The sequence below is a fragment of the Narcine bancroftii genome, chromosome 4 (genome assembly GCF_036971445.1).
Source record: "Narcine bancroftii isolate sNarBan1 chromosome 4, sNarBan1.hap1, whole genome shotgun sequence".
NCBI classification, from domain to species: domain Eukaryota; kingdom Metazoa; phylum Chordata; class Chondrichthyes; order Torpediniformes; family Narcinidae; genus Narcine; species Narcine bancroftii.
In genome coordinates this window covers 207,170,622-207,458,979 of record NC_091472.1, presented here as the reverse complement: position 1 = coordinate 207,458,979, position 288,358 = coordinate 207,170,622, and the positions used below count along the sequence as shown (strand labels likewise).

General features: G+C 44.1%; 1 protein-coding gene, 1 long non-coding RNA gene and 1 pseudogene across 6 annotated transcripts; 2 read left to right on the top strand and 1 right to left on the bottom strand.

Moving 5' to 3' along the window:
* Positions 1-69,583: 69,583 nt before the first annotated feature.
* Positions 69,584-274,446, bottom strand: med15 (mediator complex subunit 15). 5 transcript variants are annotated; one of them, XM_069933768.1, is made up of 18 exons: positions 274,301-274,444; positions 268,691-268,778; positions 212,699-212,750; positions 206,661-206,681; positions 188,187-188,387; positions 161,543-161,745; positions 157,379-157,594; positions 145,742-145,957; positions 135,351-135,458; positions 129,382-129,491; positions 116,989-117,116; positions 101,443-101,577; positions 99,388-99,451; positions 94,701-94,767; positions 92,657-92,817; positions 76,774-76,940; positions 76,506-76,604; positions 69,584-70,032 (listed from the first exon to the last, which is right to left on the bottom strand). In XM_069933768.1, exons 1-18 carry the CDS (start codon positions 274,366-274,368, stop codon positions 69,896-69,898), a joined length of 2,241 nt encoding a protein of 746 aa, XP_069789869.1. In that variant the 5' UTR covers positions 274,369-274,444; the 3' UTR covers positions 69,584-69,895. The 5 variants fall into 5 exon arrangements, with proteins under 5 accessions (XP_069789869.1, XP_069789870.1, XP_069789872.1 ...); XM_069933769.1 differs by lacking the exon at positions 135,351-135,458 and having other exon boundaries at positions 274,301-274,445; XM_069933771.1 differs by lacking the exon at positions 157,379-157,594.
* Positions 83,809-85,765, top strand: LOC138760241 (eukaryotic translation initiation factor 1b pseudogene; annotated as a pseudogene).
* LOC138761515 (uncharacterized) lies at positions 148,403-160,686 on the top strand. Its single transcript, XR_011356354.1, has 3 exons — positions 148,403-148,491; positions 158,666-158,713; positions 159,598-160,686. It is a non-coding gene; the product is annotated as an uncharacterized lncRNA (long non-coding RNA).
* Positions 274,447-288,358: the final 13,912 nt, after the last annotated feature.

Below are 288,358 nucleotides of genomic sequence, written 5' to 3'. Positions count from 1 at the left end.
AGTGGGGCACAGGAAAGACCCGTGGTAAAGAGAAACTGACGACGGTCAGGTATTTTACTTGTTTCTAAGCATGGGAATAACGGGCAGTAAAGAGGAGAGTCCTGACACAGGACGTGACCACCAGATAGCTACGTACAGCCCGCTTGGGTTGATGTTATCTGAGTGGGGCACAGGAAAGACCCGTGGTAAAGACAAACTGACGACGGTCAGGTATTGTTGTAATGAATGGGTGGGATACCCGGTTAAAGGGAGCTCCGTGTACTGGCCAAAATTCGGATCCGAGGATGAATGGATGTGTGAAGCTTTGAACTTATGGCTCTATCAAAACCAGCCAGACAATGTTGAGAGCAGGGAATATGCAGCCTGCTGGCTCAAGGGATCCATTGAACAGCTGGTTTTGAATGAGAAAGAATTCAGGAATAAGAGAGAGGAGGAACCTCTTGTCCCTGAACCACAGGGTTGGGATGTGTTACATTCCCTCCCTCCACCTTATGTTCCTCCTATGCCGGCTCCTATCTTTCCTTCCCCTCCTATTGCCTACCCTTCTGCACCTCCCCCTCCTCCTCCCATACCACTAGAGAAGAGAGAGGAGAACCGGAGTGGTATGGTGACTCGCTCACAAAGCGCTCGATTACCACCCCCGTTAACAGTAGAGGTAGAGCATTGTTACTCCGAACAGCGTGAGACCCCTCAGGAAGAAGTGGCAGAACCTTGCGATGTATTCCTCAGGGAACAGGAAAACAAATCAAAGAAACCAGAAATTAGCTGGATGCGACCCCTACGGGAGGTTCCCGTAGGAGAAGGTCTTGGGTTCGTAAATGTGCCCCTGACCAGCACTGAAGTACGAAATTTTAAGAAAGAATTAATCTCCCTGATAGAAGATCCCCAGGGATGTGCCGAACAGTTAGACCAATTTTTGGGACCAAATTTGTATACTTGGGAGGAATTAACAGCCATATTTAAAACCTTGTTTATCTTAGATGAGCGGGGAATGATCCGACAGGCAGGCATTAAAGCATGGGATAAGGAACACCAAGGGGGACACGAGGCGATCCCTGGAGAAGCCAAATTCCCTCTCACAAAACCTAATTGGGACAAAAATACCAGTGCTGGCCGCACACTGATGGATGAGTATAGGATAAATTTGATCAGAGGAATCAAGGATTCTGTCCCCAAAGGACAAAACTTTAAAAAAAAAGCCTTTGAGGTTCCCCAAGGTCCTGAGGAGACCCCCTCTGCATTTCTCAATCGACTGCGCACGGCAATTCAACAATACGGGGGTCTCGACATAGAATCCCCAGCAGGGGAACAATTGGTTCTAACGGGTTTCGTTACCAACTCAGCCCCAGACATTAAGAGAAAATTACAAAAGACAGAAAATTGGCATGAGCAGGGAATAACCCAGCTTCTACAGATCACAAAAAAAGCATTTGTCCAGACATCTGAGGATAAGCAGAAAGCAAAGGCTAACATTTTGATGCAAGCAGTTAAAGGAATAGTAGATGAGTAACATGAAAAAAAAAGGCAGGGACTGTGTGCCAGCTCCTGAATGTTGGGAGAAGTGCAGGGAGTGGGAGAGTAGAGACCAGAGATAATTTCATAAATCACGACTTCCCACTTCAGTCACTGACCAATATTGATTAAAATTCATGCTAAAAATTAAATGTCATAAATGATCGTTTTTCAATACTGTAGAATTAGCGAATTTAACTACCAGTTAATTCCAATTTATGAAATAAATTGTATTTAAATGTGATTTTGCACAGGGAGTACCTGAGAGTTGAGTGATGTTATAACATTTGCAGGGAGAAATGTTTGCGCAAATAGGGTGAGTTCTATACATCTTAACTTTAAGTGTATGTGAGATAAAGAAAGGATCTGATGTGTAAAGTGGCTGGATCAGCCAGTTGAAGGGGGAGTGTGCATGTCCCTTTAAGTGCACTGTGGCACTTGAAATTGAGGCTTCAGGCTCTTGTCTTGCAGTTAGAGGTATGGAGCCCTATCAACACATTTAATACATTTCTTCTACACATTCAGCAGTCAAGGTCCGTGAGTTTAAAAATCACCCACCTCTGGAGAATAAAGATACCTCTGGGGATTCCTATGGGGATTCCTATAAGTTTAATCATTCATTTCTCTGGTGCATTTTCCTCTGGAGTGAAATTAATGCCTCAGCACAATTTCTCTGTATTGCCGCTGTTATTTAATTCATGATAACTTTCCCCATTCATCAGGTTTATATTTAAATCCGGTAGTGCAGAAGTTACATTGTAAATAATCACGGAGGTAAACCCTGCGCAACTGGATTCAACTTAATGGAGAAATAAACCTGCGAACTGGTCTATGGTGGTGTGTGAGTATTGCAATAGGTGGAATATGATTTAAATTGGTGGCATAGTTCAGAACAATTGGGTGCATAAGAATAATAATATCATTGAGAACTCACAGATCTTGTACCAGATGCTATTCAGTACATCTTGACTTAAGGACTGGAGAAATTGGCATGTTAGAATGAGATTGGCATGGTACCAATATTTCTTGATTCAATAATGACTCCACAAGCTCCAGGATTCATGCAGCAGAACTTTTAAGTGGAATATAATAGAAACTAGCCTGTACTTAAATTATTGTGTGTGCAATCTTCATAAGAACATCTTTTAACTTTTTTTGGTGCCTGTTTTACAGACTGTTTTAAATAAGGCCAGCTCCTGTGAGCTGTGGCACAAGGCATTTTACTTAAGGCAGAACTAAAGGTTGAATATGTTTCAAGTTCTCTTGCAGGGGCTCTTGTGCTGCAATGTCTGTTATGTACTCACTCTAACAAATTGGAGGGTTGTGCCCCATACAGACAAGCAGCTCCAACTGCATTTTAATAAGGTCTAACATATTCAAAACCCATGCAAATATGGTTTGTGTTTCATTTTACAATTTTTACACTAACACAAAGGAAAGTCAGATTGTTACAAAGTGCCGTAATTTAACATTTTTTTTCGTTTCTTTAATGGTTTATTCAGTTATTGTTGTATTTTACTTGTCTTTTGATTATTCAGTTATTGTTGTATTTTATTGCAGTTTTCAATGAGCTTGACATTTATTGTGGTTTTATTCAGTTCTTATTGTATTTTATTGCAGTTTTCAATGAGCTTTACATTTATTGTGTTTTATTCAGTTCTTATTGTATTTTATTGCAGTTTTCAATGAGCTTTACATTTATTGTGCTTTATTCAGTTCTTATTGTATTTTAGTGCTGTTTTTAATGAGCTTTACATGTATTGTTCATTGTTGTTTACTAATTTCTTTGGAATATTGTTCGTTAATGTTTTAAGCCCCCCTGGAATAGGGGCAGCAGAGGTTACAATTCAGCTCCTTTAGAATGTAGACAGGGCATAGATTTAATGTATAGTCATAGTGGGATATAAGGGATCCCAATACGGACCAGGGGAATTAAACAGCTTTAGTGGAGTACATCTAATTTGTATCATAGCCTACACAGGTATTAAAGACAGGAGTTTTGAAGCGATAGCACAAAGGACATGGTGGGACAAAGACAGACAGAATGGTAGTCAGCATTGTACATGTAACAGAGAGAGAGAGAGTTAATACATATGCTAATGTACACAGACAGGCTGCAACTCACAAGTTCAATGATATATATGCTAATGTTAGCAGACAAGCTGCAACACACAGTTAAATCACAAGAAACAATCCCCCCCCTGCTTGGTCACTTTTCATCACCCCATGAAAGGGAGCACCAGTTTCCAACAACGTGAGCTGCTTGACACTTTAATATCAGGCTCCAAACAGCCTTCGGAGATCGGTGGCCCTAGGGTTCGGGGCTGAAGAGGACATCAGATACGAGCCACAATCAAACGGAACCGCCTGACTACTGCTACTTGTTCGCTGCTGAAGGCAGCGCCTCTCACAGACTTCGTCGGGACAACACTTACAAAGGTCGTGTGCTTCAAAGACACTGCTTCAATATTTCAACGTATGGGATGGACTAGACTCTTTACTGAGAACTGGAGCCTGATACTCCAAACCCTAATAAGCAGCTGGACTCACTCCCCTGACCTTCATGGTGCTCCCCTACCTAAAGACTTTACACAGACATTACAATTCGGTTATTGACCAGCTGGGTAAAACTACACCTTACACTTGAAAGATCAGTGTTACTGATCTAAAAGAAAAGTGAGGAGAGGGGGGGGGGGGGGATCAGTCACACTGACACTAGTAACCAAAGATCAGTAACGCTGATCATGGTGAAAGATCAGTATTACTGATCTAAAAGAAAAGTGAGGATTGTGAGAGATGGGAAAATTGATCTAAAATTATGAACATGGAAGAAACTAAAGTTCATCAGTAAAATGGCTGAAACCAGTTCAAACAGGATAAGTTTGGGGCTTAGGATGCAGGAAAGCAGAGTCAGCACGATTAACATAAGAATCTTCTATCCTTTGTGACAAGACCATAGGACTAAGATAAGGAATGGTAAGGTACAATAGAATGTAGGAAGTTGAGGTAGTCTGGATCAGATAAGGGTCTCCTAGCCCTGGACAGAAGTACCAAGTCATACATTTCTAATTAGCTAACCATACACAGATTTATACATATGAAATTAGCCAACCCTAGATAGAATGAGTCAACTCTGCATATTAAGAGACTGTAGCCCAGAGAATCAGGAAGGTGTGAATAAGGACAATGACATGATGGGGCACCCACAGGATACCCCCTGGTCCTCCAAGTGTACTGAAACTGCACGTAGGCAGGAAGAATTACCTATGCCAAACCTATCCAGGGGGCAGAAGAATGTAAGGGGGAGGGCATTCTGATACTGAAATTGACTGTATAAAAGTTGGGTGAGCCCCAGTATGTGTGTGTATTCCCAGGGTAAGGGGAAGCACCCAACTTTGCATTGTTGTAGTAATAAATGTTCTTTGTTCTCAATTTTTGTCTCGAGCAATTTCTTTAAAGGTACTTTAATTCCTAACAGATGTCATCTAGCATTTGTTCCAGGAAGGCCTGATCAAACATGAGGCACAGTTTGTGGCCTTCTGCCAGGGCGAGCAGCTCGTCCATGAGGGTGGGCAGTGCCCTGTCTCCTGGCTGTCCAGGTGCATGAGCCTGGCGGCATGCTGGCATCTGGGCAGGCCAAACATGCTGAGGAGGAGCTGTTTGAGTGCTCCTCTGGGGATCGTGGATTAAATCGTCCACTCTGGCGGCTGTCTCCTGGTCGAGGGCACTGATGATGTGGTAGATCATCGTCGAGTCGGAGTTGAAACTGTGCTTCCGCTTGCCCAAACCATGTGCGCTGATGAAGCGTCCAGAAGGGCGGTAGTTTCATGGCGACTGCGTTTACTGCTGTAGCGTCCATGATGTAGAGGCCAGAATCGTCTGGGCTCGTCGGGGTCACCAAATGTAGCAGTAGCTACAAGGAGCGAAATTGAAAGAAACCACAAGCTGAGGTGAGTTTCAGTTTCAACTGTTTATTTGAAAGCCCGCGCACTGCTCTTTAAGAGGCGAGCATGAAACTCGTCACCGCTTTGGTTGTGACGTCATGACGCAGCCAAAAAGTGCGCACGAAGGCCGAGGCCAAGAGGAATCCCCAAACCTGACGGCGCCATCTTAACATGGCTGCTCTGCTACTATGGCCGCCACACGTAGAGCCAGTTCACGTGTGTCGCGATGTGCGCCACAGTTTACTCTTTGTATTCCTCACTCCCGTGAGCCTAATAAAGAAGTGATAGTACGCTCTTTGGTTCTGCTGTTTTTTGTTTTATTACAGCGCGGGCCGACTTTAACACGAGGATAGCTTCTTCCCCTCTGCCATCAGATTTCTCAGTGAACAGTGAAACCACAGACAATGCCTCACTTATTCCTTATTTTCGAAATGTACTATATTGCAATGTTTGCACTGTAATGCTGTCGCAAAACAAATTTTGTGACGTGAATAGCAATAAGTTCTGATTCAGAAAAGCAGCCTGATGTACGAGTTCAGCTGATCCAGGGCAGAGTGGAGATTTCATCTGCTGTGGAGCGATTGTAGGGGTAGGACAATTGCAGTACTATAAACTGGTGTAAATCTGTAATACATACGTTCCCACTGGTACTGTACCCAAATGTTGCACAGTGACAGACCCATCCCCACCAGTACTGCACCCCAGTGTTATACAGTAATAGACCCAATCCCACCAGTACTGAACTCGTGTTATACCATTATAGACCCATCCCCACCAGTATTGCAACCCAGAGTTATAGAGTGACAGACCGTTCCCACCAGTTCTGTACCCATGTATTATAGTGATAGACCAATCCCCACCTGTACTGTTTCCCAGTATTATAGTGACAGACCCATCTACACCAGTACTATACCCCAGTTTTATACAGCGACAGACCCGTCCCCACCAGTATGTACCCCAGGGTGACACAGTTACAGACCCGTCCCTACAAGTACTTTACCCTAGAGTTATAAGTGACAGTTCTGTCCTGACCAGTACTGTACCCCAGTATTATACAGTTACAGACCTGTCTCCACTACTACTGTACCCCAGAGTTATACAGCGACAGACTCATCCCCACCTGTACTGTAGTCCAGTTTTATACAGTGACAGACCTGTCCCCAATACTGTACCCCAGTGTAATACAGCGAGAGACACGTCCCCACAAGTACTGTACCCCAGTGCTATACAGTGACAGACACGTCCCTACCAGTACTGTACCGTGGGGTTACATAGTGGCAGACGGTGCCCACCTGTACTGTACCTCAGTGTTTTATAGTGACAGACCTGTACCACCAGCATTATAAATGTGTTATACAGAGACAGACCCATCCCCACCTGCACTCTACCCCAGTGTTTTACAGTGATCGACCCTTCCCCACCTGTACTGTAAACATGTTATAAAATGACAGACCCATTCCCACCTGTATTGTACCCCAGTGTTATAGAGTGACAGACCCTTCCCTATCAATACTGTACCCGGGGTTAGACAGTGACAGACCAGAAACAATTTCTGCGACTTCCCTTTGGTGTCACCAATGGAGTGTCCCTATTTCATGCGGTGTTCCCCTACTTAGACAACGTGGCAATCTGTGGCCACACTCTGGAGGATCATGACACGAATTTAAAATGCTTCCAGGCAGCCGAAGAAAGAAACCTAACATACAACAGGGACAAATGCGTCTTTAGCGACAGGAAGTTGCCAATCCTGGGCTACATAGTGCACAACGGGGAAATCAGCCCAGACCCAACCCGTATGCGCCCTCTCCTAGACCTCCCAGTGCCACACATGCTGAAAGCACTAAAAAGGTGTTTGGGGCTGTTCATTTACTACGCCCAATGGGTCCCCAACTATGACGACAGGGCCCGCCCACTTATAAAAGCCTCAGTTTTCCCACTGTGCCTAGCAGCCACCAGAGCATTCAGGGACATTAGGGACCATATCGCTAAAGCTCCCATGCGGTCCATAGATGAGTCGATCCCACTTTAAGTAGAAAGGGATGCATCCGATGTGGCTCTGGCAGCCACCCTAAACCAAGACGGATGACCGGTGGCCTTTTTCTCGTGAACCCTACAGGGGTCAGAAGTAAGACACTCAGCAGTAGAGAAGGAGGCCCTAGCCATTGTGGAAGCAGTAAGGCACTGGTGACATTATCTGGCGTGCAAACGGTCTGTGACTTTTGTGTTCGATAACCAGAACAGTGGGAGAATTAAGAACGACAAAATCCTGCGCTGGCGGATAGAATTGTCTACATTTAACTACAACATTCTATACCGTCCCGGGAGACTCAACGAGCCCCTGAATGCGCTATCCAGAGGCACGTGCCATCCTTAACCTCACGTCCCAGTTGTAGAGCTTGCACAATGAGGTGGGCCACCCAGGGTTCGCTAAACTGTTTCACTTCATTAAAACCCAAAACCTCCTATTTTCGGTAGAGGAAATGAGGTCAGTGAACAAGAGCTGCCCCATCTGTGCGGAATGCAAACCGCAATTTTATCAGCCAGTAAAAGCCACCCTGATAAAAGCTACCAAATCTTTTGAGCGCCTCAGCTTTAAAGGCCCGCTCCCGACCAATAATAGAAATGTCTATTTCCTAAACGTAATAGATGAATATTCCCGTTTCTCCTTCGCAATCCCGTGTTCTGATGTATCAGCAGCCACTGTTATAAAATGCCTCCAACCCATCTTCAGCATATTTGGGTACCCAAACTACATACACAGACAGGGGTGCTGCATTCATGAGCGCAGAAGTACAGCAGTACCTGCAAGAGAGAGGGATTGCTACCAGCCGCACTACAAGTTACAATCCCAGGGGGAATGGACAAGTCGAAAGGAAAAATGCCACTATCTGGAAAACGGTCCTCTTGACTTGAAAAGCAAAAGACCTGCCTGTTACTAGATGGCAAGAAGTGTTGCCAGAAGCCCTACACTCTATATTTTCTTTGTTGTGTACTGCCACTAACATGACCCCACATGAACATATCTTTTCTTTCACAAGAAAAGCCTCGACGGGCACAGTGCTGCCTAAATGGATGATGACACCAGGTCCTGTTCTCTTCCGGAAGCACTGCAGACCCCACAAAGCGGACCTGCTGGTGGATCAAGTGGAGTTTAGGCATGCAAACCCTCAGTACGCCTTCGTCACATTCCCAGATGGAAGAGAAGACTCGGTGGCCACCAGGGATCTCACGCCAGCCGGATGTGCGAACAATGCAGAGGAAACACAGATGTCTACAGATCAACAAGGAGTGCAGCACCAGTCACCAGAACAGTCATCCATCGAGTCACCCCAGAGGACAATACCACCCACCCCGGAAATCAGGACCCTGGGTACACCCGCCCCAAAAAATATCACCACCCTAGACTTGATCCCATACAAGAGGATCCCCAGCCCACTCCCACACCACCAAGAAAGGCCGAAAGGCAGGCTGCACTCCCCACCCCTATACCACTACCGAGGAGGTCCAGAAGGCAACAGAAGCCACAAAAAATTTTGGACTTATGAACTTACAAACAAGGGAAGGTTGGGGGGGGAGGGGGAATATCAATAATGTATGATAGTGTTATAGTGACGGACCCATCCCCACCTATATTGTACCCCAGTGTATACAGTGACAGATCCATCCTCACCAGTTCTGTACCCCAGTATTATAGAGTGACTGACCCGTCCTCACTAGTACTGCACCCCAGTGCTAAACAGTGACAGACCCATTCCAACCAGTATTGTACCCCAGTGTTATTGAGTGACAGACCCATCCCCACCAGTTCTCTACACCTGGGTTACACATTGACAGACCTGTCCCCACCAGTACAATACCCCAATGTTAAAGAGTGACAGACCCATCCCCACCTGTACTGTACTCCAGTGTTATAGTGACAGACCTGTTTCCACCTGAACTGTACCCCAGTGTTATAGTGGCAGACCCATCCCCACCCATTGTGACAAACCTGTACACACCCAGTTCTGTACCCTGGTGTATTACAGTGACAGACCCATCCCCCGCCAGTACTGTACCCCAGTGTTACACATTGACAGGCCTAGCCCCACATGTACTGTATCCCAGTGTTATTCAGCAACAGACCCTTCCCCACCAGTACTGTACCCCAGTGTTATAGTGACAGATCCATCCCAACCTGGAAGATCGTGTTTGACCAATCGTTGAATTTTTTGAAGAGGTGATGAGGGTACAGCAGTGGATGTTGTCTATATGGACTTCAGTAAGGCCTTCGATAAGGTTCCGCATGGAAGGCTAGTTAGGAAGGCTGTCCTTGGGTTTAATTTGGAGATAGTCAAATGGATTCAACAGTGGCTGGAAGGAAGGTGCCAGAGAGTAGTAGTAGATAACTGTCAGGATGGAGAGCGGTGACAAGCGGTGTACCTCAGGGTTCGGTATTGGGACCATTAATGATCTGGAGGATGGAGGGGGGGGGGGGGCGTAAATTGGATTACTAAATATGCAGATGATACTAAAATAGGGGGAATTGTGGACGATGAAGAGGGTTTTCAAAGATTGCAGAGGGATTTAAACTGCTTAGAGGAGTGGGCAGAAAGATGGCAGATGGAGTTTAATGCTGATAAGTGTGAGATGCTTCATTTTGGAAAGAATAATCAAAGCAAAATATATGTGGTAATTGGAGAGCATTGAACAATGCAGTGGAGCATAAAGATCTAGGAATAACGGTGCATTGTTTCCTGAAGGTAGGAGCACATGTGGATAGGGTGGTGAAGAAGGCCTTTATTAGTATGCTTGCCTATATAAATCAGTGCATAAAATATAGGAAGTAATGATGAAACTGTACAAGGCATTGGTGAGGCCAAATTTAGAGTACTGTGTGCAATTCTGGTCACCGATTTATAGGAAGGATATTAACAAGATAGAGAGAGTGCAGAGAAGATTTACAAAAATGTTGCCTGGGTTTCAGCATCTGGAATACAAGGAGAGATTGAGCAAATTAGGTCCTTATTCCTTGGAACGTAGAAGGCTGAGAGGGGATTTGATAGAGGTGTTTAAGATAATGAGAGGGATAGATAGATTGACGTGGAAAGGCTTTTCCCATTGAGAGTAGGAGAGATGGATACAAGAGGTCATGGTTGAGAGTTGATGGGCAAAGGTTTAGGAGTAACATGAGGGGGAACTTTACTCAGAGAGTGGTTACTGTGTGGAATGGGCTTCTGAGAAAGGTGGTGGATGCAGGGTCAATTTTGTCATTTAAAAAAGAGTTGGATAAGTATATGGCTGGGAGGGGGATGGAGGGAAATGGGCAGAGTAGGATTAAAGGAGGGTACTTGGATCTCTGCGGACTAGAAGGGCCAAATTGGCCTGTTTCCGTGCTGTAATAGTCATATGGTCCGCAAGCATCGAATCCATGCTGCTGAAGACCCAACTGTGCTGGGTGGGTAACGTCTCCAGAATGGAGGACCATCGCCTTCCCAAGATCATGTTATATGGCGAGCTCTCCACTGGCCACCGAGACAGAGGTGCACCAAAGAAGAGGTACAAGGACTGCCTAAAGAAATCTCTTGGTGCTTGCCACATTGACCACCGCCAGTGGGCTGATCTCGCCTCCAACCGTGCATCTGTACTGTACCCGTGTTACACAGTGACAAACCTGTCTGCACCAGTTCTGTACCCTGGTATATTACAGTGACAGACCCATCCCCTCCAGTACTGCACCTTGTTTAAATATTTGTTCACTTTCCTTATCTAGCAGTTAAAAAGAATTCCACCAGAGGACATCTGTTTATTGAGTAGAGGAAGGTTTAGGGGAGACATCAAAGGTAAGGTTTTTAAGTGTTTTTTTACAGAATGGCGGGTGTCTGAAATGCATTGAAATGGATGGTGGTGGAGGCTGTGGCAATAGGGACTTTTAAAAGACTAACATGCACATGGAAAATAGGTTTTGGGTGTGAAGAGAAGGATTAGATTGATTGTGGAGTAGGTTTGTATAGATCAGCACAACATTGTTGGACAAATGACGTATTGTTTTAATTTCTCTGCTTGGCTCTGTTTAGCAGTTTATCTCAAGAGAAAGCAGAAATTGGCAACTTTTGAGTGAAGGAGCGAAAACATATTAAGGTCTAGATCCAACAGGAAACCTGATACCTCTCCAGGTCCCCGCTCAGTATTTGAGAGTGCTGAGTGAATGAAATCTGGTGTTGTAGCTGGTACCTGTGGCCAGCAAAAGGAAAGGTTTTGGGCAGAGGCAGCAGTTGTTAAAAATAGCAATTCAATTCTTGTTCTCTTAAACCACAAGCTCAATGTACTTCTGCCCCGACCTGAAAACTCCACATTACAGTGGATAGCACTTACACACCTCGATTCACCTGCTTGAGCTGCTCAATCTCCTTGTGCAGCTTCCCAAGGGTTTCTGCATGCTGCTCTTGCAGGAACTTGAGATTCTTCTCCAGGGTGATCACCCTCAGGTTGGGATCCACCACCTGGTTCCCATACAGGGGGCTGGGCAGTGGACAGGTCTTCTCAGCAGGAGACATGGGGAGGGGGTTCATGTTGTCTTGGGGGAAGGAGCAAGGGTAACGGACTCTGTCAAGAGTTCTGACTCGGGACCAATGGGGCAAGTTCCGCAGTGGGGGCAGTTCAGCGCTAGACACATCTCCGGCGGGAAGTGCTTCCATCAGTTCTCGCTATCTGGCAGTGCTGCAATGTCACCTGATTCCAATATAGAGGTTATTTTTCTCCAAATCATTAAATGATAAAGAAGCTGCATACAAATCTGCTGTCTAAACTGCTCTGTGTGATTAGAATTCTGCTCTTGTTGATGGTAACACAGCAAACTATTGATGCTTGTCTGTAATAAAGTCAAATACACAGCCTCAATAAATAAAACAGTCACAGGATGCTGAAGAACACAGCATGAAAAGTTTGGTGAGTCCCTGATGTCGATCAGACTTCACTGGACAAGATAGTTCTCGTTGTGGCTCAGCTGTAAATTCCCAAGTGGTATCCTGATTCCTTGATCTTGGCAGACGGTCCTCCACCATTAATAGTCTTGCTCCATTCACCGCTGCCTTGCCACATTGCCAGTTCAATTGGGCAATACATCCACTCAGGTCACTGCAGGGGAGGGACAAGTAAATGAATGGTTTGTCATTTTACTGAGGTTCACTTACATATCAACTTCATTGGACCTTGCAAATAACTAACTTTCTAAACTTCAGAACATCACAGGCCGGTTAGTGCAGTGACTATCACACTGCCGATAACCGGGATTTGAATGCACTGCTGTGTTCAAGGAGTTGGCATGTTTTCCCCATGTTTGAGTGTGTATCCTCTCGGTGCTCCAGTTTCCTCTCAGTCTTCAAAATTTACAGGATCAGTAGGTTATTTGGTTACATGGGTGTACATGGACGGTGTGGGCTCATGGGATGGAAGAACCTGTAACCATGCTGCACCTCTGAATTATTTAATTGTGTTAGCGAGAATCCAAGACAGATATTACATATTAGTATGGAGAGGGAGTGAAAATTGGAGAGGGAGTGAGCACTGGAGAGTGAGCACTGGATAGAGAGTGAGCACTGGATAGAGAGTGAGCACTGGATAGAGAGTGAGCACTGGCAAGGGAGTGGGCACTGGAAAAGGAATGGGCACTGTATTGGGAATGGGCACTGGAGAGCAGGTGCTGCCTGAATAGGGAGTAGGCACTGTATTGGAGAGGGAGTGGGCACTAGATTAGGAATGGTCCATGGAGAGTGAGCAGATACTGCCTGTACAGAGAATGGGCACTGGATTGAGTGGGCACTGAAGAGAAAGTGGGCAATGGATTGGGAATGGGCATTGGAGAGGGAGCAGGTACTGCCTGGAGATGGAGTGGGCACCAGAGAGGGAGTGGGCAGTGGAGAGGGAGTGGGCAGTGGAGAGGGAGTGGGCAGTGGAGAGGGAGTGGGCAGTGGAGAGGGAGTGGGCAGTGAAAAGCTCCAGTATGTTTTGCAAGTGGGAGTGGACACGAGATCCAAGAAGTTGTTGGATCTTGGTCCAGGAAATGTACTTGAAAGATTTTAGAGAGATTGTGAGGGTAAAACATGAAAAAATTGTTGTATAAATTCAGGATTTACATCAAGGAATATTTGCCCAGTGTTTGAGATGTGTAGAAAGTCCTTGCCTCAAAGGCATAGGGAAGTTGGATGCGATTGTTTTCATTATTCACAATTAATCCAGATCATTCAGGAGGCAAAGGGGGCAATAGACATTAGGAGCCAGTTGCACCCAAGAGGCAAGCAAGATGGGGTGACTGTTAGGAGCTAGTCAGGTCTCTGGCACAGCATGGAAGGGGGTAGAAGAGATCTTGGGGAACAGGTAGGAAAAAGTTCTGTGCACAGAGTGAGACCTAGATGATATGTTACCCCCCCCCCCCCTCCAGGTGCCAGGGTCAGGGATGTCTCGAATCGAGTCCACAGCATTCTCAAGCAGGAGGCTAAGCAGCCAGATGTGGTGGTCCATGATGCTACCAATGATATACGTAGATAGGAAGAGGGATGAGGTCCTGGCGAGAATATAGGAGTTAGGAAGGAAGCAAAAAAACATGACCTCAAGAGTGGTAATCTCGGGAATGCTGCCTGTGCCACGTGCCAGTGAATGCAGGAATAGAAAGTTATGGAAGATAAATGCGTGGCTGGGAGTTGGAGCAGAGGTTCAGATTCATGGATCATTGTGACCTCTTTTGGAGAAGGTATGACCTGTACAAAAAGAAAGGATTGCACCTGAACCAGAGGATGAGGACCTGTATGCTGACGGACAGGTTTGCTCAAACTATTAAGAGGCAGGGGGATAGGGACCAGAATGAGAAGGCATGAATAGAGCAGTCTGTGGAAACATTGATGTAATGTGAAGCAAGATTGTGAGGAAGGACAGGCAGTGAAGGGAGCATAAATATAGTTAGTTGGAAGGCTTGAAATGTGCTTATTTCAATTCAAGAAGCATTAGAAATAATGGATCTGTACATGGAATTACTATGTTGTGGGCTGAAGCAAAGACTGATGCAGGTACTGGGGTTGGATGTTTTAAAAGGGATAGGAAGGGGAGAGGGTGAGGAATAGCATTATTATTCAGGGGTAGTACCAAAGTTGCAGAAAGGGAGGACATTTTGTGGAGGGATTGTCTACTGAGTCAGTTTGGGTGGGTCAGAAACAGGAAGGAAGCCATCTACTGTACTGGAAGTAATCTATAGGCCAAATAGCCCTCGGGACACTGAGCAGCAAACAGTGGGCAGATTGTGGAGGATGTTATTGTTATGGGAGACTTCAACATCCCATATATTGACTGGCACTTCCTGAGTGCAAGAGGGATGGATGGGGCAGAATTTAACAGGTGTGTCCAAGAAGGATTCCTGACTAGTGTCATACTGGATCTGGTACTGGGGTAATAAAGCATTTCAGGGGGAATGACCACAATTCCCTGACCTTTAACATAGCTATGGATGATAGGAGTAGGAAAAATAGGGGAATCTTTAATTAAATTAAATTTTAAATTTAGACATCCAGCACAGTAACAGGTCACTTTACCCCAAAAGTCCATGCCACCCAATTGACCTACAATCTCCAGTACGTTTTGAACAGTAGGAAGAAACCGGAGCCCCCAGAGAAAATCCACACAGACAAGGGGAGAACAAACAAACTCCTAACAGACAACGCAGAATTCAAACCCTGGTCCCAACCACTGGCACTGTAAAGGCCTTGCACTAATTGGGGAAGGGTTAGTTACAATGGGATTAGGCCGGAACTTGGGAGAGTAAATTGGGAACAGATTTTCTGAGTAATATGGAGGATGTTTAGGAAACCACATACTGGATACATTTGTCCCACTGAGGGAAAAGATGGGAGGTTAAGGGAACCGTGGATGACAAAAGAGGTGAGACAGCTACTTACGAAGAAGGAAGCTTACAAAAGGTTTTGGAAGCAAAAGACAGGAAGGGCTCATTGGAATTATATGGTAGCCAGGAAGGAACTTTAGGAAGGATTTAGGAGAGCTAGAAGGGGGCACGGGAAGGCCTTGGCAAGTAGGATTAAGAAAAACCCTAAGTGGTTCTATGCATCTGTGAAGAACAGAAGGATAACCAGAGTGAAAGTAGGGCCACTTAGGGATAAAGGAGGGATCATGTGCCTGGAAGCAGAGGAGGTAGGCGAGGTCTTCAGTATTTTACTTCAGTTTTCACCAGAGGGTCAATGTGAGGTCAAGTCAGAACAAGCTTATGTGCTGGAGGATGTTGAGGTTAAGAAAGAGGAAGTGCTGGATCTTCTTGAAAATATTAGTATTTATGTCCCTAGGACTGGATGAAATATACTCCAGGTTACTAAAAGAAGTGAAGGAAGAAAATGATGAGTGTTGGCAATGATCTTTGCATCCTCCCTGGGCACAGGGGAAGTACTGAAGGATAGGAGAATGGTAAATGTGGTCCCCTTTTTAAAAAAGTTAATAGGGAGAATCCTGAGAATTATAGACCGGTGGGAATAATATTGGAGACAATTCTTAAGGACAGGATTTATGAATTTTTAGAGAAGTATAATGTTCTCAGGGATAGTCAGCATGGCTTTGTGAGTAATGGCCGAGCCTCATAAGGCTAATTGAATTTGAGGTAGGGCAGTAGATGTGGTCCATAAGGATTTTAGTAACGGATTTGAAAAGGTCCCCTATGGTAGAGTAATTCGGAAAGTCATCAGGCATGGGGTCAATGGAACCTTCGCTTTGTGAATTCAGAATTGGCTTGCCTGCAGAAAGCAGAGGGTGGTAACAGATGGAACAGACTCTGCCTGGAGCAGTGACTGGTGGAATTCTGCAGGGATCTGTTCTCGGTCTCTTGCTTTTTTGTGATATTTAGAAATAACCTGAAAAAAGGTGGTGAGGGATGGAACTGTAAGTTTGCAGATGACACAGAGGTTGGTGTTGTAGAAAGTGTGGTTATCATAGATTATAACAGGATATACACAGGATGCAAACTTGGGCAGAAAAGTGGCAGATGGAGTTCAACCCAGATAAATGTGATGCATTTTGGAGGGTCAAACTTGAAGGTAGAGTACATGGTTAATAGCTGGATTCTTAACAGTGTGGAAGAACAGGGATCCAAATCCATAGATCTCTCAAGGATGCCATGCAGGTTGATAGGGTAGTTAAGAAGACATGAGATATTAGCCTTCAATAGTAGGGGGATTAAGTTCAAGAATCAAGAGGTAATGTAGCAGATCTAAAAAATTCTGATTAGACCACCCATGGAATATTGTTTTTGGTTCTGGTCGCCTCATTATGGAAAAGACATGGAAGCTATGGAGACGTTGCAGAGTAAATTTACCACAATCCTGCCTGGATTGGAAAGTATGTCTAATGAGGCAAGGTTAACAAAACTAGGGGTTTTCTCTTTGGAGCAACAAGAAGTGACTTAATGGAGAAGTAAGATCATGAGAGGCACAGATAGGGGGGACAGACAGCAACATTTTCCCCCAGGGCAGGAGTAGCAAACATCAGAGGACATATGCACAATGTGAAGCGAAGCATCAGGGGTAAGTTTTATTTTTTTTCAGAGACGAGTGGGTGCCTGGAATGCCTTGTCAGGGGTAGTGATGGATACTGGTACAATAGGGACATTTAAATGACTCTTGGACAGGCATATGGATGCAAGAAAAAGAGGGTTATGTGTAGGGAAGGTTTCATTTATTGAGTAGATTGAAGAGTCTGCTCTCTGCTTTTACGTTCTATGTTAATCAACAAGATCCATGTCCTTCCACTGCTTTGTCAGCATCTTGTCCCTCCATATCTACCTCTCACCATCTTCCCCCACCCCCCCAAACAAAGTTCCTCTTAATCCTCTCCATTCTGAGAACCACCACCATGCAGGCAAAGGAGCAAAGGGCTATTTGGTCAGAACTACAAACTAGGCTAAAGGGCCTGTTTCAGTACTGCACGATCCTGACTGTCTCTCCACTCTAACAATGTACCTAAACCCTGGAAATGAATCATGTCATGGAAAACTTCAGGCATGAGGCCATTTCCCTCCCCCAGTGCCAACTGAGTGGAGTGTTCTCCACCACTGACATCTGCTTCCCATTCACCTCCCAATGCTCTTCAAGTTGCCTTTGAAGACACTTGGCAGTAAGGATATAGATTTTTAGTGAAGGGTCACTGACCAAAAGCATTAAACCTGTTTCTCTCTCCACAGATGCTACCCAACTCATTGAGTGACTTTAGCACTTTATGTTTTTGTTTCAGATTTCCAGTATCTGTGTTTTCTTTCAATTGCATTTTGAAGTTCTGAAGAAACAGAATCATTTACACCACAGATAGAGTTCAATCGTATACCAAGCAAAAAGGCTTTTCCTTTTTTTGTACCAAATATGTTAATGAGTCCTTGTCCTTCTCTCTTCCCCCACCAATTAAATTCCTGGAGCACAAAACAGTACAGGCCCTTCAGCCCACGATGTGGTGCCTACCCATATAAATTTACTCAAAAATCTAAACCTTCCCTGCCTCATACCTATTCATACCCATAGCCTTTTATGTCTCCTGCATCCATGTACCTGTCCAAGAGTCTTTTAAATCTTTTATTGTACCAGCCTCCACCTCTTCCCCTGGCAATGCATTCCAGACTTCACCCTGTCTATGCCTTTCAGAATCTTGTAGACCTCTATTTCTTTCACTCCAAAGAGAAATACTCTAGCTCTGCTAACCTTGCTTCAGACACGTTCTCCAATACAGGCAACATCTTATTATATCTCCTCTGCACCCTATCCATGGCTTCCACATCCTTCCTGTAATGAGGAGACTGGAACTGAACAATATTCCAAGTGTGGTCTAACCGAGTTATATAGAGCTGCAACATTACCCCTTGGCTGTTGAACTCAATGCCATGACTATTGAAGGCCAGCATACCATAAGCTTTCTTAACTACCCTATCAACCTGCACAACAACCTTGAGAGATCTATGGATTTGGATCCCAAGGTCCCTCTGTTCTTCCACACTATTAAGAATCCTACTATTAACCATATACGCCATCTTCAAGTTCAACCTTCTAAAGTGCATCACTTCACACTATCCGGATTGAACTCCATCTACCACTTCTCCAACAAATTTTGCATTCTGTATTTATCCATTTGTAACCTACAGCAACCTTCTACACTCTCCACAACACCTCCAACCTCCCTGTCATCTGCAAATGTACTGACCCACCCCTCTAAGTCCTGGTCATTTATAAATTTATTAAAATCACAAAGTTCAGGGTTCCCTGCAGAAGTCCACTAGTTGGTGACCTACAGGTCGAAAACATTCCATCTGCTTCTTGCAGGCAAGCCAATTCTGAATCAGCACAGACAAGGTTCCATGCCTCATGACTTTCTGAATTAGTCTACCGTGGAGACCTTGTCAAATGCCCTAACAAAATCCATATATACTTTTCTAGACCCTCTCTGGGACCTTTGCATCATTCCTAAAGTGACTAGGTCTGGGTGCCCTGCTCCACCAATGCAACTTCCCTGCCCAACTTACAAATGCTGGGATCACCACGCTCAGGGATTTCAGCACAGATGCCAATCTCTGTTCTACAACCGGATCTTTGTCAAATGCCCTTATCAGGAGAGCAAATGTTTCTTTCTTCAGGGATAAGCCAGGGAACTACCGGCCAGTGAATCTTGCAGAAGCAGTACGGACACTATTGGAAAGAATTTCAAGGGACAGAATTCATCTCTACTTGGGATTGATTAGTGACAGTCAATATGACTTTGTTAGAGGGGAAATACTGTCTCACAAATTTGACTGAATGTTTTTAGGAAATAAGTAAGCATATTGATAAGTGAGGGGATTGTGGCAGATGGACTTTAGTATAGCCTTCTGTGATACACTGGTCAAGAGAATGAATACATGGCATCCAGACTGACAAATTGGATCCAAATTTGATGAAAGGAAGCAGGTTGTGGTGGTAAGGGATTAATTCTCTGCTTGGAATCTGTGAGCAGTGGTGTTACGCGAGTATCTTTGACGTTTGTGATTTTCATTCACAACTTGGACAGAAATGTAGGAGGTAGGATGAGTAAGTTTGCAGATGATACGAAAATTGGTGGTGTTGTGGAGATTGCCTCAGGTTACAGCAGGATATGGATCAGCTGGAAAGTTGGGTGGAACAAAAGCAGCTGACAAGTGTTAGGTGTTGCATTTTGGGAAGGCAAATGAAGCTTGAATATACACAGGGAAAGGTAGGCCCAGGAAGCACAGATGAAAAGAGAGACCTGGTGTACGTCCACAGATCCCTGAGAACGGCAGCACAGGTGGATAAGGTGTTGAAGAAGGCACCTTGGGATGGTTGCTTTCATCAGCTGTGAGAATCTAGCAGCAGGGACATAATGCCTCAACTTTGGAACCCACTGGTTTGGCCGCACTTGGGAGTTCTGGATCTGCATAGGGTGGTCTTGTTTTCGCTGGAGTGAGAAGGCTGAAGGGGTGACATGGCAGAAGTGTGTACAAGCACGAGATGGAAAGAGGCAGAGGTGTGTACAAGCACGAGATGGAAAGAGACAGAGTTGTGGACCTACTGTATGCAGATGGGCATCATAGGAACAGTGAGCTGAAGGGTCCAACCCTCCACATTCCCTCCATTAACAAAGGTTGTAATTTCATTCAAAATGGATGACTGCTGATGTGACACAGGAAAGGAAAAATTACACAGATATTGGAATGAGCATGGAAAGAGGCCCTTCAGCCAAACTTGTCTTCTTGGGCTTGTCCCAATCGCCTGCATCTCTCCAAACCTTTCCTATCCATGAGGGGCCCAAAGATTGTAACTGTCCCTGCCTCTACCACTTCCTCTGGGGGGGGGGGGGCGCGAAGCTGGTGTTGGGGGAGGGGGATGGGGGCAAATCCAAGGAGGAGAAATCCCCAGTGGGAGAGTTTGGAGGAATCCTGGGGGTGCAGGAGGAATGGAGTATGAGTCGGAGACTAAAGCCCAGGAGAAAGGGGGCGGAGGTTAGCACGAAGCCAGGAGAGGGGTGAGTCGGGGTAGAACGGGATGGAGGGGTGGGAAGCCGGGGCCTGGGATGGGGAACGGGGGGGGGTCAGAACCCAAGGAAGGGCCAGAACCCAAGGAAGGGCCAGAACCCAAGGAAGGGCCATGGTCGGGGGTCCGGGATGAGGGACCCAGAGCCGGGGTGGGTGGGTGGGGGATGGAGGGGCCCGGAGCCGGGGTGGGTGGGTGGGGGATGGAGGGGCCCGGAGCCGGGGTGGGTGGGTGGGGGATGGAGGGGCCCGGAGCCGGGGTGGGTGGGTGGGGGATGGAGGGGCCCGGAGCCGGGGTGGGTGGGTGGGGGATGGAGGGGCCCGGAGCCGGGGTGGGTGGGTGGGGGATGGAGGGGCCCGGAGCCGGGGTGGGTGGGTGGGGGATGGAGGGGCCCGGAGCCGGGGTGGGTGGGTGGGGGATGGAGGGGCCCGGAGCCGGGGTGGGTGGGTGGGGGATGGAGGGGCCCGGAGCCGGGGTGGGTGGGTCGGGGATGGAGGGGCCTGGAGCCGGGGTGGGTGGGACGGGGATGAGGGACCCGGAGCTGGGCGGGGGAATCGGGGATAAGAGACCCGGAGCCAGGCGGGTTGCGGGGTGGTGGGGTTGGGTGGGGTCGAGGCCTGGAGCCGGGCGCCCACTTACCGCCGGCCGGGCTGCTCGAGCCACTGCTGTGGGCTGCGCCTGCCCGTTGCCACGGCAACCACTGGTCACCACCCGCGCGCGAGCTCCCCCTACTGCCTGTCCGTGAGAGGCCTGGTGGAAGCGTGGCCAAGACTGCGGCGCCCAGGCTGGTTCACTCTTTCCCGGTTCTGGGCCCTGGAAGTTGTGCGTGCGCACAAGGCGTGGCTGGGCGCCCTACAGGCCAGGTCCCGCAAATCTGTGAGCAAACTGTTCCTGTTAACTCGTTAGTGTGTTTGTCACATCCCACCTTGACACTACATTGTTTTCTGACCCCTTCCGGCCTCCCTGGCAGCGGCGGGTCTGGGAAGCTAAGCAGGCCCAGGCCTGGTCAGTGAGGACACAGGAGGCCAGAGCTGCTCAAGAACCAAACACTTTATTAAATAAGAGTAAACGGTGAGTCCCGGGGAGGGGACGCAGCCGCTTCTCCCGCACTCGTCTGACCCACCCCTCGCGCACACTCACGACGTCCATCTTGTACGGCATCCCGCACGTGGTGCGAGCCGGTCTGCACGCAGCCGCCTCCATCTGTCATGGTAATGAATATGCATGATATGTATTAACCTGACCGGAAGTCAGATGGTATGCACTGGAGGTGGAAGGTGCAGGAGGATGAAATAAGGGAAGCAGGAAAATGAAGACACTGAGATGTTCAACTGGTAAAGCATGTGGAGATGGTGTTATTAATTTCACATTTCGGGCCACAAATGTGACATTGGCGACGAGGATAAACATTTTGGATTTTAAATGTGATAACCATTTTGGATTTTGAATCGGTGTCTTTGAGCTGGAAGGTTTTCTTCATGGCAGTGACAGGTGCTGAATTTCTAGCACTTCGAGGTGTTCCTCATTTTGACCCGATGGGTGATGCAAGCACTGTGAGTGTGAAGTGGAAGGCATGGCTGGAAGAATTTGAAGCCTACGCCAACAGTCGTGGCCTATTTCTCGATAGCAGTACGGCGGAACAGAAAGCGCAGCGGAGGGCGTTACTTCTCTTCACCGCAGGACTCGCAGTTCGGGAAACTTTTAAGACGCTTTCGAATACTGGAATACTGAAAGGAAGGAGGAATACCAGAAAGCCGTAGATGCATTGAATGCACACTATGTGGTGACACCGAATGCTACATTTCAACGCCATTTGTTTCACAAGACAAAACAAGAAGATGGAGAAACGGTTGCCCAGTACGTGACGAGATTGCGACAACTGGCTGTGCGATCCAATTACGTGGTAGCTGATTTGGACAACCAGTTATTGGATCAAGTTGTGCAGCACTGCAGATCAGACAAACACAGAAGGTGACTGCTGGAAAAGGGGTGAGTTGAAACTTACCAATGCTTTAACAATGGCTGCTGCATTAGAGGCTGTTGAGGGGCAATTTCATACCATGAAACTGAAAGACAACTCAAGCCAGCCCAGTAAAGACAAAGTTGGTCAACAAGTAAATAGGCTCTCGCATAGCCATAGCCAGCCAAGAAATATGCCGACACATGACTTGGAGTGTTACAGATGTGGAAACAGAGGTCATTTTGGAAAAGACCCATGCTGCCCAGCAAAAGGCAAAGTTTGTAGAAAGTGTGGAGGTAAGGACCACTTTGCAAAGAAGTGCAAAAGCAAGTCAAATGCAAACCAGAATGGGAAGAGTACAGCTTCTAAGGGCAAAGCTTGGGGGAAAGCAAAGTAACCTGGAAAGAAAGGCACTATTCGACTGGGAGTCACGTGATGGAGTAGTGGCCGGTCGGGGAACTCCAGCCCTCTCCGGAAAAGTTTAAAAAAAACACAGAAAACACAAAGGCACAAACACGAAAATTAAAATAAAGTGAAAGTGAAGGTGGGAAGAAAATGGCAGCGAAGAAAGAAAAGTCGAAAGTAACGGGAAGAAGAGAAGAAGAAAAGACATCGGAAGAAGAAGGTGAAGGCCTTACCTGTCCGAGGAGGCCCGCCGTGGAGAGAGAAGCCTGCTCCCCAAGGTCAGTGGAAGTCCCGAGCTCGGGACTACAAAAATGGCTCGCGGAGCCAAGCAAAAGTGCGCAACCGCGCATGCGCGACTCGCGCATACGCGATGCGCAAGACAAAAAAAACACTGACGGGAGTGGGACAAGCTGAGGAGTCGATCTCCACAGCTGAGAATGACAGCTACAGCACAACAAGAAGAAGAGAACATAGAAAACAACGAGAACAAGAAAGAAGAGAGTAAAAAGAAATCAAGGAAACAACAGATGACCAACCCAGAGGAAGAAGAAGAACATAGAGAAATGGAAGAAGAAGGGAAGGGCAAGACAATGGATATATATATTTTTAAAGAATATATGGAATCAGTAAAAGAATGGCAATCACAAGAATTTAGTGAAATAAAAAGAATTAAAAGTACAGAAGAAAAAATGAATAGATTAGAGTTGGTCATGTCAGATATAGGAAAAAGAGTGGACAAGGTGGAAGAACGAGAAACAGCAGTAGAAATGGAAGTAGAAGACTTAAAAATGAAATTAGAAGAATCTAATAAAAAAGTTAAAGAGACACAAGAGCTGTTAGCTCAGAAGATAGATATAATGGAAAATTATAATAGAAGAAATAATATAAAGATAGTGGGCCTTAAGGAAGATGAAGAAGGCAAGAATATGAGAGAATTTATAAAAGATTGGATCCCCTGGGTCCTAGGAAGACCAAAATTACAGGAAGAAATGGAAATAGAAAGGGCACATAGAACATTAGCCCCTAAACCACAGCCACAACAAAAACCAAGATCCATTTTAGTAAAATTCCTAAGCTATACAACAAGAGAAAATATATTGGAGAAAGCAATAAAGAAAATAAGAGAAGACAAAAAGCCACTGGAATACAAAGGTCAAAAAATTTTTTCTATCCAGACATAAGTTTTGAACTCCTGAAGAAGAGAAAGGAGTTTAATACAGCAAAAGCGATCCTATGGAAAAAAGGATATAAATTTATGCTAAGGTACCCAGCGGTACTTAAAATAGTTATTCCAGGGCAGCAAAACAGACTATTCTCGGATCCAGAGGAAGCACGAAAATTTGCAGAACAACTACAAAACAGACAGAGAGATGAAGACATGTAATGAGAACAAAAATGACCACGAACTATGTATATGGGTATATATATATATATATATATATATATATATGTGTGTGTGTGTGTGTGTATATGTGTGTACATGAGTGTATCCGTATTTAAAAGAAAATATATAGAGTATAGATAAGAATTAATAAGGGAAAGAAAGGGAAGAGAGGAAGTAAGGAGGGAATTAAGAGAGTGACCTTTGTTACATATGAAAATTAAAATCTTTTCTGGGGGGTGGCTGGGTGGGGAGGAGTTACGGTCACTGCGAAATCAGTTGACGCTTGCGAGTGAATTCACAAATCCAAATGGAGAGGGGAGATGTGGTTGCCCGCCCAGGAAGGGGAGGGGATAGTGGGGTTAAAGAAATTTTAGATAGGAGAATAAGGGAAATGTTTGATGTTTTAGAAATGTTGTCTTATAAAGTGTTCAAAACAAGAAAGCAGAAATGGATAAGAAGGAAAGGTGATGATGAGGAAGCGGAAAGGAAAGATAAACAAAGTATGAAATGGCTACGTTGAACTATATAAATATTAACGGAATACATAACCAAATCAAAAGGAAGAAACTGCTAAATTTACTGAAAAAAGAAAAAATTGATATAGCATTTGTGCAAGAAACACACTTAACTGAAATGGAGCACAAGAAATTAAAGAGAGATTGGATAGGACATTTAACACCAGCGTCATATAATTCAAAAGCTAGAGGAGTAGCTATATTAATCAGTAAAAATGTACCAATTAAAATAGAAGAGGAAATAATAGATCCAGCACGGAGATATGTAATGATAAAATGTCAGATATATTCGGAGTTTTGGAATTTACTCAATGTATATTCACCTAACGAAGAAGATCAAAAATTTATGCAAGATATTTTTTTGAAGATAGCAGACACACAAGGGAACATACTAATAGGAGGGGATTTCAACCTTAATTTGGATTCAAACATGGATAAAACTGGGAAAAAAATTAACAGAAAGAACAAAGTAACCAAATTTATAATTAAATCGATGCAAGAAATGCAACTTTTGGATATATGGAGGAAACAACACCCAAAGGAAAAGGAATATTCATATTATTCGGGTAGACATAAAACATACTCAAGAATAGACCTATTCCTGTTTATCAGCTCGTATGCAAGACAGAGTAAGAAAAACAGAATATAAAGCTAGAATATTATCGGACCACTCACCCCTGATATTGACAATAGAGTCAATGTCTATTGTCCTCTAAGAATGTATAGATGGAGATTAAACTCCATGCTACTTAAAAGGCAGGATTTTAGAGAATTAATTGAATTCTCCAGCTGGAGTCCTGTACAAAATAAACGTGTCTGGTGTCAAAAGGTACCAATCCAGAGCGACACCGAGTGAAGTGGTTGGAAATCCAATACGAGATGCTCAACCTGAGGGACCAGATGATGTTCCAGAGGTAGTTACCAGCATTTCCGATGAAGTGGCCAGAGAGTACCAGAAACACCAGAGGCCGCAGCAAGCAGTGTTTCCGGTACATTGGGTTATAACATGTTTATGTTACATTTTGTGAAGAGGGAATTTGAAGTTGTTTTTGTTTTGAATTTGAAGTTATTTTTGTTTTGAATTTGAAGTTGTTTTGTTGGTTCAGAAGGCAGAAAAATGTTATTGATAGTGTTAAAGTGTTTACATTTAAACATAAAGATATAAAGTTTATTTCTGGTGAAAGGAGGGATGTCATGATAATGAATATGCATGATATGTATTAACCTGACCGGAAGTCAGATGGTATGCACTGGAGGTGGAAGGTGCAGGATGATGAAATAAGGGAAGCAGGAAAATAAAGACACTGAGATGTTCAACTGGTAAAGCATGTGGTGATGGTGTTATTAATTTCACATTTTGGGCCACAAATGTGACACCATCCTCCTTAGCTTGTCCCTGTGGAGACACAAGGAAGGATGATGGCAGGCATCATGTGCATGCAGACATACCAACAATGATAGGTCCATGTTGGGATGACTCATGTTGTTGCCCCAGGGAGGACACGGCCCTTGAAAAGGGTGCTCACCATCCTTTGCCCTGTCGGTTTAGGAGTGGGTATCTGCTAGTCTAGATATTTTGGATTAGGCTGACAGACTCCTTGCAGCTCTCATCCCATATAAACCCCCAGATGATGTGGAGGGTTTCACCTCCTCCTCAACCCCTGTCGTTCTCACTGGCTACTCAGGGACGTCACTCTCAGGCCAACTGGCCTCTGCTGCGAATTGTGCTGCTTCCTATTAGGTCCTTGTTATTTATATCTGACAGTGTGGATTGTTCGTCTTGTGGTTGCCCCATTATGTTCTCCTCTTGGGCCTCCGGGGGTGCTGAGTTTGTTCCATTAGGAGGGACTGGCTCTCATACCGAGAGAATGTGGCACCGATTTCTCTGGCATTCTTTCCCCTCTGACCGGGGAATGACCAGGTATGACTGGGGCTCATTTCAAGCTTTCTTTACCACCGCCAAACGGTTCTATTTTGGGGTTTGTAACCGGACAGTTTCACCCTCACGGAGTGGGGGAAGGTGTTTCCTCGTCATAGTACTTCTTTTGTAGGGCGCGTTTATGCGATAACTGGGAATGGATTAGGTCAGAGTTGGTAGGAGCAGGCTTCAACATTTCCTTAGGGACCAGCAGAATTGTTCTGGTTGGCCGAGACATGAGCCACTGCGCCGGCGAGCCCAGGATATGGTCTCGGGCCTCGTTTCTCAGATTCAATAGGTCCAGGAATATGTCTGACCTGTCGCCGAGCAATCTTTCCATAATGTCTTTGCGCTGCTGACTGCTCTCTCCACTAGCCTGTTTGAATGGGGAAATTCCGGGCTGCTCGTGATGTGCTGGAAGACCCAAGCACTCGTGAAGCCTTTGAATTTCTGACTGGTAAACTGTGCGCCATTGTCAGAGAGCACTATCTGTGGCGATCCATGAACGGAGAAGTGGTGATTCAGCGCCGATGCCGAAGTCTCCTTGAGCAGGCCTATCTCAAACCAGCCTGAGTAGGAGTCAACTAGCACCAAGTACTGTTGTTTGTTCCACTCAACGACATCCGTTGCCACAGTGGACCACTGCAGGTATTGCACTGGGTGTGGCTGGAGGGGTTCTTTGACCTGGTGAGTTTTGGTACTGTTGCAGTCTGCACAACCCTGAACATGTTCTGTGATGTCCACATCCATACCAGTCCAGTTCACCAGTTCCCAGGCATGTCGCTTCGTTGTCTTGATGCCGGGATGTCCCCGTGGAGGATTGCTGTGTACGTGGCATGGAGCAACGCTGGGATGATTGGTCTTAGGCCTTTCATTATGATGCCTTTGCCGTTGATGAGGTTGTCTCTGAATGTGAAATAAGGTTGTACTTCATATGGCAGGTTCCTTTGCTTTGCAGGCCATCTGGCCCATATGAAAATGAGTAGTGTTGTCAACACTCAGTCATCTGCAGTATGTTTTATTAGCTCTTCTTGCCTGGAGGCTGAAATTGGGCATATTTTCATGACATCATAAGTGAAGAGCTCACCCGGAAGACGTGCTGTACTGCTGATGGGTGCCCTGGACAATGCAGCGGCTAGATCAATGCATTGGCCAGAAGCATTTCCTTCCTTGCTTTGTGGATCAACGTAAAGTTGTATTTTTGCAGTCGCAGCATCATTCTCTGGAGCCTCAACAGGGCAGAGTGAATGGATTTGTTGATAATGGATACTAGCGACAGGTGGTCTGTCTTGATAGTTATTGGTCTCCCATAAATGTAGTCGTTGAATTTCGTGCATGTGCAATCTGTGCGCAACACATTTCTGACTCCGTTAGTGACCTTGATGCATAGGTCACACAGATGACTGAGTGTTGACAACACTACTCATTTTCATATGGTTTGCCGTCTTGTAGGCAGGCCACTCCTAGACCATATTGGGATGCATCACATGTCAATAGTACCGGTCATTTGGTGACGTAATATGCTAAGACTGATGGACTCACCATATGCTTCTTGAGCCCTTCAAATGTTTTTTGGTGGGCACTGTCCCAGTACCATTCTGTGTCTTTATGGGTGAGCTGTCATAGTGATGTGGTCAGCTCACTGGCACTCAGAATGAATTTGCCCAAGTAGTTGGCCATGCCTGGAAATCTTTGGAGTGATGTGATATTGTTGGGTATCCGCACTTCATTAATAGCTCTGGTCTTGGACAGGTCCACATTTAGGCTGTCTTTTGTGAACATGTTGGCCACATATGCCACTTGGACCACCCTGAACCTGCACTTATTAGTGTTGAGATGTAGATGTACCTTTTTTGCTCTGTCTAGTACCCTTTTTAGGTTGGCATCGTGTTCCTCCTTGGTCTTGCCTCCTACTAGGATATCGTGGGCAATGATTGCGTATGGATACCTGGCGAATATCTGTTCCATGAATCTTTGGAAAACCTCACTGGTTGAATTGATGCTGAATGGCATCCTCAGAAATGAGTGCTGTCCAAAAGTGGTGCTGAAAGTTGTTAGCAGCGAGGATTGGTGGCCTAGTGTTTTCTAGAACTCTTTGCGTCTAGAACGGAAAAGACCGTGGCTCCTGCCATCTGGGTGGCCACGTCCTCCACTGTCCATGTTGGATGGTGTGGCCTTTTGAGTGTTGTGTTTAAGTCTTGAGCGTTTATACAAATTCTTATTTCCTTGGCGTTTTTCTTTTTTGCTACCACCATGGATGAGGCTCATTCGGTGGGTTCAGACACAGGGACAATGATCCCTAATTATTGCTTTCTGTCTAGTTCTTGACTTGACTTGTTCTTTCTTGACATCCGGGATCCTGTGAGCAGATCTCTCAACTGGATGTATTTCAGGGTCTATGCACAGACTATAGGTAACTGGCAGTTTGCCTAACTCGCTGCCAAATAGCTCTTTGTATTTTGAGAGGATTGCCTCTGTGAAGTTGTCAGGTGAAGTAGCCACCTGGTGTACATCCACTCCGAAGGTACCAAACCCAGGTCAATACGTGTTCTTATCCCCAGTAGTGGAAGTAGGGCCTCTTTGACTACATAGAAGGTGTGTACGTCCCTGTGTGGTGCACAGCAGTTGCCCCGTCCCTAGTGGGTGTATTCTGCTGCCACTGTATGCCACCAGGCTTGAACCTCTGCCCTTGGATTGTATAATTTCTTTATATTTGATCCTGTTGAACTCCTTCAACGGTAAAACATTGCATCTGGCACTGGTGTCCATTTTCATTTCCGCCATTGTGCCGTTCAGTGTCATGGTGATGAAGTCTTCACCATTTCTCTTGAGTGTGAACTCCCTCAGGTTTTTGGGGACACCTGGTGTGACATCGTCAATAATTGAACTCCTCTTCGGAAGACTTGTCCTCTTTAGACACTTGGTCCACCAGTCCCCGATCTCTTTTCTCGTATCTGTGTTCTTCGAGTGCTCCTGCACACTCACGCTAAGTGGTTCCACAGCAGGCTGTTCCTGCGCTGCCTTCCCCGGGCTGGGCACTCCTCCTTAATGTGGTTGTGTTTGAAACCACAGTTCCCACAGGTGACCGCCTCTGTGGGGCATCCTTGCTGGCAGGTCTGCACCGTGCTGCTACTGGGAGGGGCCATCCAACGGCTGCTGCTTTGGCTGGGTTTCCGTCACCGGGAGAAACTTGGCGCATGTCTCTGTAGTGGCCGCCGCTGGCTGTGGCTTAGACCATGTCTACATTTGCTGCATTCTCTGAGGGTGCCACTAGACACCTGCTGCTGGCCTCAGCTGCTTCATAAGTTAAGCACTTGTCTATGACTTTACATTGTGATAATTCGCTGTCTTGTAGCAGTGTTTTTCTCATTCCATTGTTGAGCACGTCACACACTATGTGGTCCTTTATCAGGTCATCGGTCAGTGCACCAAATCCGCAGGTCTTGACTTTCAGCCTTAATGCACACATGAAGGACTGTATCAGTTCTCCTACCTCCTGGTCCCTTCTATAAAACTTCAGCCATTCCATGGTGATGTTAAGCTGTAGGCTGCACGTTTCCTGGAACTTTGGTTTCAGACACTCAAGATCTACCCTGGACTCCGCCGCCTAAACTATTTGATTCCTTTCTCTAACCGCTCGCTCCCTCTCGATGGCCTCTGGGCTGGCCAAGTTGAGCAGAATATAGGCTTCTCCGAGTGTGCGGCCGTGATAAAGATGCTGTATTCCTATTCAAAAATCCTCCAATTCTCGGGCACAGTGCCCTCGAATGACAACGGGTTGGGGCGTCTACATCCGCCAGGCGTTGCGGCCGGGAAAAGATGGCTGTGTACTCACTGCATCACAAAAGAAACCAGGTCTCTGCCTTCGAGCTCTGCTCATCACACTTCTGACACCATGTTGGTGTTTGGTGCTCAGTGAGGACACAGGAGGCCAGAGCTACCGAATAACCAAACAGTTTATTAATAAAAGGAAACGCAGTAAACAGTGAGTCCCGGGGAGGGGAAACAGCCACTCCTCCCACGCTCCACTCTTGACTGGGGTTTTATCAGTTGCCACCTCGCGCATGCTCACAGCGTCTGTCTTGCACGGTGTCCTGCACACGCTGTGCATACAGTCCGAGGCAGTCTGCACATGCTGTTCATGCAGTCCGAGGCAGTCTGTACATGCTGTGCATGCAGTGTGAGGCAGTCTGCACACAGCTGCCTACAGTCAGTACCTGGTCGGGAGGCTGCCCAGGAACACCAGGTGCTGTGGGTTTTTGTGAGGGGCGCTGGTCAAAGTGGCGGCTCTCTGTCTGTCTTACATCGACAAAAGTCAAAGAATTTCATGCATGTTCCATTCTAAATGCAGTATTACGTGACCATAATGGAACTTTTCCTGCCCCCGTTTACTTTATATGGATGCAGCTCAGCTGCAGCAATGTTTGGCGGACATTGTTCTTCTCATAAAGTTTACGATGATCTGTTTTAAATTCTGTAGATAGCTCACTGATTTTTTATTGAAAAAAGATCAATTCGCGATGTCAAATTCAAAAGCGTGAAGCGCAATAGAACTGCAAGTTTGTTTAAAGTTGAATGGCTTAACAAAATAGTCAAAACTGATTTCTTCATTGTAGAGTCATGATTCACTTCATTTTGCACGAAGCAAAATGAACGAGATAAGGAAGCAGTGTCAGGGAGACAATGTTTGGTGGAGCAACAACGTTGAAGTTTTCCTCAGCCAACAACGTGAAGAAGACGGCACAGTAGATACAGTTCGCTGTTGACTTTTATAAATCGTCTTTGTGTTCATTTAGAAGAAAGGTTTTCTGAAGATGAGGTACAAGAATGGTCAGCTCTTGATTTCTCCGCAATTGTAGATTGTGACTTCATACTTGGCGATAAACCAGTTAATGTTAAAAATATCATGATTTTCTAGATGGTTAGACAGTTTAATGATTTCAAATTTTCCATGCAAGAAAAAACTAAATCTAAACTGATTTCAAAATTTGCTCAAATGGTGGTATTCGTACTTCAAAATGAACGGTTTTACGACCTTGCAAAGTTTTGTTTTAAATTTTTATTTTTCACACTATAGATCACATTATTCAAGATATACACATTTCTCCTTTCAAATATATACAGTGTCGTTTTCTCCCCCCCTCCCTCCTCCCCTCCCCCCCACCTCCCCCTCCATCCATTCAAAACTCTGAGTCCAAGATACATCAAACCCATCAAACAATGTTGTCACTCAACATTAACGAACAAAAACTTCCACTGAGTCAATTCTTTCCATTCTCTTTTCCTTTTGTCATTTTAGGTGATAGATGTCCCGGTAGGTTTTCTCTATTATATTCCATGTACGGCTCCCATATTTGTTCAAATAATGTTATATTATTTCTTAAACTATATGTTATTTTTTCTAATGGAATACATTTATTCATTTCTATATACCATTGCTGTATTTTCAAATTATCTTCTAATTTCCAGTTTGACATAATACATTTTTTTGCTACAGCTAGGGCTATCTTAACAAATCTTTTTTGTACACCCTCCAAATCAAGTCCAAATTCTTTATTTTTTATGTTACTTAGGAGGAAGATCTCTGGGTTTTTTGGTATATTGCTTTCCGTAATTTTATTTAATATCTGGTTTAGATCTTCCCAAAATTTTTTCACTTTTTCACGTCCAGATTGCATGAATTGTTGTTCCTATTTTTTACAACGAAAACATCTGTCAGATACTGTTGGATCCCATTTATTTAACTTTTGAGGAGTGATATATAACCTATGTATCCAATTATATTGTATCATACGTAATCTCGTATTTATTGTATTTCTCATAGTTCCTAAACATAACCTCTCCCATGTTTCCTTTTTTATCTTTATGTTTAGATCTTGTTCCCACTTTTGTTTAGTTTTATCATTTATTTCCTCATTCACCTTTTCTTGTAATTTGATATACATGTTTGTTATAAATTTTTTAATTATCATTGTGTCTGTAATCAGATATTCAAAATTGCTTCCTTCTGGTAACTTCAGACTACTTCCCAATTTATCCTTTAAATAGGATTTCAATTGGTAATATGCCAGCACTGTATCTTGAGTTATATTATATTTATCCTTCATTTGTTCAAAGGATAATAATTTATTCCCCGAAAAACAATTTTCTATTCTTTTAATCCCTTTTTTCTCCCATTCTCTAAAAGACAGGTTATCTACCGTAAAAGGGATTAGCAGATTTTGCGTCAGTATTAGTTTTGATAATTGGTAGTTTGTTTTATTTCTTTCTACATGAATCTTCTTCCAAATATTAAGCAAATGGTGCAATACTGGAGAATTCCTATGTTTTACCAATTTTTCATCCCATTGATATAATATATGTTCAGGTATCTTGTCCCCTATTTTGTCTAGCTCTAATCTAGTCCAATCTGGCTTTTCTTTTGTTTGGTAAAAATCTGATAGATATCTTAATTGTGTGGCTCGAAAATAATTTTTTAAATTTGGCAGTTGTAAGCCTCCTTGTCTATACCATTCTGTTAATTTATCTAGTGCTATCCTCGGTTTCCCCCCTTTCCATAAAAATTTCCTTATTATTTTCTTTAACTCCTTAAAGAATTTTTCTGTCAAGTGTATTGGCAGTGCCTGAAATAGTTATTGTATCCTTGGAAAAATGTTCATTTTAATACAGTTTATCCTTCCTATTAGTGTTAATGGTAAGTCTTTCCAATGCTCTAAATCTTCCTGTATTTTTTTCATTAGTGGATTATAATTAAGTTACATAGATGGCTGAGGTTTTTATTTATTTGTATACCTAGGTATCGTATTGTTTGCATTTGCCATCTAAACGGTGATTCTTTCTTGAATTTTGAGAAATCCGCATTATTCATTGGCATTGCTTCACTTTTATTTGCATTAATCTTGTATCCCGACACTTCTCCATACTCCTTCAATTTCTTATGTAATTCTTTTATTGATGTTTCTGGTTCCGTTAGGTATACTATAACATCATCTGCAAATAAACTGATTTTGTATTCCTTGCCTTTTATTTTTATCCCTTTTATTTTATTTTCTGTTCTTATCAGTTCTGCTAGTGGTTCTATGGCTAACGCGAACAATAAGGGCGATAGTTGGCATCCCTGTCTTGTTGATCTGCTTAAGTTAAAATGTTTTGATACATATCCATTTACTGTCATTCTTGCCAATGGCCCCTTATATAATGCTTTAATCCAATTAATATATTTCTCTGGTAAACTAAATTTTTGTAGTACCTTGAATAAATAATTCCATTCTACTCTGTCGAAGGCCTTCTCTGCGTCTAAAGCAACCGCTACTGTTGGAGTTTTATTTCCTTCTACTGCATGAATTAAGTTAATAAACTTACAAATATTATCTGTTGTTCGTCTTTTTTTTATGAATCCAGTTTGGTCTAGACTTACTATTTTTGGTACATAATCAGCTAATCTGTTTGCTAATAATTTAGCTATTATCTTGTAATCTGTGTTAAGTAGAGATATTAGTCGATATGATGCTGGTGGAAGTGGATCTTTCCCTGCCTTTGGTATTACTGTAATTATTGCTGTTTTGCACGAGTCTGGTAAGCTTTGTGTTTTATCAATCTGGTTGATTACTTCCAGGAGGGGAGGAATTAATAAATCTTTAAATGTTTTATAGAATTCTATTGGGAGACCATCCTCTCCTGGTGTTTTATTATTCGGCAGATTTTTTATTGTCTCTTGTATTTCTACTATTTCAAATGGTTCTATTAATTTATTTTGTTCCTCTGTTTGTAATTTCGGTAGTTCAATTTTAGTTAAGAATTCATCTATTTTGCCTTCTTTCCCTTCGTTTTCAGTTTGGTATAATTGTTCATAGAATTCTCTGAAATTTTCATTAATTTCCGTTGGATTATATGTGATCTGTTAGTCTTTTTTCCTTGATGCCAATACCATTCTTTTAGTTTGCTCTGTCTTAAGCTGCCACGCTAGAATTTTGTGCGTTTTTTCTCCTAGTTCGTAATATTTCTGCTTTGTCTTCATTATATTTTTCTCCACCTTATATGTTTGAAATGTTTCATATTTTATTTTTTTATCTACCAATTCCCTTCTTTTAGTAGTGTCTTCCTTCCTTGCTAATTCTTTCTCTATATCTGCTATTTCCTTTTCCAACTGTTCTGTTTCCTGATTGTAATCCTTCTTCATCTTAGTTACGTAACTTATTATTTGCCCTCTGATGAACGCTTTCATTGCGTCCCATAATATAAACTTATCCTTCACTGATTCCATATTTATTTCAAAATACATTTTAATTTGTCTTTCTATGAATTCTCTAAAATCCTGTCTTTTAAGTAGCATGGGGTTTAATCTCCATCTATACATTTTTGGAGGGATATCCTCTAACTCTATTGTCAATATCAAGGGTGAATGGTCCAATAATATTCTAGCTTTATATTCAGTTTTCCTAACTCTATCTTGTATACAAGCTGATAACAGGAATAAATCTATTCTTGAATATGTTTTATGTCTATCCGAATAATATGAATATTCCTTTTCCTTTGGGTGCTGTTTCCTCCATATATCCAAAAGTTGCATTTCTTGCATCGATTTAATTATAAATTTGGTTACTTTATTCTTTCTGTTAATTTTTTTCCCGGTTTTATCTATGTTTGAATCCAAATTGAGATTGAAATCCACTCCTATTAACATATTCCCTTGCGTATCTGCTATCTTCAGAAAAATATCCTGCATAAATTTTTGATCTTCTTCATTAGGCGAATATATATTAAGTAAATTCCAAAACTCCGAATATATCTGACATTTTATCATTACATATTTTCCTGCTGGATCTATTATTTCCTCTTCTATTTTAATTGGTACATTTTTACTGATTAATATAGCCACTCCTCTAGCTTTTGAGTTATATGACGCTGCCGTTACATGTCCTATCCAATCTCTCTTTAATTTCTTGTGCTCCACTTCAGTTAAGTGTGTTTCTTGCACAAATGCAATATCAATTTTTTCTTTTTTCAGTAAATTTACCAGTTTCTTCCTTTTGATTTGGTTATGTATTCCATTAATATTTAGTCATATAGTTTAATGTAGCCATTTTATACTTTGTTTATCTTTCCCTTCCATTTCCTCATCATCACCTTTCCTTCTCATCCATTTCTGCTTTCTTTCTTTGAACAGTTTATAAGACAACATTTTTAACGCATCAAACATTCCCCTTATTCTCCTACCTAATATTTCTTTAACCCCCATTGTCCCCTCCCCTTCCTGAGTTGCCCATTATCCCTTGTCGGGCAACCACATCTCCCCTCTCCATTTGGATTTGCGAATTCACTCGCAAGCGTCAACTGATTTTGCAGTGACCGTAATTTATCCTTACCCAGCCACCCCCAGAAAAGATTTCAATTTTTATATACAACAAAGGTCACTCTCTAAATTCCCTCTTTACTCCTCTCTTCCCCTTTTTTTTCCCTCATTAATTCTTCTCTATACACTATATATTTTCTTTTAAATGCACATACACTTATGTAATATATGTATTATATATGTATATAGTCCTATACACACGTCTTTTTAGTTCGCAGTCTTTTGTACTCTTGTTACACGTCTTCATCTCTCAGTCTATTTTGTAATTGTTCTGCAAATTTTCGTGCTTTCTCTGGATCCGAGAATAGTCTGTTTTGCTGTCCTGGAATAAATATTTTCAATACCGCTGGATGCTTTAGTATAAATTTATACCCTTTCTTCCATAAAATCGCCTTTGCTATATTGAATTCCTTTCTCTTCTTCAGGAGTTCAAAACTTATATCTGGATAAATAAAAATTTTTTGCCTTTTGTACTCCAGTGGCTTACTTTCTCCATTGTTTTCTCCAGTACCTTTTCTCTTGTAGTATATCTTAGGAATTTTACTAAAATGGATCTTGGCTTTTGTTGTGGTTGTGGTTTAAAGGCTAATGCTCTATGTGCCCTTTCTATTTCCATTTCTTGCTGTAGTTCTGGACATCCTAAGATCCTGGGGATCCAATCTTTTATAAACTCTCTCATATTCTTGCCTTCTTCATCTTCCTTAAGGCCTACTATCTTTATATTATTTCTTCTGTTATAATTTTCCATTATATCTATTTTCTGAGCTAACAGCTCTTGTGTCTCTTTAACTTTTTTATTAGATTCTTCTAATTTCTTTTTTAAGTCCTCTTCCTCCATTTCTACTGCTGCTTCTCGTTCTTCCACCTTGTCCATTCTTTTTCCTATTTCTGATATGGTCATATCTATTTTATTCACTTTTTCTTCTGTACTGTTTATTCTTCTTCTTAAATCACTAAATTCTTGTGCTTGCCATTCTTTAAATGAATCCATGTATTCTTTAATAATAGAAAATATATCCATTGTCTTGCCTTTCCCTTCTTCTTCCATTTCACTGTACTCTTCCTCTTCCTCTGGGTTGGCCATCTGTTGTTTCATTGTTTTCTTTTTCTTCTCTTCTTTCTTGTTTTCGTTATCTTCTATGTTCTCCTCTTGCTGCTGCTGTTCTGTAGCTGTCATTGCCAGCTGTGGAGATCGACTCCCCAGCTGGTCGCCCCTCCCGTCGGTGTGTTTTTTTGCATGCGCGGTTGCGCACTTTTACTCGGCTCAGCGAGCCATTTTTGTAGTCCACTTTCTACCGACCTGAGGGAGCGGGCTTCTCTCTCCACCGTGGGCCTCTTCGAACAGGTAAGGCCTTCTCCTTCTTCCGTTGTCTTCTCTTCCTCTCTTCTTACCGTTGGTTTCGACTTTTCTTTTTCTGTCGCCATCTTCTTTCCACCTTTATATTCACTTTACTTTAATTTTTATTTTTGTGCCTTTGTGCTTTCCTTTATTTTTTTCAACTTTTCTGGAGAGGGCTGGAGTTCACCGTCCGGCCACTACTCCATCACGTGACTTCCCCCCCGACCTTGCAAAGTTGATGGACATTGGGGGAACCTTTCGGCGTCTGGTGTGGACTGTGAGTGAGGTTTTCATCCAATGAATTAACTCAAAAATAAGCTGAGAAACCATTTAGGTGAATGTCATTTGGATATGATGATGAGAATCAAAAGCAATCAATTGGATGGAAATTCTATTCATCGAGATAGAGTTTATAAAGAATGGGTAAGTACCGAAGGCAGGTGAGAGAAAAAAATAACTGAGTGACTTAAATATGTATGTTATTCTGTTGTAATTCTGTGTTATTTTATGTCAAATATTTGGTAAACCTACATAAACTGTGCTATGTGTGAAGATTTTCAGATGAAAAATCTGGATAGTTTGTCAACTTGCATTATAATTGAATGACTTTTGATTTAATCATTTCCAGCAACTTGAATAATCATCATCTGTGAATTGACGGGTGTTATTGTTATTAATTTATTAAGACTTTGCATCACATAACAATGAGAAATACTCATTGATGTTTTATTTAATGGAACAACAAACTGAACAAAGTAGTTCAAAGTATAGACTAAAATCTTAACTAAATCCGCGCTTCGTAGAATCCAATCATCCTTCTATTAGATTAAAACATGCTAATAACAGTTTTATTAGCCATGAGAGATAGAAGGTGCCAAAATTATCCTGAAACAATTTCAAGTTTATATTTGCACAAGCATTTAATATGCACATTATTTTGTTACGGAATAAAAATCGCACAACATAACATTTTTGCGCAGACTGACTACTAAAAATTAGAGGGAACATTGTTCATGGCATTATCCATATTCACGATTCAATTTATTGTCGTGTAATAAAACAGCGTCGTATTTCATGAAATTGCTTTTGCCTGCTTTAAGGCAGATGGATTCGCCATCGGCAGAAATTGCCTCCCAAAGTGTTCCCCAACACAAACCTCTGTCACCTGACCTATCTTGTTCTCTAATAGGAGATCCAATTCTGCCCGATCTCGAGTCAGTTCTTCTATGTATTGATTAAGAAAACTTTCCTGAACACACTTAACAAACTCTACCCAATCCAGCCCTCTCACTGTATGGGTGTCCCCAGTTAATGTTCAGAAACTACCACTTTATGTTTATTACAGATATATGCAACCTCCTTACAAATGTGCTCCTCTAATTCCCTCAGCCCATTTGGTGGACTACAAGAGTAGCAATTGGAGTGTTATTGTTAATAGTTTTGCAAATATGTGTAGACAGGGAGATGGGGATGGGTCGAGCCTGGAGACAAAATGTATGCTCTCTGAGATCTTTATGGCAGACAATTGGAGTCACACAAGGACATAATAAATAGGAGCTGGAGTCGGCCATCCATTCATTGTGATCATGGCTGATCTGATGATAGGCTCATCTCCACTGACCTGTCTTTTCTCCATATCCCTTAATCTCAGCAAAGGCAGGTGCTGCTGGACAAATGTACTGGAGTTCTTTGAGGATATAATGAGTGTGGTTGACAGAGAGGAACAGGTGGATGTTATTTAATTGGATTTTCAGAAGAAGTTCAAAAAGAACTTGCATAAGACATCCATAAGGATGCATGGAATTAGGGTGATGAATGAGGATGGATAGAGGATTGGGGAACCAATAAAAAGCAGAGAGTTGGGATGCAGGGGTGTTTTTCTGGTTGGCAATTGGTGGTAAGGGAGGTGTCTCAGAGTGAACGTTTTGTACAGAGGTGAGGAGGAACATTTTTTCCCAGACGGTGGTGAATCTGTGGAATTTGCTGCCCATTAAGGCAGTGGAGGTGACCCCAGTAATACATTCAAGACAGAGGAAAGGAATTAAGGGTTGAGAGGGATGCAGACTGATTGCAAGAAGCTCAGCAAGCAGAAGAGAGGGGCCGAAGGGCCTGTTTCTGTGTTATCTGGACCAGACTTTTGAGGTTGAGCTTTAAAAAATGAAACCTTCTTTTATTTACAGACAACAGAACAGAATGAAATGGGACAAGATGTCTGTCCAGCAGTGAGTGACGAAGGGACTTCTTGAAACGCAGGCACTGACACCACTGAAAGGTTCTGGTGGAATGGGGCCTGGCTTCATCTGGAAGGAGGAGAGGTTAGACAGGGGAAATGCAGGGGAAGGGCTGGGGAGGGTTTGTAGTATGGGCCCCTTCCTCCATTCTCCTCCTCCTGCTCCTCCCCACTTCCCCTCCCCTACCCCTAACCCTAATCCCTAACACAAAGACTAACCCCTAACCCAAACCCTAACCCTACCCCAACTCCATCCCGCAACCCTACCCCAACCCCGTCCCCTAACCCTACCCCTTACCCCAACCCCGTCCCCTAACCCTACCCCTTACCCCAACCCCGTCCCCTAACACGAACCCTATCTCCTACCCAGACCCTTGACCACTACACTCTTCCCCTAACCATACCCTCTACCCCTAACCTACTTCCCTTAACCCTAACCCTACCAACTCCTACCCTCTTCCCCTAACCCTAACCCTATCCCTTACCCTAACCCTGCCCCTTACCCAACCCCTGTCCCCTAACCCTAACACCTACCCATACCCCCCACCACTACCCCTTTCCCCGAACCCTATCCCCTACCCCTAACCCCTTTCCCCTAACACTAACCTTAATCCTTCCCCTAATGCTAACTCTACCCACCTTCCCCTAACTCTAACCATAACCCTAACCTGATTCCTAACCTGAGGCAAAATTCAAAAAGGGCCACTTTTCAGTGTAATGGTAAAAGGGATAAGAGTGTTGCAAAAACCAGCCTGAAGGCTTTGTATCTCAATGCAAAGAGCCTTCGTAACAAGGTGGATGAATTGAATGTGCAGATAGTTATGAATGAATATGGTCTAGTCAGAATCACAGAGACATGGGTTCAGGGGAGCTCATCTGACTGGGAGCTCAATATCCAGGGATATTTGATATTCAGGAGGGATTCTTTTTTTCTTTGGCTTGGCTAAGGAAAAGGAGATGGGATAGCATTGTTGGTTAGAGAGGAGGTAAACGCAATAGCAAAGAAGGACATTAGCTTGGAGGATGTGGAATCGACATGGGTAGAGCTGCGAAACACGAAGGGCAGAAGGCACTAGTGGGAATTGTGTACAAATCACCTAACAGTAGTAGTGAGGTTAGGGATGGCATTAAACAAGAAATTGGAAATGTGTGCAACAAAGGGACAGCAGTTAAAATGGGTGACTTTAATTTACATGTAGATTGGGTGAACCAAATTGATCAGGGCGATGAGGAAGATGATTTCTTTGAATGTATGGGGGGTTGTTTTCTAAACCAGCATGTTGAGGAACCAACAAGGGAACAGGCCATTCTAGACTGGGGATTGAGTAATGAGGAAGGGTTAGTTAGCAATCTTGTTGTGCGAAGCCCCTTGGGCAAGAGGGACAATATGGTGGAATTCTTCATTAAGATGGAGAGTTACAGAGTTAATTCAAATACAAAGGTTCTGAATTTAAATAAGGGTAACTTTGATGATATGAGACGTGAATTGGCTAAGATATATTGGCAAATGATACTTAAAGGACTAGCGGTGGAAATGCAACGGCAATCATTTAAAGATAGCTTGGATGAAATGCAACAATTGTACATCCCAGTTTGGAAAAATAATAAATCAAGGAAGGTTGTGCATCCATGGCTAACAAGGCAGAGCAGGGAGAGGATCAAATCCAAAGAAGCAGCATATAAACTAGCCAGAAAAAAAACAGTATTCCTGAGGACTGGTAGAAATTCAGAGGAAGACAAAAGGATTAATTAGGAAAAGGAAAAGGGATTATGAGAGAAAGCTGGCAGGGAACATAAAAAATGACTGTAAAAGCTTCTATGGATAGATAAAGAGAAAGATTAGTTAAGACAAATGTGGGTCCATTACAGTCAGAAACAGGTGCATTGATCATGGGGATCAAGGACATGGAAAACTAATTGAATAACTACTTCAGTTCTGTCTTCATTAAGTAAAACATAACTAATTTTCAGGAAATAGTAGGGGACCGAGGATCTAATGTGAGGGAAGGACTGAAGGAAATAAATGCAAGTCTAGAGGTTTCATTGGGTAAATTGAAGGGATTAAAGTCAGATAAATCCCCAGGCCCAGATAATCTTATTAAGGAAGTGCTTAAGGAAGTAGCCCAAGAAATAATGGATGCATTAGTGATAATTTTTCAAAACTCTTTAGATTCTGGATTAATTCCTGAGGATTGGAAGATGGCTGGTTATAGACCAGTTAGCCTGACATTGGTAGTGGGAAAATGGTGGAGTCAGTTATTAAAGATGCAATTGCAGCACATTTGGAAAGTACTGATATCATTGGACAAGGTCAGCATGGTTTTATGAAGGGAAAATCATGTCTGGTGAATCTTAGAGATTTTTTTGATATAACTAGTAGAGAGGGTAAGGGAGAACCAGTGGATGTGGGATATCTGGACTTTTAGGAGGCTTTTGATAAGGTCCTGCACAGGAGATTAGTGTACAAACTTAAAGCACATGGTATTGAGGTGGATAGAGAATTGGTTGATGGGACAGGAAGCAAAGAGTAGGAATAAATGGGTTCTTTTCCGAATGGCAGGCAGTGACTAGTGGGGACTGCAAGGCTCAGTGCTAGGACCCCAGTTATTTACAATGTATATCAATGACTTAGATGAGGGAATAGAAAACAGCATCTCCAAGTTGCAGACGACATGGAGCTGGGTGGCAGGGTTAGCTGTGTAGAGGGTGCAGGGTGACTTGGACAAGTTGGGTGAGTGGGCCAATGCAGATGCAATAAAATGTGGAGAAATGTGTGGTTATCCAATTTAAAGGCAAGCACAGGATAAGATTATTACTAAAATGGTGTCCGATTAGAAAAAGGAGAGGTCCAAAGAGACCTGGGTGTCACTGTGCACCAGTCATTGAAAGTGGGCATTCAGGTAGAGCAGGCAGTGTGGAAAGGGAATGGTACATTGGCATTCATAGCAAGAGGATTCGAGTACAGGAGTAGAGAGGTTCTACTGCAGCTGTACAGGGCCTTGTTGAGACCCAATCTGGAGTATTGTGTATAGTTTTGGTCTCCTTATCTGAGGAAAGACATCCTTGCCATTGAGGGAGTGCAAAGAAGGTTCACTAGATTGATACCAAGTTTTTAATTTTGGCCCTCCGTGAATTTGAGTTTGACACCCCTGCTCTACAGAGAAAAGCCCCAACTCTGCTAACCTTGCCTCATAAGGCGTTTTCTAATCCAGGCAACATCCTGGCAAATCTCCTCTGGACCTTCCACGTCCTTCATATAATGAGGTGACCAGGAATGCACACAATATTCCAATTGTGGTCTGACTAGAATTTTATAGATGTGCAAGATTCCCTCTCAGTTCTTGAACTCAATCCCCTGACTTGTGAAGGCCGGCACACAATACGCCATCTTAACCACCCTATCAATGTGCACAGCAACCTTGAGAGATTGATGAAGCTGGATCTGAACATTTCTCGGTCCTGCCGCACTGTTAATAATCCTGCCATTAACCCTCACCTTCAACCTTCAAAAGTGCGTCACTTTACACTTCTCTGGATTAAACTCCATCTGCCACTTCTCAGCAAAACTGGATCACCTTTGATAACCTCTATCTTTGTGTCATCCACTGACGTACGCACCCTTTCACTCCCACCATCATTCGTAAAAATCACAAAGAGCAGGGGTCCCAGAGCAGATCCCTGTGGAGTGTCACTAATCATTGACCTCCAGGCAGCGGATGTTCCATCTACTACTACACTTTGCTTTCTGCAGGCAAGCCAATTCTGAATCCACACAGCCAAGGCTCCACGGATCCCATGCCTCATGACGTTCTGACTGAGGCCACCATGGGGACCTTGTCAAACTCCTCACTTAAATCCACGTGCAGCGCATTCATCCCTTTACCTTCATCAATTTCCTTTGTCACCTCCTTGAAAAACTCAATTTGACTCGTGAGGCATGACCTGCCCCTCACAAAACTATCCGTGAGAAGGCGATGCAGCTCTGAATGCTTGTAAGTCCTGTCCCCAAAGTATCCTCTCTGAACGTTTGCCCACTGCTGATGCACGACTGTCTGGATTATCATTTTAGATTTAGACATACAGCATGGTAACAGGCCCTTCAGTCCACGAGCCTGGATCACTCAATTACACCAGTGACTTACAACCCCTGGTAGGTTTTGAAGGGTGGGAGGACCCAGAGCACCTGGAGGAAACCCATGCAGACACTGGGAGAACGAAGAAACTCCCTACGGACAGCGCCAAATTCAAACTCAAGTCGCTGACTCCTTAACAGGGTTGTGCTAACTGCGTCACGAACCGTTCCACTCTCAATTTCTCCCAGGATTCTTCATCCTACTTTCAATGAGCTGTGATTGCTTCCAATTCCAGTGCCCGTTTCCCCAAGGGCTCTGACCCCTGCCTAGTGACTCTGTCCCCAATGCCGCTCCTTGGTCAAATGATCACCGCTTCCTTTCCCAGCTCTCGCCTCAGCTTTCCTAACCCAACTCTACCACCCACAACCACATCCTCATCCTGTCCTGCCCACTCACCCGCAGGGCCAAGGTTGATGAGGAGGGAAGCTCCTGGCTGTTGGGCAGCTTGCTGCTCGGGTCATGCAGTTCGTCAAAGAACGAGTGGAAGCAGGAGTCCTGGGCAGATGTGTACTGCAGCAGCCGGCTGCACAGGCCACAGCCTCTGGTCGGCGGGGGGGGTCCCGCCTTTTGCAGTGGGAAGAGAGAGGACTGGCTCAGATGGGACAGAGAGATCATGGGCAGATTTCCCAGCACCAAGGGGCAGGGGATTCCTCACCGAGAAGGAGACTGGACCACTGTCCTCCCCACACCTCCAGGAGCAGCTCAGGTTCCAAGGCCTATCGGTGGGGGAAAGGGGAGGTTGGGGAACAGAGGGTGGGGCAGTCCTGATGTGTGACCGATTGGAGAAGGACCCAGTGAGGTGAGGGAACTAGTCCAGTGGGAGGCTTGGGAAGGGAGCTTTGGGGATGGGCCTGGCAGGGGGCAGGGGCTTGGGGTGGGCCCGGTATGTGATGGGATTTGTGGGCAATCCTAGTGTGGGATGGGGTTTGTGGATGATCCTGCTGTGAGATGGGGTTTGTGGAGGGCCTGGTGTGGGAATGGACACGGTAGGGGATGGTTTTAGAGATGGATCCAGTGGGGGGATGGGATTGGAAATGGAGCCATTGGGGAATGGGATTGGGGACTGACCCAGTGGGAGATGAGATTAGAGATGGACCCAGTGGGGGATGGGATTGAGGACTGATTCAGTGGGCAATGGGACTGGAGATGGACTCAGTGGGGGAAGGGATTAGAGATGGACCCAGTGGAGGATGCGACTGGGGACTGACTCAGTGGAGGATGAGATTAGAGATGGACCCAGTAGGGGTTGGGATTGAGGACTGACCCAGTGGATGGAGAACACCTCCAGAACTCTGGGTCATTCACCTTGGCAGTGAATCCCACCTTGGACTAAGCTTTCCCACTTTTACATGACAATTCTCTGTCTGCCCCTCTCTCCCTATCTGGGACATCACCCTCTCTCTCTGTGCTGGACAGATCTGCCTTGCTAACTCTGGGGACGGGGCTGTCTTTCAGGTGTCTGGTGATCACTCACCAATACTTGAGGTGTAGTCTGTAGCTCCAAAGATGAGCTCTGGTCCTCAAGAATACCGGGAACAGATGAATGCTGCATTAGGTTCACCTTTGACCAGCTGCTTTGCACTGTTATCAACATACACTCACATTAAAATATCTTCACCTGCCTCAAGCATCTTGGTCATTTGAACCCCTCTTCCCTCATTGTGCTTCACATTTGAACTGGCCTTGTTGTTTGGGCCCAAGGTAAAAGGAGGGATCAGGCTTCCTTGCACTAGGTTGGTTTTTGGGGTCCAGATCAGACCCCAGAACATCTACCAAAACTGGAGCTACTTGCTTTAGGGCTCAGAACACGACAACACGGGTACAGGTCCTTCTTTGCACATGTTTAAACAGGAGAGGACTTTGTTGTCTGGAGCGTAGGAGAAGGAGAGGAGGTTTAATGGAGGTGTACAAAGTGATGAGGGGGTTTGGAAACATGCTTTTTCCACTGAGGTTAGGTGAGGCAAGGGTTAAGGATGAAATGTTTAGGGGGAACATGAGGGAGAATTTTTTCATGCAGAGAGTGGTGAGAGCGTGGACCGAGCGGCCAGCTGAAGTGGTGAATGTGGAATCAATTTTGACACTTCAAACAAGTGCAAGTCAGTGGGACTAGGCAGAATAATAGTTCAGCACGGACTAGAAGGGCTGAATGGTCTGTTTCTGTGCTGAAGTGTTCTGTGTCTGCACCAAACACAAAGCTCAGTTTGTCTGAAAATTCAGCCAGCTCCCTCTACTCCCTGCATATTCACGTGTCCACAGCAGCCATTCTCAACCTTTAGTTTGTCTTCCCACCCTCCCCCCACACCCCCCCCCCCCCACCCCCCAGCCCCACGCCCAGGTCTCGGCACAAAAATTATGGGCCTCCTTCCCTGTGAAGCAGTCAAGTTTTGATTTCTTCTGTACTTCTTTCTACTGTCTACCAAATTTTATATTACGTGAGGTACAATGTGCTGTGCCCCCCACTGAGACCGGCTGGTCAAGCAGCCTCTTAAAGCCTGCTATGATATCTGCTTCCACCACTGCTCCCTGCCACCGACTTGTGGTGAGACTCCACGAAGTGCACAGCTCCAACCGCCCTCCCTCGTGAGGCAAGGGTTAACATGGGGAGAAATTGATTCGTAAGGTTCTGGAGAACAGGGTTATGGGGAAAAATCCATTTGTGATATGAATGGGGGAAACAGACTCGAGAGGCCGAGTGGCCTAATTTGGCTCCCTTGTCTTGTGGTCTTGGCTGCTGCTGTCTGGAGTTGAAATGGTGAGAGGTCATGGAGTGTGGAGCTGTACAGTGGAGTCAGCAGGGCATGTAGCATCCAGGGGTGCTGGTCAGAGGAACGAGAGAGGATGCAGCGAGACGGATAGATTCAGGGAATGGGGAAAGGTGCAGCAAATGAAATGCAGCGGAGTGAGGGGGGGTGGGGGGCACGCACGACTTAACTTGTCACCGGAGGAGTAGAGGAGAGTGACGACGTTGGTGTGATCCAACTTCCTCAAGATCTGCAGCTTGCGGTTCTGTGGTGAGAAAGAAACGTCAGCAAGGGAGTGAGATGGGTCGGGGCCCAGAGGGGCAACTTGTCCAGGTTTGGGGGGGGGGGTGCGGGGGGGAGACTCATCGTGAGGCCGGAGAGGGAGGGAAGGACTCGGTGGGAGGCTGTGGGGGTGGGTGGGGACTTGACGGGAGGCCGGTCAGGGAGGCGGGGACTCGACGGGAGGCCGGTCAGGGAGGCGGGGACTCGACGGGAGGCCAGAGTAGGGGACTCGTTGGGGGGTTCAATGAAGAATCACTTCAGTTTTTACGGTTGTTTACCTAGCTTCCACTGAACAATGAATTTGCAGACAAACAATCTCCAATATTTGCCAGCTCTGTGTAATTGTGTGTGTGTGTGGTGTGTGTGTGTGTGTGTGTGTGTGTGTGTGTGTGTGTGTGTGTGTGTGTGTGTGTCTTTCTGTTTCTAAAGCCTGTGTCTGCCTGGGTTTCTGTCAGGTTCTCCCACCCTTCAAAAACATATCAGGGGTGTTTGTCCATTGGGTGGCCTGGGCTCATGTGTCACAAGTGCCTGTGACCTTGCAGTATGTCGAAATTTAAAGTTCAGGCTGTCCCATTTCCAAACAACTGCTCCTCCCCCCTCCCCTGGAATCTCTTGTCCTGCAAGATCTTCTTGATGGCAGTCAGCTCTCGGGAGTCCACCAGCCTGGCATGGTACACCACACCGAAAGACCCACTGCCGATGATTTTAACATCTGTGTGGGACACCTCTTTGGGGACATCAGGTCCATGACCTGGTTTGGCCACCACTATTGTGGCCGCATTGCCATCTCCTGTGGTGCAGAAGCAGCAGCATTTACACACCCGGAGGGTATGGAACAGGCCATTTGTCCCAAACTAGCCTTGCTGTTCAAGTTGGTCTCTATCCCTTCCTCTAACTCCCTTCCAAAGGTCACCTAAATGTCAGAATTCATCCTCTGGTGGTTCGTTCCAGCTTCTGAGTATAAACATTGCCACCCCAGGTCCCCAATTGATCTCTCCGCTCAGACTGAGGCCAATTTTGGAACCATCTACCTGGGGGAACAGCGTCTGCAGCCTTTCACTTTGTCCACAGCTCTCCCTCTGTGAGAGGGTCGGGTCACCCCTTGGCCTCTAGCACGTCCCAGGGGAGATGGAGCACTCTGAACCCCATCATGGGGTCAGCAGAAACTCTCCCCACTCCCGGAAGCTCAGCGGCATCGTGACTTTCCACAACGCGAGTGGGACCTCGTCGCCCGAGGGAGCTCAAGGTGTGGAGGGAGCCCCTCGCTTCACCACTCAACCCTGCTGTGGCGGCAACCTTGACCTGGGTCCAATGGGGCGAAAGGATCCTATCCCAGGTTGGGAGGGAATATGCGCAAGGGTGGAAGGGGTCTTGGAAGGGGTAGAGGGGAGGTCCTGTCTCTCAGTGGGAGAGATCCCGTTCCAGGGGGAGGGGTCAGCTCTGTCCCATTCAGAAGGACTACCTTCCCTCCCCTCCTGACCTCTCCTCTCACCCAGACACCTCACCCTCTACCCTTCTCTCATCCCCCATCCAACACCACACCCCTGGTACCCCAGTGCCTCCATCCCCTCCCACCCCATCCCCCCAGCTCAACCCTACGTCCCCTAGCTCTGATCCAATCTCCCTCTGCCTGTGGTGCAACCCCCGGCCCTTCGTTCCCCCCTCCACTTTACCACCACTCCCACAGACCCCATCCCTGTATCCCCTCCCATGCCACTGCTCTCCCCTCCCCAGTCCACTGCAGATGCCTCAGAAAGTGCCCTGCATTCAGGATGGGGAGAGGGGGTTAAATGTGGCCTCCATTCTCTCTGCCCACGCTGGGTGAAGGATGGTGCCAGAGGAGGCTCTATCCCAGTAGGGGAGCCTGTGACAGGCTCTTTATCTCACCTATGGGTGCTGGGCACTTCCAAACACAACCCCATTAATCAGAGGATCCCTGGGATGAGACCCCCTCCTACTCCCACACGCAGCCAGAATCCCCTTCCAAGAAAGGCGTCCTCTTCTCGTGCTGCTGTGCCAGGGCACAGCTCAGCTATGGCAACACAGCACCAGATGCCCTAAGCTCTGACATCATCACCCCCCTCTGTGACATCATCCCCCCTCAGTGACATCATCACCCCGTGACATAATCACCCCCTCTGTGACACCATTAGTGTAATGAGCAGGCACATCCATCCATTTACATCATTCTCAATTTTCCCAAGGTGGGGGTGGGGGGAGTAATTCAGCTTGTATGAATTACTCCAGTTGTTATGTATTCTAACTCCTAGATATTTGATCCCATTTTGCAGCCACTTTAGTTGACTATTTTCTTGACATTGACTATAATCCCCCGTCCTAAATGGCATGAATTTGCATTTATCCCAATTGATCTTATATCCAGAGATCTCCCCACAGTCCTCCAGACTGGAGTGAAGTTCGGGCAACGAGGGTGTCGGGTCTGTCAGATCAGAATAGAAGATCGTCAGCAAATAAATTGATTTTATGTTCTTCCTGGCCTGTTCTGAAACCTTTAATGTCTGGATCCTGGCAAATGTCCTTGGTTAATGGCTTCATGGCTAGTACAAACTCACTCACTCAGCTTGTCTATATCCTCCTGAAGCCCCTTCCCATCCTCATCATATTTTCATTAACGCAACACCTTTACAGCACATACGATCGGGACCGGGGTTCGAATTCTGTGTCTGTAAGGAGTTTGTACGTTCTCCCCATTTCTGCATGGCTTTTCCCCAGGGGCCCTGGTTTTCTCCCACCATTTGAAATGTACCGAGGGTTGTAGATTAATTCGGTGTAATTGAGTGGCACGGATTTGTGGACCAAAATGGTCTGTTACCATGCTGTATGTCCTCTCAGTCAACAGAGATTATGAATAGATGGGGCTCAAGTATATTTCAGTGAATGACTGTTTTATAATGATGTAAAATGCAAGAGGGTAGCTAAAGTGAAGGTTGGGCTGTGGGAAGATGAGAATTGATATTGGATAATGAGGAAATGGCTTTGAATGACTATGTTCCTGATGGAGGGCACGTCGAACATGCCAAGGACAGATGTTATGGATGTGATGGGAGATGAGGACCTGGATGTAATAGCGATCACTAAAGGGTTGTACTCAGAAAACTTGAGGGTCTAAAGATAGATAAATGCCCTGGTGCTGATGGAATCCATCCCAGGGTATTGAAAGAAATTGCAGAAGTCAGAGTTGAGGCTCTGGGCAGATCCCAGTGGATTGGAAGATGGAGAATGTCATGCTACTATTCATGAAAGGATGCAGGTAAAAGCCAGGGAACTACAGGCTGGTTAGTTTCACATCTGTAGAGGGAAAATACTTGAAGTTATCATTAAAGAAGAAATAGTGAGGCACCTGGAGCAAAATGGATTTATCAGGCAGATGCAGCATGGATTCAGCCTCGATTACAGAGATACAACCATTTACAGCACAGAAACAGGCCAGTTTAGCTCAACTAGTCCATGCAGAACATCGTCTCCACCCAGTCCCACTGACCCACATAACCCTCCACACCTCTCCCGTCCATATACCTATCCAATCTATCCTTGAATATTAACATCGATCTTGCTTCTACTACCACTACTGGGTACATACCATACCCCAACCACCCTCTGTGTGAAGAAATTCCCCCTCATGTTTCCCCTAAATTTTTCCCCTTTTACTCTCAATCCGTGCCCTCTTGTTTGAATCTCCCCCACTCTCAGTGGAAAAGCCTGTTCACGTTGACTTTATCTGTCCCCACTATAATTTTGAATATCAAATCTGCCCTCAATCGTCTACACTCCAGAGAATAAAGTCCAAGCCTGCACAACCTTTCCCTGTAACTCAAACTCTGAAACCTCAGAAACATTGTCGTAAACCTCCTCTATACTGTTTATGTCCTTCCTGTAATTTGGCGACCAAAACTGCACACAATATTCCAAATGTGGGCTCACCAATGCCTTATACAATTTCAACATAACTCCTGTATTCTATACTCTGATGTATGAAAGCCAACAACTAAATGTCTTCTTCATCACCCTACCCACATGTGATTCAACTTTGAGAGTATTATGTACCATGACTCCTAAATCCCTTTGTTCCATTGCTCTCCTCAATGGTCCACCATTTAACGTGCATGTCCTAATTTGAATAGTCCTACCAAAATGTAGCACCTCACATTTATCAGGATTACACTCCATCTGTCATCTTTACTATCCTATATAACATGGGGCTTCGAGGCTTTGGCTCGAGAGGCTGAGGACGAGTGTTTCGGGATTAAGGTAAGACGGTCACATATATATCTTTTTTTTTCCTCTTTGTAAGGTGAGGGGAAGAGAGAAGGGATGTGTGTGAGAGCAGTTTGCTGTTCTCAGTGTCAGATGTGGGAGGTCCTGAGATCTTCTAGCCTCGCGGACATCCACGTCTGCACTAGGTGTGCTGTGCTGCAGCGTCTCAGGGACCATGTTAGGGAACTGGAGCTGCAGCTCGATGACCTCACTCTGGTCAGGGAAGGTGAGGCCATCATAGATAGGAGCTATAGCCAGGTGGTCTCACCAGGGCCACAGGAGGAGGATCAGTGGGTACAGTTAGGAGAGGGAAAAGGGAAGAGACAGGTACAAGAAGGGGCCCCTGTGACTGAAGCCCTCAACAATTAGTACTCCTTGAGTACTGTTGGGGGGGACAATTAGGCTGGGGAAGGCATCAGTGGCTGTACCTCTGGCACAATGTCAGCCTCTGTGGCCCAGAAGGGTAGGGAAAGGAAGAGGAGGGCAGTAGTTTTTGGGGATTCGATGGTCAGGAGGACTGATAGAGGATTCTGCGGATACGATAAAGGAAACCAGATGGTGGTCTGCCAGGGTCCGGGATGTAACTTCTCGTGTCCATGACATCCTAAGGGGGGAGGGTAATTAACCAGAGGTCGTGATACATGTTGGTACCAATGACATTGGGAGGAAGAGTGAAGTGGTCCTAAGGAATGAATATAGGAGGAGTCACATGATGGAGTAGTGGCTGATTGAGTAGAACCAGCCCTCTCCAGAGAAAAGAAAAAAAATCTGAATAAACAGTGCTTATTAAACATAAAATACAGGAAGAGAAAGATAAAGTTACAGAGAAGAGACAGAAGATGGCACCCAAAAGAGAAAAAGTAAGAATAACAGAGAAAAGGGAAGGAGGAGATGAAAGAAGAAGGCCTTACCTACATGTCGAAGCAGGGAGCCACCGTGGAGAGGAGCGACCAATCTCTGACGTTGGTGAGTTCCCGGAGGAGCAGTGTCCTCCTGACCGGCAGACTTCAAAAATGGCTCTCAGTGCTAAGAAAAGGTGCGCAACTGTACATGCACGAGGAGTCGCGCATTCACAGTGCGCAAGTAAAAGAAAAGGTTAACGCTGGTGGGAGGGGGACTCAGCTGAGGAGCAGCCAGCTGAGAGACGCCCAGCATCAGGGGATTCGGCTGGGGGAAGCAAGCAAGAAAGAAGAAAAGAAGAGTGGTGAGAAAGAGAATGAAGGGCTGGAAGAGGGTGAGCGGCAACCAGGCGATTGGCAAGGGGATAACCTGTGGCAGGAGGCCCAGCAACGGGTCGACCAGCAATGGGTCGACCTGCAGCAGCTGAAGACCCAGGAAGGATGCAGAAGCAGCTCATCAAAGAAGGATGAAGATACACAGGTACAGAGAAGAGAAGAAGAAGACAGAGACATAGATATAGACACAGAAGAAGAGGAGGAAGACCATCAAAAATTTCAAAGGAAAGAAGGTAAAATAGAAGGACAAAATTTAGATAAAGTTTTTTTTTGAAGAACAAATGAGGTCATTAAAAGAATGGCTATCATTAGAATTTAGTTCAATCAAAAGAAAAATGAAGTGCTGACTGAAATAGGGAAAAGAGTAGAAAATGTAGAGGAATGAGAAGCTGCTGTAGAAATGGAGATAAATGATTTAAGAGGGAAGTTGGAAGAGAGCGAAAAAAAATTAAGGAGACACAAGATTTATTGTCACAAAAAATTGACGTATTGGAAAACTACAGTAGGAGAAACAACATAAAAATAGTGGGCCTGAAAGAAGGGTCAGATATGAAGGAATTTATAAAAGGATGGATCCAGAAGGTGTTGGGAACGACATATTCACATGAAGAAATAGAAATCGAAAGGGCGCATTAGAGCACTAATACCGAAACTGCCACCACACCAAAAACCAAGATCCATATTGGTAAAACTTCTAAGATATACGACAAGAGAGAACATAATGGAGTAGGCAAGAAAGAAGGTTAGAGAAGACAATAAGCCATTGGAATATAAGGAACAAAAAATATTTTTTTACCTAGACATAAGCTTCGAGCTTTTAAAGAAGAGGAAGGAATTCAACACAGCAAACAAAATCTTATGGAAGAAAGGTTATAACTTTATATTAAGACATCCAGCAGTACTCAAGTATTTATTCCTGGGGAATGGAATAAACTGTTCTAGGACCCAAAGAAAGCCCAAGAATTTGCTGAATGTTTGGAGGACAGGAGAAGAGAGAAGGAGGAGTGACAAGAAGGAAGACCGGCAAGAAAATATACAAAAATATGTAATAATATAAAGTAAAGATAATGTATATATAAAGATTTAAAGATGGATAAGAGAAGGGGAAGAAAGGGGAAAAAAAGAGAGAGAGAGTGAGCTTTGTTATATGTAAAGGAAAATAGTGTTCTCTGGGGGGGCTGGGGGTGGGAGAATAATGGTCACTGCGAAAATTGGTTGATCCTTGCGAGTAAGTTCACAAACCGAATGGAAAGGGGAGTTGTGGTTGCCATCAAGGGACAAGGGGCAACCCAAGGAGGGGGGGGGGTTCATTTGGGGTTAAAGGGTTATTGCTTTGGGGATTGTTGGTGTAGTTCATGTCTTAAGTGTGTTGTCATAAAAGGAAATTAAAAAGGAAAACTTAAAGAACAGTAATGGAAAAAAGGGATGGAGGTGGTGAAGAGGCGGAAAAGAAGTGAAAATAAAGATAAAAGATGGCCACATTGGACTATATGACTATAAACATTAATGGAATACATAACCAAATTTAAGTGTATTCCATTGGAAAAAATCACATATAATTTAAAAGACAGTTACAATATTTGAAAAAACCTGGGAACCATATATGGAACATAACAGAAAGAGCCGGCCTCGGACCTCCACCTCCTAAAATGATAAGAAGATAAACACGGTCAGATTAAATGTGTATAAGTAGATGACACACCTTTTTTGTTTGTTTTCCTTTTGTATAAAGATATTGTTTTATTGCATTTTATATGTTCAATATTTACTGTTTTTGGAGGGGGGTGGGAAGGGAGGGATGGGAGTAAAAAGAAAATGTCACTGTATATTTAAAGAGATGCATCTGTAAATATTTTGGTTGATATGGTTCATAGTGCAAAATAAATAATGAATATAGGGAGTTGAGAAGAAGGACCGTAAAGGGGGTCATCTCTGGATTACTTCCTGTACCACATGATAGAATCAGATGGAGGTTGAATGTATGGCTAAAGGGTTGGAGTATGGGGCAGGGATTCGAGTTCTTGGATCACTGGGATCTATTTTGGGGAAGGTGGGACCTGTACCGTAAGAACAGGTTACGTCTGAATCCCAGAGGGACCAGTCTCCTGGAGGGAGCGTTTGCTAGGGCTACCTAGTATGGTTGGGGGAATGGGACAATGTAAGGGAGGACAGCAGAGAGAGGTTTTGTACACAAAGGGAAAAGGCTTATACACAAAATTTGGGGGTGGAACAGCAGTTGATTGAGGAGGAAAGGGATAGATGCTATGATGGGGAAGGGAGGATGATAACAAATAATAGTGTGGACGGAGGAGAGGGGGATAGGCAGAAGGGAAGATGTGGGAAATCTCTGAGATGCATTTACTTCAATGCAAGGAATGTTGTAAGGAAGGTGGATGAGCTAAAGGTGTGGATAGACACTTGGCAGTATGACGTGGTGGCAGGAGGGGTATGACTGGCAGTTATATATTCTGGGATTTTGCTGCTTTAGGATGTAGAAGCTTTAGGTGTGATAGAATTGGAGGGGTAAAGGGAGGGGGGGTGTGGCATTAATTGTTAGGGAAAACATCACATCACATCTCGCTGATGCGAGATAGATTGGAGGGCTCGTCAAGGGAGGTTGTATGGGTGGAATTAAAAAATGGAAAAGGGGAGGTTACAATTATTGGGGTGTATTACAGACCACTGAATGGGGAGAGGTAACTAGAGGAGTAAATATGTAAGGAAATATCTGAGATGTGCAATAAGCACAGGGTTGTGTTAGTGGGGGATTTTAATTTTCCTAACTTAGATCGGTATATGCAATCAGTGAGTGGGCTGGATGGATTAGACTTGGTTAAATGTGTTCAGGATAGTTTTTTTTACAGCAGTATGTTGAGATACCCATTACAGAAGGGGCAGTGTTAGATTTACTGTTGGGGAATGAAATGGGGCAGGTGACAGAGATATGTGTTTGGGAGGACTTCGGGTCCAGTGATCATAGTACCATTAGTTTCAACATAATTATGGAAAGGGTCTTGTCCGATGATGACTGGGGGAAAGCCAGATTTGAAGAAATGAGAAGGGATTTGCAGGGATTGGTTTGGGCTGATTTGTTTTTTGGGAAGGATGTAGAGGAGAATTGGAATTCATTTAAAGGTGAGATTTTGAGGGTGCTGAATTTTTATGTTCCAGTTAGGATAAAAAGTTCTCGAGAGCTGTGGTTTTCAAGAGAGATTAAAAAGTTGGTTCGAGATAAAAGGGAGGCCTACATTAAATACAGGAAGCAAGGGATGGACAAGATGCTTGGATAATACATGGATTGTAGAGAGAAGCTTAAGAAGGAAATTAAGAAACCGAAAAGAAGGTACAAGGTGGCTACAGCAAATCCGAAGGGTTTTTACAAATATGTAAATAGCAAAAGGAGAGTAAAGGATAAAATTGGCCACTCAGAGAATCAGAGGGGACGACTTGTGTGCGGAGCCGAATGGGATGGGGGGAGATATTGAATGAATTCTCATCAGTATTCACTACGGAAAAGGATATGGAATTGTGTAGGATAGGTGAGGCAAAAGGGATAATTATGGTGTTAAGAGCCCGGAGGACCTTAAAACCCAAGATGGTTGCCAACCAAAATTCTTTGATTCTCCAAAGGAAGCTATAGCATTTGCTCAAGAGCTGCCAATTACTCAGTTTCAACAGAGACGTAGTCCGCCGCGATCTCTAAGGAGACAAGAGATTAAAGAAAAGAGCCGTGCTCCAAGAAGGAATGGTTGTAATGGTGACTCGGCAGTTGGAGCTGATTAAAAGAAGAGTTGTTCTTTTTTTTTCTAATGTTTTTTTTAAAAAAAGGAATATTAAATAATGATGATGTTAGTTTAAGATGAAGTGGGAGTTGGGGGAGAGAACTGGATAGGCACTATTTCCTGAAAGTCATCTGCTACGTGTGAGTTATCTCACGCCCATTTTTTTTGGGAGTTACCGCATTGCGCGATTTAGACGGGAGGGGCTATTTTTAACCTCCTACCCGTTTTTTTTTTCCTTCTTTTTGTGTTATTAGATTAAAGAGTGAAGGTTTTTTTTTTGTGTTTATATAAAAAAAAGCATAAGAAAGTATTTGATTGTTTAAAAAACTAAAAATTGATGTGTTTTTTTTTGTAAAGTTTATTCAGTAGATAAGGAATATTTGAAATTTAAATGTGAATGGGATGGATAAGTTTTTTTAAATATTTTTTCTTTAACTTTAAGGTGAAAGGAGTGGTAATTCTGGTGTATATTATTTTGCTATTTTATAGAACGAAGGGAATAATGGTGAAAGTTATAAATTGAATTGTACAATTCTTTTTTTTAATTTTTTTTATTTTTCACACCATAAACCACATTGACCATGATACATACATTTTCCTTTTCAAATATATACAGTGTCATTTTCTCCCCCCTTCCTACTCCCAACCCACCCTCCCTACCTCCCCCCCCCATCCATTTAAAGTACAAAATCTAAGATACATTAAACCAGTCAAACAATGTTGTCATTCAATAAAAATAAACAAGAAATTGCACTGAGTCAATTCTTTTCATTTCCTTCTCCTTTCGTTGATTTAGGTAGTGAATGTCCCCGGTAGGTTTTCTCTATTGTGTTTCATGTAAGGCTCCCATATTTGTTCAAATATTTCCATATTATTTCTTAAACTATATGTTATTTTTTCTAATGGAATACATTTATTGATTTCTACATATCATTGTTGTATTTTCAAATTATCTTCCAATTTCCAGGTTGACATAATACATTTTTTTGCTACGGCTAGAGCTATCTTAACAAATCTTTTTTGTGCACCATCCAAATCAATTCCAAATTCTTTGTTTTTTATGTTACTTAGGAGGAAGATCTCTGGATTTTTTGGTATATTGTTTTCTGTAATTTTATTTAATATTTGGTTTAGATCTTCCCAAAATTTTTCTACTTTCTCACATGTCCAGATTGCATGAATTGTTGTTCCCATTTCTTTTTTACATCGAAAACATCTATCAGATACTGTTGGGTCCCATTTATTTAACTTTTGAGGTGTAATGTATAGTCTGTGTATCCAGTTATATTGTATCATACGTAACCTCGTATTTATTGTATTTCTCATCGTTCCAGAACATAATTTCTCCCATGTCTCCTTTTTTATCTTTATATTTAAATATTATTCCCATTTTTGTTTAGTTTTACCATTTGTTTCCTCATTCTCCTTTTCTTGCAGTTTAATATACATATTTGTTATAAATCTTTTGATTAACATTGTATCTGTAATCACATATTCAAAGTTACTTCCCTCTGGTAACCTTAGACTGCTTCCTAATTTGTCCTTCAAGTAGGATCTCAATTGGTAATATGCCAGCACTGTATCTTGAGTTATATTGTATTTATCTTTCATTTGTTCAAAAGATAATAATCTATTTCCTGAAAAACAATTTTCTATTCTTTTGATCCCTTTTTTCTCCCATTCTCTAAAGGAAAGGTTATCTATTGTAAAAGGGAGTAACTTATTTTGCATCAATAATAGTTTTGGTAATTGGTAATTTATTTTATTCCTTTCTACATGAATCTTCTTCCAAATATTGAGTAGATGATGTAATACTGGAGAACTCCTATGTTGTACCAATTTTTTGTCCCATTTATATAATATGTGTTCAGGTATCTTTTCCCCTATTTTATCTAATTCTAATCTAGTCCAATCTGGCTTTTCCCTTGTTTGATAAAAATCTGATAGGTATCTTAATTGTGCGGCTCTTTTATAATTTTTAAAGTTTGTCAGTTGTCAGCCTCCTTGTTTATACCATTCTGTTAATTTATCTAGTGCTATCCTCGGTTTCCCCCCTTTCCATAAAAATTTCCTTATTATTTTCTTTAACTCCTTGAAGAATTTCTCTGTCAGGTGTATTGGCAATGCCTGAAATAGGTATAATATCCTTGGAAAAATGTTCATTTTAATACAGTTTAATCTTCCTATTAGTGTTAGTGGTAAATCTTTCCAATGCTCTAAATCCTGTAATTTTTTCATTAGTGGATAATAATTGAGTTTATATAGATGGCCGAGATTTTTATTTATTTGTATACCTAGGTATCTTATTGCTTGTATTTGCCATCTGAATGGTGATTCCTTCTTAAATTTTGAGAAATCCGCATTATTCATTGGCATTGCTTCACTTTTATTTATGTTAATCTTGTAACCCGACACTTCTCCATATTCCTTCAATTTCTTATATAATTCTTTTATTGATAGTTCTGGTTCTGTTAAGTATACTATAACATCATCCGCAAATAAACTGATTTTATATTCCTTGTCTTTTATTTTTATCCCTTTTATATTATTTTCTGTTCTTATCAATTCTGCTAGTGGTTCTATAGCTAACACGAACAATAAGGGTGATAGTGGGCATCCCTGCCGTGTTGACCTGCTTAAGTTAAATTGCTTTGATATATATCCATTTACTGTCACTTTCGCCAATGGTCCCTTATATAATGCTTTAATCCAATTAATATACTTCTCTGGTAAACTGAATTTTTGCAATACTTTGAATAAATAATTCCATTCCACTCTGTCAAAGGCCTTCTCTGCGTCTAAAGCAACTGTTACTGTTGGCGCTTTACTCCCTTCTACTGCATGAATTAAGTTAATAAATTTACAAATATTGTCTGTTGTGCGTCTTTTTTTAATAAATCCAGTTTGGTCTAGATTTACCATTTTCGGTACATACTCTGCTAATCTGTTTGCTAATAGTTTAGCTATTATCTTATAATCTGTGTTAAGTAAAGATATTGGACTATATGACGCTGGTGCGAGTGGATCTTTCCCTTGCTTTAGTATTACTGTAATTATTGCTGTTTTACATGAATCTGGTAAGCTTTGTGTTTTATCAGTCTGGTTGATTACTTCCAGGAGGGGAGGAATTAATAAATCTTTAAATGTTTTATAGAATTCTATTGGGAATCCATCCTCTCCTGGTGTTTTATTATTTGGTAATTTTTTTCATTATCTCTTGTATTTCTACTATTCCAAATGGTTCTGTTAATTTATTTTGTTCCTCTATTTGTAGTTTTGGTAGTTAAATTTTAGTTAGAAATTCTTCTATTTTCCCTTCTTTCCCTTCGTTTTCAGTTTGGTATAATTGTTCATAGAATTCTCTAAAGTTTTCCTTGATCTCCTTTGGATTATATGTGATTTGTTTGTCTTTTTTCCTTGATGCCAATACCATTTTCTTAGCTTGTTCTGCCTTAAGCTGCCATGCTAGAATTTTGTGCATTTTTTCCCCTAGTTCATAATATTTCTGTTTTGTCTTCATTATATTCTTCTCCACCTTATATGTTTGTAGTGTTTCATATTTTATTTTTTTTATCTGTCAATTCTCTTGTTTTAGTTGTATCTTCCTTCATTGCTAATTCTTTTTCTATATTTACTATTTCCCTTTCCAACTGCTCTGTTTCCTGATTATAGTCCTTCTACATCTTGGTTAAATAACTTATTATTTGCCCTCTAATGAATGCTTTCATTGCATCCCATAGTATAAACTTATCTTTCACTGATTCCGTGTTTATTTCAAAATACATTTTAATTTGTCTTTCAATGAATTCTCTAAAATCCTGCCTTTTGAGTAACATGGAGTTTAATCTCCATCTATACATTCTTGGAGGGATGTCCTCTATTGTCAATATTAAGGGTGAATGGTCCGATAATATTCTAGCTTTATATTCTGTTTTTCTTACTCTATCTTGCATACGAGCTGATAACAAAAATAGGTCTATTCTTGAGTATGTTTTATGTCTAGCCGAGTAATATGAATATTCCTTTTCGTTTGGGTGTTGTTTCCTCCATATATCCAGAAGTTGCATTTCCTCCATCGATTTAATTATAAATTTGGTTACTTTGTTCTTTCTGTTAATTTTTTTCCCAATTTTGTCCATATTTGAATCCAAATTCAGGTTGAAATCCCCTCCTATTAATATGTTCCCTTGCGTATCTGCTATCTTCAAAAAAATATCTTGCATAAACTTTTGATCTTCTTCATTAGGTGAATATACATTGAGTAGATTCCAAAACTCCAAATATATCTGACATTTTATCATTACATATCTCCCTGCTGGATCTATTATTTCCACTTCTATTTTAATTGGCACATTTTTACTAATTAACTCCTCTTGCTTTTGAATTGTATGACGCTGCTGATACGTGTCCTACCCAATCTCTCTTTAATTTCTTGTGCTCCAATTCAGTTAAATGTGTTTCTTGCACAAATGCTATATCAATTTTTTCTTTTTTCAGTAAATTTAGCAGTTTCTTCCTTTTAATTTGGTTATGTATTCCGTTAATATTTAAAGTCATATAGTTCAGCGTAGCCATTTCATACTTTGTTTATCTTCCTTTTCCGTTTCTCCATCATTACCTTTCCTTCTTATCCATTTCTGCTTTCTTGTTTTGAACACTTCATAAGACAACATTTCTAAAACATCAAACATTTTCCCTATTCTCCTATTTAAAACTTCTTTAACCCCAATCTCCCCTTCCCCTCCTGAGTTGTCCTTTATCCCTTGTCGGACAACCACATCTCCCCTCTCCATTTGGATTTGCGAATTCACTCGCAAATGTCAGCTGATTTTGCAGTGACTGTAACTCCTCCCCACCCAGCCCCCCCAGAAAAGATTTCAATTTTCATATGTAACAAAGGTCACTCTTTTAATTCCCTCCTTATTCCCTCTATTCCATTTCCCTCCCTTATTAATTCTTGTCTATACTCTATATATTTTCCTCTAAATATGGATACATTCATGTATGCACACCATACATATATATATATATATATATATATATATACACACATATACCCCTTTACACACATACATATAGATCGTGGTCATTTTTACTCTTATTACATGTCTTCATCTCTCTGCTTGTTTTGTAGTTGTTCTGCAAATTTCCTCGCTTCCTCTGGATCCGAGAATAGTCTGTTTTGTTGCCATGAATAATTATTTTAAGTACTGCTGGGTACCTTAACATAAATTTATATCCTTTTTTCCATAAGATCGTTTTCGCTGTATTGAACTCTTTCCTCTTCTTCAGGAGTTCAAAACTTATGTCTGGATAGAAAAAAAATTTTTGACCTTTATATTCCAGTGGCTTTTGTCCTCTCTTACTTTCTTCATTGCTTTCTCCAATATATTTTCTCTTGTTGTATATCTTAAGAATTTTACTAAAATGGATCTTGGTTTTTGCTGCGGTTGTGGTTTCGGGGCTAAAGTTCTATGTGCCCTCTCTATTTCCATTTCTTCCTGTAATTCTGGTCTTCCCAGGACCCTGGGGATCCAATCTTTTATAAATTCTCTCATATTCTTGCCTTCTTCATCTTCCTTAAGGCCCACTATCTTTATATTATTTCTTCTATTATAGTTTTCTATTATATCTATTTTCTGAGCTAACAGCTCTTGTGCTTCTTTAGCTTTTTTATTAGATTCTTCTAATTTCTCTTTTAAGTCTTTTACTTCCATATCTACAAATGTTTCTCGTTTTTCCATATTTTCCACTCTTTTTGCCAATTCTGATATGGCCACTTCCATTTTATTCATTCTTTCTTCTGCATTCTTAATTCTTCTTTTTATCTCATCAAATTCTTGTAATTGCCATTCTTTCACTGATTCCATATATTCTTTAAAAAAAGATACATCCATTGTCTTGCTTTTCTCTTCTTCTTCCACTTCTTTCTGTTCTTCTTCTTCTTCTTCCTCTGGGTTGACCATCTATTGTTTCCTTGTTTTCTTTTTACCCTCTTCCTTCTTGTTGTCGTTATTTTCTGTGTTCTGCACCTGCTGCTGTGCATTTTTGTAGTCCCGAGCCCGTGACCTCCACTGACCTGTGGGAGCGGGCCTCTCTCTCCGCGGCGGGCCTCTTCGGACAGGTAAGGCATTCACCTTCTTCTTCCGACGTCTTTCCTTCTTTTCTTCCCGTTGTTTTTGGTTTTTCTTTCTTCACTGCCATTTTCTTCACACTTTTACTTTCACTTTGTTTTGTTTTTTAAGTTTGTGCCTTTGCTTTTTCTCTATCTTTTTTTAAACTTTTCTGGAGAGGGCTGGAGTTCCCCTACCGGCCACTACTCCATCCCGTGACTCCTCAAGAATTGATTATTGTTTAAGAATTTTTGATAGACAATGTTACTAACTTTACTAATTTTTTATATTAAGTTTGAGTTAAATATATGTTTCATCTTAACTCCGTTTGTTAAATATATGCATTTAAGTTTGATTTAAATATGTTTTTTAAGTCTGATATCTTAGTATTAATTACTTTTCTTTTTGTTAGTATTTTAATCGGTTATGTTTTTGGTTTTTTTTGTAAGTGGGTTTTTTTTCTCACGTATATTATTAACTTTATTAATTTTTCACTCTTTATTTTGAGGGGGGAAAGGGGGGGGGTTGGACTAATTTGAGTTGGGTTATTAATGTGTAATAATTATTGGGGAGGGTATAGTTTATTTAGATTACTGATACTGTATTGTAATTTTATTATTTTATTCTTAATTTTTTTTAATGTAATCCTATATGTTATTCATGTTATAAAATCTTAAAGTTTTTAAAAAAAGTTCACTGGTTGCAGGCAATTTTTATACTGTGCACAGAATTTAATATTTATGAAGTTCACCAGCCTTTGGTGCTTGAAAGATAAATGGTTACCGCTCAGGTAGGTTCTTGTCAGTTTTCAGAGAGATTTGTAGTTCCAGGACACCCAGCCACTTCAGTGTCTTGCCGAATAAATTTGTCCTATCAGGGTTCTCTCGATGGTAACCTCTTTCTTTTAGGTCACCAGAGAGTTCCTTTTTGTTTCTCTTATTTCAAGTGAAACATTAGACAGCCAGTCCTCTAATCTTGCATGAATCACAAGGGCTTTGACCAGGCTGAACTAAACACTCACAACCTGTCTTTGAAATAGGGTTTTCCACAAGATTGCCAGCTTGTCCTGTTCCAGTCCCAGTTGCTGCTGCTGACTGTAAAACTGCAGAACTGATCTCTCTCTCTCAGAGAGAAAGCCTGTTTGACTCTCTCTGCTTGCAAAACCACATGACCCTCTTAGAACAACGTTCCACTCCAGACACAAGCGACCACAACAAGCTCTTTCATCTGTGACTTTTTGTAAACAACAATTCATTAGTGAAGTCTCTTGAGCTTTTGCAAAGGCTCTTGGTGCTGGCCTGTCTAGTATGAGCAGAGCTCCAGTATTTTAAATAAGATCTGTTTTAAAGTGTTTGTATGCGACCTACACTAAAGAACCTGCCCCAATGAATCCCCCCAAAACATATCTATATTCCGTCACATCTGGAATCTATGGTCAGAAGTGGTAAGAGGATGGTTTTCCAGAGAGAGGTGGGGGCCTGGAATCAGTGACCGTGAGTGGTAAGGGAGACTGGTTTTACAGAGAGAGGTGGGAGCCTGGAATCAGGGGTGAGGTTGGCTGGTTTTACAGAGAGAGAGGTGGGGGCCTGGAATCAAGGGTGAGGTTGGCTGGTTTTACAGAGAGAGGTGGAGGCCTGGAATCTGTGACCGGGAGGGGTGAGATAGGCTGGTTTTACATAGAGAGGTGGGGGCCTGGAATCTGTGACCGGGAGGGGTGAGAATGGCTGGTTATACAGAGTTGGGGGCCTGGAATCCGTGACTGGAGGGGTGAGGGAGGCTGGTCCAAAAAGACATTTAAAAAACTCATAGAAAGGCTGTAAGAATGGATGATGAGAAGAGGTTGTATGTGTGAGACTGAAGGGTTAGATTGTTGTGGAATTTATTGAGTACTACTACAAAGTACAGGCCCTATTTATATCACAAAACCCCATCCCTACCTCATTACACTCTTTCTTCCATCCATGTCCAAGATTCCAATGTTCCAGCCTCCACCACCAACCCTGGCCAGGCATTCCAAGCCCCCACAACTCTCTGTGTGAAAAAATTCCCACCCCCCAATGTCTCTCCTAAACCTCCCTTCCTTCACTTTGTCCAGATGTCCTCCCGTATTTGCAGCATGTGCCCTGGGGAAGGAGGTGGTGACTGTCTCCCTTATCTACGACTCTCATTATGTTGTTGACCTCTATCAAGTCTCCTCTCATCCTTCGTTGTTCCAAAGAGAAAAGTCCCAGCTCTGCTAATCTTGCCACTTAAGACTGATTTCCCAATCCAGGCAACATCCTGGTAAATCTCCTCTGCCCCCCTCTCCAGAGCTTCCACATCCTTCCTGTAATGAGGTGACCAGGATTAGACTTTGTTAAATATGTGCAGGATAGTTTTTTTTTGCAGCAGCAGAATGTTGAGGTACCCACTAGAGAAGGGGCTGTATTAGATCTACTGTTGGGGAATGAAATAGGGCAGATGATGGAGGTGTGCATTGGGGAGCACTTCAGATCCAGTAACTTTAAGACTTTAAATGTGGTCTCACCAGAGATTTGTAGAGCTGCATCATTACCTCATGACGCTTGAACTTATTCACCTGTCTAACAAAAGTCCACATCCGATAAGCCTTTTTAACTATCCTATCAACCTTTGTGGCGACCCTGAGAGATGTATGGGTTTGGACCCCAACATCCTTCTGTCCTTCCACATTGACTAACCCTGTCTTCTGTCTTCTGGTTTGACCTTCTAAAATTCATTCCTTCACACTTATCCAGATTGAACTCCATCTCAGATTCAGATTTCAGGTTTATTGTCAGAGAACATACATGACATCATGTACAGCCCTGAGATTCCTTTACTGCGGGCCAGGCAGAATTACCACTAATTGGTAGTGCAAAAAAATCTGTACACAGCGTAAACATGTAAACAAATAACTGTAAACAAATAACAAATGTAAACAAACTGCAACAGAGAGAATTTTTAAAAATCAATTAAGTCCCCAAGTCAGAGTCCTTAAATGAGTCCCTGATTGAGTTTATTGTTGAGGTGGAGGGGTAGCAGCTGTTCCTGCACCTGGTGGTGCAAGTCTTATGGCACTGATACTTCTTTCCTGATGGCAGCGGCAGCGAGGACAGGGCATGTGCTGGGTGGTGTAGATCCTTGGTAATTGCTGCTCTCCGATGGCAGCATTCCCAGTAGATGTTCTGGGCTGTGTCCACTATCTTTTGCAGGGCTTTACGCTCAGGGGTATTGGTGTCCCCATACCAGACCGTGATGCAGCTGGTCAGCACACTTTCCACCACACCTTTGTAGAAATTTGCCACTTCATCTGCCACCTTTTTGCCCAACACTGCATCCTAGCTATCTACAACTACCTTCAACACTATCCCCAACTCATCGAACCTTCTTGTTATCCGCAAACTTACTGACCCATCCCCCTACATCCTCGTCCAGGTCATTTATAAAGAGCAGGGGCCCCAGAACAGATCATTGCAAATCTCCATTAGTCTTTGACTTCCAGGCAGATACTTTCTGTCCACCACTACTCTCTGCTTTCTGCAGGCAAGGCAATTCTGAATCCAAGCAGCCAAGGTTCCACGGAACTCGTGCCTCATAACTTTCTGAACAAGCCTCTCATGGGGGAACCTTGTCAAAGCCTCACTAAAATCCACATCTACCACCCTAACCTCTTCCATGTCTTTTGTTACCTCCTCACAGAACTTAATTAGACTCATGAGACACGACCTTCCCTTCATAAAGCCAGGGTGACTATCCTTGAGTAGACTGGACTTCTCCAAATGCTCATAGATCCTATCCTTAAGAACCTTCTCCATTAGTCTGCCCTCCACTGACATCAGACTCACCCGTCTTTAATTCCCAGGATTCTCTGTTACCTCTTTTTAGACACTGAGACCACATTTGCCTATCTCCAAACCTCTGGCACCTCCCCTGTGGCCAAGGATGCAAAGATCATTGCCAGGGCCCAAGTTATCTCTTCCCTCCTTTCCCACAGCTAGCTGGGGTATATCTTGTCCGGTCCCAATGGGTTTACATCACGGGCTGAAATGTTCTTTGAACCTGAAACTCTCCCCCTACACCACATTTTCATCCTAATTATTCCACTATTCCCACTCTGACTCACCTGTTGGACGGGGCGAAAACCTTTTAAGCTCTCCAAATGGAGCCTGTAGGACCCCATACCAGTTTTTACCTGTAATGTTGATGCCTCTGCACACTCTGACAACTGGCTTTTCACCTCCACTCCCCCCCCCCCCACTCAGCCTCTCCGAGACACCCCTGACCCTTGCACCTGGGAGGCAACGTACCAACTGGGAGCCTTGTTTGTGGCCACAGAGACTCCTGTCTATTCTCCTTACTACAGAACCCCCCCCCCCCACTCTTGCTCCTGCCCTCCTGTGCAGACCCACCCACAATGACCATTGTCACTGCGGCCTTTTCCCGATGAACCGCCTCCCCCAGCAACGTCCGCAGCGATACATCTGTGTTGGAGGGAGTTGCCCGCAGGGGATCCCTGTACCACCTTCATGCCACCGCTCTGCCTGTCGGTCACTCCCTATCAGTCCTCGGAGCCCCCAAACTGTGGCGCGAACACCTCGTGCAATGTGTAATCCACGTTGCAGATACTCCAAAGTGAACTCGCATGCAGCTCCAGTGCTGCCCGGCTGTCTGCCAGGATCTACAGCTGGGTGCACATCTGGCACACGTCACCACCAGGAACACTGGCCCATTGCACAAGGGAGCTCAGCATGGGCCACACCTCACCTGCCCTGACGAAGGACTTGTTGGATAAAGCGCGACTGGATTAATCAGAACCATCATGTTGCTCGCACACCTCTTGGGTTCCTCTTGGCCAGACAAGACAACCTGGTTGCCCCACAGGACCACCTCCCTCCTGAAGGGACAGAACGTAACATATCTAAAGTTGTTGATGATGCTAAATTGAGTGGAAACGCAAATTGTGAGAGGCTGCAGATAAAAGTAGACTGCTTATGTGAGTGGGCAAGATGGAGCACCATATTAGTCAATGTGAGGTGGTCCAGTTTGGAAGGAAGAATAGAAGATCAGATTATTATTGACATGGCAAGTGATTGCAGCATGCTGATGTGCAGGACTTGGGAGGGCTTCCGCATGAATCACAAAAGGTTGGTTTGCAGGTGCAGCCGGCGATCAGGAAGGCAAATGGAACGTTGGCTTTCACTGCTGGAAGGGTTGGAATTACGGAGCAGGGAGGTCCTGCTGCAACTGAACAAGGTCCTGGTGAGACCACATCTGGAGAAACTAGATGCAGTTCTGGTCTCCTAACTTGAAGATCTTTGGAGATGGTGCAGTTCTGGTCTCCTAACTTGAAGAAGGATATTTGGAGATGGTGCAGAGGAGGTTCACCAGGTTGATTCCAGGGATGAGAGCTCAAATTATGGCGTTGTCTGGGGCTGTACTCACTGGAATTTAGAATGAGACAGCATCTTATAGAAATGTATAAAATTATGAAAGGCGCAGATAAAGGTAGGTAAGTTGTGGGGGAGACCAGAATGAGGGAAGATTGCCTCATGATTCAGGGTAGTAGATTTAGGACAGAGATGAGGAGGAGCTGCTTTCCCTAGAGGGAGGTGAATCTGTGGAATTTACTGCCCATTGAAACAGTGGAGATGACCTCAGTGAAGATATTTAACACAAGGCTGGACAGATTTTTACATAGTAGGGGAATTAAAGGATATGGGGAAAAGGCAGGTGGGTGGAGATCAGATCATCAGATCAGCCATGATCTCATTGAATGGTGGGGCAGGCTCGACAGGCCGAATGGTCGACTCCTGCTCCTGGTTCTTAGGTTACGCTCCTCTTAAATTCACCCAAAACTCACCAGCACTCACCTCAATTGTAGCCTGGATCTCCTCTCAGCTTCATCTCCTCCCCCCATCTGATGTGCCTCCTGTGAGTCACTGAGTCCCGTCGGTCCTTGTGACTTTGGGATCACATGCATTTCAGAACCGGATAACACAGCGTGTGAGTTGACCCCAGGCCAAATTGTTGTCTATGAAGGAGAACACCACCGAGGAGGAAGTGTCTGGACTTGGAGACTGCATGAACCTCGGAACTGCCCAGGAAGGGAAGACAGCGTAGCCATCAGGAGGAGCAAAAGACGGCAATGTCGAGTTGGCCCAGAGTGAAGACAAAATGATGGACATAACAGTCCATGTGGTCATGAGTCAGTCCATCATCTCTGAGGGACCTCTCTGTACCATACTGCACAAGCATGACCGTGACCTACAATAATGAGTTTGCAATCAGCATTCTCAACCTGAGTGGGGCACATTGAGCTTTGAGGGCAATGTTTAAACTAAAAAAACATTTTTAAAATGTGGTTTGTCTCCCCAACAAGTATCTTCTCCGCCCCTTCCCCTTCACTGCTGCTTCTTGGGTGGCAGTCCCAAGCTGTTATTTTACACGTGACCTGAGCTGGAGACTTCCTCCTCCAACAGAGACCATCAGTCAGACCTTCGCCCCCAGTCCAGAGTGGAGATGCTGACCATCCTTCCCGTCGCATGGGCAGGATGCTCAAGCCAAAGGTGTCGAGCCTTGGAGATGGCAGGGAGGGGGCACAAGCCAAAGGTGTCCGAGCCCTGGAGATGGCAGGGAGGGGGACCAAGCCAAAGGTGTCCGAACCCTACAGATGGCAGGGAGGGGGAGGGGGCTCAAGCCCAAAGTATTCGAGCCTGGGAGATGGCGGAGAGGGGGAAGGGATGTGAGGGGCCCTCTATGTTCCGTGATGTCCTACACCACATGCAGGGCGCCTGGTGATAAGCAGCACTTTGCCATCAGTTCCCACAAGGGCCACGTTATCTGTTTCTCGTGATGTTGGCTGCAGGATGGCTGAAGAATTCTTTCAAATTAAATGGTAACTTCATGCATTTGAGCAGATCAATGTAAACATTTAAAACTGGAAATGTTGAAAATCTCAAATGAAAATCAGCTGCTGGAACCCCTCAGTGGGTCAGATGGGCGAGGGAAACTGCTTTAGTTCAATGACTTCTTCAGGACGAGAGGCAATGATTAGAAATGCCTGACCCCCCTCTTCCTCCTTGTGCTGCCCCACCCACTGACATTCCAGCATTAACTCCTTTTATAGGCAGTTTATTATAAAATAACACATTTAGCAGGGTAACAGGCCCTTCTGGCCCATGTCACCCAATTACACCGAATTAACTTACAACCCCCGTACATTTTGGAAGGGTGGGAGGAAACTGGGGCAGACACGGTGAGAACATGCAAACTCCTTTTGGACAGCGCCTGGCTCTAACTGTGCTCCCCTGTGAATTTGACGGTAATCCCCAGAACAATGCTGGGCGTTACTCTCAGTGGGGCCTGGAATCACGGAAAGCTGACTCTGTTTGGTTCTGCTGCAGATGTGAATCCTCGTGCAAACAAAATGAGTCACAGTTCTGTGGAAAACCATTTACTCCACTGATACATTATTAAAACCGCGCTTATCCAAGTAACGTAAGGGGTACAAAAATCTGTTGGGGAATGAGCAATAAACATCTGAAAGAGAAACAAGGATTGAAAGGAAGGTGTTACATTCTTGTCGAGCATGTTTACGTTCAGAAGAGGCAATGGGAAGGTCGTGTATATTCCAAGGTGATCAGGAAGTGAGCTCGATGGTGAGAGTCCTTCTCAAGAGGTCTGGTTTCCTGGCAATTCCATGAGGAGGCTGCTTGCTTGTTGGAGAAGGGATGCAGGTGGGGAAGGCGCTCACGCTGCAGACAGGCAGGCCTGCTTCACACTCTGTGCCCAGGTGTTGAGGAGGGCAGTGACTGAGTGTTTGTCTGGAAGCTGCAGAAGTTTGGATGTCATTGCACGGTGAACCAGCTGCAGGAATGGGTTGGCTTCTGCAAGGGAACAGAAAGGCGGTAAGTGGTGTAACGGTGCAGGCTGGGAGAGGTCTGCAGTGCTGCAAGTCTCCCACAGTGACATTAACCCTTTGCTGGATCCACCAGGGGCCAGTGCTGCAGGTCTCCTACCGCAACATTAACCGTTTGCTGGATCCACCAGGGGCCAGTGCTGCAGGTCTCCTACCGCAACATTAACCATTTGCTGGATCCACCAGGGGCCAGTGCTGCAGTTCACATCCCCACTCACAGCAACATTAACCCTTTGCCGCATACATCAGGGGCCAGAGCTGCAGGTCTCCCATTGTGACATTAACCCTTCGCTGGATCCACCAGGGGCCAGTGCTGCAGGTCACACTCCCACACATTATGACATTAACCCTTCACTGGATCCACCAGGGGTCAGTGCTGCAGGTCACACTCCCACACATTATGACATTAACCCTTCACTGGATCCACCAGGGGTCAGTGCAAGGGAACAGCAGAAGTGCCGGGCAGGGTGAGGGAACAGTGACTGATGTGACTGTTCTCAGCTGTGAAAGAAGGGTTTTGAGTCCAGTAACTGGTCTGCACAGTGACCCATGCCAGCAGCAGTGACATCGCCACCTGGTACATCACTCAAATAAGTTTCAAAGTACATCAGATATAATTAAGTGGATGTATTACCCAATGTCAACTATGACACAACAACACACACTATAGGCCCTTCACCCCATGATGTGCTGCTCTATGTAAACCTGCTCCACAACAATCTAAAACCTTCCTACCTCCCACTCAGACCCTCTATTTTTCTTGTGTCCATGTGCCTGTCAAAAAGAGTCCTTTGAATGTCCCTATTGTACCAGCCTCCACCATCACCCCCCACCCCCCCCCGGCAAGGTATTCCAGGCACCCACTACTCTCAGTGTAAAAAACTGACCCCTGATTTCTCCCCCAAAATTTCCTCCCCCACTTCAACAGTTGTCCTCTGGTATTTGCTATTGTCTCCTGAGGAAAAAGGTGCCGGCTGTGCACCTTATCAAATCTTTCACAATCTTATACACCGGCCATTCACACCCTACATCCCATTCAGACTCTGCTCAAAGTTTACGGGTCCCCTTCCCTGTGAAGCAGTCGAGTTTACTTGGTTTCTTCCCTACTTCTCTCCTACTGACTACATAAAAAACATTTTATGACCTCCACCTGTGGCCCACATTATATGTGCCGTGGCTCCTGGGAAGGGAGTGGGAGAATTCATCCCCTATTGAGAACGGCTGTCTCCCCCTCTCATCCTTTGTCCCAAAGAGAAAAGCCCTAGCTCTGTCAATTGTGCTTCATCAGACATCGCATGCACAAAACAGGCCAGTTAATGTTTGTTGTGATGGTGAATAAGGGATAAGTACTGGAGAGGGCAAGAGAGTCCCTCACTCTTCTCTGAATCTCGAGTTCAGAGCAAATCAAGCCCGTGGCCCAAAACCCGGATAGTGCAGCGTGCTGCAAAAAGTCACATTCCTTGTGGCTACCAGTGTATGGAGGGGCCAATGCACAGGACAGGAAAAGGCCACAGAGGGTTGTGGACGTGGCCAGCCTCGTCATAGCACCAGTCTTCACTCCATCAAGGACGTTTACAAGAAGCGGCGTCTCATAAGCAGCCTCTATCCTGAAGGACCCCCCACCACCCAGGCCATGCACGCTTCACTCTGAAGGTTGTACAGGAGTCTGAAGACACACACTCAACGTTACAAAAACCCTCAGGTTTTCGAATGGACAATGAACCACAGACAACACCTCCTTTTATTTCTATTCTTTTGTACTAATTTATTTATTTCTCTAAGTAGTGTATTTACAGAAGAGTAATTTATAGCAACTTTTGCACCTGTTACACACAATAATGCTGATGTTGTGACAATAAAGTCTGATTCTGATCCCTGTGGAGTGTAGGACTCAAGCTCTGACGTTTCTTTCCTTAGCCCTCAATGAACAAGCATTTTGTAATCGATTCTAATGTTATTGCATGTGGTTTGGTGATAAAGTGTTTGCTGAACTCCCATGAGGTACTTTTGGAAGATTTCCTATATTTAAGGCACAACCTTCACAAATGAATACAGGTGACGTTGGGCTGTGTTGAGGAATGCAGGGTAACTCTGGCGAGCTACCTTCCAGTAAAAGGGAAATGGCCTGGATTAGGTCTGTGCTTTCATGCACATGAAATCCATTAATCCCTTTAGTCCTGAGCTCAGTGCTGGACGGCACATGGAGATTGCACATGCAATCTTAAATCTCATCGTATGGTGACTCAATGTGATGCATGTGTTGCATTACATACAACCCTGAGATTCTTTTTCCGGCGGGCAAGGCAGAATTATTGGTAGTGCAAAAAAAACTTCACAGCGTATGCATGTAAAGAAATAAACAACTGTGGGAAACACGATAGGCAGAAGTGTTTCAGATAACGAATGTAAACAAACTGACTGTGCCCTGCAGAGAGAACAAAAAAAATCAATAAAGTGCAGAAGTCAGAGTCCTTAAATAAGCCCCTGATTGAGTTTGTTGTTGAGGAGTCTGATGGGGGAGGGGTAGTAGCTGTTCCTGAACCTGGGGGTGTGAGTTTTGTGGCACCGATACCTCTTTCCTGACGGCAGCAGTGAGAACAGAGCATGTTCTGGGTGGTGCGGGTCCTTGATGATTGCTGCTGCTCTCCGATGGCAGCGCTCCCTGTCGATGTCCTCGATAGTGGGAAAGGTTTTGCCTGTGATGTCCTGGGCTACGTCCACAATCTTTTGGAGGGCATTACGTTCAGGCGTACTGGTGTCTCTATACAAGACCATGATGCAGCTGGTCAGCACAGCACAGTCGAAATTTTCTAGTGTTTCTGGTATCATATTGAACCTCCACAAACTCCTGAGGAAGTAGAGGCGCTGATGGGCTTTCTTCACGATGCCATTGGCGTGTTGGGTCCAGGGAAGAACCTCCAAGATTGTGTCTCCCAAGAACTTTAATGCACTCTTTATAATCTTACCTTCAATTGCAAATGATTTCCTTTGGGCATTTGGCTTTGATTTGCTTTGCCGTTGTTTTAAATAGTCCGTTTAATTGAAAGAAAGACCATCTTGTAGTCAAACAGAAGCATGCTGCATGTTCATCCGTTGCTTTGTTTCCACAGCTGACTTGCCTGAAGCGCCCCCTGGTGGTGATCCATGGATTATTTGACAAATCAATTATGGATATTTCCTGGTAAGGGACATGTTGGATTATCTAGAATTTCATACTGTACTCAATTAAATCAGCGTGAAAATGATAATATTATTACAATAGAATTTTATTTAAATGAAATAAGAATTGGGGTAAACATTATTTTGCAGGATTTCAGTTTTATTTCGGAATCAATTCCGCTATTGTCTTCCCCTTCCTCTCCACCCCCATCTCCCTCCATTCACAGAGCCATCCCTCCTCCTCGTCCTGTTTGCTGGTGTGCCCTCCCTCCCGTATCCACATTTTACCTCCTTCCTGCGGGTCTGTGCTCCTCACCCCCCCCCCCCCCCAACTGTTCTGTTTGGGCAGTGGCCTGCATTTTGTCTATGCCTTGATGATGGTCTCATGCCTGAAATGTTAGTTCTGTCCCTTTATCTTTCGTATATACAGTTCACTGTTTGACCTGCTAAGTTTCTCTAGCATTTATAGTCTATTTACTTCCGCATGCATGTTTCATTGCTGCTGGGTAAGAATAAAATGTTAACTGATCTATTCTTGAGTCAGTTTGACATATGCTAGAAATCAGGATTGGTGTCATGGGGGGCATTCATGCCTCCCCCTCCCAAATGAGTTATTGTGCCCCCCCCCCGCCACTTGGTCCGACGCTGCCGCTCCTCCTCCTCCCCCTGGTCTGATGAAGAATCAGTGCCTCCCGCGGTTACCCTAATGCCTCCTGATTAGATTTACTCTGCTAGAAATTGGCTGTCCTTGTGCATTTGCCAACTAGTTGACTGAACACATCATACTTGGCTGTCACTTAATCCACTTTGAATTTAAGTAAAACTCGAAAGTCTACAGACACTGTAGTTGAAGTAAAAGCACATCCCTGGAGAAACTCAGCAGGTCAAACAGTGTCCTTTATGTAGCAAAGATAAAGATACACAACCGACGTTTTGGGCTTGCCCCCCTCAGCAAAGTATACGAACAAAATGGTAAAGTGGGATGGCAGCAGTGCTGGGTGGTGTGGATCCTTGGTAATTACTGCTGCTCTCTGACAGCAGCATTCCCCATAAATGTTTTCAATAGTGGGGAGGGTTTTTCCTGTGATGTTCTGGGCTGCATTCATTACCTTTTGGAGGGCTCAGGTTTATTTGTGTCCCCATACAAGTACGTGATGTAGCCTGTCACCACTTTTTCCACCGCACCTCTGTAGAAATGTCCCAGGGTTTCTGGTGTCATTCCAAACCTCTGCAAACTCCTGAGGAAGTAGAGATGCTGACGGGCTTTCTTCACGATGTCATTGGTGTGTTGGGTCCAGAACAGATCCTCTGAGATATTGACTCTAGGCGGAGATTGATAGATTCTTGATTAGTCAGGGTATCAAAGGAGAAGGCCGGGCAGTGGGGCTGAGTGGGGAAATGGATCAGCTCATGATTCTTTTCTTTCTTTCTTTGGCTTGGTTTCGTGGACGAAGATTTATGGAGGGCTATGTCCACGTCTGCTGCAGGCTCGTTGGTGACTGACAAGTCCGATGCGGGACAGGCAGGCACAGTTGCAGTGGTTGCAAGGGAAAATTGGTTGGTTGGGGTTGGGTGTTGGGTTTTTCCTCCTTTGTCTTTTGTCAGTGAGGTGGGCTCTGCGGTCTTCTTCAAAGGAGGTTGCTGCCCGCCAAACTGTGAGACGCCAAGATGCACGGTTGGAGGCGATTATCAGCCCACTGGCGGTGGTCAATGTGGCAGGCACCAAGAGATTATATGACAGGGTAAACTTGATGGGCTGAATGGTCGATTTCTGCTCCTATGTCTATACCAAATAAATGTCATGAATTTGAACAGTTCCTTCTAACCATCCAAGAATAACTGCGACCTCTCCAGTGTTGACAGATAATTGAAATCTCTCACTTCTAGTTTCCTTCCCACGAAGCCATGGTTTGAAATGTTCCATGTTGTGAGGGCCAGAAATAAGGCTAACACTTCAGCCGAGCTCCAAGCACTGCTTTATTAAATACAGTAAAACCCCTGTTATCCAGAATTCATGCAACCTGCAGCCTCAAGTAACCGGCAAAATAATCTTGGAAAATAAAGAGGTAAAAAATACGAAAGTTTAAAATTGGCACACCTCACCATCAGTTTGCCAATCCTGCAACACACAGTTTCAAGTAAGTGTAAAATTCACTTATCCGGCATTTACCAATCCCCATCAGTGCTGGATACCAGGGGTTTAACTATACGCACCACAACATCCTTGGGTTTGGTCAAAAAAGCACATGAACCCCTCTATTTCATTAGAAGGCCATGAAAGTTCACCGTGTTCTTTAACAAATGAATCCTAGCTGGACGTACCAGTGTGTTTAGGGCCTCTCTACCTAAGATGAGCAGAAAGGGGCAAATGCAGCTCAGATCATCAGACAAAGCTCCCTCCCTTCAGCCCTATTTACACTTCGTGCTGGCCCAGAGAGCCAGCCAACAACAGCCACTTTCAGGTGGAATAGCTGGGAGAATGCTGTTCCAGAGCTGGCTGCGGGTGTGTGTGAAGCAACATTCAGGTGGCAGCGCTGTTCTGGCACCTGAAAAGTCCGCAGCGGGGAGAGGCGCTGCGGAGCAAACACTGGCTCCTGTCGTTTGTGGCCGTAGTCCCGCCAGCTTTCAGTGAGCTCTTGGAAGCGGAGAATACACCTACCTGAGGAGGAGATGGGTAAGTACTCCTCAGGTCAGGGTTTTCCGCTTTCAGGTAGCCTCCCATTAGCTGCATTCAGGTATTTTAGTTGGGGTATTCTGGCCACCTGAAAGAGGCTATTCAAAGGACCTATCACCTCATGGACACACTCTTTTCTCCTTTCTCCCATCAAGCAGAAAGTTCAAAGTGCAAAATCATACACCAACAGTTCAGTTTCTTCCTGCAGCCATCAGGTTCCTGAATGAACCCTACAGTAACAATCTCACTCTTGCCCTTGCTCTGTGCTCAGTTAAAGTATCTCATGTTATATTTTTAATGTATTAGTACATATTTACTGTATTAATAAAGAAACCTTGAATTCAGATTTTCACTGTGATATATATTTGGTCTTCTCTGTACGTTGTATGCATGTTGGAGTTGACTTCCTGGACAACTCATTAAGCAAACCATGCAAAGTGACAATAAACTTGAGATTTTACTCCATGCCTCACTGAAATCGGGCAAGGATTCTGAATGTCTAACATTTGCTCCTTCAAGTATTCATGCAAATACACCCCTCTCTCCCTGTCCAGTCAAATTTTGTTAAGAGATACACAAACACACACTCCCTCTTGCTGTGAACTCACCGTACTGCTGGGAGTCATCTGTCCACTGAGGGCTCTGGTCTGGGTAGTCAGCTGGAACTCGGAGCTGCAGTGGGGGGACACTGGGGAGACTCTTATCATCTGATGGAAAAGGTCACATCAACGTTAGTTCAAGAATTCATCGCCTATCACAACTCTACCCAACCAGCCCAGAAGGCCCTTGGCCTCCTTGTCAGGTCTCACCCCTCTCTGCACCAGGTGACCAACCAGCCTCCCAGCATTAACACCAAGCTTTGCGAAAACAACTCACCCAACTTGCAGATCAGATGGACAGTTCCATTGTTACTGCAATGGGAGGGGTCCAAATTCACCAGGAATTTTGGGTTTAGCCGCGCAACCTCCCCCTGTAAGACATTGGGAATGGTTTGCCTCTCATCTTCTTCATGCCTGCGCTTCCGTGGTGAGATCAGGGGGGCCCTGTGTGGAAGACATCACACTCATCAGTCCAAGCCGTTTCTGAAATGCACTGTTCTTAACAAGAGAAATCCAGGAAGAATCTCAACCACTTCTCCTTGTTCACTGACATGATTACTATATGACACATATTTGTGTAACACGTCACAGAACACTGTAAAGGACCTTGATCGGGGTAAGACCAGAATAGAACAGGCCAATGTGGAGATTAAGGAAGAGAAAGTGTTGGATCTTCTTCAAATCATCAGGATTGATGTCCCCGCTGCTGTGGGAAGTGAGGGAAGAGATAGCTGGGGCAGGAGCGATGAGCTTTGAATCCTTTTTGGCCACAGGAGAGGTGCTGGAGGATTGAAGAACGGCAAATGTAGTCCCCTTGTTTAAAAAAGGTAATAGGGAGAATTCTGGGAATTATAGATGGTGAGTTTTACGTCAGTGGTGTGTAAACTAATGGAGAGGGTTCTTAAGGATAGAATCTATGAGCATTTGGAGAAGTACCGCCTACTCAAGGATAGTCAATGTGGCTTTATGAAGGGAAGGTTGTGCCTCACGAGTCTAATTGAGTTTCTGAGGAGGTAACAAAAGAAATCGATGAAGGGAGGGTGGTAGACGTAGTCTACATGGATTTTAACAAAGCTTTTGACAAGGTCCCCCTCAAGAGACTCATCCAGAAAGTCATGAGGCACAGGATCAGTGGAACCTTGGCCATGTGGATAAAAAATTGGCTTTCAGGAAGAAAACAGAGTAGAAGTGGAAGGAAAGTATCTGCCTGGAGGTTGGTGACTAGTGGAGGGGCTGCAGGGATCTGTTCTGGGACCCCTCATCTTTGTGATTTTTATAAATGACCTGGATGAAGAGGAGGAAAGATGGGTCAGTAACTTTGTGGATGACATGAAGGTTGGAGGAGTTGTGGATGAAGTTTAAGGTTGTCGAAGGTTACAGGAGGATATAGATAGGATGCAGAGTTGGGCAGAAACATGGCAGATGGAGTACAATCTGCTAAGTGTGAGGTGATGCATTTTGGAAGGACAAACCAGAAGGCAGAGTAGAAGTGGAAGGAAAGTATCTGCCTGGAGGTTGGTGACTAGTGGAGGGGCTGCAGGGATCTGTTCTGGGACCCCTCATCTTTGTGATTTTTATAAATGACCTGGATGAAGAGGTGGAAGGATGGGTCAGTAACTTTGTGGATGACATAAAGGTTGGAGGAGTTGTGGATGAAGTTGAAGGTTGTCGAAGATTACAGGAGGATATAGATAGGATGCAGAGTTGGGCAGAAACATGGCAGATGGCGTACAATCCGCTAAGTGTGAGGTGATGCACTTTGGAAGGACAAACCAGAAGGCTGAGTACAGGGTTAACAGTGAGGAAGAACAGAGGAACCTTGGGATCCAAATCCATACACCTCTGAAGATTACCGTGCAGGTTGATAGGATAGCAAAGAAGGCTTCATTAGTCGGGGGATTGAGTTCGGAGCCATGAGATCATGTTGCAACTCTACAAATCTCTGGTGAGCACTGTGTTGAGTTCAGATCATCTCATTATAAGAAGCTATGGAGAGGGTGTTGCGGAGATTTACCAGGATGCTGTCTGGACTGGAGCGAAGAAGGATGACAATAGAGGCATAGATAGGGTGAACAGGCAGCACCTGTTTCCCAGGGCAAGAATAGCACACACCAGGGACATCTGTACAAAATGAAGGGAGGGAAGTTTAGGGGAGACATCGGGGTTTATTTTTACACAGAGAGTTGTGGGTGCCTGGAATGCCTGGCCAGGGGTGGTGGTGGGGGCTGAAACATAGAAGCATTTAAAAGACTCTTATACTGGCACCTGGATGAAGGAAAAATAGAGGGTTATGAGGTAGGGAGGGTTTAGTTTTTTTTTTGGGAAGGAATATATAGGTCGGCACAACATCAAAGGCCGAAGGGCCTGTATTGCACTGAAATGTTCTATGATCGCACACAACAGTGTAAATGTCCCTGAACATAACCACTCATTGACCTGTGTGTTTGTGGCAGGGAGGCACAGATGGTGTAGCAGTTAGTTACTGCACCAGCGATTGGGACTGGGGTTCGTATCCCACGCTGTCTGTAAGGAGTTTGTACGTTCCCCCCGTCTTTCCTACGCCATAGGTTAATTGGGTGGCATGGGCTCCTGGGCTGAAATGGCCTGATACCGTGCTGTACGTCTACAATTACATTAAAAAAACATTAACTTCTCTCACCTCCGTCCCAGACTAGAACCAAGTGCAGCAGGATGTGTTTAAAAGCCAATCAGCTGCCTGTGGCTTCTCAACCAGAATGACATATGAAAGCTACCCCTCCCCATTCAAGAGGCATTTAATTCTCCCCTCATCTGATCCACCACTCCCCCTATCTTCGTATCGTCTGCATATTTGCTTACCCAGTTAAGCTTACCCAGTTAACCATCCCCTCCTCCAAATCATTAATATAAATGATAAACAACAGGGGACCCAGCACCGATCCCTGAGACACATCACTTTTTACAGGCAGACAGTTGTCCACTATGACTCTCTGCTGTCTATCTTCCAGCCACCTCTGAACCCATCTCACTACCTCCCTATTAATCCCTAATAAACCTTCCTTACTAACCTTACATGCGGAACCTTATCGAAAGCCTTATAAAATCCAAATAGATCACGTTGTAGCAGTGGCTACACTGCTAACTGAAGGATCGCACAACCAGACGGGTTGAGTTCAGTGAGCAAAAACTGATTTATTGCAGGCTGCCTGGCTGGTCTTATACTCCCTGGCTGAGAACCGCACTGGGGGACCCCGACATCACCGGGGCGTCATGTGGGTCGCCAAGCACGGGCTTCTGAGCATGATGCCGAGGTTGGTAGGAAACCCCTGATGGCGCCATTTTGGCCGGCTTCCCCGCCGTATGCGTGACAAGCGGGGCTGGTTTGCCTGGCTAATGGCATACTGCCACACAGCCCCCACCCCCCACCCCCAGAACTGGTGCCAGTCCTTTTTTGCCGGGTGGCCTCGCTTCTTGGGTTGGACCACAACTACTGGTTCAGTGGGGTTGAGGTGGGCTGGCTTTAACCTGTCCACCATAAACTGTTCCCTCTTACCACCGATGTCCAGTGTGAAAGTGGATCCTGAACGCTGGACGACTTCGTACGGCCCTTCGTATGGTCTTTGTAGAGGTGCTGTGGACAGGCCCCACCTGATAAAAATGTACTCTGTGGAGTACAGCTCACTGGGGGCGTAAGAGGCCTGTGTGCCGTGTCTGGGCGGTGGTGGGGGTGAAAAGGAGTCCAACTGGGCCTGGAGGCGGGGAAGTAGAGTGATTGCTGGGGGTTGGTGAGCTGCGTTGATGAACTCACCGGGTAGGGCTAGCGGTGCACTGTAGACCAGCGCAGCTGATGACGCCTGTAGCTCTTCTTTGGGTGTCGAGCAGATACCCAGGATCACCCAAGGCAGCATGTGCACCCAGTCGGCGCCGGTGAGGCGGGCCATAAGTGCCGACTTAAGGTGGCGGTGCAATCGGTCGACTAGCCCATTGGCCTGTGGGTGATAGGCAGTGATGTGATGTAGCTTGATCTCCAGCCTGTTGGCGAGCTGTGCCCAGAGCGCAGAGGTGAACTGGGTACCCCGATCACTGGTGAGGTGGTTTGGGACGCCGAACCGGACAACCCAACCGTTCAAAAGCACTCGGGAGCGTCCGTGGAGGCATCTGGCATCGGGATCGCCTCAGGCCAACGAGTGGTCTGGTCTACCACTGTGAAAAGGTAACGGTTACCTCTGGAAATGGGTAAGGGTCCGACGATGTCCACATGTATGTGGCTGAACCATTCCTGGACATGTTTGAAATCTTGTACGGGCGCTCTGGTGTGCCTGTGTACCTTGGAAAGTTGGCAATGGGTGCAGGTTCTGGCCCAGTCCGCAATCTGCTTCCGAAGTCCGTGCCAGACGAAACGTTCTGCCATCATACAGACCGTGGACCTGATGGAAGGGTGGGAAAGGTCATGGATATGGTGGAAGACTTACCTGTGCCACAGGACAGCGAGGAGTCGGGAGGTCCTGGAACTGAAGGCCCGCGTCTCCTTGTTGGACTTCTCGTCCCGGGCGAGCTGGTCGAAGTCAAGGCCGGATGTCAGCACGCGAATGGCCGGTCGTGAGAGTGCGTTGGTGACCACGTTGTCTTTCCCCGCCTTGTGCCGAATGTCAGTGGTGAACTCCGACATGAAGTAGAGGTGACACTGTTGGCGGGCCGATCAAAGATCTCTTGCCATAGCAAGCGCCTGAGAGAGGGGTTTGTGGTCGGTAAAAATGGTGAAAGGCCTCCCCTCCAAGAAATAGCGGAAATGACGCACCGCCAGGTACATGCCCAGCAACTCATGATCAAAAGCGCTATACTTACGCTCTGGTGGGCGAAGAAGTCGGCAAAAGAATACCAATGGTTTCCATTGTCCGTTCACCTGATGCTCCAGGACAGCGCTGACGGCTGTGGCAGAGCCATCAACAGAGAGCGCCATATGCAGGTTGGTGCATGGGTGGACAAGGAGGCTAGCCTTCGTGAGGGCATCTTTCATGGCTTCGAATGCCCTGATGGCCTCTGGAGTCCAGGCAAGTGTCTTGTCTTTGGCCGCAATGAGGGCGAAGAGCGGCTGCATGATCCGCGCAGTGCCTGGAATGAAGCGGTTATAGAAATTGACCATACCCGCGAACTCCTGCAGCCCTTTGAGGTTGTCTGGGCGTGGGAACTCCCTGATTGCAACGACCTTCGTAGCGGCAGGTGTGGCTCCTTTGGCTGTGATGGTATGGCCTAGGAACTGCATGGACCCTTTCCCGAACTGGCACTTGGCTGGATTGATCATTAGGCCAAAGTTGGCCAGTCGGGAGAAGACATGTGTTGTGCCCGTTCTCTGCTGGCGACGAGGATGTTGTCCAGGTAAATGAATACGAAATTCAAATCCCTGCCCACTGTGTCCATAAGGCGCTGGAAGGTCTGGGCGGCGTTCTTGAGCCCGAACGGCATGCGTAGAACTCGAACAAGCCGAATGGGGTGATGATGGCCATTTTGGGTATGTCCTCAGGGTGCACCGGGATTTGGTGATACCCGCGCACCAGGTCGACACTGGAGAATACCCTTACGCCATGCAGGTTGGCCATAAAGTCCTGGATGTGTGGGATTGGGTAACGGTCAGGTACTGTTGCATCGTCGATAATCTTCGCAGGGGCATCAGCCGCTGGAGGCTTTCGGGACCAGGTGGAGTGGTGAGGCCCAAGGACTGTCGGAGCGTCGAATGATCCCCAGCTCCTGCAGATGCGAGAACTCTTCCTTCGCTATCTGGAGCTTATCCGGTGGGAGCTGGCATGCTTTGGCGTGGACTGGTGGGCCTTGGGTGGGGATGTAACGAAACACCCCATGGCGTGGTGAGGCGGCGGAGAACTGCGGCTTGAGAGAGCATGGGAAATCATCCAGGATACGCTGTAACTCGTCCTTGGGCGTGCTGACCGTGGCCATCTGCGGCTGCTCTGTGCGGGAGGTGTTGAGGCAAATGGATTGCAAGGTACCAGTCGCCTACTTCGAATGTTGACCAGGAGTCAGTGGGCGAGGAGGAAGTCGACACCCAGGATGGCGATTGGAAAGGACGAAACGGTGAACCTCCACGAGAACTTCTGCTGGCCGATCTGGAAGTGGATGGTCTTGTCTCCATACGTTCGGATCTCCATCAAATTGGCTGCACAGAGGGGAGGTCCTCGAGGCTGGTTCTGGGACTCGATGGCTGTGTCCGGGATGACGCTGATCAGGGATCAACGAGGAAGCGTCGCCCACTGACTGAATCCCGCAGGTAGAGAAGGCTGCTTTATTGGCCAGCTGCCGCAGCCATTAACAGCGGCCGGCCTCCTCATTTCCCTGAAACGATCAGGGCTGACGACATTTCCAAGCCTTGGCTCCCCAGCGCTGGTGGAAGAAGCAGAGGCCTGAAGTGGATGACTTGCTTCTGGCTATGCTCTTTAAGGCCCCTCCAGGGGCCGGGTGTTCCACCACAACGCTAGAGGAAGGCTTGGTGTGGTCATGCCCATGACTCGTAACCTGCTGGACTGCTGAACCCTCCGGGAATCGTTCCAGCCATAGCTCCTGGGCCTTTTGAGCGACCTTCCTAGGACCGATGAAGCTCTCCTGAGACAGTAACGGCCGGATGTCTTCAGGCAGATGGTTGAGTAAGATGCGCTTGAAGAGTAGGCAGTTGGTGTGATCACCCATGAGCTCAAGCATCTCGTCCATCAACTTGATTGGAGTTCTGTCCCCCAAGGCGTCAAGGCGCGGCATCCGTGCGACACACTGGCGACTGAAGAGGCTGAGGGAGCCGGTGAACACCCACTTGATGGTCCCATACTTACCTTCCATGGGTGGGTGCTGAACAAGGTGCAGCACTCGTTTGGCGGTGGCAGGGTCCAGGGCGGCGACCACATGGTAAAACTTGGTTAAATCCGATAAAATCTGGCAGAGGTGAAACTAAGCCTCTGCGTGGCTGAACAAGGTCTCCGGCTCCTGAACCCAGAAGTCAGGAAGCTTGATGACTATAGCGTTGATCGAAAGGTTGTTCATGTTGGGTTCACCAATTGCAGCGGCGGCTACACTGCTAACTGAAGGATCGCACAACCAGACGGGTTGAGTTCAGTGAGCAAAGAATGATTTATTGCCAGCCTTATACTCCCAGCCCAGACCTGGCTGAGAACCATGCTGGGGGGGGGGGTGCCCAACGTCACCGGGGCATCACGTGGGTCCCAAGCGCAGGCTTCTGAGCTCGGTGCCGAGGTTGGGAGGAAACCCCCGATGGCATCATTTTGGACAGCTACCCCGCTGCGTGCGTGACAAGCAGGGTGGGTTCGCCTGCCTAATGGCGTACTGCCACAACGTCAACAGCCCTACCTTCATCCACTTTTTGTCAAACATGATTTGCCCCTGATCTATCCCTGCCTATCCAGATATTTGTATATACTATCTCTAAGAATACCTTTCATAACTCCCCCACCCCCCCACCAACCGAAGTTGAACTTACTGGCCAATAATTACTTGGCCTGCACCTTGTTCCTTTTTAAAACAACGGAACTACATTTGCAACCCTCCATTTCCGCGGCACCACACCCTCCTCCAGTGATTGTTGAAAAATCACTGTCAGAGCCTCCGCTATTTGCTCCCTGACCTCCCTTAACGTCCTGGGAAAAATCCCATCAGAACCAGGAGACATCCACCTTTATTGACCCTAGAAGCTCTAAAGCCCTCTCTTTACTATTCCCTATCCTTTTCATAACTAAGCCATTTGCCTCACCAATGTCCCTTTCCCTCGTGAATACAGACAAAAAAAAACGTTCAATATCTCCCCCATCTCATACGGTTCCTCACATAGTCCACTGTTTCCATTTTCCAGTGGACCTACTCTATCCTTTTACTGTTCACGGATCTGTAAAAACCCTTAGGATTCACTTTCACCTTATTAGCTATGGACATCTCATACCTTCTTTTTGCCTTTCTAATTTCCCTCTTAAGGTTCTTTCTGCAATCTAAGTAACGATCATACATCTTATTAATCTTTTGTTTCTTATATTTAGCATAGGGCTCCCTCTTATCCTGAACCAACTTCCTAATTATTCTAGAAAACCACGGTTCCCTTGAACTTTTAGTCTTGCCTTTCAGCCGGACTGGAACATAATCAAAATTTCACCTTAAAAAACCCTCCTATTTTCCTCTACATCCTATCTGGAAAAAAGATCAGCCCACACAACTCTCTGCAAATCCCTTCTCATTTTTCCAAATCTGACCTTCCCCCACTCGAAGACCTTTAACCTCAGACCCGATCTATCCCTTTCCATAATTTTTTAGAAATATTTTTTTATTTTTCACACTGTGAATCATATCAATCAAAATATATACAAACGTTTCTCATACCCTCCCTCCCCTCTCCAAAACCAATAAATATTCAACATATACAATACAACAAAACCATTAAAAAATGTCATTACACAATGAAAAATAAACAAGAAAAATGTGTCATCTACTTTTACACACTGGATCAAGTCATTTTGTCTTCTTATCATTTTAGGGGATGGAGGTCAGAGGCAAGCCCTCTCTGTTCTGTTCCATGTATGGTTCCCAAATTTGTTCAAATAATGTGACTTTATTTTTTAAATTATATGTTATTTTTTCCAATGGGATACATTTATTCATTTCCATGTACCATTGCTGTATTCTCAGGCTCTCTTCCATTTTCCAAGTTGACATTATACATTTTTTTGCTACTGCTAAGGCTATCATAATAAATCTTTTTTGCGGTAGGAGTTCACTTGACGCTCCCGCATGTAAACCCACCGCGACAGTGCATGTCCACCTGCTGAGCTTCGATCCCTTTGCTGATGCACTTAAGGGCGAAGATCTCCTCCCTTCTGGGACTAGGGACTACATACACATAAGGATCCAACAGAAGAATTGTTGGAAAAGCCTCACCACTGTCCAAGGCATTGCAGATGAGTATGACAAAAAGAAGCTTGTCAAACACTTCAAAGAACAATTTGCCTGCAATGGTACTGTGATTGAGCATCCCGAATACGGTGAGGTGATTCAACTTCAAGGAGACCAGCGCAAGAACATCTGCAATTTCCTGTTGCAGGTTGGCATTGTTAAGGATGAGCAACTCAAGGTCCATGGGTTCTAATTGAGACAATGGTCCACACCCTGCTAGAAAATGATAGGCTCTAACTTGTGGACTGTACCTGAGCCTGACCTTGCTTTTGTCCCAGCTAACTTTTGACATGGTTTCTAATGCTCGTACTTGCTTTTAAAATCACATGTTAAACTTTTGTTGTTCTTCCTTTTTTTTAATAATGTATAATAAAGCCACTTGAGCAACTTCTGATAAAAAAAATATTTTTTGCACTTTATCCAATTTGAGGCCTAATTCCTTACTTCTTATATTACTTAGAAGAAAGGTCTCTGGATTTTTTTGTGATTTTATTTAATATCTGATTTAGATCTTCCCAAAACGTATCACTTTCTCACATGCCCAAATTGCATGTACTGTTGTTCCCATTTCCTTCTTACAGCGAAAACATCTATCTGATAATGTTAGATCCCATTCTTTTAACTTTTGAGGCGTGTAACCAATTATACTGTATCATGCATAACCTTGTGTTTATTACATTCTTCATAGTTCCAGAACATAACTTTTCCATGCTTCATTTTTTATCTTTAATCCTTTTCCCACTTTTGTTTAGGTTTATAGCTTATTTCATCATTTTCCTTATCTTGCATCTTAATGTACATGTTCATTATAAATCTTTTAATTATCATTGTATCTGTAATCACATATTCAAAGTTGCTTCCTTCAGGTAATCTCAATCTGTTTTCCAATTTATCCTTTAAAAATGCTTTCAGTTGATGGTATGCAAACATTGTACCATGAGTTATTCCATATTTGTACTTCAACTGTTCAAATATTAATAAATTATTTCCCAAAAAACAATCTTCTATTCTTTAGATTCCTTTTCTCTCCCATTCTCTAAAGGAAAGGTTATCTATTGTAAAAGGGATAAGTGGGTTTTGCGTCAATAGTACTTTTGGTATTTGGTAATTCATTTTTTTTCCTTTCTAAGTGGATCTTCTTCCATATATTAAGTAAATGATGCAATACTGATGAGCTTTTATATTGCACCAGCTTTTCATCCCACTTATAAAGTATATGTTCCGGTACCTTCTCCCCTATTTTATCTAGTTCTATCTTAAGTCCAGTCTGGTTTTTCCCTTGTCTGGTAAAAATCTGATAAATACCTTAATTGTGCTGCTCTATAATAATTTTTAAAGTTTGGAAACTGCAAACCACCTTGGTTATACCTCTCTGTTAATTTATCTAATGGTACCCTCGGTTTCCCCCCTTTGCACAAGAATTTCCTTATTATTCTTTTGAGTTCATTAAAGAATTTCTCTGTTAAGGGAATTGGCAACGATTGAAATAAGTATTGTATCCTTGGGAAGACATTCATTTTAATGCAATTTACCCTCTCTAATTCTTTCCAATGTTCTAAGTCTTCCTGCAATTTCTTTATTAGTGGCTGATAATTTAGTTTGTACAGGTGGCTTAAGTTATTATCTAACCTGATAGCTAGGTATCGGATTGCTTGTGTTTGCCATTTCAATGGTGATTCTTTTTTAAATTCTGTATAATCCGCGTTACTCATTGGCATCACTTCACTTTTATTTGCATTGATCTTGTACCCCGATATTTCTCCATATTCCTTCAATTTCTTATGTAATTCTTTTATTGATATTTCTGGTTCTGTTAAGTATATTATGATGTCATCTGCAAATAAACTGATTTTATACTCCTTCTCCTTTATTTTTATCCCTTTTATTTTATTTTCTGTTCTTATCTGTTCTGCCAATGGTTCTATTGCTAAAGCGAATGAGGGGAATAATGGACATCCCTGCCTAGTTGACCTACTTAATTTAAATTGGTTCGATACATATCCATTTACTGTTACTTTTGCCAACGATCCATTATATAATGCTTTAATCCAATTAATATATTTTTCTGGTAGATTGAACCTCTGTAATACTTTAATTAAATAGTTCCATTCTATTCCGTCAAAGGCTTTTTCTACGTCTAAAGCAACAGCCACTGTTGGCTTCTTATTTCCTTGAACTGCATGAATTAGATTAATAAGTTTACAGACATTATCTGCTGTTCGTCTTTTCTTAATAAATCCAGTTTGATCTTGTTTTACTATTTTTGATACACAATTGGCCAATCTGTATGCTAATAATTTCGCTATTATCTTATAATCTGAGTTAAGTAGAGATATTGGTCTATATGATGCTGGTGTTAATGGATCCTTTCTTGTCTTTGGTATGACTGTAATTATTCCTGTCTTACATGAATCTGGCAAGTTTTGTGTTTCATTACTTCCAGGAGAGGAGGAATTAATAACTCTTTAAATGTTTTATAGAATTCTATTGGGAATCCATCTTCTCCTGGTGTTTTATTGTTTGGCAGCTTTTTTAATATATCCTGTACTTCCTCTATTTCAAATGGTTTTATCAGTTTGTTTTGTTCCTCCTTGCAATTTCGGCATTTCAATTTTAGCTAAAAACTCTTCTATTTTATCATCTTTTCCCTCATTCTCAGTTTGGTATAATTGTTCATAAAATTCCTTAAAGTTCTCATTAATCTCTTTTGGGTTATATGTAATTTGTTTGTCCTTTTTCCTTGATGCCAATACAATTCTTTTAGCTTGTTTTGTTTTAAGCTGATAGGCTAATATTTTGTGTGTTTTTTCTCCTAGCTCATAATACTTTTGTTTTATTTTCATTATGTTCTTCTCCACCTTGTATGTTTGTAATGTTTCGTATTTTATTTTTTTGTCCGCCAATTCTCTCCTTTTCGTTATATCATCCCTTTTTACTAGTTCCTTTTCTCTACTTACTATCTCAACTGCTCTATTTCCCGATTGTAGTTCTTTCTCATCTTAGTTACATAACTTATTATCTGCCCTCTAATGAAGGCTTTCATTGCATCCCTTTCCATAATTAAGCTAAAGCTAATGGAGTTCTCCCCAACGCTCACCTCCATCACCTGCGCTATTTCATTCCTTAACGTCAGATCTAACACTGCTCCCCCTCTAGTGGGCATCTCAACATATTGCTGCAAAAAGCAATCCTGAACACATTGCATAAATACTAAGCCATCCTGCCCTCTCACTGACTGCGTTTCCCAATCTATGTTTGGAAAATTGAAATCCCCAACCAACACCACCCTATTTCTTCTGCACATCTCACCTATTTCCTTGCACATTTGCTCTTTCCCCATTTGGAGGCCCATAATATACCCCTATAATAGTAACCTCACCCTTCTTATATTTTAGTTCTACCCACACTGCCTCCCTCGATGAGCCCTCCAGTCTATCTTGCCTCACCACCGCTATATCTTCCCTAACAAGTAATGCCACACCTCCCCCTCTGACTCCACCAAGTCTCTCACATCTAAAGCAGCGAAATCCTGGAATATTTAACTGCCAGTCACAACCCTCCTTCAACCATGTCTTGCTAATGGCCACAACATCATAATGCCACGTGTCAATCCACACCTTTAGCTCATCCAACTTCCTTACAACACTTCTCACATTGAAATAAATACATCTCAGGGATCTCCTGCATCCTACCTTCTGCCTATCACTCTCTCTACCATTCTCATAATTGTCATTATAGCATCTATTCATTACTTCCTACCATTCCACCCCCAAATTATGTGAATATTCCTTTGCCTACATATTCTCTCTCTGCTGTCCTCCCTTATTTGAACCCCTGTCCCCAACCATACTAGTTTAAAGCTCCCTTGGCAGCCCCAGCAAATGCCCCCGCCATGAGACTGGCCCCTCTGGGATTCAGATGTACCCATCATTATGGTATAGGTCCCATCTCCCCCAAAAAAGGTCCCAGTGGTCCAAGAACTTGAATCCGTCTCTTATTCCATCTCTTTAGCCACGTATTTAACCTCCACCTGATTCTATTCCTGCCCTCACTGTCACGTGGCACAGGAAGCAATTCAGAGATCACACCCTTAGCAGTCCTTCTTCTAAGCTCCCTACCCAACTCCTTATACTCATTTTGCAGGACCACTTCCTCCTTCCTTCCAACATCATTGGTACTAACATGTACCACGACCTCAGGCTCTTTACCCTCCCCTTTTAGGATGTTCTGAACGTGTGTAGTCACATCCCAGATCCTGGCATCAGGGAGGCAAACCACTATCTGGTTTTTTTAATCGCGTCCACAAAAACCTCTGTCAGTCCTCCTGACCATCGAATCCCCTATAACTATCGCCCTTTTCCTCTTAACCCTACCTTTCTGGGCTACAGAGGCTGACTCGACACCTCTGGCCACCTTAGTCTGACTACCCCCTCCTCAGTACTCAAGGTGGAGGACCGATTTCTGAGGATTACAGACTCAGGTGCTTTCTTTTGAACCTGACCCTTGCCTTTCCTCCTAAAGGTAACCACTACTCCTCCTACCGTGGCCCTGGTGCGACCACTTGACTATAACTCTTGTCCATGATGGCCTCACTCTCCCTAACCAGAGCGAGGTCATCGAGCTGCAGCTCAAGTTCCTTGACTTGGTCCCTTAGACGCTGCAGCTCAGTACACTTTGTGCACATGTGGATGTCCGGGAGACGAGAAGACTCCACGAGAAGACTTCCCACATGTGACACTGAGAGCAGAAAGCTGGCCACACTCCTTCCCTCCCCTGTACTGACCCACTGCCCTACACCCCTTCCCTCCCCTGTACTGCCCCATACCCCTTCCCTCCCCTGTACTGCCCCACACCCCTTCTTTCCCCTGTACTGCCCCATACCCCCTTCCCTCCCCTGTACTGCCCCACACCCCTTCACTCCCCTATACTGCCCCACACCTTCCCTCCCCTGTAGTGACCCACTGCCCTACAGCCCTTCCTTTCCCTGTACTGCCCCACACCCTTCCTTCCCCTGTACTGCCCCACACCCCTTCCCTCTCCTGTACTGACCCACTGCCCCACACCCCTTCCTTCCCCTGTACTGCCCCACACCCCTTCACTTCCCTGTACTGATCCACACCCCTTTCCTCCCCTGTACTCACTGCCTCACACCCACACTCCCTTTCTTCATACCCCACCCTAAACACCCTTCCTTCTCCAGGACTTTGAATGTGTTCTTGCTTTATAAATCTCTGCTGTTCTTTCACTCAATTCCACATTTAAATCCCTCTGATCAGCCTTTGAAGCAGATGACCCCCCACTGATTCACAACTGAAGTGTGGTTTCACTGGGAAGGACCGTTTAGGGCCCCAAACAGTGGCGAGGGAGGAGGTGTGGGCACGTGTAGGCCACGGCATCCGGTGCTCGCAGTGTGGTCTCCTCTACATTGGTGAGGCTGGATGCAGACTGGGAGATGGATTCGTTGAGCACGTTTGCTCTGAGTGCAGCAATGGTGGGGATTTCCCAGCAGCCACCATTTCAATTCTGCGCCCAGCCTCCACGCTGCCATCTGTCCATAGCCTCGTGCATGTCCAAACCAGGGGCACCCGTAAATTAGACGTTCCCCCGGGGCTCTCTCCAACTGGATGGCATCACTCCTCCAGTCCCTGCTAGACCACTCCCCATTCTTCATCCATCTCACACCCCTGTGTCAACAGGGGCCCCAGCTCTCCACCCCGCTTCCCTCTCTATTCACAGAGCTATTTCTCCCCCCCTAGTGCGACCACCTGACTATAACCTCAGCTTTCTTCTCTTCTGCCCCTCCACTGTCCTGCCTGCGGGTCTGTGCCTCACCACTGCCCCTCCCCCCACCATTTCTGCTTTTGATTAAGGGCTCAGGGCCACAGAAAGAACGCTGCGTGACCCAGAATTTTTGTGGGAACTACAACCACAGCGCCTGCAGACTTGTTTAACATTTCAGCTTTGGTCGGCCTTTGGCGGCCTCAGTCCTCATAACTGCAAGTCCCTTCTTAAACTCCTCTCTCTTCTTTTAGGGACTCCTTAAAACTTATTTGCTGGAAGAGAACTGAAATTTCTAGCAAGGCTCGATCATAAAGGGAAGTATTAAAGTGATGCAATAATTCATTCAGACAGTGCAGTGGAGGCCCAGGGAACCATTCCAAAATTACAATGACAGGGGTGAGGAAGGCTCACCAGCAGCTACACTTCATTAGGAGTTTGAAGAGATTCAGGATGTAACCAAAGACAAGGGCAAATTTCTACAGGTGGACCGTGGAGAGCATTCTGACAGGTTGCATCACTGTCTGGTACAGAAGTACCAATGCACAGGACAGAAAAAGGCTACAGAGGGTTGTGAACTCAGCCAGTGCCATCATGCCCCACACCCCTTCCCTCCCCTGTACCATCGAGGACATCTCCAAGATGCGGTGCTTTAAGAAAGTAGCCTCTATCTGCAAGGACCTTCAGCACCCAGACCATTCCCTCTTCAAGTCAAGTCACCTTTATTTATCGTTCAAACCATGCTATGCACCCACGGTAAAGACGAGATAGCATTTCTCCAGGGCCACAGAGCAGATTTACATCAGTATAAGTTAGAATAGTCCTTAAACAGATTGAAATATTAAAATTTGAAGACATATACAGTCCATGGTATACTATCCACATCTTTTCTGGGAATTCAGGAGCCTGATGGCTTGGGGGAAAAAAAACTGTTGCCCAATCTGGATGCAAGGGCCCAAGGGCCCATCCTACCATTCTCTGCAGAATGTAGTGAGGATGGTGCTGGGGGCGGGGGGGGGGGGGGGGGGAGGTGGGAGATGGACTTTTCTCAGCCTTGGCAGGAAGTAGAGGAGCTGTTGGGCTTTCTTGGCTATGAAGCTGGTGTTAAGAGACCAGGTGAGATTCTCTGCCAGGCGCACTCCAAGGAACCCGATACTCTTGACTACCTCAACGGACTTCACATTGTAACCATCAGGAACAAGGTGTACAGGAGCCTGAAGATGAACACCCAATGGTACAAAACCAACTTCTTCCCCTCTGCCATCAGATCCATCAATGTACAATGAACCCCATACACCACCTCACTTTCCCTTCTTTTGCACAAACCCTTTTCTTTTTTTAAAAAGTAATTTAAATGCATTTGCACCTGCAACATTACCGCAAAACAATAGATTTTGTGACATGTTCATGACAATAGATTCTGGTTCTGATTCTGCTAATTAGATACATACGTGATCGGTGGTCCGTGGATGGCAGTCATTGCAGGCCCGAAGGTTCGCTGTAAGGAATGGTTGAAGACCGGGGAGCGAATATTGGCTAGGACAGCATCCAGGAGAGGCTGGCACAGGTACTGCTGCTTTGTGATCGACATTGGTGGAGGTGGAGGGGTGGGCTGGGGAGGGAAAGGACATTTTATGAACCATCCCACACACACGAGCACCAATATAACTGAGGAAACAAACAAGCTGCCTGATGAGGAGTCCAGCTCAGAGAGGGGGGAACCTTTCATTTTAACAGAAACACCACTTCTTGATCTCAGACGGGTGAGTGAACTGCCACTGCACCAGGTATCTATCAAAAACGCACTGCTGTTCTCCAGCCCCGACCTTTAGCTACTTCAGAGGCTCATGCATCCAGTGGTTACCTGAAGAGTTTATTTGAAATGAAAGAAATGGAAATGATACCCTCTTTGGGGTGGCATGGAGGGCGTTGCGGTTAGCATAATGTAGCGCCAGCGATTGGGACCGGGGTTCGAATCTCGCACTGTATGTAAGGAGTTTGTACGTTCTCCCCATGTCTGCATGGGGTTTCCTCCTGCCGTTCGAAATGTACTGGGGGTGTAAACTGGGCAGCATGGAGGATGGACCAAATTGGCCTGTTTCTGTGCTGTGTGTCTGAATTAAAAAATTTTGCGGGGACCATTGCGTTCAGTTCTGGTCATGTCATGGCAGGAAGGACGGAAATGATTCGGAGAGGGTGCAGAGAGATTAACCGGGAGCTGTTGCCAGGATTGGAGATGTCGCCAGATTGGGTGACAGATCGAGGACTTTTATCTTTGGAATGAAGAGGAATTAAAGATAATTACATTCAGTGGACAGGAAGCACCTATTAACATAACAATTACAGCACAGAAACAGGCCATTAGGCCCTTCTAGTCCGCACCGAACCAAACACCCCTCTCTAGTCCCACCTCCCTGCACAATGCCCATAACCCTCCATCTTCTTCTCATCCATATACCTGTCCAACCTTTTCTTAAATAATACAATTGACTCCGCCGCCACTATTTCTCCCGGAAGCTCATTCCACATGGCTACCACTCTCTGAGTAAAGAAGTTCCCCCTCATGTTACCTCTAAACCTCTGCCCCTTAATTGCCTGGGGCAACAAACCATCTGTTTAAGGAAGGTTTATGCAAGACATCAGAGGTAAGCTTTGTTTTTACATAGAGTGTAATGGGGGCCTGGAAGGCATTTCCGGGGGTGGTGGTGGAGACAGGTAGTGCGTGGAAGGCATTGCCGGGGGTGGTGGTGGAGACAGGTAGTTCCTGGTGGTGCCTGGAAGGCATTGCCGGGGGATGGCAGTGGAGACAGGTAGAATAGGGACATTGAAAAGGCACTTAGACAAGCACATGGGTATAAGAAAAATAGAGGGTAATGGGTGTGAGGTGGGGTTAGGGCTATGCTGTTGTGGAATTGGTTTATAGAGACTGACCGGCACAACATCATGGGTCAAAGAACCTGGCTGTGACGTTCCATGCATGTTAAAGCCAACAGATAATAAATATTGCAGAATTCTCTAAAAAGTAGTAGAATTGACCGAAATGTAGATTTTTAGAAACAGGTGAGAAAGGGTAAATTTGGAGCAGGAAAGCAGATCTTTTCATCTTGGCATCAATATGCAGCAATTTATGTAATTTTGAGCCATTTGATATTTGAGGTATTTAGCAGCTTTTGCAGAGCTTCACACAAATTAGCGCGCTATCCAGTTGCCATGGGCTTTGCAAGTCGTGTATCAGATGCAAAAAAGAGGGGGTAACACAGCTTTAGAAAGTGAATTAGTATGTGGGGGAGGTCAGAAAATTGGCGGAAGCATACTTGTATGCTTTCATTTTTACAGGTACCAGTGCACGGGGATGTCACTGCCTGCGGGTTTCTTCCAAGTCACTCATTATTCCTAACTCAGAAATATATTGCGATATCCTCATCGATGCTGGGTAGTCACCCTTGAACTCCCTCTACCATCTCCAAGATAAGGTGAAAATGAATTAAAACTCACCACTGCCATGTCGTTCTTCAGTTTTTCCAAAGCAATTTCACATTTTTGAAGAGTTGCCAAAGAGCACCTGTTAAAATAAAGAGGATTCTGAAAGTGGGAAGAATTTGACCTTGTCGAGCCAGGGCCATCAGCTTGCATTCAGGCCCTTTGTCCCAGAGAGTTTAGTGTGAAGGCTCTGGTTCATCAGAACCTGGATTTGAGAGGGTGCTGAAGGCAAGGAGGGGCTCCCAAAGGGCCCTAGGCACTGAAGGCTTCCTCGTCATGATTGAAGTTTGGATCTGTGGCTTGGGCTGCCGATGGTTTGAATCCACGATACTCGATGACTAAGTGGCAATACTAGTGGCAAATCTTTATCTGCCTCACAGCAGATTAAAGGGAATTTCATGTAATATTACATTTCTGCTTTATTACGTGACAATAATAGTATCAGATCTTTACTTTCCAACATAATCTATTTTTTACATCAAACCCGCTGACAGATGGTTTCCTTCCCTTTCTCCTTTACTCACCCTGTGCTGCCTGCAAACTCTTCCCCACATTCCTGTGTCCTACTGAGTTGTTTTTACACCATAAGTTTAATTGGCCCAACTTAATTCACTAAAACCCCCTCCAAACCCACTCAGTTTTCACACCCATTTCTCAATCCAAGCATTGTTCAGTGTCCATTCACTAGTTATTTCCCCTCATTTACTGTATCTTCTATTGCTGGAAGCCTCTTTCTCAGCAGTTTTTCCTCAGGGGCCTGTGCTGAACTATTATTCTGCCCAGTCCCCTTCACTGGCACCCAGTCCATAGCCCTCTATACCCCTCCCATCCATGGTACCTAACCAAACTTTTCCTAAAATGTCAAAATCATGCCCACAATCACCATTTCAGCTCGTTCCATATTCCCACCACTCTCTATGTGAAGAAGTTCTCCTTAATGTTCCATTTAAACATTTCACCCTCTTTTGAGAGCATCCTGGCCAGCTGCATTGGATCAGAGGACCATAAGGGTGGCAGAGAGGATCAATGGGCTCTCTCCACCACCCCTTCCTTATCAACGTGAAGAGGGCTCATAAAATAATTGAGGGCCCCTTCCACCCCACACACAGCATCTTTCAGCTGCTCCTGTCGGGAAAGAGATACGGGAATATCAGAGCCAGCATCACCAACCAGGGGAACAGTTTCTTCCCACAGGCAGTGAGAATGCTGAATGACTGATGAACTGCTCACATTGACCACCCGAGACTCTATGTTTTAGTTAAATACAGTATTTATTTATTCTAATATTGTATATGAATATTGTGCAGAGGTATCGCTTGTGTTCGCAATGTGTCACACAGAGGACCAGAGAACGCTGTTTTGTTGGATTGTGCTTGTACAATCAGATGATAAATAAACAAACCACCCCATGTCCTCTAGTTCTTGTCTCACTCTACCTCAGTCAAAAAGTCCTGTTTGGATTTACCCCATACCTAGCCCTAAAGGCCTTCCCTTGGTGATGAAGACACACATCCAGGTTGGCTTGGCCAGAGCCGTGTTGCTTTACCATAATTCCCTCTGAACTCTGTGCATCTATGTGGCTGACAGTATTTTGATTGCTGTGGATTAGGTCTTTATATAGACATTTATTAAAGTGACTGACACTGCTGCGGCCTCGCACACCCAGCAACCCGGACTCAATCCTGACCCCCAGTGCAGTGAGTGTGGAGTTTGCAGGTCTCCCTCGTGTTCTGGTTTCCTCCATGAAGACATGCTCAGCTGTTGGCTCGGGGCAGGGGAGTGGCAGGTTGGAGAGGAAATGTTGCAGGGCTACAGGAAAGAGGCACTGGGACTGGATTACTCTGCTGGGAGCCAGCATTGACCTGATGGGCTGAATTGCCTCTGATGCGGACAATCTTTTTCAACTACTTCAGCCCCAGCTATGTGCTGCTTTCTCCCCTGATCTGCAGTACTGTGCAAGTATCGGCACTCCTTTTCCTCGAAGGTTCAGTCCGTTACCAATGCTGTCCATAATTCCATAATTTCTGAGTTCCCTCGTTTGATCTGACTGCCCCTTTGGGTTGGACATCACCTGCACTGAGTTCCGTGATGGAAGTTCTGATATCACCCTCCCATAACTACACCCTTCTCCTGGGATAACCCTTTGCTTCCTCCCCATCAGCTGCTAAATGCAGGCTTGATCAGGGTGGCAGATGGGCAAAGATCCTCTGCTGCACTGCTAAGTGGTGGAAGCAACATTCAGCCCTGAGGTGGTGCCAATCTGCTGACCTTTCCTGCTGAGTACATCGTTCCTTGTATTATACGTGAGGAGCTTTGTAATTGACCAAAAATGGCCTAACTCGTATTGGATACAGTTTTATCATAACCATTTCCGCTGCAGTGCCTTGGACCTGAGACATTAACTTGGCTTCTTTTTCCACAGATATTGCCTGACCTGCGGAATGATTCCAGGAGTTTTGTTTCAGACTTTCAGCATTTGCAGTATTTTGATTTTCTTCCACTATACTTGTCTGCTGAAGGATCTGTGGACATCTTGCCAGTTATCGTCTAATCACTTGCCTTGTTGTACGAACTCACATCCCTCGGGGTTAAATTCCACTTGCCACTTTTGTACCCAACTACTGAGACTGTTGAGACCTCTGGTCTAAAGGTTTATTTCTCATTGTAAACTTCTTTATCTTATCCAGGCTATTAATTCTGGATCATTTACACGATCTACAAAAGCACCTCCCTTCAGATGATGCAATTATGTTAACAGGTGGGGATAGGATCAGAATCAATTCTGGGAGACAGTATCTGCTTCTCTGAGAAAGGTACAGCTTGGGCACGTTAAGGAAAAGTGACAGAGGAGGTGAGCCTACAGGATGGTGATCACAATGGGGCTTGATGACTGAGCGACCCATACAGGCTGTGGGTAACTTGTGGTTGGGGGATCTGCAAGGGGTGCAGGAAACTGGCTCATAGGATCCAGGTATCGGAGCCGGGATTCGAGAGGGTGCTGAGGGCAAGAAGGTCTCCTGAATGGCCTCGGGCACTGAAGGCTTCTTGACCGTGTCGGAGGTTTGCATCTGGAGCTCGGGTGACCAGTGGATCGAACAGGGGTCTGTGTGGATGCAGAGGCTGCGGGAGTGCTGGAGGTGAATTCACGGGCAGTCAGACTCTGAAGGGACTCTCTTTTGCTTCTCTTCCTCCAAATTGTTAGTGGCGCTGGGTAACACTAATGGTGACTCTTTGTCTGCATTTCAGCAGGAAGAGGGCAATTTCATGTAATACTGTAGTGTTTCATGACAACAAAGGAATATTGATATTTCATCCTCTTCTCTCTTAATTACAACATCAGCATTTACCCTCCTCTTGTAACAGCTGCAAAGTAAGCAGCAAGACCCTAGGATAAATACTTGAGGAACTGAGGGTCACGGCAATCCGGCAGAGATGATGAAATGAGACCAGCAGAACAGCCATGGCCATATTGAATGGTGAGGAAGGCTTGAAGGGCCCGTGTTCTCGTAATGGGGCCCGTGTTCTCGTAATAGAGCCAGTGTTCTCGTAATAGGGCCAGTGTTCTTGTAATAGGGCCAGTGTTCTCGTAATGGGGCCTCTGTTCTCGTAATGGGGCCTGTGTTCTCGTAATAGTCTCTACAATTTCAGTCCTGACATTTTCCACAAATCTCTCCTTGCTCTTGAAACTAAAATTTATTTCCTTTGATTTGACTTGTCAGTATCTTCTCAAACCATCTCCTTGTTGTCCTGAGATCCCAGTAATTTTGTTTCCAGCACTTGAGAAACCTGCTTGTAAATTCCACTAACAGGCAGAACAAACCCAGGGGAGTAACACTAACAGGCAGAGCAATCCTGGGGTATAACACCAACAGGCAGAGCAATCTTGGGATATAACAAGAACAGGCAGAACAATCCGCGGGGAGTAACACAACAGGCAGAGCAATCACGGGGAGTAACACCAATAGGCAGAGCAGTCCCAGGGGAGTAACACCAACAGGGAGACCAATACTGGGGTATAATACCAACAGGCAGTGCTATCCTGGGGTATAACACCAACAGGCAGAGCAATCACAGGGTATAACACCAACAGGCAGAGCAATCCCAGGGTTTTAACACCATCAGGCAGAGCAATCCCGGGGAGTAACACCAACAGGCAGAGCAGTCCCAGGGAGTAACACCAACAGGCAGAGCAGTCCCAGGGTTTTAACACCATCAGGCAGAGCAATCCCGGGGAGTAACACCAACAGGCAGAGCAGTCCCAGGGAGTAACACCAACAGCAGAGCTATCCCAGTGGTTACACCAACAAAACTACTGTTTTATGTGGTTAAAGATGCAGAGTAGCCTGCAGAGTCAGGCACATCCAAGAGGAAGAGCTGCATCAGGCATGCATGCAGTGATCCCTCTGGTATCCCACTCTGCATCAAGGGTGCAAACAACATAGATGGCCCAGGGGCATTTCTGGTTGGCAATAGTACAACTGTTAAAGGAAGGCTTACTCCAAGGAAACTGGATGCTGGGTCCACTGGAATTTTCAATGACTGAGATAGATTTTTGAGGAATGGAGGGAGACGCAGGCAGCAAAGTAGGTTAATGGATTTCAGGTGCACATGTAATGAGTGGTGACCTCCATGGCCTATCCTTGTCTATTAAGAGACAAGAATAGGGAACATTATCTCCACGTTAACACAGTGGGGCTCCTACCTTTTGTTGGGATCCGTGAGGATGTCCAAAAGGCTCTTCATTTTACTGAGATCTTTTTTTCTCTCTGTAAGATGTGCAAGAGTTAATCTGTTAGAACTTTTGCAATCACAGCAGGAGCAACAATAACGTAATATTAATTTAGAGATACAGCCTGTTATAGGTCCTTTTGGCCAACTAGCTTGTGCCGCCTAATGGACCAGCTAATCCCTTTACCTTTGGAATGTGGAAGGAAACCGGAGCTCCCGGAGGAAACTCACGTGGTCACGGGGAGAATGTGTGAACTCCTTACAGACAGTGCTGGATATGAACCCAGGTCGCTTGCCTGGTGATAGCGCCGGACTAAAAGCTACACTAACCGTGCTGTGTCCCATCCAATCACTGAGTGACGAAGGCACACTTGCCTGATTACTGGCCTATAAAGAAAGAGTAAGCCTGGCCAATACTCACCAGAGTTTAGAGGGAAAAGAGGTCACCTCAGGGAGTCACCGAAGAATGATAGGGAAAGGCCCCTCCATTCACTGCAAAGGCTAAAAGTAGAGGGCTCTGGTGAAATCCTCACCCCACAGGTGTTACTTAACCTGCTCAGATTTTCCAGTTTGTAATTTTCACTCTACCATTAGGAGACAAAGTCTCACCATAAGAGGACATGTGTGACTCAGATGAAGAAAAATTATTCTACACACAGTGTTTTAAAATTCCCTGCCACATAGATTGTGGATGTTGGTGTCTGAGGCCTCGTTTACTCCAATTTTGGCCATGAAGGGAAAGCACACGAGGGACACAAGGTCATCCATGACCTGGCTGAATGGTGGGGGAGGCTCCTGGAGCCTTGCAGCTGACTCCTGCTGTGTGGGAAGGCTCCACCTCCCTGACTGCTGGAGCAGCAGCAGTGGATTGACTGCGCTTCCACCCCATCCCCTCTCAGCATCTCCAGAAGCCCTTCCGTTACAATGGTCAATTCACGTTTTTTTTCCCAAATTCCCCAAAACCTGGAGCTCCAATCAAAGCACTGAGAGGTATTGGAAATCTGAAGCAGAATGAACTGCTGGCGAGGCAGCAGGTGGTACTGCTGCTGTTTCACGAGTTGGCTCCATCCTGCCCTCTGGTGCTCTCTGTGAGGAGTCTCCTCATAATTGTCTGGGTTTCTGTGGAGACCTCCTGTTTTATCCCATGTCCCAGCTGGTGAGTTAATTGGCCACAGCAAATTACTCTGTTGCAACAAAACCAAAGGGGGAGTAGATGGGTATGGGAGAGAGGAACCTCCTGGGACCTCACCCAATTTACACCCCATTAATCTACACGCCCAGGGAAAGTCCACGCAGGCACAGGGAGAACGTAAAAACACCTTACAGACAGCACTAACTAACCGCCTCGCCAATTGTAGCTGAGATCTGCTTTGGTTTTCGTTCGCTAACTGCGCTCAGAGTTGGCACGGGTCTTGCAGTCATAGTCTTGCAGTCATAGTCTCATAGTCTACACTATGACCAACTCAAACCTATCAATCAAATCAAAAGCTTCAGCACATGATGGCAAACTGCAGGGAAGAGCTGATTGCAAATCAAGGGCAAGGATCCAATTTGATTTTTTTTTAACCAGTAATTTATAATAAAGGTCTCCCTCCCCCGCTAACCAACCCCTACATCAACATGATCTACTGGGATCGTTGTTTAAAGAGAGCCCCTCCCACCCCGCACACAGCACCTTCACTACTCCCGTTGGGGAAGAGATACAGGAGGATCAGAGCCAAAACCAGGCTGAGGAACAGCTTCTTCCCACGGGCAGTGAGAATGTTGATCGACTGCTGATGCAATCCCCCCGAGAATCTATTAATTAACAATATTTACTTTACATGTACTGCATGGAACTCATGTAATTATGTGAGCTACGTCTATATGTATTTGCATGTTTGTGCACTGAGATCCGAAGAACCATGTTTTGTCCAGTGTGCTTTAAAATTGTAATAAACTTGAACTTAATTTATGAAGCCATTGTAGGACCGATCCACAACCTGACCATGGCGATGCGATCCCCGGAGCTGAGGATCTTCACACTCACCTTCATTTTTGTCTATTTTATTGATCATCCGCCTCAAAGGGTCGATGTACTTGGACAGCTGCTTCAGTTTGTCCAGGTACTGCTGTTCCTCAGTCTGAGTCCGTCCAGCTGGGCTTGGAACGGAGCCCGGATTCACTGAAACACCAAAGCAGGTCACTCAGATTACTTGTAAACCAGTAAAGAACAGGTGTCACAACAACACAGCATCCTCACCACAGATTAACATTTCTGAGACACGTTAAATATACAATGGGCTCTGAACTCTTAAGACCATATGACATAGGAGCAGAAATCCCCACTGAATCCGCTCCACCATTTAATCATGAGCTGATCCATTTCCCCACTCAACCCCACTGCCCGGCCTTCTCCTCATAACCCCTGATGCCCTGGCTCATCAAGAACCTATCAATCTCTGCCTTTTTTGGGGATATTTTATTCTCGATTTTATCAACAAACAATACCAAATGATCATCACAGAGAAGTAATTAAATGGGAATCATTAACACATGCTCCAAACATGACCCCTATCCCCCTCCCCCAAACATGACCCCTATCCCCCTCCCCCAAACAAAAGAAAAAGAGCGATCTCGATCTGAAATCAAATTCAACAACAGAGACCCAGTTATTGTTATCTAAATTTCAATAAAAGGAAGAAAAATAGAGGGGAGAACAACAAATTGAATAAGTATCTTATTTCTTCTTTTTCTTCTTCTTTGGTTTGGCTTCGCGGACGAAGATTTATGGAGGGGGTAAAAGTCCACGTCAGCTGCAGACTCGTTTGTGGCTGACAAGTCCGATGCGGGACTTGGTTGGTTGGGGTTGGGTGTTGGGTTTTTCCTCCTTTGCCTTTTGTCAGTGAGGTGGGCTCTGCGGTCTTCTTCAAAGGAGGTTGCTGCCCGCCAAACTGTGAGGCGCCAAGATGCACGGTTTGAGGCGGTGGTCAATGTGGCAGGCACCAAGAGATTTCTTTAGGCAGTCCTTGTACCTTTTCTTTGGTGCACCTCTGTCACGGTGGCCAGTGGAGAGCTCGCCATATAACACGATCTTGGGAAGGCGATGGTCCTCCATTCTGGAGACGTGACCCACCCAGTGCAGCTGGATCTTCAGCAGCGTGGACTCGATGCTGTCGACCTCTGCCATCTCGAGCACTTCGACGTTAGGGATGAAAGCGCTCCAATGGATGTTGAGGATGGAGCGGAGACAATGCTGGTGGAAGCGTTCTAGGAGCCGTAGGTGATGCCGGTAGAGGACCCATGATTCGGAGCCGAACAGGAGTGTGGGTATGACACTTATACGCTTATCTTTGTGAGGTTTTTCCAGACTCTTTTGTGTAGTCTTCCAAAGGCGCTATTCGCCTTGGCGAGTCTGTTGTCTATCTCATTGTCGATCCTTGCATCTGATGAAATGGTGCAGCCGAGATAGGTAAACTGGTTGACCGTTTTGAGTTTTGTGTGCCCGATGGAGATGTTGGGGGGCTGGTAGTCATGGTGGGGACCTGGCTGATGGAGGACCTCAGTTTTCTTCAGGCTGACTTCCAGGCCAAACATTTTGGCAGTTTCCGCAAAGCAGGACGTCAAGCGCTGAAGAGCTGGCTCTGAATGGGCAACTAAAGCAGCATCGTCTGCAAAGAGTAGTTCACGGACAAGTTTCTCTTGTGTCTTGGTGTGAGCTTGCAGGCGCCTCAGATTGAAGAGACTGCCATCCATGCGGTACCAGATGTAAACAGCGTCTTCATTGTTGGGGTCTTTTGTTGGCTTGGTTCAGCATCATGCTGAAGAAGATTGAAAAGAGGGTTGGTGCGAGAACACAGCCTTGCTTCACGCCATTGTTAATGGAGAAGGGTTCAGAGAGCTCATTGCTGTATCTGACCCGACCTTGTTGGTTTTCGTGCATTTGGATAATCATGTTGAGGAACTTTGGGGGACATCCGATGCGCTCTAGTATTTGCCAAAGCCCATTCCTGCTCACGGTGTCGAAGGCTTTGGTGAGGTCAACAAAGGTGATGTAGAGTCCTTTGTTTTGTTCTCTGCACTTTTCTTGGAGCTGTCTGAGGGCAAAGACCATGTCAGTAGTTCCTCTGTTTGCGCGAAAGCCGCACTGTGATTCTGGGAGAATATTCTCGGCGACACTAGGTATTATTCTATTTAGTAGAATCCTAGCGAAGATTTTGCCTGCAATGGAGAGCAGCGTGATTCCCCTGTAGTTTGAGCAGTCTGATTTCTCGCCTTTGTTTTTGTATTTATTAATTTATCTTATTTATTAACTATTCAACCCTACGTTTTGTAAGTGCCAATGCAACTTTACGGAACTCTCATTGATATTTGGACAGCCTCATTTAAGGTCTTACGTCCATAATATTTTCTAAAAGAAACAATTCTGGATTTAGAGGCAATTTTTTTCCCAATAATTTGATTTAATAAAGTTCTTAGGTTTCCACAAAAGGGTTTCAGTTTGGAACATGACCAGGCGGAATGTAGAAAAGTACCTGTTTCTTCCCCGCATCTAAAACATATATCAGAAAAATTAGGATTTGTTTTTTTTTTTGCGGGGTAAGATGTAGCTGATGCTAAAGAATTATATTGCACCAGCCTATACCTTACATTGTGTTGGTCATATAGTCGAAGCACAAGTTCGACCAGGTCTGATCATCAATACTAGTCTGATTCCCATCTTTGTTTTGATCTAGGTTTAGGAGTACCCAATTGGATTAAAGAAAACATAATTGATATGAACTTTTTTGTGGTCCCTTTTCAAAGTAGAATCTCCATTTCACCGCCTCTGGTAATGTCATAGTTGGACCTAATTCTTCTCTAAGAAAAGCTCTTAATTGAGAGTAACAAAAGATTGTATAATTATTGTATTTATTTTTTAATTGTTCAAATGAAATTAATTGCCCTTGTACTTAACAATCTTCTATATATCTGACCCCTTTATGGAACCATGTATGTGGAATTAAATTATCCATAGTTAGAGGAATTAGTCTATTCTGAAACAAGGAGTAATTTTTTTTCTTGTACCAATTAAATTATTCATTTTATACCAGATACTCAAAATGTGTTTTATTATTGTGGTTCTTTTCTAGCTATAATAAAATTAACAGTCCATTTATATCTAAAATCTTCTGCCACTCCTTCCCCAACTTTGTGCAGTTCAATTTCTACCTATGAATGCTCATCTCTTCTATCAAACAGGGAAGTGACAAATTTCATCTGGGTTGCCCAAAAAAAATATAAAGTTGGGAGGATGTAATTCTGCCTTATTGTATTTCCAAGTTAATTTTTCCATAGAGATTCTAGCTAACTTACCTTTCCATAAACATTTCCTAATTAGTTTATTCAAATTTTGGGGGAGTTCCGTGGTAATGGTGTCGGGAGGGTCTGGGAGAGGTACTATAGACATGGGAATATATTTATTTTAATGCAATTCATGCTACCAACCAATGTTATCGGGAGAGTGACCCAGTTATTTAAATCCTCTTCAATTTTCCTAAGCAAGGGGAGATATTTTAAAAATCATTATCTACTCTAATCCCCAAATAGTTGATCCCATTTCCCATCCATCTAAATTGTGTATTTCTTTTGCAATCTATGCATTCATTAAAGCTATTATTTCACTTTTAATCCAATTTATATTGTATCCCAAAATTTTCCTATAATCTTCCATCTTGGTCCATTCTGAATCCTTTAATATTTGGGTCCTGTCGAATAGCTTCAGCCAAGGCCTCTATGGCCAGTACAAATAGGGCTGGTGACAGTGGACCTACTACCTTAGCCTTCGGCTCATTGTAAAGAGCTTGAATCCAATTTATGAATTTTTGACCTAGTCCAACCTTCTCCAGTACTTTAAATAAAAAGTTCCATTCTAATCTATCAAAGGCAACTGCCACACTATGTTCATCTCTTTTCTGGGCCAAATGGATTGTTATGTTATCTGCTGATTGTCTATTCTTCATGAATCCTGTTTAGTCCTTGTTTACCAATTTAGGCAGACATTTATTCAATCTAATATTTTATAATTAGCATTTAACAAAGATATCAATCAGTATGATGATGGTTTCAATGGCTCCCTATCTTTCTTAGCAATCACTGTTATTATTGCAGTGGACAATCATTCTGGCGAAGTATGTAATTCCCTCGCTTGGTTCAGTACCTCCATAAAAGGAGGCATTAGCAAATCTTTAAATTCGTTGTAAAATTCTGGTGGAAAACCATCTTCACCATGAGATCAATTAACATGTAATAAGTTCAATGTTTCCTCTATTTCCAATTGTGTTAAGGGTGCATTTAATTCATTCTGCTCAGTTAAATCTAAATTTAGTAAAACCAATCTTGACAAATAATCGTCCAATTTATATAATTTGTATAAAATTATTTAAGAGCCTCATTAATGTATTTTTTTAGAAAATTTTATTTAAAAGTTTTACAAAATAGATACATACAAACTAATCCCTACTACCCCGCCCCCCTCCTCCCATCTAACTTACCCCCTACAACCCAACCCCCTTCAGAGCTTAAAAAATACAATTATACCAGGTTGCTGCTTGGTGTGCCAATCCTTTACATCACTAATAAAAAAATACTTAACATCCAAACCCATACATTCCAAATATAAACTCCACACTTTAACAAAAAAAAGGATAATTATTTAGCAAATTATAAGTTATCTTCTCCAAGTAAAGACACGATTGTAATTCATTATGCCATCTTTGCATGTTTAATTCAACATCATTTTTCCACATAACAGCGATACATTTTCTAGGTACTGCTAACTCTAAATGCATAAATGCAATTTGAGATTTATCCAGTCACAAACCTATCGTTAGTGTATTCATATAACCCATTAAATACACCAACGGGTCAAATTGCAAATCTATCTTAAATAAATCTCATAAAAAACAATAATTTTTTTTCCCCAAAAAGGTCCGACTTTTGTACATTTCCATACTGAATGTAAGAAAGTTCTTGTCTGTTCTCCACATTGAAAACACAAATCTGATGAACTAAATCCATATTTTTTCAACATTTTAGGAGTTTAATACAATTGGTGTAAGAAATTGTAATTAACCAAACTATAATCGCACATTAATTACTCGTAACACTCTCAACCCACATGTCAGACCATTGGTCCAAAGAAAAGGTAATAGATAAATCCTGCTCCCATTTATCTTTCATTTTAAATACATCAACCTTAGTCATTTTTTCCTGTAGCAGCATATACATTTTGGAAATAAATCCCTTCTTTCCTCTATCAGCAATTAATTTATCAAATTTCTTTTGACCAGGTAACACTAATTCTCGTCCAAAACTTTCTGACAGTAAATCTCAAACTTGATAATAAGCAAATAAAGTTTTCAGTAATATACCAAACTTCTCTCCGAATCTATTAAAAGAAAGAAATATACCTGCTTCAAAACAATCCTCCACTTATATCACACCTTTCCTTTCCCAATCTCTCAAATAAGGATTATTTAAAGAGAAAGGAATTATTTGATTCTGATATAATGGTGTCTTAGCTGAAATTTTACCTTTAGTTCCTATAATTTGATACCATACACCCATTAAATGTCTCATCTCTGGCAGTTTATACTGTTGCAAAAAAAAAAACGATTCCATTTATATATAAAGTGATGTATTTTTTTCTCAGAGATTTGATCCAACTCCACCTTTGTCCACACTGGAGGTTGATCAATATCAAACAACCTTTTAATAAACTTTAATTGCGCTGCCTCATAATAATTCTGAAAGTGTGGTAATCGAAGACCACCTAAATCATACCTCCATGTCAACTTCTGCATAGAGACTCTTGACAACTTACCTTTCCATTAAAAAAATGAACTACTTTATTTAATTACTTAAAAAATCTCTTCGGTACAACACTTGGAATAAACTGAAATAAATATTGAATATGGAGATATATATTCATTTTAATACAATTTACTCATCCAATCAAGGTTAATGGTAAATCTTTCCATCTATTTAAATCAAATTTCATCTTATTTAATAGATGTATATAATTTAAATTATATACATTTTGGTATTCTTTATCCACTATTACTCCTAAATACTTGATTTTATTAGATTGCATAATGTCATGTTTTTTTTTAATCCTTAATTTTTAGGAGTACTTGGGAAACTATAAAAATGCCCAAGGGGTACAGAGCAACAAAAAGGTTGGGAACCCCTAGTCTATATGAAGCCACTTTTAATGGGTCTCTGTCCTTCTTTGGAATGACTGTTATTAACGCCCTTGAAAATGACTCTGGAAATGAACCTGTTTCTGTCACTTATTTAAGTACTTCTGTTTATACCAGAAGTAACAAATCATAAAATTATTTATAAAATTCCATTGTAAATCCATCTTCTCCAGGAGATTTCCAACTAGGCATAGATTTCAATGCCTCCTTAAGCTCCAAATCAGTAAATGGACCATCTAATTACCTAATATCTGCATCATTTAACAAAGGTAAATTTAAAATAGCCAAAAAAGATTCAATCTGATCCATACCTTGAGTCCATTCAGATATACACAAATCCTGGTAAAATGTATGAAATTCATCATTAATTTCTTGTGGTTTATATGTTATCTCTGAATTTCTCCTAACTGCATTAATTGTTCAGTCTTCAACTGCCAGGGGGCGTGGCAAGATGGCATAGGAAGATGTGTGAAACCACCTCTTCCCAGCTGAATAATTAATGCCCAAAAAGTAAAGCCATTTCATATTTTTAAAAAAATTCTGAAAAGTGTTGTTTACAGTAACAATGAAGAAAACAAGCGGCCAACTGGTCAAGAAATGACATTTTAAAAGAGCAGAAAGTGCAGAGGAATTGAGGCCTTAACTTCCAGAAGAATCTACTGGAGTCGATTGGTGAAACCCGAAGTCGCAGAGGACTCTTCAGACGAAGTTAACAATTACACTGGCGCCCTCATCGTGTTCGGGGATGCAAGATGGCACTGGTGCGGTGAGTCCGATCGGAGTGGGGGGGGGGGGGGGTGCGAGCGCAGCACCAGACATGCGCCCGAGGAGGTCAGGGAGCGCCCCAATCGTGAGCGTGAATGCGAGTGCGTGCCTGGCAGCAGCGCTACCGCTAGCGCAGGGTTGGAGGACTTACGCCTCCAAGCCTTGGCTGAACTGGGCAAGCGCAAGGAGTCACGCACGTGCACTATACCCGTTCGGGCCCAGGCTGCGGGGATGCAGGCCGACAATGTCAGCTCAGTTTCGGCGGGGGGGGGGGGTGGGGGAGATTCAGACCCGCAGCAAGATGGTCGCTGTGGAACAAGAAGAGATGCTGATAATAATGGAAGAAGAAGAAGCAATTCTACAAGCAGCCAGAATCATAGAAGGTCGGCCTCAAAAGTTTAAATCTATCCCACTCCAAACTTTTAAAACATCAGTGAAGCCACGGTATCTTTATCAGAAGATTTTATGTGAAGAATGGACAATATGGCTGGACAAGTGACTCAGGGCTTTTTGGACATAAGACTCAATTTGCTGAATTAAGAGGGAAAATGGCTAATATATATGAAGAAGTGTTTGCCATTAAAATGGACGTTAATAAATGTTTGAGAGCGGAGGATGAATTTAAAGAAATTAAATGGGCATTTCACGATTGTAATGACAAAGTGGAAAGATATACTGAAAGGATGGACTATGTTGAACACTGCATTACTGGTTGGGATGTACAAAAATGAGAGTTTTTGAAGCAGATTGACTCATTGGAAAATCAGAGTCGGCATAATAATGTCAAGTTAGTAGGATTACCGGAAGACATAGAAGGAACAGATCTGGTGAAATTTTTTCAGAAATGGATTTCAGGAATGTTGGGGAAGACGCGTTTCCTGATGGATTGGAATCAGACCGAGCACATAAGGCGAAAACCTTTTCCAGACCAACCCACTAGGGCTGTTCTTATTCACTGCTGTATCAGGCTCATGAGATGATTTTACGTCTTGGAGTACAAAAAGCCCGCCAAAATCAGGGACCTTTGGTGGTTCAAGGAAATAGAGTCTTTTTCTATGCTGATTTGAGTCAAGATGTTATAAGGAGACGTAAGGAATTTAAACCTGCGAAGGTGGTGTTATGGAAAAAGGGGTGCAGATATGCTTTCAGATATCTGGCCGTATTGAAAGTGTTTTATGGAAATTTTCAGGCTCAGTTTTTTGAGAATGAGAGTGATGCTTTAACTTTTGCTAATGTTTTGCCAAATAACCCAACAAGTTCTGAGTTGGAGAAATAGTTGAAATCGCAGGTATCTTCGAAGAAGAATGGAAATGGGAAGAAGGTTCTGGAAGTGCAGCAATTGATTGAGATTGAAGGAGAAGATCAAGCTGTTGGTGGTATGGAGTCTGTAGGCTGAATGTCTGAATTTTGAAAAAGATCTTTATCAGCTGCGGGTGGGGGGTGGGTGACTCTGAAACTTCCAAAGTCGTCTGCCACTAGTGGTTTACACCACACCCACTTTATTGTGGGAGGTACCACTAAGGTGGTTTCTTTTGTTAAAATTATTTTTTGGAAAGGGTTTTTTTTAGTTAATTTGTTCACTTGACATTTAAAAAATAAAAAAATATATTTTTGTAGTTTTGGAGGTTTTTTTTTAGGATTTTTCATTTTGTGTAAGGGTTACCTGCGTTGGGTGCCATTCTAATGGGAGCAATAAGTAACTTGAATTTTGCGATATTTAATGTTAAAGGGCTTAATCATGCAATAAAATGGAAAGGAGTATTGGATTATTTTAAGAAGATGAGGGTGGACATCGCATTTTTATAAGACTCATTTGACTGAGAAAGAACATTTGAAGCTGAAACAAGATTGGGTTGATCATTTGATAGCATCTTCCTTTAATTTTAAAGCTAGAGGGGTAGCAATTTTGATACATAAAAATGTACCTTTTATTTTGGAGTCTTTTTCTGCCAATGCAGGTAGAGTGTTGAAGGTTAAATGTAAAATATTTTCAGAAGCTTGGACCCTGATGAATGTGTATGAACCAAATGAAGATGATGTAGAATTTGTTACAAATACATTTTTGAATTTTAATAATCGAATGATAATATTTTGGTAGGAGGGGATTTTAATTATTGTCTGAATCCATTGTTGGATAAATCTCTAAAAACTGTGAAGAAGACTAAAATGGCTAAAAGAATAGCTAAGTTGATGAAAGACTTAAATTTAGTGGAAATATAGAGGCGGATGAATCCGACTGAAAATGATTTTTCTTTTTAGTCTGTTCGACATAATTTATTTTCAAGAATTGACCTTTTTCTGGTATTGGCCCAATTGCAAGGTAGAATTATTCATGCTGAATATAAGAGCAGGATTTTGTCTGATCATTCATTATTGATAATTTCATGTAGTAGAGCTGAGGTGGCAGAAACTACTTACCGTTGGAGATTTAATGAAATGTTGTTAAAGAAACCTGAATTTATTCAATATGTTAGAGATCAGATTGATTTCTTTTTTACAAACAAATGAAGGCTCAGTACAGACTAATTTATTTTATGGGATGCTTTAAAGGTGTTCTTGAGGGGTCAGATTATTAGCTATACAGCAAGAGTGAAGAAACAGTACTTGGGAGAAAGACAAAATTTGGAAAAAGAAATAGCAGTGTTAGAGAAGAAATTTCAGAAGAATTCAACTGAGGACAATAAGGTACAATCATCCAAATTGAAAATACGTTATAATACTTTGCAAACTTATAATTATGAGAAAACGATTCAACGATCGAAGCAACGTTATTATGAGTTGGGTGAGAGGACCTCATTAATTCCTAATGGTTTCAATTACATTAATTGTACGAGAAACCTGTTCTGTTTTCAATTGCCAAGATAGGGCTTTAAGAGTTCTTCCCCCAACTCAAAATACCTTTGTTTAGTTCTCATTATTACTTTTTCTATCTTATACGTTTACAAGGTATTATATTAGAGGTTTTTTTACTAATGAGTGCCCCTCATTTTTGTTCTAAGCTCCTTAACTGTAAGTCCTTCTCCAGATAGTCTATCTCATTTACTAATTTATCTTCCTCTTTTGTATTTTAATTTTTGAAGTATAACTAATTATTTGACCCTTAAATAAGCTTTTAAGGAGTCCCATATAATAAATTGATTGGCAACAAAATAACAGTTGGTTTCACAGAAAATTCCAATATGTCTCCAAACAAAATCACAGAATTCTGATCTTCAAAATAACATTGGATTAAAACGGCATCTATAGACCGTGTCTTGTTTAACAGGCATAGCAATTGATAACAACAGAGGTGAATGATCTGTCCGGATCCTTGCCTTATACTCAACTTTCACGATTCTATCTTGTAAATGAGCAAATAGCAAAGTTAAATCTATCCTGGAATATGAATCAAGTCTGTCAGAATAAAAGGAATAGTCTCTTTGTCTCGGATGAAGTTTCCTCCAAGCATCCATTAAATTCAGATCCCTCATTGAAACTCAATGAGGACTTTTGGACTTGTCCAAAACCAGGTCCAAACATGAAGTAAAAAGGTTTCTTTATTAAATCTTTCATCATCTTCATTTGTGGCATATAAATTTAAGAAAGTCCAAGTACCTTAACATATCTGCCTGCTGGATCAGCTATAATGTTTTGAATTGTAACTGCAAGATTCTTCTTTATCAATATTACCACTCCCCTTGCTTTAGAATTAAAAGAAGATGTTATGACTTGGTCCAACCAGTCTATTTTTAATTTCTGATGTTCATTCTCCATTAAGAGTGTTTCCTGAAGGAAGGCCAGGTCAATTCCCATTTTTTAAAAGAGCCTACAATAATAGTCCCAGATCTGTCGATACCTCCAATAGAAAAGGGTGAGATAAGATTGAAAAGTATAAAGACAAAGAAAAAGAAAATAGATACCATTGTTTAATACAAGATTAAACAGAAATATAAATCCCCCCCAATAGGTGTTGAGAAAAAGAAGAAAAACACCACCCAAAATATTATAACGGGCTGTGCCTAATGCACAGAAGCACATCTAATGTGATGAAGACAAACATTGATCTCCCCCAACCCCAGAATTAACTATAAGTGCCCAAATTTATATTCCACATTTTTTATATCTGTGAAAGATCTGTTTTCAGCATTAGGAACCATAATTTTCAAAATAGAAGGGGGTTAAATTTCTGTCCTCTCCTTAGAAGTGAGGCACTGATATCTGGGTAGAAGAAAACCTTTTCCCCTTCACATAAACATGGTGCTCCTCTTTTCTTCGCAGCTTTGGCTGCCGCCTTAAGAATTTTTTCACGATCTCAATATTGTAAATATTTAATATTGAGCGGGGCTTTTGGCCTTGAGAAGATGGGGGCATAGATGTTCTATGTGCTCTTTCAATTTCAATATTATTCCCCACTTTGTCTTGTCCCAGTGTCCTTGGAATCCACTCTTGAAAGAAGGTTATTGCATCAGGAACTTCTATTCCTTCTTTGAGTCCTACAATTTTGACCTTATTTCTTCTATTGTGGTTCTCTAGAGCATCAATGTTTCTCCAAAGTTTGGCTTTATCCTGATTCCAAGCTTTAAGGCTTTTAATGAAATTTGTAACTTTATCAATAACTTTGTCACATTTCTCATCTACAAGATTGTCTTTCACTCAGAGATTCTATTACACCTTCCATTTTTGCTATTACTTTATAATGTTATCCAGCTTTTTTCCTTCTTATTCAAAGTTTTCAATACATCATCTATATAATGTTTAGAATTAGTTTTCCTTGCCTCCTCACTGGCAGCCGCTGTTCCTTCCTCCACTGAAGTCGAATCCGTTGAGCTGGAGTCTGTGTCTCCTTCCTCTGATGACTCATCTTCCTCACTGAGTCCAAACCTTACCAATCGAGACACTGATTCCTGATCGACCAGAGGAGGCAGCGACGATGCCCAGGAGCAGGCGATTCCAGCTGGAAGGTAGGTTGAACTTCTTCTCCAGGTTTCTTAAAGTGTAATAGACCTTGTCCCCCGTTTACTTTCTTTCTTCTGCTGTAGTCCAGAGGCTGCCAGTCGAGTTCTATTTCTTTTAGAACCCATCTGCAGCTCAGTTTAAATTTCCAGTAATTGATTATTCTTATAGAAATCCTCTTTTTTAAAATAATTCTGGGAGGGCTGAGGTTCCACATTTTCTATCTCTCACCATGCCACGGGACACCTCTTCCTTGAATACACTCAATTACCTTTCCTCCTCAACTGCCTGTGGCCACAAATTCCAAATTCACCTCCCTCTGAAGAAATTACTCCACATCCCTGTTCTAAGTGAATACCCTAAGGAAGACTAATCCTGAAGTTGCCCCCTCTTGTCCTAGACTCTCCCACCATGGGAAACAACCTTTCTACATCTACTCTGTCTATACATTTCAACATTCAAAATGTTTCAACGAGATCCCCCCTCATTCTCCAAAATCCCCAAAAATATAGTCCAAGAGTTCCTCATGTGATAGCTTTTTCATTCCTAGAATTATCCTGGTGAACCTCCTCTGACATCAGCAGATCCTTTCTTAAACAAATAGCCCAAACACTCTCTCAATACAAGTGAGGTCTCACCAGTGCCTTGTAACAAGAGAGAGCAGGTGCCCAGGTGTTAGGTCTACCTTGGCACTGGCTATTTATTTGTTTACATGCAGAAGCTATGTACAGCTTTTTTTCCCCTACCAAAAAGTGGTGATTCTGTCTCGCCAGCAGAAAAAAGAATCTCAGTGTTATGGATTATATTATATATAAATATGTCTTTAGATAGATTGTGGGGGTTCAGTGTAGGTTACTTCACAAACAGATACTTAAACTTCACAAAACACATCTCATTTAAAATGCAAGAGCTTTGGCTGAAGCCAGACATGCAGGCACCAATGGCTTTGCAAAAGACAACGAAGCTGCTTTGGAAGGAATTTCAAAAGAGCGGGCTCAAGTGCTGATAAAGATCTTTCAAGGATTGGGTTTGGAGCCTTGGGAGGGGTTCTGGTTTTTACAAGCAGAGAGAGGAAAGAAAACAGGATTCTTCTCTTAGAGAGAAGAAAAGCAGTAGCTTTTGGAGGCTGCAACACGGCAAGCTGGGAGCTTGTTGAAATCCCATTTTGAAGACAGGTTGTGAGTTCTGAGTTCAGCCTGTTCAAAACCCTTGTGGTCCTCACAAGAGGAAATGGCTGGCTAGAGTGTTTTTCCTGAAATAAAGGAAAGAAGAGGAGCTCTGTGGTGACCTGAAAGAAGAGGTTATCATTTGGAAAACCCATGATGGGGCAAGATATTTCAGTAAGACACTTAAGTGACTGATTGGAGGAAATCAGTTTGTGTGTGTCCAACGAGCAACAAATCTCTCTCTGAAACCAACAAGAACCTTCCTGAGAGGTAACCATTTACCTTTAAGCACCAGAGCCTGGTGAAGATTCATAAATGTTAAATTTTGTGCACAGTTTAAGAATTGCCTGATACTGGTGAACTTGGAGGAATGAGAAGTGAGATTGGACTGTGAATCAAAGAATTTTTCTGAACTTACACACATATTACATACACGGGCGCTTAGAATTAGAAGAGGGTTAAGTTAGGTTAAGTTAATAGTAATAAGTTAAAGTTTGACCCTGTTTTTATGTTTAAAGAAAATTAAAAGGAACTTTCATTGAAGTAACCATTTGTCTTGAATTTCTATTGCTGCTGGGTTTTGGGGTCCTCTGGGCTCGTAACAACAGGGTTGCATGTGATGTCACGTATGTACTCTGACAACAAATCTGAAATCTGGTGCCCACTTCAGTTGGGCTGAAATCAGCATGGTACTGATGTCCATACCCTCTTCCAATTTTGCCGTCCTCTCCATTACAGAAGAACATCAGTTCCAGTGCTGTTCAGAAGTTGTCTCTCATGTACAGTGCCTTTAGTCAACAGCAGTTGTTGAAATGCAGATAATACTGAATACTACTGGCTGTCATGAAACTTGCAATACATCAACAGCACACAGCTATAGCAAACAGCTAGCAGGCATGTGTGACATTTTAGTCACTGAACTACAGGAAAGATATCAATAAGATGGAAAGAGTGAAGAGAAGATTTACTAGGATGTTGCTGGGACTCCAGGAACTGAGTTACAGGGAAAGGTTAAACAGGCTAGGACTTTATTCCCTGGAGTGTTGAAGAATGAGAGGAGATTTGATAGTATGCAAAAGAATGAGGGGTATAATATACAGTAAATGCAAATTGGCTTTTTCCACTGAGGGGAGGCGAGATACAAACCAAAAGACATGGGTGAAAGGTTTGGGGGGGGGGGGGAACTTCTTCACACAGAGAGTGGTGGGAGTGTGGAACGAGCTGCCAGCTGAAGTGATGAATGCAGACTCACTTTTAAGATTTAAGTAGAATTTGGACAGGTACATGGATGGGAGGGGTATGGAGGGCTATGGATTGGGTGCAGGTCAGTGGGACTAGGCAGATTAATAGTTCTACACAGACTAGAAGGGCCAAAGGGCCTGTTTTCCATGCTGGAATGTTCTATGCTTCTATAAGTCAGCCCCATTGGAGAACATGAAAATGTTGAAACAGCCACTCTCTGCTCCACATCACTGGACAAAATTTGAACGCTATAAAATCTGGGCCACTGCTCTTCCCCAATGTGAAGGCCACTCCTCCTGGTACTGAACTCTATTTCCAGTCTCATGTTTCTTCCTGTTAATCAGCCCCTGTTTTTCTTTGACTGCCTTTGCCATGGTCACCCAGAGCTCCATTTTAAATGGCATCCATGACATGGCCAACACCTTTAGAATTTTGAATGACAAAAACTCAAATGAAAACAACATAATAGAGCTGAGAGAAATCTTGTCATTCTACTTCAAATCTATTCTGACCACCTCCGTACTCCAGGCACCAATCTCCCTGGAGTTAACAGAATGGAGGATTAGGGCATTTAAGATAAGTAGATGCACAGTAAAACCCCTGACATCTGGAATTCAAGCAACCGGCAGCCTCAAAATTGAGGAAAATAAATTTTAAAAATTAAAATAAATAAGTTGGGAACTAGGCTGAACTTGGTTGAGCTTTGCTTGTAGCAGCTGTTTTAATAAAGTTGAGTGATACAGTAATGGCGTCGCCCAGGATGGAGAGCGGGTTGATGCCACTCGCCATTGGGGTGACTCCCTTAGTGTCTCCTTATCCCTGCTTAGTTAAGAGTCTCCCCAGTCAGAAGCATTGGCTTTACATGTAAACTTTGGGGGGGGGGGAGTTAATTATCTATAACGTTATTGTCCATCGTTCGGGCGGCTCCGTGGAGAGGGAGGAACCTGTAGATGCAGCGACGGTTAAATGTTTTCAAAGAATGTGACTGAAAATAAAGTAAATGCTTTAAGGTTTATGTATTCATGCAAGTGAAGTTTGTTCATGTAAGTACACTCTAGTATTTTTGTCTTTAAAACTATTTATTCTTAATGCAGGAGTATTAGCTATGCAATGTAAGAGTGAGTCTCAAGCTACCGGAAAACCCACTTATCTGGCATCTACCAATCCCCATAGATACCAGATACCAGGGGTTTCACTGTAATATTCTTTATTCCTCTGCTGTTGACTGGGTTCAAGCAAACACCATACCTGGAGTGTTGAGAGGACCTGGAGAAGGCACACTGAAGTTCTGGGGTGTCCGCGCTGCAGCTGGGCTCTGCGTGGTCTGTGCAGATGGACTTGGCAGGAAAGCACTTGGGGATGGAGCAGGACCAGAACTGCATTGGATGACATGATTTTAGACAGTCAGTGAAGGATTCAGTAAACTGCACCCCAGCACATCCTACTTCAAGATTCTGAGCCACCTGGGAAGTAAAATCATTGCTTAATAATGAATCTGGTGCTTTACAAATATTAAACTTCTTGACAAACAATTACATTCAGCCCTCTCATTCAGAGAGCTATCTCACTATCTCCTTGAAGCTTCTGGCCCCATTCAATGAGAATTGGATAGTAGGGGCTGCCATTTTCCAAGGTACAGGAGCAGAATCGCCATATCGCCTGCGATACGTTACCTCTGTGAGGGACAGAGTAGGAGATGGGAAAGAGGGAGAAGAGCCAGTTCTGGCCACTGCTCTCACTCACCGCACACCCTCTCATGAGGACAGCTTCCTGCTTCTAAAAATCATTTTTTTTAAAAACATCTCAAAAGCAAGTCACATCTCTTGCTGGCCCTTCCCCATGTTACATGATCCTACCAACAACGTGTCACGAGGACTGATGACAGGAAGGTTTATGTGGATACAGTACAAGCTTGATCAGCATGAGCACGAATGGGGGGAGGACGTATTTCCCTGCTGTAGATCTCTGACTAAAACCTACAATCATCTTTGGATGATAAATGGGCAATTTTACCTCCTGGTTTAGATTCAAACTATTTCCAACACAACCCTTTAAACTTTCATCTTTGACAAATTCTCAAATTGCAACAGGATTGTCTCTGGAACAGAGACATAACCAGTGATGTTACAGCCCCTCTCACCTTCTCTCTTCCCGTCTCTCGGCCACCATATTAAAAGACTCATCCCTTCCAGCCACACTCACTTCACCCCCATCTCCAGTCAGGAAGAAGATCCATGAGTGTAAGATTGACCCCCACCAAATCCAAGGTCAGTTTCTTTTCTGCCTTTATCAGACTCCTGCATGAGCCCTAAAATTGTAAAATTATGTTCTCTTTGCTAAGTCCCAACATATCTCTCTCTATAATCCACTCAGCTCTAGATCACCTGGACAACACCAACACGTACATCAGGCTACTCTTCATCGACAACGGCCCAGCTTTCAACACTATCGTACCTTCAGTACAACAAGCTCCAAAACCTGGGCCTCTGTACCGCCCCTCTGCAAATGGGTCCTTGACTTCCTCATTGGAAGACCAATCAGTACAAATTGGAAACGTCTCCTGCTCACTGACAATCAACACAGGCGCACCCTAAGGATGTATGCTTTGCCCACTGCTCTACTTACTCTACACCCATGACTGTGTGGCCAGGCACAATTCAAATGCTATCTATAAATTTACTTATGACACCATGGTCATTGGCAGAATCGCAGATGGCAATGAGGAAGTGTACAGGAGGGAGGTAGATCAGCTCATTAAATGGTGTCACAACAACCACCTTGCATTCAACGTTAGCAAAACTAAGGAGCTGATTGTAGAATTCAGGAGGGTGAATTCAGGAGAACATACACCAGTCCTCATCCAGGGGGTCAGCAGTGGAAAGGGTTAAGAGCTTCAAGTTCCTGGGTGCCAGCACCTCTGAAGATCTATCCTGGGGCCTCCACTTTGATGGAATCATGAAGAAGGCTCGCCAGTGGCTTTTCTTCATGAGGAATTTTGAGGAGATTCGTTATGCTACCAAAGACACTTGCAAATTTTGACAGGTGAACCGTGGAGAGCATTCTGACTGGTTGCATCACCGTCTAGTATAGTTGTGAAGTTTTCCAGCGCCATCATGGACACCAGTCTTCACACCATCAAGGACATCTACAAGAAAGCAACCTCTATCCTCAAGGACACCCACCCCCCCAGGCCAAGCCCTCTTCTCATTGCTACCATCGGGAAGGAGGTACAGGAGCCTGAAGACAAACACCCAGCGGCACAAAGACAGCTTCTTCCCCCCCTCCCCCCACCATCAAATTTCCACATGGACAATGAACCACAGACATTACCTCACTTTCTCTTCTTTTGCACTAATTTATTTATTGTTTTAAAATGTAATTTATAGCAATATTTGGGCTTGTGAAGCTGCCACAAAACAATGAATTTTGTGACTTGTTCATGACAATAAATTCTGATTCTGTCCTTTTATATTTCTTTTACTATGTACTATGCCTGCTGGTCTGCTCACAAACAACCTGTCACTGCATTTTTGACATGTGACAATAAACTTGAGCTATGAACTTCCTAATTTCCCAATCACTTTCAAACATTTACATATTGTTTATCTGGTATTATGCACCTAGAATTCTTATACAACTGGCAAAAGATTCTAAGAATATTAAACATTTTTTCCAAAATGGAAAATAAGTGTAAAAAGGCATTTTTAGTTTAATTTCAATTTATATTAAAGGCTGTTGCATAGGCTGAGAAGCAACGCCTTCACAGATTTAGAACCATGTTACAGATAGAGTAGTACAGAGGGGGTCAGGTACTGAGTACAGGAGTTGGGATGTCATGTGGCAATGCTAGATTAGTGAGGCTACATTTGGATTGGACAGTGTGCAGTTCTGGTCAGCCAGCTGCAGGAAGGATGCCAATAAGCTGCAAAGGGTGCAGGAAAGATGCATGAGGGTGTTATTGTTGGGCTTGAGAAAGGATAGGTTAGCTCTTGGAGCACACGAGGCTGAGGGGTGACAAATGCAGGCAAATGGGACCAGCTCAGATGGGCAACATGCTCAGCAGAGGCAAGATGGGCCGAAGGGCTTGTTTCTGTGCTGACATTCATTTGTTTTATTTTTGCTGTACTTTACATTAATATTTATCCTTAAATGGGACAGTTAACATAACGGTTTGAATCCGGCGCTATCTGTAAGGGTTTGTACGCTCTCCCTGTGTTTTCGTGGGTTTTCTCCTGGCGGTCCAGATACTCTCACCCTACAAAACATTCTGGGGCTGTGGGTTAATGGATACAGCCTTGTGAGCTGGAAGGGCCTGTGATCATTCTATTATGCCCACATTTTAAAATATATATAATTTAATTTAAAAAAAAGTTATTTGAAAGGGTAAGGATCTGACTGATAGTTCAGCAACTTGTTTAAAGGTTTTGGTACAGAACATAAGTGAGTAATTATCTTCAGCAACCTGCATATTCATGCAACAAGCACTCCCCATTGCCCATGGACGCCAGGTGGCTGAGAATTCACTGTGCAGGACACAAATCAGGAGTGCAACACTGACCATTGGAGAATCCAACACTCCTCCAGGAGCAGCAGCCAGCATGAATGATTCACAGCCTTGGCCTTCACTCCCTCCACCACTGACACACACTGGCTGCAATTTGTACCATCAACAAAATGCTCAGCAGTTACTTGCCCAGGATACTCCAACTGTATATTCTCCCCTCTTCCTCTCTCTGCACCTCCCCCCTCTCTGTTCACCTCATCTTTCCCCTCCTTCTACTTCCCCTTCTCTCTCCATCCTCTTCTTTCTCTACCTCCCCATCTCTCTCTGTCTCTCTGCCCTCCTCTCTCTACACCCCCCCTTCTCTTTCCACCCTCCTTTCTCTATCTCCCCATCTCTCTCTGCCCTCCTACCTCCTCTTCTCTCTTCACCCCTTCTCCCTCTCTCTCCCTTTATGTCCTCTCTCTCACCACCCCCCTCTCTATTTGCCACCCCTTCTCTTTCTCACTACCCCTTTCTGACCTCTGCCTCCTGTTCTATCTCTCCCTCCTCTTCTCCCTCCCCTTCTCCTCATTCTTCCACTTTCACAATGCCCCTCGATATTATCCCTTTGCCTCGCCCTTGCCCAGCACCGCTCCCTCCTCACCTCCCTTCCGGCTCCATTGATTTCCACCTCCTCCAATGCCTCTTTTTGCCTTCTCTCTCTCCTAACCTCCCCCCTCCCTTACTCCCACCCCACCCCTCATCTTCCTGCCCCTCTCTCTCCCTCTCCTTGGTGTTCATCCGGGAAGAACAACAAAAAACCCCAGAACTTTGGGAACTTGATTCATAAAGCACTTTCTTAGGCTTTGAGCAAGTCAGAGATCAGCTTCAGCTCATGCACTGGGTTCCATGCCACATTGGACCTGCCTGCTTTCGTGTCAAACTAAAGTTAAAATGTGAGGAAGCAAACAATCAAAGGAACTTCTACTCATAGGAACTGATAAAACAATAAAACTTAAGTAGTAGGGCAGCAGGAATCGTCAAGGACCCACACCACCCGTTCTGTTCTCGCTGCTGCCATCAGGAAAGAGGTGTCGGTGCCACAAGACTCGCACCCCCAGGTTCAGAACAGCTGCTACCCCTCCACCATCAGACTCCTCAACAACAAACTCAATCAGGGACTCATTTAAGGACCCTGACTTGAGTACTTTATTGATTCGCTTTTTGTTCTGACTGGATTGCACAGTCAGTTTGTTTACATTCGTTATCTGTTTATAGTTATTTGTTTTATGCTGTGAACAGTTTATTTGCACCACCAATTAGAGGTCATTCTGCTGCGCTGGAAGTAAAAAGGAATCTCAGGGTTGTACGTGACGTTATGTATGTTCTCTGATAATAACTGGGAAAATCTAGTACCTGCGAGTTTTCTTTCACTTTTCTGTACTGTCTCTCACAATGTTTAAGCTCACTGATACGCCTAAATATGGCGGCACAGTTAGTGAAGTGGTTAGCACAATGTTATTATTACGCCAATGTCCTGGGTTTGAATGTGCCGCCGTCTGCAGGAAGTTTGTATGTTCTCTCTCTAACCACGTGGGTTTCCTCCCACTCTTCAAAATGTATGGAGTTAGTAATTGGTCACAAGGGTGTATTTGGGCAGTGCAGACTTGTGGGCTGGAAGGGCCTGTCACTATGTTGTGACCTCCTCTGAGTGACCTTTCTACCTGCCCAGGGAATTCTCGGCCATGATGATCGCCACTGTAAATGTTCCGCCTTCGGCTAATGTGGGCAAAGCCATGAAGGAGCTTTACGGTGCCATCTGCGAAGCCCAGACCTCCCACCCTGATGGTGCCATGTTTGTTGCTGGTGACTTCAATCACTCCAACCTGAAAATGGTCTTAGCACAGTTTCAACAGCACGTCAACTTTGCTACCAGAGGAGAGAACACTCTGGATCGGGTGTACACCAACATCCTTGGTGTGGACAAGGCTGCACCTCGTTCCTACCTTGGTTACTCAGATCGCATATCTGTCCTGCTAACCCCCGCGTACAGACTGCTGGCAAAATAAACTAGCTCAGTTCACAGGGAGATCAGGACATGGCCTGGGGGGAGGGGGTACAGCAGTGCTGCAAGACTGCTTTGAGACCATGGACTAGAGCTGTTTCAGGGAGGTGGCCACCTACAATGGTCATGTAAACATGGATGAGTACACAAGCTCAGTGACTGGTTACATCAGCAAGTGCATTGAGGATGTCGCCAAGATCAAATGCTTCACAACCAGGGCTAACCAGAAACCATGATTGGATGCAGAGGTCCGGGCCCTTCTCAGAGCTCATGATGCTGCCTTCAGGACAGGGTGTAGGATGGCACTAACATCATGCAGGACCGAACTCTCCCATGCAATCTGTGCAACACCGGCAACAAGAGGCGCATGTGGTAAGGGATGAAGACTATAGCGGATCACAAGTTAACCTTGAGAATTAGGGACAATGACAGCTCCCTTCCGGATGGCCTGAACACCTTCTACGCATGGTTTGATGAAAAAAATAGAATGATGATAAAGAAAGCTCCGTGTCCCCTATGAATGGGACCTATCCAAGGTGAACCCACACAAGGTGGAGGGACCAGACAACATACCTTGTCAGGTAATGAAGGACTGAGCAGACCAATTGATAGAGGTCTTTACAGACTTCTTCAACACCTAGCTGCAGCGGTCCATCGTTCCTGCAGGGTTCAAGACAGCCACCATCATACCGGTACCCAAAAGGGTGACAGTAACAGGCCTCAATGACGACTGCCCTATGGTAATGACCTCCACCATTATGAAATGCTTTGAGTGTCTGGTGATAGAACGCATTAAAACACATCTCCCAGAGATGCTGGACCCATTTCAATCCGCCTACAAAAGAAACCGTTCCACAGACGATGCTTGTCCCTTCATTCCATCCTGGTCCACCTGGAGAACGGCACCTCATACGCCAGGCTGTTGTTCACTGACTTCAGCTCGACGTTTAATAAGATCACTCCCTAGAGGCTGGTGGACAAACTATGCTCACTGGGACTCAACAGCCCTCCTTGTACCTGGATCCAGGACTTCCTAACGGAAACAGACCACCATAAGGCAAACAAAGAGTTGCCAAGAGCCTGGTGCCCCTAACATCAGAGGAGGAGAAGCAAAAGGGAGTCCCTTTGGAGTCAAAGTGTCTGTGGATTCACCTGCCGCAGCCTCTTCAATGGATGCAAGGGGGTGATAGACAGAAAGGTGCAAAGAGAAAGAAGTAGCCATCTCGTCCAAAGTCATCTGGGAAGCCATGCAAAGAGGGCCAGGGATGGGGTGGGTGGGGAAAGAAGGCCAGGAGTATTTTGATGAGAGATGGAAAACCCTCAGCTGCATATGGTAGGGGCTACATTGCACAAAGGGCGCTGCCTGCTGGTGACTGGGGTAGTTGGTGGAGTGGCATTGAACCTGTTGGATGTTAACGGGGCTCGCCGACAACGATGTGACTTCTAACACTGCAGCTAATGATGAAAAGCTGAGCCGAGAGTGGCAGCAAAGAGATCCTAGAAGGACAGGGATCATCAGCAGATGCTTTCAGGTGTTCTGATAGAAAATTAGGCGCCTGCAGGCACGGCTAGAGGTGGCCACAGAATGGACGGCTTTCTGGCACCTAAACGTGCCAGCTCACTGCTAGCCATCTAACAGCGAAAGCCGGCTACTCCAGATGCCTAGTTCCGCCCACACTGACCTCACGTCATTGCAGCGCGTCAAGGTATGCCTGACAAACAACTCAGGCATGACTTGACTCCCATTGCCGGTTCCTTCCCATCCTCGCCCGCGGGAGTCAGGCGGGAGAGGATGGGGAGACTGGCAGCGGGAGAGGGTGCGAAATAAAATTTGAAGAAGTCTACTTTAGACAAGTCTACTTTAGACAAGTCTCCTTGTCTCAGGAGTCGATGGCTGACAATGTCGACGTCACTGCGATGTCATCAGCCTGCCCCCTGGCAGCCCGGGCAGCTTTCGGCTGCCACAATCAAAACTCCGAACAGGATAGTTATACCTCTTGGAGAAGGGTTAGGTAAGTAACCCTCCTGGCCGGCTTTTCCAGTTTCAGATGGCCACCCGACAGCCCCACAAGAGTATTCTGTGCGGCTTTACAGTCGGGCTGAAAGAGGCTAGCATCTCACGCATACCTGATAAAGATGGGGCAGTGGGTGCGGGAATAGAAAAAGCATTCAAAACGTTACTTAAAAGCTTCTTTAAAGAAAATAATTCTAGGTAACTTGGGCAACAACTTGTCACTGCAATAGGAGGTCAAACAAACAAGGATGAAAGTGGATGAGAGAAAGCAGAAGCAGATGAATGGAAGTTTGAAAACGGCACTGATAAGGACATCAACATCATCAGAAATGTCCACGACACCTGCCACTATAAAACAATTATGTTGTACTTATTGGTAAATAATCTTTCCCTAATTTACACAATCCATAAAATGGATACATCATTGTTACTTGGAATATTGTGTTCAGTTCTTATCTCTTCACTACAGGAAGAATGTGGATGGTATAGATAAGAATTACAAGGATGCTGCCTGGATTGGAGAGCCCGCCTCATGAAAATAGGGTGGGTGGACTTGGTCTTTTCTCCTCGGAGCGACAGAGGATGAGGGGGTGACCTGATGGAGATGTACACATGATGAGGCATTGATCTAGTGCAGGGGTGGGCAACCTGTGGGCTGGATCCAAATTTATCCACCCATAACCCAATGCAAAAATACCATGTGCACCCAGCCCGCCGATACAAGTACACCCCCGTCAGTGCTGCCGCCAACCCCCCCCCAGCGAACATACAAGGGAACATTTCTTCTACGCTCCTCGTCCTACCGTTCGCTCTCAACTTATACAACGCCAAATACAACATGGTGGCCACCAAGGCCAGGTCTCGTGAGAGCACCTTGTCACCATTTATTTTGATGCATTGGCTACCCCTGCGATAGACACTATCTTGCGTAGATATGCCCTGAATAATTGAGTGTAGATTTTTCAGTATATGTCTACTTCAGTTAATTTCTGCATTTGTAAATATTGGTATTGTTCTTTGGCTTGGCTTCGCGGACGAAGATTTATGGAGGGGTAAATGTCCACGTCAGCTGAAGGCTCGTTTGTCCGATGTGGGACAGGCAGACACGGTTGCAACGATTGCAGGGGAAAATTGGTTGGTTGGGGTTGGGTGTTGGGTTTTTCCTCCTTTGTCTTTTGTCAGTGAGGTGGGCTCTGCGGTCTTCTTCAAAGGAGGTTGCTGCCCGCCGAACTGTGAGGCGCCAAGATGCATGGTTTGAGGCGATATCAGCCCACTGGCGGTGGTCAATGTGGCAGGCACCAAGAGATTTCTTTAGGCAGTCCTTGTATCTCTTCTTTGGTGCACCTCTGACACGATGGCCAGTGGCGAGCTCGCCATATAACACGATCTTGGGAAGGCGATGGTCCTCCATTCTGGAGACGTGACCTACCCAGCGTAGTTGGATCTTCAACAGCGTGGATTCGATGCTGTCGGCCTCTGCCATCTCGAGTACTTCGATGTTAGGGATGAAGTCGCTCCAATGAATGTTGAGGATGGAGCGGAGACATCGCTGGTGGAAGTGTTCTAGGAGCCGTAGGTGATGCCGGTAGAGGACCCATGATTCGGAGCCAAACAGGAGTGTGGGTATGACAACGGCTCTGTATACGCTTATCTTTGTGAGGTTTTTCAGTTGGTTGTTTTTCCAGACTCTTTTGTGTAGTCTTCCAAAGGCGCTATTTGCCTTGGCAAGTCTGTTGTCTATCTCATTGTCGATCCTTGCATCTGATGAAATGGTGCAGCCGAGATAGGTAAACTGGTTGACCGTTTTGAGTTTTGTGTGCCCGATGGAGATCTGGGGGGGCTGGTAGTCATGGTGGGGAGCTGGCTGATGGAGGACCTCCGTTTTCTTCAGGCTGACTTCCAGGCCAAACATCTTGGCAGTTTCCGCAAAACAGGACGTCAAGCACTGAAGAGCTGGCTCTGAATGGGCAACTAAAGCGGCATCGTCTGCAAAGAGTAGTTCTCGGACAAGTTGCTCTTGTGTCTTGGTGTGAGCTTGCAGGCGCCTAAGATTGAAGAGACTGCCATCCTTGCGGTACCGGATGTAAACAGCGACTTCATTGTTGAGGTCTTTCATGGCTTGGTTCAGCATCATGCTGAAGAAGATTGAAAAGAGGGTTGGTGCTTCACACCATTGTTAATGGAGAAGGGTTCAGAGAGCTCATTGCTGTATCTGACCCGACCTTGTTGGTTTTCGTGCAGTTGGATAACCATGTTGAAGAACTTTGGGGGGCATCCGAGGCGCTCTAGTAATGTATCTTTAAGTCTGAGTGAAATTAGTGCATTTTAAATTTTTTGTTATTTAATTTATGGTAGCATCAGTGCAGCCTGCTGTTCAACCACTCACATACCATTTGGCCCATGCATGGTGAAATGTTGCTTGCCCCCAATCGTGTGAGTTTTTTCCCAGGGCTGAAGTGGCTAACACGAGAGGGCCTAGTTTTAAGGTGCTTGGGAGTAAGTACAGAGGGGGATGTAAAAGGTATGTTTTCCACACAGAGATAGGTAGGTGTATGGTGCCGGCTGGTACAACAGATTCTTTTAAAATATGATTAGATATGTACATGGAATTGAGGAAAATGGAGGGTTATGAAGAAGGAAAATTTAGGCAGTTGTTTGAGTACGTAATTAGGTTGCCACATTACTGTGGGCCGAAGGGCCTGTACCATGCTGTAGATTTCTATGTTCCATTATGAAATTTCTTATAATTCAATCCATTCATCTTACTCTTTGGTACTTCTAGTATATTTTCAAGTTACGTTTATTGACACCTGACTGTACATGTCTTTCTTTGGCTTGGCTTCGCGGACGAAGATTTATGGAGGGGGTAAAAAGTCCACGTCAGCTGCAGACTCGTTTGTGGCTGACAAGTCCGATGCGGGACAGGCAGACACGATTGCAGCGGTTGCAGGGGAAAATTGGTTGGTTGGGGATGGGTGTTGGGTTTTTCCTCCTTTGCCTTTTGTCAGTGAGGTAGGCTCTGCGGTCTTCTTCAAAGGAGGTTGCTGCCCGCCAAACTGTGAGGCGCCAAGATGCACGGTTTGAGGCGATATCAGCCCACTGGCGGTGGTCAATGTGGCAGGCACCAAGAGATTTCTTTAGGCAGTCCTTGTACCTTTTCTTTGGTGCACCTCTGTCACGGTGGCCAGTGGAGAGCTCGCCATATAACACGATCTTGGGAAGGCGATGGTCCTCCATTCTGGAGACGTGACCCATCCAGCGCAGCTGGATCTTCAGCAGCGTGGACTCGATGCTGTCGACCTCTGCCATCTCGAGTACTTCGACGTTAGGGATGTAAGCGCTCCAATGGATGTTGAGGATGGAGCGGAGACAACGCTGGTGGAAGCGTTCTCGGAGCCGTAGGTGGTGCCGGTAGAGGACCCATGATTCGGAGCCGAACAGGAGTGTGGGTATGACAACGGCTCTGTATACGCTTATCTTTGTGAGGTTTTTCAGTTGGTTGTTTTTCCAGACTCTTTTGTGTAGTCTTCCAAAGGCGCTATTTGCCTTGGCGAGTCTGTTGTCTATCTCATTGTCGATCCTTGCATCTGATGAAATGGTGCAGCCGACCAGACAAAACAGTGTCTCTCTGGACCACAGTGCACAGATGTACACACCCAATACAAAGCATAGAAATATAACATAAATAAATATTTCATAATCATTTACTCCATGAAAATGTTTAACAAATACAAATAACATTTTAACTTTGTGTCCATCCTTTTTGGCACAAGACCATATGACATAGGAGCAGAAGTTGGCCATTTGGCCCATCGAGTCCATCATGAGCTGATTCATTCTCTCACTCAGCCACTTTCACCGGCCTTCTCCCCATAACTTTTGATACCCTGACTGTTAGGTTCCTATCAATCTTAAACACACCCAACGACTTGGCCTCCAAAGCTGCCCGTGGTAGCAAATTCCAGAGGGTCACCACTTTCTGGCTGAAGGAATTCCTCCACATCTCTGTTTTAAACGGGTGCCCTTCATTCCTGAAATTGTGCTCTCTTGTCCTGGACTCTCCTACCATGGGGAACAACTTTGCCATATCTACTCTGTCCAGGCCTTTCAACATTCAAAAAGCTTCTATGAGGTCCCCGTCATTCTTCTGATCTACAAGGAGAACATTCAAATGTTCCTCATATGCTAATCGCTTCATGCCAGGAATCATTCTGTCACGGCCTAATTCTAATCCCTCTTCCGGCTTGGCATCAACTTGAAAATCACACCTTTGTGAAACATTTCAGTGGCTCTGTATAGAAGTAGTTTGTTCAAAGACTGAAGAAAGTTCAGTGGAGAAATGCACTCAAGATGAAGGGTACAACAGGCCACAATTGGACTGCAAGCCAGAAATTAGTGCAGTGCCCTGTTAGACTCTGAGCTGAAACTGGCTTCAACCTAGAGCGGAGGTTAATACCAGATGGCAACCGACCAAAACCAATTGGGATGAGTTAAGCTATCGGGGAAAACAACCCAGAATATTAAGAGTGCAACTGAATAACTGCTATTTTGTAAACTGAACAGTCTGATGAAGGAAGAGGTAGTTACCTTGACCTGGGAGATGCATCTATTTAAACATTTAATCTTTACTCCCATTTAAAAGAGAAATATCATGAATATTTCAAAAGGAAAAACTCTCGCATACTTTCTCTGCCACTTATTTTGGCAGCAGGTAATAATTCCCAAACAACACAGCACCGGAATTTCTGGGAGGACTTTTGTAATCTTGAGAATGTTGTGCAGGTGAACAGCCCCTCACCCCTCCGAACTGGAGCCGGGGTGGGGAGGGGAACTGTGGTGTGGCCTCCCTTACAATGAGCTCACACAGATCATCCAAAGTTAACAAGTTACAAAATCCCTCAGGGAAATGTGACCACCATGAGGTGGGACTGGGTAACAAATGGACTTGCATCTTCATGAATAAGACATGTCTCAGGTCTTGTTTTCCCTCTCCCTCTTTCAATCCCAGTCACTTGCTGCCAACAGCACCAAACCTTGGGATGTGGTGCTGATAGAGGGAATGTATGATGCTATGCTTACCTCACGGAGCTCTGCTGGGATGAAGGAGGCTGGGGAGATGGCTGAGGCTGAGGTGGAGGGAGCATCGGCTGCTGGACGGGAGATGGTATCATAGCAATCGTATTGTTAACCTGCAGATCATCAGATACAAACAATGTAGGCAATGGATCTTCACGATACCAAATTACACATTCCCCCTCCCCTCCCTCCTTCCATTACACAAGAACCAAAACCTGCAGGATGTCTCCCAGAGTGTGTGGAAATTCTGACCAACATAATATCAGATTATCTGCTGCTAGGATAAAACTAGTGTTCCCTAACCAATTAATTCACTGATTCCCATCAATTAAGTCATTGTTGCAATTCAGTTTGGGGTGAGTTGATTACAAGATAGACCACCAGGAAACCTCCTCATCTCCTCCCTGCCCACAACAGGATGCCAGTTTGGCCACACTTCAAAAATACTCCACTGCCTGCAGAGGACTTTGAAACTTCCTAAGGATGTGAACGTTAATTTTTATCATTGAAGTAAAAAGCAAGGAAAGTACAAATGAGAAGAGTTGCTCCAGGGCTCGTCAAAGTGATGCTCAAGAGCACCAAACCTTGGGATGTGGTGCCTGTGGCCGCGGACAGCCTGCGGCAGTGGACAGCTGGCCCATATCAAGCCCTCCTCAACTCTTTGTGGTGACTGCCCCGAGCTTTTAGAAATGCGACAAGACAAGGCAGCAGGAACACCAGATACTGTCAGGATTAATCCATGGGCTGTGCAGAATAAGGCAGCCCCAAAGCGGTCCTACAATTAGCCGCCATCTCTTGGAGTTGGGACTATAGGTCACAATGCCCTATTGTTGGAAGTTAAAGTCTTGTGCCAATATTCTTGTTACTGACAGAGCAAACAGTGAGAAGCCGCAGGACGTCAGCGGGTTAAGGCAGCATCCGTAGGTAGAAATGGTCGACATTTCGGGCCAGGAGCCTTTATCTGGTCAAGAGTAGAAAGTGCTCACAGAATACATAACAAGGGTAAAAGGAAGAGAAGGGGGAGGAAGAAGCTGGGGAAGGGCTAAGAGGTGATAGGGTAGAGACAGAGAGAGGAGATATCACTGGGGGTGAAGAATGGGATCTGGTAAGGAAGGGAACAGTGAAACCAGATAGGGGGGTGGGGGTTACCTAAAATTAGAAAAATATATGATCAAGCTGTTAGATTTCAGGATCTACCAGGGAGATATGATGCACTGTTCCTCCGGTTTACAGTATGGGAATGGCAAAGGAAACTGAAATGGCTGGCTCCAGGAAGTTCCTTAGACCGACAGAAAGAGTGCAGGTGTTCAGCAAAATGGTTGTGTTTGGTCTCACTGATGTAGAGGGGGCCACCCCGGGTACATCGAATGCAATGGATTACACTGGATAACATGCAGGTAAAGCCCTGCCTCACTTGGAAGCTGTTTGTGGCCCCGGATGGAGGTGAAGGAGGTGACGTAGGGAAAGGTATTTTACTTTCTGTGATTACTGCAGAAGTCCCTCAGAGGAGAAGGTGACTGGTGGTGGGATCACACAAACGGCGGGGAGAGGGTGGGCGGGGGTGTCAGAAGACAATGTGTTGAATGCGGAGGGTGGTGCGGTGGGAAGAGAGGACCAGAGGGATTCTGTCTGCGTTCTGCCTGGAAGTCGATTGAGGGCACAAGGACGAGAAGTGGAGGTGATAATGGGCACAGAGTTTATCAATAATAGGAGGGGAGAATCCATACTTAGTTGGAGGCTTGGGAACAGGTGTGGCTGAGGAAATGGGAAAAAGGAACCATGTTGTTACTGACAGACTTTGAGCAATTCATACCCAAAGCCTACCTTGAATAATGCATCTGAACAATGAGGTAAACCCAAAGGAAGGATATGCATCCAAGGGACACCCAAAACTATATGATGTAATATGGCACTGAGGATAACTCAAGGGTCAGACTGCACTGGGGCGGAAGGGTGTTGGGCAGAATATGTGGGGTGGGGGTTGGGTAGGCGGGCTTGGAGGAGTCGACACATGGGTCTGCCTTTGGTGGGCTTTTCAATTTATACAAATGTCTTGCATGAAGGGGGGAGGGGGGGCTAACACAATGTTATTAGAGCACCAGCACCAGGTTCAAATCTGCCACTCTCTCTGAGGAGTTTGTACGTTCCCCCTGTGTCCTGCATCGGTTTCTCTAGGTCCCCCCCAGTGCTCCAAAGATGCACCAGGTTGGTAGGCTAATTGGTAACATGGGTGTATTGGAGGGTGCACGGGCTCGTGGGCCTATATGTCAAATTTTGTTTAGAAGGCAGTGAGGTTGTGGTTGCTACACTTGGTGATGGGAGGCAGGTTGGGTGGGGAAAGACCTGGCAAAGGAAAAATAAAGTATGTAGATTAAATGGTGAGACTGCAGGGCTCTGAGTGCATGACTCGCAACTGACTGCAAATAATCGTGAAAGCAGTGGGGATGGACATCTACCAGAAAGACGAAGGAGTCAGGGAAATCTCAGGATGCAAAATGGTGGGAACAGTTCCTCTGAGAGTTCCATTTGGACGTCAGGTCATCAGACTGCAACACAGGGAGATAGCAACAAGTCTCGAGGTCTTAGAGCAGATGCTGCAGCTATACAGAGCATTGTTTAGACCAGCCATTCTCAACCAGGGGGTGGGGGCAAATATTTTTAATGTTTTTTTATGTAGTTGGTAGAAGTACAGAAGAAACCAACTAAACTTGACTGCTTCACAGGGAAGGAGGCCCATAAACCTTGAGCAGAGTCCTTGGTGGGGGGGTGGGGGCCCATAGATTGAGAATGGCTGGTTTAGACCACACTGAAGGGAACTGCATGTAATTCTGGTCACTAACGTACAGTAGACATGCAGTAGCAAGAGAGAGAGAGATTGACCAGGATGTTGCCCGAAATGGAGGGCTGTGGTTATCAGCAATTGGATATGCTGGGGATTTTTTTTTTACTGGAATGCAGGAAGCTGAGTGACAACCTTTTGAAGTTTAACAGTTACAAGGGGATAAACAGAATAGTAACAGTTCCTTCCCCCCCAGGGAACAGGAGTCACGTTTAAGGTGAGGGGAGGGAGTAATTTAAAGGCAATCTGAAGGAAAAGGTTTTGCACACAGAGGGTGGTGAATATCTGGAACGCATCACCAGGTAAGTTACAGTGTTTATATTTGGACAAATTTAGCTCATGCATATAAAGTCGCCAAAAGAAACAAAGAAATATTAACCAAGCAACAGGGAAAGGATAGATAGATTATGAACATAAAATGACAGTAAAAATTTTTATAATTACATTAAGTGGAAAAAGGTCTCTAAAGTGAACATAGTCTCTTGGAAAATGAGATAGGGGATTAATATTCTGCACACACGTCAGCTGTGCTGTTCCACTGTGTGAAAGGTGTGGCTGCCTCTTCATCCTGCTGCTCTATGGATTCCAAACCTTCCCACTCTGGGGGAATCACATGACCAAATACTCCATGGATCCATGAACTGCTGCTAATGAGAAAGGAGCAGTTGGCTGCCAGGTTGGAGCAACAAGTCCGTTTTTACTGCACAAGAGTATCTGATGCAAGTCTCTGACCAGTCCTACAACCTGGGCTGGAAGGGAAAGGGACAAAAATCTGTTTAGACAGTTTGAATGCAAAACTAGTTGAATCTCAACCGTGGTCCAGGGAGATTCTTGCAGGACTTACTGCACAATCCAATATGAGTCTCTTATCCAATCCAAGACAGCCTTAAAGAAAATGGATTGAGCATGAATTTCAGCTGATGTTACTTGCGTATACTGGCATGTATTTCAATGTCTGAACCACATGGGTGAGGCAAACCTTTATTCAAGTATAGACTGGAAGCATGCTGCAACAAGAACCTAGAAAAATTCCACAAGGTGTAGGACCCAAGTCCATTCCAGGTCCTATCCAAATGCTGCCTTTGCCCATTGGTCCAGCTGCAGAGTAAGGTGTCATTGTAAACAGAACGCTCACACAATGACTCTCTAATGGATCTACCTTGGGAGTGGTCGAACAGCAAATATTGGGTAGTGTTTGCTGCATTCTCTCACAATTCAATGTCCCAAACACATGACACATGTTGTAAAGCCCCTACTTTAGAAATAGAATGAAAAATAAATTCCTCTTTTACTGGCTCTTTAACGATCAACCTAGGTTTGTAAATGTTTGGTAGCCCGAAGGCCTGTTCCTGTGCTGCTCTGACCTATCAGCAGAGTTTACCCATTAGCAATTGAGCGGAACATTGGCAAACTGCTCTCAAACATCACAGCAATATCTCTGGCTGATTTTGAGAATGTTAATACACTCATGTGAGCTTTCAACAGGTTGCAGGAATTAACCAGCCATAATGTTTGGGAGTCACCTGCTCAATTCCACTGAGAAGCATTGAAATGGTTATAAAAAAACTTCTGAATTCTGATAGAAGACACAGGCAGTTACAAGAACCTCCAGTGAGGCCTCCAGTGAGCACCAGCGGTGTGAACCAAGCACAGTTGAGTTGCTCTAAATGCACAAGGCAACAAAGTCATGCAATCTGTCACTTTCCAATGCTCAAAGAGCAACGTGAAACTAATTGAAAGGCTGTAAGTGGAAATATGATTAAAAGAAAATGAACAATTTAAAAAAATGGTTCCATAAGTTGACATTAAGCCAGATAGTGACAAGTGCAAACAATGACCAAATTGAGACAAATTTTTGCCCACCTTTCCTTTGAATTAATTTGTTTTCAACTGGCAAAAGACATTAATAAAAATCACACTGATATATATAACCTGAAGATGCATTTACACATCAATTTGGGCTGGATTTCAAAAACCAAAAATTAATTCAACAAAGGTCACAAAACCTCAAACTAGCACCAGTTCTAGAAAGGCAACTGGGTATAAACGTTCAGGCCCTTATTTCTTCAAAATTATAATTCAGCAAATTATTCATTTTAGCCTTCTTTAAATTTAGATGATTTTGAAGAAAAATTAAATGAAACCCCCCCCCCAGGAGCATTTTCATCCAGAAAATGTGGCAACAAAATTGGTAACTTCCTAAAAATACACTGAATAAACAACTCATCACAAGACACAAAACTCCTTCAACGCTCCAACCTACAGCCCTCTTCTCCCCATTACACCCCTTAATGGCACATCACGCAGCTCTGTCCCCCACTCCCAAGATCCATCCCATCTCCACTTTCCTTTCTCATTTTGCAGTGGTATACATCTTTGCATATGTATACCACTGCAAAATGGAGAGGGCTTATGATACTCGGACCTCTGGTTCAATGGCTCCTCTCTAAGCAAGGTGTATTGAAGCTACAGTGGGTAACTGAGCTTGGAGCCTGCAATTGCCTGGTCTGTGGATCAGATTCTAAAGGATCAAAACTGTCTGGGAACTTGAAACCTTGCTTCTTACACTGATACAAGGTGAGGACAAAGAGATGATATTCAAATCATACCAAATACGGTATTTCATTCCCGTATGTTATCGTGAGATAAAGTGGATTGTGTAAATTGTCTTTCATCACACTTCAAACATGATCCGTAAAATGATGACAGGTTTTAGATGATTTGTCCTGACTCGATGACCAAGCCTTCTACTGCCCACTCTGAGCTGTGATGCTGTGTTGGCCATGCCACTAACCTGTACTTGCAGAATGAATCTACACCCTCCCCACCTCTGCCACCCCCCCCCATCTTCACGCATATCCAGCAGGATAAAATGGGACCTTCTTGATCCCACCCATCATGGAATGGGGGGAGGAGTTACCGTATTGAACGAAAAGGGTAAAGTTTATTTTGGACCTGATCTTAATGAGAGATAACGCTGACTTGCAACGCCGGAACACAATGAATTAAAAATATCGAGAAGTTTACCACAGCTCAGTCAAACCTTTGGTTTATAAAATCCAAACCTGAAGCACTAAAAGCAAGCACTAGCCACGAGGCATCCCAGAGACCAGCCTGCAGGCCGTTTAAATACCTGTGCCATTTGCTGTCCTCCCAGAGCAATGGAGTTTTGAGGCGTGGACGATGAAACAGACGCAGGTGGGAACCGTGGTCGCACAGTGCGGGCCATAGAAGACATCATCTTTGAGGACAGAGGGACAACAGACAAATAATCGCAAAACAAGAATGCAGTGCTGAAAGGACCAAAAGGAAGCACACACGTCCTCTGTGGGCTCAAAAGTCTTCCACACAGGGCAATCTGCAGCTACCACTACCCTCCTGTCCTACCGAGCATTTCCGTTGTGTGACTATCCTGGATGGAGAAGCAAAGACGGTGTGACCACACCCAGAACCTCAAAGGGAAAAATAAAATGATTCACCTGTCTATTCCCAATGTAATTTATTACAGACTTGTTTCAATCCAAGAATTAAAAAAAGTTTACTTTCTATCCAGCCCAATTACAGCCCCAGTGACCCAGGTTCGAATCCCGCGCTGTCTTTGAGGAGTTTGTACGTTCTCCCCATGTCTGCGTGGGGAGCCCCAGTTTTCTCCCACCCTTCAAAACATATGGGGGCTAATTGGGGTAATTTGGCTTGTGGGCTGGAAGAGCCTGACTTGGGACTAAATTAAAAAATTTAACCCGCTTTTCAGTTTTAACCCATTTTTAAAAAATGCTCCACAATAGAGATTGGTGCCTGATCACAAACATGGTTACTGCACTAGTTTTAATTGAAATCATTTTAATAACACTCTTGGACATGTGTAAGTATATCATGCCTTATATTTACACAACAAATATCGGCACCATTCTAAACCAAAATAAATATTCAATGATTAAAAGATAAACCGAGAAACTGCACCTGAGCATTGCAGAAATATGAAACTTTTGCATGGGTATGGAGTGCAGAAAAGACTTGTGATAATGTGCCCCATGATCAGGTCGATGCTATTGATAATGTGCTTGGTTTTGCTGGCGAACTATTGGGCATCGCTGAATGGGCCAGGATGTGAACAAATGGAGCATGTACTCCTCTAACCCTTTCCCCAGCATGCTTTCACTGGAAGCTTCTAATACCTTACTCCTAAGGAGCCGTCCACATGTGGAGGTTGGTCTCGTTCCCCAGCTAGATGTGCCACACCCCTCCCCATGCCCAGATCCTTGGGGAGATTTGGTTCCTTCTGTGACCCTTCCACCACCGAGCAGAAATGGAAAGGAGGAAGGGGAGGGGGGAAGCACATTGTAACAGTGTACAATGCAGATAGCATGTTCCCCACTTCTCGCTTTCTTTACATTTCCATTCTCTGTATTTTTGTGCTGCATTTATTTTCCTGGTCAATTTTCAGACTGGCACACAAATATCTTGCTGTCATCAAGCATCTGGCAGGTGGAAAGTCTTCCTTATCTGGCAGGTGGAAAGTCTTCCTTCCTTGCCTGTTCTCTTTGTTTCTATAAAGGACGCGTGTGCTTTCAAAAATAAAATTTATATCCAGCAATAATCAAACAAAAGAGGCAGCTCGAGCAGTGACTACAGGACAGACGATCCATGGTTCAATTAGTCCACAGAAACACATACAGCCAGCAAAGGGGAATGTGAGGTGGTTAAAATGGAAAGCATCGTGACATGCACAGACCAACAGGCAATGGCTGGGCAGACTAATTGGGAGAGTTGTTCTCAGTCTACACTCTGATATGCAGCCAGCATGGAATGATGGGTTGAGTGGTCTTCTGCGCTGTAACCATTCCATAATGCACACTCTGGGGCCAAAGATAAGCTTGTCCACAAACCTGACCCAACACCTCTGTTGAGTGTCACTGTGCACTGTCTGTCCTTGTATCTAAACACATCTCTGTGGTAAACATTACATCTGTTGATTATCAGGATAGCAGCTCATGTTTCTGGTTCCTCCTTGGCCAAGATATTTGGATACGTAGTTTCCTCTTTTTCAATGACTACTTTGTCAGGCAGTGCATAACCATGCCTAGTGCTCCATACCTCTGCCATGGACAAATCCTACTCCGCCATACCAATGCCATGGACAAGTCCTAGTCCGCCATACCATTGCCATGGACCAGTCCTAGTCCACCATACCACTGCCATGGACCAGTTCTATTCCACCATACCACTGCAATGGGACCAGTCCTAGTCCGTCATTCCTCTGGCATGGACCAATCCTAGTCCTCTATACCACTGTCATGGACCAGTCTTAGTCCGTCATACCACTGCCATGGACCAGTCCTAGTCCAACATACCACTGCCGTGGGATCAGCTCTTCCAGCTAATCTACCCAGAGATGCCCTTCTACAGTTATACAGGGCCCTGGTGAGACCCCACCTGGAGTATTGCGTCCAGTTCTGGTCTCCAAACTTGAGGAAGGACATACTAGCTTTAGAGGGTGTGCAGCGCAGATTTACAAGGTTAGTTCCAGGGATGGCAGGGTTGTCATATGCAGCAAGGCTAGAAAAACTGGACTTGTATCCATTGGAGTTTAGAAGGATGAGGGGGGACATGATTGAGGTATACAAAATCATCAGGGGGATAGACAAGGTGAAGTCTGATTACTTGTTCCCAATGATGGGGTAGACGAGGACTAGAGGGCATAGTTTAAGAATACAGGGTAGGCCCTTTAGGACGGAGATGAGAAAGCATTTTTTTACCCAGAGAAGTGTGAATCTGTGGAATGCTCTGCCACAGAGGGTGGTAGAGGCGGATTTGCTGACTATGTTCAAAAGAGAGTTAGATAAGACTCTTGTGGGTAACGGAGTTAAGGGTTATGGGGATAAGGCTGGAAAGGGGTACTGATGGTAATGATCAGCCATGATCTAAAATGGCGGTGCTGGCCCGACGGGCCAAATGGCATACTCCAGCTCCTATTGTCTACTCCAAAAATTAAATCCCATCGTGGTTTAAAAGTCTTGCCCTGGGTGATGCTCCGTTCTCGACCTTAGTGTCTAAGGAAATGATCGTTTTGCTTAGTTCCAGCCACTCTCACCACGAGCTCGAGACTGGACAGGATGCAAGATACCCCTTGACAGCACTGCGTCCACACCCGCTCACTCTCTCCAACACTGACTCACAGCTGTAGTTTATACAACAATGCTGGAGAACTCAGCAAGTCACGCAGCATTCTTTATGTAACATAGGTAAAGGTGCACAACCAATGTTTCGGGCCTGAGCCCTTCACCAAGGTATAAGCTAAAAGCATGCATGTGCCTGAATAAAATGGTGGGGCTGGGGAGGGGAGTGGGAATGCAGGGGGAGGTGTATAGGAGTGGAAGGGTAAGAGTCAAAATACTGAGGTGATGGGGGAGGTGATAGCTCCCTGAATGGAGGGGGTGGTGGGAAAATCGGTGGTGGTGGAGGGGAGAAGGAATGGAGGCTTGTGGAGGTTAGTCAGTGAAGGTAGCAGGTAGGGAAGATCAGAGAGGGAGGTGAAGGGTAGGGGGGTCAGAGGGGAGTTGGGGGAGACAAAGGAGTCTGAGGGCTAGGGGGTGGGAAGAAAGGGGAAGCTCAAAGGAGTGAAAACAATGCTGGAGAAACTCAGCAGGTTAATAGTGGACTTTGGCATGGATAAAGATTCATAAATAACGTACGAGCATCATGTAGGCATGCGCCTGAACAAAATGGTGGGGGAAGGGGCAGGGGGAGGAGCAAAGGCCACAGGCAAGAGTTTAGGGGTGGATTAGATGAGAATGCACAACTTCCTGGAATTGTGACAACAATCGCTAGAAATCGAAAATAGAACAGAACACTGGAAATGCCCAGCGGGTCACGTAGCATCTGGGGCACAAAAGAAAGCAGCAGAATGTGGAGAGTGTTCTGTGAATGGAAAGGAAAGGGGTGGAGAGCTGGAGGAAAGGAGACCGAGGGATGGGTAAAAGCAGGAGAACGGAGAGTGGTCTATCAGAAATCGGAGATGTTCAAAGGTGTAGACATGGTGGGGGGGGGGGGGGTGGTGGTGAGGAAGGGGAGATTTGAGGGGATAGAGAAGGGTAAGGGGGGGGGGATGAGGCAGTGAAGTCGAAGGTGCCGGCTTGGTGGAGGCTGAGGTTGATGTGCAAACTGTGTGTGGGTGCCAGAACGGGTTCTAGGGTACGGGGTCAGTAATTGAGGCATCAGGGCTACAATATGTTGGCAATTGGGGTACCATTGTTTGAGCCGTCCACAGGATGCATCACAGCAACTTCCAAGCCCACCACCTCTACCAGTCGGAAAGACGAGGGCAGCAAAAACACACCTGGAGCTTGTCCTGTAAGCCACTCATCATCCTGACTTGGAAATATATCACCTTTCCTTCACCATCGCTGGGTCAAAATCCTGGAACTCCCTCCCTAACAAATTGTGCGTTATTCCATTTATTGAAGATGCTCTTACCTTGTTTCACTTCCCCATATTCATGATCACCTACCACCCCACATTACCCATGACCTCCTACCACCCCACATTACCCATGACCTCCTACCACCCCACATTACACACAGTAAACAGGAGGGCACAGAGGAGTATAGTAGAACAGAGGGATCTGAGAATATAGATATAATTCCCTGAAAGCGGCATCACAGGTTGTAAAGAGAGCTTTTGGCACATTGGCCTTTATAAATCAAAGTATTGAATATAGGAGTTGGGATGTTATGGTTAAGTTGTGTAAGACATTGGTGAGGCCAAATTTGGAGTAATGTGTACAGATGTGGTCAACGAACTACAGGAAGGATATCAATAAGATTGAAATTTACGAGGCTGTTGCCGGGACTTGAACTGAGTTACACCAAAAGTATTCCATCCTGTGGAGCCCCACTCAATCAGCCTTCCAGGTCAAAGCCTCCTGCCAACCACAAGCCTTTGCTTCCTGTGACCAAGTTGACTTTGGATACAATTTGCCACTATCACTTGGATTCACCTGGTAGTATTTTTGGACCAGACTGTCAGGTGGGCCCTTGTCAATAAATAATAAAAAATCCATGCAGACAGCAGTAAGTGCACTGCCCTTTAAAAATTCATTTGTTAATTAGATGCAATCATCCCTCAAAAACCATGCAGTTTGTTCTTTGTTGTTTGAAACAAATGTTTGTCCTATCCCTCTAAATTGATTCCAATAATTTCCCCAAACTTCAACAGGGTCCAAAATTTAGAAAATGTTTTTAATATTTAGTGGGTCAGGCAACATCTATGGAGAGAAACAAGAGTTATGTTTCAAACTGATAACCATTCATTAGAACGGGAAATTATTAGAAATCAAACCTGTTTCAAGTTGCAAAGAAAGGGGAGGGTGAGAAATGTCTGTTGCAGGGTGGAGACCAAAAGGTTCTGAACTACATACGAGGTGCAGCTACTGAGAGAGAGAGGTCAGAGAATCAGAGGGCAACGAAACCATACGGTGCCCATGGCAACCGTCAAGAGCCTATCCATTGCAGGGAGGAAGAAGACTAGAGAATTGTTAACCACAGCGGGTCTGTGAGTAGAAGTGGTGAATGAGATTAGATGAGAATGCACAACTTCCTGGAAATGTGACAACAATCGCTAGAAATCGAAAATAGAACAGAACTTTGGAAATGCCCAGCAGGTCACGCAGCATCTGGGGAGAGAGAAAAACAAGTTAATTTTATAGGTTGGTGCCCTTTCATCAGAACCGGCCAGTCCTGATACAAACTGGAAGAGGCGTTTATCTAAAATAATTGGATTCAATATCAAGTCCAGACCCTGGGTGGAACTCGGGATGTGGCTACGTTGGAAGTGTAAGGGACCAGAGAGAACGTGGGAAGGGGAGGTGGAGAATTAAAGCAGGAGACTTGAGTTATAAAGATATACTGGGCCCATCATGGGCGTTTGTCTTCACTCCATAAAGGACATCTTTAAGATGTGGTGTCTCAAGAATGCAGCCTCCAACACCAAGGATCCTCACCATCTCTTCACACTGCTGCCATCAGGAAGGAGGTACAGGAACCTGAGGGCACACACCCTTTTACACAGTGCTGGAAAACCCGGTTTTATTTGTCTTTCAAGCTCTGTGTGAAAGCATCAAAGGTGGATTGGGGTGGGGGTCCTAGACTTACCCGGCTTCAATCTGCCAAAGTAGGTAGTCACAGCGACAGAGCACTGTGAACAAGAAAATATGTGTGAATAAGAAAACCTGCTTCCAGGGACGGGTTGCGTATACAGCCATAATGTGGCTTTTCAGTGTAAAAATGGCGAATGTTACAAAAACAGCTTCTTCCCCTCCGCCATCAGATTTTTGTACCAACAATGGACCATTAGACACTATCTCACTTTTTTCGGTTTGCATTAATGACAATAAATCTGATTCTGATTCTAACGTGTGTTAATCTTTCCATCACCCTTTCCAGTTGACATTCTTCTTATAGGCAGGCAACCAGAACTTCACACACGACTCCAGGATTGGTCTCACCAATGTCATGTGACATGATGTCTGAACTCTCCTACACGTCCTGACCGATGGAGGCAAGCGCACCAAATGCCTTCTGCAGCACCCTGTCCGCTTGCGTCGCCACACATCTGGGTGCTATGTATTTGTACTTCTAGGTCCCTCTCTTCTGCAACACCCTCCAAAAGCCCTGACACTTACTGGGCAATTTCTGCCCTGGTTTAATTCCCAAAATTCAACATCTTGGATGTGTTCAAGTTCTGCCTGCAATCCTCAGCCCATTTTCCCAGTTGATCTTGATACTCTCGCAACCTCTGATAATCTTTGTAACTGTCAATTAAACAATGAATTTTGGAGTCTTCCACATATTTATTGCAATGCTGCACTTCCCCCATCAAGGTTCTCAATGGAGCGGAACTAGTCTACAGAGCAAATGAGAAATTGTTCAATCTGTTAACTCCACAGAGCCAAGGTCATTGCAGCCTCAGTAGCTGAGCTACAGAACCCTCAGAAGGTATGCAGCTTTATGTTGTTGAATCTGAGCTCCAGCTAATTCTCAACCCATTCACCGAAGAAGGCCTTGATGGAATTTAGAATGAGAGGAGGTCTTATCGAAACAAAATCAAGAAAGTAATTGATAGGATAGAAGCAGGAATGTTGTTTCCACTGGGAAGTGAGACATAGCCTTAAGATTTGGAACTTCTTATTCCAGAGAGCGATGAATCTGGAATTCTCTGCCCTAAGAAGCAAGTAGAGGCTGCCTCAAATAGGGTTGAGATTTTTTTGTTTTGCAATGGAGAATTTAGAGTAGATGGAGCTGGGTAGATCCACAGCAGATCAGCCATGGTCTTATTGAATAGCTGGCTTGACGGCCAATTCCTGATCCAAGAACTTCCCTTTCACAGCTTCCCTTCCCACCATCATGGGATCCAGGGCAAGCAGCAACTCACTTGCACACTTTCTGCTGCATTCAGTATTCACAATGTGATGTCCCCCACATTGAAGAAGAGCAGATAGGGTGATGCCTATGTGGCGCAGTTCCGTTCAGTGTACTGCAGTGACCCAAAGCTGCACTTTAATTCTCCATCCCACTCCGAGACCCCTGTCCGTGACTTCCTGCACTCCCAACTACAAGTTTGAAGAGCAACCCCTCATCTCTGTCTGGCTATGCTGCAGTCTCTAGACTCAATACTGAATTTGTCATCTTCTGATAACTAACTTTCTCTATATCAGAAGTGGTCATTTTTTATTGCAAGTCGTAAAATCCCATCTGTTACTATTGTCATTATCTCACCCTGGCTGCTCTTTGCAAAATATCACACTGCTTTATCACTCTCCACTACCACCCTGACCTCGCCCAATTCTTTGGATTGGCTTCGCGGACGAAGATTTATGGAGGGGTATGTCCACGTCTGCTGCAGGCTTGTTGGTGACTGACAAGTCCAATGCGGGACAGGCAGGCACGGTTGCAGCGGTTGCAAGGGAAAATTGGTTGGTTGGGGTTGGGTGTTGGGTTTTTCCTCCTTTGTCTTTTGTCAGTGAGGTGGGCTCTGCGGTCTTCTCAAAGGAGGTTGCTGCCCGCCGAACTGTGAGGCGCCAAGATGCACGGTTTGAGGCGATATCAGCCCACTAGCGGTGGTCAATGTGGCAGGCACCAAGAGATTTCTTTAAGCAGTCCTTGTACCTCTTCTTTGGTGCACCTCTGTCTTGGTGGCCAGTGGAGAGCTCGCTATAGAACACGATCTTGGGAAAGCGATGGTCCTCCATTCTGGAGACGTTACCCACCCAGTGCAGTTGGGTCTTCAGCAGCATGGATTCGATGCTTGCGGACTCTGCCAGCTCGAGTACTTCGATGTTGGTGATGAAGTCATTCCAATGAATGTTGAGGATGGAGCGGAGACATAGGAAGCATTCTAGGAGCCGTAGGTGATGTCGGTAGAGGACCCATGATTCAGAGCCGAACAGGAGCGTGGGTATGACAATTACAATTACGCCCAATTACAGATACAATAAAACCCCTGGTATCCCAAATTCAACCAACCAAGCAACCACCAAAAAGAAATTGAGGAAAATTAATTTAAAGTTTGAAATAAATAAGAATAGGTAAAAAGTACGCAAGTTTAAAATTGTGAAAGTAAATGTTCTCTGAAGTAACACATAAATCTTTGGTGAAGATGGGAGTAAATATTCAGCCAATGGAGTGTCTTGGACATAGCAGCTGTTTGAATAAAGTTGTATTAAACAGCAATGGCGTCGCCCAGGATGAAGAGCTGGTTGATGCCACTCGCCGTTGGGGTCACTCTCTTAAAGTGTCTCCTTATCCCTGTTTTGTAAGTCACCCCGTTCAGAGACTTCATCTGTAAACTTGCGGTGGGGGGGGGGGGGGGGGGGGGGCAGGGGGGGTTAATTATTTATCACTTTATTGTTTGTCTTTCAGGCGGGGGAAGAACCTGCAGATGCAGAGACAGTTAAATGTTTTCAAAGAATGTGACTGAAAATAAAGTAAGCTTTATTTTTTAAGTTTTATATACTCATGCAAGTAAAGTTTGTTCAGTGTAAGTACAGTCTAGTATTTTTGTGTTTTACACTGTTTACTCTTAATGCAGGTGTATTAGCTATATTGTAAGAGTGAGTCTCAAGCTACCAGAAAATATACTTATCTGGCATCTACCAATCCCTCCATAGGTGCCAGAAACCAGGGGTTTTAATGTACTCCCCACACTTATCCTTCTCTGCAACTTTGAATTCTTTGCTCTCTCTGTCTCAGCACTGAAGACTGATCGCCCACCCAAAATGTTAATGGTCTCCCTTTTCGCAGGTGCTGCCTGACTTGCTGAATTTTCCTGCTTTTGTTTCACGCTTACAGAAGGTGAAATACAGCAGAAATGCTGAGAGGATTCAGCTGGTCAAACAACAATCGTGGAAAGAAAACCCAGTGTTTCAGATCAAAGATCTTTCATCAGAACCAAGAAAGGGTCTTTGATCTAAATCACTGGCTGCTGTCTATTTCCACAGATGCCTGGCTGAGTTCTTGCAACATTTGCTTGGTTGCAGGTTCCAGAATCTGACTTTTAAAAAAAAATTCACACTAAGCATCTGCTTCCCCTGCCTTCTCGATTCACTTGCTAGAGATGGAATAATAATAATAATTTTTTTGGTAAGCAAAAGCTATCTCTTCCACTCTTCCACTGACTCCATCACCACACCTTGGCCTCCTCTGAATCTCGTGAGTCTGCAAACTAAATCAGAAACAAGAAGTTAAGAGGCAGATTTTCCACAATTGCTGGCTGCCTGTTCCACTATGGCCAACAGCAGTCTCCAGCAGGGACCCCATGTCCCTGCACTTCAAATTGACCCAGTGCTGGTCCGACAGCAGCCTCAGAGGCCCAAAGCAGGGAATCTGCCACAGAGGCTCCACGTCTTTAAAATTAGACATCAAAACACCACAAATCATGCAAAATCGGTGAATAAATCATTAAAACTTTCTCACTGAAACTACCGTCTCGAGTCATTGGCTGGGATTTTCCTGCTCTTGCAGGTTTAACCTGCATCAGGCTCAAGGGTGGATGTCTCAGCTCGAGAGCAGAGTGCCTGTGGAAGCCGGTGAGCAGCAGAGGAGATCCTTCAGGGATACGATGTGAAGCTACACGAGATCGGCTGGTATCAGCACTAATATCAGTGGGAGATGTTTCAGAAAACGAGGTGAAGAGTGATGAACCTGCACCAGAAACTAGACTGTCTGGAACATGAATTACGACATTCGGACTATGTCCCTTTTATTTCTAAAGTAGTGTACTGGCAATGATTACGGGTAATACAGTAGTGACAGGAATGTATTTACTTCTGCGGCTACAAATACCCAAACTGGGGTAAGAAGAGAATTGGAGGAAGGGCTGATTTATTATTCAGAAGCAGGTTGCTTTACAATCACGTGCAATTAACAGCCAGGAGAAGGAACCTGCAGAAACAAGCTAATACACCAGAAATCCTGCAACACCCTGATCAACTCATGCACTGAGGCAGAACGACACATGCTCATATCTTACCTGCCCTCCTGTTCCCATTTGTGCTTGTGCTTGTGCTTGTGCTTGTGCTTGAACCTGGGCTTGGGCTTGTGCTTGAGCCTGTGCTTGAGCTTGCGCCTGGGCCTGGGCCTGGGCCTGCGCCTGGGCCTGGGCCTGGGCCTGGGCCTGGGCCTGAGCCTGCGCTTGAGCCTGTGCTTGAGCCTGCGCTGTCTGCCCCTGAGGAAACTGCGACCGGACCTGAAACAAAAACATAAAAGGGGCGCTGATCAGAGCTGAGGACGCTTCCACTGATCTGATATTTCAATCATGTTCTGAATTGCACAGCTTTCCCTTTGGAACAAATACAGCAAGAAGGATATTTTAAGCAAAATTCCTGACCAGATCCTCCAGTTTTCCCCACATCCAGAGATGTGATGCTGGCTTAAATGCCCTTTGACAATGTCCTGACTGGGGGAAGAAAAGAATCAGAGGAAGGGCTGATTTATCATTAATGGCAAAAGGATCAAAGGGGAGTGGATGGGCATGTGCGAGAGTGAAGAGTGGGTAGGGGGACTGATGGAATTGACCTGTTGTGGGCGTGCACAGGCCCGAAAGGCTGAACAGCCTCACTCTGCATGGTAATGAATTAATAAACAAAGTAAAATGACTCGAAGTTGTGCTTTTTTTAAAATTCACTGTGATTTGGAGTACATTGCCTGGAAGGCTGGTACATTCAGATTCCACAAAGGGAACCAACAAGCACATGTATAAAAAAAGTGGCAGGGCTGTTGGGTAAGGAGCAGCATCAGGAGTGAATGGGATGGAGTAATTAACCAGGATACCCCCTTAGGTTCCACACCATTCAATGTCCCCTGCCATCTGTCAACTGTCCCTCCTGCTACGTTGGATTTCCCAGCCAAAGCTGGCCAGGAAAGGCAGAGAAGTTGGACGAGTGGCATCCGACAGCAGCTGAAAACACCTGGAGCTATGAGGCCATTCCACACTGAATACCACCTCTCCATAATTAGGGGCAGGTTGTTTTAGGATGCCATTTGTATAGGGGTGTAGGATGCCTTGGCAATATGCAGGACCACACCAGTCATGATGGTTGCAGTAGGGTGATGGGGAGGGTCTGGGGGAGAGAAAACAAAGTTGTTCTCCTTCAGGACTGACTATTTTTGAATCACTGTAGAGGACAGGTTTACCATGCCAAAGACAGAGGTTATGGATGCGATGGGAAGTGAGGACCTGGATACAATAGTTATCACCAAAGAGGTACTGCTGAGCAAACTTGTGGACCTTCAGATAGCAAGTCCCATGGCCCTGATGGATTGGAAGGCGGTGAATGTCACACCACTGTTCAAAAAAGGACGTAAGCAGTTAGTTTAACATCTGCAATTGGAGCTACCATTAAAGAAGAAATAATGAGGCATCTGGAATGAATTGGATCCATCAGGCAGACGCAGCAAGGATTCAGCAAAGGCTGCTCCTGTTTGACAAACTTACTAGAGTTCTTTGAGAATATAAAGAGCGCAGTAGACAGAGGGGAACAGATGGATGTTGCTCACTTGAATTTCCAGAAGACATTTGATAAGGTGCAGTATAAAAGACTTATCTTATCAGGTAAGTATGAATAGAGTTGGAGGTGATGTATTAGCACGGATAAAGGAGATGGTTAACCAATTGAAGGCAGAGAGTTGGGATGCAGGGGTGTTTTTGTGGTTGGTAATCAGTGCTAAGCGAGGGGGGGTGCAGGGGTTAACGCTGGGCCCGCAACTATTTAAAATATACAAGGAAGAGGGAACAGAGTGTAACGTATCAAAGTCACTAAATATAGTGGAAAAACCAATTGTAAAGAGGATACAGAGAGTCTGCAGAGAGAAATAAATAAGTGAAGTGAGTGGGCCAGGGTCTAGCAAATGGAGTACAATGTTGGCAAATGTGAGGTTATCCACTTTGGAAGGAAGAATTGAAGATCGGATTATTATTTAAATGGCAAGCGATTACAGCGTGCTGTTGAGCAGAAGGACTTGGGAGGGCTTGTGCATGAATCGCAAAAGGTTGATTTGCAGGTGCAGCCAGTTATCAAGAAGGCAAATGGGATGTTGTTCTTTGCTAGAAGGATTTAATTTAGGAGAAGCGAGGTTATGCTGCAAATGTACAGGATACTGGCGAGGCCACATCTGGAGTTCTGGTCTCCTAACTTGAAGAAGGATGTACTGGCTTTTAAGGTGGTGCAGAGGAGGTTCACCAGGTCGATTCCAGAGATAAGGGGGTTAGCCTATGAGGAGAGATTGAGTCGACTGGGATGCACTCACTGGAATTTAGAAGAATGAGAAGGGATCTTATTGAAATGAGGGCGGCATGGTCTGGGGCTGTTCTCGATGGAATTCAGAAGAATGAAAGGGGATCTTCCAGAAACGTATAAAGTTATGAAAGACAAGTTGTTTCCACTGGCAGGTGACATCAGAACTAGGGGACATCATCTTCAGATTTAGGACGGAGATAAGGAGGAACTGCTTTTCCCAAAGAGTGGTGAATGTATGGAGTTCGCTGCTCATCGAAAGAGTGGAGGCGTCCTCAGTAAGCATCTTTAAGACCTTACTTTTACACAGGGGAATAAAGGGATATGGGAAAAGGCAGGTAGGTGGAAATGAGCCTATTATTACATCAGCTACGATGTAATTGAATGCAGAGCAGGCTCGATGGGCCAGATGGCCAACTCCTGCTCATGTTCGAAATATGAGATGACCTACAGAGGATCAAGAAGAGGAGTGGAGGAGGAGTGCAAGGTCAGTTGAAGCTGAGGGCAGTTAACCTCTTGCAGCAACCGGCAGAAGCAGGGAAAAAAGGCACTGATTGAGGGTCAGTGCTGAAATTTTGACAGAGAGAGCAGAAGCACAGGCCAGGCTTTGCTTTAATCCTTAGTCTTTTGATAGAGTACTCAGAACAGCAGTCAGGGCAGAGGTAACGCTCCTCTTACAGGAAGGGGGACATCTGACAAGTGCATCCAAATGCTGCGCCTGTCAGTCCACGTCAAGGACTTGGAGCTGAAGTTGAATGAACTCAGTCACCCAGGGGGCTAAGAGTTAGCACTTACAATGATGGGGTCACAACTAAGGTGTAGGATGCAGGTGTAGGCAGACATTCCCCTCACTAACAGGCACACTGCTTTGTTGGGAGGGTGGGGGGTGTGGCGGAAATGACTGGTAGCAGCAATAGCCAGGTTAGTAGAAGGGTGAAGTCAGGCAGAGTGATAGCTATGGATGACTCCATAGTTAGTGGCACAGATGGGCATTTCTGTGGCTGCAGGCAGGACTCTGAGAAGGTGTGGCGTCTTCCTGGTACCAGGGTCCAGGATGTCTCTGATCAGGTACAAGACATTTTGAGAGGGGAAGGTGAGCAGCGAGCAAGCAGAATATTGATATTAATAACACAAGGAAGGGAGATGGAGCCCTGCAGAATGATTTGAGGGAGCTGAATAATGTGAAAAAGCAGGATTTGAGGGTTGTCATCTCAGGATTACGAATGCTTCTAGGTGATAGTGTGGCAAGAAATAGGATCTCATGCAGTTCGATAATGGCTATGGGGCTGGTACAGGAGGGAGGACCAGATATATGGATAATTGGTCCCACCTGCCCTGGAAGAGGGATGGGCTGCATCCAATATCCTCACAGGGATGTCCACTGGTTCTTTTCAGGAGGACTTAAAGTCAAATGGCAGGGGGGATGTGAGGGATGTTATAGCAAATAAATATGAAAAGGAAAACAGGAAAGAACAGGTGAATGAACAAGGCTGATCAGCTAAGGTGTGTTTGTTTTAATGCAAGGAGCATTATGGGCAAGGCAGGTGGACATTGCATTAAAAGCGATGGAGGGAGAGTGTCACAGCATCACTCAGTGAGGACATCCTGGCGGCTCATCTGCAATGTGAGAAGAGATCAGAAATAAGGAAGGTCATGGGGGTTATACTACAGCCTCCTAATAGCCCTGGGGAGATTGAAGAACAAATATGTAGATAGATTATGAATAGATGCCCAAATGTGAATGATCCATAATTTTTGTAAAGGCTTGTTTGATTCTTTACCAAATTTAAATGATTTCATATTAATTATGGGTGGAGATTTTAAATGCTGTTTGAATCCATTGATGGACAGGTCTTCAACCAATCAGAAGCTTCCAAACAAATCTGCTACATATAGTAACTTCTTTTTATTGGATTATGGATTGGTTGTTATTTGGAGGCTTTTATACCCTAATGTTAAGGAATTTTCAATTTTTTCATATGCTTTTGAGAAATACTCTTGAATTGACTTTTTTTATTGTTAACACATTTGGTTCCTTCTGTTAAACACTGAATATGACACAATTGCTATTTCTGATCAACAACTCCTACTATAGATTTATAGAAGGAAAGAATAGAACTGCCAACACAATACAACTTACTTTTAACTGACCCTACTGAAGTTCATCTTATGAAATCTAAAAGTGAATTGTTTGTGCATGGAGATAAGTCAGGTAAATTCTTGGCTGGCCAGTGAAAACTGTTTCAGCTGGGAGACAAATTATTAAAATCTGTAAAAATGATGGTAATGTCACCCTAGATCAGACAGAGATTAATAGGGCATTTCAGGAATTTTATTCACTTATATCAATCCCAAGTTTCATCTGATTTTAATTTTATGAATCATCTTTTTAAGCAAACAAATATTCCTAAGATTTGCTCGGATGATCAATGTTTATTGGATGCTCCGATTTCAGAGACGGAAATTTTTAAAGCTATTTCTTCTTTCCAATCTGGTAAAACACCAGGTTTGGATGGTTATACAATTGAGTTCAAGAAGTTTTTTGATAGTTTACTTACTCTTCATATTTGTGAGGTGTTTACAGTTTCTATTCACCAGGGGACTCTACCACAGTCATTTTATGAAGCATCAACCTCTCTAATTCTTAAAGAAGATAAAGATCCATCAGACTGTGCATATCACTTTTTAATGTTGACTCTAAAATTCTTTCTAAAGTTTTAGCTAGTAGATTAGAAAATATTCTTCTGCAGATTATTGCAAAAGATCCAACTGGATTCACTAAACAGCGATACTCACTTTTTAATGTTCAAAGAATAATGAATATCAACCATTCTGCTTCATCTAAGATTTCAGAATTTAGATGCAGAGAAAGCTTTTGATAGAGTGGAATAGAGATACTTGTTTGAAATTTTGGAGAGGTTCAATTTTGGTTCTAGATTTAATTCCTGGATTAAGTTCTTTATTTTAAACCAACTGCAATAGTTATTACTAATAATCAAAAATCTTCCCCAGACAAATTGCTATGAGGTGCTAGACAAGGAAGTCCCCTCAGCCCTTTACTTTTCAATTTGGCATTAGAATCCCTTGCAATTACATGTTGTAATGCAAATGAGATTCAAGGGATTAGTAGAAGAAATGAAGTACATGAAGTCACTCTCTATATGCAGATGATCTTTTAGTCTATATTTAAGACCCTGCTAATGCTACCCCTGCGATGCTCTCTTTATTATTGGATTTTGGATGTAAACTAAATTTTCATAAGAGTGAATGATTCCCAATAAACTCACATGATCTTATTTATGATGATATGCCATTTAAGATTGTCGAAGAGTATTTTATTTATTTAGCTGTTAAAATTACTAAGAAATTTAAATTAAATTTTTCTCCTTTATTAGATTTTGTGAAACAACCTTTTACTCGATGGTCAACTTTGACTTTGCCTTTGGTTGGCTGTATTAATGGTGTTAAGATTTCCTCAATTTTTACACCTATTTCAAGCTGTCCCAATTTTTATTCCAAAATATTACTTTGATAATATTGATTTTCAGGTTTAATTTTATATTTGGAATGGTAAGGGGGCCAGAATTAATAAGCTTCACTCACAGAAACCTAATATTGGGCAATTAATATTTGTTATATGATTTTTTGGATTTATCACTTTGATAAATTTGATTGTCCACTCTGGGAAGATTTGGATTTGAAATCTGTCCGGAATTATTCCTTAGCTTCTTTTACCTTTTAGACTATCATAAATCAGTAAGTATATTTCCAATCCAATTATTAAATATTTGGTTTCAATTTCAAAGATTATTTTTGACTATACCATTTAGCCTTGGCTAATATTATATATCTTATTGAATTTTTTTTTACACCATCTACTCTTGGCCAAACCTCCCTTATTTGGAAGATTAAAGGAATTATCTTTTGTAGATTTATTTGCTGATGGTAGTTTGATGCCTTTTGAGCAACTTTCTACCAAATATAATTTACCGTACACACATTTTTTAGATATCTACAGATTAGAAATTTCTTGAATATGGTAATGTCTAACTATCTAATATTACAACAACCAAATTTACTTAACACTTTGTTCCATTTAAACCCCTTTCAGAAGGGTTTAACTGGTCCTATTTGTACTCCGATATTAAATTTGAGATCAGTCCCCATGGATAAGATTTGACAAACATGGGAATCAGAACTTCAACTCACATTATCTCCTGAACAAGGGGAAGAATTACAGGGTAGTTAATCACTTTGTGCTCCACATTCTTTAATACAGCTTAAAATAGTTCATAGAGCTTCTATGTCTAAAGATAAGCTAGTTCGCATCTTTCCTCATACGAGATCTACTTGTGATAGATGCAATACTGAGGTGGCTTCATTGACTCATATGTTTTGGTCATGTCCCATGTTAGAAACATTTTGGAAAGATATTTTTAAAACTCTCAATGATACTGGTTATTGAATGACAACTTCACCCCTTAACTGGTCTTTTTGTAATTACAGGTGCAGGTTGTTTACCTCCTTCTGAAGATCGAGTTATAGCTTTTTCTACACTATGAGCTAGAAGAGCCATCTTACTTAATCAGAAAGACTCTGATTCTCCTACATTATTTCAATGGCTTTCTCATGTTCTATCTTTCTTAAATCTATTAAACATCCGGTCGTACTTTAGATACAACTCCTACAATTGAAGAAACATGGAAACCAATTACTGACGACTGGCGTTATTCTATGAATTAACTCCCCCTTTCCAGACGCAATATAATTCTTGCCGCTTTTTTATCTGTACGTGAGCAATGTTTTTTTAAAACTTTATTTAAAATAAAACCACTTAGCAAACATATTACAATATTCCAATCTTAATCCAAATACGTGGTATTTTAGATAAATGAAAAAGTGAAGAAATATAAAAGAAAGGAAAACCTCTTGTTAATTTCCCTCATCCCCCTCCCCCAACCCCCTACAAACTGAAAAAGAGGAACAACAGGAATACTTCATTTTCTAATACCTTTAAATATATAAAAGAAAGGGAATGTTTGAAATTCATTTAAATTTTAATACCAACCATTTTTTCCAAAATGTATATTTATCTCTTAAATTATGTAATTTTCTCATGGAATCCAGCCCCGAATTTCCACATGCCATCTGCCCATTCCCAAATCAGTATCAGATTTCCAAGTTATAGCAATACATTTTCTAGTTATTGCCAAAGCAATTTGAACAAATTTTACTTGGTACATATTCAGTTTTAATTTAGGTTTAATTCCTCTAATATCTCCCAGTAAAAATAACATCGGATCCTGTGGGAATCTTACTCATTTTAATAAATTACCCATTTCAAGCCAAAAAGGTTTAGTTGTGGAACACTGCCAAGTTGAATGTAAAGAAGTACCAACTTCTTGTCCACATCTAAAACATAAATCTGAATAAATATAGAACATATTATGTATCTTTTGTGGTGTTAAAAATAACTGACGAATAAAATTATATTGCACTAACCAATCTCACATTGATTGTACTTTTCATTCTCTCTCTACATATCTGAATCCAACTATGTTCATCTATTTGCTTATTTAAGTCTACCTCCAATTTATGTCTTGATTTATGAACTCTCTCTCTTTGAGCCTTCTTTTGTAATAATTTATACATCTCTGAAATAAGTTTCTTTATATCCCTATTACTTAATAATAATTCTACTTCTGTGTCCACTTGTAATACTAAATCTTGACCAAAGGTTTCACCAAAAAATCTCTTAATTTGATAACATAATTTTGTATTTTCCAATATCTTAAATTTTTCCTTCATTATACTAAAAGTAATAAATTTCCTGACTTCAAAACAATCTTTAATTTTTAAAATAGCACAATTTTACCAAATTTAAAAAAAATTATTTTCCATAGAAAATGGAATGTCTATTTTGTAATAAAGGTGTTCTTCCAGTCATTAAATCTCTTCCTCCAATCTCTTTTTCAACTTTATTCCAAAGTTCAATAAAATGTTTCATCATGGGTGTTTCTCTATTTGGTATTAACAATCTTGTGTTCCATTTATATATAAAATGTTGTGGATCAGTTTCTCCTATTTTATCAAGTTCTATATTTACCCATGCTGGAACATTAATAAATCTCAACTGTGCTGCTTTATAACAATTCATAAAATTGGGGAGCCAAAAAACCTCCTAAATCATATTTCCACATCAATTTCTCCAAAGAAACCCTATCCATTTGCAATTTCTATAAACATTTTCAAACACAAACATTTAATTCCTTAAAAAAAAATTGAGGAATTGAAATTGGAATCGATTGAAATAAATATTGTATTGGTGGAAAAAAACATTCATCTTAACACAATTTACTCTACCCATCAAAGTAATAGGTAACATATTCCATTCCAAGATCTGGCCATCTAGATTCAATTACTTTCTTACATTTCTGTTAATTTCCATTAACTAAAGATATAATCTCATTCTTCTCCCTATTTATTTTATATCCCAATATGTTTCTATATTCTTTTATTTTAATTTTAAGTTGTTTCAAAGAATTTAAATGATCTGTTAAAAATATCAAAACATCATCCCCAAATAAATTTATTTTATATGCTTCTTGCTTCACTTAATACCCACAATCTTTGAATCTTGTCTTGTTAATTCAGTTAATGGTTCTATTGCTAAAACAAATAAAGCTGGTGACAATGGGCAACCTTGTTTACTTCATCTCGTTAATTCAAAATAAGTTGGAATCTGACCATTTGTCACTACTTTTGCAACAGGTTTTTTATACATTTTAACCCAATCTATAAATATTGAACTCAATTTACATTTCTCCAAAACCTTAAAAAGGAAATCCCATTCTAATCTGCCAAGTGCCTTTTCAGCATCCAAAGTAACTGCCTCACTCAGGCCTCCACTTTTTTGAACTAAATGTATCAAACTAAGAAGCCTCATCACATTATCTGCACATTTCTGACCCTTAACAAATCCAGTTTGATCCATATGTATTCATTTGGGTTAATACTTTGCCAATCTATTTGCTAATAATTTTGCTAATATTTTATAATCAACATTTAATAATTAAACTGGTCTAAAAGATACTGGTTTCATTGGATCTCTATCTTTTCTCAGAATTACTGTAATAATTGTGATTAAGAAGGATTCCTGTAGAGAATATACCTTCATAGAATAATTTAACACCTCTATAAATGAAAGTATTAAAAGATCTTTAAATTGTTTGCAATGAACTAATTTCCCTTGCTGTAAATACTACATTCAAATCTTTCTGCTCCAAACTACTTTGAGATATAAACTTGTCAATCTTATTTTCATCATGTACTGATTCCGAATGATATAATTCAGAATAAAATTCCTTAAATATATCATTTATTTCTTGTGGTTTATATCTAATAGTCACTGAAGATTTTTTAAAACTGCATTAATCGCTCTAGATGTCTGCTCAGCTTTCAATTGCCATGCTAAAACTTTTTGAGCTCTTTTTCCTAATTCAGAATATCCGTTTGGTTCTTTGAATTATTTTTTTTGTTCTGTATGGCTGAAAAGTATTATATTGAAGCTTTTTATTAATTAATTGCTTTCTATTTTCTTCAGAAGAATTATTTGTAATTTATTTTCTAATTTACCTATGTCCTGTTCTAATTGATTTGTCTCGTTTATATATTCCTTTTTAATTTTAGCTGAGTAACTTATTATTTGACCTCTTATAAATGTTTTTAATGCATACCAAATAATAATTTATAATCTATTTAATTAAACCTCACTTCTAAAAATAATTGAATGTTTTCTTATAAAATCACAAAATCTACTCTTTTTAATAATGTAGTATTAAACCTCCATCTATGTGGTCAATAAAAGTGGCGAATAATCAGAAACTATTCTTGCTTTATACTCAACTTTACTAATCCTTCCTTGTAACCGTGCTAATAATTAAAAAAATCTATTCTCGAATAAGAGTCATGCCTATGAGAATAAAAAGAATAATCTCTTTCTCTAGTATTCAACTTTCACCAATTATCAACTAAATTTAATTGCTTCATAAAATTTAATCGAGCCTTCACCACTTTAGCTCTTATTACTGTTTTAATTGGTTTATACAATAATGGATCAAGACAACAATTAAAATCACCTCCTATGAAAATCTTTTCCTAAACTTCTGCAAAAATTAATTGGAGATATGTTTTAAACGATTTGACGGATCCTCAGTTGTTTTTTTTTTAAATTATATTTTTTTTAGTAGATTTCTTTATCTTTGTTTTCTTTGTTAGGAAAATTATTTTAACTTGGAATTTATGCATGATACCTATTTGATGTAGACTTGGACATCCCATTTTAATTGTGTTGTTTCTATTCTCCTTATGCTGTGTACAATGGGATGCTGGGTTCATTAGTTGGAGGACTGAGTTCAAGAATCGAGGGGTCACATTGCAACTCCACAAATCTCTGGTGTTCAATTCTGGTCACCTTATAATAGGAAGGGCATGGAAGTTATGGAGAGGGGACAGAGGAGATTTACCAGGATGTTGTCTGGATTGGAAAATAAGTCTCATAAGACAAGGTTAGCAGAGCTGGGGCTTTTTTCTCTGAATAAGATGAGTCTTAATAGAGGTCTGTAAGATTATGAGAGGCATAGATAGGGTAGACAGCCAGTGCCTTTTTCCTGGGGTGAGAGAAACAACACTAGAGGACGAAAGGTTTAGGGGAAACATCAGTCTTTTTTTTTACACAGAGATTAGTAGGTGCTAGGAATGCATTGCTGGGGTGGTGGCGGAGGCTGGTACAAGAGGGACATTTAAAAGAGTTTTAGACAGGCATGGGAATACAAGAAAAATGAGGTTTATGGGTTGTAAAGTAGGGAAGGTTTAGTTTGTTGAGTAGGTTTCAAGGAAGACTTGTTGAGTAGTAGCAATGAGGCAAGAGAGTAGTGCTGCAGCAATGGCAGTGATACTGATGGTGTGGACCTAGGAGAGTGGAGCGCCCACGGTGCAAGAGCCCAGCATGCCTGAGCTCATGTGGCCAGAGTCCATGTGCCAGAGCCCGCAGGGATAGAGCGCAGCGTGCCAGAGTCCACAGGGATAGAGCCCAGCGTGCTAGAACCCATGGGGCCAGAGTTCAGCGTGCTGGAGCCCATATGGCCAGAATCCACAGAACAGTAAGCTGCTAGAGGACCTCAGCAGGTCAGGCAGCATCCATGAGTAGAAGGTCAGTCCATGATTCAAGTCAGGACCCTTAGTTTTCACAAAAGCCCCCAACACGAACATTGACTGACCATTTCTCCCCGTGGACGCTGCCTGATTCGCTGAGCCCGTTTCATCATTTCCAGCACCTGCAGCTCTTGGGTTTCTCAATGACACCCTGTTAGTACCTGTTGTGCGGCCTGAAGTTTGATTGGTGGTGGCTGCTGCTGCGTTAAAGGCGACGACATGGAAACTTGCCCCGACTGGCCAGGAACCTGCGCGACCATGGCCTGGGGCTGGGACTGTGGTGCCAGCTGTGACTGGGGTTGAGACTGAGACTGGAGCTGCTGAAGCTGCTGCAGTTGGATCTGTTGATGCTGCTGGAGCTGCTGTTGCATCAGTCTCTGTGTGAACAAAGAGCATTTAAAACCCTCCCAGGACATTCATCATATTTCCCTATTGCATTCCTCCCATCACATGGACCCACCAGCACTGGATTCAGTGCCACGGAGAGGTGAGAATTCCCACAAGTTCCAGACTCACTGCCCCTTCCACACCCATGGCCAGCATCAGCTGTGAATTCATCGTTGCATTCACACCTGAAGACACTGTCCTCAAGGCTGACATTTTCACAGTGTCCTCGCTGACCACTTCATAAACCAAGTGACACAAATAAAGCCTCTCCACCTGCAACCACAATGTGCCCTTAGAGCAAATTTAAATTCTTGGGAGTCACCTCTACTTCCTCAGGAGTTTGTGAAGGTTTGGTATGACACCAGAAACCCTTGCAAATTTCTACAGAGGTGTGGTGGAAAGTGTGCTGACTGACTGCATCATGTTCTGGTATGGGGACACCAATACCCCTGCAAAAGGTAGTGGACACAGACCAGGATATCACAGGCAGAACCCTTCCCACCATTGAGTAAATCTACAGGCAAAGCTGCCATCAGAGGGCAGCAACATTCATCAATGATTCACACCACCCAGCACACACTCTGTTCTCGCTGCTGCCATCAGGAAAGCAGTATTGACGCCACAAGACGCACACCACCAGGTTCAGGAACAGCTGCTACCCCTCCACCACCAGACTCATTTAAGGACTCTTACTTGGGGACTTTATTGATTTTTTTTCTCTCTGTATTGCAGTTTGTTTGGATTTGTTTACATGTGAATGTTGAACCCAGTTTTATTTTACACTACCAATGGTAATTCTCCCACATCTGCAGGAAAAGGAATCAGGGTGGTATGTGGTGTTATGTATGTGCTCCAACAAAAAAATCGGAAATCAGTTAACCATTTCATAAACCAAGTGACACAAATAAATCCTGTCTGTCAATGTCCTCCAGAATGATGGAAGTCTGTGGGTCTTTCAGTTTTAAAGGAACAGAGCTTGTTCAATATTTGGAACTGAATGGAGGTTTACAAAATTATGAATGGCAGTTGTCCGTGAATAGTGATACATTTTTCCTCAGCAGGGCTGTCGGCAACCAGAGGTTGGATGTGAGGATCAGTGGAGATCTGAGGCAAGTACTCCCGTCATATTTCCTGATTTAGACGAGCATGTGAAATCCATGGCAGAGAAGCCCATGTGCTGGAGAATGGGTATTTGGCTGCTGGCACGGACACTGGGTCTGAAGGGCCAGTTTCCATTCCGTTTGATTCTATGATTTCAATTCAGGTGCAGTAAGTTGTAACTATTTCAGAAAAGGTCAGAGGGGGTGAGATGTTGTCACATCACAACAGCCTGATGAGAGGCACTGTAATGAACAGGGCTGTCAACAGCTGCTGTCAGAGTCATTGAGTAAAAGACATGCCCACTGGAGTATCACAAACCTCCAAGTGCAGAGGTAACTTGGCTGCAGAACGAAGGGAAAGACTGAACCAGCCAAGGTGGCTGTTCACATTTCCTGTCCAGTCCCTGCTGTGCCAAGGCTGTGCATGCACGCAGGAGTGAGAGGTCAATAGCACCTCATCTAACTGTGGCAGCTCACACAGTTGGACAGCTGGCACGAAGAATTGGAGTGTGACCACTCAGCACTAATTGGAGTCGAGTGACCATTTGGTTATTCAAGCTTGTCCACTAAATCAGCCATTCTCAGCCTTTTTCTGGCTATGGTCCCTTTTTAAATCAGCCATTCTCAGCCTTTTTCTGGCTATGGTCCCTTTAGGACTTCACTGAAATGTTTATGGGCCCCCTTCCATTCAAAATTAGATGGTTTCTTCTGTACTTCTATCCCATTGACTACGTAAAAAACATTAAAACTAGTTTATGATTTAATTCCATGCCCCCCACTAAATGTGCTGTAGTCTCCAGGGGAGGGGGGTGCATACAGCCCCCATTGAGAATAAGGCACTAAATCATTGTTCAACTGTTCCCTCAACGTGCCTCGATTTTCTTCCTATCCAGAAGTCCACTGAATGAACACATGCCTGAGAATCCACAGCCCTCTGGGGCAGAGAGTGAAAGGATTTTCTATCTCAGTCGGAAGTGGCCTTCCATATTCAGCCTGTCCAGTCCTTTAAGAATTTTGTAGATTTTGGTGGGATCGTCTCTCATTCCTCTCGAGAGAATGATAGGACTGACTGGAAACAATGTGGATTTATGAAAGTGCTCGTCTACTCGAGCTCTCCCCACGTCAAGCTTGGAACCAGTTTACTGAACCTTCTCTGCGTTTCCAAGAACAACCTGGACCAAAATTGTACAGATGTGGTCATCAAGGTTCTATACAATTATCTTGAGACTTCCTGTATTCAGATCGTCACCTGATAAAAGACCAATCTCTCGATTGTCTGTTGCTCCAAGCAGCTTGTTTACCATCATATCTTAGTCTCACTGAAGATCACCACCACCACCCCATCTCTTACCATTCAACATAATGCATGTTCTTTCCCACTCGCTCAGTCAGTCCAATCACACCTGCTTTAGTATCATCACATGTGAACATTTGCTATCTCAACCAAGTCACTCATGTGGATTGTGAACAATTGGATCCCAAGCAACAATCCTGTCAACCTGAGAAGGACCCACTTGTTCCTGGAAGGATAATCAATTCTTGATCCACATCAGTACAACACCCCAATTGCATGCGTCTTGACCTTGTTGGCCAACTTTCTGTGTGGAACTTTATCAAAACCCTTCTGAAAATCCAAAGACATGTCCACTGGCTCCTCGTTATCTATTTGACTTGTCACATCTTCAAAGAACTTGGGAAATGGGTCAAATGGATTTCCTCTCACAAACCTGTGTTAGTTCTGCTGAATCCTGCTATTCTTTTTCAGCCTTCACTGTAAATTTTATACAGTGACATTGACAAGGAGGTTGGTGGTTCCTCACTCCATCCCTTCCAAAAGATCGGGTCATGTTTGTTACCTCCAATCCATAGGAAGAAGCGATACAACTTCAGCAAATGATAACCAGAGCATTTATCAGCTCCAAAGGCAGCAACATTCTGTGATTTAGATCGTTAGCTCCCGAGGGTAGACGAGACTCCAGTTCCCAGTAAACTGTTTTTGACAAATAGTTTGTCTTTCATTTCCTTGCACTTGCTTGAGTTCTGACTCTCAGAAAAGAAACCTGTCCTGGGATGGGTGTGTTGAAGTATTTTTTTCTCTCAGCCCAGATAACCATAGAACATTCCACACCCCCACCATTCTCAGCATGAAGAAAATACCCCTCATGTTCCCCCTAAACCTTTCCCCTTTCACTCTTAACCCATGTCCTCTGGTTTGTATCTCACCTACCCTCAGTGGAAAAAGCCTTTACTCCATCTATCCCCCTCATAATGCTAAACACCTCGACCAAATCTCCCCTCATTCTTCTACACTCCAGGGAATAAAGTCCTAAACTGTTTAACCTTTCCCTGTAACTCAGTTCCCGGAGTCCGGGCAACATCCTAGTCAATCTTCTTCACACTCTTTCTATCTTATTGATATCTTTCCTGTTGTTAGGTGACCAAAACTGCACACAATCCTCCAAATTTGGCCTTACCAATGTCATATACAACTTTACCACAACATCCTAACTCCTGTACTCAATACTTTAATTGATGAAGGCCAATATGTGAAAAGCTCTTTTTACAATCCCATCCACCTGTGATGCCACTTCCAGGGAATTATGTATCTGTGGTCCCAGATCCCCCTGTTCTACCCATTCCTCAGTGCCGATCATTCACTGTGCACGTCCTTTCTTGGGTTGGTCCTTCCAAAATACTTGTCTGCATTTAACTCCCTCTGCCATTTTGCAGCCCCTTCTCCCAGCTGGCCCAGATCCCTCTGCAGGCTTTGAAAGCCTCCCTCACTGTCCACAGTGCCTCCCATCGCAGGGTCATCTGCAAACCGGGGGAGTCTTTTACCTGTTGTTGCTGCTGCAACTGCAGTTTCATTATCTGCTGCTGAGCCTGGAACTGTTGCTGCTGCTGTTGTTGTTGCTGCTGTTGTTGCTGTTGTTGTTGCTGCTGCTGCTGCTGCTGCTGCTGCTGCTGCTGTTGTTGCTGCACAGCCTGCTGAGCCTGGAACTGCTGCTGTTGCTGGGCAATCTGCTGAATCTGTAACTGGGCTGGGGAATTGGGTTGTGAAGAGAACATCAATGTTGACACAGTTGTTCAAAGTACATGACTCCATGTCGATGCAATCATGAAGAAGGCTCACCAGCAGCTAGACTTCCTTCAGAATTTGCCGAGTGTCACCAGACACTTGTACAGGTGGACCGTGGAGAGCATTCCGACTGGCTACATCACTGTCTGCTACAGAGGTGCCAATGCACAGGACAGGAACAGGCGACAGAGAGTTGTGAACTTGGCCAGTGCCATCATGGGCACCGGCCTTCGCTCCATCGAGGACATTTCAAGAAGTGGAGTCCAAGAAAGCAGCCTCTATCCTCAAGAACTCCCACCCCCCCCCCCCCCCCTCAAGCCAGCCCTCTTTTCACTGCTACCATGAGGAAGAGGAAGGAGGTACAGGAGCCTAAAGATGAGCCCTCAGCGGCACAAAGACAGCCTCTTCCCTCAGCCATAAGATTCCTGAATTAACATTTGACCACAGCCACAAACTCACTTCCTCTTCTTTTGCACTAATTTATTTTTTAAATATAATGTGGAGCAGAATTACAGCTTTGACACTGCTGTGACATGTTTGTGTCAATAAATTCTGACCCAGCATCTGGCCAACTGCCACAAGAGGCAAAGTGTGCCTCATCTAAATCACAGGGGGAACAATTTGTACAGGTCAGCCCAAAGTTAGGAATTCCATAAGGCTCAAAGCTCAGTTGAGTTTGTCATAGCTTCCTAATGCCTTTAGAGGAGTGGGTGCCATGCTCGCTGTGCTCAACTCCCCCAAATCTACCTTCATTTTATTGTCAAGAGCCAGCAGGATATTCTGTTGTAAAGCTGACAAATCAAGAGAAGCAATGTGGCTCCACAAACAAATCATTTAGAAAATCTAACAGCCCAAACCTGAGCCCTCACCTGGACTGCAGGCCCACCACAAAAATCCTCGGAATGCCGTGCTAAAGTCACAGAACAGTGTGGAATTGTGCACCCTTTACTCATCCAACCATCAAACCCCATTTATGAGTGAATACGTAGAACATTGCAGCAGAGAAACAGCCCCTTCAGCAATTTTAATTCTGCCTGGTCCCACTAACCTGCATCGGGTCCATACCCCACCATTCCCCTCCCAGCCATGTACTTGTTCCAATGTTAAAATTGAGTTCAGCTGGCAGCTGTGCAACACTATCTCATCCTACCATGTGAGCACGGTAAATAAAGTTGACTCGACAGCCCGTCCCACACTCCCCGAATGTTCTTCCTAATCCTCCTCCCTTTTACCCTTAATCCACGTCTTCGGGGTTCTATACAAGCCTGCTTGTATTTATTCTATTTTTTGACCCTTAATGTTATATTCCTCTATCAAAACCCCCCTCATTCTTTGAGGCTTCAGGGAATAAAATCCTAACCTGTTTAACCTTTCCTTGTAACTCAACATCTCAGTAAATTTTCTCTTCACTCGTTCAATTTTATTGACATCCTTTCTGTCGTTCGGTGACTGCACACAATACTCCAAATTTGGCCTCACCTATGTCTGAAACAACTTCACTATAACATTCCAATTTCTATACTCAATACTTTGATTTATGAAATGAGCCAAAAGCTCTCTTTACAACCAATCTACCTGTCATGTCACTTTCAAGGAATCATGTATAATATTTCCAGATCCCTCTGCTCCACTGCACTCCTCAGTGCCCCACCATTTACTGTGTATGTCCTACCTTCCAAAATGCAACACCTTACATTTGTCTGCATTAAACTCCATCTGCCATTTTGCAGCCCATTTTTCCAACTGAGCTAGATCCCTCTGGAAGCTTTGAAAACCTTCCTCGCTATCCGCTACATCGCCAATCTTGCAGTGATCCAATTTACCACATTATCATCCAGATCATTTCATGAAGATGACAAACCACAGAGGTCCCAACACTGATCCTTCAACCACACCACTAATGACAGGCCTCCAGTCTGAGAAGCAATCATACACTGCCACTCTCTGGCTCCTCCCATAAAGTTGATGTCTAATCCCATTTACTACCTCACCATGAGCATCCAGCAACCCAATCTTCCTGGTTAACCTTCCATGTGGAACATTGTCAACATGCTGTCAGGTGGAACATGTATGAATGACATTGTGGCTGACTTTTTTCCAATTTGTTTTATTGAATAAGCACTATGAATAAAGCATTAGTCAGATCTAGGCTGTGACCAATTCTTCCTTTCAGGTTTTCTCACGCTTCACCATCCCCACATTGCGATTATTCAATTTCATTTTCTTCATCTTCAATCTCAGTTCCTCGAACTCACCTTCAAACATTCTTCAACACATTTCGCATAAACCTCCCCCTTTGACCTCCAGTTTCCAACTCCTTGCTGACTTCTGAAACTGACTCGTGGGCTTCACCTTCTCCTGTGGCCAACAGCCAACAATTTGCATTTCCATCACCTGCTCTGTACACTGTAGACGGCTGCTCCCCTCGGCTGCTCTGCACCTGCTGCAGCCACTGTACTCGCTATTCTGCATGCATAATATGAAAGCACGAGGTGCGCTAGTTAAAAACGGAGCTCGGCTGGTAGCAGTCGCCATTTCAAGAAGGTCCGTGATACATTGCATTGTTGGATTTAACAGTAAAGCGTTTGTCAGAGGTTGCCACTGGTGTTGCCTGGATATTTGATGCAATTACAAACACACTCCCTCATCCTCATTCAGCCACCTTACGTTCACCTCTGTATTCACAATTACCTGCTCTCCAAACAAGTTCCTTCTTTCTAATCACATTCTCTTGTCAAGTGCCAGCTCCAAAGACCCTGCGGCATTACCTTCCTTCCCCAATATCCAATCCAAAAACCTCCAAAGTCTCCAGTCCTCATCACTCTCGCATTTTCTTCCATCACTATTCTACTCCCTCTCCTTCTTCATCGAAACTCGCCAAACCATCTCCCTCCTCCTCCCTCATTCTCGCCTCGTCTACTTCCAATCATGATCTAGGACCCTCCCGCTGCTTCTTACAATGATGCCCAATTCATGCACTCATTCCACCAGCAGCCTACATAGTCTACGAATGTCCATCCTTCTTGTTCCCCTCCCTATCCAACACTTTTGAGGTAGAGTACAACCAGGTACGTCTGTTATAAGCCAACACTACTTCCTTCCTCGTCCACATTCCTGCCTGGTGACCCACTTCTTCTTGACCCTCCCCCACCCTCTCCTCTTCCCCGCCCTCCCATACCTTCTGCAGCCATCTCCATTGCCCTCCCTGTCCTTTTCTCTTAATTCCTTCGTCCTCTCCCCCACCCCTTCCACCCCCTCTGCCCTCTACTCCACCCCCTCTGTCCTCATCCCCAACCCTCTTCTTCCCTCTTGCAGTACTGAGCTTCCAGTTTCTACAACCAGTACTGCCTCTACTTCAATCCACCTTCAATTACGCAGAGTGTGAAGTTGGCTACTCCTGCCTCTAAAGTTAATGAAGGGTGCAGAGCTCTCATTCTGATTCCAGCGCCTGTTCTGGGAGTTACCCGAGCTTCCTCTGCAGGTCCCCGATTCCAGCATCACCATCACCAGCTATAGATACCCTGTGCTGCTCCCACCGATCTGCTGTGGGCTTCTAATCCTCTGGGGAGGGAAATAATCAGCTGCTTGCATGAACCCAAGTATTTATATATATTTATTTGGTTAGTTTTAATTACTTGAGTTGATACTTAAGTGTGTAAATTATGCAGATTTAAAATTGTCCAGAACTGTCCAATATTTTCAATTTTAGCAATAATAGTTTAGATTGGAAGGGGACACTAGAAGGGGAAGACGTCAGAGCAGCAATGGGAGTAGTTTCTGCAAGAAATGAGGAAAATGTAGAATAAATACTGTGACAGATTATAGATATGTTTTTGGGAGATAAATCGGGGAAGGTTTTTTTTAGTGCAGGTCACATACAAACACTTCAAGACAGATCTCATTTGAAATACTGGAGCTCTGTTCATGCTAGACATTCCAGCTCCGAATGGCTTTGCAAAAGCTGTGAAGAGTGCCCATGGGACTTCACTAATGGATTGTTGTTTTGAAAAGCAACAGATGAAAGAACTCGGAGGATTAGGTTCCCAGCAATAGGCTGTCTGAGTGGAGGTTGCTGTTCTAAGAGGGTCATGTGGTTTTGGAAGCAGAGAGTAAAACAGGCTTTTCTCTGAGTGAGAGAGAGAGTGAGAGAAAGAGAGAATTCAGTTCAGCAGCAGCTGCTGGGACTGGAACAGGACAAGCTGGCAAGCTTGTGGAAACCCATTTGGAAGACGGGTTGTGAATGCTTAGTTCGGCCTGGTCAAAGCCCTTGTGGTTCATGCAAGAGGAGAGGACTGGCTGTCTAATGTTTCACTTGAAATAAGAGAAACAGAAAGGAACTCTATGGTGACCTGAAAGAAAGAGGTTTTCATCTGGAGAATCCTGATGGGGCAAGTTTCTTCGGCAAGACACTAATGTGGCTGGTTACAAGGAATCAGTTTGTGTCCAGGAACAACAAATCTCTCTCTGAAATCCAACAAGAACCTTCCTGAGCGGTAACCATTTACCTTTTGAGCACCAAAGCCTGGTGAACTTCATAAATGTTAAATTCTATGCACAGTATAAGAATTGCCTGCAACCTGTAAACTTGGAGGAATGAGAAATGAGATTGGACTGTGAATCCAATAACTTTTCTGAACTTACACACACATTACATACACGTGTGCTTAGAATTAGAAGGGGGTTAAGTTAGGTTAGTTAAGTTAATTGTGATAAGTTAAAGTTTGATTCTGTTTTCATGTTTAAAGATAATTAAAAGCAACTTTTGTTTAAGTAACCATTTGTCTTGGTGAATATCAATTGCTGCTGGGTTTTAGGGTCCTCTGGGCTTGTAACAATACAAACCAAAAAAAAAGAGAAAATATTTGATATGGGATGCGAGTTGAGGCTTTAAAAGGCACTGGTGTAACCTCACTTGGAGTATGTGAGCAGTTTTGACCTCCTCATTTAAGGAAGGATGTGCTGACATTGGAGAGGGTTCAGAGGAGATCACAAGGATGATTCTGGGAAGGAAAGGGTTATCATTTGAGGAATATTTGACAACTCTTGGCCTATACTGGTTGGAATTTAGGAGTAAGAGGGGGAATCTCATTGAAACATTTTGAATGTTGAAAGGCAGACAGGGTGGATTTAGAAAGGTTGTTTCCCCATGGTGAGAGAGTCTTGGCAAGAGTCTAGGGTCTCCACTTAAGAACAAGGATGTGGAAGAATTTCTTCAGACAGTGGAATTTGTTGCCGCAGGCAGTTGCAGAGGCCAGATTATTGGGTGTATTTAAGGCAGAGATTAATAGGTTCTTGATTAGCCAGAGCATCAAATGTTATGGGGCTGAGTGGGAAAATCAATCAGCTAGCTCATGAATGAATAGTGGGGCAGACTGGATGAGCTGTTCCTATGTCTTATGGTCTTATAGATGAACACCTGAGTTCCTTTTGCATACTACGGAAAGATGCACACTGCTGTGAACAGGCTGCAATGAATGGCCTGTTTCCCTGAAGTCTGATTCTATGACCCTATAATTGATATGTTCGCAGAAAACTTGAACTTGATATCTCCAAAGACTTGGATTGCTTTCCAGAGGCCCGAGTCTGATCCCACCATGGTAATTAGGAAGCAACTTCAAACCGTGCCAATTAGTTGGAGGATTCAGTTCAGACGTCAGGAGATAATGTTGCAGCTCTATAAGTCTCTGGTGAGACCACACCTCGAATATTGTGTTCGTTCTGATCAGCTCATTATAGGAGGATGAGGAAGCCATGGAGAGAGGGCAGAGGAGATTTACCAGGATTGGAAAATAAGTTTTATGAGACAAGGTTAGCAGAGCTGGGATTTTTCTCTTTGGAAGATTCTGAGGCAAAGCCAGCGCCTTTTTCCCAGGGCTGGAGTAGCACACACCAGAAGACATCTGTACAAAGTGAAGGAAGTAAAGCTTAGGGAGACATCAAGCTTTTTATTACATGGAATGCATTGCCCGGGGCAGTGGTGGAGGCTGAAACAATAGGGGAATTTAAGAGACTCCGAGAAAGGCACATGGATGAAAGAAAATTTGAGGGTAGGGAGAGTTTCTTTTAGGTATATAAAAGTTGGCACAACATTGTGGGCTGACGGGCCTGTACTGTGCTGAAATGTTCTTATAACAGTGATAACTGAAGTACTGGAACATTACAAACACCTGGCTCACATCCTTACCCAGTTGGACTTAAATGTGAATCCACACCCAACCTCCTAGAACAGCCAAGAGGAAAGTTGTATAGGGTCAATAAAAGGCTGCCTCAGCTGTGACATCCAGGTTGCATGACAAATAAACTCAGAATGACAGTAACAATGAGGAAGAGTAAATAGGCAAGAGCAGCAGACACACGGCTAACAGAGCATCATACAGAGAAGTATGAAGGGACACTCTTCAGTAGGGAGAGTGAGGACAGGCAACAAAACCTTTTAAAATGAGGTTGAAGAGCACCTGTGAAATTGTGTGCACAAATCTTTGAAATGGATAAGACTGCTCCAAAATCTGTATCCATTGGCTTCGTCAATGGAGGAATAGACTTTCCATTGACCTCACAGAAAGCCAAGAACAGACAATATGGAGAGACCACCAGTGCCCATCAGCCAGTTCTGTCCAATTGCACACGATCTGCTTCAATCCCAGAATAACAGGCTGCACATCAGCTGCAGCACAAGGACTCTGGAGCAGCTGGACTTCAGAAATCTATTCGGGAAAATTCAACCTCAGCTTCCTTACCTGGGTATAGTAGACCTCAGGGATGCTGGAATCATGACCATTGTCCAGGAAGGAGACAAGTAAGACTCTGGCAATTACACAGGGACTCCCTGCTGTCACCTGAACAATTAGGCATCTCCTCCCAGTGCTACACTCAGTCGTTGTGGATTCTGTTCACCAAGAGTAACAGTGCATGTGATCCCTACCACGCAACAACTCTAGAAAAGTGTAGGGAGCTAATTTTGACTGTCATTTTGACCTCAAAACATTTTTGATTCTAGCATCCAAAAGGGAATACAGAAAATCATTCCCAAATGTGGCTGTCCTAAGTAATTCATAACCAACTGATAATATTGGGCCCATTACAAACCAAATCTCAGTGCAGAATGGGCCAAGCGAGGTGGTACATTGCACTAACCTTCTCCTCAATCGTCCGTACAATTTTGCACTTCGTCTCTTAAAGTTCCCCACAATCGGATGATTGCTCACCTTCTGTAACTGCACTCCAGAACGCCCACAGGCTCCAGACTACATTTACTCATCAGAGTACAAGATGAAAGTGTAACGCTAAACACTTGAGCGGCACGGTTGGCGCAATGCCTTTACAGCACCAGTGATCGGGACCCCTCACTGTCTGTAAGGAGTTTGTACGTTCTCCACATGTCTGCGTGGGTTTTCTTCAGGGGCTCTGGTTTCCTTCCACCGTTCGAAATGCACTGGCGCTGTAGGTTAATGGGGTTTAAATTGGGCAACACGGACTCGTGGGCCAAAATGTCCTGTTACCGCGTTAAAATTTAAAAATCATACTCTCAAAGCAGGCACTCTTGCTCTGAGCTTCGGCGCGAGAATTGATTTCCAGCAGGACAGGAAAAACTCTGAATATAGTACAATCTCTGTAATCTGGAATTCAAGCAACCAGCAAAAAAAACGTGTAAAAAAAGTACAAAAGTTTAAAATTGGTATGCCCTTGACGTCAGTTTGCCAATCACGCAACACGCAGTCTCAAGCAACCAGCAAATTAATTTATCTGGCATCTACCAACTCTCAGAGGTGCTGGTTACTGAGGGTTTTACTGTATTTTAAAAGCCTCTTCAAAACAGTGCATAATTCACATTAGCTGATAGGAATCCATGGCCTGTGACAACTCAAATGAGCGAGCACCCAGAAGAGCACTGGACACCTCAGATCTCTTCGGGGGAAACCTGGTATCCACACTTCTCACACCTCTTGCCCCACCAGCAGCAGTTCACAGGACACCTGGAGCACAAGCAAGACATCCTCAACCCTGACGGACTGCCTGAGAGGGTGGCAAGAGGAGTAAGGGTACAGCTCAGTCAAGGAAATCATATTCACCATGACGATGATTGACAATGAATTGGAAGATCATATACAAAATTAGTCACTGCACTTTAGTAAGGAAATCAGGTCTTAAATTTAGACATACACCTCGGTAACAGGCACTTTAGGCCCATAAGCCCATGCTGCCCAAATATCCAAATTAACCTACAACCTCTGTACATTTTTTGAAGAGTGGGAGGAAACTAGGGCGACCGCAGGAAACCCACGTAGACATGGGGAGAACGTACAAACAGCGCCAGATTTGAACCCGGGTCACTGGTGCTGTAACAGTGTTGTGCTAACTGTGCTGCCCCACAGTTGAAAATGTTATCAAAATTGAGGAATATCTGTCATAGAGAGACTCAAACTTTATATTTTCCCCTTGACGATAAATGACAATTGATAAAGGTGTTTAACCTATGAAGGATTTTGCGACAAGGAATAAATGATGAAGAGAGGATTCAGAATTACGTTTAGCAGAAGAACCAGAAGGCAACTACATATTGCTATGATGTGAACTACAATGCCTGAATATGTTGGTAGCAGATTCAATGCCAACTTCCATACGTGACTTACACAAATACCTAGAGAAAAAATTGTAGGACGAAGGAACAGTGACAAATAGACCTCACTCAAAAAAGTCTGCACTTCTAGTGGGGTAAACGGTCACCTCTACCGGGAAAGGTAACTGACAATTCTTTCTGCATGTTTTCATTTCGCATTCCCCACACACCTGTGGAGCAATGAACAATGTGACAGAATTGTATTATTAATCTTTAGTTATAGATATTTCTTAGTAAAGGCTTTATGGGTGGACAGGGTCACATTCACAGACACCACAGACCCTTACACACAGAAACCATTTTGGATATCAAAATTTCTGTTAAACCATTGTTGGCAAAAGCTGTGTAAACAACCATAAAAACTGAATTGATTCTTAATAGAACTTAAGACAATAGTGCTTGCTAAGGAGAACCAGCCATTCTGCTGGTTGAGCTGTGCAGACAACTTGGAACCACATTAGCTCATAAACCTTTGGAAGATATAAACTTCAAACATTCAGGAAAACACTTAGTCAAACAAGCAGGTCTTTGTTTGATCATTTGTATCAACAGGCAAGAGGCCATTTGTCATGATTTGTGCTTTTGGAGAAACTTCAAAAGACAGCAATGATGTCATGTCACATGATTAAAGACATTTTCAGGGAACATATTACTGAATACAGATACATTTTCGAAACCAGAAAAAGTCACAAAGGATTGAAAGGCAGTAACAATCCTTTGGAGAAGGAAGGCTGCTTGTGCTCTCCTTAAGAAAAAGATGAACACCAAAACAATGATTTTGAAGAATTTAGCCACTTCAGCTGTCTCTTTGAAAAGAGGACAGATTCATCGTGACCACTTCCCTGGGTTTATGAAATCATTGTGGAAGAAAACACAAGTACTGTAACCTCCATACAAGAGGGGAAAATCATTCGTATGAAGAAACAATTCTCTGAAAGCTACTCTACAGGAATCTTGTGAGTTTTGAGACGACTGATGCCTCACAGCTACTCCATAATTGCTTTTGAACAACAGTCTCAAAACAAAACTGAAGTTTAAAATCATCTCTGTAACTGTAATGGTTTTGGTTTTCACACACACACACACACACACACACATACAGACACACACACACAGACACACACACACACACATATTTGTGCATAGCAGGGTTAAGTTTAGAGTTAAGTAAAAGTGTTATATCATAAATAGTTATTAATAAAACTTATTGTTTTGAAGACACCATTGTCTTGGTGAATTTCTATTGCTGCTGGTCGAGTACGTAACAACGAAGAATAATAAGTACTCGATGTTTGATTGCCCTGACATATTCCTGAAGGGGTCAAATACATTGAAAAGCATGATAGTTGCTGCTGGACTGTATCTGGCCTAGCAGAAGAGCTGGAGACCTGCTTCCAAACCTTACCTCAATTGGTGCCAATCCCTTCATCTGGAATTAGGGATGGTTTGCTACGGAACATGTTAAAACCTAGCTTGGGGCTTTGTAATGCCACAGGAAAAGGAAGCACTTTATACCTGCAATGTTCAAGTGTTCAGCAGCTGCCACCTCCAGAACTGTGCAGGAGTCGTACAAAGTTAGAGGATACGCTACTTCATTTTGAGCCCAGGCCAAAGCGTAATCAGTCCAGTAACTCAGGGTTCTAACAAAAGACATAACAACCACAATACGCACCACAGGCAGCACGATTAGCATAATGATGATACAGCGCCAGTGACCCCGGTTCGAATCCGGCGCCGTCTGTAAGGATCTGTCGGTATGTTCTCCCAGTGACCTGCGTGGGCTTTCTGTGGGTGCTCCGGTTTCCTCCCACACTCCAAAGATGTACAGGGTTAAAAGGTTATTTGGGTATAATTGGGTGGATGGGTTTCAGTATCTGAATCTGTTTCTTCTCCATGTCAATTTAAATAAAACAATACATTGTGGTTTTGATGATTGATAGTTGGCCATGGGTCTGGGGAACCTGAATAATAACATAAAGTAAAACAGGAAAGTCTGCAGACACTGTGATTGTAGAGTAATACCATACACCACGTGCTGGAAAATCTCGTAGGTCACGCAGTGAAACAAAGGGATATAACCAATGTTTTGGGCCTGAGCCCTTCATCAAAGTTTGAGCAAAAAGCAGACAGGCACCTGAGTGAAAATGTGGGAGGAGGAAGAGCCCAGGCCAACAGCCAAGAGATCATAGGGGGATATGGGAGGGAAGGCAGAAGAGAAAACAGCTGAGTTGAGAGGGGAGGTGGTAGCTCTCTGAATGGGGAGGGGAGGGGGTGGGGAGCTGTAGGAATGGAGACAGGGTGAAGGAAAGAGAGACAGGGGAGTGGCCTAATGGAAAATGAACGTCAATGTTAATTCCATCTGCTTGGAGAGTACCCAGATGGAATATTAGGTATTGTACCTCCAATTTCTGGGTGGCCTTAGTTTGCCAGTGCATGAGGCCATGGACAGACATGTCGGCGTGGAATTGAGTGACTGGCCTCATCCACTTGTCCCATCAAGCACCCCCTTGGTATCTTAACCCCAGGATGTGCCACACTTGCGCCCACACTTCCTCCATTCCCACCATTCGGGGCCCCTATCAGTCCTTCGTAGTGAAGCAATCCTTCACTTGCGAATCTACTGCATCCGGTGCTCCTGTTGTGGCTTCCTCTGCATCGGAGAAACTGGACGCAGACTGAGCGATCATTTGTTGAGCGCCTTCGCACTGTCCACTGCAATATCGGGGACCTCCCAGTGGCCGACCATTTTGATTCCACGCCTCATTCCCACACCGACATGTCTATCCACAGCCTCATTCACTGCCAAACTAAGTCCACCTGCAAACTGGAGGAACAACACTAATATTCCCTCTGGACACTCTCCAACCAATTGGCATTAACATTTGCATCTCCACTTCCAGTAGACCACTCCCCTGTCTCTCTCTCTTTCTCCCTATCCCGTCTCCTTTCTTCCAGCACCCACCCTCTTCCTTCTCCATTCAGTTTGCTACCCTCTCCCACTATCACCTCAGATTGTTTTCTCCTGCTCCTTCCCTTTCTGCCCTTCTCCCCCCACCTTTTTGCTCATACCTTGACGAGGGGCTCAGGCCCAAAACGAACGAATAACTTTGTTTCCTAAAGAAACTGTGTGACTTGCTGAGTTTATCCAGCACTTTTAGAACCACAGAACACAACACCACAGAAACAGGCCCCTTTGGCCCTTGTACCCGAGCCATTTTATTGCCTAGTCCCACTGATCTAGTCCATAGCCTTCCATACCTCTCCCATCCATGAACCTGTCCAAACTCTTCTTAAATGTAAAATTGAACCTGCATTCACAGCTCAGTGGCAGCTCATTCCACACTCCCACCACTCTCTAAACCTTTCTCCTTTCACTTTCAATTCATGTCCTCTAGTTTGTATCTCACCTATCCTCAGTGGAAAAAGCCTATCTACATTTACTCTGTCTATAATTTTAAATTCTTCTATCAAATCTATCCTCATTCTTCTATGCTCCAGGGAATAAAGTCTTAACCTGTGTAACATTTCCCTGTAACTCAGTTCCTGAAGTCGGGGCAACATCTAGTAAATCTTCTCTGCACTCTTTCTATTAATATATTTCCTGTAGTTAGATGACCAAAACTGCACATAGCACTCCAAATTTGGCCTCACCAATGTCATATACAACTTCACCAATAATATCCCAACTCCTATCCTCAATACTTTGATTTATGAAGGACAATATGCCAAAAGCTCTCTTTATAACCCTATCCACATGTGATGCCACTTTCAAGTAATCAGGTCCCCCTGTTCTATGGCACAAATCAGTGCCCTACCATTCACCGTGGACATCCTTTCTTGGTTTGTCCTTCCAAAATGCAACCATCTCACATTTGTCTGCATTAAACTCCATCTGTCATCTTTCAGCCCATTTTTCCAGCTGATCCAGATCCCTCTGCAAGCTTTGAAAACCTTCTTCACTGTCCACAACGCCTCCAATCTTAGTGTCATCTGCAAACTTGCAGATCCAATTTACCACATTATCATCCAGATCATTGATATAGATGACAAACAACAAGGGTCCCAGCACTGATCACTGAGTCACACCACTAGTCACAGCCCACAGTCTGAGACGCAATCTTTCACCACTACTCTCTGCCTTCTCCCGTCCAGCCATTGTCAAATCTAGTTCACTACTTCACCATGAATACCTCATGTCTAAACCTTCCTGACTAAACTCTGTAATAGATTTATATTAATCTTTACTTTAATGTTAAACTATATTTCTCAGATATAAAAATGTCTTAGTAGTGACAGTGAAGACAGTGATGTCTAAAATGATTTAAAAGTTTGTGATGGTGCACAGCAGTTGGAAAAGGATTTGTCCAAATCCAGATCAAAATTAATGGAAAAACAGAGTGGAGATGGTGATCTTGCTGAAGTTAGAGAGAAGGAATTTAAAAAGTGCAAGTTGGATATTATTTCAAAGGAGGTTTATTAATGAGAAAATATAGGTTACATGAGATTATTGCCAATGAAGAATGGGCAGCGGTTCACTAAACTGTAGTTCCTCGAGCCTACAGAGATAAGATTTTGAACATGGCCCATAGAACACTTTTAGGTGGGCACCATAGGGTAAAGGCCCGCAGAGACCGAAGAAGACCGCAGAGCCCACCTCACTGACAAAAGGCAAAGGAGGAAAAACCCAACACCCAACCCCAACCAACCAATTTTCCCCTGCAACCGCTGCAACCGTGTCTGCCTGTCCCGCATCGGACTTGTCAGCCACAAATGAGCCTGCAGCTGACATGGACATTTACCCCCTCCATAAATCTTCGTCCGCGAAGCCAAGCCAAAGAAAGATAGGGTAAAGGAAACTACCTACAAAATTATGAAACAATTCCACTGGGCAAGGGGGGGCGTGGCAAGATGGTGTAAGGATCAGACGTGCCTTCCAGTCCTCTCCTGACTCTATCTTATTGTTTTGTCTAGAAATGCCCGTTAAAATTCTTTAAAAGTTTAGATAATTTCAGTGCTGTTAATTTAACTTATGATGGTACAATTGGTGGAAAAGAGCAAAAAGAAACGACAACAGATTATCAAAAAACTACATTTTCCAAAAGTTCAAGTTTTGGAGCCTACCTACAGGAAAGACACCGGGACTCAGCGTGAAATGGATCCCAGGAGAGAGGTACAGTGTTCGGATGCAGAGCTCTATGTTACATCGGTAGAGCCCCCTAAAGAGGGCGCCAAACAGCCTTTAGAACAAAGAGTTACTCAAAGGCATTTGTCAACTGTAGTGGTGGCGCTGCAAACTCCATCTCTTGAGATAGAAGAACCTATACAACTTGATGTACTGGGAGAACTTAATACATTATGGACTGGGGAAAACCCCGGCCAGTGTCCTCCAGTCATTGCTGGAGAGGCTGTGGCTGGGGTTTCCACAGCAGTCATACTACAAGGAAGGCAACCAGAATGAAGGAAGGAACAGAAGATCCTTTGGTTATGCAGAAGAAGCAGGAATCTGTTGAGCCAAAATCTCTTTCAATTGAAAAGATTTTTGTGAATCTTGAATCTAAATTATCTAATACAATGCAGGGATTATCCAAGATTATGACTGAACTTGGTACTAGGTTTAATACTCTGGTGAAAATACATTCTCAACAGATGGCTGAGTTTGGAGCTTTTAAGCTTGAAGTGAATTAGTCATCTAATTCGTGTGAAGAAGATATAGGCGAAATACAGGATCAAGTTTTTGATGTGACCAAAATGGTCGAAAACTTACAAACTCAAAATAAAAATTTGGTGAAAAAGATTGATTATTTGGAAAACCAATCCAGACGGAACAACATAAAGATTATTGGTTTGCCGGAAGGTATGAAGGGACCAGACCCAAGAAAATTTTTTACTGAATGGATTCCGCAGGTGCTGGGTCAAGAACATTTCCCGGAAGGTATAATACTGGAACGTGCTCACAGAGCCATGCGTAGAAGACCTGTTTTGGTTCGTTGCTTGAATTATTACGACAGAGAAATAATTTTACGAGTGGCTATTAGAAATGCACAACAGAGAAAATCACCCTTGATTATTCAAAATAATCGAGTTTTCTTCTATGCAGATTTGAGTCAAGAAGTTATGTTCCAATGACGGGAATTCATCCTGCTAAAGAGTTGTTGTGGAAGAAAGGTTACAAGGCAACCTTTAGATATCCAGCTGTTTTGAAGGTTTTCCAAGATGGTTGTCAACCAAAGTTCTTTGATTCTCCAAAGGAAGCTATAGCATTTGCTCAAGAGCTGCCAATTACTCAGTTTCAACAGAGACATAGTCCGCCGCGATCTCTAAGGAGACAAGAGATGGAAGAAAAGAGCTGTGCTCCAAGAAGGAATGGTTGTAATGGTGACTCGGCAGTTGGAGCTGATTAAAAGAAGAGTTGTCCTTTTCTTTTTCTAATGTTTTTTTTTAAAAAAAGGGATATTAAATAATGATGATGTTAGTTTAAGATGAAGTGAGAGTTGGGGGAGAGAACTGGATAGGCACTATTTCCTGAAAGTCATCTGCTACGTGTGAGTTATCTCACACACATTTTTTTTTGGTAGTTACCGCATTGCACGGTTTAGACGGGAGGGGGTATTTTTAACCTCCTACCCGTTTTTTTTTCCTTTTTTTTGTATTATTAGATTAAAGAGTGAAGGGTTTTTTTTTGTTTAAATATATTAAAAAAAAGCATAAGAAAGTATTTGATTGTTTCAAAAACTAAAAATTGATGTGGTTTTTTTTGTAAAGTTTATTCAGTTGATAAGGAATATCTGAAATTTAAATGTGAATGGGATGGATAAGTTTTTTTTATATTTTTTCTTTAACTTTAAGGTGAAAGGAGTGGTAATTCTGGTGTATATTATTTTGCTATTTTAGTTATAAAACGAAGGGAATAATGGTGAAAGTTATAAATTGAATTGTACAATTCTTAATGAGGCTTGAATTTTGTTTGTGGTTTATGCTCCATTTGTTGAAGATATAGATTTCGTTGTAGATGTGTTTTTATTATTCGGATATCTGAATTTTAACGTAATGATTGGGGATATTTAAATGTGGTATTGGAGCTTTTATTGGATAACTATTCAAGAGTAAAAGGGAAAAATGGTGAAGAGTACTAAAATTGAATTGTACAATGCTTAATGAGGTTTTAATTTTGTTTTAAGATGGTGGTTTATGTGACTAATATGATGATAGATGTGAAGTTAGTTGATATTTGGTGAAGATTTATCTCTATAGAGAAAGTTTTTTTTTCATCTTTTTTTTCCATGCTACAATTTTTTTTTAAGAATTGATTATTGTTTAAGAATTTTTGATACATAATGTTACTAACTTTACTAATTTTTTATATTAAGTTTGAGTTAAATATATGTTTCATCTTAACTCCGTTTGTTAAATATATGCTTTTAAGTTTGATTTAAATATGTTTTTTAACTCTGACATCTTAGTATTAATTACTTTTCTTTTTGTTAGTATTTTAATCGGTTATGTTTTTGCTTTTTTTTGTAAGTGGGTTTTTTTTCTTCTCACATATATTATTAACTTTATTAATTCTTCACTCTTTATTTTGGGGGGGGAAAGGGGGGTTGGGCTAATTTGAGTTGGGTTATTAATGTGTAATAATTATTGGGGAGGGTATAGTTTATTTAGATTACTGATACTGTATTGTAATTTTATTATTTTATTCTTAATTTTTTTTTAATGTAATCCTATATGTTATTCATGTTATAAAATCTTAAATAAAGTTTAAAAAAAAATTCCACTGGGCAAATTTAACAAAAGATATTAAGAGATTTTGTAAAACATGTCACACTTGTCCAGTTGTGGGGAAACTTAATCAAGGTCCCACAGAGGCATCTTTAAAACCTATTCCTTTTTCTGTTGAACTTTTTTCTAAAGTAATTGTGGACCGTGTTGGGCCAATGCCCAAAACAAAAACTGGAAATTAGTACAAGTTGACCAATATGTGGGCTGTTTCCAGGTTTTCAGAAGCCATACCATTCAGGAACATTAAAGCAAAAACTGTGTCTGGGGCTCCAGAAAAAAATTTCAGTTTGTTTGGTCTGTCTAAAGAAATAAAATCAGATCAGGGAGAGAATTTTATGATAGTTAGTTTATAAATTGGGAGCGAAACAAATACAGAAACTCAGGGAGATTTGAAGAGGTTCCAGTCAACTTTGAAAACTATGATGAGAACTTCTTGTGAGAACAAAAAGGTTTTCATTTACTTAGGTTTGAAGTAATAGGACATGAAGTTAGAAAGCCTTTAACGTTGTTTAAAGAACAGTGGGTTAATGAGGAGGTGCAGTTGAATTTGTTGGATTATGATTCAAAGTTGAAAGATCACTGGAAAAAACTTTGTAAGGTAGCTGAAGAAAATTTAAGAGTGGCTGAAGCCAAAATGAAAGTTTGGTAGGACAGGAAATCTTCTGAGAAAGTTTTAAACCAGGAGATAAAGTGTTAATTCTGTTCTCCACAATGTCTAATCATCTTAGAGCAAGATTTTCTGTGCTCAATGAGATAGATAACATCTAAGGTAAATAAAGCTAACCACATAGTTAAAGCTCAGAGAAGAGATGTGACAACACAGGATTTTAAAGAGAAGCTGTTTGGTAGATTTTTGACAGCTAATGTTAATGTTAATTTAGCTAAGAATGAATTTTATCATGCTCAGGTGAGTATTAATGTTAGCCAAGGAAAATTGGAGAATGTTCAGGTTAAAATTCAGACAATTTCTGAATTTCTTATGCCCACGGGTAAAGAAGTTGTTTGGAAATTTTTAGGAAGGGTTGAATATTAAGGGAAATTCTTTGCAAACTTTGCTCTTCACTTGACTAATATTCTGAAGAGTTTATTTGGACAGCCATTTGTCAAGAAGCATTTGACAAACTGAAAGACATGTTTATGTCATAAACCTATGCTTAAAATGCCACCGGTGCTGCATCATTACAAAAAGACTATGATGGTGTTGAAAATGCAGTAAGAAATTCAAGAAACACTGAAAAGAGTTGTTCTGCTATTGGAAAATAATTATTTCCTCTTGTATTAGCTCTACCACATTTTGAGGTACGGTATATTTCAGCGTACAAGTCAAGTCATGAAACCCAAAAAAACTCGCAAAAAATGGGGGTCGACTTGTACGCCAAATATAATTTTGAGACCTTAAATTCTGCTCAAAATCCAATCCGCACTGATCTGGCATATGTCGACCCTTGAAAAACCAAAAAAAAAAACCCCTGACTGCAACAGATTTTCATTGAGAGTTTTATTTAAAACTACAATACAATTAGAACCTTTCAAAATCGCTATCATTGTCTGAAAACAACAATACAATTAGAACCCTTCAAAATCACTCTCGCTATCGTCGTCTGAAGCAAAGATGGCGGCAAGCACATCCATACTCTCACTGTTTAAGCAGTCATCAAATGGGTCCCAGACTGTATCTGATGAGACTGTTTCAGCTTCGTCGCCAGTGTCCCACAATAAATAATCTTCTGTGCCATCAATTGCACAACACAAAAGAATTGCACTTTTAAAATTATTTTATCAGTCTCCACTTTAACTCTGTCCCATGCCTTGAGCACGAAGTTACATTGCACATCAAGCGATTCAGCATGCATCGCCCCACCTTTTGTAAATGGCTTTTCTGCACTCGGCATCCATGTACTCCAATTTTCCCTCACATGGTCTTAAAATGACTTGTTCACGCTGACATTGAGAGGTTGCAATAGAGATGTAAAACCATCCAGCATAACTGTCATGAGAGTATTGTGTAGTACTGATCTGCTTTTAGTTTTCTCAGTTAAGTGGCTACAAAATATATCCGAGACCAGCAAACTCCGTTCTTTGCATAAACCGCCTGTTACACATATTGTCTATCCATAGTTTTATACTATTTTCATGAAAATGTACAAAAATACTTGCAGGGAATTTCATTTTCGGTTTAATTTTGCATTTGAAGATTACCATGGGTCTTAACGTTGTCCTGTTGGCCATGAACGATAACACCATGGTAAACCTGGTCCTTTCGTGGCTGGTACTTCTGGTCTGCACAGTTTTAACACTTTTCCATTCCACCGTTTTATTGCCTATCATGTCGCAATTCATGGGGGTTTTCTCTACGTTTCCGATATTTGCCAATGCAAACTGGTGTTTCTGCCAGTTACATATAATAAACTGGAGAAAACTTACAAGTTTATGATCAAGATATTTTGGTACTTTCTGTGCAATTTTTGTTTTTTGGCGTAATACCAGATTTTTCCTGTTCATGAAACAATTGCAACAGCCTATTGTAGCCTCAAAATCATCACTGAGGTCTGGGTGCGTCTTGGCCCACTGCAGTGCAAATGTTCTTATTTTATTTCGGGTGACTATGTAGCAATCGCACCTCTGTTCACATACCCATTCTGCCAAGTGATTTTTTTCCAACTCTGGCCGACAAGTGATTCCTTTTCTCAACATTGTCTTTTTGGTATTTTTCTTAAAGTCTCTTCTTTCTTCCTCCAATCTCTTTCCAGTTTCTCATGCACATCAATTTTCTTGCAGCAACACAGGTGTTGATTTTCTTGGCCATTTTTATCACTTTCAACTTAAAGCTCGCTTCATATTTTCATTGTGTGCTGCATTGTGTCAATGGACCCTCATGATAGCAATAATCTCCAGCCAATACCCAGCAGATCAATCCGCGCGATCTATGGGGGGGGGGGGGGGAGAGAGGGGTCGACATATACGCTAGTCAATGGCGCATCTCAGGCATCGTGAGCTTTGGGGGGCGGTCAATGGGGCACCTTAGGCAGCCAGAAAATTGGGGTCAATTTATATGCCAGATATACCATAAAACCTTAAAATGAGGCTGAAAAAGATGGGGGTGGGGTTGACTTATAAGGCAAAATATGGGGGTGGGGTTGACTTATAAGGCAAAATATATGGTATATGTTGGCATGGTTATGGGATTAAGCATTGTTTGCATTGATGATAATCTATGAGTAAAATTAAAAATAAATATAGATGATTATTGAACTGGAGTTTAATTCTGCAAGAATATGAGATAAGTATAAGACATTATAGTGACATTGCTTATCTAGATGTTGAATTCATATGTTTCTGCTCTATTTGTTTGTATTATATACTATTTAAGGCTGTGAAATCTATAAAAAACAAATGATAGATTGCAGATTAAAATTTTGACCTTTTAGAAGTTCAAAATTTCTCTGTGGGAAGGAGGTGTAAAGGCTTTATGTTGATCTTTAATATTAAACTATATTTCTTTTATAAAAATGTCTTAGTAAAGTAAATTATAGTTAAAATATTGTATCTGTATTCTTAGTAAGTTAGCTGTGGGTTGGTACAGGGTCACACACACATTTATACAGAATCATTATTTTCAGAGATGAGAGTTCATTCTCTGAGTGGACGTGTCTTGGACAGGCAGAGCTAAGTGGGTCTTAATTATTTAAGAATTACTGAGGACATTTCTCAACTCTTTTAATTCCCTTTTGATCCTAAATTTTCAAAAATTGATTATCTACAGTAAAAGGAAAAAGTTTACTTTGATATAAAAGTATCAAAGGGGGAACACGGAATCAGGAAGACCACTTCGCTGTCGTTTTGGAAAAAAGGACAGATTTCTACTGGGTCTTTTATTTTGTGTTTGGCCACGTCATTTAACCCTTGTCTGGTTTGTGACTTCATCATGGAAGAAAATAACCACATTTATTTAATCGTTGTCTATGTTTGTGAATTCAGTGTATAGAAAATAGCCACATTGTGAGTAAAGAGGGCTGAAGATATAATGTTTAAAAGCATTTTATAATTATTTCTGAATTGAGAATTTAAGACCTTCAAACAAGACTAAAATGATGCTGAACTTTTAAAGATTGACTTTTCAGAGTGGGACTTTAATTTTACACACATATTTACATTTGCACATAGTGGGGTTAAATTTTGAGTTAAGTAAGGAATGTAATGCTGTTAAGTTTAATTAAAAAACAATTATTTTGAATTTACCATTGTGTGGTGAAATTTTCCATTGCTGTTCTTGTGTTAGTCTCAAAGATAATTAAAAGGGTTGTTAGTGTGTAACACCTCCCATAAGGGACCTTGCCAAAGGCCTTATTAAAATCCATGTAGTCGTATTCACAGCCCTCCTTTCGTCAACTTTCCTGGTAACTTCCTCAAAAAACTCTATAAGGTTGTTTAAACACCAACTACCACATACAAAACCATGGTGACTATCTCAAATCAGTTTCTGGCTATCCAAATAATTGTATATTCGATCTCTTATAACACCTTACAATAATTTACCTCCTACTGACATCAGGCTCACCGGCCTATAATTTCCAGGGTTACTTTTGGAGCCTTTTTTAAATAACAAAACCACATGAGCTACCCTCCAATTCTCTGGCATTGCAACTGTGGCTAAGGACATTTAAAATATTTCTGCCAGATCCCCTGCAATTTCTACACTAGCCTCCCTCAAGATCCGAGGGAATATCATGTCAGGCCCTGGGGATTTATCCACCCTTATTTGCAAGCTCTTCCTCTTCTTTGATCTGTACAAGTTCCATGACACCATTGCTTGCTTTCCTTACTTCCCACAACTCTGGGCCTGTTTCCTAAGTGAATACTGATGAAAAAAAAATTAAGATTCCCCCATCTTTTTTGGCTCCAGATAAAGCTGACCACTCTGATCTTCAAAGGGGACTAACTTTGTCCCTTACTATCCTTTTGCTCTTAATATACCTGTACAAACTCTTCGGATTTTCCTTCACATTTTCTGGCAAAGCAACCTCGTGTCTTCTTTTACCCTTCCTGATTTCTTTCTTGAGCTTTTTTTTTTGCATTTTTTATACTCCTCAAGTACCTCATTTGCTCCATGTTGCCTATACCTGTTATACGCCTCTCCCTTCTTCCGAACCAGATCCCCAACATCCCTCAAAAACTAAGGTTCCCTAAGCCTGAAAACCTTGTCTTTGATCCTGACAGGAACATACAAACTCTGTACTCTCAAAATTTCCCCTGTGAAGGTCCTCACACATCCTTGACTGAAAACAACATATCCGAATCTACACATTCTAGATCCTTTCTCATTTCCTCAAAATTAGCCTTTCTCCAATTTAGAATCTCAACCCGAGGCCCAGTTGTATCCTCCATAATTAACTTGAAACTAATGGCATTATGATCACTGGACCCATAATGTTCCCCTACACTTGCTTCTGACACCTGTTCCGTCTCATTCCCTAATAAGAGATCCAGTATTGAACTCTCTCGGTGGTGCCTCTATATATTGATTTAGAAAACTTTCCTGAACACCTTTGGCAAACTCCAAGCCGTCCAGCCTTTTTACAGTATGGGAGTCCCAGTCAACATATGAAAAGTTTAAATCCCCTACAATCACATCCTTCTGTTTCCTGCAGCCGTCTGCTATCTCTCTACAGATTTACTCCTCCAATTCTCGTTTTATGGCTGGTCCATAATACAACCATATGAGCTGGCTTCCCTGACCACCCACATTCTGCAAGAGGAGCATTCCCCTGCCTTGACTGCCATTCCCACTGTTAACAAACCACATATCATTCCCATTATTCAGCTCCACCCACACCCATATAGCCTCATAGAAAAGCCCTCTAGTCTGTCCTGCATAAGCATCACTGAGATATTTTCCCTGATGAACAATGCCAGTCCTCCCCATTTCATTCTCCCCCCCCGTTCTATCATGTCTAAACAATGGAAGCCCGGAACATTGAGCGGTCAGTCTTGCCCCTCCTGCAACCAAGTTTCACTGATGGCCACAATGTCATAATTCGATATGCCAATCCACACTATAAGCTTGTCTACCTTTCCTACAATACTCCTTGCATTGAAATAGATGCACCTTAGAACACTGCCATCAAATGCAACTTGTTGACTTCCAATGGTGCATGGAATTTTCACATTGTCGTTTCCCATCCTCTATCTGCTCTGGCACTGTTTCCCATTCCCCTGCAAATCTCATTTAAACCCACTGGAGCAGCACTAATATCCCAGAAGAATATTAGTTCCTCTCCAGTTCAGATGCAAATTGTCCTGTCAGAACAGGTCCCTATCTTCCCTGGGAGAGAACCCAATGATCCAGAAACCTGACGCCCTTCCTCCTGCACCATGTCTTCAGCAACGTGTTAAGCTACATTATCCATTATCCTCCTATTTCTAACCTTACCAGCACATGGCACAGGTAGAAATCCTGAGATCACTACCCCGGAGGTCCTGTCCTTCAACCTAGTGCCTAAAACTCCCTGAACTCTCCTTTCAGGGCCTCCTTACCTTTCCTACCCATGTCATTGATCCCTACATGTACCACAACATCTGGCTGCTCACCATCCCTCTTGAGAATGCCTTGAACGTGATCTGAGATATCTTGGACCCTGGTACTAGGGAGGCAACATACCACATGGGATATTCGATCTTTTCCATAGAACCTCTTACCTGTCCCCCCAACAACAATGGATCCCTATCACTACAGCTTGCCTCTTCTCCTCCCTAATAGTCTGAATATGCCTGGGACTGTCTGGTCTGGAAGCTAAGCAGGCTCAGGACTGGTCAGTACTTGGGAGGGGAAACCGCCTAGGAATACCAGGAGCTGTAGTATTAAAATTTTTAAAGATTTATTTATTTGAAATAACTTTGCTTCTTTTGAACAATTGTCAGTTAAATTCAAGCTCTCTAATAGACATTTTTAAAAATTTTTCCAGGTTTGGAATTTTGTTCAGTCTAAATTGAACGCTTTTCCTCAAATCGCAGACTCATATACTCTTGATTTACTTTTTGATCTGCAATTTGTTCACAGTGAATTGATATCACATATTTATATTGATCTATTAAGATTAGCTTCAACTGCTAAGATTAACCATGAATGGGAGCGTGATTTTAATATAACTTTTTCAGATGAGGATTGGTACTCCACTCTTTGTTTGAGGGGCAGAGGTTTAGAGGTAACATGAGGGGGAACTTCTTTACTCAGAGAGTGGTAGCCGTGTGGAATGATCTTCCGGGAGAAATAGTGGCGCCTGAGTCAATTGTATTATTTAAGAAAAGGTTGGACAGGTATATGGATGAGAAGAAGATGGAGGGTTATGGGCATTGTGCAGGGAGGTGGGACTAGAAAGGGGTGTTTGGTTCGGTGCGGACTAGAAGGGCCTAATGGCCTGTTTCCGTGCTGTAATTGTTATGTTATGTTATGTTATGTTATGAACAATGAGTCTTCATTTTGTGCCCGGCACTGTTTATTGCAATTTAAGGTGATACACAGAATACACACGTCTAAACTCAAATTAGCCTGGTTCGATGCGGGTGTTGATCCATTTTGTGAAAAGTGATTCATATATTTTGGAAATGTCCTTAATAAGGAAGACATTGGGAGAATACTTTTAATTCTATGTCATCTATTTTTAAGATTAAATTAGATCCTTGCCCTTTAACTGTCCTGTTTGGTTTTTCGCACAAATCAGATAAACTTTTATTGGCAGCTCCAGAGAAAGTTTTAGCTTTGAGCACCTTGATAGCCAGACGAGTAGTTTTAATGAAATGGAAAGATGAACTCCCAACTCATGCACAGTGGCTACAGGATGTCATGTCATATCTAAGTTTAGAGAAAAGTAGATACAATATTAAAGAGAGAAAGTTTCAATTTGAAAAGATATTTATAGAATACCATCATAATTGGCAATTTTAGCTGATATGGGTGCTCTAGGGCTGATCTGTCCATCTTCTGGAGGTTGCGACTTGATCCACCTTTGTATTTACTGTCACCTTGATTAAAGGGAGGGGGTAGATAGTATTAGTTTTTTTTCTTTTAGATAAATGGATTTATGGGGTTTAATTATGATATCTCTTTTTTTAGATATTATATTAAAGTATAATGAGGTTTGTTACAATATTATTTAACTGATCCACATGTATAATCATTTTAAAAAAACAATCACATTTGTTGCATTGTGCATTTACTTTAATTATTTGTGATCTAAATGTTATAATATTGCTTTTCTTTATCAATATAATTGGAATATGGATTACTATATTAAACACAAAAGTATTTTAAAAAGAAAAGGAACATCAGGTGCTGTCGGTTTCTGTGAGGGGAGCTGGACAAAGTGCCTCACGGAAGACAGAAGTTAAAGAATTTCATGTGTTTTACATTCTAAATGTAGTATTACTTAACAATATGGAACTTTTACCTTCTTGGCCACAGGACTAGACTCCATCCCAGAAACTTGATCACCATAGCTTGTCCCTGGTAGATCGGTCACTCCAACAATATCCAAAATGGTGCACTTGTTATTTAGGGAAATGGCCACAAGGATATCCTGCACTGCCTGCCTGATCCCTTTCCCTCTCCTGTGACCCATTTACCTTTCTCCTGCCTCCTAGGTGTGACAGTGTCTATCACCCCCTCTTCTTCCCGAATGATCCGGAGTTCATCCATCTCCAAGGAGCTGCAGCTGGATGCACTTCTCGCAGATGAAGTCGTTAGGGATTCTGCTGGCTTCCCTGATCACCCATGTTCTGCAAGAGGAGCATTCCCCTGCCTTGTCTGCCATTCCCACTGTTAACAATACGGTTGTTGACTTTTCCAGACTGGGGTCTGTACTGACAGGCCAATTCGGCCCACGAGCCCGTGCTGCCCAATTTACACTCAATTTCCCCCAGTACATTTTGAATGGTGGGAGGAAACCGGAGCCCCCAGGGAAAACCCATGCAGACACAGGGAGAACGTACAAACTCCTTACAGACAGCGCAGGATTCGAACCCCAATCCCGATCACTGGCGCTGTAACTGCTACACCAACCGTGCTGACCATATCTTTAAGTATATTCACAACAGTCAATTCAGTTTCATGTTGACAAATTGTATTATGCATTTGATTTCCAGATCCATCTGCCTAAACATTTTTTTATACAAGTAACTCAATTCCCATTAGCATGAGCTTCAGATACAACACATAACAGACTCCAGCAAGGGGACCACACAGCAGCTCAACAATCACATCAACCGCGCTGTCAGATAGAAATAAATAGGAAGTTTGCTTCCTTCCTTAGTGAAAGCTAGACAACCCAGTCGCTGGAGGTAAAACACTCAAGTCTGCAGACACCATGGTTGAAGTAAAAACACAATGCTGGAGAAACTCAGCAGATCAGTGTACTTTATATAGCAAAGATAAAGTTACATAACCAACGTTTCGGGCTTGAGCCCTTCATCAAGGCACCTGAACAAAATGGTGAGGGGGGAGGGGCAGGGGGAAGAGCACAATCCCACAAGCAGGAGGTGGATAAAGGAGAGATGGCACATCAGAAAACTGGGAGAGATGGAATGGCTCTGCGAATGGTGAGGGAAGGGGGGTGGAGAGCTGGAGGAAAGAAGACAGAGGGATGGAGGAGAGAGAGGAAGAACAGGGAGTGGCCTAGCAGAAACTGGAGAAGTTGACGTTAATGCCATCCGGCTGAGGAGGGCCAAGACAGAAAATTACGGGTGGTGTTTGTTTGACAGTACATGAACCCCTGGACATAAACGTCAGTGACCCAGTCACTGCCCTTGTCCAATGTCAGAAACTGGATTCCCTTTGAGAACTAAACTAAGCAACTGGCTAAATTGGGACACCGGGTAATTGGGGTATGGAGGGGTGAGGGTGGGAGGATGGGGACAGTCTAGCGAGGGAACCGCTAAGCAGAACGAATGTAAAGAGTCTGCATAAAATAGGTGCTACCTACTTCATGAGTTTGCAACTTCCAAATCCTACTCACACTGCTGCTGGGAGCCTGGCGGGAAGCCAGGCATGTGAGGCATCATTCCAGATGGACCCGGCTGAGGCTGTCCAGGATGTGACATTGATTGGTTCACCTGACCCAGACCTGCCATCCCGGGCAAAGGGGGACGAGTGGCCATCATCCCACTCGAGCTCCCCGTGGGACCACCTTGCAAGTTCTGCAAAGCGTTCATTGGATCTAGGAGGGAGGGAAACAAAACAAAAGTAAAGCTTCTGTTAAACTCCAAATAAAAGATGCTGAATAGAAATCAGATAGAATCACAGACTCACACAGTACTGAAAAGACTTGGACCCAAAGCTCCCCTGCCAATTCTTTGATCATTTGGACTTCCCTGCTCTTAGTTGACAACACTGTAAGTTGATCCATTTGAACATTCATTCAATTCCATTCTGTAGGTCGCAATTAAATCCACTCCCCTCCCCATCTCAGATCATAACCAGGTAAAAACAATTCTCATCACTTCTCTGGTTCTTTTCCCAATGACCTTAAATCTACAGGGGAGAAAGAAAAAACACGAAACTCCTGTTTGAACGGTCAAACAGATATGGGGGTACTGGTCAACGTGTGCATTTGGGCGACGGGGGGGGGGGGGGGGGGGTTACAGAGATCATTGGTGTCCAGAGGTGAAGGTGTGATCCACGGTCACTCAATGTCTTGGAGGAGACTCTCTCTTGCTTCTCTGAAAGAGGAAAATCTGCAGATACTGGGTTTGAGCGCAGTACACAGAAGTGCTAGAGAAACTCAGCAGGTCTGACAGCATCCAGAGCAAGTAAGAAGTCTCCAACAACTCAAGTCTGGGCCCTTTTCTTCCTATGGATGCTGCGTGACCCACTGAGTTTCTCCAGCACTTTTGGTTCCCTCTCCTGAATTTAATTCTGGTGATGGATTACTGCCAACACTTTGCTTTTGCAAGGCAAACAAAGGAAAGCTTTCTGTGCACCTTGTGTGTGTGACAGTGGTGTGGAGCATTGGTTATTTGACAGGAAGCAAAGAAGTGGGAATGAGCAGATCCATCTCCTGTTACCTGGCTGTGACCAGTGGGGTGCTGCAGGGATCTGTGCTGTGGGATACCTTGATTTTCTGAGTGTGAATCCAATCACAAATCACAACAACTCGTGATGGCGCTGATGGTGGCAAGTGCAGTCTTCGGCTACTGAAGGATATTAAAAAGATGATAAGATGAGTGGATGGAGCTTAATCTTAAAACAGGGAAGGTCATTTCTTTTGGGAGCACCACTAAGCCGAGGATATACACAATGACCCCAAGGCATACCAAGGAACAGAGGGGTCTCAGAATACATGCCCATGAATCAATGAAGGGAACACCAGAAGGTCAAGAGATATCGAACACAGGTTTTCATTAGCCAGGATAAAGAATTCGAGAGCAAAGAGGTTATGGTACAACAATATAAACTATTCAGTTCAGTTCCGTGGCTACGTTGTAAAAAGGATGTGACTACACTCAGGATTTCTACACTGTATTTCTACAGTTGTAGCAATGCACTACAGCCTCTTTTGGAAACTTGAGTGCCCAAGAACACAGAAGGTTGCATAGAGTGCAGCAAACCATGTCACGTCCATGCGGACACCGACCTCCCAACCATTGCAGACATCGACGTGAGGCGCTGCCTCAATAAAGCAGCCAACATCACAAAGGACCTCTGAAACCCTGGCCACAACTTCTTCTCTCTGCTCCCTTCAGGCAGAAGGTACAGAAACCTGAAGACTAATTTCAAGAACAGATTTATCCCCAACAGCTATTATGTTCCCATCAGTGGATTCAAAATTTGTTTATTGTCGTGTAATAGTACAGAACATGTAATATTATATGTAAAAGCCCTCTGCCTGCCGTGTCTCTGAAGGGACTCTCTTTTGCTTCTCTTTTTCTCTGACTGTAAGGGGTGCCGGGCAACACTAATGGTGACTCTTTGCCTTATGCCAGGCAGAAGGCAATTTCATGTAATAGTACATGTTCTGTACTATTACATGACATCAAAAGGAATCGTAATGTTCTTGAACCTCCTTGTACTACCTGGGACCACCAAAATATCTGCCTGCACGTCAAAAGGACACTTTTTTCATGCACGAACTGCAACTGTGAATATTTATCTTTCTTTTAAAAATATTTTTATTGAGTTTAACAGAATATTTATTTACCCTTTTATATTCATTACTCTTTAAATGTCGGCATATATTCAATGAGAGTTTATTGTGATACACACAAGTTCAATGTGCAGGTGCACTGAAATTCTTCCTTGCTGCAGGCAAACAGGTATGTAAGATATGCCAGAAATGCAAGTCAAAAAGAGGTAATAAACATAAAAGGGTAGATAAATAAATACTCACCACTGCAGTTACCACAAGAAAGAAAAAAATAAGGAAGTGACTTTTCACTTGTGCAGACGTGTGAGTTTATGGTTAGGGGTTGAGTAGCTCGGGGTGGTTGAAGAGCCTGACAGCAGTTGGATAGAACTGTTCTTTCCCCTAGAGGTGCTTGACCAGGCTTCTGTACCTTCATTTTTTAAATTTAACTTTTTAAAAACATTTTAAATTTTTGGCCACAGGACAAAAAGGCTGGCTTTATTTTCACACCTGAGAAGTCTAAAGTGGTGGGGAGAACTAAGTGAGATCCATAAATTATAAGGAAAACCACCCTGTTTGCAGAGGTGTCCATAACAAAAGGTCATTGGTTTAAGGAAAGGGTCAGATTTCACTTGTTTCAAGAGCCTACATTAGCCCCATAACCCTCAACTCCTTTCCTATCCAAATACTTGTCCAGATACTTGTTAGAGCCTCTCATTCTGCCAGCCTCCTCAACTTCCTCTGGCAACTCATTCTGCATCATGTTAGTAAGTTGGAATCACATATAGCTTCACTTTATTTGCAGGAAATGCAAAATTCCCTGCATCCACTCTGGATACAGAAGAGCAGAAAGATTTAGGAGTAACAGTAAATCGTTCCCTGAAGGTAGAAACTCACGTGAATAGGGTGGTGAAGAAGGCTTTTAGTATGCTGGCCTTTATCAATCATTGCATGGAATATAGGAGTTGGGAGGTGATGTTGAGATTGTATAAGACGTTGGTGCAGCCTAATTTGGAGTTCTGTGTGCAGTTCTGGTCGCCTAATTATAGGAAGGATATAAACAGAGTGGAGAGAGTGCAGAGAAGGTTGACCAGAATGTTACCTGGGTTTCAGCATCTAGAGTATAGGGAGAGATTGGTCAGATTAGGTCTTTATTCTTTGGAGCGTAGAAGGTTGAGAGGGGATTTGATAGAAGTATTTAAGATTATGAAAGGGATAGACAGAGTGGATGTGGATAGACTATTTCCGTTAAGAGGAGGAAAGATTAAAACAAGAGGACACGAGTTAAGAATTAAGGGGCAGAGGTTTAGAGGTAACATGAGGGGGAACTTCTTTACTCAGAGAGTGGTAGCCGTGTGGAATGAGCTTCCGGGAGAAATAGTGGCGGCGGAGTCAATTGTATTATTTAAGAAAAGGTTGGACAGGTATATGAATGAGAAGAAGATGGAGGGTTATGGGCATTGTGCAGGGAGGTGGGACTAGAGAGGGGTGTTTGGTTTGGTGCGGACTAGAAGGGCCTAATGGCCTGTTCCCATGCTGTAAATTGTTATGAAATGCTTTATTGATGCATCCATTCGGCCACTTTATGAGATATTAGTTGGGAGTCTTTCCCTGCGGCAAACCCCAAAATGCTGCAGAAACAGCATCTGTGGGAGGAAAGGAATTGTCGATGTTGCAGCCAGGACTGAGAGAGGAGAGGGAAGATAGCTAGTGCAAAGAGCAAAAGAGAGGGGTGAAGCAGGGCCCAGAGGTGACAGGTGGTCTGAGGAGGGAGGATGCTGGGAAGATTAAGCCAGGTGTGGGAAGGAGTGGGTCCAGTTAGAAGACAGAGGCAGGTGGGTGATGATTGGAAGTAGGGCAGATGGAGTGAGGTGAAGGGAGGATAGGGTGAAGGTGCAGGCATCGTGACAGCGGTCTTCCTCTGTAGCACGGTTGGTGTGGCAATTAACACAGTGCTTTTACACTGCCAGCGATTGGGACCAGACCTGGGTACGAATCTCACGCTGTCTGTGAGGAATTTGTACATTCTCCCGTGTCTGCATGGGTTTCCTCCGGGGGGCTCCAGTTTCCTCCCACCCTTCAAAAATGTAACAGGGAGTAATTTAATGGGGTGTAATTTTTGCCTGTTACAGTGCTATATATTTAATTAAAATTTTTAATTAATTTACCCTCTCAATCTAGTCATGCTTTCATTTTTTAAACAAAACACTGATTCCAGAGTTGAAAATCTTTTTGTAAAAGGTGAACAAAGTGATTCCAATCCTGATATTTATCATAGTCTACATTCAACCTTTAACCATCAACAGGTGCTGGGAACACTTAGCAGGTCACACAAGATATGAGTGAAGATCTCTTCTCAGGACTTGCAAAAAGGGAAACTTTCCTTCCCGGTTCTGCTGGAAGGAAGGTCATGCCAACACTGGTTCTCTTACACCGCTGCTGCCTGACCTGGTGAGCATTTCCAGCTTTTATTTCCATTTTGAAATCCATGATGACGATGACATTTTACTTAAATTTTCAAATATTTTTCTGTTACGCACACATAAACGACGAGACAATTCACTGGAATTGTTCAATGTTCTCCTTTAAACAGAGGTATTTCACTGCAGCTTGCCAGCCATTTGCGCTGATTAGTTTTCTTTATTCTAACATTGCTGCCTCTAGCCCTCTTGGTTCTTTTAACATGATTGAAGACAATCTACATGAACCAGTGGTTTCCCCTATCCACTTCTGGCAATACTCGAGTAGAAGCCGATTCTGTACATTGAAACCCAATCTTCGGGCAGCACAGTTGACGTAGCAGATTGCACAACACTGTTACAGCACCAGTGACTGGGACCAGAGATTGAATCCAGCGCTGTCTGTAAGGAGTTTGGACGTTCTCCCCGTGTCTGGGTGGGTTTCCTCTCACCGTTTAAAATGTACAGGAGTCGTAGATCGATTGGTAATAACTTTATTGATTTTCTTTTTGTTCTCTCTGCATTGCAGTTTGTTTACATTTGTTATCTGTTTACAGTTCTTTGTTTGTTTACACTATTACGCTGTATACAGATTATTTGTTGCACTACCAATTAGTGGTTATTCTGCCGCGCCCGCAGGAGAAAGGATCTCAAGGCTCTATGTGATGTCATTAAAATAAAATTAGACATACTGCACAGTAAATTCGGCCCATGAGTCCATACCACCCAATTTACACCCAATTAACCTACACCCCCTGTATGTTTTGAACAGTGGGAGGAAGCCGGAGCCCCCGGGGTAAGCCCACACAGATACAGGGAGAACGTACAAACTCCTTACAGACAGCGCGGGATTTGAGGCCAGGTCTGGTCCCAATCGCTGGCGCTGTAAAGGCATTGCACTGACCACTATGCCAACTGTGCCACCCTCAACCAACCCAAACCTGAACCCTACACCTAACCCGAGCCCTGAACCCAACACCTAACCCTAACCTCACACCTAACCCTAACTTCAGACCCAACCCTACCCTAAAACCCCACACCTCACTTAAACAGAACCCTAAATACCTCTCACCCCACCATAAACCTTGATCCCTTCCAAACAATACCCAACCCAGTCTAACATGTCCTTCACCCCACCATAACCCACCAAAAGGAACAAAGACGAACTGAAGTACGCTAGGGCAAGAGGCAGTCAAGTGGCAATAGAGGGCTAATAGATTCAAAGGACTGACCCCATCACTGGGAGTAAACAAGAAGACACTATCTGAGACATTTGGTGGTCCAACCCAAACCTACACCTAACTTGAACGACACTACTATCCCTAACCTCACACCTAACCTGAACACACCTAATCCTAACCTGAACACCATACCGAATCTGAACCTCACACCTTAATCCTAATCTGAACACCACACCTAAACCCCCCCCAATTAACCCTATCCTGAACACACCCATCCCTAACCTCACACCTAATCCAAACCTGAATACCACACCTAAACCCCAACTAACCCTAACCTGAACACACCTAACCCTAACCTCGCATCTAATCTTAACCTGAACACCACACCTATCCCTAACCTCACACCTAATCCTAACCTGAACCCCAAATCTAAACCTCATGTCATGTATATAATCTGACAATAACTCTGAATAATTAGGTGGCACGTTTAGAAGGATGATTTATATCTCATTTATATTTTAATGCTTTTGAATTATATCTTAATGGTAACTTTTAGTTTTACACAAGATGACAAACTTTTAGTGTGACATAAAATGGCTGAAAAAGTTAGAAGACTGCAAAAAATGACCTTGCAAGCCAGCTTTGAGAATAGGCACCATTTGTGCAGACTCTGTAAGGACAGATACAATGAAAAGCAAAGTTAGCATAACATCATCCTATTTTGTCTTATGAAAGGTAAACACCAAAAAGATAGGTGCCAGGGCTGGGAAACCATTTTTTTCCATATATAGAATTATGTAACATTTAAGAGTGAGGGTCATTCTACCCCTTACTCATTTGAAATTGTATAAATCTAGAAGCAACCATCTGTATCTTTGAAGTGAGAGCTGAGACTTCAAGACGATGTCTGATTGAGACATCCACTGACTAGACATCCTCTCTTCCCGTAGATGAACTGAACATTTATAATAAAACCTGCATGCTTTGAAGAGATATTTTTGCTGTGTGTTCTTTTGCAGTTTGATTTCATTTAGAGGCGTGGGCTGACTTCCACACACGGGCTTGTGGGCTGAAGGGGCCGGTTACCTAGTAAATATATACGTTTTTGGAGGTTGGGAGGAAACAGGAGCTCCTGGGAAAACCCACGCTGACACGGGAGTACATATAAATTCCTATAGACAGTGCAGGATTTGAACCTGTGTTGCTGGCTCTGTAATACCCTTTCCGCTAACTGTGCTGACCCGCTGACCATGCTGCCCAAATTCAATGGCAGCAGTTCAGGCTAACTCCTCACTGACAAAGACATCTCAGACACCTATCACATCACGAGGGCAAAAGATCATCTGGCCACCTTTCCCCCAACGCACAGGAATCACTGAGATCAGCTTTATGGAAAGAGAAAGTTGAAACTTGAGCTCAACCTAATGGACCACCTCAACCTTTCGATCTGAAACGGGGTGGCACTAAGACACCACGGTTAGCAGTGCTGCCCACAGCTCCAGGGGCCTGGGTTGGTGATGGTTCTGTGTGGGTCAACCACTGTGTTGGTGTGGGTTTGCACAGGTGCTCCAGTTTCTTCCCATGAGCCAGACTTGTGGGTTGGTACTTTCATTTTGACTGGTGTGAATGCCCCCCATATGGGAGGTGTTAGTGTAAATAAGTACTAGACTGTCAGCATAAACATGATGGGCTGAAGGGCATGTTGCTGTGCCATATGACTTTTGAGAACTGTAAAGCAGGAGAGGTCTTTGTTGGGTAATTTATGTTTGGTGATGGGGCTGCACCGAGTGAAGTTGATAAAATGCTGACTGCACCTCTTTGACGTGTCACAGTGAATGTAATTCCACTGTTTGACCATCCCTGACTAACAGACAGGTTCACGGAAGCAGCAGAGGAAAGAAACAGATTGGTCTGTGAAACAAAACAAAAATGCTGCAGGAACTCAGCGGGTCTCTCAGCGTCCATCAAAGGTAAACCTGCAGGGGTCATCGACTGCATCCGGTGCTCCCGTTGTGGACTCCTCTACATCGGACAGACCGGGAGATCACTTCGTTGAGCAGTTTTGCTGTTCACTGCAGGGGATCTCCCAGTGGCTACCCATTTCAATTCCCTGCCCCATTTCCATGCTGACAAGTCTGTCCATGGTCTCATGCACTGTCAGTCTGACCACTCGCCACACCTCATCTTCCGTCTGGGCACCGTCTAACATCAGCTTCTCTAGTTTCCGTTTAAACACCCCCATTTCTTCCCTAACCCCATGTCTCCTTTCCTCCAGCTCTGCATTCACAGAGCTCCTCCCTCCCTGATCAATTCTCACCTGTCCTCCTTCCCATGCCCAATTATCATCCTTTGCCTTTTCACCCTCCTCCCCCCAGCCTGCTTGCATTTTGCTCGTACCTTGTTGAAGGGCGTAGGCCTGAAACATTCACTGCACACCTTTATTTCCTTTTGACCAATGGATTCCTCCAGTTATTTTGTGTTATTACTACAACCACAGCATGCCTTGGCCTGTGAAGTGTAGTCTGCTAACTATGAGCCTATTGGCCATGGCTGCATTGTGTGTACTGGGGCTCTCTGAAACAACGGTGCCTCAGAGTTTTCTAAGTCCACAGGAATTCTCACAGGAATTAGGAGCTCTCAAGTGTTAACATTCACTTCCCCTCAAACCAGGGAACTTGTCTAATGGAAATAGAATGCAGTGGTTATGGTATCCTGGTCAAAGTTGATACATCAAGGCATGTTTCACATTTTGAAGTTCAATAGTCACGTTAGTTTTCTTTGTCAGAATCAGTATTCATCAGAGGCGCACAGGGCGGTGAAGCTGGGTGACATTTCAGCAAACCTTTCTTCATTGAAACCAAAGATGTATGGAGCTGCAGGAAAACCATAAGCAGCATTTGTACCAGGCCTTCAATACAACAGGAAATTTACAATACCCATAAACAAAATGCGACAGCCAACTCCATAAGGAACGGTTATGAAAGGTAAACAGAAATTTGGTCAGAGGTGGATCTAAAGAAAGAGAAGAAAAATTGGAGAAACTGAGGAAAAGGGAAGGAATTTCAAATGGTTCACACTCTAGTGGAGGATCTGTATTTATCAGGGGGACAGAATCAGATGGGCATCACGTAGTAAGGGAAGATTAGAAATAAGAAAAGCCGCTGTTAAAATACACAAATCAAACTGATAAAAGATGTTCTGCTGCGTGGAGAGCATCCTTTTAAAGGAGCAGGAGAAGAAGCCACATAATAACATCACGACACATACTACTTCATTCAATGGAAAGCACAGCGCCGGGGTCGGGGAATAGCTAATGCAATATTTAATGAGAGAAAATGTTCACGGAACACAAGAAAGAGGAGGAAGTTAGGCTCCATTCTTCATTTGGATTTGCCTGCTGTTTCCCCCAATCCCACCATCTATCAAACCCAGTAATCTATCAATCCCCACTCTGAATACTATCCATGTCGGAACCTCCAGGCAACAGAATTCCAAAAATTCACCACCTTCTGAATGAAGACATTTCTCTTCATGCCACTTTTTAAATGGCCTTGCCCATTTGTTACAAACAGAGACATTGAGTTTCATATACTCAGGCCAGCGGAAAAACTTCCTGAATCTACCACATCAAGCCCTCAATTGTAGAAAAACATTTAAATGAAGGATTTTGTGAATCTTACTTTCTGGATCCAATAAAACAAAATGGGTGTTTTATTACATTTATTAATTTTTTTGAATATTTTCTTAAAAATTTCCATCCATGTAATTATATACTTTTACATAAGAACAATTTGATTATATTTGAGATTACAATGACTACATGGTAATTTAACCCCCCCCCCCCACCTCCCTCTTTCACACCTCCTCTAAAAACTATAGTTACATGAAAAAAATAATACTATTCTGGATTTCACACATTGGGATCTTATAGCAACTTTAGGGAAGATTATTACAGGTCTTATCCATAAACTTTGCATATACAGGCTCTAAATTTGTAAGAAAATAGAATATTTATTTCTTAAATTGTATATTTAAATTCACAAATTGTATGTAATTTTCTCCAAAGGTATACAACTTTGAATTTTGCAGAGATAAATTTCTTAGTATTACCGTTCCTAATGAGAACCTCCAACTCACTACAAGCCGGTAAGTACATTGTTGAACCTAATTTTTCCCACAAGTATCCCCTCAATTGAAGATAACAGACACTAATGTGGCTGGTTACAAGGAATCAGTTTGTGTCCAGGAACAACAAATCTCTCTCTCTGAATACCAACAAGAACCTTCCTGAGCGGTAACCATTTACCTTTCAAGCACCAAATGTTAAATTCTATGCAGAGTATAATTGCCTGCAACCAGTGAACTTTGAGGAATGAGACTGTGAACCAAAGATCTTTTCTGGACTTATACATACATTACATACACGTGCACTTAGAATTAGAAGGGGGTTATAGACAATAGACAATAGGGTCCTCTGGGCGTGTAACACTCTGAACTAAATAATTTAGAATAAAAGTTTTGTTTATTTCTCGAGATTTATAACTAATCATATTCAAATCGTTTTAACGCAATTGTTCTTGAGACCTGTTCAGATTCAAATGCCATGTAAGTACTTTATGTGCTCATTCACCCAATTCATAATATCTCTGCAAACTTACAGAACCAAACAAATGATTGCAAGAACTAAACAATGTATTGTATTAAGTTTTTTTTAATTGCCTACACTTATCTTCAGATCTTCGTTTCTGAAGACCTTTTCCCAATAATTTTATCTTGTTCCAAATGATCTACTTCTTTCAAATAATCCTTCTTAATTTCAGTAGTAAAACATAATTTGTCCTCTCAGATAAGCTTTTAAGGCGTCCAATGTTACAAATTTATCGTTCACCAAATTCAAATTTATGCCACAAAATAACTGAATTTGCCTTCTAATAAAATCACAAAAATCTTTCCTTTTTAATAATGTTGATTTCAATCTCAATCTGTTTACTGATTTTTCTTTATCTGGAATTATAATTATAATATTCTAATCTTATATTCAGCATCTATTATCTTATCTTGCCTTTGTGAAAATATAAAAATAAGTCAATTCTAGAATAAGACTCATGCCTGTTTGAATATAAAGAGTAATCTCTTTCTTTAGGATGAATTCTCCTCCAGGCATTTATTAAATTCGTCTCTCATTTAATACTAACAATGCTTTTGTGGTTCTAGTTCTTACTGCTCCTCTTGTAGTTCTAAGATTGGATCTAAAGAAAAATTAAAATCTCCTCCTATCAAAATATTATCATGTTAAATTCAAAAAAGTCTCATCATCTACATTTGGTGCTTAGAGATTAAGAAGCATCCATAGTTATGAAAAAATTTGATAATGTACCATCACATATCTTCCAGCAGGACCTGTCGTGACATTTTGTATTTTAATTGGAATATTCTTTTTACCAAAATTGCCACACCTCTTGCTTTGGAGTTAAAAAGAGTATATAGATATGCTGCTACATATCCAACCCAATCTCTCTCTTTTTCAGTTAAATGAGTTTCTTGCAGAAAATCCATATCTACACCCATCTTCTTAATACTATTTTCCTTTTCCTGGTCCCATTTAATCCGCCCGTAAGTCTTCCTCCATAGCTCTATTATCCCAAACCCACCGTGCATCCACACCTCTCCTCCGGCAATCCAGATAAAAAGAAGAAAGAAAAGACACTTTCAAAATATAACAAAACATGTAACTATATATAAACAAAAGGAACCCTCCCTAATAGATGTGGTAATAATATAGTCCGACACCACCTCCCTCTATTTTGCAGGCTGTGACCGAAGTCACAACTACCCACATGATCCAATAGAAGTTAGAGCCTCCTTCCCTCCCCAAACCCCTGGTACTTTTACTTTAAATTCTTTAAAATCCAAATACAAGATTTAATGAAAAGAAAAAGCCATATAATAGCCATAAAGAAAGAACAATAATAAAGAGAAAAGTAGTTAAATACAAAGTATCTTGAATTCCTCCTCCTCATAAAAACTGCCAAAAGATTCAGTCCATCAAAGAAATTAAAACATTAACAAATCATCTTATTCTTCACTCTCTCTGAACAATTGGGAGATTTTGTGTAAATGCCTCAGCTTCGAGCTAATAACCTTGTTTCCTTCACCTAGTATGAAGATCTTCAAGGTGCTGGATGGTGCAGTACAAAACGATATCCTTTCTCCTATAAAATCCTCTTAACCGAATTAAATTCTCTTCTTTTTAATAAATCTGTGCTTATAGCAGGGTAAAGAAAACATTGGCACCTTCATGCTCAAGTGGGCTTCCTGTCGATCTTGCCTTTGCTGCAACCAAAGATAGAATCTTCTCTTAATCTTGGAACCGAAGGTATTTAATTAATATAGAACATGAATTTTGAGTTGGAGGCGGTTTAGGTCTAAGAGCTCGATGTGCTCTTTCGATCTCGATGGAGCGATCAAAATGTTCAGCTCCCAACATTTCAGAAAACCATTCCAGGAGGAAATGAGACAAATCTTGCTTTTCTACACCTTCTTTGAGGTCCACAATCTTAATATTGTTTCCCCAACTAAAATTTTCCAATACATTCACTTTTTGTTGCAACTTCCTGTCCTCCATAGTTAAAGGAGTAGTTGTGTCTTCTACGGTAGTTACTTTATCTTCGACTTGCCGTGTATATTCTTGCAGTCTTTTAATTGAGCCTTCTAATTTAATGTTTTCTTCATTTTATTAACAACTTCCAATGCTTTGTTTCTCCCATTACGTTTGCCCATACCTCAACATTTGATACATCTTTGCTTTAGTCTTAAGTAGAGTTTCTACAGTTCTCGCTTCTTTTCTCTTTACCTCTTCCTGCTGATGCTGTTCTCCTTGATCTTCATCCTCTTTGCTGCTGGATGTCTGTGAGCCTGATCCGCCTTCTGATGGTGACGCTGAAGGGCTCCATTGTTCGTGCACAAGTCACTCCTGGGGTCTTCTTCTTGGACGCCATCTCCCCGTCAGTGCGGGAGAATGACGTCAAAAGAAGGGCCCTCGTAGAGATCACTCACCTGGAGAGCAACTCGGACACTAGCTCCCTGCTTCTCTCCAGCGGTAGACCTCGCTTCTCTTCTTGTCCTCTCCTCGCTTTGGGCACCAGTTAAGGCAGCAGCAGCTATTTCTTTTTTAGGAGACGTGCTTTAAAATGTTGTACATGTATTTAAACAATTTCAAACAACTGTTAATCAATCAAAACATCACTAATCCAAACTGTTTTAAGTCTACCAATGAGGGTTAGGTTAGATGTCCTAACCCTAGAGCATCAAGTAACGTCCCCCCACATTTATTAATATTGATAAAAACATGTAACACAGCACCTTTGGATTGTAAAAAGATGCTTTAAAATGTGGATCAATAAATAAAGCCAGAAGCAGAGCTAACAATAAAACAATGACCAACAACATGGGTAAAGGCAACGTCCTGATAGTGGCAAAGTTATAGGCCAAGAAAAACAATATTTGTTCATAATTCACATCCAGGATTTTGATTTAGGAATGAAGCAGGTGGATTCTGAATTTGCAATTACTGCAAAGTTAATTTATGACACTGGAGGAACCAGACTCAAGAATACCGATTCACACTCGATCTGTGTGTTACACCACACTCTGGGACACCGATTCACACTCGTTCTGTGTGTTAGACCACACTCTGGGACACCGATTTACACTCGATCTGTGGGTTAGACCAAACTTCGGGACACTGATTCACACTCGATCTGTGGGTTAGACCACATTCCATGACACTGATTCACACCAAATATGTGTTAAAACACTGATGTACACAGAACGAAGCATTTTTATTTGGTTTGTGTAGCAGTTAGCATGACACTATTCCAGTGCCATGACCTGGGTTTGAATCTAGTGCAGTCTGTAAGGAGTATGTACATTCTCCCTTTGACTGTGTGGGTTTCCCCCCTAGGTGCTCCAGTTTCCTCCCACTTTCTAAAATGTACGGGATAGCAGATTAATTTGGGTGTCACGTGTTTTTTAACGGCCAGAATTGGCTTCTACCGTACTGTAAATAACAATATTTAATATTATGAACACTATCGAACATGCTCCCTTTCATTACTTGCTGCTCCTCAATAGGAACTGTTGCTCAGTTGTACACAAGTGTAAATGTATCCTTCCTTTCACTGCTCCTGTTGGCATTACCTGCTCACCTTGCTCCTAAGAGAGTGAAATAGAGCATGTCCAACTCCTCGGCAAATCTGAGATGTCCAATTTTGTGCCCTTCCTATTATCAAAATCTGGTCAGTTTACAGCAATGAAGAAAGATCTTTGGCGCAAGTGCAATGCCAATTCACTAATCAGTTATTGTGATTTGCTGGCTGCTGTCTCTGGAAGCTTCGTGATCTGCACTGGAGCCAGAGCTGAGAGATTACAGTGGAGCCAGTGTACTGTTCATTTATTCTGGTTTCCCTGCAACTGCTTTTCAGCACTTATTTACAGAATCAAAATGTTCAAAACGTAACTGGGGTGTAGGTTAATGGATGCAATTGGGTGGCACGGACTCATGGGCCAAAATGGCCTATTACCACGTTGTATGTCTAAAAAAAAACTCCTAATGTGTAGATTTTAATGTTTATGTGTTAATGTTTATGTGTTTGATCCATGCGTAAATCATGGTGTTTGATTTAATGTCTTTTGATATGCAAACTATAACACATAGCAGCAGAAATAGACTATTCACCCCATTGAGTCTGCCCCACCATTTAATCATGAACTTGTAGTGTTGGTGCTTCGCGGGCTTGGAGAAGAACGACAGGCATACCAAAGCCTTAAAGTTGACTGGTTTATTGTTCTGGCCATCGCTTTTATATGGTGCTGACATCAGAACATCAGCCTGGGATTGACCAGTGGTCCTGCTACAGGTCCTGTCTTCCCGCTGTGCAGGAGGTCACCTGGGACAACGGCTGATGTCACCCCCAGATCTGCTCGGTCGCCACGTTCGTCGGCCAATTTGTGGGCCAGTCTGCGTCTCCATGGGCAGGCTGCTACAAACTGATCCGCTTTGCCCGGCCTACTCCCCATAACCTTTGATGTCCTGGCTAATCAAAAACCTATCAATCTCTGTCTTAAATACACCCAATGAGCTGGCCTCCACAATCGCCTGTGGTAACAAATTTCACAGATTTACGATATTCTCTCTATCTGAAGAAATTCCTCCACATCCCTGTTCTAAGTAGACACCCTTCAATCCTGAAGTTGTGCTCTCTTGTCCGAGACTCTCCCATCTTGGGAAACAACCTTACTAAATCTATGCTGTCCATCCCTTTTAATATACAAAATGTTTCAATGAGATTCCCCCCCTTTCATTCTCCTAACTTCCAAAGTAATAAGCCATCTATTCCCAAAATCATCGTAATTAACTTTCTCTGAACCTCATCAGCACATCCTTTCATAGACGAGGAGCCCAAAACTGCTCACAATACTCCGTGAGGTCTCACCAGTGCCTTATAAAGCCTCAACATCACACCCCTTCTCTCATATTCTATTCCTCTGGAAATGAATGCTAGCAATACATTTGCCTTTTTCACCACCATCTCAACCTGCAAATTCAAGCTCTCCTTCACGAGGACTCCCAGGTCTCTTTGCAACTGGGTATTTTCTATTTTCTCCCCATTTAAAAAATGGCCGGCCCATTTATTTTTTCTACCAAAGTGCATGAGCATACAATTTCCAACACTGTATTTCATTTGCCACTTCTCTGTCCACTCTCCTAATCCAAGTCCTTCTGCAACCTCCCTGTTTCCTCAACACAATCTGCTCCTCCACCTATCATAAGTAAACTTGGCCACAAAGTCATTCATTTTCAAGGGATATTGGCGATCTGGTTAAGAAAAAGAGAGGTGTATAGCAGGTATAGGCAACAAGAAGCAAATAAGGTACCAGAAGAATACAGAAAATGTCAAAAAATACTCAAGAAGGAAATCAGGAGGACAAAGACATGAGGTTGCTTTGGCAAATAATGTGAAGGTAAACCCGGAGAGTTTCTATGAGTAAATTAAGAGTGAAAGGATAGTAAAGGACAAAATTGGTCCCCAAGAGGATCAGAGTGGTTGTCTATGTGTGGAGCCTCACAAGATGGGGCGGGGGGAGGGGGGGGACATATCCAACTATTTTTTGCATTAGTATTTACTCAGGAAACTGGCATGGTGTATAAGGAAGAAAGGAAACAAGCAGAAGTGGCATGGAACATATAGAGATTAAAGAGGAGGAGTTACTTGCTGCCTTACAGCAAATAAAGATGGATAAACCCCCAGGCTTGACACGATATTCCCTCGGACTTTGAGGGAGACGAGTGTAGAAATTGCAGGGGCCCTGGGAGAAATATTTAAAACATCCTTATCCACGGGTGAGGTGCCGGAGGATTGGAGGGTAGCTCATGTTGTTCTGTTGTTTAAAAAAGGCTCCAAAAGTAGATCAGGAATTACAAGCCGGTGAGCCTGATGTCAGTAGAAGCTAAAATATTGGAGGGTGTTCTGAGAGACTGGATATACAAGTATTTGGACAGTCAAGGGTTGAATAAGGATACTCAACTCTACCAATTACAGGTCTTGCAACTTTATGGCGAAGACATGCCATTTGTGAGAAGAGATGGCAAACGTCAGCCGACCGCATTACCTCACAGAACAAACATTGTATAGCAGGGTTCCTCGGGTGCAGTGAACCTCTTCCCCACCCCCCCTTCCCCGGAGAGATTGGGCTCAGACTGGGAGATCGGGCTCAGACTGGGAGATCACTTTGCTAAGCACCTTGCATCTGTCCGCCGCAATATTGGGGATCTCCCAGTAGCCACCCATTTCAATTCCCCGTCCCATTCCCTTGCTGACATGTCTGTCCGTGGTCTCATGCACTACCAGACTGAGACCACACGCATATCGGAGGAACAACGCCTCATCTTCTGTCTGGGCGTCCTCAAACCAGATGGCATTATCATGGACCTCTGGTTTTTGTTAAACCACTCCCCCCCCCAACCTTTTTATTCTCCCTGTCACCTTTCCCCCAGTTGCTCTCTCTCCCCTCCCCTATTTTCCCTGCATCCTTTCACAGAGCCAAAATCAATTCTCATCTCTCCTCTTATCATATCCAATTAACACCTTTTGTTCTTTTGTCTGGACTCCTCCCCCTGCCCTTCAGTCTTTATTCTAACACCTTCCCATTCTTTGCTTATACAATGCCTTGAGAAGAGCTCAGGCCCGTGTGAAGGGTATATTATATTTTATATTATATAGAAATATGTTTTAAAGGAGATAGATTGTGGGAGTAGTGTAGGTCACAAACAAACAAACACTTCACAAAGCAGATCTTTGCTGAAGGTGAAACAGTGAGGTACTGAGATGCTTTGCAAAGACAATAAAAACTATTTTGTAAATGCTTTCCTAAGGAACTTCAAACACAGGTGCAAATGAATTATTGTTTTGAAAGCAACAGATGAATGGGCTCAGAAGTTTGGGTCCGGTGCCGCAATCTGTCTGGTTGTACTTTGCTGTTCTAAGAAGGTCATGTGGTTTTTAAAGCAGGGAGAGAGAAAACAGGCTTTCTCTAAGAGAGAGAGAGGAAGAATACAGTGCGAGTTCTGCAGTGGCTTTTGGAAGCTGGCAGCTTGTTTAAGCCCCTATTTTGAAGATGGGTTGCAGGTTCTGAGATCAGCCTGTTGAAATCCCTTGTGGTCCATACAAGAGGAAATGGCTGGCTAGAGTGTTTCACCTGAAATAAGGGAAACAAGAGGCACTCTGTGGTGACCTGGGAAGAAGAGGTTATCAATTTGGAAAACCCATGATGGTGCAAGTTTCTTCAGCAAGACTCTGAAGTGACTGATGGAAGTAAATCAGTTTGTGTGTGGCCAACAAGCAACAAATCTCTCTCTGAAACCAACATGAACCTTCCTGAGCGGTAACCAGGACTTGGTGAAAATTGATAAATGTTAAATTCTGTGCACAGTATGAGAATTGCCTGATACCAATGAACTTGGAGGAGTGAGAAGCGAGATTGGATAGTGAATCAAATAACTTTTCTGAACTTGTACACATTACATACACATGCACTTAGAATTAGAAGGGGGTTACGTTAGGTTAAGTTAATTAAAAGTTTGATCTTGTTTTTATGTTTAAAGAAATTTAAAAGTAATTTTTATTTAAGTAACCATTTGTCTTGATGAATATCTATTGCTACTGAATTTTGGGGTCCTCTGGGCTCGTAACACCCAAAACACCAGTTATATATCTTTGCCTCCTATGGAGGCTGCGAGATTGGCTGAGATCCTCCAGCATTCCTGAGTGTTTTACTATAATCACAGCGTCTGCAGACTTCCGGGTTTCTCTCACTCAGCAACTACTTGCACCATAACTCTTGACTATCCATCCCTGAGCAGGTGCGTTATTTGTGACGATGCACGAGATTACCTCCACTCACTGACTCACGCTCTCCCTTTTGCTGGACTTGCCCAAGATCAGTACAAAGTTTTCCAATTCTTCCTTCCTGATGCAAAGTGCCAGGTCTCCAACTACACATGGAACAGCAGTGATTCAGCTGCCAAACTGATGCAGTCGCATGAATTCGAGAGCCAGTGAATTCAGTCACACAGCATGAAATATACCCTTCATCCCACCAAATTGCTCCGATTATCAAGCATAATTCCTATCTTCTTTAACTCAGTTTGGAATTAAAAGACTGCTTACCGCCAGCTCGAGTCTTCTTATCTGTGAAAACAAAAAACATTGAACAATTATCCAGTGGAATAAATTCATGGTGCATCTTCAGTGTCATTTCAGAGCAATGAAACAGTAAGTGAGTGAATTTTTTATTGTTTAGCTTCGTTGATGTTGTACAATTCTATCCTTGGTCCTCTTAAATGGAGCCAATGCACACCCACATCTGTGCAAAAATGCGATATACTGAAGGATACAGGTTGAACAATAACTGATGAGATACTAAGTACGATTAGTACAGCCAGTGTTAATGGACGTCTGCCATAAAAGCAAAGCCACTCAGGGAGGACGTACTAAGGCGCATGACTGGAAGGTGCGAGCAAACAATGAGGAGCTGAAGGGACTCAGCAGGTCAGGCAGCATCCATGAAGAGGGATGGTCAGTCAATGGTTCAGTTGAGACCCTTTATTGCCCCCTCCAACTTATCGCTGTGTATTCAGATTGCAGCATCTCATGCATCTCCTTAACTCATGTCATTTAATAAAAATCCATTAAAAAGACTGACCAATCATCTCAGCTGACACTGTCTGGCCTTCAACCATCCCCCAACAGCACCCATGAGATTCCCTTCCTCATCACTCCTCTGGCTGCTGGACATTTCCTCCCTCACCTGCTGGCACCCCCACCCTTCAACTCCCACTCGGTGGGCATCTCCCTCTGCTCTCTCTCCCCCCCCCCCGCCATCACTCACCAACTGCATATCTGCCTCGCCCCCCCTGGGCCTCCCCTCCCTCACCCCCCCTGGGCCTCCCCTCCCCTGGGCCTCCCCCCCCTGGGCCTCCCCTCCCCTGGGCCTCCCCTCCCGCATCCCCCCTGGGCCTCCCCTCCCTCACCCCCCCCGGGCCTCCCCTCCCTCGCCCCCCCCGGGCCTCCCCTCCCACGTCCCCCCTGGGCCTCCCCTCCCTCACCCCCCCCGGGCCTCCCCTCCCTCGCCCCCCCCGGGCCTCCCCTCCCTCACCCTCTGGGCATCCTCTCCCTCTCCCTGGGAATCTCCTCTCTCGCCCCCTGGGACTCCCCTCCCTCGTCCACTGGGTATTCCCCTCCCTCACCCACTGGGACTCCCCTCCCTCGCCCACTGGGCCTCCCCTCCACCCACTGGGCATCCTCTCCCTCACCCACTGGGACTCCCCTCCCTCGCCCACTGGGCCTCCCCTCCACCCACTGGGCATCCCCTCCCTCACCCCCTGGGCATCCTTTCCCTCACCCCCTAGGCATCCACTCCCTCATCCCTGGGCCTCCACTCACTAGCATCTCTCCCCTCCCCCCTTCTCCCCTTGTTGGGTTCTCCTCCCTCAACCGTCCCTCACTACTGGACTTCCCTCTCGACCCTTGGGCTCGCTTCACCCCCTGGGCACCCCATCCCTCCACCATGGGACTCATCCCTTGCCCGCTGCAGCCCCTTCCCTCACCTCCTTTCAGAGAGAGAGCTTGTCACTGCTCCCTCAACCACAGGGCTCTTCCCTTGCATCTCATGCCCATGCATACTCCCACCCCACTTCTGCCATCCCATAGAGTTACTACAACATACCGAATTATTTCAGGGCTCAGATGCAGGGATTAATAACCAAACTCAATATAAAGAGCTGGACATTCGGGACTGGGACAATGAGAATTGCTTCATCTAGAGGATGTCCAATTTTTGAATGGTTTCACCAAGAAGACTGACCACTACATGACGCAGTATAATCAGTACCTGTACTGGGATCATCAGCTCATTGAGAATGAAGTGAACCAACAGTCATGGGGTCAGTTCAGGTCAGTGGCTCTGGGGTGATTGTCCTACTGAGTGAAGTGAGTCTGAGAGGCTGAACAGGTTACTCTTGCTTCAATTTCCTACGTTCTTATTTCATTTCTCAGTCTGCACGCCAGTGCTCTGTCCAACTTGCAGCACGACAACTCCGTTTTCTGAAGAGAGGCGAATGGATTTGATGGTGTTTTTTCATGACTGCACTTTGTCAGTTTGAAAGTTATGATGGGAGGAAAGCTGCTGAAGGTTGTTCCGCCGAGAACACAGTGCTGAGATACTCCTGCAGCTGAGATGATGGCCTTCCAACAACCACCTCCTTTGTGAGACAGCAGCCATTGACCTGTCCACCACTCGATGCCTAACGACTTCAGTTTTAGCAGGACTCTGGTGTCATGCTTCCATGACATTCAGCTAAATGACTCTCGCCTTCCTTGTAACAAACCTTTGGACTCTATGTGGGCCACGGCTGACCCTGACAAAGCCTAAACTGAGCCTTCACTATTGGTGAGTAGGTGCCACCTGATAGCAATCATGATAAAACAGTCCCCTCGTTGTTAATGACAGAGTAAACAGACTGGGTGGCTTTTGTGAACAAGTTTCCATGATTCCAGGTAACTGCATGGAATATTGGATTGGACAACCTCCACTAGTTCCATCTCCCTTGTTCCAGCTGTGCTATATCCAGTGCTCTCAACCACCTCCTTGACCTCTGGTGGAATGAATCAAATTGATTGCAGACTTTCTCCTGTGCTGATAGAGGCCTCTGAAGGAAGCTGTAATTTCTAGCGGAAAATGGTGCAAAACACAAATGCACTGCCTTTGGTATGGACCTGCTGGGCGCTGCCTTGACTGAGGACAGGGATCTCTCAATGCTCAACTTCGGAAGGTGGGTCCAGAGTCACAAGGCAGATTTTTCCTAACCATCCAGTGATTTCATGGTTAGTATTGTAGGCAAGGGAGATGAACCTAAAGCCTGGCCCAGTACTTGGAATTATGATGTTGTGGCTATGATTTGGGTGCAAGCCAGACAGTGATCCTGGGTTTCATTATTTGAAGAAGGGCTCAGGTCCGAAACATCAGTAATATATCTTTAACTTCTATGGACGCTGTGAGACCTGCTGAGTTCCTCCAACATTTCTGTGCTTTTACTACAATTGCAGTGTCTGCAGACTTTCACATTTCAACCTTTTACAGGAGCACAATTGAGAGCTTCTTGTCCGGCTCAATCATTGTGTGGGATGGTATCTGCAAAGCACCCGACCAGAAATCTATACAGAGGATCATTAAAACAGCCGAGAAAATCACTGGGCTCTTGCTTTCCTCTATAAGCAACATTTACTGGGAACACTGTAGGGCTCAAGGAATGATAGAAAACCCTTTCCATCCAACCCACAGTTTCTTCAACCCACTACCATCAAGAAGGAGCATCAAAAACTGAACGGAATGGACAGAGTAGATGTAAATAAGATGTTTCCCTTGGTGGGTGAGTCCCGGACAAGAGGGCAGTCTTAGAATTAGAAGGGACTCATTAACAACAGAGATGAGGAGAAATTTCTTTAGCCAGAGGGCTGTGGATTTGTGCAATTCGTTGCCACATATGGCTGTGGAGGCTGGATCATTGGGGGAGATTTATAGGTATCTAATTAATCAGGGTATCAAGGGATATGGGGAAAAGGCTGGAACTCAGCGTAGAGTTGTGGAGCAGACTCAATGGGCCAAATGGCCTTTTTCTGCTCCTTTATTTTGTGATCTTGTGAAAATCAGGACTGCCAGGCTGAGGAATAGCTTCTTCCCACAGGCTGTGAGACTGATGAACAGTATCCTGTAACCGTGACAATCCTCCCAAATATTTATATGTATATATTTTGATTATTTATATGATCTTTATGATGTGCATTGTGTGTTTTTGTGTATGCACCATGGTATGAAGAGATGCTGTTTTGTTGAGTAGTATTTGTATGATCAGATGACAATAAACTTGAACAGGTTCTGGACAGCGATTGGGAGTATCAATGTGCAGTTAGGGTATTTTGAGATCAAGAGGGGGTGTTGGGTCTTTTGAGGAACATTACAGAGGACAAGTCCCCTGAGCCTGTTGGGATATATCCATATTATTTCAAAAGGAAATTGAAGAGATTTTTGGGGTCTTGACAAAGATCTTTGCATCCTCACTCGTGACAGAAGTCTCACATGACTGGAGAGTGGCTGATGTTGTACCTTTGTTCAAGAAGGGGAAAAAAGGCTAATCCTGGAAATTCTAGGCCAGTAAACCTCATCAATGGAAGGGAAACCATTAGAAAGGATATTTATAGATGGAATTTATGGACAATTGGACGGTAATGGGCCAGATTAGCGACAGTTAACATGGCTCATGTTTCAGCAATTTGATTGAGGTTTTGTTGAGGAGGTGACACATAGTTGATGAAGTTAGAGCAGAGGATATTGTGTACATGGACATTTGCTTGAGAATCTCCATCATGGTAGGCTGATTCAGTAGCTGCAGATGCACTGGATCTACTGTGAGTTGATTGTTTGGATACAAAGTTGGCCGTCCCATAGAAAACAGAAGGTAGCGGTGGAAGCTGTTTATTTGGGTGAGAGACCTGTGACCAGTGACTTTTCATAGTGATTGATGTTGTGCATGAAATAAATGAATAACTTGGATGAAAATGCAGGTGTTTTAGTAAATTTGCAGATGATAGCAAGATTGATGGAATTGTGGATTGATGAGAGTAATCAAAGAATACGCGATCGGGACCGGACCAGGGTTCGAATCCTGCGCTGTTTGTAAGGAGTTTGTACGTTCTCCCTGTGTCTGTGTGGGTTTTCCTCAGGGGCTCTGGTTTCTTCCCACCTTTCGTAAACATACCGGGGGGGGGGGGGGGGGGTGTAGGTTAATGGGGTGTAAAGTGGGTGTCAAGGACTCATGGGGCTGAATTAGCTTGTTACCAGGCTGTAGATCTAATTTAATTTTAATACAGCAGGATATAGATCAGTGACAGGTGATGGGCAGAGAAATGGCAGATGGAATTTATTTCAGGTAAGTGTGAATGCTGCTTTTTGAGAGGCGAAATGCAGGAGGAATGTATACAGTTAATGGCAGGACTCTTGTGTGCAGAGGGATCTGGTCCATATCTCTTTGAAAGTGGTCATGCAGGTAAAGAGACAAATGGTATGCTTGGCTTCATTGGGCAGGGCCCGACGTACAAAAGCAAGGCAGTCACATTGCAGTCATATAACACTTTGGTCAGGCCACACTGGAATACTGTGTGCAATTCTGGGTGCTCCATTCCAGGAAGGGTGAGTTGGAATAGTACGGAATGTTGCCTGGTTTAGGGCTATGGGAAGAGATTGGACAAAGTTGGGTTGTTTCCGCTGGAGCAAAGGAAGCAGAGAGGAGACCTCGAGAGGTTTATAAAATCATGGGAGGCATTAATCAGATGGATAGTCAGAATTTCTTCTCCCCAGTGCAAAAGCATCACACAATGGAGGATGTGCAGCTAAGGTGAGGGGCAGGAAGTTGAAGGGAGGTATGTGGGATAAATATTTTACACAGAGAGTGGTAGGAGCTTGCATCAGGCTGCCAGGAATAGTGATGGAAGCATAAACAAGAGCCACATTTCAACAGACACGTGAATATGAAGGGGATGGAAGGATTTTAGTTTGATTTGGACGTCATGTCTGGCACAGTCACTTGGGTCAAAGGGCCTGTTCCTGGGCTGGACTGTTCTAACTTGTGTAGGTTGAGACAACCGCCTTTTCTGTGCCATTCAACCATGGAGTGCTCTACTATCCAGTTCCACATTGTCACGTTTTTCTATACTGGTTAGTCTCTCTTGAATTACAGAACAGCTCATCGCAATGATTCACCAAGTTCAGTGGTCAACAGCATTCACTACCTCATCTCAGAAGATAGCAATTTGGGAAAGACACAAATATACAGTACATCTCCAAGGTACCTACATCCCACCAATAGTCAGCATCTGCAGGAGAATGGTAAAAACAGGCAATAAGGCTCCCACTGCAGTGTTAACTCATCCCAAATTTGCAACTCATCTTCCACCAGTGTAGGACAGAAGATATGAAGTTGGCGCAGGGAACAGCATCAGATTGGAAACACTCTAAGTTTCAATCAGCCACTTCCACTTTCAGGATATACTGTCACCTCTTGGCCAAAACCTTTAATGCATCTTTAGTTTCACAAATATTAGAAGCAAAGCAACACACTTCTTCAGTTTAAGCAAATTTCTTGAATACTCACGGATGTCGCGAAAATGCAGAATGAGCCTTGCCACCAGGCTGAGATACTCTTCCTGTTGGAACACAATGAAAAGCTCCATCAGCTCAGAATTGTATTACTTTTTCTGCTGCTTTTCAAGAGTGACAACGGTGTTACTAGCTAGTCCCTTTCAAATTCTCCCTCGGATTCATTCACCACAGACTTGGTTGAAAGAAGGGCAGGACTGGGAGCTGAACATCTCAGGGTTCTGATGTTTCAAATACAACAAATGCTGAAAGGGGGGGTGGTGGTGGTGGGGGGGGGGGGAAAGGAAGGAGTGGCACAAATGATCAGGGAGAATACCACAGCTGGACTGAGAGGATATCCTGGAGGCTTCATCCAGTGAGGCAAATATGAGGAGAGCTCAGGAATGTCAGGGTTTTAGCATAGGCCTCTCAACAGCCAGCAGGAGACGGAGGAACAGGTATGTCGGCAGGTCATGGAAAAGCAAACAGGGTTGTAGGTAACCATAATTTTTATAACTGACTGAAGCATCCATTCCAATAGCTTCCTTACCACTGATAAAGTTGAAATATGGTCAAAATTTGGAAATATGGGGACGGAAATGGCAGTGAAATGCTGGAGGAACTCGGCAAGTTTCTCATTGCCCATAGGAGTTAAAGACAAGCAATCAATGTTTTGGACCTGAGCCCTTCATCAAGGTAATGAGCAGATGCCTGAATTACAAGGTTGAGGAGAAGGGAAGGAGAAGCACAGTCCATCAGAGAAAGGGTGTTACTTGTACATGGATAGGACAGGAGGAAAGGTGAGAATTGATAGGTGGTGCTGTCAATGCAGATGGGGAGGAAAGGAGACACAGGGAAAAGGAAAGGAGAAATGGCAGGTGGATTTTCATGAGGTGTTGCAATGTGGGTGATCAATTGTAAGAGGAAACCATACAGTAAATGGCAGAACCTTTCAGAGCACTGATGTACAGAGGGATCTGGGTGTGCGTGTTTATTGGTCCATGAAAATGGCAGCACGTGGATAGGGGGCAAAGAAGCCATACTGCAAGTAGGAAAACACAAAAGTTTACAGATACCGTGGTTGAAGTAAAATCACAACACTGGAGAAACTCAGCAGGTCACAAAGTGACCTTTATATAGCAAAGTTAAAGGTACAATACTTGTATTTCAGGCTTAAGCCCTTCATCAAGTTATGAAAAAATGTGGGCAGATGCCCAAAAATGGTGGGGGGAGGAACGCGGATCCAAAGGCAGGAGGTAATAAGGGAGGGAGGGCACACCAACAAGTAAGGGGAAGAGGGATGGCTCAATGAATAGTGAGGGAATGGGGATGGAGAGCTGAGGGAAAGAAGTCAAGGGGAAGGGAAGGGAAGGAGAATGGCTGGCAGAAACCAGAGAAGTCGGTGTAACTGCCATCCAGTTGGAGAGTGCCCAAACGGAAATTCAAATGTTGTTCCTCCATTTTACGGTTGTTTTGGTGAACAGACATGTGAGTATGGGAGTGGGATGCAGAACTGAAATGAATGGCCACTTGGAGATCCCTGTCACTGATGTAGACAGAGCGAAGGTGCTCAGCGAAGCGATAAACTTATGATGAAGACAGACAGCAGGGCATCAAGTATAAAGCTTTCGTTTGGTCACATTTGGAGAGTTGCATGCAGTTCTAATTGCTATGTTGCAATAAAGATGTGGAGGCTTTGGAGAGGGTGCAGAAGAGATTCACCAGGATGTTGTCTGATCCAAGGAGAGTTTGGAAATTTTGGGGTTATTTTCTCTGAAACGTCATAGGCTGGGGGAAAAATGTTAGAAGTTTATAAAATTATGAAGGGCATTAATAGAGCTGATAACCACAAGATGGAGATTGAAAACTTGGTTATTTTAGTTCTATCTTAGACTTCGCTATTTTAGTTAGTTCTATCTTAGACCACGTTAATCCAAAAATTTTAACAAGAATTTATTTATAAATGGAATACGAAATTATTAATTGGTAGTAAAGACCCATCTATATTGAAACATTTAATTGAGTTATGGAACAAAGTAGATTATGAGATAGGTGGGAAAGGTATAATTTTGCATAAAACACCTTTATATCAAAACAAACTCTTTCCTTTTACTGTTAATAATCAATTTTTAAAGATTATGGAATCAAATGGGGATTAAAACTATTAAAGATTGTTTTGAAGCTGGTTATTTAACTTCCTTTCAACGAATGAAAGAAAAATATAATGTCCCAAATAATATCTTTATTTGTTATTATCAAGTTAAAGCAGCAATCATCAAAGACCTTTGCCACCCAGCACATGCTCTGTTCTCACTGGCTGCCATCAGTAAATAAGTACCAGTGCCACAAGACTGGCACCACCAGGTTCAGGAACAGCTGCTACCCCTCCACCGTTAGACTCCTCAACAACAAACTAAATCAGGGACTCATTTAAGGACTCTGATGTGCACTTTATTGATTTTCTTTTATTCTCTCTGTCTTTCTCTCTTTGGCTTGGCTTCGCGGACGAAGATTTATGGAGGGGGTAAAAAGTCCACGTCAGCTGCAGGCTCGTTTGTGGCTGACAAGTCCGATGCGGGACAGGCAGACACGATTGCAGCGGTTGCAAGGGAAAATTGGTTGGTTGGGGTTGGGTGTTGGGTTTTTCCTCCTTTGCCTTTTGTCAGTGAGGTGGGCTCTGCGGTCTTCTTCAAAGGAGGTTGCTGCCCGCCAAACTGTGAGGCGCCAAGATGCACGGTTTGAGGCGTTATCAGCCCACTGGCGGTGGTCAATGTGGCAGGCACCAAGAGATTTCTTTAGGCAGTCCTTGTACCTTTTCTTTGGTGCACCTCTGTCACGGTGGCCAGTGGAGAGCTCGCCATATAACACGATCTTGGGAAGGCGATGGTCCTCCATTCTGGAGACGTGACCCATCCAGCGCAGCTGGATCTTCAGCAGCGTGGACTCGATGCTGTCGACCTCTGCCATCTCGAGTACTTCGACGTTAGGGGTGTAAGCGCTCCAATGGATGTTGAGGATGGAGCGGAGACAACGCTGGTGGAAGCGTTCTAGGAGCCGTAGGTGGTGCCGGTAGAGGTCCCATGATTCGGAGCCGAACAGGAGTGTGGGTATGACAACAGCTCTGTATACGCTTATCTTTGTGAGGTTTTTCAGTTGGTTGTTTTTCCAGACTCTTTTGTGTAGTCTTCCAAAGGCGCTATTTGCCTTGGCGAGTCTGTTGTCTATCTCATTGTCGATCCTTGCATCTGATGAAATGGTGCAGCCGACCTGAACGTCGGTCTGCCCTCAAAACAGCCGTTTTGAGTTTTGTGTGCCCGATGGAGATGTGGGGGGGGCTGGTAGTCATGGTGGGGAGCTGGCTGATGGAGGACCTCAGTTTTCTTCAGGCTGACTTCCAGGCCAAACATTTTGGCAGTTTCCGCAAAGCAGGACGTCAAGCGCTGAAGAGCTGGCTCTGAATGGGCAACTAAAGCGGCATCATCTGCAAAGAGTAGTTCACGGACAAGTTTCTCTTGTGTCTTGGTGTGAGCTTGCAGGCGCCTCAGATTGAAGAGACTGCCATCCGTGCGGTACCGGATGTAAACAGCGTCTTCATTGTTGGGGTCTTTCATGGCTTGGTTCAGCATCATGCTGAAGAAGATTGAAAAGAGGGTTGGTGCGAGAACACAGCCTTGCTTCACGCCATTGTTAATGGAGAAGGGTTCAGAGAGCTCATTGCTGTATCTGACCCGACCTTGTTGGTTTTCGTGCAGTTGGATAATCATGTTGAGGAACTTTGGGGGACATCCGATGCGCTCTAGTATTTGCCAAAGCCCTTTCCTGCTCACGGTGTCGAAGGCTTTGGTGAGGTCAACAAAGGTGATGTAGAGTCCTTTGTTTTGTTCTCTGCACTTTTCTTGGAGCTGTCTGAGGGCAAAGACCATGTCAGTGGTTCCTCTGTTTGCGCGAAAGCCGCACTGTGATTCTGGGAGAATATTCTCGGCGACACTAGGTATTATTCTATTTAGTAGAATCCTAGCGAAGATTTTGCCTGCAATGGAGAGCAACGTGATTCCCCTGTAGTTTGAGCAGTCTGATTTCTTGCCTTTGTTTTTGTACAGGGTGATGATGGTGGCATCACGAAGATCCTGAGGCAGTTTACCTTGGTCCCAACAAAGCTTGAAAAACTCATGCAGTTTGGCATGCAGAGTTTTGCCGCCAGCCTTCCAGACTTCTGGGGCGATTCCATCCATACCTGCTGCTTTGCCACTTTTCAGTTGTTCGATTGCCTTCTATGTCTCATCCAGGGTGGGAACCTCATCCAGCTCTAGCCTTAGGGGCTGTTGAGGGAGCTGGAGCAGGGCGGAATCTTGGACTGAACGGTTGGCACTGAAAAGAGATTGGAAGTGTTCTGACCATCGGTTGAGGATGGAGATCTTGTCGCTGAGGAGGACTTTGCCGTCTGAGCTGCGCAGCGGGCTTTGGACTTGGGGTGAGGGGCCGTACACAGCCTTTAGAGCCTCGTAGAAACCCCTGAAGTCGCCAATGTCCGCGCTGAGCTGGGTTCGTTTGGCGAGGCTAGTCCACCACTCATTTTGGATCTCCCGGAGTTTGCGCTGAAGATGGCTGCATGCGCGACGGAAGGCTTGTTTCTTCTCTGGACAGGACGGCTTTGTAAGGTGAGCCTGGTGGGCAGCTCGCTTCTCTGCCAGCAGCTCCTGGATTTCCTGGCTGTTTTCGTCAAACCAGTCCTTGTTTTTCCTGGAGGAGAAGCCCAGTACCTCTTCAGTGGATTGCAGTATGGTAGTCTTCAACTGATCCCAGAGGGTTTCAGGGGACGGGTCCGTTAGGCGGGTTGCAACATCGAGCTTTGCTTTGAGGTTTGCGAGGAAGTTTCCTCTCGCTTCGTCTGACTGCAGGTTTCCAACATTGAACCTCTTTCTGGGGGCTTTATTGTTCCTGGGCTTTGGCTTGAAGTGAAGGTTGAGCTTGCAGTGAACCAGCCGGTGGTCAGTGTGGCATTCCGCGCTAGGCATGACCCTGGTGTGGAGCACATCTTGTTTGTCACTTTCTCGCACCAGGATGTAGTCCAGGAGGTGCCAGTGTTTGGATCGGGGATGCATCCAGGTGGTCTTAAGGCTGTCCCTCTGCTGAAAAAGGGTGTTTGTAATGACAAGTCGCTGTTCTGCGCAGAGCTCCAACAGGAGGCGCCCATTGTCGTTGCACTTGCCGACGCCATGCTTGCCCAGGATTCCTGACCAGGTTTCTGAGTCTTTGCCGACACGAGCGTTGAAGTCGCCCAGGATGACAACCTTGTCGGCTGTAGGGGTACGTTGGATGAGGTTGCACAGGTCAGTGTAGAACTTGTTCTTTTCTGCTGGTTCCGCCTGGAGGGTTGGAGCATAGACACTGATGAGGGTGATGTGACGCTTGTTTTGAAGTGGGAGTCGCATGGACATGATTCGGTCCGAGAGGCCTGTCGGAAGGTTTTCGAGTTTGGAGGCAATGAAGCTCTTGACCATGAAGCCTACACCAGATAGGCGTCGTTCATCCGAAGGCTTGCCAGACCAGTAGAGTGTGTAGCCCGCGCCGCGTTCTTGGAGGCTGCCTATATCTGCCAGGCGGACTTCACTGAGAGCGGCTATGTCGATGTCAAGTCTGAGGAGTTCATGTGCAATGAGGGCAGACCGACGTTCAGGTCGGTGGCTGTCAGCCTTGTCTAGCATGGTCCTGATGTTCCAGCATGCTAGCTTGAGTTTGTGAGCATCTTTTGAGGGGGAGGACGTGGAGGGGGAGGACGTGGAGGGGGAGGACGTGGACCTGTCCTCGGGCCTGCGCAAAGGAGCTTTTAGGCGGAGTGCAGTGCGCGCAGTACTGGCCCCACCCTTTACACCCATGGTTCGTGTGCCGTGGCCAAGCAAGCTGGGACGTGGCAGCGAGGTCCTTGGGTCTTAGGTTTTATATCGGAGTGGCCTTCTCCTATGCAGGTTTCTTACTCAGGCTGGAGGGGCCTGCCTCCCCTCCTAGGTCGGTCCATATTGCCCAGACCGGGGCCGAGGCCGCCGCAGTTCACCCTGTGCCTGGACTGGGGCCGCCGCCTCCAACTCTCTGCCCGTATCGGGGCCTCCGCCTGCCTCACACGACCGAGGCCGGGGCCACCGTCTCCCCCTTGCTCCTGCCCGTATCGGGGACGCCGCCGTCTACCCTTTGCCCGGACCAGGGCCGGGGCCGCTGCTGCTCTCCCTGTGCCTGGACTGGGTCTGCCGCCTCCCACTCCCTGCCCGGACCGGGGCCTCCGCCTGCCTCACTCGACCGAGGCCGGGGCCGCCGTCTCCCCCTTGCTCCTGCCCGTATCGGGGCCGCCGCCGTCTACCCTTCGCCCGGACCGGGGCCGGGGCCGCTGCTGCTCTCCCTGTGCCTGGACTGGGGCCGCCGCCTCCCACTCCCTGCCCGGACCGGGGCCGGTCTCTGTATTGCACAGTTTGTTTACATTCATTATCTATTTACATGTTTATGCACTGTACAGTTTTTTTTAAACTACCAATTAGTGGTAATTCTGCTGTGCACGTAGAAAAAAGGAATCTCAAGAGTTGTATGTGATGTCATGCAAGTATTCTGACAATAAATCTAAAAAAATCTGAAACCAATCTCTTTCCCATGGTGGAACTATCAAACACTGAAGGACATAGCTTTTTTGAAGGGAGGGGGAAGGCATTTGCTTTTACAGTGGTTTTGAAATGTGCTACCAGGGGAAGTGGTGGAAGCAGATATGATGGCAATGTTAAGAGGCATATAGACAAACAGGGAGTGGAAGGATGGAGACCATGTGAAAGTAGATGGGGTTATTTCAAACTAGCATCTTGTTCGGCAGGGACATCATAGAGGGAAGAGCCTGTGCTTTACTGTTCTCTATTCTCTAATGTGGATCACCACCTACCTGTAAACAACCAATGGTAGAAGTATGAAGTGGAACTTATGAACATAAGCTCAAACGCACTTACCCAATTACAGTAAAAACCCCCATTATCCAGCACTCATCAACCGGAAATTCAAACAACCAGCAAAAAAGTGAGGAAATAAATACATTTTAAGATAAATAAAGTTTTAAATAAAAGTTTTAAATTTAAAAGTAAAGGTTCTCCGAAGCAACACATTACCACTTGGGAGCAAGCATTCAGCCAGCGGAGCGACCTGTCGTGCCCTATCAAAAGCAGCTGTTTGAATAAAATTTCAATAAAGTTGTGTTTTTATAAAATGGCCACATCCAGCACGAAGAGCCAGCTTATGCCACTTGGGCGACTCTCCAAAAGTGTCACCCTATTCCTGTCTGGTAAGAATCTTTATTTTTATTTGTATATTATTATCTGTAAACTTGGGGGAAGGGGTCAATTGTATCAGTGGCTTTGGTTAGCGTAGTGGCTAGATAACACTGCTATCATGTTCAAGGAATACAGTTCAAATTTAAAGGAAGGAGCTCTGATGCCTGACTGGACACTGGTGTGGAGGTGAGAGGGGTTGGACTGAGGGCCTAACTGAACACTGGTGTGGAGGTGAGAGAGATTGGACTGAGGGCCTAACTGGACACTGGTGTGGAGGTGAGAGAGATTGGACTGAGGGCCTGACTGGGGCACTGTGGAGGTGAGTTAGGTTGGGCTGAGGGCCTGACTGGACACTGATGTGGAGGTGAGAGGGGTTATCAACACAAGGGGAGGGGGTATTAATTGATTGTGGCACGGTTATTGTAGTGACTACTGCAACACTGGTAAAGCGCCAGTGACCAGCATTCGAATTTAAATTTTGTAAGCTACAAGAATTACCTGATTGAATTGAACTTTACATAATTGAAGACCGACTTTTCTTTCGAATTTACCTTTTCTCTGGTTTTTTAATGCAGGTGTATTAATTAGGTGCTGGAAGAGTGAGTCTCTGTCAAGCAGAAAATTCTCATTTCCAGCATTCTTGATCCCTGTACGTGCCGGATAATGGGGATTTATTGCATCCCTTTCTCCCCTGTACTTCATGTACCTAATCCAATTTGATCTACATGCTTGACATTGATTGTGTCTCAATACCATAAAATTCATTTCAGAGCCTTAAACTCTCGGGCCACGTTTCTCCTGTATTTTTTTCCCAAGTCTTGGTTCTAAGGCATGTGGTTCAGGATCCTGCAGGTTTTGGAAACTCCATTTAATTACAGTATAGAAGCAGCACAGAAACTGCTGCTCAACTCATCCATGCTAACCCAAGGGGCCAACCTGAGCTAGTCCCATATACCTGTATTTGGACCATTTCCCTCCAATCCTTTCCCCTCCATGTGGATGTCCAAATGACTTAAATGTTTAATCCCCGCCTCCATCAGCTCTTCTGGCAGCTTGTCCATACACCCACCACTCTGTGTGAAAGAAATGCTACTCGGGTTCTTTTTAAGTCTTCCCTTTCTCACTCTACTTTTAGACTCCCCATCACTGGTCAAATCTCTGTGACCATTCAACTTATCCATGTTCCTCATGACTTTACAAACCTCTGTAAACTCACCACTCATCCTTCTCCTCCACTCGAGGAAAACAATGCCACACAATCAAGCCTCCAGTTCCAGCAACATCTGTGTGAATCACTTCGCCACCCTCTCCAGAAGAATCCCATCCTTCCGAGTGCAGTCTAACCAACATCTTGTCAGCTCTAAACGATGCTCAACTCTTGTACTCAATGTCCCCTCTGAAGAAAGGTATGCCAAATGGTTTCTTCACCATCCTACCTAACTGTGTCACTACTTTCATGGACCTACGTACCTGTACCCCAAGGTCTCCCTGTTCTTCAGCACTCTCCAGGGCCCTGTCATTCATCATGCATTCCTTGCCTGAGTTATTCTTCCAGTTTTCATTTTTCCAGTTGAACTAGATCCTATTATAATCTTGGACAACTTTCTTCACCAAATTTTGTGAAATCATGCCACTGCGCACGGAGACATGGAGCGGCCCACAAAATGGCCGACGAACGCGGCGTGGACCTGGAGGTGACACCGGCACCGAGATAAGCATCGTACTCCCTCCTGGCCTCGACACCAGCAGCAGAAAGCAGGGCCCAGCATTGAGGGAAGCCAACAGTTCCTACATTCTGACTTTTGGGGCCAGCACCAACTCTTTGGTTCGACAACACCTGCTTTACATGGACTTTCACCCACATGGCAGTGGCGATTTCCTTCGAGCCCACTGCTTGCTTGTCAACCTCAAGGGCACACCAGAACCTTTCAGACTCTTCCTCTGGGGGAAGCCAAACTATCTACCCCCAACCTGGACTCTAGAACGCTCTCGGGCAATGAACAATGAATTCGCTCGCATCCTGGCAGAGTTCCCCTTGATTGTGGCGCCACAGTTCTCCGCGGCTGAGCCAAAGCATGGGGTAAGGCACCATATATTGACTGAGGCCCCCCCCCCAACTCCACGTCAGGGTGCGCCACCTTCCTCCTGAAAGGTTCAGCCTAGCAAAGGAGTTTAAAAAAATGGAGGAGCTGGGGATTGTGCAGCGCTCTGATGGTCCCTGGGTCTCCCCCTTCCACATGATGCCCAAATCAGCACGGGGGGGGGGGGGGGGGTGGTGGAGGGGTGGTTGGAGACCATGCAGTGAATACCACCGCCTCAATGAGGCCACCACGCCTGACGGACATCCCTTGCCCCACATCCAAGACTTTGCCACCAACCTGCATGGGGCACAGGTGTTCTCCAAGATGGACCTCATCCGGAGGTCCCACCAAATCCCAGTTCACCCCCAGGATGCAATTATAACCCCTTTGGTTTGTTTCAATTTCTCCGCATACCCTTCAGTCTAAATAACGTGGCAAAACCTTTTCAGCAGCTGATGGATGCAGTGGGCTGCAAGATCCCATTTGCGTCCATCTATTTGTACAGTAAGGACGGGTTACACTTAAATCCCAGGGGGACCAGAATCCTGGCAGAGGTATTTGCTAGGGCTACTCAGGATCCTTTAAACTAGAATGGTTGGGGGGAGGGAACAAAATAGTACAGAGCAGTAAGGAGAAGGTTAGAATGCAAACAAAGAAAGTTTGTAGTAAGTATTTGAATATGGATGGGCAGGTGATAGAGAAGGGAAATGCTCTGGAAGAAGATGAAGGGCAATTGGCAGGAAAAGTAAATAATGTTGTTCTTAAAGATGAGGGAAAACAGGGATTAAAAATTGGGAAATCCCTGAAATTCATATATTTTAATGCCAGGAGTATTGTAAAAAAGGTGGATGAACTGAAGGTGTGGATTGATACTTGGAAGTATGATGTGGTAGCAATTAGTGAGACATGGTTGCAGGAGGGATGTGATTGGCAACTGAATATCCCTGGGTTTCGTTGTTTTAGGTGTGATAGAGTCGGAGGGGCAAGAGGAGGTGGGGTTGCATTGCTTGTCAGGGAAAATATTACAGCGGTGCCTAGGAAGGATAGATTAGAGGGCACATCCACGGAGGCTATTTGGGTGGAACTGAGGAGTAGGAAAGGAGAGGTTACACTTGTAGGGGTGTATTATAGACCACCCGGAGGGGACCGAGACCTAGAGGAGCAAATCTGTAGGGAAATAGTAGATATTTGTGATAAGCACAGGGTTGTAATTATGGGAGATTTTAATTTTCCACATATAGATTGGGAAACACATTCTGTGAAAGGACTGGATGGGTTAGAGTTTGTGAAATGTGTGCAAGATAGTTTTTTACAACAATATGTAGAGGTGCCGACCAGAGAAGGAACAGTTTTGTGAATTACCTGATTGGCAATTGGGATGGGTCAATCTACTGTTGGCAAATGGGATGGGTCAAGTGACGGAGGTTAGTGTTGGCGAGCACTTCAGGTCCAGTGATCATAATGCCATCAGCTTCAATGTCATTATGGAAAGAGAGAAATCAGGGCCAAGGATTGAGGTTTTTGATTGGGGAAAAGCTAGATTTGAGGCGATGCGAAAGGACTTGCAGGGTGTGCATTGGGACAATTTGTTTTATGGGCAGGATGTAGTAGAGAGATGGAAGTCTTTTAAAGATCAGATTTTGAGAGTGCAAAAGCTTAATGTTCCTGTTAGGTTAAAAGGAGGGGCAAAAGGTTGGAGAGAGCCGTGGTTTTCAAGGAATATTGGAAACTTGGTTCGAAGAAAAAGGGAGGCGTACATTAGATATAAGAAGCATGGAGTTAAGGAGATGTTTGAAAGATACATTGAATGTAAGAGGAATCTTAAGAGAGGAATTAGGAAAGCTAAAAGAAGGTATGAGAAAACTATGGCAAGCAGGGTGAAAACTAATCCAAAAGAGTTCTACAAATATGTTAATGGTAAGAGGAAAGCTAGAGACAAAATTGGTCCCTTAGAAAATCAGAGCGGAAAACTGTGTGTGGAGCCTAGAGAAATGGGGGAGATATTGAACAGTTTCTTTTCTTCGGTATTCACTAAGGAGAAGGATATTGGGAGATGTGAGATAAAAAAAGCAAATTGGGTAAATATGGGGAATATAGAGATTACAAAAGGTGTAGTTTTAAGGCTTTTGAAGAATATAAAGGTGGATAAGTCTCCGGGACCGGACGGGATCTTCCCCAGGACATTGAGAGAAGTGAAGGAGGAAATAGCAGAAATGACATTTTCCAAATGTCATTAGATATGGGGATAGTGCCGGAGGATTGGCGCATTGCGCATGTGGTTCCGTTATTTAAAAAGGGTTCAAGGAGGAAGCCTGTCAACTATCGGCCTGTAAGTTTGACGTCTGTGGTAGGTAAATTAATGGAGAAAATTCTTAGAGATAGTACTTATAAACATCTGGATAGACAGGGTCTGATCAGGAGCACTCAACATGGATTTGTGGGAGGAAGGTCATGTTTGACCAATCTGATTGAATTTTTTGAAGCGGTGACTAAGAATGTGGATGAGGGTAGCGCAGTGGATGTTGTCTATATGGACTTCAGTAAGGCCTTCGATAAGGTACCACATGGAAGGTTAGTTAGGAAGGTGCAGTCTTTAGGTATAAATTTTAAGATAGTCAAATGGATTGAACATTGGCTGAAAGGGAGAGGCCAAAGAGTGGTGGTGGATAATTGTCTGTCAGGTTGGAGGCCGGTGACCAGTGGTGTGCCTCAAGGATCTGTATTAGGCCCATTGTTGTTCGTTAAATACATTAATGATCTAGATGATGGGGTGGTGAATTGGATTAGTAAATATGCAGACGATACTAAGATAGGTGGAATAGTGGATAATGAAGAAGGTTTTCAAGGATTACAGAGGGATTTGGGCTGCTTAGAAAAGTGGGCTGAAAAATGGCAGATGGAATTTAATGCTGATAAGTGTGAGGTGCTTCATTTTGGTAAGAAGAATCAGAATAGGACATACGTGGTAAATGGAAGAGCATTGAGGAATACAGAAGAGCAGAAAGATTTAGGAGTAACGGTACATCGTTCCCTGAAGGTAGAAACTCACGTGAATAGGGTAGTGAAGAAGGCTTTTAGTATGCTGGCCTTTATCAATCATTGCATGGAATATAGGAGTTGGGAGGTGATGTTGAGATTGTATAAGACTTTGGTGCGGCCTAATTTGGAGTTTTGTGTGCAGTTCTGGTCGCCTAATTATAGGAAGGATATAAACAGAGTGGAGAGAGTGCAGAGAAGGTTTACCAGAATGTTGCCTGGGTTTAAGCATCTGGAGTATGGGGAGAGATTGGACAGATTGGGTCTTTATTCTTTGGAGCGTAGAAGGTTGAGAGGGGATTTGATAGAAGTATTTAAGATTATGAAAGGGATAGACAGAATGGATGTGGATAGACTATTTCCGTTAAGAGGAGGAAAGATTAAAATAAGAGGACATGAGTTAAGAATTAAGGGGCAGAGGTTTAGAGGTAACATGAGGGGGAACTTCTTTACTCAGAGAGTGGTAGCCGTGTGGAATGATCTTCCGGGAGAAATAGTGGCAGCGGAGTCAATTGTATTATTTAAGAAAAGGTTGAACAGGTATATGGATGAGAAGAAGATGGAGGGTTATGGGCATTGTGCAGGGAGGTGGGACTAGAAAGGGGTGTTTGGTTCGGTGCGGACTAGAAGGGCCTAATGGCCTGTTTCCGTGCTGTAATTGTTATGTTATGTTTTATGTTATGTTATATCCTCATCGCCAGTTGCAGTCGCAAACCCCACGCTTGCCCATCTGAGACCGCTGTGCATCCGGTGAGTGAGGTCGGGCTGACAATCAACCCCACGAAATGCTAGTTCGGTCTGGACACCATCAATTTCCTGGGGCACAGGATAAACAGTCACAGGGCTACACCCCTCCCTGAGAAGTTGAGGTGATCTGGCACTTTGCTAAGCCACACACGGTAAATTCGCCAGAATTATAAACATTTACCACAGGTTTATACCGGCAGTGGCACACATCTTTGTGCTGATGACTGGCAAGACAAAAGACATTGCTTGGGTTGAGCATTCCAGAACGCCAAAGACACGCTGACCAATGCCACTCTCTTGGTCCAGACCAGAGGCACCTACCGCCCTGACAGTCAACACCTCCAGCACAGTGGTAGGGGGTGTGCTAGGACAACTCATCGAGGGCCAGTGCCAAACCCTGGCCTTTTTCATCAGGCACATCTTACCCCCCCCCAAAAGCTCAAATAGAGCGCTTTCAACCGAGAACTACTGGCACTGTACCTGGAGGCAAGACATTTCTGTTACTTTTTGGAAAGCTGGCATTTGAGGTCTCCACCAATCACAAGCCGCAGACCTTTGCCTTCCAAAAGGTATCGGACCCATAGTCAGCCCGACCACAGAGGTATTTGTCCTACGTGTCTGAGTTTACCACGGACATCGCAGGGAAATACAAAGTGGTAGCTGACGCTCTGCCATGCCACATGATCGAATCCATACACGCCCTGTCCCAGGGGGTTGACTATGTGGCCCTCGCCCTGTCAAAGGGTGTTGGCTATGTGGCCCTTGCCAAAGCGCAGCAATAGGACTCTGAGATCCCCATGTATAGAACAGCCGTCTTCGGCCTCAGGGTGGAGGATGTCCCCGTCTGCCCAGGTAACCTGACACTGCTGTGCGGCGTCTCCACCGGCAGTCCTCACCCAAACCCTCCAACTGCATGGAGGCAACAGGTTTTTGATGCCATCCACAACCTGACGTACCCCAAAATCCGCGCCATGGTCAAAATGGTGGTCAACAGGTTTGTTTGGCATAGCCTCCATAAGCAGGTCAGCCAGTGGGCCAAGACCTGCACAAATTGTCAGTCCTCCAAAGTGCAGGTTCACACCAGACCACCCAGATAGACTTTTGAGCCAACGCAGTGCAGGTTCAACCACGTGCACATTGACTTAATGGGCCCATTACCAGTTTTTCGTGGAGCGAGATACCTCGATCATGCTCCAAGGGGTGGCTGGAGGCTGTCCCACTGGATGATACCATCACAGAAACCTCAGCCATGGCACTCATTGACACATGGGTGTCCCAATTTAAGGTCCTGGAGCCACTCACCTTGGTTAAGTAGCCACAATTCACCTCTGGGCTCTGGGCAGCACTGGCTAACTTTCTGGGGCACAGTTCCACCACACCATGATGTTTCACCCTCAGGCCAATGGGTTAGTGGAACACTTCCACAGGCGCCTCAAGACAGCCTTGATGACCTGGTTCAAGGCTCCCAACTGGGTGGATGAACTGCCTTGGGTCCTGTTGGGGATTCATACTGCGCCGAAGGAGGACTTCAATGCCTCGGCAGCGGAGAAGGTTTACAGCGCGCTTTTGATAATCTCTGGGAGTTCATGGCTCCCGATAAACGCCTGGAAGACCCCGTGGTGAACCTCGAGAGCCTGCAGTGAAAGCTAAGGTCCCTGGTCCCACGGCAACCCCCACCACATGGCCAGCCCAAGCACAGCATCCCGAATGACCTAAGGACTTGTCGGTACGTGTTCAGGAGGAGGAGCGCATACAGACCACCATTACAACCACCCTACGAGGGCCCTACAAGGTCACTAGAGACAATGGTTCCACCTTCATCCTCGACATCGGTGATAAGGAAGAAACCTTTGCCAATGATGCATTAAACAGGCATATCTGGACTGTAACATGCCGGTCTCCACTCCACCCACGCGATGCACGGGCAGGCCACCAAAGGCTACGGACAATGGCCCAGTTGCCAGTTCTGGGGGCATCATATAGCGGACTGGCCTGCAAAATGGCCAACGAACACAGCGACCACGTGGATCTGGGGGGGGTGACACTGGCCATCTTTGCAGGTGACCTCCGCATGGGGGAAAAGACGGGGAACTCTGGCAGGAATGCCAACCAACCCGAGACCGGCACTCCGATGACACAGGGCCATGACATCAGTGCCAGGGGCCCATATGGGCAGAGCTGCCAGTGCAATAAATCAATCTTTGACTCCTCATGTGTGTGCCTTCTTTCCACACTTTGTGGTAGTGCAAGTGCTACGCTACATACATTCACATCCAAACTAGATAATACAAACAATGGGAACCTGATCCCTGTAGACACACCACTGTAACAGGACTTCAATCTGAGCAACAACCCTCCACGATCACACTGATTCCTACCACCAAACCAATTGTCCAGCTTACCCTGAATCCCACAGTATCTTAACTAGCATGTGGGACCTTGTCGAAGGCCTTGCTATAAAGTTCATGGAGACAACATCTACAACTCTGTCCTCATCAACATTCTTAGTCACCTCTTCATAGAGAAACTCCAACAAATTCATGGTATAATTTCCCAAGCACAAAGCCTTTGCTGACTATCCCAAATCACTTTGCCTTTTCACATGCAGCACATAGAACCAGTCTTTGAGAATCTCCTTCTGTAACTTTCCCATTACTGATGTTTTCCACATGGCTTGTCTTTGCATCCCTTACATCGGATGTACAACAGAGAACAGTACTGCAAAGAAAGAGGCTCTTTTGTCAATGTGTCTGTGCCAAACATGGTCCAAATCAGCTTGCACCTGATAGATGTCCCTCCAGGTCCTTTTTACTTAGAGGTGTAACATTCAGACTCGATCAACCTTGGACAACGTTTATTTAACGTTATTTAATCATATTGCTCTTTAATCTCAATCGCTCTCAAGACCTGCAGGGAGCACTCCAGATGATTCCATCTTGAAGCCACCACACCTTTCCACCTTGAAAGACTCCACACAGTGTTCCTTGCAGAGCAGCCACGTCAGAACCCACATGGGGACCAAAGACATAAACAAGGTTTTACTCAGTTTTTGGAGGAAGATTGAACCACACAGTGTGGTTTGATACCATGTTAAAACAGAAGGGAGGAGTAACAATGTGCACAGAGCAGGGGCGTGGCCATGCTGGATGGCTGAGTAGACGTGCTTCTCTGAGCTCTCTGAAAAAATTCTCTAAAAGATGACCAAACGGTGGTTTTGATATAAATTTTTGACTGCAAAAGTGTGGCTATATCTTCTGAAGAGAACTACTGAAGGATGACAGGAAGATCACATGAAAAAAACAAAATCTGCAATGGAAAAAGCTCTGATTTCACCAGTCGCTTTGATAGACAATAGGGTGGAGATGCCTCCTCCTTCCAACAAACGGTGGACCTGGAAACTCTGGGACAGTGATTTACAAAGGTGGAGACTGTCATTAAAGAGCTTATCACTTCAGTGAGAGGGGTGGGTGAAGCCATTAATGACTTAACTGAAAGAACAGATGGTGCTGAGAAAGATCTCGGTAAACATGATAGGCAAATCAAGGGAAAAAAAAACAATTAATGGGTTACAGATAAGCAACTTCTTCTGGATAAACTGGATCACATGGAGAACTTCAGCCAGAGGAACAATGTGCGAATAGTTGGCCTGAGAGAAGATGCAGAGATGCCGTGAAATTCTTTGAGACTTGGAACCCTCAAGTCCTTCGCACCGAGGAACTCGGCGATAGAGTACATATTGAACATGCTCATCAAACGATGGGACCGAGGAGAATGGGTGAAGCCCTTCCTTGACTCATTTTGGTGAGATTGTTGAGCTTCAAGGACAGAGAGAGACGATCCTGAGGGCTGCTTATGAGAATACACGGAACTCTCGTTCTCCCAGGATTTCAGCAATGCAGTAATTCAGAAAAGAGAAATGGATGTAGTCAAGAGGCAACTCAGTGATAAGAACTTTAAATACACGATGTGGTACCCAGAAACGTTGAGAGTGGAAGTCTCTAAAGGTAACAGAAGATACTTTAAATAGAAGGAGGAGGTGGAAGAGTTTATTCGACGGTTATGAAGAAGTACAAGAAAGTCAACTGAGAAGACTGGTGTAAGTAAATAAGATATTTAAGGACATAGTAAAGTTTTATTTTGTTTGAAAGTCGTCTTAATTTTATTATGAAATGTCAAGGTTTTGTCCTATCTCTGATTCTCGGGGAGCTCAGAGAGCGGAATTAAGGTACATAAGATACAGCACAGTCCAACCTTTGGCTTAAGGAGATAATGGCATCAATGGGGGAGTATAGTTTTCAAGATGGCACTTTAGGATGGGGTTCCCCTTCTTTATCCCTGGAGGATTTCACAGGCTACGTGGACTTCCTGTCTACGTCACTGCCGGAACGGAGGTTGCATGATTCTTAGGGTGGGGTACGGATCACAAAACTGTTTACATATTTATTTATTTGCACAGAATTTTTAATATGCTGCTATGGATAAGTAATTGAAGTTGATAAGTTTTAATGTTAATGGCTTGAATGGAAAGTCAAAAGGAAAAGAATATTCACGTATTTTAAAAAAGATAAAAGCCGATGTGGTATTTCTCCATGAAACACATCTTACTAAAGTGGAACATGATAAACTGAGGTGGTTGTTGGGGGAGGGGTGAGCAGTCTTTCTTCATCATTTGATTCAAAAGCAGTGGGAGTGGCAATCTGATTAATAAAAAACTCCATAATGCCTTGGCAAGTATTTCAATGGACCAAGCAGGTAGATAAGTAATGATAAACGACAAACTTTTCTCAGAATCTTGGAAGCTAATGAATATTTATGCCCAAAATTATGACAATGAAGGATGTATTTTTAAAAGCAGCGGAAGGAAGGCAAAATATATTGATTGGAGGAGACTTTAATTTTTGTCTGGATCCAATCCTTGATAAATCAGCAAAAATGGTAACAAAAGCTAAAGATTTAAATTTGATGGATGTGTGGAGACAGTCCAACCCCAAGGAGAGACTACTCATTTTATTTAAAAAAACGACTCACATATTAGAATAGATATATTTTTAGTATTGTCAAGTCTGAAAGACTGAGAAGTAAAAACGAAATATTTACCTGGGCTGCACTCAGATCACTCGCTGCTAACCTTGTTAATACAAATATCAGAGAAACAGGAAAAGAACTATAGATGGTGATTAAATATGATGCTACTGAAAAGGGAGGACTTTAGACAATTTATGAGGCAGCAGTTTGAATTTTTCTGTGAAACTAACTTGGGTTGGATTGATAATAATTTTTTTTAATATGGGACACATTAAAGGACAAATTATTTCATAAACAAAAAAAATTAAAAGAGAATTTAATGCAGAAATAAATAAACTGGAGACAGAAATAGGGAAATTAGAAAAAGAATATCAGAGAACTGGAGACCAGGATAAATATAGAACAATGGAAAATAATAAGATCCGATATAATACTTTGCAAAGATATAGAGAAGAAAATATAATATTAAACACAAAACAGAAATACTACGAATTAGGAGAAAGGGCACATAAAGTACTATCATGAGAAGTAAAGGCTGAAGAATCAGCAAGAGCCATAAATGCTTTTCAGAATGAAAATGACACAGTTACACATAATCAAAAGGAGATAAACAATTTAAACAAAATCTAACTCGCTGGGAGATTGATGTTGAAATAAAGAAATTTCTGGATGGAGTGGAACTCCTGAAGTTGGATGATGAGGACAGTCAGGAATTATATTTACTTTTTACTAGGGAAGAAATTGAAAAAACACTGGGAACACTTCAGGCCAATAAAGCCCCAAGAGAGGATGGATTTCCAGGTGAGTTAATGCCTTTGTTTATGGATGTAATAGAGCGAACAGTGAAAACTCAGACATTACCTTCTCAATGGCAATAATCATTGTATTGCCAAAATAAAATAGAGATCCTCTGAAAATCTCATCTTATCGGCTGATATCTCTTTAAAATGTAATTATAAAATAATAGTGAAAGCACTGGCAAACAGGCTGGGACAGAATTTACCCAAACTAATACATACAGATCAAGTAGGATTTGTTAAGGGGAGACGAGCATCAAATAACTTGGTGCGATTATTTAACATAACATATTTAGCTCAATCACGGAAGGATCCCAATATAGTAGTATCTTTGGATGCAGAAAAGGCATTCGATAAATTCGAATGGCCTTTCTTGTTTAAAACACTGGAAAAATTGGGAATAGAACGATGATTTATAAACTGGATTAGGGCATTATACCCAAAATTCATAGGCAAAAATAATATCTAATAATCAGATATCAGGAATGTTTCCATTGAGTCGATCAAGTAGGCAGGGCTGCCCCCACTCTCCGGCATTATTTATTACGGCAATAGAATCTGTAGCAGAAATTATTAGGGGTGATCCTGAAATCAAAGGCTTTGAGGTCAGGCAAATTCAGCACAAGATTAGACTGTTTGTCAATGATGTACTGTTGTATATGTCTGAACCCGAAATTACAGGAAATGTTAATAAAATATGGATGAGAATCAAGATACAAAATAAACATGGAAAAAAGTGAAATTTTACCAACAGCAAATCAGGACTATGAGCATTTTCAAGTAAATAGTATGCTTAAATGGAAAAGTGAAGGGATTAAATACTTGGGAATCATGCTTGATAACAATTTTAATAATTTGTACAAATTGAATTATTCTCTTCTGCTGGCAAAAATAGAAAAAGGTTTGCAGAAATGGAAAGACCTGCCCCTGACGTTAATAGCAAGGGTCAATTGTGTTAAAATGAAGATTATGCCAAAGATTCAATATTTGTTCCCGTCAATACCAATGTATTTACCAAATAAGTTTTTCAAAATAATAAATGGCTTGGTTAGGCAATTTTTATGGAATAACAAAGTACCGAGAACAGCACTGGATAAAATGACGTGGGACTACAAACCAGGAGGTCTGAGGCTTCCAAATTTTAAGAAATATTCTCTGTCTTCACGGTTGAGGTTCTAGCATTTTTACTTTGAAACTGACTTGCCAAAATGGGTACATATGGCATTACATGATAGATGAAGTATTACCCAAAGATTTTATCTATAGATGGAACCTAAAATTAATAAAGAAAAAGACTTCAAACCTTATACTGATTCATTTGATAAAAACTTGGCAAGATATTAATGATAGTATAGGAAGGAAAATTGGAATTTCTTTAAGGTCTCCATTACGTAATAATCCAATACAACTTTAAATATATGGCCTCGAAAAGTAATTGGGCACATTGCAGACTTTTATAAGGATGGAGTCTTCATGTCATTTGAACAAATGAAGCAAATTTATGATGAGCCAAATGGCACCTTTCTTTGCTACCTGCAATTAAGGACCTTTCTAGGAGAAAGCAGAGGAACGCATTATTATGGATGGGTAATATACCTAAATTTATCACCCAAATATATTATTCCCTGCAAATGGATGGGAAAAAAATTAGAATTCATAAATCCAGGGAAAGATAGGAAGCAGATTTAGGAGTGAATATATCAAAACAATCTTGGGCTGAAAGGTTTGAGGATGGGATAACTTCAATTATTAATGTGAGGTATGGTTTGGTGCAATATAATTTTCTCCATCAATTATATTTGACTCCATAAAGATTGCACAAATCAAAGCCAGAGATACCAAACAGATTTTCCCGACGTGGAATAGAAGAAGGAACATTTTTTCCAATCAGTATGGGTGCGTGAAAGTTAATGGTGTTTGGTAAGAGGTATCGGAAGTGTTAATCTTCCTGGTAATCCAGAACTATATCTATTAGGGAACTTCGTAGATATCAGTAATCACTTAATTGAGTTTCAAATATCGTTTCAATTAGCCACAGCCAAGAAATGTGTCGCAGTCACATGGAAGTCAGACACGCTGGTTTCTTTGAAAAGATGGATAGCAGAAATGGATATTTGTATTCCCACGGAAAAGATTACTTATAATTTGAGAAATAAACATGAAATATTCCTGAAGACCTGGCAAACGCATTTGAATTACACTGGTGCACAAGTATATCGTTTTTATAAATTCATGATCCGGCCTCGATTTTATATTATAATTTTTAATTAGTAAAATAGACTATGAGCTTCGGCAGTGGATGGAAAGACTCTGTATCCGTTTATCTGGTTTAAGTTAAGGGGAAGGGGGAAATGGGGGGCTGGAATGCTTTTGACTTGGGATTTTTTGGTTTTTGGTTTGTGGATGTTGTATGTAAATGGTATATAGGCTATTTTGCTATACTTTTATTTTAATTTTTATTTTTCACACCATCAATCACATTAACCATGGTACACACTTTTTCCTTTTCACACATATACAGTGCCATTTTCTCACCCCCCCTCCTCCCAACCCACCCTCCCCACCCCGTCCATTTAAGGTATACAATCTAGGATACATTAAACCAGTCAGACAATGTTGTCACTCAACAAAAATACACCAGAAATTCTACTGAGTCCATTCTTTTCGTTTCCTTCTCCTTCCATCAACTTAGGTAATGATTGTCCCCGGTAGGTTTTCGCTATTGTATTTAATGTAAGGCTCCCATATTTGTTCGAATATTTCAATATTATTTCTTAAACTATATGTTATTTTTTCTAATGGAATACATTTATTCATTTCTATATACCATTGTTGTATTTTCAAATTATATTCCGATTTCCAGGTTGACATAATACATTTTTTTGCTACGGCTAGAGCTATCTTAACAAATCGTTTTTGTGCACCATCCAAATCAATTCCAAATTCTTTGTTTTTTATGTTACTTAGGAGGAAGATCTCTGGATTTTTTGGTATATTGTTTTCTGTAATTTTATTTAATATCTGGTTTAGATCTTCCCAAAATTTTTCTACTTTCTCACATGTCCAGATTGCATGAATTGTTGTTCCCATTTCTTTTTTACATCGAAAACATCTATCAGATACTGTTGGGTCCCATTTATTTAACTTTTGAGGTGTAATGTATAGCCTGTGTATCCAGTTATATTGTATCATACGTAACCTCGTATTTATTGTATTTATCGTTCCAGAACATAACTTCTCCCATGTTTCCTTTTTTATCTTTATATTTAAATCTTGTTCCCATTTTTGTTTAGTTTTACCATTTGTTTCCTCATTCTCCTTTTCTTGCAGTTTAATATACATATTTGTTATAAATCTTTTGATTATCATTGTATCTGTAATCACATATTCAAGGTTACTTGCCTCTGGCAAACTCTAACTGCTTCCTAATTTATCCTTCAAGTAGGATCTCAATTGGTAATATGCCAGCGCTGTATCTTGAGTTATATTGTACTTATCTTTCATTTGTTCAAAGGATAAGAATCTATTTCCTGAAAAACAATTTTCTATTCTTTTAATCCCTTTTTTTCCCCATTCTCTAAAGGAAAGGTTATCTATTGTAAAATGGAGTAACTTGTTTTGCGTCAATATTAGTTTTGGTAATTGATAATTTGTTTTATTTCTTTCTACATGAATCTTCTTCCAAATATTGAGGAGATGATGTAATACTGGAGAACTTCTATGTTGTACCAATTTTTCATCCCATTTATATAATATGTGTTAGGGTATCTTTTCCCCTATTTTATCTAATTCTAATCTCGTCCAATCTGGCTTTTCCCTTGTTTGATAAAAATCCGATAGGTATCTTAATTGTGCGGCTCTATAATAATTTTTAAAGTTGGGCAGTTGTAAGCCTCCTTGTTTATACCACTCTGTTAATTTATCTAGTGCTATCCTCGGTTTCCCCCCTCTCCATAAAAATTTCCTTATTATTTTCTTTAACTCCTTGAAGAATTTCTCTGTCAGTTGTATTGGCAATGCCTGAAATAAGTATAATATCCTTGGAAAAATGTTCATTTTAATACAGTTTAAGTGGTAAATCTTTCCAATGCTCTAAATCGTCCTGTAATTTTTTCATTAGTGGATAATAATTGAGTTTATATAGTTAGCCGAGATTTTTGTTTATTTGTACACCTAGGTATCTTATTGCTTGCATTTGCCATCTAAATGGTGATTCCTTCTTAAATTTTGAGAAATCCGCATTATTCATAGGCATTGCTTCACTTTTATTTACGTTTATCTTGTAACCCGACACTTCTCCATATTCCTTCAATTTCTTATATAATTCTTTTATTGATAGTTCTGGTTCTGTTAAGTACACTATAACATCATCCGCAAATAAACTGATTTTATATTCCTTGTCTTTTATTTTTATTCCTTTTATATTATTATCTATTCTTATCAATTCTGCTAGTGGTTCTACAGCTAACGCAAACAATAAAGGTGATAGTGGGCATCCCTGCCGTGTTGACCTGCTTAAGTTAAATTGCTTTGATACATGTCCATTTACTGTCACTTTCGCTAACGGTCCCTTATATAATGCTTTAATCCAATTAATATACTTCTCCGGTAAACTGAATTTTTGCAATACTTTGAACAAATAATTCCATTCTACTCTGTCAAAGGCCTTCTCTGCGTCTAAAGCAACTGCTACTATAGGTGCTTTATTTCCTTCTACTGCATGAATTAAGTTAATAAATTTACAAATATTGTCTGTTGTGCATCTTTTTTTGATAAATCCAGTTTGGTCTAAATTTACCATTTTCAGTACATGCTCTGCTAATCTGTTTGCTAATAGTTTAGCTATTATCTTATAATCTGTGTTAAGTAAAGATATTGGTCTATATGACACTGGTGAGAGTGGATCTTCCCCTTGCTTTAGTATTACTGTAATTATTGCTGTTTTACATGAATCTGGTCTTCAACTGATCCCAGACTACCATACTGCAATCCACTGAAGAGGTACTGGGCTTCTCCTCCAGGAAAAACAAGGACTGGTTTGACGAAAACAGCCAGGAAATCCAGGAGCTGCTGGCAAAGAAGCGAGCTGCCCACCAGGCTCACCTTACAAAGCCGTCCTGTCCAGAGAAGAAACAAGCCTTCCGTCGCGCATGCAGCCATCTTCAGCGCAAACTCCGGGAGATCCAAAATGAGTGGTGGACTAGCCTCGCCAAACGAACACAGCTCAGCGCGGACATTGGCGACTTCAGGGGTTTCTACGAGGCTCTAAAGGCTGTGTACGGCCCCTCACCCCAAGTCCAAAGCCCGCTGCGCAGCTCAGACGGCAAAGTCCTCCTCAGCGACAAGATCTCCATCCTCAACCGATGGTCAGAACACTTCCAATCTCTTTTCAGTACCAACCGTTCAGTCCAAGATTCCGCCCTGCTCCAGCTCCCTCAACAGCCCCTAAGGCTAGAGCTGGATGAGGTTCCCACCCTGGATGAGACATATAAGGCAATCGAACAACTGAAAAGTGGCAAAGCAGCAGGTATGGATGGAATCCCCCCAGAAGTCTGGAAGGCTGGCGGCAAAACTCTGCATGCCAAACTGCATGAGTTTTTCAAGCTTTGTTGGGACCAAGGTAAACTGCCTCAGGATCTTCGTGATGCCACCATCATCACCCTGTACAAAAACAAAGGCGAGAAATCAGACTGCTCAAACTACAGGGGAATCACGTTGCTCTCCATTGCAGGCAAAATCTTCACTAGGATTCTACTAAATAGAATAATACCTAGTGTCGCTGAGAATATTCTCCCAGAATCACAGTGCGGCTTTCGCGCTAACAGAGGAACCACTGACATGGTCTTTGCCCTCAGACAGCTCCAAGAAAAGTGTAGAGAACAAAACAAAGGACATCACCTTTGTTGACCTCACCAAAGCCTTCGACACCGTGAGCAGGAAAGGGCTTTGGCAAATACTAGAGCGCATCGGATGTCCCCCAAAGTTCCTCAACATGATTATCCAACTGCACGAAAACCAACAAGGTCGGGTCAGATACAGCAATGAGCTCTCTGAACCCTTCTCCATTAACAATGGCGTGAAGCAAGGCTGTGTTCTCGCACCAACCCTCTTTTCAATCTTCTTCAGCATGATGCTGAACCAAGCCATGAAAGACCCCAACAATGAAGACGCTGTTTACATCCGGTACCGCACGGATGGCAGTCTCTTCAATCTGAGGCGCCTGCAAGCTCACACCAAGACACAAGAGAAACTTGTCCGTGAACTACTCTTTGCAGATGATGCCGCTTTAGTTGCCCATTCAGAGCCAGCTCTTCAGCGCTTGACGTCCTGCTTTGCGGAAACTGCCAAAATGTTTGGCCTGGAAGTCAGCCTGAAGAAAACTGAGGTCCTCCATCAGCCAGCTCCCCACCATGACTACCAGCCCCCCCACATCTCCATCGGGCACACAAAACTCAAAACGGTCAACCAGTTTACCTATCTCGGCTGCACCATTTCATCAGATGCAAGGATCGACAATGCGATAGACAACAGACTCGCCAAGGCAAATAGCGCCTTTGGAAGACTACACAAAAGAGTCTGGAAAAACAACCAACTGAAAAACCTCACAAAGATAAGCGTATACAGAGCCGTTGTCATACCCACACTCCTGTTCGGCTTCGAATCATGGGTCCTCTACCGGCACCACCTACGGCTCCTAGAACGCTTCCACCAGCGTTGTCTCCGCTCCATCCTCAACATCCATTGGAGCGCTCACACCCCTAACGTCGAGGTACTCGAGATGGCAGAGGTCGACAGCATCGAGTCCACGCTGCTGAAGATCCAGCTGCGCTGGATGGGTCACGTCTCCAGAATGGAGGACCATCGCCTTCCCAAGATCGTATTATATGGCGAGCTCTCCACTGGCCACCGTGACAGAGGTGCACCAAAGAAAAGGTACAAGGACTGCCTAAAGAAATCTCTTGGTGCCTGCCACATTGACCACCGCCAGTGGGCTGATAACGCCTCAAACCGTGCATCTTGGCGCCTCACAGTTTGGCGGGCAGCAGCCTCCTTTGAAGAAGACCGCAGAGCCTACCTCACTGACAAAAGGCAAAGGAGGAAAAACCCAACACCCAACCCCAACCAACCAATTTTCCCTGGCAACCGCTGCAATCGTGTCTGCCTGTCCCGCATCGGACTGGTCAGCCACAAACGAGCCTGCAGCTGACGTGGACTTTTTACCCCCTCCATAAATCTTCGTCCGCGAAGCCAAGCCAAAGAAAAAGATACATTCTTGGAGGGATGTCCTCTAACTTTACTGTCAATATTAAGGGTGAATGGTCCGATAGTATTCTAGCTTTATATTCTGTTTTTTTTACTCTATCTTGCATACGAGCTGATAACAAAAATAGGTCTATTCTTGAGTATGTTTTATGTCTAGCCGAGTAATATGAATATTCCTTTTCCTTTGGGTGTTGTTTCCTCCATATATCCAAAAGTTGCATTTCTTCCATCGATTTAATTATAAATTTGATTACTTTGTTCTTTCTGTTAATTTTTTTCCCAGTTTTGTCCATATTTGAATCCAAATTCAGGTTGAAATCCCCTCCTATTAATATGTTCCCTTGCGTATCTGCTATCTTCAAAAAGATATCTTGCATGAACTTTTGATCTTCTTCGTTAGGTGAATATACATTGAGTAGATTCCAAAACTCCGAATATATCTGACATTTTATCATTACATATCTCCCTGCTGGATCTATTATTTCCTCTTCTATTTTAAATGGCACATTTTTACTAATTAATATAGCTACTCCTCTTACTTTTGAATTATACGATGCTGCTGTTACGTGTTCTACCCAATCTCTCTTTAATTTCTTATGCTCCAATTCAGCTTAATGTGTTTGTTGCACAAATGCTATATCAATTTTTTCTTTTTTCAGTAAATTTAGCAGTTTCTTCTTTTTGATTTGGTTATGTATTCCATTAATATTTAAAGTCATATAGTTCAACGTAGCCATTTTATACTTTGTTTATCTTCCCTTTCCGTTTCTCCATCATTACTTTTCCTTCTTATCCATTTCTGTTTTCTTGTTTTGAATCCTTTATAAGACAACATTCCTAAAACATCAAACATTTTCCTTATTCTCCTATTTAAAACTTCTTTAGCCCCAATCCCCCCTTCCCCTCCTGAGTTGTCCTTTATCCCTTGTCGGACAACCACATTTCCCCTCTCCATTTGGATTTGCGAATTCACTCGCAAGCGTCAGCTGATTTTGCAGTACCCCCCCACCCAGCCCCCCCCAGAAAAGATTTCGCTTTTCATATGTGACAAAGGTCACTCTTTTAATTCCCTCCTTATTCCCTCTATTCCTTTTCCTTCTCTTATTAATTCTTGTCCATACTATCTATATTTTCCTCTAAATACGGATACATTCATGTATGCACATTATACATATACACACATATACCTCTTTACCCACATACATATAAATCGTGGTCATTTTTACTCTTATTACATGTCTTCATCTCTCTGTTTTGTAGTTGTTCTGCAAATTTCCTTGCTTCCTCTGGATCCGAGAATAGTCTGTTTTGTTGTCCTGGAATAAATATTTTCAATACCGCTGGATGCTTTAGTATAAATTTATACCCTTTCTTCCATAAAATCGCCTTTGCTGTATTGAACTCCTTTCTCTTCTTCAGGAGTTCAAAACTTATATCTGGATAAATGAAGATTTTTTGCCCTTTGTACTCCATTGGCTTATTGTCCTCTCTTACTTTTTCCATTGTTTTCTCCAGTACCTTTTCTCTTGTAGTATATCTTAGGAATTTTACTAAAACAGATCTTGGCTTTTGTTGTGATTGTGGTTTAAAGGCCAATGCTCTATGTGCCCTTTCTATTTTCATTTCTTGCTGTAGTTCTGGACTAGGGATCCAATCTTTTATAAACTCTCTCATATTCTTGCCTTCTTCATCTTCCTTAAGGCCCACTATCTTTATGTTATTTCTTCTGTTATAATTTTCCATTATATCTATTTTCTGAGCTAACAGTTCTTGTGTCTCTTTAACTTTTTTATTAGATTCCTCTAATTTCTTTTTTAAGTCCTCTACCTCCATTTCTACTGCTGCTTCTCGTTCTTGCATCTTGTCCATTCTTTTTCCCATTTCTGATAAGGTCATATCTATTTTATTCATTTTCTCTTCTGTATTGTTTATTCTTCTTCTTAAATCATTAAATTCTTGCGCTTGCCATTCTTTAAATGACTCCATGTACTCTTTAATAAGAGAAAGTAAATCCTTTATCTTGCCTTTCCCTTCTTCTTCTATTTCACTGTACTCTTCCTCTGGGTTGGCCATCTGTTGTTTCTTTGTTGCCCTTTTCTTCTCTTCTTTCTTGTTTTCGTTGTCTTCTGTGTTCTCCTCTTGCTGCAGGTGTTCTGCAGCTGTCGTTGCCGGCTGTGGAGATCGACTCCCCAGCTGGTCACCCCTCCCGTCGGTGTTTTTTTTTTCATGCGCATCGCGCATTCGCGACTCTTCGCGCATGCGTGGTTGCGCACTTTTACTCGGCTCAGCGAGCCATTTTTGTAGCCCATATTCTACCGACCTGAGGGAGCGGGTTTCTCTCTCCACTGCGGGCCTCTTCGAACAGGTAAGGCCTTTCCCTTCATCTTCCGTTGTCTTCTCTTCCTCTCTTCTTAACGTTGGTTTCGACTTTTCTTTTTTCGTCGCCATCTTCTTTCCACCTTTATATTCACTTTACTTTGATTTTTATTTCTGTGCCTTTGTGTTTTGCTTTGTTTTTTCTGACTTTTCTGGAGAGGGCTGGAGTTCACCGTCCGGCCACTACTCCATCACGTGACTCCTCCCCTATTTTGCTATACTTATGTAAAGGCTGTATTCCTGATATATGCTTGAAAACCAAAAATAAAATTTATCTAAAAAAAACAATGTTCACAGAGGTCCAGGAGAGATACAAAACAAAGAGCAAATAGAAGGGATAAGGTAAAAGCATGCACAAAAGGACGAGTCAGTGCACTATAGACACAAATTCTTACATACAAAAGGTAACAGGACTTTTAATAAAAGGCCTGGTTCAAAATGGAAGATTGGGACCCTCATTGTCCTGTCTACAAGTGACTGAGAAAAATGGGAAAAGAACAAAATGATCATGGAGGCACGGAAAGTGGGATCAGTGCAGATGAGGGCACGGGGAGTGGGATCAGTGCAGATGGGGCACAGGGAGTGGGATCAGTGCAGATGGGGCACAGGGAGTGGGATCAGTGCAGATGGGGCACGGGGAGTGGGATCAGTGCAGATGAGGGCACGGGGAGTGGGATCAGTGCAGATGGGGCACGGGGAGTGGGATCAGTGCAGGTGGGGCACGGGGAGTGGGATCAGTGCAGGTGGGGCACGGGGAGTGGGATCAGTGCAGGTGGGGCACGGGGAGTGGGATCAGTGCAGATGGGGCACGGGGAGTGGGATCAGTGCAGATGGGGCACGGGGAGTGGGATCACTGCAGATGGGGCACGGGGAGTGGGATCAGTGCAGATGGGGCACGGGGAGTGGGATCAGTGCAGATGGGGCACGGCGAGTGGGATCAGTGAGGAGTGAAAGAAAGATGATTTACTGAGAAGTGGATTAAGAGCTGACTCCTGCAGCTGGCCACATCATGAGTAGGCATGAATGGGCAGCACGGTTAGTTTAGCGATCAGCATGAACCTATTACAGTACCAGTGACCGAGTTTGAATCTGGCACTGACTGCAAGGAGTTGGTAAATTTTCCCTATGTCTACTTGGGTTTTCCCCAGGTGCCCGGGTTCCTCCCACCCTATAAAACGCCTGGGGTTGTCCATTAATTTGGTGTAATTGGGCGAGACAGGTTTCAAATGACTGGAATCAGCTTCTACCGTGTTGTAAATTGAACAAAATCTAAAAAGGAAGTTTGCAGGCAAATTACAGGAAATCGCAAGAGCTACTGAGAAGTGATAAATGGTAATTCTCCTCATATTGATGTGGACAGTAACAGCATAAAGGAAAACGTGGGTGGGGGAATTCTTCAAATGGCTTGAGGGAATTTTCTTTCTAACTGCATCTCCAGGCTGAGGAAGGAAGTAGTGCTAGATCTAGTTCCAGGAAATGAATCAATGAAACACCAGCAAATAATGTTCAGAGTAGTTACGAATAACCAGCTACAAAAAGTACTTCACTGGAAGGGACCATTTTCCATCAGTTGAAAATGGATTTGAGCCAAGCAAATTGGCTTCATAATGTAATTAAACAATTGAAATGGAGATGGCTCAGGCAGAGAGAAGCAACATCGTGCTAAGGGGAAAAGAAAGAGCACCTTCATTGATAAAGGATTGAGAAAGCTCAAGGTAAATGAAGTTCCTCCTGCAGATTGTTTCAGGACATACGGTCGTCTCTCTTCAAATCCATGCACTTCAAAGAATTTGATTTAAGATTCATAGGTCCTTTTATTGTCACGTGAGGATCCAAACAGCAGACATTCTTGAGCAACGAGAAGCCACAGAGGAGCCATCAAATAAATAAGGACTAAGCGAGCAGGGAAATTGGAAAGTTTACCAACAAAATGTACTAATATTTACAAGGTTAGCAGTGGTCAAAGCAGAAAATCTTGTCCATTTGGAATCCATCTGAGTTTGTGTCTGGCTCCAAACTTCCAATCTTCAATGGATTTTGTGAAAGACCAGAGTGAAAGATTTAAAACATTAAGACCCGAGCTCACTTAACATTGATCAGCCTTAACCAATTTTGATGGAAAGTTTGAGGCACTAAATCATATAATAAAGTATGGACAAACACTTGAAAGTCATCACAAGTTTATCAAAATCATGGACTCCCTGATGGGTTCAGTTTTGGAAACATCAGTTACGTTTAAAGATTTGACAGCTGTGAGAGCCAAGAGTGTGGATGAGGTTTCATCAGCCAGCAGAGCAGTTTCCTACCACTCACTTCACTGTTCAGAAGAACATTTGAAGTAAGATCAGGAGCAGACCATTTGGCCCATCGAGCCTGCTCTGCCATTCAGTAACATCATGCATAATCTTCCATGGTCTCTGCTCCACTACCTGCTTTTCGCTATAATCTAGCCATTCTTAGATACATCTCACGAGGCAGCCTCAACTGCTTCACTGGGAAGAGACATTCAAATTTACTACTCTGAGAAAAGCAGTTCCTCCTCATCTTGATCCTAAATCTACTCCCCTGAATCTTAAACCTGTACCCCTTAGTTCTTGTCTCACCTACCAGTGGAAACAACTTTCCTGCCTCCATCTTATCTTTTCATAATTTTAAGTTTCTGTAAGATCCCCTCTCATTCTTCTGAATTGCAGCTATCATAGTCTCAGACAACTCATCTCTGCAATCAACCCAGCTTATCTCCTCCGCACAGACTCCAAAGTCAGTAAGTACATCCTTTCTCAAGTAAGGAGACCAGAACTGCACACAGTACTCCAGTTGTAGGCTCACCAGTACCCTGTACACTTGCAGCAGGACATCCCTGCTCTTAAATTCAATCCCTCCAGCAATGAAGGCCGACATTCCATTTGCCTTCTTGATTAACCTTTTGCGATTCATGCAAAGTTTGCTTTTGCACTCAATTTAGTGTCATCAGCAAACTTAGATGCATTAACTCGGTCCCCTCTTCCAAACTACTGATGAATATAGGGAACAGCACTGCCCCGGCAGCACTCTCCTCACTGCTGTTTGCCATCACAGATACAATAATTTATCCCAACTCTCTGCCTTCTGTTGGTTAACCAGTCCCCTATCCATGCTAATACATCACCTTAACTCCATGCATCCCATCTTATGGATGTCTTTTATGTGGCACTGTATCAAATGCCTTCTGGAAATACAAGTACACAACATCCACCTGTTCCGCTCTCTCCACTGCACTTGGACCCTGACCAGCTGCATCACGGTCTGGTACAAGGACACCAATACCTCCAAGTGGAAAGCCCTGGAAAAGGCAGTGGACGTGGCCCAGAACATCACAGGCAAAACTCTCCCCACCATCGAGTATATCTACAGGGAATGTTGCTGTCGGAGAGCAGCATCAATCATCAAAGACCCTCACCACCTTGCACACGCTCTGTTCTCGCTGCTGCCACCAGGAAAGAGGTATCGGTGCCACAAGGCTCAGACCACCAGGTTCAGGAACAGCTGCTTCCCCTCCACCACCAGACTCCTCAACAACAAACTTAATCAGGGACTCGTTTAAGGACTCTTACTTTGCACTTAATACTGTTTTTTTTGTGTATTTGCACAAAATGTTTACATTTCTCTTTTGTAGATGTATCTTTTTCTTTAATATTTTATTTGAAAGTTTTCATCCACAATGCAGCCAATTGGAAAGTTGAAATGCATAATCAAATTACTCATACATGTAATAAATTGTGTTTAATTTTAAACATTTAACCACCATAGAGCGAGGCTTTTCATCTGGTTGTGCTTGTTGCCTAAGGGCTCTATGTGCCCTTTCAATTTCAATAGGTCTTTCAAATTTATTCACCCTCCAGAACTTTAGGTATCCAGCTTTGTAAATCAAATCACATCTTGTTTTCCTTCTCCCTCTTTCAATCCAACAATTTTATTTCTTCGACTAAAATTTTCAACAGATCCCACGATAACTTCGTTCTCCAATTTTCCCATTTTCTCCTGTACATTTTCAACCTTTGCTTCCACTTTTTTAACTTATGATTTATTTTACCCATATCTTGAATCTTTTCCATATCAGCCGTCAACTTGACAACCTTTGTATTTATACGTTTTACACTATTTCTTAGCCAGTCCCACCACACATTGCTTCCTTAATGATAGCTTCAAGTGATTTTCCAACTACTAACTGGCCCACAGCTACCTACCTTCAGCATAAACCCTTTATTAAACAATGGCCAAAAATTTACTGTCTTCCAGTCTACTGGGATTTTCCCAGAGCTCAGAGAATTTTAGTAAATTATCAAACACATCTGCTTTAACTTCTGTCATTTCTTTCAGTACCCTGGGATGCATCCGATAAGGATGAAGGGACTGATCTATGCTTAGGCACACTAGTTTACTCAGCGCTACCTCTTCAGTGATACCAAAAGCTTCACCTCCCATTGCTTCCATAACATCACGCTTTGATGTGTTAGACATTGTGAAGACCAACACAAAATTATCTTTTAAAGCCTTATTACCCAATCTTAATTCTCCTTCTCATCTTCCAAGGGAACTACATTCACATTAGCCACCCTTTTCTGCTTTTTTTAAAAAAAATTTTATATTTCACACCATAAACAACATTGACCATAATACATACATTTTCCTTTACAAATATATAGTGTCATTTTCTCCCCCCCTCCCTCCTCCAATCCCACCCTCCCTACCTCCCCCCCCATCCATTTAAAGTACAAAATCTAAGATACATTAAACCAGTCAAACAATGTTGTCATTCAATAAAAATAAACAAGAAATTCCACTGAGTCAATTCTTTTCATTTCCATCTCCTTTCGTTAATTTAGGTGGTAAAGGTCCCTGGTAGGTTTTCTCTATTGTGTTTCATGTATGGCTCCCATATTTGTTCAAATATTTCAATATTATTTCTTAAACTATATGTTATTTTTTCTAATGGAATACATTTATTCATTTCTATATACCATTGTTGTATTCTCAAATTATCTTCCAATTTCCAGGTTGACATAATACATTTTTTTGCTACGGCTAGAGCTATCTTAACAAATCTTTTTTGTGCACCATCCAAATCAAGTCCAAATTCTTTGTTTTTTATGTTACTTAGGGGGAAGATCTCTGGGTTTTTTGGTATATTGTTTTCTGTAATTTTATTTAATATCTGGTTTAGATCTTCCCAAAATTTTTCTACTTTCTCACATGTCCAGATTGCATGAATTGTTGTTCCCATTTCTTTTTTACAACGAAAACATCTGTCAGATACTGTTGGGTCCCATTTATTTAACTTTTGAGGTGTAATGTATAGCCTGTGTATCCAGTTATATTGTATCATACGTAACCTCGTATTTATTGTATTTCTCATCGTTCCGGAGCATAACTTCTCCCATGTTTCCTTTTTTATCTTTATATTTAAATCTTGTTCCCATTTTTGTTTAGTTTTACCATTTGTTTCCTCATTCTCCTTTTCTTGCAGTTTAATATACATATTTGTTATAAATCTTTTGATTATCATTATATCTGTAATCACATATTCAAAGTTACTCCCCTCTGGTAACCTCAGACTGCTTCCTAATTTGTCCTTCAAGTAGGATCTCAATTGGTAATATGCCAGCACTGTATCTTGAGTTATATTGTATTTATCTTTCATTTGTTCAAAAGATAATAATCTATTTCCTGAAAAACAATTTTCTATTCTTTTGATCCCTTTTTTCTCCCATTCTCTAAAGGAAAGGTTATCTATTGTAAAAGGGAGTAACTGATTTTGCGTCAATATTAGTTTTGGTAATTGGTAATTTGTTTTATTCCTTTCTACATGAATCTTCTTCCAAATATTGAGCAGATGATGTAATACTGGAGAACTCCTATGTTGTACCAATTTTTCATCCCATTTATATAATATGTGTTCAGGTATCTTTTCCCCTATTTTATCTAATTCTAATCTAGTCCAATCTGGCTTTTCCCTTGTTTGATAAAAATCTGATAGGTATCTTAATTGTGCGGCTCTATAATAATTTTTAAAGTTTGGCAGTTGTAAGCCTCCTTGTTTGTACCATTCTGTTAATTTATCTAGTGCTATCCTCGGTTTCCCCCCTTTCCATAAAAATTTTCTTATTATTTTCTTTAACTCCTTGAAGAATTTCTCTGTCAAGTGTATTTCAGGCAATGCCTGAAATAAGTATAATATCCTTGGGAAAATGTTCATTTTAATACAGTTTATCCTTCCTATTAGTGTTAATGGTAAATCTTTCCAATGCTCTAAATCGTCCTGTAATTTTTTCATTAGTGGATAATAATTGAGTTTATATACATGGCCGAAATTTTTATTTATTTGTATACCTAGGTATGTTATTGCTTGCATTTGCCATCTGAATGGTGATTCCTTCTTAAATTTTGAGAAATCCGCATTATTCATTGGCATTGCTTCACTTTTATTTACGTTAATCTTGTAACCCGACACTTCTCCATATTCCTTCAATTTCTTATATAATTCTTTTATTGATAGTTCTGGTTCTGTTAAGTATACTATAACATCATCCACAAATAAACTGATTTTATATTCCTTGTCTTTTATTTTTATCCCTTTTATATTATTATCTATTCTTATCAATTCTGCTAGTGGTTCTATAGCTAACGCGAACAATAAGGGTGATAGTGGGCATCCCTGCCTTGTTGATCTGCTTAAGTTAAATTGCTTTGATATATATCCATTTACTGTCACTTTTGCCAATGGCCCCTTATATAATGCTTTAATCCAATTAATATACTTCTCTGGTAAACTGAATTTTTGCAATACTTTGAATAAATAATTCCATTCTACTCTGTCAAAGGCCTTCTCTGCATCTAAAGCAACTGCTACTGTTGGCGCTTTACTCCCTTCTACTGCATGAATTAAGTTAATAAATTTACAAATATTGTCTGTTGTGCGTCTTTTTTTAATAAATCCAGTTTGGTCTAGATTTAGCATTTTAGGTACATAATCTGCTAATCTGTTTGCTAATAGTTTAGCTATTATATAATCTGTGTTAAGTAATGATATTGGTCTATATGATGCTGGTGCGAGTGGATCTTTCCCTTGCTTTGGTATTACTGTAATTATTGCTGTTTTACATGAATCTGGTAAGCTTTGTGTTTTGTCAATCTGGTTGATTACTTCCAGGAGGGGAGGAATTAATAAATCTTTAAATGTTTTATAGAATTCTATTGGAATCCATCCTCTCCTGGTGTTTTATTATTTGGTAGATTTTTATTAGCTCTTGTATTTCTACTATTTCAAATGGTTCTGTTAATTTATTTTGTTCCACTATTTGAAATTTTGGTAGTTCAATTTTAGTTAAAAATTCATCTATTTTGCCTTCTTTCCCTTCGTTTTCAGTTTGGTATAATTGTTCATAGAATTCTCTAAAGTTTTCATTGATCTCCGTTGGATTATATGTGATTTGTTTTCTTTTTTCCTTGATGCCAATACCATTTTCTTAGCTTGTTCTGTCTTAAGCTGCCATGCTAGAATTTTGTGTGTTTTTTCCCCTAGTTCATAATATTTCTGTTTTGTCTTCATTATGTTCTTCTCCACCTTATATGTTTGTAATGTTTCATATTTTATTTTTTTTATCTTCCAATTCTCTTCTTTTAGTTGCATCTTCCTTCATTGCTAATTCTTTTTCTATATTTACTATTTCCCTTTCCAACTGCTCTGTTTCCTGATTGTAGTCCTTCTTCATCTTGGTTACATAACTTATTATTTGCCCTCTAATGAACGCTTTCATTGCATCCCATAGCATAAACTTATCTTTCACTGATTCCGTATTTATTTCAAACTACATTTTAATTTGTCTTTCAATGAATTCTCTAAAATCCTGCCTTTTAAGTAGCATGGAGTTTAATCTCCATCTATACATTCTTGGAGGGATGTCCTCTAACTCTATTGTCAATATCAAGGGTGAATGGTCCGATAATATTCTAGCTTTATATTCTGTTTTTCTTACTCTATCTTGCATACGAGCTGATAACAGAAATAGGTCTATTCTTGAGTATGTTTTATGTCTACCCGAATAATATGAATATTCCTTTTCCTTTGGGTGTTGTTTCCTCCATATATCCAAAAGTTGCATTTCTTGCATCGATTTAATTATAAATTTGGTTACTTTGTTCTTTCTGTTAATTTTTTTCCCAGTTTTATCCATATTTGAATCCAAATTCCCTCCTATTAGTATGTTCCCTTGCGTATCTGCTATCTTCAAAAAAATATCTTGCATAAACTTTTGATCTTCTTCGTTAGGTGAATATACATTGAGTAGATTCCAAAACTCCAAATATATCTGACATTTTATCATTACATATCTCCCTGCTGGATCTATTATTTCCTCTTCTATTTTAATTGGTACATTTTTACTGATTAATATAGCTACTCCTCTTGCTTTTGAATTATACGACGCTGCTGTTACATATCCTACCCAATCTCTCTTTAATTTCTTGTGCTCCAATTCAGTTAAATGTGTTTCTTGCACAAATGTTATATCAATTTTTTCTTTTTTCAGTAAATTTAGCAGTTTCTTCCTTTTGATTTGGTTATGTATTCCGTTAATATTTAAAGTCATATAGATCAACGTAGCCATTTCATACTTTGTTTATCTTCCCTTTCCGTTTCTCCATCATCACCTTTCCTTCTTATCCATTTCTGCTTTCTTGTTTTGAACACTTTATAAGACAACATTTCTAAAACCATCAAACATTTTCCTCATTCGCCTATTTAAAACTTCTTTAACCCCATTCTCCCCTCCCCCTCCTGAGTTGCTCTTTATCCCTTGTCGGGCAACCACATCTCCCCTCTCCATTTGGATTTGCGAATTCACTCGCAAACGTCAACTGATTTTGCAGTGACCGTAACTCCTCCCCACCCAGCCCCCCCCCCCCGGAAAAAATTTCAATTTTCATATGTAACAAAGGTCACTCTTTTAATTCCCTCCTTATTCCCTCTATTCCCTTTCATTCCCTTATTAATTCTTATCTATACTCTATATATTTTCCTCTAAATACGGATACATTCATGTTCTTCTTCTTCTTTGGCTTGGCTTCGCGGACAAAGATTTATGGAGGGGGTAAAAAGTCCACGTCAGCTGCAGGCTCGTTTGTGGCTGACAAGTCCGATGCGGGACAGGCAGACACGATTGCAGCGGTTGCAAGGGAAAATTGGTTGGTTGGGGTTGGGTGTTGGGTTTTTCCTCCTTTGCCTTTTGTCAGTGAGGTGGGCTCTGCGGTCTTCTTCAAAGGAGGTTGCTGCCCGCCAAACTGTGAGGTGCCAAGATGCACGGTTTGAGGCGTTATCAGCCCACTGGCGGTGGTCAATGTGGCAGGCACCAAGAGATTTCTTTAGGCAGTCCTTGTACCTTTTCTTTGGTGCACCTCTGTCACGGTGGCCAGTGGAGAGCTCGCCATATAACACGATCTTGGGAAGGCGATGGTCCTCCATTCTGGAGACGTGACCCATCCAGCGCAGCTGGATCTTCAGCAGCGTGGACTCGATGCTGTCGACCTCTGCCATCTCGAGTACTTCGACGTTAGGGGTGTAAGCGCTCCAATGGATGTTGAGGATGGAGCGGAGACAACGCTGGTGGAAGCGTTCTAGGAGCCGTAGGTGATGCCGGTAGAGGACCCATGATTCGGAGCCGAACAGGAGTGTGGGTATGACAACAGCTCTGTATACGCTTATCTTTGTGAGGTTTTTCAGTTGGTTGTTTTTCCAGACTCTTTTGTGTAGTCTTCCAAAGGCGCTATTTGCCTTGGCGAGTCTGTTGTCTATCTCATTGTCGATCCTTGCATCTGATGAAATGGTGCAGCCGAGATAGGTAAACTGGTTGACCGTTTTGAGTTTTGTGTGCCCGATGGAGATGTGGGGGGGCTGGTAGTCATGGTGGGGAGCTGGCTGATGGAGGACCTCAGTTTTCTTCAGGCATATATACACATATACCCCTTTACATACATACATATAGTTCGTGGTCATTTTTACTCTCATTACATGTCTTCATCTCTCTGCTTGTTTTGTAGTTGTTCTGCAAATTTTCGTGCTTCCTCTGGATCCGAGAATAGTCTGTTTTGTTGCCCTGGAATAACTATTTTAAGTACCGCTGGGTACTTTAACATAAATTTATATCCTTTTTTCCATAAGATCGTTTTTGCTGTATTGAGCTCCTTTCTCTTCTTCAGGAGTTCAAAACTTATGTCTGGATAGAAAAAAAAATTTTGACCTTTATATTCCAGTGGCTTTTTGTCTTCTCTTATTTTCTTCATTGCTTTCTCCAATATATTTTCTCTTGTTGTATATCTTAAGAATTTTACTAAAATGGATCTTGGTTTTTGCTGCGGTTGTGGTTTCGAGGCTAATGTTCTATGTGCCCTCTCTATTTCCATTTCTTCCTGTAATTCTGGTCTTCCTAGGACCCTGGGGATCCAATCTTTTATAAATTCTCTCATATTCTTGCCTTCTTCATCTTCCTTAAGGCCCACTATCTTTATATTATTTCTTCTATTATAGTTTTCCATTATATCTATCTGCTGAGCTAACAGCTCATGTACCTCTTTAACTTTTTTATTAGATTCTTCTAATTTCTCTTTTAAGTCCTCTACTTCCATTTCTATGATTATTTCTCGTTTTTCCAAATTATCCACTCTTTTTCCTATCTCTGATATGACCATTTCTATTTTATTCATTTTTTCTGCATTCTTAATTCTTCTTTTTATCTCATTAAATTCTTGTAATTGCCATTCTTTCACTGATTCCATATATTCTTTAAAAAAAGATATATCCATTGTCTTGCCTTTCTCTTCCATTTCTTTCTGTTCTTCTTCTTCCTCTGGGTTGACCATCTGTTGTTTCCTTGTTTTCTTTTTACCCTCTTCTTTTTTGTTGTCGTTATTTTCTGTGTTCTGCACTCTCTGCTGTGTTGCAGGTGTCTCTCTCAGCTGTGGAGATCCCCCCTCCCGTCAGTGTGTTTTTTTTAATGCACATCGCGCATGTGCGACTCCTCGCGCATGCGCAGTTGCGCACTTTTACTCGGCTCTGCGATCCATTTTTGTAGTCCCGAACCCGGGACTTCCACTGACCTGAGGGAGCTGGCTTCTCTCTCCGCGGCGGGCCTCCTCGGAAGTTAAGGCCTTCACCTTCTTCTTCCGACGTTCTTTCTTCTTCCTGTTGTTTTTGACTTTTCTCTCTTCGCTGCCATTTTCTTCTCAACTTTATTTTTACTTTGTTTTAAATTTTAATCTTGTACCTTTGTGTTTTGTGCGTTTTTTTTAAAACTTTTCCGGAGAGGGCTGGAATTCCCTGACCGGCCACTACTTTATCACGTGACTCCTCCCGCCACCCTTTTCTGCTTGAGAGAATTATAAAAACTTTTGCCAACTGTTTTTCTATGACATGGTAGTTTACTTTCATGATCTATCTCTTCTTTCCTTCTTGCTTGATGGTTCTTTGTTGCTTTTTAATGTTTTCATACTCTTCCATTTCTCCTCTGGCTCTGTATACGAGTCTTTAATTTGATGTGTTCCCAGTTTACTCGAGCAAAATTCTCCCTCATCCTGTTGTCGTCACCCTTATTTAGCCATTTTACACTGGCTGTACGCCCTCCATTTGGTTGAGAAATTCAAGCACACTGAGAGGATCCCTGACTACAAGATCGCTAATTTTACCTGCCTCATTGCACAGGACCAGATCCGAGAGAGCATGCTCCCTTGTAGATTCAGTAACATGTTGTTCAGGAAACCTATCCCAGATGCATTCTATGATGCTCTTTGCAAGACTGCCTTGACCAACTTGATTTGCCCACTCTATGTGCAAGTTAAAGTCTCCCATGGCAACTGCTGTTTCGTTCTTACATCAGATAATTCTCGGTTTATTGCCTGTGTCACTGTAATATTATTTGATAGCCTACAGACAACTCCCATCAGTGATTCATTTTCCTGCTCCTTAGATCAGATACTGTCTCTCACTAGCACACTGATCTCATCCTTAATGACGAGCATTGTCCCACCTCCTCACTACCTAAATTACTCGACAGCCTTGGTTATTTAATTCCCAATCATCTTCAACTTACAACCATGTTTCGGTAATGACCAGTAAACCATTCCCTTTGTAGATTTGTGCCACAAGTTCACTTTGGCTTGGCTAAAGCAGACGAAGATTTATGGAGGGGTATGTCCACGTCTGCTGCAGGCTCGTTGGTGATTGACAAGTCCGATGCGGGACAGGCAGGCACGGTTGCAGCGGTTGCAATGGAAAATTGGTTGGTTGGAGTTGGGTGTTGGGTTTTTCCTCCTTTGTCTTTTGTCAGTGAGGTGGGGTCTGCGGTCTTCTTCAAAGGAGGTTGCAGCCCGCCGAACTGTGAGGCGCCAAGATGCACAGTTGGAGGCGATATCAGCCCATTGGCGGTGGTCAATGTGGCAGGCACCAAGAGATTTCTTTAAGCAGTCCTTGTACCTCTTCTTTGGTGCACTTCTGTCTCGGTGGCCAGTGGAGAGCTCGCCATATTACACGATCTTGGGAAGGCGATGGTCCTCCATTCTGGAGATGTGATCCACCCAATGCAATTGGGTCTTCAGCAGCGTGGATTCGATGCTTGCAGATTCTGCCAGCTCGAGTACTTCGATGTTGGGGATGAAGTCATTCCAATGAATGTTGAGGATGGAGCGGAGACAGCGCTGATGGAAGCGTTCTAGGAGCCGTAGGTGATGCCGGTAGAGGACCCATGATTCAGAGCCGAACGGGAGCGTGGGTATGACAACGGCTCTGTACACGCTGATCTTTGTGTGTTTCTTCAGGTGATTGTTTTTCCCGACTCTCTTGTGTAGTCTTGCCTTGGCGAGTCTATTGTCTATCTCTTTGTCGATCCTTGTATCAGATGAAATGGTGCAGCCGAGGTTGACTGTTTTGAGTTCTGTGTGCCCAATGAAGATGTGGGGGGGCTGGTAGTCATGGTGGGGAGATGGCTGATGGAGGACCTCAGTTTTTTTCAGGCTGACTTCCAGGCCAAACATTTTGGCAGTTTCCGCAAAACAGGACGTCATGAGCTGGAGAGCTGGCTCTGAATGACCTTGTATCAAATACCTCAGGCATTCATTGACCCTTTATAATCTCGCAATGTTTGTGCTTTTCAAATTTGTCTTTTTTGTACTACGCTCTTACTCTCTGACTTTGCTTGGTCAGGCAGAGCGTAGAATATGTGAGAAGGGCAGTGAACACAGGACTGAAGGCGTTGTACTTGAATGCATGCATGCAGTGAATGAAACAAGGCAGATGAGCTGAGAGTGTGGTTAGAAATCAGCAGGTTAGGGTTAATTGTGGGTATAATTGAGACAAGGCTGAAGGAGGATCACTGCTGGGACCCAAACTTCAAAGGATGTACATCCTGTCGAAAAGTAAGCGAGTGGGCAAAATGAAATCAAGTCATTAGCGAATAGGGACAGAGGGTGTAGAATCCTTGCCCATAGAGTTAAATTTATTATCATCTAATTATACCAGCACGACCCATCAAAACAGCATTCTACGATCCTTGGTGCAAAACACACAGATGCACACCCAGACATAACACACATACAGACAAACAATACATATGCAGGACAAGTATTCATATATACAAATAAATTTTGTTCCACACATTTGAGAGTCTCAGATTAGTATGAGCAGTTTCTGGAAGATCTGATGCGAGTTACATACAGGCCTCCAAATAGCAGCCAGGATTAGGGTGCAAAAGGCAGCAGGGGTTAGAGAAAGCAAGCAAGGAAGCCAATGCTACGGAGGTCACAGGGTGCCTTGATGTGCAGGTAGGTCAGGAAAATCAGGTTGGCAAAAGAAGAAATTTGTTGACTGCTGATGAGATGCCTTTTTAGAGCCCATAAGGGAAAGGCAATTCTAGATTTGACATTATGCAATGAACTAGACAGTTAGGGAGCTTAAAGGAACCACAATATGATAGAACTCACGCTGCAGTTTGAGAGGGAGAGTCTAAAGTCAAGTGTGTCTGTGTGTAGAACATGGTAACAGCCTAAATACTCCAAATAACCTACAACCCCTGTACGATTTTGAAGGGTGGGAGGAAACCAGAGCATCCAGAAGAAATCCAGGAAGACACGAGGAGAAAGTACAAACTCCTTACAGAAAATGCTGGATTGAAGCCCGGTTTGCTGGAGCTGTAATCTTCTTCTTTGGCTTGGCTTCGCGGACGAAGATTTATGGAGGGGGTAAAAAGTCCACGTCAGCTGCAGGCTCGTTTGTGGCTGACAAGTCCGATGCGGGACAGGCAGACACGATTGCAGCGGTTGCAAGGGAAAATTGGTTGGTTGGGGTTGGGTGTTGGGTTTTTCCTCCTTTGCCTTTTGTCAGTGAGGTGGGCTCTGCGGTCTTCTTCAAAGGAGGTTGCTGCCCGCCAAACTGTGAGGCGCCAAGATGCACGGTTTGAGGCGTTATCAGCCCACCGGCGGTGGTCAATGTGGCAGGCACCAAGAGATTTCTTTAGGCAGTCCTTGTACCTTTTCTTTGGTGCACCTCTGTCACGGTGGCCAGTGGAGAGCTCGCCATATAACACGATCTTGGGAAGGCGATGGTCCTCCATTCTGGAGACGTGACCCATCCAGCGCAGCTGGATCTTCAGCAGCGTGGACTCGATGCTGTCGACCTCTGCCATCTCGAGTACTTCGACGTTAGGGGTGTAAGCGCTCCAATGGATGTTGAGGATGGAGCGGAGACAACGCTGGTGGAAGCGTTCTAGGAGCCGTAGGTGGTGCCGGTAGAGGACCCATGATTCGGAGCCGAACAGGAGTGTGGGTATGACAACGGCTCTGTATACGCTTATCTTTGTGAGGTTTTTCAGTTGGTTGTTTTTCCAGACTCTTTTGTGTAGTCTTCCAAAGGCGCTATTTGCCTTGGCGAGTCTGTTGTCTATCTCATTGTCGATCCTTGCATCTGATGAAATAGTGCAGCCGAGATAGGTAAACTGGTTGACCGTTTTGAGTTTTGTGTGCCCGATGGAGATGTGGGGGGGCTGGTAGTCATGGTGGGGAGCTGGCTGATGGAGGACCTCAGTTTTCTTCAGGCTGACTTCCAGGCCAAACATTTTGGCAGTTTCCGCAAAGCAGGACGTCAAGCGCTGAAGAGCTGGCTCTGAATGGGCAACTAAAGCGGCATCATCTGCAAAGAGTAGTTCACGGACAAGTTTCTCTTGTGTCTTGGTGTGAGCTTGCAGGCGCCTCAGATTGAAGAGACTGCCATCCGTGCGGTACCGGATGTAAACAGCGTCTTCATTGTTGGGGTCTTTCATGGCTTGGTTCATGGAGCTGTAATAGTGTTGCGCTAACCACCATGCTGCCCCTCGTGACTCCAGAACATTGAAAAATTGCAAAAAGGGAGAGAAGCAAAAAAAACAGGAAACTATAGACCAGGTTGGCAATATTCCAGAGTCCATGATTAAGGCTGAGATTTCAGGGGACTCAAAAGCACAAGATAAAATAAGCCAAAGTCAACATGGTTTCCTTGCACGACAAATCTATTGGAATTCTTTATGGAAGTAATGACTATGGATTTTCAGAAAGCCTTTGACAAGGTCCTGCACATGAGGCTGCTAAACAAATAGAAGCCCATGGTATTACAGGAAAGGCACTGGCAGAAGGCAAAACGAGGGAATAAAGGGGGCCTTTACTGGCTGACTGCCAGTAACCAAGGCTGGTGTTGGATCCGCTACTATTCATGATTTTACACACAACTTTTCATGCTGTATGTAAATGATTTAGATGATGGCTTTATGGTCATGTTTGTGTATGATAGGTGGAGGGGTGGGTAGTGTTGAATGAGAAAAGAGTCAGCAAGAGGGACCTGGACAGACTGGGAAAATGGGCAACCAACTGGCAGATGGAATCCAGCATAGGGAAGTGTACCATCGTGCACTTTGGGAGAAGGAATAAAGGCACAGACCATTTTCTAAATGAGAAAATTCAGAAAGCGGAGGGCAACAAGGATTTTGGAGTCCGAGTGCAGGGTTCCCAAAAGCTGAACTCACAGGTTAACTTAAGGAAAGGCAAATCAATGTTAGCAAAACAAGGAAGTCGTTCACTTTGAGACCTGGGCGGCGTGGTTACCGAAGAGGTGAGTGCAACGCCATTACAGTGCCAGTGACCTGGGTTCGATCCGGCACTCTCCCCGTGACCTGCTTGGTTTTTCTCCGGGTGCTCTGGTTTCCTCCCATCCTCAAAAACGTACAAAATTGGGAAGTGAATTGGGTGGCACTGGTTTTCTGGGCTGGAACGGTACTCTGTATCACTAAAACTTAAACATTTTCAAAAGCAAAGCTATTATGCTGAGGGTTTATAAAGGGTTGGTCAGACCAAATTTAGAGCATTGAGAGCGGGTTTTGGCCCCATATCGAAAGAAATACGAGTTGGGGAGGGTCCAGATGAGACTTACAAAAAAAATCCCAGGAATAAGAGGGATAACCATATAACAACCATATAACCATATATATAACGATTGAAGAATGTTGATAATGGTTCTCAACCCGATACATGCTGGAGTTTGAAGGGACATGGGGGACGGATCTCATTGAAACATGCTGAATATTGAAAGGGCTGGATAGAGGACGTGGAGATGTTTCCAGCAGTAGGACCAAAGGGCAGGGCCTCAGAATAAAAGGAGGTCCCTTTACAACAGAGATGGTGAGAAATTTCTTCAGCCAGAGGCGGTGAATCTGTGGAATTCATTGCCAGACAGCTGTGGAGGCCGTCACAGGGTAGATTTAAAGCAAAGATTGATAGATTCTTGATTGGTAAGGATGTCAAAGGTATTAGAAAAAGGCAAGAAAATGGGGTTGTGGAAGAAGACATCAGCCACAATTCAAGTGGAACAATGGCCTCGATCTGCTCCTATCTCTTGTACTAGAGAGACTAGTTACACCTGAACTGGAGGGGGGGGGGGGGCAATACCCTCTCGAGGTTTGCTGGTACTACTGAGTTAAGTAGCAGGGAGGTGGGACTCTGAGCTGGAAGACTCAAGGAGTGAAGTTGAGGGGATGGAGGGTGCTAGGGCAAGCAAGTCTGATGGGAGGGGGGCAGGTGAATGGTCACAGTCAGACTGAGGCGCTGAGGTGTGTTTATTTTGATGCAAGGGATATTTGAAGCCTGATCGGTCATTGAAATTATGATGCTGCGGCCATTTTGAAGACATGGCTCCAAGAGGGTCACGGTTAGCAATACAATGTTTCTGGGCTTCATTATTTTAGCCAGGCTAGAGGTGAAAGAAGTGGAGGCACAGCATTGCTAATGAGTGAGTGGCTTGCACTCAGAGAGGACCTAATGATGGGCTCAACTACTTCAGCAGAGCAGGTAAAGATCAGAAATAGAAAAGGAGCAATCACTCTGATCTAAGTGCCAGAGGCTTAGATGGGGTAGAATTTAAGGGCGGCTGGGATAGCTTCTTGAAGCCGTATGTTGGATAGCCCAACCAAAAAGCAGGCCATACTAGACCTTATATTGGCAAATGAACCTGGCCAGATGATCAGAGATTCAGTGGGCGAACATGATCACACTTCCTTAATTTTCCCAAGCAGTTATGCACAAGTCTGCCTCTTGTATAAAAGTACTACATTTGGAGGGGGGATATTACAACATGGTTAGACAGGAGCTTGGGAGTAGCTGTAAACAGGCAAGTCCACAAATGACACATGGCACTTGTTTTAGGACCAACTATTTAGAGCCCAGGACCTGCATGGTCCAGTGTGATGAGAAGCTTAGATGTCAAGGTAGGTCATGGACCTTGACAAGAGGAAGGCACAGATTCAGGATGCTACAAATAGCCAGGGCCCTGGAGATGTACAAAGAAAGAGCTCAATCAGGCCATCAGGTAGGCCAAAAGAAGCCATGAGATGTCCTTGGCAAGCAGAATTTTTAAAAAATCCAAAGGTGTTTTATACTTACATTAAAAAGAGGGTGACCAGAGAGACTACTTGAGGACAAAAGATGGAATTTTTGCTTGGAGTCAGAGGTAGACGAGGTACTAAATAAATACTTTACATCAGTGTTTACCAAGGAGAAGGATATGTACCGTGATAGGGAGCATAATGTGATAAATGTTCATGTGTTAGTGCATTTTGAGATTAAGAAAGAAGTGCCTTGGGTCTTTTGAGGGCCATTGATGTGGACAAGTCCACTACACCCAATGGGATACATCCCTGGTTATTACAAGTGAAGAGATTGCTAGGAGACTTATCAAGATCTTTCCATCTCAAAGCAACAGGGGAAATCCAAGAGTAATGGAGAATGGCCAATGCTTTACCTTTTGAACAAGGGGAAAATAGAAGGATAATTCAGGAAATTATAGACTCATTTCAGTGGTAGAGATTCCATTGGAAAGGATACTTTTGGATAGGATTAAAGCATATTTGGAAAGTCACAGTGGCTTTGTGAGGGAAGGTCATGTTTTTGAGCAGGCAGCAAAGATGGTTGATGAGAGTGGGGCAGGGGAATGTTGTATACATTGATTTTAGTAAGGGATTTGACAAGGTATCTCATGGTGGGCTGATTCAGAGGATGTAGATGCATGGGATCCATGGCAAGTTGATCATCTGGATACAAAATTGGTTGTGGGAAGTGGTGGAATCTGTTATTCGGGCTGGAGGCCTGTGACCAGTGGTGTTCCACAGGGATTGGTGTTGGGACCCCTGTTCATGTGATCAACGTAAATGACTAGGATGAAAATATGGGTGGGTGGTGGGTTAGTCAAACGCAGCGTAGAGGTTTATCAACGGGATAAAGATCAGTTACAGATGGCGTTGCAGCTGGAAAAAACTTGGTCTCGGCCACACTTGGAACATTGTGTGTGATTCTGGTCACCCCATTACAGAATGGTGTGGATCCCTTGGAAAGAGTAAAATGGAGGTTTACCAGGATGTTGCCCAGTATACAAGATATATGTGGTGAGATTCCACAAACTTGGGTTGCTTTCTCTGGAGTGTAGAAGGCTGAGGGGAGACCTGATGGATTGTAAAATGATGAGAGGCGCTGAATGGGTGAACAGTCAGAATCTTTCCCCTGGGGTAAATACATCGCATACTGGAGGATGTGGGTTGAAGTTGAGGGAGAGGAAGTTTTTTTTGTCTTTTTTTTCAAAAATTATACATAGTAACATTTTAAATATATATTAAACTTTTTCTCACAAACACAACAAACAAAAACAAAACAGTCCCTCCCTCCCCTTTCCACACTACAGATCCGTTCACCGTCAGAGCTTACATATATTTTAAGTATATAGGGTACAGTTGGGGCAACTACACTTATGTATATATAATAGTTACTTTTATACCCCTTTTTTGTTCCTTTTGATTACTGTATTGGGACCCCTATGTGGTCCAGGTTTGGATGCCAGATCTATACAAAAGTGTCGTATTTATTCTTTAAGTTATATGTGATTTTTTTCCATAGCAGTTCATTTCCGCAGTCCATCGTGCTATAAGTTGAGGGAGTCAGATGTCCAAGAGATCACAATACATTTTTTTTTGCTACCGCCGGGGCTATTTTTATAAATGAGATTTGGTATTTGTTCAATTTGTTGCTTATTTCCATGTTATAGCTCCAGGTCTCCCATGAAGGCCTCTCCTGTTATCCTGGTTAATCAATTTCTTGCCAAAATGGCTTCACTATCATGCACGACCACGTGGCATGTAGAAAGGTTCCTGTCTCAGTCCCACATCTGAAACACATCTCTGTAATTTCTGTTGGGTAAGATAATAATTGGTGTAAAAAATTACACTGAACCAGTTCGTATCTTGCATTTATAATTGATGTCGTGATGTCGTAATGTCCTTACACCAATCTGGCCAGCTTCTTTCTGAAATCACTACACCCAAGTCCAACTCCCATCTTTCCCTTGACATCTCTAATTCTGGACAGCATGGTACATTTTTGTAATATATTTGGATGCATTCCCCATCCAGACTGTTCGTTCAGTTTCACTAATTTCAGATGGGGTCAACTTTGGTCCCCTTATTTCCTCTTCCAAAATGTCCAACCATACATTTCTCAACAATGTATCTCATCTGCCGTTTCTTCATCCACTCTCCTAAACTGTCCAAGTCTCTCTGCAGCCTTTCGGTTTCTTCAACAATTCCTACTCCACTACCCATCTTGGTGTCATCTACAAACATAGCCACAAAACCATTCACTCCATAATCTAAACCATCATTAGACATTGTAGAAAGAAGCAACCCCAACAACGACCCTGCAGACACCACTAGTGGCAATTCACCCACCAGAACAGGATCCCTTTATTTCCACCCTTTGCTTCCTGCCTGTCAGCCAATGCTCCCCCTAATCTAACATCTTTCCAGTAATTCCATGGGCTCTCATCTTATTAACCAGCCTCTTATGCAGCACCTTATTGAAGGCCTTTTGAAAATCCATATACACAACATCCACAGCCTCTCCCTTGTCCACCCGACTTGAGATTTCCTCCAAAAACTTCCATTAGGTTGGTCAGGCAGGGTCTTCACTTCATGAACCCATGCTGGCCTGGACCTATCATGTCATGCACCTCGAGGTATAAAATAACCTTGTCCTTGAGGATTGACTCCAATAACTTTCCAACGACCGTCGTCAGACTAACAGGTCTATCACTTCTTTTTCTGCCTCCCTCCTTTCTTAAACAGTGGAACTACATTTGCGACCTTCCAATCCTCCGGAACCATGCCAGAGTCTATTGATTTCTGGAAAATCAATTCCAAAGCCTCCATAAGAGATTGGAGAAAGAATGAAGATGCTTTAAGAAAAATACCAAAGAAACAATGCTCAATGAGAAGACGACTCCTTCATTGGCCAGAGGTGGAAAATCACATCACAGAATGGGTATGTAAATGGAGGCAAGATTGGTATGTAGTCATGAGAAATAAAATCAGAGCATATGCACTGAAGTGGGCAAAGTTGCACCCAGAACTCAGTAAAGATTTTAAAGGTACCGTAGGCTGGTGCATCGGTTTCATTATCAGGAAAAATCCTGTAATACAAGACAAAATTTGCTCAGGAACTACCAAAATCATAAAGTTGTCAGTTTTTACCATACGTCACCGGCAGAAACACGTTTGCATTGGCAAATATTAGAAACGTGGACAAAACCCCCATGAATTTTGGCATGATGGGCAATAAACAGTGGAATGGAAACAGTAAGACTCTGGATGTGAGTTTCCGAGGTCTTTGCCTCAGATGATGATGATGTTTTATATGTGTTTTTTTTGATAAAAATTTCTTACTAATATACTGGTAGCTTGAAAATTGTTTGTAGGTTGGGTTCTTTTTTGATGCTTTGGGACATCTTTAACACAGAATCCAGGTCGAGCATTTCTTTTTTTGAGTTGAATTTAAGGTCTAATTTTGTATCTGGTATATGTCAACCCCTGATTTTTTGGTACCTTTTGAGGGTTCAAGGCTTAACGTATGCTAAAATATACAGGACTTTGGGGTGTCAGGTCACTCACAAGAAGATACCGACCTCTGACCTGGCATTGCAGCAACACTATGTATGTGGCGAGTTTCTGGTCTACGGTCCTGGGATATTGACAGTGGGGAACTTGGCGTTGCGATTGAATACCAAGGGTAAGAGGGGAATTTGGTCAGCATTGATGTGTTGGGCCAAGCAATCTGTTATCTGTGCTGCATCATTCTTGTCATTAGCTGGCACGGTGCAGAGAGGATGAATGGGGTCTCCCATCTGCTCCCCCCGTGATTTACTAAGATACCGACACACACAAACAATACACATGCAGGACAAGTATTAGATCTATAAAAATAAATATTGCTTTGTACATACAAGTCTCTGACGGCTAATGTGAGCAGTTCCTTTGGTCATTCAGCATTCTCACTGCCCGTGGGAAGAAGCTGTTCCTCAGCCTGGTGGTGCTGGCTCTGATCCTCCTGGATCTCTTCCCCAACAGGAGCAGCTGAAAGATACTGTGTACAGGGTAGAAGGGGTCCTCAACAATGATCCTGGTAGATCACATCAATGGGGGAGAGGGAAAATCCAGTGATCCTCTCAGCCTTTCTTATGGTCCTGTGGATTGGCTTCCGATCCACTTCTCTGCACCAACTGTACCACAATGTGATGCAGCCGGCCAGAACACTCTCAATAGAGCTCCTATAGAAGGTTGTCATAATGGTGGCTGGTAGCCTTGCCCGTTTCAGTCTTCTCAGGAAGTGCAGTCGCTGTTGCGCCTTCCTGACAAGTGAGGAGATGATATGTATCCACAATCGGTCACTGGTTAAGTGAACTCCAAGGAACTTGGTGTTCACCATCCTCTCCAGTATAGAGTTGTTGCTGTGTAGTGGAGGGTGGTCATTCCTAGTCCTCCTGAAGTCCACGATCATTTCCTTTATCTTGTCCATGTTGAGACACACCATTTCACAACATTCTCCACCTCTTCTCTGTAGTGCAACACCTTTGTTGCTGATGAGGCCAACACTGTTGTGTCATCTGTAAATGCGATGATGCTGTTGGAGCTGGAATCTGATGATACACTCATGGGTCAGTAGAATGAACAGGAGCGGGCCGACCACACAGCCCTGAGGTGCGCAAGTGCTCAGCGTGCCAGTGCTTGATATTCTGGTACCAGCCTGGTCTTTCTGTTAGGAAGTCCAGGATCCAGTTACAGAGATGGGCGTTGAGTCCCAGTGAGCTGAAGTCCATGGAACTTGGTCTGCGCAGTCTTACAGTATCCAACCAGGAATGTCATTGGTCCCGCCATCTTGTGTGGGTTCATCTTGGATAGGGTTCTCCTCACCTCGGCCATGGCTATGTGTCGGGGGCCCGTTCATCAAGGGGACACAGAGCTTTCTTTGGCAACCTTCCGGAATGAGATTAAGATGTATTACAGCCTCACTGTGCTGAGGAACTGCTTCTTCCCATGGACAGTGAGACTACTGAATAAACAACTTTAATATATAATAAAAATCCCCGTTATCTGGAATTCAAGCAAACAGCAGAAATATCATGGAAAATAAATAGATATAAATATGAAAGTTTAAAATTGGTGCCCTCCAGCGGTCAGTGGGTCAACCACACAACATGCAATCTCAAGCAACCGGAAAAATTAATATATCCGGCATCTACCAGTCCCCATAGGTGCTAGATACCAGGGGGTTTTACCGTATGTATATATGAACTGGGTTTTTTTTGAGGTCCGACCATTTATGGCCTTCGAAGCGAATGGGCGGCTGTATCAATTTCTCAGGGTACCATTCGGGGTCACGAATGGTGTCGTGGTCTTCCAGCGGGAAATGGACCGGATGGTGGACCAGAACAGGCTAACCGCTACCTTCCCGTATCTGGACAATATCACCATCTGCGGCCACGACACGCAGGACCACGACGCCAACCTAGACAAATTTCTTCAAACTGTCTGTCGGCTGAACCTGACTTACAATTTGAACAAGTGTGTCTTCCGGACCACATGACTCGTGATTCTAGGTTGCGTGGGGAGAACGAGATAGTCATGCCAGATCCTGACCGCATGCATCCCCTAATGGACTTACCCCCGCCCCCCCCCGCCCATACCCAGAAAGCGCTCAAACGCTCCCTGGGCCTTTTCTCATATTACGTCAAATGGGTTCCACCCTACGCCGACAAGGCGCATCCTCTTATCAAGACCACCTCCTTTCCCCTATCGACCGAAGCCAGAGCGGTTTTCGATCGAATCAAATCTGACATCGCCGCTGCGACGTTGCTAGATGAATCTGTTCTGTCTCAAGTCGAGAGCGATGCATCCGACTTCACCCTGGCAGCCACCTTGAACCAGGCCGGTCGGCCTGTAGCCTTCTTCTCCAGAACCCTCCAAGGTCCAGAGAGTAGACACTCCTCGATCGAGAAGGAGGCCCAGGCCATAGTTGAAGCGGTGTGTCGTTGGAGACATCACCTCGCTGGGAGGCGCTTTACACTGTTGACTGATCAACGCGCGGTCTCCTTCATGTTCAGCAACACCCAGCGAGGTAAGATTAAAAAACGACAAAATTGCCAGATGGAGAATCGGACTCTCCACCTTTAACTATGACATCCTGTAAGCTCAACGACCCGCCTGACGCGCTCTCCAGGGGGACGTGCGCCAGCATACAGATGGACAGACTACAGAAACTCCATGAGGCGCTCTGTCATCCAGGGGTCACTAGGTTTGCCCACATTGTGAAGGCGCACAACCTACCCTACACAGTCGAGGAGATCCGCTCCATGACCCGAGCCTGTTCGGTGTGCGCTGAATGCAAGCCCCACTTCTTCCGTCCGGATAACTCCCACATTATCAAACACCCAACCCCAACCATCCAATTTTCCCTTGCAACCGCTGCAACCGTGTCTGCCTGTCCCGCATCAGACTTGTCAGCCACAAACGAGCCTGCATTACCCCTCCATAAATCTTCGTCCGCGAAGCCAAGCCAAAGAAAGAAAGAAGAAGATATGAACTGTGTATATGTATTGTTTGTCTGTGGGCATGTTATGCCTGCAGGCATGTTTGCATTGTTTTGCACCATGGACTGTTTCATTGGGTTGTACTAGTACAATCACATGATAAATAAAGTTGAATTTGAATTATTCTGTGCCACTTATCATCCCATGCCTGATCAGTGCACAGGAATAGATTGGTTATGAATGGAATTGAACATTGTGCACTTGTCAGTGAACACTTCTGATCTTCTGTTGGAAGGAAGAGCATTGGGAAGTACAGTACCAAATAATTCGGTGCACAAGTCACGTCTTGAAACCCTCAAAAAGCACTAAAAAAATCCAGGGTTGACTTATACGCCAGATACAAAAATGAGACTTTAAACTAAGATAACCCGCGAGACATAGATTCAGCATACAAGATGATCCAGAAGCACCTCGCCACCGCTGGACGCTGCCATAACCCACCCACATTATACAATTGTGGAGCCTGAGGTCCTTGCTCCTGCCCGGGTTCTGACATGCAGCTGTGGTTCCTGCACAGAACACACTTGGTCAACATGGAGATTTCTTCGATGCGGATGGGACCGCACCCAATGTTGAGAATAGAGTCGCTGTCGCCTGCAGCCGATGCTGAAGACTTGGACCCAGCTCCGTCTGACATCTTCCCGGCCAGAAGCAAAGGTTTTTTTTTTAACTATTATTTTTTGAAATTGCTTGCTTAATTTACAGATTTGTTACTTGGCGATTGGGGCGTTGTAAGAAAGTTTGGGTTGTTGCTGTAAGGCCTGGACACCAGTCTCTGGCACGTTCTTTGCACAAAATTGTTGGGGGGGAGGGGCAGGGTGGTCAATTTATGCACACGTAAACGAGGCTGAAAATGGGGACTTGACTTATCTGAAGGTCGACGTACGCCGAAATATATAAAGGTACGAATACATCTGAAGATAGTTGCCCTGAGGATCTCATGTAGTGATGACCTGGATATGGAATAATTGACCTGTAGGATCCAAAATTGGAGGGGAACTTCTTCCATTTTCCTTTCTGTGAGGCACAAGTTCAATCGTGAGAGAATGTTCTCTTTGTTCACCACTGATGCCAGCTTTGCCAAAGCTCCTCAATGTTGCTCAGCAATCAGTTTCACCTCTGGAATTCAGCTCACTGGTCCACGTGCAGACAAAGGTTGGGACTAGATTGGTAGCCAAGTGGTGCCTTCAGAACCTAAACCAGGCATCAAGTGCAGGTTGGCAGAAGAGATACAGTGTTGAGAAATGGACATGTGTACACTTTGGAAGAGGAAATAAACAGGCAGATTATTATTTGGATGGGGAGAAAATTCAAAATTCAGAAGTGCAAAGGGACTTGGAGGACCTCGTGCAGGATACCCTAAAAGTTAACCACCAGGTGGGATTGGCAGTAAAGAAAGTGAATGCTCTGTTGGCATTCATTTCAAGAGGAGTAGTGTAGAAGAGTAAGGAGGTGTTGCTGAGGCTCTATGAGGCACTGGAGTTTTGGGCCTTTATTTTTGAAGGGATGTACTGATGATGATGGAGAGAGAACAGAGAAGATTTACCAAGGTGATTCCTGGAATGCAGGGGCTAACATATGAGGAGTGTTTATCAGCTCTTGGACTGTACTCATCAGAGTAGAGAAAAATGAGAGGGGATCTTATCGAAACATTTTAAATGCTGAAAAGATTGGACAGAGTAAATGTGAATAGGATGTTTCCCTTAGTGGGTGAGTACAGGACAACAAGGCACAGTCTTAAAATTAGAAGGTACCCTTTTACAATAGTGATGAGGAGAAATTTCTTTTGCCAGAGGGTCATGGATTTGTAGGATTCTTTGCCACATACAGCTGTGGAGGCCGGATCAGTGGGGGAGTTTAAAGGGGAAATTGATAGGTATCTAATTAGTCAGGGTATAAGGAGGCAAATAAGGCACAGTGATGCAGCAAAGAAAGCTGCTACGTCCTAGCTCCAGAGACCTGGGTTCATCTTGACCCAGGGTACTGCCTGAGTGGTGTTTGCACATTTTCCCCCGGCCGGGTGATCCAGTTTCCACCCACATCCCAATGACGGGTGGTTTGGTTGATTTGTCGGCTGCTTGAATTGCGTAGGTGAGCAGTGGAATCTAGAAGGAATGTGGGAGGTAACAGGGTAACAAAGTCATTGATGAGATCACTATGGGACCTGACAGAGGTAACGATTGGCCAAATTGCCTTCTATTTTGTATGGAAATATGAAAATTAATTGAATGGAATTTGCACTGCTGTCTGGAAACAGGACGCATCTGATCAATCTTGGGGGTGGGCAGAAACAGTTGCATTCAACAAAACTGGATCAGTATGGGAAGAAAACTAGGTAAGAGGTCAGCTGCAGCCAGCCAGCACCGGCACAGGTGGCCACCTTCTCTACTGCTGCTGCTGTAGGACCTTGTTCTAACTGCCTTGTAAAATGGACTGCCCAGTCCATTTAGATAGGCCGTTTCGACTGATGAGCCCATGCCATCCAATTTACACCCCATTAAACCTACACCCCCGGTAAGTTTTGAATGGTGGGAGGAAACTGAAGCCCCTGGGGAAAACCCACACAGACATGGGGAGAAGGTACAAACTCCTTACAGACAGCGCAGGATTTGAACCCCAGTCACAATCACTAGTGCTGCCACAGCGTTGCACTAACTGCTGTGCCAATCGTGCCACTAATGAAGTCCATTTGGATAGGCATTCATAGTCATCCCTTCCAACTATCATACAAGTGGACAATAAAGGAGCATGAGCAGAAACACTCAGTTGGTCAGCCAACATGTTAAGTCTCAGATCCAAGATTGACCTGCCGAGGGTTTCTGACATTTTCGGACACTATTTCACACTTTCGAGCTCCCAGGTTTTTGGATTCTCACTTACCCTGGTCTTGGCCTTCATGAAGACGTGGTTTTCCATGTCTTTGCTGGGTTTGGTGATGGGGGTTCCAGCTGACCGCATGGCCTCATCGCTGCACACAGAGGGAAGAAGGGAATCAGCAGTGGCTCCATGCTGACCGGGAAGAGGAGAGTCTCAGTGCCACTCCACTATGGAAAGTCTCAAAGCTTTCCACTCTCACCAGTCTGAAAGGAGGTGGGGCTTCACACCTGCAGGGGGTAATCTATGTGTGTTTCACGTGCTCATGGTGGGGTGGGGGAGTGAGGGCGAGGGGCAGGGACGTGTGGGTGGGGCGGAGGCTCTGATTAAAGGGATGTGGTAGAGGGTAGATTGGGAAGTGGGCTTCCACGAAGTCATGTCTGGTAAGTAGACACAGAATTGTATCTCCCCACCATCACAATGATCAGATCAAGGCTCCACTGCCCAACTGCATTCAATGGACTACAAGGCTCTCCAAAGATATCCCTTCCCCAACTATGCTGCTGGAAGCAGACACGTGAACATCAAAGAGGTCAACTATCCCAGAGCCAGGACATCCCTGTGGGAGCTCCTGGACACGCAGGCTTTGCCCTTCTTTATTGCTTCACTGGTAAATTTACAACTCCTCAGAAGTGAAGCAGCCCAGAGCCTGTGAACCGAGCTCATTCAAATGCAGATAGTCAGCAAGGAGATTATTGAAAGTGTCAGCAGAAACAATCCTGAACTCCCCACAAATCACTGGGTCTACAAGGAACAACGCACCTCCTCACATCATTATCCCTTTCCAGGAGATAGAAGGTCCATGAGGACTTTCACTTGATTGGATGTGAAGCATCTAAGTTTTCAAGCTCAACATCATTCAGATCAGAGCAGACCCCTGGCCCCTCCTCCATCATCCACAGCCTGAATATCCATTATCTTCCCCACGTACAACTGAATTGGAGCAAACAGGAGGACTAGGCCATTCAGCCAGATCGTTGACTTCAGAAACTATGTTCTCCTGCTGTCTCAGTACCCTTTCAATGATGGAACACTCAACAATGCCAGTCCAGTTATCTCCACCTCAATGAGCTGTGTTCACAGACCCTGGCTTCACCGCAGTGGAGAAATGATCAAACTTAGAGCAATCCTCAATTTTACAAATTTATCACATCACTGCACCTCACTCGTCCCAACCCCTCACTCTCACGTCCCCGACCCACTCTCGCGCCCCTTTGTCCCTTCCACAGCCCCGCACCCCCTCTCCTGTCCTCCGCGCCCTCCCGTCAGTCGGCCCCGCACCCCCTTCTGGACCCCAGTGAGTGATGCTGACATACCTTCTAGAAATCTATCAATCAGCATTAGCCCAACAGAGTAAACAGGGCCCTCCAATCCTCGGGCAAAAGATGAAGACACACAACCAGACAAAACATGCATACAGGCCGACAATACATATACAGGACACATATTCATACATACAAATATATAAATACTGTTTTGTACATATGAGAGTCTCGGATGATTAGTGTGAATAGTAATATGCAGAGGGTCGCACACAAGAGAGGCCAATGCTTGATCTTGTCTTGGGAAATTGGGAAGGGCAAGAGGATGCTTGGGTACCAGCGAACTTGTTCATTAGGTTTATGGAGAGAGGTGGGCAAAAACAAAATTGGGAATGGGGCAGGACAACTTTGATGGTATGTTGATCGAAACAGACTGCTTGAAGGGAGAGGAGCATTAGAACAAAGAGCATTACAGCACAGGACAGCCCACTCTCAACCTTCCCTACCTCACACCTGTCACCCTCCATCTGTCTTACATCCATGTAAGAATGTCCTTACACATCGTGCCTCTGACATTTCCCCCCAACTTTCCTACGCTCACCTTCAACAGATGCCCTCTGGGATTTGCTATTGGTGCCCCTGGAAAATGGCACGGGCTGTCTGGGCTCCGCCCATCCTTTTACACTCCAGAAAGAAAAAGCCCCAGCTCCGCTAACCTTGCCTCGTAACACGTATTCTCCAATCCAGACAACATACTGGTAAATCACCTCCTCATCCACTCTAAAGTTTCCTTTAATGAGGCGACCAGAACCAAACACAATGCTTCAAGTGTGGTCAAACCAGAGTGGGAAAAGAAGCAACATTGCCTTGCTGCTTTTGAACTCAATCCCTGGACTAATAAACGCCAACACACCACATGCCTTAAACTCCCTATCAACTAGCACGACAACCGTGAGGTATCTATGGAACAACACTGCACAACCCCTATGTTCCCCATCTATCAAAAATCCTGCCATCAACCACATACTCTGCATTCAACAAGACCATAAACAGTGCATCCCTCCAAATTTATCTGGGACAGACAGGGAACAGGAGGGTGGGGAAAGTCAGTGACCAAGGAAGGGGAGGAGAAATGAGGATTGACGGAGGAGAGATGGGGGATGGATGGCAATCGAAAAACGGATGGGGGGGGCGATGGGGCAACAGGGGGGAGAGGGGTCGGTCAGGGGGGGAAGAGGGGGCGGTCGGGGGGGAGAGAGAGGGGATGGCCGGGGGGGGTAGAGAGGGGGGTCAGTCCGGGGGTGGAGAGGGGGCGGTCCGGAGAGGGAAGAGGGGGGCGGTCCGGGGGGGGGAGAGAGGGGGCGGTCCGGGGGAGGGGAGAGGGGGCGGTCCGGGGGAGGGGAGAGGGGGCGGTCCGGGGGAGGGGAGAGGGGGCGGTCCGGGGGAGGGGAGAGGGGGCGGTCCGGGGGAGGGGAGAGGGGGCGGTCCGGGGGAGGGGAGAGGGGGCGGTCCGGGGGAGGGGAGAGGGGGCGGTCCGGGGGAGGGGAGAGGGGGCGGTCCGGGGGAGGGGAGAGGGGGCGGTCCGGGGGAGGGGAGAGGGGGCGGTCCGGGGGAGGGGAGAGGGGGCGGTCCGGGGGAGGGGAGAGGGGGCGGTCCGGGGGAGGGGAGAGGGGGCGGTCCGGGGGAGGGGAGAGGGGGCGGTCCGGGGGAGGGGAGAGGGGGCGGTCCGGGGGAGGGGAGAGGGGGCGGTCCGGGGGAGGGGAGAGGGGGCGGTCCGGGGGAGGGGAGAGGGGGCGGTCCGGGGGAGGGGAGAGGGGGCGGTCCGGGGGAGGGGAGAGGGGGCGGTCCGGGGGAGGGGAGAGGGGGCGGTCCGGGGGAGGGGAGAGGGGGCGGTCCGGGGGAGGGGAGAGGGGGCGGTCCGGGGAGGGGAGAGGGGGCGGTCCGGGGGAGGGGAGAGGGGGCGGTCCGGGGGAGGGGAGAGGGGGCGGTCCGGGGGAGGGGAGAGGGGGCGGTCCGGGGGAGGGGAGAGGGGGCGGTCCGGGGGAGGGGAGAGGGGGCGGTCCGGGGGAGGGGAGAGGGGGCGGTCCGGGGGAGGGGAGAGGGGGCGGTCCGGGGGAGGGGAGAGGGGGCGGTCCGGGGGAGGGGAGAGGGGGCGGTCCGGGGGAGGGGAGAGGGGGCGGTCCGGGGGAGGGTAGAGGGGGCGGTCCGGGGGAGGGGAGAGGGGGCGGTCCGGGGGAGGGGAGAGGGGGCGGTCCGGGGGAGGGGAGAGGGGGCGGTCCGGGGGAGGGGAGAGGGGGCGGTCCGGGGGAGGGGAGAGGGGGCGGTCCGGGGGAGGGGAGAGGGGGCGGTCCGGGGGAGGGGAGAGGGGGCGGTCCGGGGGAGGGGAGTGGGGGCGGTCCGGGGGAGGGGAGAGGGGGCGGTCCGGGGGAGGGGAGAGGGGGCGGTCCGGGGGAGGGGAGAGGGGGCGGTCCGGGGGAGGGGAGAGGGGGCGGTCCGGGGGAGTGGGCGGTCCGGGGGAGGGGAGAGGGGGCGGTCCGGGGGAGGGGAGAGGGGGCGGTCCGGGGGAGGGGAGAGGGGGCGGTCCGGGGGAGGGGAGAGGGGGCGGTCCGGGGGAGGGGAGAGGGCGCGGTCCGGGGGAGGGGAGAGGGCGCGGTCCGGGGGAGGGGAGAGGGGGCGGTCCGGGGGAGGGGAGAGGGGGCGGTCCGGGGGAGGGGAGAGGGGGCGGTCCGGGGGAGGGGAGAGGGGGCGGTCCGGGAGAGGGGAGAGGGGGCGATCCGGGGGAGGGGAGAGGGGGGGCGGTCCGGGGGAGGGGAGAGGGGGCGGTCCTGGGGAGGGGGCGGTCCGGGGGAGGGGAGAGGGGGCGGTCCGGGGGAGGGGAGAGGGGGCGGTCCGGGGGAGGGGAGAGGGGGCGGTCCGGGGGAGGGGAGAGGGGGCGGTCCGGGGGAGGGGAGAGGGGGCGGTCCGGGGGAGGGGAGAGGGGGCGGTCCGGGGGAGGGGAGAGGGGGCGGTCCGGGGGAGGGGAGAGGGGGCGGTCCGGGGGAGGGGAGAGGGGGGCGGTCCGGGGGAGGGGAGAGGGGGCGGTCCGGGGGAGGGGAGAGGGGGCGGTCCGGGGGAGGGGAGAGGGGGCGGTCCGGGGGAGGGGAGAGGGGGCGGTCTGGGGGAGGGGAGAGGGGGCGGTCCGGGGGAGGGGAGAGGGGGCGGTCCGGGGGAGGGGAGAGGGGGCGGTCCGGGGGAGGGGAGAGGGGGCGGTCCGGGGGAGGGGAGAGGGGGCGGTCTGGGGGAGGGGAGAGGGGGCGGTCCGGGGGAGGGGAGGGGAGAGGGGGCGGTCCAGGGGAGGGGGAGGGGAGGGGGAGAGGGGGCGGTCGGGGGGGGAGAGGGGACGATCCGGGGGGGGGGGGGAGAGAGGGGGCGGTCCGGGAGGGGGGGGGGAAGAGAGAGGGGGCGGTCCAGGGGGGGGGGAAGAGAGAGGGGGCGGTCCAGGGGGGGGGGGGAAGAGAGAGGGGGCGGTCGGGGTGGGGGGGGAAGAGGGGGCGGTCCGGGGGGGAGAGGGGGCGGTCCGGGGGGGGAGAGGGGGCGGTCCGGGGGGGGAGAGGGGGCGGTCCGGGGGGGGAGAAGGGGCGGTCCGGGGGGGGAGAGGGGGCGGTCCGGGGGGGGAGAGGGGGCGGTCCGGGGGGGGGGAGAGGGGGCGGTCCAGGGGGGGGGGAGAGGGGGCGGTCCGGGGGGGGGGAGAGGGGGCGGTCCGGGGGGGAGAGGGGGCGGTCCGGGGGGGGAGGGGGCGGTCGGGGGGGGGGGAGAGGGGGCGGTCGGGGGGGGGGAGAGGGGGCGGTCGGGGGGGGGAGAGGGGGCGGTCCGGGAGGGGGAGAGGGGGCGGTCCGGGGGGGGAGAGGGGGCGGTCCGGGGGGGGGAGAGGGGGCGGTCCGGGGGGGGAGAGGGGGCGGTCCGGGGGGGGAGAGGGGGCGGTCCGGGGGGGGAGAGGGGGGGCGGTCCGGGGGGGGGGAGAGGGGCGGTCCGGGGGGGGGAGAGGGGGCGGTCGGGGGGGGAGAGGGGGCGGTCCGGGGGGGGGAGAAGGGGGGTCCGGGGGGGGGAGAAGGGGGGTCCGGGGGGGGAGAGGGGGCGGTCCGGGGGGGGAGAGGGTTTAGTCCGGGTGGGGTCCGGGATCTGGATGAAGAGGTTTGGGGTTGACTGGTGGGGTCGGCGTGTATCAGCCGTCGGTGCCGGATCCCCCTCGCCCTCAGGCGGGGCCCGCCTCGGCAGGCCGTGATGTCCGGGACGGGTAGGCCCAGCAGAGCCCCCATCCCGCGCCGCTACCCGCCACCGGACCCCTGAACCCCACGGCAAGCGCAGCCCAACTCACATCTGCGCCACCACCTTCTGCCGGAACGCGATGGTCCGCCACTCGCTGTCCGTCACGTTCACATCCATGTTGTGGCCGCTCTGACTCACCGAGGCGGGCGCCTTCGCACTGCCTGCCGGGCACGGGCGGCCGAGCGGGGGCGGTGGGCGGGGGATGCCTTCACAGTGCAATGTAGACCTCCGGGCGGCAGGCGGCGCTCAACTGCTGCCGTTTACCTGTCCTCCCGCCCGTGCAGTGGGCGCTATCACCACTTAGCTACTGCCGTTGATCAGTCCTCCAGCTGGCAGGTGGCGCAGTCAGTGCCCAACCACAGCCGCTGATCAGTCCTCCCATAGGTAGGGGGTGTAGTCATTGCCCAACCAATGCCGCTGTTCAGTCCTCCTGCCCATTGGGTGGCACTCTCACCTCCAATGGGAAGGGGCACAGTCACTGCCCCACTACTGACACTGGTGAATCCTCTCAGCACAGGGGGCACTGTCGCAATGAGATGTCTGGATGTCTTTTCTCTGTAGATGTCGCTCGATCTACCGAGTTCTGCTGATCCAAAAATCCAGCAACCAGAGATCTGGGCCATGGAGAATCTGGACCACCAGAGAATCAGGGCCACCTGTGAACCTGGACCACCCACGAATCTGGACTACCGGTGAATCCTGACCACCTGAGAATCAGGGCCATTGGAGAATTTGGGCCACCCAAGAATCTGGACACACGAGGATCCTGGCCACATGAGGATCTGGTGCACCTAAGAATCCAGGCCACCGGAGAATCCAGACCATCCAAGAATCTGGGCCACCTGAGTATCAGGACCACCTGTCAATCCGGATCACCTGAGAATCTGGACCACATGAGGATCTGGAGCGCCTGAGAATCCAGGCCACTGGAGAATCCGGGCCACCCAAGAATCTGGGCCACCTGAGTATCAGGACCACCCGTCAATCCGGATCACCCGAGTATCCGAACCACATGAGGATCCGAAGCACCCGAGAATCCAGACCACCTGAGAATCTGGGCCACCCATGAATCCGGACCACCCATGAATCAGGGCCACCAGAGAATCCGGGCCTTGAAAACTCTCAAACTTTTTAAATTTAGCAGGTTTTTGGGTACGTGCATAAACACCACAGCTGCACAGAAGTTGCAGAAATGAACAAATAAATGTTCAATTATTTTTTGTACTTTGTATTTTACATGAAAATATGTTTCGTTGATAAACTATCATCTCTTATTTCATTAAATTTGTATTTTAAAAGTACTGCCTGGAGAATGTGGAAAATTCGAAAACCCAGACTGACCCCTACCCGAGCAATCCAGATTTAAGATCTTCTACTGTATTTTGCTCCGTATTCCAGGACCTGCAGACTCTTGCTGTGTATCAGGAACTCTCTGCTTTCATGCTCCATGAAGACAAACATTTTGTCTGCCTTCTTTGCCTCCTGATCAACCTGACCTGCTATGAACTTGCTTCAAGGTCCCTATGTTATTCAGAATCAAGGTCCCTATGTTATTCAGAAATCGCCAGAACCTGTTTTGTAATGTTGTAGTAGTAGTTTTAAATAAAGTTTGTACATTTAAACAAAAGGGGCCAGGAGGCCATGCGGCAGCGATAGTTATGGGGGTGCAGGAGGCTGGGGCATCAGAGAAAGTGGCAGTGTAGAAGATGAGCTATAGAATATCTAGTTATGGGATTTATGATGAAGAAACCATCACACAGACTTTGGCAGTAAGAGGGGGGAGAGAGAGAGAGAGAGTAACCTCCAGGACTGGAATCAATTTTCACCTCTTCTACTGAGCTATCCTAATGCCTGCCTGATCTCGTTAACACAATAGTGCTAACTGACCACTACCTGTTAGACATGATCTAAAGGCAATAAGCGTCCAGCCCCACTCAGTCCCTGAATGGGATTGTTTCAATGCGGAAGTGCTGGACCCCAATGTCAACTTCAAGAATCTCAGATGACTATGAAACTAGCCATTTACACTGGTAAATTGGAAACCAGGAATCTGGCAGCCAGAGAACGGATACTGATGTGCTCTGTGAGCAACCCTTCCAGACATCTGCTTATTTTTTATACCAGAAGGATGTTCTTAATGATAACTGGTACATGAGATTAAATGAACAACAACAAATAATTTCCCTGTCTTTCGGAAGACAATATGCAAAATGTTAAACACAAGCTGTAGCAAAACCTTCAAAGAAATATCCAATTTGTATGCAGGAAAATGCCTTAAATATTGTAGACTGAGGTTCAAACAGTACTAGTGAAGTGACTGTCTCCCCACCACTAATACTCCTCATTCCCGCTGGCATGACTCAATAAAGACTGTGTTTTGGACTTGGTGGTTTGTTACTGGACCTTTTTGTACCCTGACAGTAACAGAATCCACGGGAACTCCATGTCTCTGAAGGGGTTCTCTTTCTCCTCATGCTGGGGCCACAGGACTAGTGGGGCCTCTTCACGGGCAAACAAAAGGCAAGTCCGTTGTGTGTTTATGTACATGACAGGAGAGAAACCCCAATGAGACCCTCCCAAAATGTAACATCTGGCGTGTATCAGGATTACGTTCCTTCTGTCGTCTCTCCATTTTACCAGTCAGAATCTGGATTTATTGTCATTGTGAGAAGCAGAGATGCCTTCACAGATTTCACTAGAGACAAAAATTGACAACAAAGAACATTTATTTTACAACAATGCAAAGTTGGGTGCTTCCCCTTACCCTGGGAATACACATAGATACTGGGGCTTACCCAACTTTTTATACATTCCATTTCAGTACAGAAGTACCTTCCCCCTTAATATTCTTCTGCCTCCTGGATTGGTTTAGCATTCTGCCTACGTGTCTTCTAACTTCTTATCAGTTTCTGGAAACTTGTTTACCAGGAAGTGTCATGTCTTTGTTCTTATTCATTAATCAACCCCCAGGACTTGCTAAATCTATCTACTTGCTACCCTGTTTTTGAAGAACCCTATTCTATTATACTTGCTTAACCTTTCCTCACATTCCATTCTTACTTCACCCTTATTTAATCCATCATAATTCATTCCTAATTAGCACTTGCTTGACTCCTCATATTCCACCTTCACCCCATCATTTCTTTCTTCTTTCTTTTCTTTGGCTTGGCTTTGCGGACGAAGATTTATTGAGGGGTAATGTCCACGTCAGCTGCGGGCTCGTTTGTGGCTGACAAGTCCGATGCGGAACAGGCAGACACGGTTGCAGCGGTTGCAAGGGAAAATTGGTTGGTTGGGGTTGGGTGTTGGGTTTTTCCTCCTTTGTCTTTTGTCAGTGAGGTGGGCTCTGCAGTCTTCTTCAAAGGAGGTTGCTGCCCGCCGAACTGTGAGGCGCCAAGATGCACGGTTTGAGGCGATATCAGCCCACTGGCAGTGGTCAATGTGGCAGGCACCAAGAGATTTCTTTAGGCAGTCCTTGTACCCACACTCCTGTTCAGCCCATCATAATTCATTCTTAATTAGCACTTGCTTGACTCCTCACATTCCATTATCCCTTACAATCCACCCTTTTTCTTTAGCTACGCTTAGTAAACCCTCATTCGGGCAGTATTCTTTTAAGCTTGGTCTTTTTCCCAGCGAGTGAGTAAACGAACTGCGGCCTCAGCATCATCAAACGGAGTTTGGGAAGCATACATCATTTGGATTGCAGTGACCTGGCGAAGGGCCCGTTGAATTAAACACTGCACACAAGGCATTAAGCAGGGAATTATTATAAGGGCTAGAATAAAAAGCCCAGCCACTATAAGGGCTGTATGTATCCAGCTCCAGTCGCCAGTAAAAATTTTAGTCCACCATATACCGGACCAAGGATGCCAAGTCTGGACCAGGACATGGGAAAATTTTCGAATTCCTGAAGAAATATTTTTTAACCGCCTGGCCATTGTCATCAATCTTCAAGCAACAATTGGTAAAGTTCAATTTTCCACAGACACCGCCCTCAACGGCCAACAAGTAATCGAGGGCCAGGCGATTTTGATAAGCTGTAGCACGTATCTGTTGCTGCTCATCAGCCAATAAATCCAAGGCCTTCGCTGTCTGATTGGTGATAATTTCCAAAACTGCCTGGAGTCTGATCAAACGATTTAGTATATAAATGGGGGTTTGATATCCCCATTGATCAATCCTGAGCCCAAGTAGCAGGGCCATAATATGAAATAATATGTTCAGGGGGCCAGTCTTCACCCCAATTTCCAATTTTAAGTTCTCTCTTTGGGCGAGTATCCTGAGGAGATTGTGGGATTAGGCGCATATATAGCTTAGTGGAAAGGTGGTGGTCGGTATGCAAAGGAAATAAGACAAATTAAGGTTGAATGATTCCAATACAACAAATGCCGCTCTAATCAGGTTCTAAAAAGGTATAAGCCACATTCCCACAAATCCAATATAAACCCTCTGGTGCATTTCCACATAGGATAATCTGGTTCCAGATCTGCCGAAGCGAGGGGATGCCTCGCTTTTTACCTGAACAATTCCATATGTCACTGGAGTCATTGATACTTTCATAAAGCACACAATCCGAATCTTTTTCCATAGAGAAATACCAGGTTGGGGTTGAGAGATGCCAAACAGCTGTAGTATTCTTGAGCAGCTTAAGTCATTTACAACTGGAATCCCTCTTATAGTGACGGCCTTTAGCCTTCCATTCGTCACCCAATGGATGATGTACAAGATGGCAAGTTTGGTAGGGGCATTCAATTTTATTCGTTGTAGCATTAAAGCGTAGAAGTTCCCATATATCCAATGGCTCACCTTGCCAGGGCCAGGTACCATCTTTAGTTGGCCTTCCGCAAATCCAACAATTCTTCAACCTCAGCAAGTCAGCCGTTCGTTGACTTAAATCTACCACTTACTGTCACCTAACCTGTGAGTAGCAGCTTGTCTGCGAGCATTAGCATATATATCCCCTTTATTCCTACTCCAGTTATAACCCTGACTAATATTTTGCTTATAATTCTCCCACCATCTTCTTTGTACCATATTTTTGGCACTTGTCTTTTTAATACCCATAGAGGCGGGGACGCAAACCCAATCCACTCCGCTAGGACAGTTCTGCTTCCCTGGTCCATGTTGGGATCCTAAATTAAACCATAATAAATAAGGTACCCCACTGTACTTGTCCATTCTTCAAAGTAACTATCACTTATGCTGCCCCTATTCCAGGAGGACATTGTGTACAATTGGGTGGTTTCCCAAAAATTGAGAACCAGCAGGAAAACAATACCGCAAATAGTAAAAATAACATTATAACAATTTTTTTCCGGCGGAACGTGACTTTCAGACCAGTAGGATGCGAGACTGCATGCCAGGTGGAGGGGATATTATCAACGTCTTTAGTCTGTGGATTAGCGCGCTTAACGCATTGCACGTGAGTCCATCCCTTTTCTTTTGTTCGTACTGCAGTGTCTGTAATCAAAAGTACACAATAAGGGCCATCCCATATAGGTTCTAGTTTATGATCTTGCCACGCTTTTACATATACCCAATCACCAGCTTTAATGGAATGAATGGGATAGTCCAAGGATGGGGTTTGAGCTAATAACCCCTTCTGTTTTAAGACATACAAAGAAGTGGAAAGCCCCTGTAAATATTTAGATATATATATTGGTCATTAGCTTCATGGGTAAGGGAATCGGTGTGGAATCCCATGTAGGGAAGACTGAACATCATCTCATATGGTGAGACAGCAAGGACCTTACGAAGAGCTGTGTGAATCCTGATTAAAGCTAAGGGTAAGCATTTAATCCAGGAGAGGCCAGTTTCCTCGTGAAGTCGAGTGAGTTGATTTTTCAGGGTCTGATTTATCCACTCGACACGGCCTGAACTCTGGGGGTGCCATGGGGTGTAAGATCCACCATCACTAGGAGATATTTATAGACCCTTATCTTGGGCAATTCCGTGAAGTCAATCTGTATTCGTTGAAACGGGCGTACGGCCATATTGCGACCCCTAGGCATTACATGGCATATTACTTTCTTATTCACTCACTGACAAATTGGACATCCCCGAGTACTTTGTTTGGCTAAGGTGTATATTCCAGAACAAAAGCATACTTGGAGTTGGTATAGATTGTGCCCACCTTTCCCTCTAAACCCTGGAGAAATCACCTCTAATTTTAGTAATAATTGACAATCCTCTCTCCGAGGGGCCTCATCTAGTACCTGTTCCAAAACTTGGCCAAACAAATTTGGTGATTCTGTAAAACCCTGGGGAAGGACTGTCCACCGGTATTGATTTTTCCGTCCTGTAAAGGGATTTTCCCACTCAAATGCAAACATGTTCCTACTGTCCATTGGCAAAGGGCAGGTCCAGAAGGCACAATTACACTGAACCACTTACTATGGGGGTCAATCTTACCCATCAACGTATAAGGGTTAGGTACAACCGGATAACGGGTGAGAATAATTTTGTTTAACTCCCTCAAATCCTGTACTAATCGGTATGTGCTGTCTGGTTTTTGGACAGGTAGAATTGGAGTATTAAAGGGTGACATGCAGGGTTCGAGTATACCGTCTTTCACCAATTGGTCAATTACTGGCTGCAGCCCCTTTCGGCCAGCCATAGGAATCGGATACTGTTTTCGTCGAACTACCTGGTCGGGGTCCTTTAGAGTAACTTGCAGGGGAGGAACATCTAACCCTCCTCTATTGCCTCTTTTCGCCCATACCCTAGGATTTATTAGTCCCCGATCCTCCTCCATCAGCACATAAAATTGAACCCCGATACCTGATCCCTGTGGTCTGGTACCGATAGCCAATTGGTCCTGTAAATCACGTCCCAACAAGTAAACCCCAGCTTGGGGAACTAGTAAAATATCCTCTGTTACGATTTTTCCTCCCATTTGTATCTTTACATTCTTTAATTTAAGGACCTCAAAATCTCTCCCCCGCCCCACCCCCGAAATCATCATCGTCCCTTCTGTAGTAACACCTTCGGGCCGTCGTAAAATACTAGACCAGGCTGCCCTGGAGTCTACTAGGAAAGTCATTTTGTCACAGTGGGGTCCTACGCTTAAATTTACCAATGGTTCTCTGTGCAGCCCCATGGTATGCATTGGCTGAGAACCATGACCCCCCTATTCATAATCTGCCTCCATCAATGCGTAAGATCACGTCTCCCTGGCCCGCATCGGGCATTCCCTCTTAAAGTGTCCCTCCTTTTTACAATAATAGCTAACTAATGCTCCTGTCTCCCAATTTCTGCCAGGGTCTCCACAGGATCCCGGGAACTATCGCCATCCCCGGAATCCTCCTCTACCCCTACCTCTGCCCTGGTCTCTACTTCCCCACTCCCGGCGCTCCTCCCAACATCCAGGAGCCGACACAAGGTTCCTAACACTTCCTTGCATTCCATCCACAACTTCCTTTACTGCCTGCATCAAAATCTTAGCCCTTCCTTCCTGTTTTTCTTCAGACCTCTGGACGTATGCCCTTTGTGCGATCTGCAAAAGCTGTGATAGTCCCTGTTCATGCCAATTCTCCGTCTTTTGTAATTTCTTCCTGATATCTGGAGCTGAATTAGTAACAAAACCCGTCAATACCAACTGTTCACCTGCTGGGGATTCTATATCCTACCCCCCATATTCCTGTATGGCCGCACGTAATCTATTCAGAAATGCAGAGGGGGTCTCTTCGGGACCTTGGGGAACCTCAAATGCCTTCTTAAAGTTCTGTCCTTTTGGAACAGACTCCTTCATTCCTTTTATTAGATTAACCTTGTACTCATCCATTCACGTGCGACCATCATTAGTAGTCTTATCCCAATTTGGGTTTACCAGGGGAAATTTAGCTTCTCCAGGTATCGCCCCTGGCCCCCCTTGGTGTTCCCTATCCCAGACTCTGATCCCTGCCTGGCGGATCATTCCACGCTCATCCAAAGTAAATAGAGCCTTAAAGATAGACATTAATTAATCCCAGTTATATATATTAGGCCCCAAAATTTGATCTAATTGTTCTGCACATCCCTGAGGGTCTTCTACCAGAGAGGTCATTTCCTTTTTAAAATTGCACACCTCAGTACTAGTCAAAGGCACATTTACAAATCTGAGACCCCCTCCCAAGGGAACCTCCCGTAAAGGTCTCATCCAGTTAGATTCTAGCTTATCTCCTCCCTCTCGTGTCAATTGAGGCAGTAATCTTGCACTCTGTGAGTGAGTCCTCATACCACTCCTACTTTCTCCTTCTTTTTTTAACTGTGGAGGAGGAGGGGAAGGTAAAGAAGGGTAAAACATAGGGGAAAAGGGGAATGGGAGCTGGCACAGGGGAAACATAAGGTGGAGGAAGGGAATGTAACACATCCCATCCCTTTATTTCGGGGGCAGAAGGTTCCTCATCCTTCTTGTTTCGAAGTTTCTTCGCATCCAAAATCATCTGATTAGACGATCCACTAAGCCAACAGGCTGCATATTCCCTATTCTTGGTATTGTCTCCTTGATTTTGGTAGAACCAGATGTTCAATGCCTGGCACATCCAGTCCTCGTCGGATCTGAACTTTGGCCAATATACCGAACTCCCTTTTATCGGATTCTTAACCCATTCCTGACAACAATACATGACCATGGTCTGCTTATCCTTCTCACAGGTTTTCCCACACCCCAATTGGATTTTATCCTTCCGTCCTTTCCCTTGCTATTTCCTCCTCCCATATTCTCCCAAAATCACAGTGCGGCTTTCGCGCAAACAGAGGAACTACTGACATGGTCTTTGCCCTCAGACAGCTCCAAGAAAAATGCAGAGAACAAAACAAAGGACTCTACATCACCTTTGTTGACCTCACCAAAGCCTTCGACACCGTGAGCAGGAAAGGGCTTTGGCAAATACTAGAGCGCATCGGATGTCCCCCAAAGTTCCTCAACATGATTATCCAACTGCACGAAAACCAACAAGGTCGGGTCAGATACAGCAATGAGCTCTCTGAACCCTTCTCCATTAACAATGGCGTGAAGCAAGGCTGTGTTCTGGCACCAACCCTCTTTTCAATCTTCTTCAGCATGATGCTGAACCAAGCCATGAAAGACCCCAACAATGAAGACGCTGTTTACATCCGGTACCGCACGGATGGCAGTCTCTTCAATCTGAGGCGCCTGCAAGCTCACACCAAGACACAAGAGAAACTTGTCCGTGAACTACTCTTTGCAGACGATGCCGCTTTAGTTGCCCATTCAGAGCCAGCTCTTCAGCGCTTGACGTCCTGCTTTGCGGAAACTGCCAAAATGTTTGGCCTGGAAGTCAGCCTGAAGAAAACTGAGGTCCTCCATCAGCCAGCTCCCCACCATGATTACCAGCCCCCCCACATCTCCATCGGGCACACAAAACTCAAAACGGTCAACCAGTTTACCTATCTCGGCTGCACCATTTCATCAGATGCAAGGATCGACAATGAGATAGACAACAGACTCGCCAAGGCAAATAGCGCCTTTGGAAGACTACACAAAAGAGTCTGGAAAAACAACCAACTGAAAAACCTCACAAAGATAAGCGTATACAGAGCCGTTGTCATACCCACACTCCTGTTCGGCTCCGAATCATGGGTCCTCTACCGGCACCACCTACGGCTCCTAGAACGCTTCCACCAGCGTTGTCTCCGCTCCATCCTCAACATCCATTGGAGCGCTTACATCCCTAACGTTGAAGTACTCGAGATGGCAGAGGTCGACAGCATCGAGTCCACGCTGCTGAAGATCCAGCTGCGCTGGATGGGTCACGTCTCCAGAATGGAGGACCATCGCCTTCCCAAGATCGTGTTATATGGCGAGCTCTCCACTGGCCACCGTGACAGAGGTGCACCAAAGAAAAGGTACAAGGACTGCCTAAAGAAATCTCTTGGTGCCTGCCACATTGACCACCGCCAGTGGGCTGATATCGCCTCAAACCGTGCATCTTGGCGCCTCACAGTTTGGCGGGCAGCAACCTCCTTTGAAGAAACCGCAGAGCCTACCTCACTGACAAAAGGCAAAGGAGGAAAAACCCAACACCCATCCCCAACCAACCAATTTTCCCCTGCAACCGCTGCAATCGTGTCTGCCTGTCCCGCATCGGACTTGTCAGCCACAAACGAGTCTGCAGCTGACGTGGACTTTTTACCCCCTCCATAAATCTTCGTCCGCGAAGCCAAGCCAAAGATTGGCAAGAAAATAAAATTCCTCTTACTGGAATCCAGTAGCTATTCCTAGTGCGCTTCCTTAACGTCCTCCCGTCGTTTGTTCTCAATGCCTCTTCTCGGATATCACTCGTTTCGTCCACTGACCAGCTACCCATCATCCGGGAGTCCAGCTGAATCAGCCGGGATGCACCTACCCCTGTCGTCAGGCGCTCTGTCAGTGGAGGAAGTGCAATCCCTGACGAGTCCCCAAGTTGTGAGAAGCAGAGGTGCCTTCACAGATTTCACTCGAGACAAAAATTGACAACAAAGAACATTTATTTTACAACAATGCAAAGTTGGGTGCTTCCCCTTACCCTGGGAATACACACAGATACTGGGGCTTACCCAACTTTTTATACATTCCATTTCAGGACAGAAGTACCTTCCCCCTTAACATTCTTCTGCCTCCTGGATTGGTTTAGCATTAGGTAATTCTGCCTGCTTGTCTTCTGCCTTTCTGCAAACTTGTTTACCAGGAAGTGTCATGTCTTTGTTCTTATTCATTAATCAACCCCCAGGACTTGCTAAATCTATCTACTATCTACTTGCTATCCTGTTTTTGAAGACCCCTATTCTATTATCTTGCTTAACCCTTCCTCACATTCCATTCTTACTTCACCCTTATTTAACCCATCATAATTCCTAATTAGCACTTGCTTGACTCCTCATATTCTATTATCCCTTTGTGAGAGATGAGTAAACTTGACATGAAAATATGAAAGATGGGGAAACTAGTACAGACACATGGAGTGATGGATTAAACCAGTATGAACAGGCTAAGCATGGAAATTAGGATGCAGGAAGCAGAGTCAGCCTATGTAAGATAAGAACCTTCTAGTCCTTTCGACAGGATCAGTGAGCCCACCGTATGAATAAGATAAGGAGAGGTAGGAATAATAGAATGTAGGTAGTCTGGGTGAGATAAGGGTCTCCTAGCCCTAGACAGAAGTACCAAGTTCTACATATTAAATTAGTAAACCCTAGACAGGATTAGCGAACTCTGCATATGAAGAGACTGTAGCTCTGAGAGTTGGAAAGGTGTGAATGGGGACAAGGGCAGGGTTGTGAATAAGGACAATGAGGATAATAACATGAAGGGACACCAACAGGATACCCCCTGGTCCTCCAAATCACAGAAACAGCACGTAGGCAGGTAGGATTGCCTAATGCCAAACCCATCCAGCAGGCAGAAGAATGTAAGGGGGAGGGTATTACTATACTGAAATTCACTGAAAAGTTGGGTGAGCCCCAGTGTGTGTGTGTATTCCCAGGGTAAGGCGAAGCACCCAACTTTGCATTGTTGTTATAATAAATGTTCTTTGTTCTCAATTTTTGTCTCGAGCAATTTCTGTTAAGGTACTTCTATTTCTAACAAATGGGGGCTCGTCCGGGATCCCACTCCCTCCACTGACAGAGTGCCCGACGACGAGAGTAGGTGCACCCCAGCTGATTCTGCTGGACTCATGGACGACGGGTGGCTGGTCAGTGGAAGGAGCGAGAGATATCCGAGAAGAGGCATTGAGAACAAACAACGGGAGAACGTTAAGGAAGCGCGATAAGAGTAGCTACTGGATCTGGTAAGAGACATTTTTATACCTGTCAGTATGGGAGGTATGGGCGGTAAGAAAGAGAATCTTAGTGAAGGATTGAATAATCAGATAACCAGAGTCCGTTAGGAGTAATGTTATTTGACTGGGGTTCGGGGAGAACCCGGGGAAAAGACAAACTTATCATGATTAAGTACTGTTGTCTGGAATGGGTTAAAATCCCTATTAAAGGGAGCTCGGTATATTGGCCGAGGCTCGGATCCGAGGATGACTGGATGTGTCAGGAACTGAACATCTGGCTGTATAAGAATCAAAGGGATAACATTGAAAGCAGGGAATATGCTGCCTGCTGGCTCAGGGGATCGGTTGACCAACTGGTCCTGAACGAAAAGAGAAGTGAGGACAAGAGGGATGAGGAAACCCTTGTACCTGAAACGCAAGGATGGGATGTGTTACATTCCCTTCCTCCACCCTATGCCCCTCCTTTACCAGCTCCTATCTCTCCCCCCCCTCCTGTGCTCTACCCTTCCGCACCTTCCTCTCCTCCCCCGCATCTAACGAAAGGAGAAGAGAATAGGGGTGGCACGTTAACCCGTTCGCAAAGTATTAGATTGCCTCCATGGTCGACGAGAGACAGAGGCAAGGTTAGTTTTGAGCAGAGTGAGAACCTACTGGAAGAAAGGGCAGGATACTGTGAGTCAGTTTCTGAAGAGCAGGATTTCAGAAATAATAAGCTAGAAGTTAGCTGGATGAGACCCCTACGGGAGGTTCCCGTGGGAGGGGGTCTCGGTTTTGTAAATGTGCCCTTGACCAGTGCGGAGGTGCGTAATTTTAAGAGGGAAATTATTTCCCTGATAGAGGATCCCTAGGGATGCGCTGAACAATTGGATCAATTGTTGGGACTGAATATATATACATGGGATGAATTAACGGCTATATTTAGGCCTCTGTTTACCCTGGATGAGCATGGAATGATTCGCCAGGCAGGGATTAGAGTCTGGGATCAGGATCACCAAGGGGGACCAGATGCGGTACCTGGAGAAGCTAAATTCCCCTTGGGTAGACCTAATTGGGATAAAAATACCAATGATGGTCGGGTATTAATGGAAGAGTATAGGGTTCGCAATATTCTGTTACAGCGTGCTGGTAGGTGGCTTACAGATTCTAGAATTTTGAAATACAAAGTGATCTTGATGGATAGGGATGATCTAACTCTGACTACAAGTAGAGAACATAATCCAGCAGCCTTTTTAGTCTCTCCAACCTCTCCCAACACAATCAATGAGTTAGAGCATATATGTTTGGAAGTGATAGACCTGCAGACTAAGATTAGAGAAGATTTGAGTGATGAGCCTTTACAGGAGGGAGAACGGTGGTTTATTGATGGCTCTTCCCGCTGTATTGATGGCACTCACTATAGCCGATATAGTATAGTGGATGGGAATGAGGGGGTAGTTATTGAAGCCGATCACCTTCTCGGTGACTGGTCAGCCCAGTCTTGTGAATTATGTGCCCTCTGTCGAGCTCTCCAAGGTCTGGAAAATAAGGTGGGCACAATCTACACAGATTCAAAATACGCTTTTGGGGTAGTGCACACCTTTGGGAAAATCTGGAAGGAACGGGGAATGATAACGGGAAAAGGACAGAAATTGATGCATGAGGACCTAATTGTCCAATCCTTGGAGGCTCTGACATTACCTGAGGAAATAGCTGTGGTCCATGTATGGGGCCATCAAACTGGTGACAGCCTTGAAGCACAGGGCAACAGACAGGCAGATGCAGCTGCTAAACAGGCAGCGCTCACTGCGAAAGTGGACATGCAGCTGTTACTCCCCATCCCACAGGAGCTTAAAAAGACTCCCATCTTTTCACGAGAAGAGGAGGTTGATATGAGGGATCAGAGGATGCATCAAACTAGTGATGAGTTGTGGTGGACAGCCGAAGGACGCCAAGTGCTGAACAAAGCATTGGCATGGCAAATGTTTGATCAGTTCCACCAACAGACACACTGGGGAGCCCAGGCACTTGTCGACACTTTTGTACGCTCCTTTCATTGTTCGGGCACATACACTATAGCCAAGCAGAGTACTCAGGGGTGCCCAATTTGTCAGAAAATTAATAAATAAGTCATGCGCCAGGTAATGCCTGGCAGTCGCGATATCGCTGTACGCCCTTTCCGATGGATACAAGTGGATTTCACAGAGTTACCTAAGATAGGTGTTTACAAGTACCTGTTGGTATGTTAGATCATTTCACATGATGGGTTGAGGCTTTCCTGGCCCCGAATGATCGTGCTAGCACCGTTATCACGATTCCACGGTATGGGATGATCCAGACCATTGACTCGGATCGTGGTACACACT

Bases quoted from the DNA above. Each gene is read 5' to 3' on its own strand.
- med15 (XM_069933768.1), bottom strand. From the start codon at position 274,368: ATGGATGTGAACGTGACGGACAGCGAGTGGCGGACCATCGCGTTCCGG. The intron at 101,578-116,988 runs GTATGGTGTTTG...TTGGTGTTTCAG, and splicing joins AGGTCCTCTCAACACTCCAG to TGAATCCGGGCTCCGTTCCA. The intron at 76,605-76,773 runs GTGAGTTGTTTT...CTTTTCCATCAG, and splicing joins CCATCTGATCTGCAAGTTGG to ATGATAAGAGTCTCCCCAGT.